This window comes from Sus scrofa, chromosome 1, assembly GCF_000003025.6.
Source record: "Sus scrofa isolate TJ Tabasco breed Duroc chromosome 1, Sscrofa11.1, whole genome shotgun sequence".
NCBI lineage: Eukaryota > Metazoa > Chordata > Mammalia > Artiodactyla > Suidae > Sus > Sus scrofa.
In genome coordinates this window covers 117,930,968-118,219,325 of record NC_010443.5, presented here as the reverse complement: position 1 = coordinate 118,219,325, position 288,358 = coordinate 117,930,968, and the positions used below count along the sequence as shown (strand labels likewise).

The 288,358-nt window shown below is 36.4% G+C and overlaps 2 protein-coding genes across 7 annotated transcripts; one reads left to right on the top strand and one right to left on the bottom strand.

Annotated features, from left to right (window-relative positions):
* On the bottom strand, positions 57,499-273,304 carry WDR72 (WD repeat domain 72). Of its 6 annotated transcripts, XM_021095122.1 has the most exons (21): positions 273,102-273,234; positions 252,832-252,996; positions 246,654-246,760; positions 238,493-238,571; positions 237,189-237,363; positions 236,455-236,531; positions 235,291-235,410; positions 234,017-234,162; positions 233,541-233,637; positions 228,432-228,573; positions 227,466-227,595; positions 225,025-225,086; positions 223,926-224,149; positions 220,663-220,858; positions 191,307-191,509; positions 148,721-149,538; positions 145,951-146,042; positions 142,052-142,131; positions 136,525-136,720; positions 65,543-65,647; positions 57,499-60,096 (listed from the first exon to the last, which is right to left on the bottom strand). In XM_021095122.1, the coding sequence occupies exons 2-21, from the start codon at positions 252,982-252,984 to the stop codon at positions 60,041-60,043; spliced, it is 3,258 nt and encodes a 1,085-aa protein (XP_020950781.1). In that variant the 5' UTR covers positions 252,985-252,996; positions 273,102-273,234; the 3' UTR covers positions 57,499-60,040. The 6 variants fall into 6 exon arrangements, with proteins under 6 accessions (XP_020950781.1, XP_020950752.1, XP_013848429.2 ...); XM_021095093.1 differs by lacking the exon at positions 225,025-225,086 and having other exon boundaries at positions 227,350-227,595; positions 273,184-273,304; XM_013992975.2 differs by lacking the exon at positions 225,025-225,086 and having other exon boundaries at positions 227,350-227,595.
* Positions 267,268-281,730, top strand: LOC100516308. Its single transcript, XM_021084841.1, has 4 exons — positions 267,268-267,384; positions 273,086-273,532; positions 275,129-275,203; positions 280,837-281,730. The coding sequence occupies exons 1-4, from the start codon at positions 267,268-267,270 to the stop codon at positions 281,020-281,022; spliced, it is 825 nt and encodes a 274-aa protein (XP_020940500.1). The 3' UTR covers positions 281,023-281,730.

The following is a 288,358-nucleotide window of genomic DNA, read 5'->3' as shown; positions in this document are numbered from 1 at the left end:
AAGATGATAGAGAAAGGCGCCCAATTCCCCACCAAAACACAAGACCCTAAAGGGCTTCTTTAATTGAAATCACAAGAGCCTTGCCTCTGGCTGATGGATCACAGAAAACCTTGCATTTATTGCTAAGGTACCTCAAAGAAACTAGAAGGTAGGTTTCAGGTGGCTTTAGATGAAATCCAGATCTGTAATAGCCATTCTGTCATCCCAGGTCCTGGCTGGTGCCCAACCTACCAAGACAACTGGCTTCCCTGTTTCTCTTGTCTCCTGCAATCCAGGATTTAGTCACATTACATTATAATTCCTTGACTAAAGTACATTCTTATTTATCTGATTTAATTCCACATAAGTTATAGCTAAAAGATTGATATGATTAGTGAGAAATAAGGAAAAAGCTGCCCATCGCAGTAAAATCACTTAAGCATTATAAGATAGTGTTTTGTTTTCCCTCACTTCTCACCTCTTCTTGGTCCCCTAAAGTGACTGTAACATTGCTTAGCTTGTCTGTGCTTCATGTCCCTCTTTCCTAATAGTAATAGATGGGTAGTTTTTTGAGAGTGAGGAGGCTTCTTTGCTAAAGGTACTGCTATCAGTCTTACTCCACAAGAGTTTCCATTTCTTATTCTTTTTTATTATTTTAAGATCTATGGCTTAATTTTTTTATGAAAGAGGTAGGGGAAGAGTAGCAAATGTGGAAGGGAGAGAAAAGAGTAACATGATATTATCTTTCATAGAAAAATGCATTTTGGGTATCAGAAGCTGACAGGGGAAAACACACAGACATTCATGGCAAAGATTTGATGGAAGCTTAGGGAACTAATCCTGATGCTTTCTTTATTGTCTTTTTAATGGGATGTCAGTTCTGAAGAATAAACAGTCTTCCCTAAATCCAGAGTTATAAGCACTTATTTGTCTAGATAAAGTACAGAAAAGAAATATTGTGTGCTGTGTCCCATAAGTCATATTCACAGCCTTTCAGGTAAACTACCAAGGATTTTTACTGTTCAACTCAGTGGAACACAAATTGGTAAACTGAGAGACAACTGATCACAGCCATGAAGCAGTCCAGAGCTGACACCCCAAATTTCATCTTAATATGAAATGGCAACATCAGTTACCTGCAAATGTGCCACAAAAGGAGATGCTCACAAAAAACATGTATCAGATGCTTCAAGGCTAGCAACATTTTCCGGAATTGGTCTCAATCATTTAAAAAGTTTTCCCTTTTCATATTGTACCTGCTATTAAAATTGAAAGCAGTGATCAAGGTGGCTTTAAGGTCCAGTCCAAACTGAAAATCTGAAGAACAGGGGTCAGAACCAAATATATATGTGGACATGAGTTTGTATTTTTGAGCTATTTTATCGGCATCATCTGGAAAACAAAAATACACCTTGGTTAGATTCTTAGATGTTTCTGGACTCTCTGACCCAATTCATTTCTTTACGAAATGTTTTCTCTTTCATAAAGTGATGATTATATGCCAGGCGTTGTATCCAAAGGCTAAGGCCAAAGAGATGGTATAGACGGTCTCTCTCCACCTAGAACTCACAGTCCAGGTGGAAAAGTAGCATGCTCATGGCTGTGACACAGTAGACCAAAAGCTATGCTAGTGGTTTGATTATAGTCATCATTTAATTGGCTCCCTGCAGAGTGTACCATTAATTCTGTTTGGAGAGATACCGAAAAGTTTCTTAGACTCTGTGACTCAGCAAAATCTTTTACCTCCTCAAAATTTTCCTCAGAGAGTTCCCATTGTGGCACAGTGGAAATGAATCTGACTAGGAACCATGCAGTTTCTGGTTTGATTCCTGGCTCCACTCAGTGGGTTAGGCATCCGATGTTGCTGTGAGCTGTGGAGTAGGCTGCAGACTCAGCTTATCTGATGTTGTTGTGGCTGTGGTGTAGGCTGGCAGCTGTAGCTCCGATTCAACCCCTAGCCTAGGAACTCCATATGCTGCGGGTGCAGCTCTTAAAAAAAAAAAAAAAAGAAAGAAAAAGAAAATTTTTCCTTAGGCCCACATACCTCTGACAATATTAGAAGTAGAGATTCATATAGCATAGTCTGAGTATTTAAAAGTTATAAATCAAGCTAACAGATAAATTATATTTTATCTCTGCATATTGATGAACATAAATTAATTACCACTTGAAAGGCCAAGTTTGAATTTAGACTTCTAAAAATTCCTGTGATATCACAGAGTGAGAAGACCCCAGCTCCTGGTTCCTGCCTTAAAGCCCCCTTTCCCCCACCTTCCCCCCACCACATCTTCTGCTCCCATCTTGGCTGCATCCTGAATTGTGAAGAGTCTCTATGTTCCCTTAGAACCTGGCACATTGGTCAGTCCTAAGGAGGATGGAGTGTGGAAGAGCACACACAGGCCCAGGGATGGGGCTCAGAGATGTTTGAGGTCCTAGGACCTAGAATGTAGTCCGGAAGAGGTTCATGATCTCCAAGCTGATACCTGACTACCTCACATACACCTCGTGGGATTACACCACATATCAGGGTGCAGAGGGTAAAGAACAAGAGGAAAGTTCTCTGCTGTGTGGCCCAGGGCAGCAGACTTATTTGGCCAAGTCTGAGTGGTGCCCACTCTTCCCTTCCCATTCTTGCTTTAATTAAAACCTAGCTCTTGCCTGAGGACACTGCTTATCTGTAACCCTCTCAGAGGGTGCCTGTGTTCTATTTTGTACTTCTTAAAGATGGAATAGGTATCTTCCTTGCTCTTCGTTGCTGCTTGCAGACCAGTCTCCCTCCATCTGCCTTCTTCCAAGATTAATCCTTTGAACTACACCAGCTTCTCTTCCCTGTGACTGCTGCCTATAAACCCACAGGTCGCTTAACCTCATTGCTTAAGGGTGTTTTTGTTTCTGGATCACTGCTACTCCAACAAAATCTTTGTGGAATTTTTGGTAATTTTAATTTCCACCGAGGTGATCTTTCTCAGTTCCTTATCTTCCTGTCTTTCAATAATCTTGTCCTTTACCCTACTTCATTCATTCATTCCTATGGTTTCTTGTCATTTTCAATAACTTCACCCCCCCATAATGTCATTTTTAAGCAATCCTCCTTTTCCTAGTACTTTCTTTTTTTCTTTTTTATTTTTAGGGCTGCACCTGCAACATATGGAAGTTCCCACGCCAGGGATCAAATCGGAGCTACACCTGCTGGCCTATGCCACAGCCACAGCAACATGGAATCCAAGCTGCATCTGCAGTCTATAACATGGCTCATGGCAATGCTGGATCCTTAACTCTCTGAGCAAGGCTAGGGATTGAACCTGCATCCTCATGGATATTAGGATATCAGTTGGGTTCATTACTACTGAACCACAGTGGGAACCCCCCCCCTTGTACTTCCTTTTAATTCACTTGTTCCCACAAATCTTCAACCACATCAGGACTTTCAGTCCATAGAACTTATAACTTTTACTGTGTCCTTCGCATGTCTCATCTCATCATTTCCCTCCTTACCCAACTTAAATTCCATGACCAATCCTTACAATGTCTCTTACTTTCATCCCAATCTCACTTTTCCAACTCTCCTTTTATTACACCCTCCTAGAAATCACTAGCTCTGGTCAAATCCAGTCCTCCTCTTACTTGTGGCTGTATACACAAAATGGAAACTTTTGGGAAACACAAATTCAGTCTACCTGAATTCACTTTAAATTCAGTCTTTAAGTCCTTAGTTCTGCCCAGCAATACTTCTATGCTTCCCTAGTACATTATTTCTCTCCTGTGTGACTGATTCATGCCTTTTCCTTTTTCCTAAATCTTCAAGTCTTTCCTCACATTCTGATGTTTATCTGGCTTCCTGTTTTACTGAGGAGGTGGAAACAATCAGCATAGAACTTCCACTTCACATCTATCCACCTGCTAGCATTTGAATCCATATTCCCCATATTCTTTCCTGTTACTCAATTTAAACTGTCCTTGTCCCCAGCTAAGTCAAAATCTTCCACTTGTGCATCACACGTCATCTCTTCCTGTCTCTCCAAAGACTTCACTACAATTATCCTTTTACTCTTCTGTATCAACACAGTTTTCCGACCTACTTGCTTCTTTCCATTAGCACATAATTACGTAATTACTGCTCTTATTTTGATTGAAAATACTTTAGACAGGTCTCTTATGATCTCAATGTGACTAAATCCAATTCTCTGTTGTATTAACTTGATCTATCAATGAGTTTAATAGGTTGTCTATAAAGACGCCACCAAAAATTCCTCCCAATCCAGAACACTTATGTTATGCCTCCCATCAAAACATAAGGCTGTTTCCCTGGTGAGGACTTGTAACTTGCTTTGACCAATAGAGTGCATTGGGAGTGATACTGTGCCAATTCCAAGCCTAGCACTGAATTTTATCTCTGTATGTATGTCTCTCTCTGTCTCTGTGTCTGTCTGTCTCTTCCTTCCTCCCACTTTATCTCTTTTTCTCTCTCTCATCTATAGCGATACATACACCTATATCTAAATATATCTATATCCATATCCTTTAAATAAATCCTAGTGCCTCATACCTAAGACATTATAGTGTATGTTCAATAAATATCTGCTAATAAATACACAGATAGTAGAATTTCAAGAGAAGCATTGAAGAATGAATAAGAAATCATGAGAAAAGAAAATGAGAAGTAAAAACAGAGAAGCATCAAATTTCATGGAATGTTTAGGATGTCAAGTGACCCTTTGTATCTTAAATGTTAGGCTGAGAATAAAGAAATGATGAAGGTTGGGCCAGATTATGTATAGTCATAAATTCCATGCACTTTCTAAGTGCAGGCACTTGTCACTTCATTGTTTCAGGATCTACAAAAGTTCAACTCTTTTTAGTCTTATCTTTACTTTCTGACTTTTTATGTTTTAATTTCCAATCTCAGTTTGTCAGCTAGCTGGGCGAAACTGCTCATTTGACCATGAACACACTATGTTCTTCTGTTGGTACATCTTCCAGTCGTAATGCCCTTAATACTCTTGTTCTCTGCATAAATTTACTCTTTAAGACCTCACTTTACTATTAGAGGATCCCGGAGTCTTTTACTAATGACTTAAGCCCACAGATTTTTCTCCATTCTTGCAACTCCTTTTAAAATATACTTAATACAACATAGTATGGCACTGGGTTGTTCTCTGTATATGTCATATATGTTTAGTCTTAAAATCAAGGTATGTAATAAACTTAGTGAGGGCAGAATCTACACTATGTGATGCATTTTGGAATTTTTTGCAGTCTTAATGTAGTTGGGAGGGTAGTGGTTGTGAGCTCGTTAAGTAGGACGCATCCAGGTTGTCTGCTGTCAAAGTTGGGGTGGGGTGACAGAGAAGGATCCTGGTAGTATAAGTGGTGCCCATGATTTATGTACAGTGAGGTGACTATTTTATCCTGAGACCTGTCTTAAGCATTCCAACCAAAAGGGCAGAGTATGCCCTCCACCCTTTCCCAATCTCAGCACCCCATAGGGCAGTCAGCAAACATATAGAAATGGAGATCACAAAATGCAGAGATGGAAAATGGCATTGTAGCACTGGAAAGACAGAGAAATGAGGTTTCTGGTGTTGGCGTTCTTCTGACCTTCTGTTCTACTATCATGAATTGTGGAGGTAGAAACTGGGCTCAGAATAGCTAAAAGTCAATTTAAAATCTGAACCAGGATTCGGGAGCAAGATGGAGTAGGAGTAAGAGGTCACGCTCACCCTCTCCCACAAACAAATCAAAAAAAAAAAAAAAAGAAAAGCACACAGTGAGATCCTGCTGTGTAGCATTGAGAACTATGTCTAGATACTTACATTGCAACACAACAATGGGAGGAAAAAGTATGTATACATGTATGTGTAACTTGGTCCCCATGCTGTACAGCAGAAAATGAATAAATAAAAAAACCAACCAACCAACAAAAAACACATCTACATGTAAAACAACTCACACAGAACATCAACTGAATGCTGGCAGAAGAATTTAAACCTCCAAAAAGGGCAAGAAACTCTTGACATAACTGGGTAGAACAAAAGAAAAAGAGAGAGAGAAAAGGAATCAGGACAGGACTAACATTCCCGAGAGGGAGCTGTGAAGGAGAAAAGGAACCTACATCCTGGGAAGCCACCTAACTGACAGAAAAATCAGCTGAGTTGGAGGGACCTTAAAGTGGCGAAGAGGAGTGCAGCAGCTGGACTGAGAACAGTAGAGCAGAGTGAGAGCATCACAGATCATATGAACCATTGGCCTGGATGCCACAGCCTGAGACACTTGGGCAGGGGCTGGGTGTTGAGACTCAGGGTCTGGAGGTCAGTCCCAGGGAGAGAACTGGGGCTGGCTGTGTGGGGACAGCCTAAGGGGCTAAGGAACAGGTGGGGGAGTGGTACGTCATGGTCTGAGGAGGGCAATGCCATGCAGAGGGAACCTGGGAGAAGACCCAGACCTGTAGGAGAGGCAAGGTGCCATTGCTGGGGAGGGCAAGAGGAGAGGGGTGGACCGCCATAGGAAACTCCCTCCACTGGAGCGTGCACATGCCCACAGGCTCTCAGAGGGTGGGGGGGCTCTGGTGCTGGCTACAGGCTGCCAGAAGCCTCTTGCTCATTTAGGGGAGACTGGGCACCTCTTGTGCAGGCTACTGGTGGCCAGGCATCTCTTGTATGGGCTAAGGGCATCAGGGGACTAAGTGCAATGTGGTGCCTCTTGCACAATCTACACGTGGCAGGGACAGACCATGGTGGTTGTCTCAGAGGCCAGAGGGAGGCATGGCTTTCTACCACTGGGGGTCTGTGTGTGGGCCACACCTGTGACCACATTCACCTCAGGGGTTGGCAAAAAAGAAAAAAAGCAGGCACCGCAACCAAGTACCATACGCTGATGCTCTCACTCCCCTGGGAACACACCCGCGCTACAGCTGCCACTGCCAAACGCTCTGGGTGGCACCCAGACACTTGGTCACTATGCCTTCCCAAGATCCTACAACTAGAAGCAGCTGGTGCAGCACCTCCTTTGTGGGCTAAGCAGGATGAGGCGCTTCTGGCATGGCCTACAGGAGGTGAGGGAAAACCACTGCAGTTATCTCTGGCTCCAGAGGTGGGAATGGCTCACCAGCACTAGGGGTCCGTGAACAATACCACTTGGAGCCCCATTCACCTCAAAGGCACCACAGAGGAGGTCATTGTGACCGAACACCACCTGTTGGTGCTCTTGCACCCTTGGGAACACACCCTCCCTGCTGCTTCCACTACCAAATGCTCTGGGCAATATCCACATGCCTGATCTCTGTCACTTCCCAGGATCCTGCAACTAGGAGCAGCCTATACAGCACCTCCTACGTGGGCTAAGTGAGATGGGTTGTTTCATGCATGATCTACAGGTGGTGGGGGCAAACCACTACAATTCCACTAACTCTAGAGATGGTCACAGCCCACTCCCACTAGGGGTCCCTGAACAGGCACCACCTGCACTTCCAATCACCTCAGAGGAGGGCACTGCAATAGAACAAAGCTGTTATTGCTCTCACTCCCCTGGGAACTCCTGCACCCTGCTGCTGATATGGCCAAATGCTCTGGTCACCTTGAAGATCTGCCTAGAGCTCATTACCACTTCATGGGGCCCTGCAACTAGGAGTAGCCTGTGCCACCTTCCTGCAGGTCCTTGCTGCTGTTGAGAGCCCAACGACCAGGCACTGACTGCTGGCCCTACCCATTGCCTCCTTCTCCCTGAAAACACACTGAGCATCCTGGCAACAATGGCCTGCTCACACCAAAGAAAGAGACAGCAAATATCCAAACTCCCACACCAAAAATAAATAGTAACTCCCCCCCAAAAAATACAAATGAGTACTCTTGCATAGAAGTAGCCTTACAAGACTACAGTTTGCCTTCCCCAAACTCACAGAAAAAGAAAAACACAAGCAAGATGAAGAAGCTCAGAAACCATTCTCAGTTAAAGGAACAGGAGAATTCATCTAAAGCAGTCCACAATGCAACAGATCTCCGCAGTCTGACAGACATTGAGTTCAAAAGGGAGACAGTGAAACTACTGAAGGAATTAAGAGAGGATATGAACAGTAATGCAGATGCCTTTAGAAAGGAACTAGGAAATATAAGGAGGAGCAATGAAAAACTGGAAAACTCATTTGCAGAGATACAAACTGGGAGCTAAAGGCAATAATGAGCAGAATGAATAATGCAGAGGAATGAATTAGTGATGTGGAAGATAGAATAATGGAAATCACCCAATCAGGACAGCAGACAGAAAACCAAATGAAAAAAACATGAAAACAATATAAGAGACCTATGGGATAATATTAAAGCAGGCCAATCTATGCATAATAGGAATTCCAGAAGGAAAAGAAGAAGAAAAGGGGATTGAAAATATATTTGAAGAAATTATGGCTGAAAACTTTCCAAATCTAATGGATACTGATATCAAGATACAGGAAGCACAGAGGGATCCAAACAAGTTGAACCCAAACAGGCCCACACCAAGATGTATTATAATAAAAATGGTAAAAAGTTAAAGATAAAGAAAGGATTCTAAAGGCAGCAAGGAAAAAGCAAAGTGTTAATTATAGGGAAACCCCCATAAGGCTATCAGCTGATTTCTCTACAGAAACCCTACAGGCCAGAAGGGAGTGGCAAGATATATTTAAAGTGCTGAAAGGAAAAAAATTGCAACCTGGAATACTCTATCCAGCAAGAATATCATCTAAAATAGAAGGGGAAATAAAAAATTTCTCCAACAAACATAAAAGCTAAAAGAGTACAGCAATACTAAACCCATTCTAAAAGCAATACTGAAAGGACTTCTCTAAATTAAAAAAGAAGAAGAAGAATTAAGATGGAAGAAACCACAATTGGAAAGCAATCACTTCAGTAAGCCAGCATACAGATCTAAACATGAAGATGTTTAAAAAAAAATCAAAGTCATACAGTGTGGGGAAGGAAAGTAAGAAAATATAGACTTTTTTTATTTTAATGATGTGTTTGAGCCTATATGAGTATCAGGCAAAAGCAAGCAGATATTGGAAGGGGTTAACATACTTAAAAAACAGGGTAACCACAAATCAAAACCAAACTATACATCCACAAAAACTGAAAAGAAAAGTACTCAAGCATAAAACAAATTGAAACCATCTAACCCAAAAAGGAAAAGAAAAAAACATAGAATCAACTGGAAAACAAGGTTTAAAATGGCAATAAATAAATATCTATCACTAATCACCTTAAATGTCAATGGCTTGAATGCTCCAATCAAGTGACACAGAGTTTCAGATTGGATTAAAAAAAAAAAAAAAAAAAAAAAAACCTTCAATCTGCTATCTACAAGAAACTTACCTTAGGGCAAAGGACACATATAGATTGAAAGTGAAGGGATGGGAAAAGATATTCCATGCCAGTGGACAAGACAGGAAAGCAGGAATTGCAATACTTGTATCAGACAAAAAAAGACTTTAAAATGAAGGCCATAAAGAAAAACAAAGAAGGACACTATTTAATGGTTAAAGGATCCATCCAAGAAGAGGATATCACAATCATCAATATATATGTGCCTAATATAGGAACACCCATATACCTCCAACAAATACAAACAGACATAAAAGGAGAAATTGATGGGAATACAAACATAGTAGGAGATTTTAACACCCCACTCACATCAATGGACAGATCCTCTAGACGGAAAAGCAATAAAGCAACAGAGATCCTAAAGGATACAACAGAAAAGTTAGACTTAATCAACATTTTAAGGACAGTATATCCAAAAAAATCAGAATATACATTCTTCTCAATAGTTGATCACATCCTGGGGCACACAGCTAACCTCAACAATTTTAAAAGTATAGAAATTATTTCAAGTATCTTCTCTGACCACAATGACATGAAACTAGAAATCAACCACAGGAAAAGAAATGAGAAAAAACTTACTACATGGAGACTAAACAACATGCTACTAAGAAAACCAATGGGTCAATAAGGAAATCAAAAAGAAAATTAAAAAATACCTTGAGACAAATGATAATGAAGACACAACCACTCAAAATCTATGGGATGCCACAAAAGCAGAGCTCAGAGGGAAATTCATAGCAATACAGGCCTTCCTCAAAAAAGAAGAAAAATCTCAAATCGACAACCTAACCCACCACATAAATGAATTAGAAAAAAGAGAACAAACAAAACCTAAATTCAGCAGAAGGAAGGAAATCATAAAGATAAAAGCAGAAATCAATAAAATAGAGATTCAAAAAACAATAGAAGAAATCAATAAAACCAAGAGCTGGTTATTTGAAAAGGTAAACAAAATTGACAAACCTCTGGCCAGATTCACCAAGAAGAAGAGAGAAAAAAACCCAAATAAACAAAATCAGAAATGAAAAAGGAGAAGTCACAATGGACACTACAGAAATACAAAAAAACCATGAGAGATTACTGTGTGAACACATTTGACAACCTAGAAGAAATGAACAACTTTCTAGAGATTTACAGCTTGCCAAAACTGAATCAAGAAGAAATAGATCAACTGACCAGACCAATCACTAGAAGTGAAATTGAATATGTCATAAAAAACACTCCCTACAAATAAAAGTCCGGGACCAGATGGCTTCACAGGTGAATTCTACCAAACATACAAAGTGGAACTTATACCCTTCTTCCTTAAATTTTCTCAAAAGTTTGAAGAAGAAAGAACACTCCCAAAGACATTCTATGACGCCACCATCACCCTAACTCCAAAACCAAAGATAACACCAAAAAAGAAAACTATAGACCCATATCTTTGATGCAAAAATTCTCAACAAAATTTTAGCCAACCAAATCAAACAACATATAAAAAAGATCATACACTACGACCAGGTGGGATTCACCCCAGGTTCACAAGGATGGTTCATCATATGCAAATCAATCAATTTCATACACCACATTAACAAAAGTCAAGGAGTTCCCATCGTGGCTCAGTGGTTAACGAATCCGACTAGGAACCAGGAGGTTGCAGGTTTGATCCCTGGCCTTGCTCAGTGGGTTAAGGATCCGACGTTGCCATGAGCTGTGGTGTAGGTTGTAGATGCAGCTGGATCTGATGTGGCTGTGGCATAGGCTGGAGGCTACAGCTCCGATTAGACCCCTAGCCTGGGAACCTCCATAGGTCCCAGGTGCGGCCCTAAAAATGACAAAAAGACAAAAAAAAAAGGTCAAAAAGCACATAATCATCTCAATAGATGCAGAGAAAGCATTTGACAAAGTCCAATATCCATTCATGATCAAAACTCTTACCAAAGTGGTGATAGAGGGAACATATCTTAACATAATAATAACCATTTATGACAAACTCACTCCAAATATAATACTCAATGGAGAAAAGCTGAAAGCCTTTCCACTAAAATCTGGAACTAGACAAGGATGTCCACTCTCATGACTGTTATTCAACATAGTAACTGGAAGTCCTAGCCACAGCAGTTAGACAAACACAAGAAATAAAAGGCATCCAAATAGGATGAAAAGAGGTAAAACTGTCACTGTATGCAGATGACATGATACTATATATAGAAAAACCTAAGGACTAAACCAAAAACTAATCAACTTGAACTTGAACTGATCAACAGATTCAGCAAAGTAGCAGGATATAAGATTAAGATTCAGAAATCAATCACATTTTTGTATACTAACAATGGAATATTAGAAAAGGAATACAAAAATACAATACCTTTTAAAATTGCACCCCCAAAAATCAAATACCTGGGAGTACACCTGACCAAGGAGGTAAAGGACTTATATGCCAAGAACTATAAAACATTAATCAAGCAAATTGAAGAAGATGTAAAGAAATGGAAAGATATTCCATGCTCCTGCATTGGAAAAATTAATATTGTAAAAATGGCCATACTACCCAAAGCAGTCTACAGATTCAATGCAATCCCTATCAGATTACCCATGACATTTTTCACAGGACTAGAACAAACAATCCAACAATTTATATGGAACCACAAAAGACCCAGAATTACCAAAGTAATTCTGAGGAACAAAAACTAATCAGGAGGCGTAACACTCCCAAGACTTCAGGCAACATTACAAAGCCACAGTCATCAAGGCAGTGTGGAACTGGTACCAAAGCAGACATACAGACCAAAGAAAAAGAGTAGAGAACCTAGAAATAATCCCAGACCCCTATGGTCAATTAATCTTTGACAAAGGAGGCAAGAACATAAAATGTGAAAAAAAAAACCAAACAGTCTTTTCAGCACGTATCACTGGGAAACCTGGACAGCTGCATGCAGATCAGTGAAACTAGAACACACCCTCACACGACACATGAAAATAAACTCAAAATGGCTTAAAGACTTAAAGAGAAGACACCATCAAACTCCTGGAAGAGAACATAGGCAAAACATTCTCTGACCTCAGCCTTACAAATGCGTTTTCAGATCTCCCAAAGCAACAGAAATAAGAGCAAAAATAAACCAATGGGACCTCATCAAACTGACAAGCTTTTTCACAGCAAAGGAAACCATAAAAAATAAAAAGACAACTTACAGAATGGTAGAAAATAGTTTCAAATGATGCAACTGACAAGGGCTTAATTCTAGAATATACAAATAACTTAGAAAACTCAACAGCAAAAAAAAGCCAACAACCCAATGGAAAAATGGGCAAAAGACCTGAATAGACATTTCACCAAGGGAGATGTACAGATGGCAAACAAGGATGTGAAAAAATGCTCAACATCCCTGATTATTAGAGAATTGCAAATCAAAACTACCATGAGATACCACCTCACACCAGTCAGAATGGCTGTCATTAATAAGTCCATAAATAACAAATGCTGGCAGGGGTGTGGAGAAAAGGGAACTCTCCTGCACTGTTGGTGGGAATGTAAGCTGGTACAACCACTATGGAGACCAATATGGAGGTACCTTAGAAAACTATACAGAGAACTTCCATATCACCCAGCAATCCCACTCTTGGGCATATATCCAGACAAAACTTTCCTTAAAAAAGACACATTCACTCTCATGTTCATTGCAGTACTATTCTCAATAGCCAAGATATGTAAACAACCTAAATGTCCATTGACAGATGATTGGATTAGGAAGAGTGGTATATATACACAATGGAGTACTACTCAGCCATAAAAAAGAACAAGATAATGCCATTGGCAGCAACATGGATGGAACTAGAGATTCTCATACTGAGTTAGGTAAGGTAGAAAAAGACAAATTCCATATGATATCACTTATATCTGGAATGTAATATATGGCACAAATGAAACTTTCCATAAAAAAGAAAATCATGGACTTGGAGAATAGACTTGTAGTTGGCAAGGGGGAGGGGAAGGGAGTGGGATGGATTGGGAGCTTGGGTTAATAGATGCAAACTATTACCTTTGGAATGGATTAGCAACGAGATCCTCCTGTGTAACACTGGGATGTATGTCTAGTCACTTATGATGGAGTATGATAATGTGAGTAAAAAGAATGTATACATATATGTGTAGCTGGGTCACCATGCTGCACAGTAGAAAAAAAATAATGTATTGTGGAAATTTAAAAATAATAATAATAGAAAAAATATAAAAATAAAAATATAATATGACCCAGGCAAATTTGCCGAAAGGAAGGCTAAGGATTCTCCTCAGTTGCCATCAAAAACCAATGACAGGAGGAAGCTATAAGTGAAATGCAGAATGGCATGAAACAAAATCAAAGAACTCAGAATGAACAGACAATGTAAAACTTTAATAATAAGAGAAAATGAAAAAAATTGTTTCAATACTTTCTTGCTGAGGAAAGTTGGAAAGTTAATAGCACAACTGTACTCTCAATTATAATACATATGGCTCCAATGAAGTTTCCTTTCTTGCAAATGGTTCACATATTCACTCCGCTGCTGGTGACTTAAAAGTCAGAGTCAGGTAACTTGACCTGGGGTCTTGTCTCTGCCTTTTGCTAAATGCTCATTTAGTCATTCATGCAGTCATTGAATCATCCCAACAAAACTTTTTGAAAATGTATATTTATTCTAATATCTATGTGAGTTTAAGCAACTGTCTTAAACCTTTGGGACTCAGACTATTCATATATAAAATGAGGGTGGCATTTCCTATACTGACCAAACTCATAAAATCTACAGAAAATCAGAGGAGAGAGTGTAAAAATGAATTGAACTATGGATATATCTTTTCTTCTTTTCTAGAAAATGAACATGAGTTCATTTAACTTATTTAAATGGGGTCTACGAATTGTGGTAATTATCTTGACATTACTACTGCAGACATCATCTTTTGATCTCAGCCACAATTGAATCTCTGAGTAGCACTCCAGCATCACCCCGAGTGCTTTCAGCACTCCATATGTGGTTCAGTTTTACTTAAAAACTGTCAAATATCAATTGGGATTAGTCTGATTCCATTGATCCCATTAGTGAAATAGAAAAATTTCAAATTCAGAATCTATCACATGAAAAAAAAAATCTGTTCATAAACGGGTCCAAATGGTAGCAGAGAGGGCTGCAGTGACTGCTTCTTGGTACAGATACTACCTCTTGCTTTCTGAAAGCCCTGCCTCATCAATATTAATGTTTGTCCAGATGGACTCAGTGTGGACAACCTCACCTTGCAACATTCACTCTGCTTTATGAAGATCCACCTCCTTGCACCCCCTGCCAGCTCCTTCCAAAGAGGATTGTCTTTAAATAGGCCTTGCTAGATAGTTGTAAACTCAATTGATGGAGTAGCCAGAATATTAGCATATGTGTTTTTCTGTTGTAGGCCTGGGAGAAGGTTAAGTCTCTTACTTTACTTTTGGGTGTTTGTTCAATGAATGAGAGAGTTCAGATGTATAACCGCTTTTTTTTTCTTTTCTGGCTTAGCTCCTCTCCAATGACCAAGCTTCTTCTTGTATATAAATTGGCCATTTAGGAGATAGAAAAAAAATCCTTTAATTAGGTCGAGTAATTTTAACCCCATTACCAGGTTTTCAGTGTACATATAAAGTCAGAGAAAGAAAAATATCTCTCAGGACCAAGACTAGGTAATGGTCAACAATATTACCAAATAAAAACATCTTCCCCCTTGACCCACTATACATAAAATCTCCATAGCTGTTGTCCATGCTTTCCTCCTTGCATGGGACATACTTGTCTGCAGTGAGCTTTAGTATTCACAGAGTAATGTCCCTGTGTGTCAGTCACTTCATCAGTAATTTTGTTTGTGGAAATTCACAAATAAGCCTCAAACTTAACAGCTTATTTATTACTGTCCTTAGTATCATTTTTGCACTCTCTCCACCTGGATAGGGTATGTGGATACATGTTCAAGGTATATTGCCCATTTCAGTATATTGCAAGACTTCTCCCAAGTTTTGTTAACCAATCATATTAAAAACCATGCCTTCCCACCCCTGGCATACAAGGCTATTTTAAAAAGAATACACTCTGAAGCTGGCACTGATAGAAATCCAGTGTTTGGAATGTGGAAGGGGCTGCACCAGTCTATGCTGATAAGATACCCGTTCAAATACCACTTTCCATTCTGGACATTGATGAAATAAGTATCGTATGTGTCCAGAGGATGATGCCTTTACCAATAGGAGCTAAGGATTTGGGCCTGAGAATGAAAAAACATGTAGAGAGAACATGATTGCTGTCTTCACATTTGCAAAGGCTGTCATGAGGAAGCAGATTGGACTCTGTGCTGCCCTCCAGGGCTGAACTGGATCAGTGTGGGGAAGCCACAGGGAGGCAGATTGAGGCTCCATAGAAGCAAGCACTTTCTAAGTTATTGGATCAGTTTGCACTGAAGTGAGTTGCCTCAGGAGGTAGGGAGCAATGAGGTAACAGAAATGAGCCATGCTTTGACAAAGATGTCACTGCAGCTATTCAAGCACTAGAAGGGCATTTAAGAAAATAATGTCTCGGGGAGTTCCCGTCGTGGCTCAGTGGTTAACGAATCTGACTAGGAACCATGAGGTTGCGGGTTCGAGCCCTGCCCTTGCTCAGTGGGTTAAGGATCCAGCGTTGCCGTGAGCTGTGGTGTAGGTTGCAGATGCGGCTCGGGTCCCACATTGCTGTGGCTCTGACGTAGGCCGGTGGCTACAGCTCCGATTCGACCCCTAGTCTGGGAACCTCCATATGCCACAGGAGCAGTCCAAAAAAATGGCAAAAAAAGACAAAGAAAGAAAGAAAATAATGTCTCAGATATCTTTTGCTGTGATCTTCTCTGGTCCTAGGGCACATGGCAAAACAAGTTGCTCAGAGCCTTCTTTCTTTTTTTCAGATCATCTAAACCAACTTTCTTGAACACTTCCACCAAGAGCAAACAGAAATGTATTGTTTTTGGATATCCCTTGGGGTGTATTTTCAGTTATTCCCTATTTTTCCTCATTTAGGCAGAAATAATTTATTCCACAGTGAAAATATAAACATTCTTGAATTTCTTATAAACTAAAATTTAAAAGTCAGTTTTATTTATTTTATTTTTAAAAACTTTACATTCATATAGAAGTTTTAGGTTCACAGCAAAATTAAGAGGAAGGTATATAGATTTCCCCTTATACCCTCTGCCCTACACATGTATAGCCTTCCCTATTATCAACATCTCCCACTAGAGGGGTGCATTTATCACTGAGGAGCCTACATCGACATATCCTTATCACCCAGAGTCTGCATTAGAGTTCACTCTTGGTGTTGTACATTCTGTGGGTTTGGATAAATGTATAGTGGCATGTAACCATCATTATAGTTTTTCTTTTTATAGAACACCTAGTACTACTATTGTGGGGGATGTTGATAATGGAGTAGGGGGACTATGCATGTGTGGCGCAGGGGTATGTGTATATAATCTATAATCTTGGTGGCTTCCTCTCAATTTTGCTGCTAACCTAAGAAGCCTATAAAAAATAAAACCTGTGTGTGTGTGTGTATAGAAGCAAAAGGACCTGGACCCTGCCACATTTCTCTGAAGGCGATTGTGCTGCTCTTTCATGATCTCTTCTGGTCTTTGTATCAGCGAAAAAGAAATGGCACACTTAAACTTCACAATTGAGTTGAGTGTGATATAGGAAATGTTTTCAAAGATATGGTAAGAGTTTAGGAAAATAAATTGTACAGAACTTAGAGTCTAATGATAGTTGATGCAGTTATCATCCTGAAGAAGCTAGAGGAAAGAAGAGTTTCAAAAATCCACCAATGGTTACTACATGGAAAGAAAGACTACATGAAGCTGGGCCTCTGATAGAGAGACTAAGCCAACCCACTATGGCCTGGCAGGGATGAAGTGGAGGAAAATCTTCCAGATCCTCATTTTCTTCCCATTTTATGTCACCTACTTGTAGTGTCTCTTATTGGTAGAACCAATTGGAAGCCAATGGGTGAAGACATCTGTGGATGCTATGCACATGGGTCAGCGTCAAAGGACACAGAGTAGTGAAGACATAAAGTTGCAGGGGAATTTACGTTGAAATAGCAAGCTTTCTAGTTTTCTTTAATTCCTTCTGGGTGAGTAGAGGAAAGTATTTGCACAGAATCTGGATTGCCATCTACCCATCCCCTCTTCTCTGGCCATAACCACACTGATTCCTCCAACATCAAGGTATTTCCTATCCTGTAAACAGAGTGTACATCTCCTACTGGCAACTTTTAGAGAATCCATAATACATACTAATAATTGAACTTAGAGTTCCTGTTGTGGCTCAGTAGTGAACCTGACTAGTATCCAGGAAGACGTGGGTTCAATCCCTGGCCTTGCCCAGTGGGATAAGGATCCAGCAGTGCCATGAATTATGGTATAGGTTGCAGATGCAGCTTGGATCCCACATTGCTGTGGCTGTGGTGTAGGCCAGCAGCTACAGCTCAGATTGGCCCCCTCGCCTGGCAACTTCCATTTTAAAAGCCACAGGTACAGCCCTAAAAAGAAAAAAGAAATAAAAAGAACTATTTTCCCTACATTTAACTTGAATTGAATATTTCGATTACCTAAAAAGAGGATGCAATGTTTTATTGAAGAGATGTTTAGAATAAATTGGAAAATATATACTTCACATTAAAGAGTACCTGATGGCTAGAGGAAAAAGGCAATAAGAAGTCTGTGGCTGTCTTGAGAAAATGAGCCAGTCAATTCTGATAAAGCATTTTTTGGAAGTATGAGGTTTTATAAATATATTAAAAAAATTATTTCTTAAATTGGCCCAAATATTTGATTGCCACTAATATTTGTTACTGATTTTTTTTTTAGATTTTATAATCAGAAGATGGAACTTTTAAAATAATGATTGTTTTAAATCCTATGTTAGAGCCAGTTGCAAGTCTTTGTCAATAAATAGGCTCTGCTAGGAGATATGTTCCAGGCTTCAAGGATAGCAGATACTAAATGGCTAGGTAAGGGTGTGCTGTGAGAGAGGTGGTGCTGGGCCTTCTCTGCTGGGCTCTCCACATTGACTCTGCAACCTTCCTTCTTCACTACTCTGTGTCCTGTGATGCTGACCCATGTGGACTGCATCAACAGAGGTCTCTGGCAGTTTCTCTATCAGAGGCCTGGCTCCATGTGCTCATTCTTTCAGAGCTCAATTTCAGTTTTATCTGAAAGTGGGATTTCAGAGTTAGTTGACAATAACATATTTGCTCTTAAAAAAATCCATGTGGAAAGTGAGGTTTAGATCACCCCCTCCCATTTATCTTGCTATAGACTTTCGGCCTCTTCCAGACAGAGTGAAGAGTATATTCATTGTCCACGGAAGCACAGTGAGCTACCTTATGGGAACCTCTTTAGTGCAGGCAAATGTTTATTGTAACAGAAATGTCAGAATCTCACTGAGAAATTGATAGCACTAAAAGCAAAAGCATTGAATAGGCTGGCAGATTCGTGTCATTAATCCTGTAAAATCTAACATGCATTTGGACTCAAATAAAATATATGCAAATGAGCACTCATGGAGTCACATATTTTGATCCTGAATTTCTCCAGTTTGACATAGAAGAGGGTTTTCTTTGTCATGCACCCAGCTGTATTGTGCTGCCCTGGAGACAGATCCAGATGGTTTCCTAAAAAGAAATTGTCCCAGACAATCACCATAAGTCCTTTACTTTGGGGAGCAGTTTGGAAGGTGGTTAAGTATTTTAAAAAAAATTTTTTTCATTATAGTTGGATTACAATGTTTCTTCAATTTTTGTTTAACAATAAAGTGACCCAATCACACACAGTTCCCTGTGCTGTACAGAGGGCCCCACTGTTTATTTATTCCAAATATAACAGTTTTCATCCAGAAACCACAAATTGCCTGTCCATCCCACTCCCTCCCCCCTGGGAACCACAAGTCTACTCTCCTTGGCCATGATCTGTTTCTTTTTTATAGATAGGATCATCTGTGCCATATTTTAGATACCACAATTAAGTGATATATGGTATTTGTCTTTTTCATTTCTGGCTTACTTCACTTAGTATGAGAATATCTAGTTCCATCCATGTTGCTGAGAATGGCATTAGTTTATCTTTTTTATGGCTGAGTAGTATTTCATTGTATATATGTGCCACACTTTTTTCTTTTTTGTCTTTTTGTCTTTTCTAGGACCACACCCACAGCATATGGAGGTTCCCAGGCTAGGGGTCCAATTGGAGCTGTAGCTGCCAGCCTATACCAGAGCCACAGCAACACGGGATGCAAGCCATGTCTGCCACCTACACCACAGCTCACAGCAACGCCAGATCCTTAACCCACTGAACGAGGCCAGGGATTGAACATGCAACCTCATGGTTCCTAGTCAGATTCGTTAACCACTGAGCCACAACGGGAACTCCTGTACCACATCTTAATCCATTCATCTGTCAGTGGACATTTAGGTTGTTTCCATGTCTTGGCTATTGTGAGTAATGCTGCAATGAACATAGGGGTGGATATATCTTTTTGAATGAATGTTTTGTCTGGATATATGCCCAGGAGTAGGATTGTTGGATAATACGGTAGTTCTATATTTAGTTTTCTGAGGAACCTTGATACTGTTTTCCATAGTGTTTGTACAAATTTACATTCCCAGGTACAGTGAAGGAGGGAACCCTTTTTGTCACATCCTCTCCAGCATTTGTTATTTGTTGACTTGTTAATGATGGCCGTTCTGAATGTTGTGTGGTATACTTCATTGTAGTTTTGGTTTGCTTTTCTCTAATAATTAGTGATGTTGAGAAGTTTTTCATGTGCCTGTTGGCCATCCATATGTCTTCTTTGCAGAATTGTTTGTTTAGGTCTTCTGCCCATTTTTCAATTGGGTTGTTTTTTTGTTGTTGCTGTTGAGTTATATGAGTTATTTGTATACTTTGGATATTAGGCCTTTGTCTGCTGCATTGTTTGCAAAGATTTTCTCCCATTCTGTGGGCTGTCTTTTCATTTTTTTAATGGTTTCCTTTGCTTAGCAAAAGCTTTTGAATTCAATTTGGTCCCATTGGTTTATTTTTGTTTCTATTGACCTTATTCTAGGAGGTGGATCAAACAAGACGTTGTGATTTATGTCAAAGAGCATTCTGCATATGCTTACCTCTAGGAATTTTATAATATCTGATCTTATATTTAGGTCTTTAATCCACTTTGAGTTTATTTTTGTATATGGTATTAGTGTTCTATTTTCATTCTTTTACACATGGCTGTCCAGTTTTCCCAGAACCACTTATTGAAGAGACTCTCTCTCTTCTACTGTATGTTCTTGCCTCCTTTGTCATATATTAGTTGACCACAGGTGCTTGGGTTTGTTTCTGGGCTTTCTATCTTGTTCCATTGATCTACATTCCTGTTTTTTTGTGTCAGTACCATATTGTTTTGATTACTGTAGCTTAGTAGTATTGTCTGAAGTCAGGAAGCGTGATTCCTCCATTTCTTTTTTTCTTTTTCAATACTGCTTTGGCTATTCGGGGTCTCTTGTGTTTTCATACAAATTTTAAAATATTCTGTTCTAGTTCTGTGAAGAGAGTATTTGTAGATATTCTCTGGGACTGTTTAGATTCTGATGGGGATGCAAGTGGTATTTGAGTTGTCTCAGATTTTTTTTAAAAAAAATGTAGCTAATAAAAACTAAAAATCAGTTCTTGTTTAATATTTTGTATTTCAATTCTGATTACATTTGATAGAGAATAAAATTATGAGAATTCCTAAAAAACAAAAACAAAAAAAACAACTGAGGTAAAAGGTGAAAAGAAAAAAATATAATTCATTGTCAGGAATTAAATTTAAGGATGGTATAAAATTTGGTTTTTAGATAGCACCACTCAAATATTCTGTACCAGTTACACTTCAAGGCTATAACAGGACTTAGTTCAAATCATTAATATATGACTCTTTTGTAACTTTTTGATAAATATTGTCCAGTGAAAATATTGGGTCTTTGTTTCAGATTCAACATGTTCATTTTCCTAGAAAGTAGTCAAAGCAGACACCTTTCCTAAATAGAGCTGAAACTTGTACAAATTAATCAAAAGGACATTTTTGGTTCAAATAATGAAAAGCTACTCATTGGTGAAATCATTGGGAGCTGGCAGAGGAAGAATCCAGAATTTATTGAATATTATCCCAATCCATGTATCCAGATAGATCTTGGGATACAGCGTGCTTATTTCTTTTGCAATAGAGTTGGCTTGAAAGCAACAGAAAACCTTCAGTATATCATGTTCATTTTGTATACCTTACAGTGTTTGGGTAATAAAAATATGGAAAGAGTTTGTCAGAGTGTGAAAATGACAAATGATTACACATAATTTTTTTCTTATGTTTCAGGTAGGAATGGAGCAAAGAATGGTGTACAGTGGTCATACTTTCTCTTAAATTTTTGCACCATTTAACAGATAAGATCAGAAATTGCCTTATTTACTTCCTTTCCCAAAGTTGTCCTTCATTGGAAGAAAAAAAAGCAATAATATCATTAGCAATTAGCAAGAACAAGGAGTAATTTCTGTGTTTAGGACAATGGTAAAATGTATCATTTCAAATCCTGCAGACGTATACAGGGTGGAGACCATACAATTCCTGAGCATTCTATGTTTCCAGTGTCATATTTCTTACATGGGTGACCTTGAGCAAAGCAGCACAACTTCACTATTTTGTGCCAAGACACAGCTTTACCATTCCTCAACAGTTCCCTGTCATTCAAGGATGATGTTCTCATCACTCCAAATGGTATAGAAGATATTTTGCTGCCTCTTTCAGGCTCATACCCTAACACTGTGCATCCATCCATCACAAGGATATATCACAATTAATTTTCATAGATCCTAAGTAGACTGTGTCTGCAAGCCTGCTTGACTTTTTTTATTCAGTAAATATCTGAGGGTATATACTGTGTGCCAGGCACTGCTCCAAGGGCCAAGAATAAGTGATAAATAAGGTAACAGGATTCAAGACTTCATATAACTTACAGTCTAGCGGAGGTAACAAAGAAAAATAACACCTCCCCTGCCAAAAAATAAGTAAATTTACATAAATAAAATCATTACAGATTGTAATAGGTGCTGGAAAAGGGGAGAAAGAAACCCGAGTGTTGACAGAGATTAAAGGTGGATGAGAGGGTGAGGTGGTAATTGTTAGAGCATGCCAGGAGAAGACCCAGGGCCAAGTCTTCTAGATAGAAGAAATAACATATGCAACTTCTAAAGTATGAAAGACTTTCACAGGTTCAGTAAATTGAATAAAGACCCACATAGCTGTAGAATGGTGTGGAAGACACAGTGTGAGGTAAAGATGATGGGGCAGCCAGATGTCAGATCAAGCAGGCCTGTAGCTCATAGCAAGTTTTATTCCAAGTGTAATTAGAAGTTATTAATTGTAATCAAGCAAAGTTGTATATAGCTTACTTTATGTTTTTAACAGGTTGGTCTGGCTTCTGTGTGATGCATAAATTAAAGAAAGACAAGAGATAAAGCGGATGACAGGGACTTAGGAGGCTATTCTGGAAGCCCAGAAAAGAAATGATAGTGGATGCATTCAAGAGATATTCAGGGTAGAGTTAACATTGCAGTTGTGGTTCCCTCTTTTCTAATTCCTAGTACCTTGAAATCCCAACCCAAGTATCACCTCCCCTATTAAGCTACTTTGAAAGCCCCTTAACCCTTACAGGTTAGAGGTTCCCTACTGTTCTCTAAGCTGCCTGTTACATATTTCTACAATGTGACATACCACAATATTTAACCTGCTTTATATAAGACTGTGAACACTTTTTTTAAAGACAGTATCTGTGTCTTGTCCATTTCTATATCCTTGGCCTAAGCACAGAGCCCAATACATAAGAGGTGCTCAATAGATGTCAAACATGTAGGTGAATCATACCCTCTGGACTGTTGGAGAGCTCTTCTTATGACATGATACACTGAGTGGGAGTCAGATCTAGGATTCTGGGATTGATTCTGATATTGAAAGGATTGTGGAGGAGCTACTGCATATCAAGGTCACCTACATCTACTAGAAGTGACCAAGAAATCTCAGACAGGAAGCCAAATTGATTTTTCCAAGGCCATTTCAGGAGTTCATGACTAAGGTGGACTCTCTCAAAAGTACTTTGAGTTCCATTTTAAACCCTGCTTTGACGATTATGGTTTAGAAACACTTGCTTACAACATATAGCTTAGCAGATACTGTCATTTTTGACAAGGGGTTTGCATTTATCAGTTGTATGTCAGGGAACTGTTGGACAGAAATCATCACCAAGCTGTCAGCATGGCATTCCATTACCTTCAAGCAGATTCATTTTAATTCACCTCCGTAAAGATTTAAGTGCCTAGCATACACCAGGTGTACCTGGCTGTTAGGATAAAGATGGATGTCAGGATATTTGTAAATGGTCTCTGTTTGTAAGGAGCTCACAGTCTTGTGGGGAAAATAACTAAATAAACATTTCATTTGAGGTTGGTAAGAAGTTATAATGTATGTGCATAACTATAAATATATACTTGGTGGAAGAATACATAATAGGATCATTTATTCATTCTTTTGGGAGAAGAAATATATCACCTTTGGTCAGAAAGGAGCTTGATTTGAACTGGATCAGTAGGAGTAGATCTGTCTCTTTGTCAACTTCCCAGATGTAGGAAAGCCTAAGACTTAAAGCTAGTGGCTCCAGAGCTAGACTGTCTAGGTTTAAATTAGTTACTTATGACCTGTGTAACCTCTGCTGAATTATTTAACAACTCTTCATCTCAGTTTACTCAACTGCTAAATAGGATAATATAATATGCATCCCATAAGTGCTGCCGTGAGTTTGTGCATGTGAACATGAAAATGTCATTCTGGGCAGAAAAAACATGGTGCATTTGCAGAGCAAGATTAGAGGGCAGATTGGAAACACAGTTTGTAGCCCAGATCTTGAAGAGCTTTTTAACCTATGCCTAAAGAAACTTAGATTCCATGCTATAGGTAATTAGGAACTACCAACAGTTTTAAATAATGGAGTGGTAACGATCAGGTCTAGTCTTCAAAAGATTTTTTTGGCCAGTGTAGAAAAGTTGGACTAGAAGGGGAAGGAAAGTGAAAGGCAGAGAGTCCAAAAGGTGGTTCTAGCAGTAACTCACCAGAGATGCTTCAAAACCTGGAATAGATGCTAACCTGCTAAATTTAAGGTTTTCTAAGAATTTTGACCATGGACCCTCTTTGCTTACATAATATTTCAAGAATTTATCAGAACTCAGCTTAGGGAATTCTGGCTCAACATCTGCTCATTTCTTGGATTTTTTCTGCATCTCAGATTTTCCATTCCTATAACCCAGCAGGGAATCATGATCACAGATAGAGGTACTTGTAAATTATCTGATGTGAACAGTTTAGCAGATCAATAAATGATCAAGTGATCCATGGAAACCAAGTTTGTGCTGAGCTCTCTGGATTTTCGCAGTAGTCAGTCCTCCATCTTAACTTTCTCTTCCCTTTGCTGCTGGAGGAGAGCAGTATGATACAAGTTGTACTTGAGGAATATTAATCTTTTTGCATACATTTTGGATTCAAGACAGGGACAATGATGCTCTGGAGGCTTAGAATTTCCTTTCCAATGCATTTGCTGCAGTTCTCTCTGAAGATAAAAATAACAAATCTTTAGACTGTGGAGGTATTACCTTAAGTGTTACATACATACACAAACACAACACACACATACAACTATTTAATCCTCACAATAATCCTATGTAATTCAGACACTATTATTATCCCTATTTTATGGATGAGCAAAGTGAGTCATAGAGAAGTCCAGATTCACACAGTGAGAAAAGAATAAAACTAGGGGTCAGAATAAAATTAGTCAGTGGCATCAGCTGGTATTAATAAACATTTAATGAATGTGTGAATGAATGACCTAGGAGTGAACAGAATGAATGAACAAGAAATTGGTGGTAGGCACTAGGAAAGTAAAAATAAATTATGTGTTCAAGCTAAGGAAAACATTAAGAACCAAAACAGGAATCTGGCAGGAGTCCAAAGAAATTACTCTCTAAATGAAAGGGTTTGAAGTAGAGAGGGTGAAGAAAAAAGAGTGAAATTTACTCAAGATTACAGTAAATACAACACATTGGGAAAGTTCACACATTTCTCTGCTGTCAAGATCAAGCTATTGTATTTTTATTGGCTCTTGGAAGTGGCATTTGAAACAGATACCATTTTAACTGCAAAGAGTTTACTGAGTGAGGCCCAAGAAATATTTTCAATTTACTGCATTCTGTGACCTCGAAAATAGAAATGGCATCTGTGTATCTAGAAAGAGGGGTAGAATGTGTGCTGTAGAAGGCTGGCCAACATGGTTCTAAATAAGCCTTCAGTCCCTACCTGAACCTGTCGATAAGCTCTTATTTAGCTTCTAGGTACTTTGCCCTGTGCCAGGTGCTACTAGAGGACAAAAACAAAAATATCCTCAGTCAATAAATATTCACAACATACACTAGTGCTAAGTACTAGGGAATCCCAAATGTATAAGTTATTTCTCTCATCACAAAGGCCTTCTGACCAACTGGGAGGAAGATGATACAAACAGAATCATACATTCACATGACAGGTTTATAAAAACTACTGTTCTAATAAAATATACAAAGTAAGATTTAGTATGAAAATATAGTACATTAATTATACAATAAAGACCAAAGGTACAAAATACATTTAAGTAAGAATGGCTTGATAATGATTTAGGACTGGAGAAGGAATTTTAAGTGGGTCTAGATTATTAAGCAACGGATGATGATGAGAAGAACAGTTCAAAAAGAAAGAGAAGCAGCAGTATCAAATGCTGATGAAAGATCATGGACAATGAAATCTTATTTTTTAAAGCCTTTGGGCTTCCCCAATTGGAGAAAGATTTTACTGACCTTGAATAATGAAATTAAATACCCAAAGAATGTAATGCTAACCATAAACTATTATTTCTTCTGAAAGAAGTGTACACTTCGATCTTCATGATTTTATTCTCCCAGTCTTTCTACTTTGGGGTTCTTTGGTCTTCAGAGCCCTAGAAACCTTATCTTACGCTTCCAAGTCATTCATTTCCAAGTTTGGCATCGATAGGTGTCTGAATCATTTGTTTGGACTACAAAGAAACTCTGCCTTCTTACTAGTTTAGAATTCTGTCTTTCTTTGACCTGTCCTTGACCCTAGATGACACACAGCTGAGCACCTATCCAATTAAGCTCATTTTTATGCTAAAGAGGCAGGCCCAGGCCATCTTGGTCTTTGCTGTGTACTTTTTTATATGAGCACTCAGTTCATGTGTCACAGCAGGCAACCTGGCACTGACATACAGCAAACCCTGATTGCCATCAATCTGCTCCTAGGACCATCTACCCAACCATCACAAGATATCACTTCAGGGCTGACATCTTTGGGATCTGGTCCCAGCCAGGAATTGTGAGTCACCCAGGGATGACAGTCTGATCAAAATGCATGATGGATAGGGCATAACCATCATCCCATCACTCATGAGCAAGGAGGCAAAAATTGTCAAGGTAGGAGTGTCAGGTGTGGAGAAGGTAATTTCTGACAGGTGATTAATGCCAAAGAGCCAGCAATCATCCAAGTACTGCCAAGAGAAATGGGCAGTTATATATATTTTTTCTCTGACAGTGCCTCCCTTCCCCCACTCTTGACCTCTAGTCTTAACAGTATGCTGCAGAAAATCCTCACAAATGGTTTTTTCCCCCAAATTCTAAATATTTATGCCCCTCAAAATCTACAGCTTATATACAATACACACACACACACACACACACACACACACCCCCCCCAAATGTAATCCTAATTAAGACCACATAGCCCCATCACCTTTTGAAAAACAACTGAAGTGATCCCCAGTTTTAATGTTACTCTAATGTTATTAAAGAAACAATAAGTTAGCTTGGGGCCAAATCTTGGTTTTGTTTATGACCCAGAGCAAATGATTGTACCTGTCTGTATCTCAGCTTCCTCATCTACAAAATAAGATTGTCTTGAGGATTAAAAGAGGATATCTTTGAAGTTTATGGTAAATGCTTAATAAATGCTAGATAATATTATTGGTGTCCCTCTGCAATGCTTGTTGCATATGAGGGAAAATTCTCAAAGACTGCAAAGATTTTGTGAAACATAGGGCAGCCAAGGGAAGCAGGTAAAATGGGTGAGGGCAGAAGGTACTTTGGACACTTAAAACAAAATGAGCATGTGTCTTTTGGGATGGGAAGTGAAGCAAAATAGCAGAAGACGGGGTCAAAAGCCATGCTTAGAGCTGCTGAAACCTGGTCATTCCTTTCCATCAAGGCCCAAGAAGAGACACCATCAGCTTATTTAAAACATAGAGAATTTTAGTACAAAATCTGAGAGATGATCCTGGGACTCATTTGTTTAGTCAGCGGTGTGGAGAAATCCAGTCCATCATCACACCACAAACAGGTGTGGATATGCTGAGGGTAAGCACATTGCAGCTTCATGCAGACTCCAGACAAGAGGCAAAAACCACACTAGTTATTTTAACAGAGAGAATTTGTTGTAAAGACCTGTTAGTTAGGTTTTGAAGAACTGAAAAGGCAAAAGGGAAATCTGAGGTATCAGGAAGTAGCAAGTTTAGCTTCAAGTCTTGGGTTGAGGGAACCATGGGAAGAGGTACAGTTGTCCTAATTTGGAAGCCCTGCAGAAGGGGCCCTTGGAGCTGAAATCAGGCCTCTGAGGAGGGGACACTGCTGGTCTGGCACTGGGGTGTTTGAGGAGTGTAATGTATCTGGTATTTCAAGTGAGGAAAAACTGCCAACAGGATTCAACTGCTGCTAGAAGAACTTCATTTGAAAAAATAAAGCTGAGGTGCCACTAAGGAGAATAGGAAACCCACAGGAAAGAAGGAGCAAGTCCCTTTGTCACACAGGAGCTCTGCAGTTTCCCTCTAGCACACCTAACAAGGAGCCTCTGGCAAAACAAAAGGGTAGTTTGCATCCTTCTGCTCCTGGCAGATGCAAAGCAGGGTAGAGGAGGGGTGGGTGTGGAGCTAAGAGACAGCAGCTTAATCAGCGGCATATTGTCTACTCCCCCCATCCACCTACCCAATAAATAATGACTACCTACCATGTGCCAAACACTGGGAGCTAAGATGCATTATGTTCCTCTCCAAGAAAGCAGACAAAGGGAAGGAGAGAGAAAAAAAAAAAAAAAAAAAAAGGTGATATGTAGACCAGTACAGAGTTTACAGAGTTGAGAGGAGAAATGGGAGAAAACTGTTCAGAGCCGAATGTTAAAAATGACAAAAAGAAAGTAGATAGACACTGATCTATGGAAGAGCAAATAAGAAAGGGTCTTACATGCCATGAGTAGAATCAGGATTTTTCTCCTGAAGGCAATGAGAAAAATACCAATAAACTTTAATCTGACATAATCAAGTTTTTGTGCTTTGATTTAAAAAAAAAGTTGAAAGTGGTTAGAATTGCAGCAGTCTGGCCAGATTTTTTTAAAAAATGAAATAATCTAGAAATGAATGTTTAAAGTTTTTGAATAATTAATACAGTTTTTATTATACAGTGTAAAATGACATAAAAGGTAAACACTAAGAAAACTTATTCTCTTCTGTCACCTATAGATAACCATTTTTATTTTAAGCTTTTAGTGTTCCTTTATTTAGACACCAGTAAATATGAACATTTATTTTTTTTATTTTCTACTCTTTTTTTGCACAGTCTTTTCTTATTTCCAACAGTGTTGGAATACAAATCTCTAAAGTCAGATTTCTGGGCCATGGATAAATGTTTCTATACATTTGGTAGATGTTGCCAAATTTGGTGGATATTTTTTTTTCCTAGATGTTGTACCATCTTGTTCCTCAAACCAGCATTACAAGAAAGCACCTCTTATAGTCTGGCTAAGAAAATGTGTTGTGGGAGTTGCCATTGTGGCACAGGGGAAACGAATCCCACTAGGAACCATGAGGTTGTGGGTTTGATCCTTGGCCTCGCTCAGTGGGTTAAGACTCTGGTGTTGCTGTAAGCTGTGGTGTAGGTCACAGATTCGGCTCGAATCTGGAGTTGCTGTGGCTGAGATGTAAGCTGACAGCTGTAGCTTCAATTGGACCCCTAGTCTGGGAACCTCCATATGTCTCAGGTGTGGCCCTAAAAAGCAAAAAACAAAACAAAACAAAACAAAAAAAAAACAAAAAAAAAACAAAGAAAAAAACGAAGAAAAAGAAAAAAGGTGGTGAAAACTTTTTGCCATATGACAGTTAACAGAGAGAATGTCAATATAGTCTCTCTGGGTGAAGTTGTGCTTTTGTTTCATGTGTTTACAGGACATTTGTTTTAAATTTTCTAAGGTCTCTATTATTATATTTTAATCATTTTTTCTATTAAGTTGCTATTCACTTTTTTCCCACTTTCTAGAAGTTGCAAATATTTTCTGTTTCAGACTTATTTTTGAATTTTGCTTTGGGCTTTTGTTTTGTTTGTCATACATGTTATAGTTTCCTACTCTAAGTTTATGAAAGAATTCACACATGCTTTCTGTAAGTACATTTAGGATTAATTTTTCATTTAAAATTTTGGGAGTTCCCGTCGTGGCGCAGTGGTTAACGAATCCGACTAGGAACCATGAGGTTGCGGGTTCGGTCCCTGACCTTGCTCAGTGGGTTAACGATCCGGCGTTGCCGTGAGCTGTGGTGTAGGTTGCAGACGCGGCTCGGATCCCGCGTTGCTGTGGCTCTGGCGTAGGCCGGTGGCTACAGCTCTGATTCGACCCCTAGCCTGGGAACCTCCATATGCCGCAGGAGCGGCCCAAGAAATAGCAACAACAACAACAAAAAGACAAAAAAAAAAAAAAAAAAAAAACTTTAAAAAAAAAAAATAAAAAAATAAAAATAAAATTTTGGTTCATTTGGAGTTTATACTGGTAAGCAATATGAGGCATTGGTAGAATGTTATCTTTTCCAAATGGTTACCAGTGATCCTAACATTCTTTATTAAAATGTCCATCTTTACCAAATTGATTTGAGGTGCCATCAGTATCATATTTTAAGTGTCCCTATATTGTTAGGTTTCTTTTGGAAATCTGTTCTGTTCCATTGATCTGTTTACCTGCTCCTGAGTCAATACCACACTGCTTTAATTATTGGTGCTTTATTATATATTTTATTTTCAGATACTAGGTGTATCACTAACTGTTCTTCTTTTTCAGAATTTCATGTATGATTTGTTCTCAACGAGCCGATTTCTTATGCAGACTTTAGCCTGTCTCTTCTATTTTTTAAACATTTTAAAAGAGAAATTTTAGGTTTACAGTGAAATTGAGAGGAAGGTACAGGGATTTCTCATATATGCCCTACCCTCCTTATCAACAGCCCCACCAAAGCAGTATATTCATTACATTTGATGAACATACACTGACACATCATTATTACCCAAAGTCCATTGTTTACATTAGGGCTTACTCTTCCTGTACTTTCTATGAATTTAGACCTATGTATAAGGGTATCTATCTATGATTTTAATATCATACAGGGTTTTCACCACCCTAAAAATTTTCTGTTACCTATTCATCTCTGCTCCAACCAACCATGCCCCCCCCCTGATATTTTTATTATCTCCATATTTTTGCCTTTTCAAGAATGTCACATGGTTTGAATCATACATATGCAGGCTTTTCTAATTGGCTTCTTTCATTTAGTGGTGTGTACTTAAAATTTCTCCATGTCTTTTTATCACTTTAAATCCCATTTCTTTTTAGCTCTGAATAGTATTCCATTGTCTGGATTACTACAGTTTATTTATCCATTTGCCTACTGAAGAACTTCTTCATCATTTCATTTCCAAGTTTTGGCAGTTATGAATCAAGCTGCTATAAATATGTGTGTGCAAGTTTTTGTGTGGATGCAAACTTTCAACTCCTTTGGATAAATACAAAGGATCATGACTACTGAAGAATATGATAATAGTATGCTTAGTTTCATAAGAAACCACTAAACTGTCCCAAAGTATACTATTTTATATTACCACCAATAATGAATATGAGTTCCCATTGCTCCACATCCTCATTGGCATTTGGTGTTATCAGTGTTCCAGATTTTGCCCATTCTGCTAGTGTAAGGAAGTATCTCATTGTTGCTTTAATCTGAATTTCTCTGATGACATATGATGTGGAGCATCTTTTCATATGCTTATTTGACATCTGTGTATCTTCTATGATGATGTGTCTGTTAAAGTCTTTAGCCCATTTTTAACATAGTTGTTTGTTTTCTTATTGTTTCATTTTAAGGGTTCTTTGTATATTTTGGAAAATTGTCCTTTATCAAAAGTGTATTCCACAACTATTTTCTCCCAGTCTATGGCTTGTCTTCGCATTCTCTTGATATTGTGTTCCACTGAGCAGAGGCTTTCAATTTTAATGAAATCCGGATTATTATTTCTTTCATGAATCCTGTCTTTGAGGTTGTATCTGGAATGCCCTCTATATCCAAGGTCATTTAGATTTTTTCCTGCTTATCTTCAAGGAATTTTATGTTTGTAGTTTACATTTATGTCTATAATATATTTTGAGCTAATTTTTGTGATGGGTATAAAATCTATGTCTAGATTCATTTTTTTTGCATATGGATATTCAGTTGTTCTGGCACCATTTGTTGAAAAGGGTATCAGCTCAATTGTATTGCCTTTGCTCCTTTGTAAAAAATCAATTGACTGTATTTATTGGGGTGTATTTCTGGACTCTCTGTTCTGTCCCATTGACCTATTTGTCTGTTCTTTTGCTAATACCACACTGTCTTGATTATTGTAGGTTTCAGTAAGTCTGATAGTTGTATAGTGTCAGTCCTCCAAACTTGTTCTTCTCCTTCACTATTATGTTGGCTATTTTGAGTTTTTTGACTCCCCATATAAACTTCATTTTTTTAAGTTTTCTTAAAGTGTAGTTGATTTACATGGTTGTGATAATTTCTGCTGTACAACAAAGTGACCCAGTCATACATTTACACATATCCATTCTGTCTAAGATTCTTTTCCCACATAGATTATCACATAACACTGGGTAGAGTTCTCTGCTATACAGCAGGTTCCCACAGGCCAGTCATTCCATATACCTCAGTGTGCACGTGCAAATCCTAAACTCCCAGTCCATCCCTCTCCCTGCAACATGTCCCTTTTGGTAACCATAAGTTTTTCAAAGTCTGTGAGTCTGTTTCTGTTCTGCAAATAAATTCATTTGTATCCTCTTTTTTTTTTTTTTTTTTTTAGATTTCACATATAGGTGGTATCATATGATGTTTGTCTTTCACTGTCTAACTTCACTTAATATGATGATTCTAGGTCATTCCACTTTGCTGCAAATGGCATTATTTCAGTCTTTTTTATGGCTGAGTAATATTCCATTATATGTGTACCACATCTTCTTTATCCATATAAATTTTATAGTTAGTTTGTTGATATCCATAAAATAACTTACTGGGATTTTTGAGATTGCATTTAATCTATATATCATATCAGAAAGAATTGACATCTCAACACTATTAACTCATCCTATCCTTGAATATAGAATATTTCTCCATTTATTTAGTTCTTTGATTTTGTCCATCAGAGTTCTGTTTTCCTCTTGCAGATCTTGTACATATTTTGTTAGCTATATACCTAAATATTTCATATTTTGAGTACTAATGTAAATAATATTGTCTTTTTAATTTCAAATTTCACTTTTTCATTGTTGGTAAATAGAGCATTTGATTTGTATATCAATCTTATATCCTGCAGTCTTGTTATAATTGCTTATCAATTATAAATAGTTTCAATTTTTTTATTCTTTCAGATTTTTTACATATACAGTCATGTCATCTATAAAGACAATTTTATGTCTTCCTTTTCAGTCTGTACAGTTTTTATTTCCTTTACTTACCTTGTTGCAATAGCAAGAACTTCTGGTACAGTGTTGAAAATGAGTGATAAGAGGGGATCCTTGCTTTGATTTTTTGCTTGTTTTTTTTGGGAGGGGGCTATTGCATATGGACGTTCCAGGCTAGGGTTCATATCAGAGCTGTGGCTTCTGGCCTACACCACAGCCACAACTATGCAAGATCTGAGCCATGTCTGCTATCTACACCACAGCTCATGGCAATGCCAGATCCTTAACCCACTGAGTGAGGCCAGGGATCTGAACCCGCATCCTCATGGATGGTCAGGTTCATTACTGCTGAGCCAGGACAGAAACTCCTCCTTTCTTTGTTCTTGATCTTAATTGAAAAGCTTCAATTTTCCACAATTAGTTATAATATTAACTGAATTTTTTGGTAGGTATTCTTTATCAAGTAGAGAAAATTTTCCTATATCCCTAGTTTACTGAGAGTTTTTATCATGAATGGAAGCACATTTTGCAAATGCTTTTTCTGCATCTATTTATATGATCATATGATTTTTCTTTTTTAATCTATTGATGTAATGGATTATGTTACTTGATTTTAAAATGTTGAACCAGCCTTACATACTTGGAATGAATATCATTTGGCTGAGATGTATAATTGTTTTTAATACTTTCTTGGATTCTATTTACTAATAGTTTGTTGAAGATTTTTTTTTTTTCCCCTTTTTTAGGACTGCATCTACAGCATATGGAAGTTCCTGAACTAGGGTTTGAATTGGAGCTGTGGCTGAAGGTGTATGCCACAGCTACAGCAGCATCAGATCTGAGCTGCATCTGTGACCTATGCTGCAGCTTGTGGCAACACTGGATTCTTAACCCACTGAGTGAGGCCAGGGATCAAACCTGCATCCTCACAGAGATAACATCAGTTTTCTTAACCTGCTGAGGTACATCGGGAACTCCTGCACATTTTTTTAAATCTTTGTTTCTCTATAAGTAAGGTGTATTTTTTCCCGTCTTGCTTCTTTTAAAATTTTTCATTTATTTTTGATTTTCTGCAATTTGAAAATAATATGCCTAGGTGTAGTTTTTTTGCCATTCATTCTCCAAGTGCTTCCTAGATCTATTGTTTGGTATCTGACATTAATTTGGGGGAAATTCTTAGTTGTTATTGTTTCATACATTTCTTCTATAGCTTTCAATCTTTCTTATCCTTCTGGTATTTTCATTATGCATATATTATGCCTTTTGTAGTTATTCCATAATCCTTGGATATTCTGTTCTTTTTTTTTTTTTTTGCTTTGCAGTTTTCACAGATTATACTGATATATTCCATAGCTCAGATAGTCTCTTCTCAGCCATGTCCAGCCTACTAGTAAGCCTATCAAAGGCATTCTTCAGTTCCGTACAGTAGTTATATTTTTTTATCTCTAGCATTTTTTGTTTGTTTCTTAGAATTTCCATCTATCAGCTTTAGTGGCCATGTGTTCTTTAATGCTTTATCTGTTAGAGCCCTTAGTGTATTAATCACACTTGTTTTACATTCTTGGTCTGATAATTCCAATATCTCTGCCATGTCTAGTTCTAATTCTTGCTCTGTCTCTTCAAATTGTTCTTTTTTCTTTTAGGTATGACTTGTAATTTTTTTTTTTTTATGATAGCTGAATGTGACATACCAGGTAAAAGTAAGTAGGGCTTTATTAATATCATTGTGAGGTGTGGGGGAAGGAGAAGCATTATTTAGTCTTATGAGTAGGTCTGAGTCTTTTAGCGAGCCGGTGTCTCTGGACTGCGAACTTCACAAGTGATTCTCAGTTTTGTTTTGTTGTGTTTTTTTCCCACCTTAAGTGGAACAAAATGCCTAGAATGGGCTGGAGTTTTATTTTTCTCTTCGCCTGGTTAGTTAGGCTCTTAAAATACCCAGCAAAGTAAGCTCTGGTGAACTTTCTCCTAGGAGGGGGCAGCCTTCATTAAAGAAAATGGAGTGCTCTGGTGTATTTCCAAATGCTTCCTTTTTCCTTCCCCCTGCCAGAGCCAAGAGGGGATTTTTCTCTGATATTTACTGCAGGAATCTGGTCAAGCTCTTGGAGGTAAATCTTATAATAGTGTAGAAGATGTTGTATGAGCAGGTCCCCTTCTGGAGTTTTTGACTTTCAAAGTTATCCATACTGAGTCTCTAGCAATTTGTCAATTCCAGTTCAGGTTTTCCTACCCAACACAAGTTCCCCTGGGAGTTTCCACTTCTGAATTTCTGCTGTGGTCATCTGTGACTCTGTGTTTGCTTGCCTGTCTCTGCAGTCTCAGAATTTGCCCTGTTTTCTCCTCTCTCTTATGTGTCTATGAAGAGTTGTCACTTTTTTCAGTCTGTTCTGCCTTTTGCTTGTTGTTAGGATACAATGGCAACTTCCAAACTCCTTACAATTGGAACTGGAAAACCAAATTCTCTTTTACCTATATTTCTAAAATATATTACATATTACCCTAGCTTTTAAATAGAAATTGATGCTAATATTTAAGCCTTTCTCTATGACTCAGAGTCTTTACTTATGAGTATTAATTAATTCACAATTCATAAAACAGGATATGATTTTTAGACCTAAATGTTTTATTTGCCTCTACATTAAGTTGCCTTAGACTGCAAATGTCACAAATGCTCTTACAAATTTTCTATCTCCTCTCTTGCTTCTGGTTGCTACTAAGAGGCTTGCCAATAGCCTCTCTGCCCTCTTCTAACTGAGAGCTAAGTGGAGAGCTACAGGTCTCTCTGATGAAGCAAACTCATGAGTGCCAATTCACACTCATTTCTGTAGTAATTTCTTGGCCTGACATTTTTTTCTCTTAACATAGACTGAATCAGGCTAATTGCCAGATTTGTCCAGAATTGAGTACCTTTATGTTACACCAAGAATGTTTCTCTTTTCTGAATTCAGATTGCGGATTCAAGTTCCATTCATGTTGTACTTACTTGTTACAGTGCTTAGACTAAACTGTAACGAAAAATAGATTTATTTAAGAATATTTTTATCATATAGGAAGACACAAGTCTAGGTCAGATGTCAGCTTCTTTGTGATACTTTTTACAATTCCTCCAGTAGGATTTAATTTTTCTTTCTTCTCTAGATTCAGAGCATCATATGTATATTTAAAATATTTACTTTATTTACATTGAAGTTTAATAGGTTACTTGTGCCTGCCTCCCTATGCCCTACTTTGTACCACTACCAACATTTTTCTCCATCCCACTAGACTCTAATCTTAAATACTGGCACCTATATTTAAGGTCATAGTAGAGGCTCATAGCAGAGACTCGTGTTTGCAGCATTTTAACATTCTTATGAATTGCGAAATTGAAAACTAATTATGACCTGCTAAGTGTAACTGTCAACTCTTTCAAAAGCACAGTGAGGGGGCTAAAATGTCTCTGGACTAGAATATTTCAAAGTGTCTCTGTCCTACTGTCTCAGACAGTGGGATGCTCCTTCCTCTTGTCCATAGTCTAACTGCACTTAGGAATTTTCTCTACATTTACTCAATACCCATGTATGATGTTACTGCACCTCTGGGCCCTGGCTACAAATCTTTCTTAGATAGATTACTTCCCCTTTGCCCATCACTCCTTACCCTAGCTCAATTCCTCTTCTCTTCTGAAAATTGCTTCACTGCAGTTACATCAAACACAATTCAGGGATCCTGTTCATCCCTGTGCATTCACTCCTTTCCAGGTTAGACTTTGCTCCGCTCCGTTTGGCTCCTGCCTGTATCCTGGGGCTTTCTGTCCTCCCAAGACCAGACATTTGCCTACCAGTTGTCTCAGCCTCTACCTACCATCTGTCCCATGGGAGACTGATTGTATTTTTACATCCTTCTCTTTCTCACTCTCTATGTAATAAAAGAGTTATTTACTTGAATAGGAAGCCCATTTCCCCAGGAGACAGACCAGAAATTCTTTCTGTGGTATTTCAGCTTTTCTCATTTTCTCTTTAGTAAAGCAGCAGGATCCTGGGGCTGGGTTTAAAACATGTCATTCTCCATATGAGTTTCATTGGCCTTAGTAGCCTCTGTTTTGACTGCTTCTTTTTTCTGTTCTCTCTTCATTGACAGAGTAGCAGGTATCACTAATACTGTTATGCTTTCCAATAACAATACCTTGGTTTCTACGTTTAGTGTTTTAATAATAATGGACTTCAGTTTTTGATCACCAGCAGTACCAGTATTTTTTCTGGAACCCATGTTCTGTTGTTCTGTTCTCACCCTCTAGGATTCACATCTACTCTGAACTTCACTTTACAGAAGTAGTTTTTTATTTGTTTGTTTTTAATTCTCAGCCAACCTAACAGCCACTAAATTAGTTTAGATGATCAAAACCAATTTTGATTGATAGATGGATGAATCAGATAGATAGATAGATAGATAGATAGATAGATAGATGCTTTTCTCTAAATGAGGGTTTCTTGACATTAGGGTTACTGACATTTCAGGATGGATAGTTCTTGTTATGGGAGCCTGCCATGTTTATAGCAGGGTGTTTAACTGTATCCCTGACCTCTCTCTACCCACTAGATAGTAGTCCTTCCCCACTCCATCCGCCCAAGTTTGACAACCAAAATGTCTTCAGATATCACTAAATGTTCCTGGGGGGCAAAATCATTCCCAGTTGAGAGCCACTGCTCTAAATCCTTCTATACCTCCAATAATTAGTAAATAATAATGACAACAATTTTAACATTTTAAGAATTAATATATTTCGCACAAATACCACAGACTCAGCCCTTTGGAAAGCACTCTCTTACGTAAAATTATTACAGCATGATATATGTCTCTATGAGTTAAGTATGAAGAAACAGAGAATATAGAGAAAGTGGTTTAAGTCATACAGTGTTTTTTTTAAACACTGGCCAATTCCAAAGCTCACACTTTTTACAATTATGTCATATATTTTGCATCTTGTCTTTTATGACATAGCTATATCTGTCATTGGGTACCTTCTTGAAAGATGAAAGGTATTTTTTTCATCTTTCTAGGTCATTAATACTGAGACTAAGTATGGCACTTTTCCCATTGTAGATATCAAAGAATACTAGTTGAACTGAATGTCTTTTTTGTTTGATCTAAGAATGAAAAGTTGCCACACTTTGAAGAATGGGTTGTTAATAAATATTTGCTAAATGAATATCTTAAATATTTAGAAAAACCAGGTAGCTCACCATCTATTGGTTTTCTGTACTCCTATGAACTTCTGCAATGAAGGGTAGGGGAGTGATGGGGGATCATTTTAAGATAGTATTTGTGGAGTTCCCGTCGTGGCGCAGTGGTTAACGAATCTGACTAGGAACCATGAGGTTGCGGGTTTGGTCCCTGCCCTCGCTCAGTGGGTTAACGATCCGGCGTTGCCTTGAGCTTGAGCTGTGGTGTAGGTTGCAGACGCGGCTCGGATCCCGTGTTGCTGTGGCTCTGGCGCAGGCCGGTGGCTACAGGTCCGATTCAACCCCTAGCCTGGGAACCTCCATATGCTGTGGGAGCGGCCCAAGAAATAGCAACAACAACAACAAAAAGACAAAAGACAAAAAAAAAAAAAAAGATAGTATTTGTACCCCTTTTCATCTGTTTATTTTAGTATAAACTCTAGGAATCTTTTCCTTTCATTCATTAATTTATTTCTCATTTGGTTTTGGTCAACATCACAACCAAAGTAATGTTGCATTGTCTTTACACAGCACCATTTTCCAAGGAAGCAGAACTGTATTGCAAACACTATTCAATTTATCCTAAATCTTCAGTAAGGAGAGTAGGGGTTATTATTTTTGCCTTTTAGTGGGCAGGGCTAATTGGAGGCATCAAGTAACTGACACGCCCAAAGATAGTAAATCAAATTCATGACTCTATTACTAAAGTTAACTTCTCTATTAAGAAATAATAGAACTCTTAGTCTATAACCCTGATGATTTAATCAATGATCATGTACTGTTTCCTATAGATATATATTGTGAAAATGAAGAAAAACACATTTACCTTGTGCCTAGACAAAGAATAGATTACTCTGATAATCATTGTAAATGTGTATGTTCATTATGACTAGATATCAACATCTCCATTTTTTAAAATGAAGCTGAAAGAAATTAAGAAACCTGCCCCAAATCTACAGCAAGAAAGTAGCAGAAATGGGTTTCAAAAATCTTAGACAAGACATTCAGTGACCTAAATCATAGCAATATTTCTCAGGTCAGACTCCCAAAGTAAAAGAAATAAAAGTGAAAGTCAACAAATGGGACCTAATCAAATTTATAAGCTTTGGACAGCAAAGAAAACCATAAACAAAATGAAAAGATAATCTTAGGAACTAGGCAAAGTACATGCAAATGAGGTGATTGACAAGGACTTAATTTCCAAAATATACAAATAGCTCATACAGTTCAGTATCAAAAACCAAACAACCCAATCAAAAAAAATTGGGTGGAAGACCTAAATAGACATTTCTCCAAAGAGAAAGGCAATAGGCACATGAAAAGATACTCCATATTGCTAATTATTAGAGAAATGAAAATAAAAACTACAGTGAAGTATCACCTCACACCAGTCAGAAAGGCCATCATCAGAAAGTCTATAAATAATGAATGCTAAAGAGGATGTGCTGGTATGAATGTAAATTTATGCATCCACTGTGGAGAAGATTATGGAGGCTTCTTCAAAAATTAAAAAATAGAATAACCATATGATCCTTCAATCCCATTTCTGGACATTGATCTGGAAAAGATAAAGACTCCAATTAAAAAGATTATATGCACCACAATATTGATAGCAGCACTATTTACAGTAGCTAAGACATGGAAGCAACCTAAATGTTCATCAGCAGATAATGGATGAACAACAACAGAATGATCAACAGAATGAAATAATGCCGTTTATAGCAACATGGATGGATCTAGAGACTGTCATGGTAAATGAAGTAAACCAGACAGAGAAAGACAAATATCATGTGATATCACATACATGTGAAATCTTAGAAAAATGACTCAAGTGAGGAATTCCTGCTATGGCACAACTGGTTAAGGATACTGCATTGTCTCTGCAGTGGTGCAGGGTCAACCCCTGGCCTGGTGCAGGGGCGTTAAGAGTTTGGCATTGCCGCAGCTGTGGTTTAAGTCACAGCTGTGGCCTGGATTTATCCCTGGCCTGGCAATGTACACATGCCCTGGTGAGGCAAAAAAAAAAAAAAAAAAAAAAAAAAAAAATGACACAAATGAGCTTAATTACAAAACAGAAACAGATTCATAGACATAGAAAACAAACTTTTATGGGAGAATGGGGGGAGGGATAAATTGAGAATTTGGGGTTAATGGATAAACACTACTATGTATAAAATAGATAAACAGCAAGGACCTACTGTATAGGACAGGGAACTATACTCTGTATTTTGTGATAATGTATAAGGGAAAAGAATCTGAAAAATTTTATCTGTATTTATCTATCTATCTATCTATCTGAATCACTTTGCTCTATACTTGAAACTAACACAGCATTGTAAATAAATTATACTTTTAAAAATGATTCAAGTTTCGAAGACATTCTACTAATGCTTGGTTTTAATTAATTTTCACAGACTTTTATAAATAAAGAACAATCCAAAAAATTCAGCACTTAGATAAGATTTGAACAACCCACAGTTGTTCAAGAATCAGCCTTCCCATTGAAGCAGGAAAAGGAATAAATAGAAGAATTTACTTTCTTGGGCCACGGGTTGTAAATATAAAACTAGAGTGTAAGCCAGGTAGGTTCTGGAAGGGCTAGAAGAGTGAAACATACTTACTTTTGTCCTTTCCCCAAGAATACTTGTACTGTGAAATATTACATGTATGGATGGGTAGCCACATTGTATGTACTCCAAAGATTTTTTTTACAGTACTATTCTTTTTTATTATTAATTTGATTTAGTTGATTTAGTGTTTTGCTTATTTCTGCTGTACAGCAAAGTGACTTGGTTATACACATATATACATTCTTTATTAAAAAAAATCTATTGGAGTATAATTGACTTACAAAGTTGTGTTAGTTTCAGGTGTACAGCAAAGTAAATCTGTTATATGTATATATATATATATATACATTCCTTTTCAGATTCTTTCCCCATATATGTTATTTTCTATATTCCTTTCAGTTATGATTTATCTTAGAAGATTGGATATGGGTCCCTGTGCTATATAGTAGGACCTCATTATCTACCACAGATTGTTGTATTTCTTTAGGCGATGAAGTGATCCCAGAACACTCCACATGGCACTTTGGGATTCTTACAGATGAAAGGTGCTGTATATGTTTCAGGTGTTATTATACAGCACTTACAAAAAATATTTTCACTTATTGGTATGGACTCACTGTTGAACAGCTTAGAAGTGATAGTTATTGCTGATAATAGCAGTCAGAATAGCAGTATAAATGGCCCTTTTTGCTATACTTTGCTCCATATTTTACTGTTTTTTGCTTTGTTATCCAGAGTCGCCTAAAACAGGAGAGGAAGATATTTGCTGACAAAGATTAAAAATAGAAAGATGACTATTTTTCTTGTTGTGGTCAAGGTTGACAGTAAGGAAAGAATTTCCGTGAGTGTATCATAAACAAAATTAGACCACAAGAAGTTAAAAAAATTGTTAGAGTGTAATATTTTGGTTTTAAAACCTGTGGCATAAATGCTGTTATCTTCTGATGATGCAACTATTATAATTGGAAATGTTCACTTTATTGGTAGAAAATGTGATACAATGCATTGTCTTTATGTTTTCATTTTAATTTTGAAATCTCCTTTAATACAATCATCTGGACCCTGAATTATTTGCCCTGGCCAATTGTACTACCCACTTGTGATCATTAGCTTCCTGTCCTTCAAGCTTCTGTAAGATGCCACTAGAGAGATGTGCCCATCACTTTACCTTGGTATCACGAACTCTTCTCAATCAGCTATTGTTCAGCCAAGCAAACAGTGCTACTATTCTATTTGGAATTCTCACTGTTAGGGTAAGAGAGGAACTAGCCCCTTCACTGTAAGTGTCTCAGGGCCTCCTTCTTGGCAGGAAAAAGTGATGATTTTGAGATTGATAGCCCCATTCTCAAGCCAAATAATTGAGAAATTGAAATTTGACTTGGCATTTCCTTCTAGCTATTGCTCTTCTCTTCCATCCTTTTTACTTTGATTGCTCAAGTCTTAAGATTTAGTGATACCTCTTCTGTTTGCCTACTTTTAACATTTAGTTTTCAATAGGACCTAGCCAGTCTGGTTAATGACTCTCCACAAAAGCTTTATTGACATTATTTTTTCTCCTTTATCTTCTTATAGATTTTGACACTCTGGATTACCCCTCATTCCTTAAGTCCTGCTAAAACTGAGATTTCTAAAAAGACTCACTCACTTTCTTTGCAACTATTGAAAAGTTTTCTGCTACATATAACAATTCAGATCTACCGATGTGTAGAATTCAGTAACTCCATCTTTACTCCTGTACTAGTTAGGATTCGCTAGAGAAACAGAACCAATAGGATAGATAGAGATAGTGATGGTGAAATTTAAGAAATTAGCTCATGAAGTTTTGGGGGCTGGTTCTGCCAAATCTGAAGTCTGAAGTCTGTATGGCAGTGTAGCAGACTGGTAACTCAGGCAGGATTTCTTTGTTGCAGTCTTAAGAACTGCTTCTACTTTGGGAAATCTCAGTCTTTGCTCTTAAAGCCTTCAGCTGATTAGATGGTACTCACGCACATTAATCAGCTTTACTCAAAGTCTACCAAAATTAATCATATCTTTAAAATACCTTCACAGCAAGACCTAGACAGATATTTCACCAAATAATTGGTCATCATCGATTAACCAAGTTAACATGTAAATTAACCACTTTTCTTTTCTTCCACTCTAGAATTTATTTGTCCTTAGTAGATGAAAAATTGAATATGATTTTATACTTATCAAGTATTTTGGTTGTATTGCTTTTTGGAGTTTCCCATACCTTTTGCTTTTCGCCCTTATTGTCAGCAGTATTCATTGTCTTAGAGGAGAGGTGACAAGATACATGAGCAAAGAAAACACTTTTAAGTTTTGTTTTGTTTTTTTAATTTTATGGCTGCACCTATGGCTTATGGAAGTTTCTAGAACAGGGATTGACTCTGAGCTGCAGCTGCAACCTATGCCACAGCTGTGGCAATGCTGGATTCTTTAACCCACTGTGCCAAGCCAGAGATCAAACTCATACCTCTGCAGCGACCCAAGACACTGCAGTTGGATTCTTACCCCAGTTCTCCACAGTGGGAAATCCCTTTTAAATTTTAACAGGCTTTTGCTTTTTAAAATCCTTAGCCCTATACTACTAGGGTACAGTGTTTATGTCACAAACAGCAAATCTAAGAAAGTAGATAAGTCAGCCTATCTCATTGTGGAAAAGGTAAAAACTTCATGGGGAGAGCAAAGAGAAGACAAATAACTTAGATGCACTTGGATTCCTCAAAAATAATCCTGTATGTCATGCATAGTCTGTTTCCTAGTTAGGGGTGGGGTGCAGAATAGAAACCTAAGAGAGTAGAACAGTGGAGAGCTGTTTTCTGCATGGAGCTCAGGAAAATTGAATGTTCCACAGAATGTTCCAACATGCAGCATGGCACAGACATGGTTGAGTAGAAAGCCTGAGATAACCTCAATCATGTTTTAATGAAGAGCAGTAGAGAGCCAGACCAGAGATACCTATTGCTAGAAAAGAGAGCAAAGTAGCTTAAATATGAATGGACAGATGACCAAAGACCAGATTGACTGAGGAAGAATTTTTTTTCTTCTGGAAACTGCGTATCTGAATATAACATTATCTATATATTTAGTATGGATATATGGTGACTGAATATTCACTAGCTATCCACATCCCCCTACTACTAGGTTGACATTACCTAAGTCAAAGGCGACCTTACATCTCTATTTGCCTGGGATATTACTGATTATACTGGTTGCCTCATGCGTAATTGTTAAAGAGCAGTTCCTCTTACTCTAGAAAGTGACTTTGCACTAAAAACTGAGTGACCAATTTAAGCCCTTAAAAGTTAGATGCAACATATGAAAACAGTGGGAAAATAAAGGGAAAAATCTAAAATAGAAATTAAATTTATTTATAGAGAAAATAGGATGAGTTTTGGGTATACCTGAAGGTATGTACTGAAATTCACATCTTTCCTAATATAAAAGACACCTAAACCGCAGACGTTTACACCTTCAAATCCATTACATATGCATAGACCATTACTTGAATACAGTAAAGTAAATGATACATTTTATGTACTTAATTTCTGGCTCAATTCTTATAGTGCCTTTATTCTAGCAGCAAATATTATCACTAACTTATTATCATAAGATGAAAGAAAGCAAGGAATACTTTATGAAGGGCTTCACAAACCCAGCTAAGGAGGTTTGGAATAATTTCAAAGGAGTGAAAGAATGAGATTTGTGGAGGTAGAGAATGAGTTCAGTGTGCAGCATTTTGTATTGAAGTTCCTGTAGGATGTTTAGAAGGAGATGATGATTTTGCAGGTGAATTTTTGGGTTTGGTGCTGAATATGTATGAGGGACATGTTTTGAATTATGAGCATATAAGAGTTAGAGTAAATAGTAAGCACTGAAAAGAAAGAGGAAAATAGAGTGATTAGTTTCTCCTAGTCTCTCAGTAGATGTAAATTTAACCTGAGTAAGCTTTATGTTGAAGTCAGGCTGGAAGATGTTATTTTGAAATAAATAAAACAACATAACATTTTATGAATTTTGCTTGGGAATTTATGTAGAAAGAATTTTACCTTACACCAGTGTTTCTTGACCATGGGCAATTTTGTCTCACCCCTGGGGGACATTTAGCAATGTCTGGAGACATTTCTGGGTGTCATAACTTCATTAGCATCTGGTGGCAGGGTCCACAGATTGTACTAAATATCCTGCAATTCACAAGACTGCCCCCACCAAGCAGAGTATTATCCAGCCCCAAATGTCAATTGTGCTGAGGCTGAAAAACCTCTGCCTGAGACAATTGAGCTAACAATTTTGTTGAAAGAGCTGAAATCATCCTTAAATTGTTTTTTTGATCAAGAAACACCACTGAAGGACTTCGACGTAATGCATGAAAGAACCCTGATGTTCTGGCTGGAAGTCCATTCCAGTTAGCTTTTCTAACTCGAAAGGCCACTTAACTGGTCAAAAGTTCTTGTTTGCACAGGAGCACAATGGGTGTATACCACACTGACATCTCCCAGAAAGTACAATACTTTTACCCACTGAACCCCACAACATAGGTTAGCAGTTGATGCAAAGATAACAAGTACCATAGCATGAGGATAGATGGGAGTCCAGATACTACTAAAGGCATCTAAAAAATGGAAGGTTGAAAGTGGCCATAAAGTTTGGCTCTTGCATTGTCAAATATAAGGACAAAAGATGGTGAAGGGGGCCAGAAATATAAAATAACCGTTAAAAGCACAGATTGTAGAGTCTAACTGTCTCAGCTTGCAAGTCTCCTAGTCCTATGATTCATTAGTTGGGTAATCTAAGCAAATTACTTATCCTCTCAAGTACTATACTTTTTAAATCTGTAAAATGGGCATTAAAAAAATACTTCAAAGAGTTATGTTTGGAAGTAAAATATCACAAACAGAGCTAAAGGAGGGGTTGGCACATGGTAGATTGCAATTAATCCCATCTATATATGCTTTGGGAGTCTAACTGGTAAATTCAGCAAAAGATCTAGCCCTAGCCCACTGCTTACAAAGTGACCGGCTACTAAGGGTTTCTAGGTAATTAACACAAAGGTATTTATACATTAATGCTGCAGTTGTGATTAAACTTATTGTTTCTTTTTAATCAAATCAATTATTTCCTAATTTTTTTAAATGGTGACATTCTTGCTGTTGATTCTATTAGTTTCTCCCAAATGAGTGGAAGTTGATAAAATAGTTTCATGCTTTTCAAATTGTAGTTCTCATACCCCTAGTGAAAAACTGGGGACCACAGATAAGACATGCAGTTATAAAAGACTCTAAATGATTCCACAGAATCTAAGTACAAAGCCTGCAGGTGTACAGACTGCACTGTAATATCTAAATTCTTTTTACACAGCTTACTAGCTATGTGACCTTTGGAAAATTACCAAGCTTTCTATGTTTTTGTTTCCTCATCTATAAAATGAGACTAGAAACTGTCTCATAAAATGGCTGTTAAGATTAAGAAACAATGCCTGAACAGTTTTTTTTTGTTTTGTTTTTTTGTTTAAATAAATTGAATAAAATAAAAAAGAAATTTATTGAACTCCACCATTAAGTTCAATTAATGGATTCAGTTACCATAGAGTTTCTGTCCAACTATAAGAATTTTTTGTCTACAAAATAGTTAAAGCTTTCTCTTTATTTCCTTTCCTATTGTATAAAATTTAAATATCCATTTACCTTTGATATCTACTGTGCAAAGAGGTTGTAAAGTACTTAAGCAAAATACACCCCAGAATGTTCAGTAAATGTTAGCTATTAAAATGTTAGGGGGAGTCCAAGATGACAGCATAGGAACTCATCCTGAACTCATCTCTTCCCAGGGACACACCACATCTACAGCTATATATGGATTATTTTCCTCTGAAAAAAATCTGAAAACTAGATGAACTGCTGTCTTCAACAAGGGATAAAAGGACTGTATGATGACCCGCCCCTGGGACATATGTAAACAATAGAGAAGGATCGCACCAGATGGGTGCTTCTCCTGGAGGAAACTGGTTGCCGCCCACATCAGGCATCGCAGCCCCTGGGATTTGCACTGAAGAGACAGGCCCCCCAAATGTCTGGCTTGGAAAAGCAACAGAGCTGATATCCAAGGGACCTAAGTGCTGTAGGAAACTGAGATTCCCCTCTCCAAGGGCTTGTATGAGGTCTCACTTGGCCTGAGACCCAGTGAAAAACCCACAGTTTGAAAGAAGCCTAGACTATATGTAAAGGAGATTCATTCGCTAATCTAAAAAGGATTGGCTGGAGAAGTGGAAAGCAGTCAGAATACTCCCTGGTGACAGAGGCTTTGGCAAATGCTATCATTGCATCCTCAACCTAACCTGATGGCAGAAGCCACAAGCTTAAATGTGGCACCTTCTGGCCATGTTTCTAAAACAGGTTGGGGAGGGCACTCAGGTCAGGTACTATCCTGCTGCCTTGCTGAAGCCAGACAGGTCAGGCAGTTGTGGCACTTCGTTGCTCCTTGGCAGGGGGCAGTGAACAGGAATAGGGGCAGCATTATACTGCCCTCTAGCTAATGTCCGTGCACATGGGCAATTGTAACACTCCAGGACACTCCCCCACAAAAAAAGGCAACTTACTGAATAGGAGAAGATATTAGCAAATCATATTTCTGATATGAGATTAACATCCAAAATATAACTTAAAAATTTTCTGTAACTCAATAACAAAACCACGAACAATCTGATTTTTTTTTTTTTTGAGGATCTGAATAGACATTTTTTTTTTTTCCAAAGAAGGCATACTGATGGCCAATGGGAACAGGAAAAGATGCTCAACATCACTAATAATCAGGGAAATGCAAATCAAAACAACACTGAGATATTACCTTATATTTGTCAGAATGGCTATTATGAAAAAGACAAGAAATAACAAGTGTTGGTAAGAATGTGGAGAAAAGGGAACCCCCCAACGCTGTTGGTGGGAATGTAAATTAGTACAACTACTATGGAAAACAGTATGAAGTTTCCTCAAAATGTTAAGAATAAAGCTCCCATATGATTCAACAATTTCACTACTGAGTATCTATCTGAGGAAAAGTTATACACTAATTTGAAAAGATATATGCACCCTGTGTTTACTGAAGCATTGTTTATATTAGTCAAGATATAGAAAAAACTTAACTATCCATAAACAAATGATTGAATAAAGAAGATGTGGTATATAGATGTGAATAGATAGGTAGAGATATAGGAATACTACTCAGCCATAAAAAATAATGAAATTTTGCCGTTTGCAACAATGTGGACAGAGCTCAAGGGTGTTACACTAAGTAACAAATCCCAGGCAGAGAAGGGGAAATATCTCATTACTTCCCTTGTATATGTAATCTAAAGAAAAGAAAACAAACAAACAAAAAAAAACAGAACAAAATCCCACACTCATAGATACAGAGAAGAGTTTGGTTGTTGCCATAGGGAGGGCATTTGGAGGGAGGTGAAATGGGTAAAGGGGATTAAGAAGTACAAACTTCCAGAGATAAAAATAAGTAAGACATGGGGATGTAATATACAGCATGGGAGATATAGTCAATAATATTAAGTTTATAAGGTGACAGATGGTAACTAGATTTAGTATGGTGACAATCTTACAATGTATATAAATGTTTAATCACCGTTTGTACACTTGAAACTAATATAATATTGCATTTCAGTTGTACCTCACTAAAAATCAATTTAAATAGAAAATAAAATTTTACATATTTAGCCAACATAAATGTGCATGCATGCAAAATTTAAATGACTTTTTGAAATAAACTTCAAGATGTCAGAATTTCATATTTATTGTGCGCTACCTTGAGACTACTTTTGTGTACTAGTTTTTTTCTTCTGAGAATAGTTTGGTAAATTTTTGAGAAGTGTAGATATAGGTGGTCTTCCACGCCACTGAACAGGTATGCAGATATAGAATATCTTTGACCAATACTCATAGATGCTTTCCAAAAAATCTTATGAATAGCTACAAACCCAATATCATTTTCAGCTGTTTAGTTTAATAATCTTACACTCACTAATCACATATTGCACTCATTAATCATGTTACAAAGGAAGACCATTAATAGCTGTGACCAGACATGCAGAAAAATCCCCTGCCTGAAAGTCACACCTGCTGGATTACTGTGTACACTGGTTATGGCTAGCTGCGATAGGATAGCATCAAATGGGTGACCTCACTGCAGAGTTCAGAGGAACCACATAACCTGGGTAATTTCCTGGGCTGTGCTCCTGAACAACCAGAGAGATACAAAGTTAGGACCACATACAGGGCAAAAGAGATGAGACACTCAAAGATGCCAGATAACTCTTTTTGTAAATAAATTCAGTACACCAACACTTGCTATAATAAAATTAGTAAGCTGAGAATTTACCCACTATACCAGATTAATTGAAGTTCTCAATTTTAGTGATTCCTTAGTATTTAGTTTTCCTTTTCTCATGTCCCCACTCCTCTCACACAATCTTCTCATCCTCTGGATAGTTGTATTATTTTTTTTGTGATAGTAATGATTACTTTGTAGTAATTATTACTTGCATTATTCACAGTTGGACCATGTAGTACACTATGATTACATTTCCTCTCTCTCTTCATTTGCTTAGTTTTCTGTCACAGCAACCCCTATCACCAATCCATTACCAAGACCACTGATATAACTCTGAGATCACTCTGAGTAATCTTATAGTTTCATTCTTATTTTGGAGACCTCCTACTGTAATCCTCCACTTTCTATAACTGGCCCAGTTACTTTCTAGGCCTTTCAGATAGCAGTAGGCATGCCATCTACCTTCCCAGTTCTCTGGGGAAATTCCTTCTTTCCTATGCTGTACATACTACTCTTTCTTGGTTTATTCCTTTTTTTTTTTTTTTTTTTTTCTTTTTCTTTTCATGGCCACACATGTGGCATATGGAAGTTCCTAGGCTACGGGTTTAATCAGAGTTGCGGCTGAGGCCTAACACCACAGCCACAGCAACACTGGATCCAAGCCACGTCTGTGATCTATGCAACAGCTTGTGGCAACACTGGATCCTTAACCTACTGAGCAAGGCCAGGTATTGAACCCGCATCCTCACAGAGACAGTGTCGGGTTCTTAACCCACTGAGCCACTACGGGAACTCCTATTCCATCTTAAAGGTGGATCATGCTGTCCAGTAGTTTTAGAGAAAATGTACATGGAAGAGATAGATTGGCTAAGAATTCCAGCATGGGAATGGTTTTCATTAGGATATTTAAGTCATGACCCCATTTTTCTCTAGCATCTAGAATTGCAGTTGAGAAGTCTAATGCCATTCTGATTCCCCATGGTTTATAGAGGGCAACAATTCTCTTTTCTAAAATTTTTAAGATATCTCTGTCTTTAGTATTGTAAATTTTTACTGGAATGGGCCTTTGTGTGGGTCTTCTTTGTAAATTTTGCAGAACTCACCATGAATTTTTTTAATCTGAAATTTGTTTTCATCCTTTCTGGAAAAATTGCTTAATTTTATTTTACATCATTTTCTTCCCTCTGATTTCCCTGTTTACTCTTTCTGGAACTCTCATTAATATTATTTTTAAGATTAGACATCCTTTAATTGAATTGATCTTCACATTTTTTTTATTTTCTGTTTTCTACTTTCTGGGAGATTTCCTCAATTACTTCTTCCAACTTTTCTTTTTTAAAAAGAAAATTGCTAGCCTTTGAATGTGTGTATGAATGTGTTTTGTTAATGCCGTATTCTTAATGGCTGGAACAGTGCCTTGCACATAGTAGAAATTTTTTTAAAAATTTGTTGAAATGAATAAATGAATGCTATCACATATTGTTGACTTCCTGCATACTCATTTTTCTACCCTCCCGTTTTTATGTCTTAAAGGTAATTTCCTCTCTTATCTCTCCAACTTTATAAATTATAGATGTTTGGAGATTCTATTAATACCCTATATTGCCTGCTTTTGATATCTTCCTATACCTATTTGTTTTGGGGTCTGTCTTTCGTATTGGAGGCTTTCTTCATATGCTTTATCCTTGACTTTCCGGCTAGTTAGGCACAAGAATATTTTGTGTTCCTGGGCAGGCTAGAACATTGGGCTTTATCCTGGGGTTATCTGGATATTAATGTTTCATTGGAGCAACCTGAATGGGAAGCATCTGTAAATCTTCTCTCTTAGGATTTTTTTTTAAATGTTTAATTGTGGTAAGGCATACAATAATATAAATTTTACCATTTTAACCATTTTTAAGTTCAGTTATGTTAAATGTATATACATTGTGGTGCAACCAATTTCCAGAACTCTTTCATCTTGCAAAACTGAAACTCTATTCACATTAAACAACTCCTCATTTTTTGCTTCCTCCCCTGCCACCCCCTCCAGGTAATCATCATTCTACTTTCTGTCTATATGAATTTGACTACTCTAGGTTCATCATATAAGTGAAATCATACAGTGTTTGTCATTTTGCGACTGGCTTATTTCATAATATCTTCAAGTTTCATCCATGTTGTAGCATGTGTCAGAATTTTTAAGGCAGAAGTATATATAACCCACATTTGGGCATCCATTCATCTACTGATAGAGGAAGGAAATTAGGTTCCTTCTACCCTTTGGCTATTGCAAATACTGCTGGTATGAACATGTGTATACCAACATCTCTTTGAGATCCTGCTTTCAGTATTCTTTTGGATATATACCAGAAGTGGAATTGCTGGATTATATGGTAATTCTGTTTTGTACTTTGTGAAGCGCCATTGTACTGTTTTCCACAGCAACTGCACCATTCCATTTTACACTCCCACCAACAACATATAAGAGTTCCAGTTTCTTGACTTTCTCACCAACACTTGTCATTGCCTATTTTGTTGTTGCTGTTGTTGTTTGTTTTCTGATAGTAGCCATCCTAATGTGTGTGAGGTGGTATCTCATTGTGGTTTTATCCCTTCCTTCTTTTCAAGATGACCTCCCTGCTCTCAATTAGGCTTAGTTTCCTGAATCTAGAATCCTTCTTGATCAACCTGTAATGGGAGAGGACCTCAAAGTATCAGCTGGGGAGAGAAGTGAGGGTGGAAATCAAGGATCGTAACTGTTTTTTGTTTTTTTTTTTTCAGTTTTCCGCTTTCGGCCATGCCTGTATCCCCACTTTAAGAGGTGACATTTGACTAATTTCTCAGCCCTTAAGAAACTCTGCAGTACACACCAGCTGAATTTTTGGCATCATCCTCTGTGGAATTTATTTACTTTTCAGTTTCAAAATTTTGCTTTACTTACTCTTTTCTCCAGTCTTATTTTTCTCTTCTGGAATTATGTCTTTTATCACATTATTTCAGTGGGGTTTTAGGAAAAGGTGGAGATAAATGTATCTTTAATTTGCTATTTTAACTGAAAATCATTGTAGCCATTTTATTATTGTTATTTTATATTATTATTATTAAGCAATACTATTTTTTTTTTTCATTTAGGGTAAAGAAGGGAACAGAAGCAGAGAACAGTCTGGAGACACTCCTTCCGCCAAACTCTAGTAAAGGAAAATCAAGAATGAGCATACCCTTCCAGGTACATTCTGTTAGTATTTGGTGTTCCTGATGTCAGCCACGGTCAGCTTCCCACTTTAACCCTTCCCTGACTCAGATTTTCTACTCAGTTCATATATTTTCAGATTTTTGCCTAAAAGGAAAACATTTCTACTATATACCATCCTCAGTGGGAAGATAGAATATGAAATAAATTGCTTTGCCTTACAAAATCTTTCAGAAACTCCCTGACTTTTTAAGTTTTGGTATACTGTTTCAGAAGTACTTAGATGATTTGGTTTGGTCTCATTCATCACATAATTATAAAGCTATAGAAGCATTCTTGTTAGTGCCATCTGACAATATGATGACTGACAGATGTCACAAGGGAAGCTACCTGTCATCTCGTACAACCTCAGATGGACCATGGCCTGTCCTATTCTGATATAAAACATTCCCAGAGGATTATCTTTCAGGACCCAGAAGAAAAACTATTTACTATTTATTATTACCCAGTGAGCTGGGGAAAACCTTGGCCTTTAAATAAACTGTTGAAAACTTTGAAACTATCCGTAGATCCTGAGTGTACTTGGTTAACACGAAACATTAAAAAAAACCAAAATTTTTATTAAAACAAACTAGCTTATTTGTGCCAGACTGCTCTTGTTTCTAATCTGAGTTAAAGTACTTGTTCAAGCGCTGCAGTGCCGTGATGTTTGGCTATAATTAATATTTTAAACCTGGGAATTTTTGATATGTGTAATAATTTCAATTATTTGTAATATTACATTCAACAATACTGTACATGCATATAGTGCTTGAGAGATTAGAATTATTCATTCAATGTATAGACGAGAAAAGTGAGGTTCAAGATATTATGTGAAACCACTTTTGTAATGTCAAATGCTAGTAAGAATGGAAAGGATCTTTTGTCTCTACTCCATTTGCATGCCTGCTGGAATGCAGAACACTTGCATTAAATTGCATAGATATTTGGGGAAAGTGATCAAAGATGTGAACAAAAGCAGTGAGGGACAGTGAAAACCAGATTAAAAGCTATTAGATATAGAACCCTCTCCTAACCTTTTGCTTCACCTGTGCCTGGAAAAGTGTATATTTTCTTTCTATTTTAGACACATTGAGTGACTGTATAAAAGGAACACTCTGAAGATTCCTTCACAAAAGCTGCCTATGTTTTCTATCACACGTCCCAGTTCTAGCAAAATGCCAGGAATTAAAGAAAATCTGGAGTTCTCATCATGGCTCAGTGGTTAACAAATCCGCCTAGGAACCATGAGGTTGCGGGTTTGATCCCTGGCCTTGCTCAGTGGGTTAAAGATCCGGTATTACCATGAGCTGTGGTGTAGGTCGAGATGTGGCTTGGATCTGGCATTGCTGTGGCTCTGGCATAGGCTGGCGGCTACAGCTCTGATTAGACCCCTACCCTGGGAACCATGGGAGCGACCCTAGAAAAGGCAAAAAGACCAAAAAAAAAAAAAAAAAAAAAAAAAAACAACAACAACAACAAAAACCTGACTGCTCATCGGTTTCTAGTACCAAGGAAGGCAGTGACCCTCATCCATGCAATGGCTCAACATCTGTTTGTCCTCTGGCTTCACTTTCAGGTGCCCTGGGCCTCTCTGCTCAGACAGAGACTTCATTTGATTTGCACAGAGTACTAACTTGAATACAGTCACCTCTAGTTAGGACAATCAGAGAAAATGGCTTTATTTGGATGACTAAAAGAAAAACTCTCCATTTTAACTAAGTACCCTGGCTTCTTAGATGTTTATGAAGAATACAGGGACAGACTTTCACCATTTCCCCCCAAAGGCTTAAATGGTGGTGGAATAAAGCAGAATTTTCTTCTTTTTTTCTTCAAAGGCTTTAGTCTGAGAGAAGGTAAAGAAGTAAGATCCTGGTAAAGAAAGAAACAAAGCTAATATTACCAACATGTATGACTATAACTTCTGTATTAAGGGAAATGATGAACGCTTTCACATTATGGGAACAGCTTTAGCACACCCTTAAAATAGTATGTTAGAGGTATGTGAGGAAATAGAGAAATTTGTCTCTATTCTTTCAACCTTTTCTCTTCCACAAGGATTTTTAGTAAGTGTATGGTTTGGACTAGAGCTCAGAGAATGTGAAAGAAAATTTCTAGCCTTGAGTGTTGCTGCCACCTACATGGCAGGAAGACTACAAACAAAACCCAATTCCTTTCCAGACAGGCATCAGCTGCAGTATGCTTTCTATGAAAGCATACTTTAGAAATTCCCAAATTCATTTCTTTATTTGACTGTCCCAATCACAGGTAAAATGATGGTATTTACTATTTTCTCTTCACTTCTTATCTCAAAGTTTTGCAGAAACTGGACTAAATAGTTTGCTTTAGATGGTGGGAATACACTGATTATGTGAAATAGAGGATGATCCAAGGAAATATTTATCATCAAAACAGTCCTACGTGCAGCTCTATCTCTGTGGCCATAACTGTCTCAGGGAAAGGATGAAGGCTGTTAGTCTTACTGTACTATAGGTTCCTCTTTCCACCCCAAAGGCTCCAAATACAAGAGGGAGAACTAAATAAAATGTTTCCTCAGTTAATTATAAGTTGATGCAAATGTAGATAACATAAATGTAAGAATTCTTCTGATATAGAGAAGTTATTTCCAAAAAGAAATGTGGTCTAAAGGAAATGTGATATGTCAAGAATATGCCATAGACCTTCCTTTTATCTTAAATTGCATTATCCTAGGCCATGATGCTCAGCGGCTAAGGTTGTGTGAAAACACCTTCTCCCTAGAAAATACACATCCAAAATCAAAAAGTCAATTGATGACTTTATAGATAATTGCAATTAAAATAATTGCTAAGTGAATAAATGATAGGTTTTTTAAGCATATGCCAAGCAATTATTGCTAGTGCATAATGTTATGAATATTGGCATTTTCTTGGCATTTGGCACTTTGCAGATTTAGGCACAGTGTTGTACTAAACATGTACTAATTTAGCGTTAAAAACCTTGTATCCTTGAATTTAAAAAGCACTGCTACCCATCTAATTAGTAACATATTGAAGACAGAAAGAATCCCTGAAAAGATGATGGGAAAACATGGTCTGTGCAATGAAAAAATGTATTTGGATAAACTATGTCAAAAGGTAGCACCATATATGCTCAACATTTCCCCGTGTGCACCACTGGAAATAAGCCATTTTAAACATTTTCAATGCTCTATGGCTTCAATTTTCACATGGTATTAAAATAAGTATATCTTATCATTTGCATCATTATAATTATGCTTGTAGTGATACAACTGTCACAGTCTGTTTACCTACAGTATGCTTTCTGGGATAAATGTGAATATATCCTAGACTTAATGAATAGAGCATAAAATTAAAAGGTGGCAAAAAAATTCAGTAATCAAGATAAACGTATTTTAATAAAATATTTATAAAAATAAAATTAATGCCAAAATCCATAACATTGAAATTTTAAATAATGATAGGATCTGAGAAGTTCTGATGAAGGCAAGAGTGAGGGAGGGAGTGGTGCCAGGACAGACCTCACCCAAGTTCCTGCCCTGCCAATGACATGAAATGATGCATGCTGTCTTCGGAGGTCACAGTTGGATGGGAGTTTCCAGTGGCATGCTCTTACTGGAAGACTTGTTTATTTCTAGCGTATGTTTTTATCATACATGCTATCTATAGGGTCCTTGTTAATGAAATCACAATGCAAAGTTGTCTGGGGACCACTGTACATGAAGCTATGTAACTTCAGGAAAATATCCACTTAAGAAAATTTTAACGTTGCAAGTTCTTTGGTCACACTTAATTTTGAAAGTATTTCACATTGCTAACTATGTACATGTTTAACAAGCAATGACTTCCATATAAGATTAGATACAACTTTGGGCATTTTACATGTAAAATAACATTTTATGGCAAACCAAAGAATATATAGCACTACTTTTGAATAACTATGTAGTCAAAATGTAGGCAATATAAAAATTTTAAAATCACATGAATAAGTCCATTCTGTGAAAATAACACTTTAAAATCAATTGTATATAATATATTCTAAGACTTCATTTTAAACATCTGGCATATAGTTCAATTTTAAAAAATTCAATTATTATAATGTGCCCTCTGGAAATCGAAGAGAAAGAACACCTTTTCTAAAATGTTCATGTGAACAATTATAAAAGATTCCTTTTTTTTTTGTCCTTTTAGTGCCACAACCGAGGCATATGGAGTTTCCCAGGCTAGGTCTATTGGAGCTGTAGCCGCCGGCCTATGCCAGAGCCACAGCAACGCCAGATCTGAGCCGCATCTGCGACTTACACCATAGCTCATGGCAACACCGGATCCTTAACCCACTGAGCGAGGCCAGGGATTGAACCCGCAACCTCATGGTTCCTAGTCGGATCTGTTTCCACTGCACCACGACAGGAACTCCCTCCCATAAAAGGTTCTTAAATGCAGAACACTGGAGGAAAATATCCCAAATACTACCATTTAGAGATAGAATGCTAAAATTTAGTAAAATATTTTCCTGTCATTTTTCTAATAGTGACATGTTCACAATAGCCTTAACTTGGTTTCTGAAATAGCAACAGAATATTTCAGGCCTGAGGCCACTGTTCTGTGTTTATAATGCTATAAATTTTACCTTATATTTGAAGTGCTTTACAGTGTTCAGATTGCTTTCCATAAACCATCTCATAGAGGGTCTCTGGACGAGTCCTGTAAGAGAGCTCTCTACTGGACAGGGAAGTGACACTCTGAGATGGACAGCAAGGACATGCTGCCTGGACACATGGCAGTGAAGTCTTGGTTCTTAGACCTAGAGTCTTCCGTTATGCAACACAGCCAGTGTGTAACTTATCGCAGATAACAGAATCCTGGTTTGCAAATTTGAAAATATGGTCTTCCTAGGAAGGAAGTATGTAATCAAAAGTAATATTAGGATTATTACCAAAAAAGAAAGCCAATGTAATTTTTGAATGATTTATTTATTACAATGGTACACTTTTTTAAAAAAACTAATACAATTACTCCACTTAACCTAAAATTAGACGTACAAAAGAACAGACACCTAATTAAGAGGCAGACAGTTTTGAGCTTCTAGCTGTGGTACCATGTGGGTGATCCAATTAATTGTGTGGCAATTTACTATTTCAAGTTCTCCTCATGAAAGGAATTGCTGAAACATGCTAAACATAAGTCAATATAATTACTTTTAAAAGACCAGTGGATTTGTGTCATAAACATACTTGCACATGGATATTAGGGAACATTTTTAAATGTCTATCTCTAAAACTTATCTTTAGGAATTAAAAGTTTTGATAACTAATGGTGTTGGTCTCCAGAATTCATATTGATAAGAGAATATTTTAAGTAATCATTTGATTGGGAGTTTTAATTTTAGCATCTATAAAATGTGATACCAAAAAATCTTAAAAATCTCATTTAGTAATGTTAGGAGTATGCTACTTCTGATTTCCTCTATCTAGTGACATCATAACATCTTTATCAAGGATTTAATATTGTTTTCTTTGGACCCAAAAAAAATGTTAACTATGGCAACTATTTAAACTTTTATTTGTTTTCAGAGCTGCACTTGCAGCATATGGACGTTCCCAGTCATAGCAATGCCAGATAAGAGCCACATCTGCGACATACAACACAGCTCACCAACGCTGGATCCTTACCCACTGAGCAAGGCCAGGGATTGAACCTGTGTCCTCATGGATGCTAGTCAGACTCGTTTCCGCTGAGCCATGATGGGAACTCCTTAAACTTATTTTTATTCTTCTTCGAAAAAAATATAATATAATATAGTTTTAAAAAAAGTTTATTTTTAACAAGCATACCAAACTTGAGCATCAAAATTAGTTTCAAGTATTACAATTCCCATTTTGAGAGGATATATCCTTATTTGATATTGCTATCATTAAAAATATTTTGGAGAGTCCTGTTGTAATGACCTTCAGAGCCAGTACATAGCATGCAAGAAACTGTGTTCCATTGTCTAACTTGCTACCTTGCTTTACTTTAAAACATGTTCCAAGTGGCTTTTGACAATTTCCAAAAGGGTGAAGGGAGTGTATACTCTCTCTCTCTCTCTCTCTCTCTCTCTCTCTCTCTCTCTCTCTCTATATATATATATATATATATATATAATATATAATAGTTTTTCAAGGGATGATAATTTTCCATCATTATTCATATTGATAACATGTTACTGTTACTGCGGTACAACTCAAAAGTAATTTCAAGTAATGTCATTTTCAGGGAGAAAAAGAACACATATTTCTATCTATTTTAAGAGTTACACTCAACTGATGTCTAGTCCTGGCATGTTCATTTAGGTCAACCATTAAATAGAAGCTTTTTAAGGGTAGAGACCATGCTATTTCAATTTTACAGTTTTATTTTCCAATCTCCCCCTTTCCCTTGACCACTGATTCTCCCTTGTGCAGAACCTGATGCTGGTGTCCCCAAAAATGTTTGTTGAATTGAAGTGACTAGAACTTCCCTATCAGATAGACAGATAGAGGTATATATCGTATATTTAGTACTTTATTTCCATTTTTCTATGCATTAGTCAATATTTGTATTCATATGCACACTAACAATCTTGTGATGATTTTCTATAAATTCAGGAATTATACAATATAAATCACAGCAAGTAAATCAGATCACTAAAGGCCGTAATAGATGAGCACTTTATGTCTATTCCTATTTATATTGTTGCATATTTTAGTTTGAGAATTCCTGCTAGTCAAGCTTCTTTCTGGGAATAGAACTATAAGAATTTATACTTAATAAGGATCAATTGTGATGTGCTATCAGTAGATTCCCCTTCCTTCATTTACATCTGTATGGCCAACAAGATCAACCTTTAGCTAAAGACATTAGCCTCTATGTCATTAGAAGTCTAAATTAACCTGACTGCACAAGATTTGTTCCTGTTTATCCCTTATTTGGGCTAATTGATGACTAAATGGAATTGGCTATTTGTTGACAACATTTCATGCTTAAGGATGAGATTTACCATAGGGTGATTGATCTGAATTAAAGCACCTACTAAAACAAAATATCCTAACCTAATAAATCCAACAAAATTTGGTAAAGTTTTAGATTAAATATATTGAAGTAGCATTAAATTTAAAAGCATTGCTTGTTACATTATTTAAAGGCAATGGGGTTATATAATTCAGGAACTGAAAAATAGAAGAAAATCTAAAATGTTGTTAAATGTGTGTCTGTGGACTGGTACTCCTTGTTGGAAATAGTCAAAGAAAACTAAGAAGCATAGAATGATTTAGATGATGACTTTCTAAGATTAGGTGAATTTGAATATTTTTGATTGCTAATGACACTTTCAATACACCCTGACCAAAATATCAGCAAATCTACTACAAACAAATAACTCGACTAATGACAACGTAGCTTAAATACAATGATAAACAAATGGCATGCTTGCGGTTTCTTAATTTGTCCAAATTTAATTCCTATAGACGAGATTCCATTTAGCACAGCTTACAGGAGCACACCTTTGACAACCATAAATGATGCCTTCGTTCATCTGGAAAGAAAACAAATTATCTTGGGTTATATAGTAAAATAAAAAAAGAATAAAGAAGAAAGGGAATGAGGAAAGAAGGGAAAAAGGAAGGGTGGAAGAGAGAGGAGGATGAAAGAAGGGAGGAAATGAAGAAAGCAGTAAAGGAAGGCAGGAAGGAAGAAAGGAATCACATATAGTTTATACATTTCTTTTCCTATACTGAAATAAAATGTCAGTATAAGAAAAATACTTATAAACCAGGCCCCAGGTAAATATATTTTAATTGCAATCCTAATAATACAGTTGTTTTTTTTTTTAATAACCAAGAAAGATAAAAAGTTGTCAATAGGAAGAATTGAGTTCGAAATTAGTAAATTTCCATGGATTTCAAACAGCTGGATTGTTTTTGGAAAAACTCACAACTTCAGTTTTAGGGTCAAATGTTATATAAATATTAGTTGAAATATGGTTTGAGCTATAGAGTTTTTTAAAGAGCATGCATTTCTCAGACTATTTGTATGATTATTGCAGGGTAAAAAATCTTACTTGATTAGATTAATTTGACTAATTGGAGCATTGTGCCTCAGTTAACTACTTATAAACACATTTATATTAATGATGCAACCATGCATAATAACTCCCACTCCTACTGGCAGAAACTCAAAAAGCTGATTATTTAGTTGAGCTAAACCAATATTCAATATTGTATTATATATGTATTACATATTCATGCCTAGAATTTTACATTTTTAAAAAGTTACTAGATTGATGCTTAAATTTTTCCCTTCAGGTAAATTATTTAAAATATTAATATTGTTAAGGCCAACTAAAAGACAAACTTACATGTTTTTACTACTGACATTGTTCTTACTTCTTCTAGAACATTTTTTAGCACTAACCAGAAGAAGTGTGTTCTTGGTGGCTATGATTGATGGGCTGCTCATACATTCTACATTTTTTCTGCTTCATGCATCATCATCAGCCATCTCCAGCACTCCAGTCCTGAATCTGTCCTACTTTCTGTTACCTGATTTTTGTTGGTGATTCATGAGCCAGAATAGTAAAAGAAAAAAAAATCCACCTTGGCTTTTCACAATGCAGTATCCCCTAGGAAACTGTGATAAATCTAGTTTTGTTCATTGGGTTCATGCAAATGCAATATTGATTAACAATGATGTATGTAGATCTACACACACAACATGCTATATAAAAACCACAAAAATGTATTAATGACAGAATACGTACTGATTATAAACTACTTCAGAATGACATGGAAATGCTTATCTGAGTTTTTTTTCCCTATATCCAAGCTCTCTCTTGTCACTACTCACTACTATTTTCAGCTGAAACTATATTTAAGTACACTCTCCCTAGTGCAGTGCAAGTAAAATTCTTTATTTTCCAAGCCAATAAGGTGATAAAAGCTCAAGCTTTCTCATTAGCACCTGGATAAAATTTGTGAATGTCACACTAAATCTTTTATCATCAGGGGCACAAAGATGAGGGGCAAGGAAAACTTATTTAATATTCAGAAGAACATGGATTGAGCTATAATCTCTGTGCATAAAATCATTAATAAGAATTTAAACAATGAAAGACTAAAGTGAACTATTTTTGTGATAACATCTTTCAGATTCAGAAGTGACTATGCCTTAAAGAGCCAAAGAAGGAAAGCCTAATGGCTCCAAAAAAAAAAACTCAAAAAAGGGAGATGCAATTTCACATGTTGTCTCAGCATTTCTATTACTGGACATCAAAGTTATTCCCACAGGTTCCAGGAATGTATAAAGGCCAGTGAAGAAGCCAGTAGACTTCACAGAGTCTAAGCCAGAAACTTCAACCTGGGATTCACCTGTGAGTCAAAACTCTTTGCTAATGAATTATTCCAAAGAAAAGACACTGCTGAGGGAGACCTTAACCTATCAGACAAGACCTCCAGGTTCACTGGCAGGGTCAGAGAAACAAGAATGTTCTGGTCTAAAGTTGCTTTGCCAACATTAATGGACTGCAGGCACTCACCTGGGTATACAGCTTGAACCAGTAAAGAGATCGCAATGGCATGATGAATAAGGTAGAGTGCTCTGGAGACCAGATGAATGACCACTCCACCAGGCATCTAAATTGTGACCTATATCCACACTTCAGCCCATTTACAAATGTAGTCCTAGTCAATTCAGTGCTGGAGAAGCAGTGATGTCAATGAAAAAGTAAAACAATCTACCTACCGGGTTTGAAACCCATTGTATTCAAAGATAATTCACAAAGTCAACTTTACTGTTTTATATAAATTCTAAAAATTTTATTACTGACATTTTAAAATTCTCTACCAACATTTAAAAATTTGCAACTTCATCTTAAAAAAATTATTTTATTTTCCTGCACTTCAAGTTTTCTTGCTCTATGCAAATGCAAATTAGTTGATACTAGCAACATTATTATTATCCTCTAATAATGTTGAGAGGATTTGCCAAGAAATTACTTTATTTGGAGAGAACAGTATATGAGACAATATTCTTGAATTGTGCTTGGATGGGGAAATGATTTTTTTTTGTTTTCATCTTCTAGGTGCTGTTTGAACTATTCATTAAAATGATGTAATAAATATATTAGTCATTGAGAATTGCATAGATAAAACCATGTAAGGTCAATATCCATTAAAGCTAGAAGACTGACCACATTCAACTTTGTAACAGGGGGATTTTGCATGTACATGAAAACGTTAAAACGAATTTTAAATGAGTGATAATATTTCAGGTGAAAATGATAAAGATGAATTCATTCAGATTTAAATACACTCTGTTCCATAAAAGAAATAACGAATATACTAATGCAGTATAAGCTTAGCACTGAAGTACAGCTGTTGATTTAAGGAAATCCTCTCAACGCTTACCATTTAAAAATCCCAAATTTTGTTTCTTCTTGTAACAAAGGTGGTTAAACATGCTTTCCAGAGGAATACCACTTATAAATGGTAAGTAGAGGTAACTAAATCACCGAAGTAATGTTTATAGTTTTGCGGTCCCTACAGTTGAATGACTTGATATTTTGAAGTTAATTTTTGGACACAGAGAAATGGACAGTCATATTTGCACAGTTCAAGGAAGTCCTGCCATGCCACCAATTTCACAAATCTTCCTTCATGTTCAGTTTCAAGAATTTTGCCTCTCAAATGCTCATACTTCAAGGAAATGCACTCTCTCATCAAAATCTTTCTTACTAAACAAGCACCTCTGTCAGAAGTGTCTTAATTTCTTATCACAGAATTTTATCCACACAAGGAGCAATAAATAATTCATGTCACTGATTCTTTGTTGTGTGTCCCTGAACTGCACCGAGCTGGAAGGCTGACAGCTGTGTCAGGACAAGCACCAAAGATCTGACATGACAAGTGACTAACAAGTTTCTTTCAGTTCATAGAGAAGGAAGACAATGGCCCAAAGTGCAGAAAGAAATCCTGAAACAAAATAAAACTGCTTCTTTCTTTTTACCTAAGTGTTTGCTATGAGCTTATTTCCAATCCACAAGCCCTGGTCATTTTATAGGACTGCCCAGCCCCCTTTACTCCTCACACTCGCTTGGCCATTTACGCCTGGCCACGGATCAATATGAGCAATTCTTGGAGAAATACGATGTCTCCATGACAACCAAGCCACAAATTCTCAGTGGAAGGCAGTGAGACCAGTAGTGAACTCTCCAGAGGTTTCTAGGCCTATAAGGCAAGATGTCTTAAAATGCAGGAATGGACAGAGGAAAAAGCCAGAGTAATACATTCTTTATTACCAGTTTAATGATGTCCAATGCATAGAATGGTAGTCACTTTTTAAGTTAAGATTCTTTATCAGCACCTATATTTTCTAATTGATCTTTCTTTTCTGGTGTATCTTTTTGTCTACATCAATCAGTTAGACTATGCTATATTTGAATCTCACTACAATTCCACTCATATTGAGGGATAACCAAAATTTATTCTACTTTTAATGGTACAAAGCTGATTTATTCTTGCCAAAAACAATGAATACTTTGCTAAAAACTTGACCCAAGGATTTAATTCCCTGATAAAATGATTGATAAAGAAGATAGTTTAAAAACCTAGTCAAAATTAGACAATTTTAGTCAGAACTAAAAGTAATTTTAAAATAATTTTAATAGAAATCTAATACTACTACTGCCCTCTACCTTTTCACAGGGAACACATCTAAATTCGTCTTTTAGATATTATGGCAGAGGGTGGGGTTAATGTACTGATGAAAGATTTCTGTCATTGCTAAAGATGCCATTTCTCAGTTCCATGGATGCTGAAGCAGAAGTGTGGCTGAAAACAGGCACACAGCAGCAGTTCATCTTTTGAGGAATCTCAGTGTAGTGGAGGGGACTGAAATACAAGCCATTGCCACTGGGCCTATTGGGGTTCCGAGATGACTTAGGGGACCTGACATAGATTGCAGGCTGCACCTTTCACTGAAAATTAAATCTCAGTAGCTCTCCTCGGGGAAGGATCAGGGGACTGTTTGCAGCTGCCCCCTGTCAGCAAAGGCTACAAGATTTGGAAATCTCTTAACTAAGCTGACAGGCCACAGAGAGGATGAATCAAAAATCTGATAGATGGATCAGCACACAAAGATGGGAGAGGGTAGAGGGTACACGAGAGCTAGAGAAAACAGGAAAGAAAAATGTTCAGTGGGGGAAGATAGTTAACTCTTTCACTTATGGTAATCTTCTGGCACCTGATGGCTTTGTAGCAAATTGGGAATTGTCATTTACTCACAAGATTTTTTTTCTCTTAATTAATTAGTCGTTAAGACTAGGCATGCTTCAAAACAAAACAAACAAAAGCAAAAATTCATGCTTAACTGTTCCCAGCACTATCCTTCCAGTACCTTTCTTTCTATTCTTTCTACAAAGAAAATATAAACATTAGTAACTTAGATGTAGGGTGAATTTTATGGAGTGAGGAAGGGTTACTATTTTCTTTTGTTCTACACAGTTGACAGTGCTCAATTGTCCATTATTGTTATGCTAAATTCCTCTCACCCCAGTTAGGTTAGAGTTCTGTTTATATTTAGAGAGGGTGAATAGATAGTAATGATGACAATTTGTTTCTCTTTTCTCCCTAATTCTCCATTTCAGATTGATCCCATTATTGGAAATATTTAAAATGTTGTCATTTCTCCAGTTTCCAATCTCTGCCTCTATTAACCAGTTTAGCCTAAAATTGATGATAATGAACTAATAGTGTCAGCTTCCCTTCTCAGTCATAAAGCCTTTGTACTTCCTCCAACTGAATTCTTGATGAAAGAGGAAAAGATAACAGCTCTACTCTGTGACCCCTGGAGGTGACCATTAATTTGACAGTGCAGCTGCTAAGAGAAAACAGGATTGCAGTGTCCTATCCCTCCACCCCTTCCTAGGACCCCAAAGCTGTGTCAAATTTATCATTTATACTTGACTATTTTTAAATGGCTTTCACCTGGACTCTCAGACTCTTCCAAGACACATCTGTCAGGCATGTCCTCAGTATCTTGGAAGTTTGCCGAGTTTGAGTTGCTGTCATGCTTGACCAGACTGACTGGAGCTATTAAAAAAAAAAGAGAGAGAGAGAGAGCAAAAAAAGAGAGAGAGAGTGCAATGAAAAAGTAGTAATAAACAACATTAAACATTTCCTTTCATTTCCACAGATATTTCCAGGGACATACTATGTAAATACAAATAATAAATTGAAATAAAATGTATCCTCTAAGTATGTATTGGCAGACATGTAATTAGTTGAAAAATCTATAGATGAGACTTTATCTTAGAAGAAAAATAAGTTCATGCATCAGCTTAAAAGCTACAAAGTAACAAAGTGATCCCTTCAAAGTAGAAATCGTATTTTTAATGCATAAATCTAAAACAATATAGTCAATTAACGGCAATAGGACACAGAAGGAAGAATATCAGGCTGGTCAATTAGATGAGCTCTGTGCTGGTGCACTGGTTCCTTTTATCTCACAAATCACTGTGGATGAACACATTTTATGCATTTTGGTTCTCTTTCATCAAATTAAAAACTATGGTACCAAACACCAACTAAAAAGCCCTATACAAATAGATTTAAAAATATAGGATAAATATTCTGCAAATGATAATAAGGAGAATTGATATTTTGAATGGTAGGTCTTCACACATCTGTCATGAGATATTTTCTGAGTAGGAATTATGAACAGAAAAGAAGCCAGCCTCCAAAATTTCCTATAAACACATTATAACAACTGGCTCTGTTAGAGAAACACAGACTTAAGTTTCTACGTTTTATTCGCAAATTATACTAGTTGGTATAATTTATCTCCACAAGTAATATATTTCCCTATTATATTTGTTCAAGGAATCATGTGTCAGGAAAAATAGATGTACTCTTCATGAAGACACTCTAAATAACAAAACAAAGCAAGTGTTCAATAATATAAATTATGTCATACTTGTCTGAAGCCAAACAATATGGAATTTTCTCTGTCACAGATTGCTGTGGTGAAAATTACCACTGTCTCTTCAGGCCTCTAAAACATACACAGTATATTATTGATAAGCCAAAAATGCAATAGAGAAAATATATAATTATATAAGTCATTATATATATATTATATATATGAAATAAATATTTATAAGAAATAATGTCTGTTGACCAGGGGAGTGGGCCTGACCACTGTTCCTAAACCTCCATTAGGAGATGAGAGGGCAAATGCAGAGGCTAGAGCTTGTGTTATTTCACACATTCACTAAGTGACACAAAGGAGGGCTGCCTAGAGTCCATATCAGCCTTAGGAGAGCTCACACCTCCCACCTGCTTGTTTTTGCTTATTAGAGCCGCATCCGAGGCATATGGAAGTTCCCAGGCTAGGGGTCAGAGATGAAGCTGCCAGCCTACACCACAGCCACAGCAACGCCAGACCTGAGCTGCATCTGCAACCTACACCACAGCTCACAGCAACACCGGATCCCTGACCCCCTGAGCAAGGCCAGGGATTAAATCTGCATCCTCATGGATACTAGTTGGATTCGTTTCCGCTGCACCACAACAAGAACTCCCATTATGTTTTTTTCCACCTGCCTTGTTTTCATGGACTGTGAATAACATTGGGGACCATAACGTGAAGAGACTATATACACTTTAAAAGAGACTAGTAACATGATTCTGGTCCAGTCTCTCCAATTTCACCCACCTTCTCAGAACACAGCTCTGTTCTGTATAAAGGCCAGCATAGAGTGGATTCACTGTTTCTTTAAAATCTTTTGGTTGAGAACAAAGTATGAGAAAAAATATACACAATTGATTTGAATAAATGAACACAGTTTTTCATTTTGTGCATTTGCGTTTTCTGAAAAAAACATGGAAGTAGGTACCATGTCTGTTTTATGCACCTCTGTATGCCCTGGGCTAAAGAAGGAATTCTTGAAAAATCTGTGTAATAGATGAGTGAATGAACAAATGAATAAAGCAGAGGTATCTCCTAATCCAAGAGGATGCATGCAGTTTCTTGTTTAGAGCCACTTGAGATGAAAGATGCATATTCATAAAATAGTGGTGTGGATTAGTCCATGATTTAGAAGAAGAGACCTAAGTGGTATGTATGGCCTAAGTAGTTACATTGGTGTCACTCCCTTTAATTTTCCTCAATTTAGATCATACTCACAGATTATTTTTGAATCCATTGATATTTGTGAAATATTTAAGTGGAATAATTAAATTCATCAAAGTTTCAGGATACTATTACATTGGTCAAAAATTTTCTGGCCTGCTTTAATGATTTTTTTCCTCTATATATCCTAATTGTTAATTTCTTGAAATACTTAGATTGGTATTTATAGTAGGGAATTAACCATACAACTAAATCTGTTACTAATAGCCCATGAAGTAGTATCAGTGTTTATTTGGGTAAATGCATTACACTTGTCATCCAATGCATTACACTTGTTATTTCATAACTTAAAATTTTCACCTATGGAGTTCCCCTCGTGGCTCAGCAGTTAATGAATCTGACCAGAATCCATGAGGATGCACGTTTGATCTCTGTCCTCACTCAGTGGGTTAAGGATCCAGCGTTGCCGTGAGCTGTGGGTAGGTCACAGACGCGGCTTGAATCCCACATTGCTGTGGCTGTGGTGTCGGCCAGCGGCTACATCTCCTATTCGACCCCTAGCCTGGGAACCACTGATGTGGCCCTAAACAAACAAACAAACAAAAAAACTTGCACCTATTCATTCATTTAGTCATCTCTCTAAAAGACTTTTCTAGACACAAGGGCCTCAAAGAGATGAAGAAAGCATAGTATTAGAATAAAAAAGTCAATGCCTTCAACCATTTCTAGTGACAATAAACTGGGCCCAGGATGAACTGACATCTCAAATCTCTTAAGAAAACTGGAAAGTTAGATATAGTTTTAGCTGCATGATCTTTATTAAATTTACACTATAAGCTATGCACATATTTTTGTCTCTACCTCTGATTTTTGGAGGGTGAATTTTGTGTTGAAGTAGGAGAAGAAAAAGGATTATTCTTTAGATATTTTGCTTAATTTCACTTTAGGTTCCAAATTTGAGATGGTACAAGATTTGTCTTTTTTATTTTTTTTACTGGGTAGTTTATAGAGTATCCAGTTAAATTCACTGTAGAAGAAATACCTACATTTTGTCAGTTGGGAACAATAGACACTGAAGTGTTTAATTACTGCCATTCCAAATTTTTTTTGATAGACTAATCTTTGCAATTGTTCTTTTGGGTGTTTTTTGTGATATTTCATCATTAAACTCTGACATGATGTGTCTCTAAGGCTTCTCTAATGAATCATTTCAAAAAGTGATGAAATCAACAAGTACTGATCTAGTGATGATTATAGGTAGAGCTCTGTGTTAGACCATGTGAAGGATGAAAAAAAGGGGGGGGCACTTTTAATGTGCCTGCATGTAACATGTGATCTAGTTGAGGTAAAATAAAAACTAACTAGTAGGAGCACTAAAGACAATATTCCAAGAGTGACATGGTTTTTAGGAATGCAGAGGTAATTTCCCTGCAATAAGTTCTGTTGGGAAGTGAAATCTGAATTAGATCTCCTTGAGAAGGAATATGAGTGCCCCAAAGGGGGCTCATTCAAGGCAAAAGAAAAATGGGAGACCCCAGGCCAGGCCAAAGAAATGTATTATCTTCACATCACAAATATATTCAACAGAATGTAACTGCCTTCTTCTGTATGTATTTTTAACGAATTCGCCTTACTTGTTTTTTTGAACTTTTCCTGAATTGCTGTTGTGGCTTATTCTTCTCACCTGGAGAAGTTAGCTATAGACAGGTTTTTCCTTGCCCTAGATAGTCAATAATTTGATCTTTACTGATGGTGGGCCCATTTATCACAGTAAGTTCTCCTTTCACTATACATATTGACTTTTATTTATCAATACTAAAGTCCATTTGTAGCTCATCACTAAAGTTCTTGGATATTTTCAGTAGTTTTTGAAGATGCATTTCAGAGCTTGGCAGAGAGGTACTTTTGACATCAATGTAGTGCAAATGGTTATTAGGCTCATCCTTAACTTAAAATCAACTGTTTGTTTTCTCTGTAATGCATTCTGAAACAGTCTGCGTTTGGGGGTTGGGGTGAGGGGCAAGAAAGAAACTCTCCTTGACAGTTCTACCACTGAAAAATGTAAGGCTGTTCCATTTACTCATCACACACCTCAAAATATTGACAAGTGCAAGGCCAGGATTCTAAATATCTTTGTAATATCTTTGGAAGCTAGATAGAGGGAGAAGTCCATGTACTTTGGGTGTGTTTGACTATAGTGTGCTTTATTATCAGTGTTAAATTCCTACAGAAATAAACTGCTCAATTATAAACAATCTAAAATTAATAGTTTTTAAAAACACTTAAGAACATATAATGAAGAAACACAGAAAAATGGTATAACAAAGACTCTATAGAAGAATTTACTGAAAAAAAAATGTGGTGACAGGGTCAGCAGTGGTTATGTTCCTCTACCTCTCTTTATTATCTATTTTGGTTTCAGTTAACATCTAAAAACTCCCCTCCTGCCTTTTCTCATCATTTGCAAAAATGCAAATCCCCCCCGCCAGGGCCATACCTTGGCATATGGAGGTTCCCAGGCTAGGGGTCCAATCAGAGCTACGGCTGCCAGCCTACACCACAGCCACAGCAATGCAAGATCTGAGCTGTGTCTGCAACCTACACCACAGCTCATGGCAATGCTGGATTCTTAACCCCCTGAGTGAGGCCAGGGATCGAACCTGCATCATCATGGATCCTAGTTAGGTTTGTAACTGCCAAGCCATGATGGAAACTCCCCAGAAAAGCAAATTTTTATTAACTTTTGAAGGTGAGGAAGCCCAGGCAACAAACAACTTTGAGAAACATCCTCCCCACCCCCAGTGAGAGAATGACCACTCGGAAAAAAATCTCCATCTGTCTCCACAAACAGCAGCTGGTTCTTCAAAGTCAGGCCAGTACTGCACTATATGGAAAGTCTGTGTTAAAAATCCATATCATTCACAGTGTGAATAAAATTTGCAGTTCAAATAATGTTTTCAATATGATGACTTATAAATGATTAAAAAATAGATTCCATTCAGCATATGTATGGAGTTTTGGGAAGCACTGGAGATATTGATAAGAAAATCATTAATAAAAAGATAAAACAGTTTGAAATGTTGGTCAGCACTAGAATAAACCACTATGATAGCTGATAAAACTCAGACAAGGAGTTCCTGCTACGGCTCAACAGGATCTGCACCGTCTTGGGAGCCCTGACACAGGTTTGATCCCCAGCGTGGCACAGTGGGTTAAGGATCTGGCATTGCCACAGCTGTGGCTTAGGTTTCAACTGTGGCTCAGATCTGATCCCTGGCCCAGGAACTCCAAATGCTGTGGGGCGGCCAAAAAAGGGAAAAAGAAAAAGAATCTAACAACAAAAAAAAAACACAGACAAAAGTCTATTCACATATTATTCAAAGGCATAAAAATAATGTGCAAGTTACAGAGATCGGGAAAGACTAAAATGGAATTTGTGGAATGAGCAGTGGAAAAGAAGTCAAATATCTGAGTTTAAATCTACTAGCTCAACATCATAGCCAAGAGTTGATCACTTCCCTGGCATAATTTAGATCTCTTCTTAATCATAAGGCATCACTATGATCAACCAAAAAAACCTTCTAAATGTTAGAAGAAAAACTACATTAAGTTCAAGTAGATTTAAAGAACTAATGCAGTCCTCACTGATCACAAAAGACAACAATATATTTTGGAACTAGAAGGAGCTATAATCAGTGAAAAGACTTAAGTAATAACACCAAATGTGTATGTAAACAAAGAGGATGGCATTTGAACAGACCACAAATTCAGTTTACAAAGTTGTTCTCTCTGGACAGATGTCTTATCAGAAAAACATATCTAGCTAAAGAGCTATGTACATATTACCCCTACTTAGAGAGTATCTACTGAGATAATCAAGTGATTGGTCCTCTTGATTAAATTTGAATAGCAATAGCTACATCCTGCATCAGACTTCAGGCTCACTTTGTGTTCAGTGTGGATTGGAAAACTGGAAAAAAAAAAATATGGGAATGCCTAGCATTAAATATCTAATGCTTCTTTATAACTAAGAGATAACTTTTTTATGGACAACTTCAACAAAATGGCTTAAGATTAAACTTATGTGTTTTTACTAGCTTTCTGCTATTATAATCTGACATGGAATATTATTTTCTGGGTGACATTTTCTAGTGTGAATTGTTTTAAGCATGACATATTTTTCATTTGGCAAAGAAATAATTTTCCAAATGCTGTGAAGAGTATTATTTTATCCTTACTAGATATGTAGAGTTGAAGTTATCATTTTATTTAAATATTTTGGGATATATAATATACATACACATAGAGTAAATACTCTAAGGGGAAAATTGTCTAACAACTTCTACAGTGAGACGAAGAACTAGATGCCTGATGTGGGAGAAGATAAATGTGAATGAGAAAGAGGTATGAATTGGTTACTGCATCTTTTAAAATAATGTTTCATTCCTCTAAGATACAAAATATTTTCTGATATCTAAGATGTTCGAGGGATGGCTACTTTGGTAAGGCTGGTGAACAGCAAGTATACCTCTAGCCTAATGCAAGTCAGAAAGCAGGTACTCAGACTGTTTATGAAATGACTGAGTGAAACGGCTAACAAGAATTTCTAAGAATTAAAAAACCAACAATTAATTTCACTTGTAGTTTCAGGGAGAAATCTTAAGTTCAGGCATGGGGTTCACAGCTTAAACATACACAAATGCCTACACAATTTATTATTAAGGCCAGTAGGCAGACTACATAATGAAGAAGATCCCATCTGCTTTATTTTTGGGAAAATAAAATTCCTCAATTTTTATTATCCAAACATATGTATTAATTGAAACAAAGATGAATACCAATAACATCATTATAGAGATGAACTTCTTCATTCCCCAGGGGTGGGGCTGAGGGTATGTAAAGTACTGGAAAAAAAGCACAAGACCCAGAATATCTGTTTTTTAATTCTACTTCTGTTCTAAACAGTGTGGCCTTGAGCATGTCATTTCACTTTCCTGGACTCAGGTACTTTGATTAATGAAAAAGAGAGTTGGACTAGACAACTTCCTTGACGTCTTCTGGCTCTAAACTCAAATATTCTGCCAGTTAAGAATCCAAGACCAACCAACCACTGAATATATCACTGAATAGGACACCAAGAGGATAAGTGGCTACTACAATAATCTTGGAAATAATGAGGACTTTTGAGACCCTTTCTGAATTAAGATGGATATTTTCCTACAATTAGTAATGTCCATCTGACTGAGGGTCATAGGAAATTGGGGCTGCTTCAGGGAGATACTTGGGTAGCTGCAATGCTAGGAGGAGGCAGCCCTATCAAAGGATAAAAGAGAGGACTGAGGCTGCAGGATGCCTACTCCTGAGAGCCTTCAAGGTGACTCCCTGACAGAAACATCCATCAGATATTTACCACTGGTGTAAAAAAAAAAGCCTTTAAAATCAAACTTAAAAAAAATTAGCTATACTTATCTTTCTTAAAGTCATATTTATGCTATTAATTTCTTTAAACAATCCTGTTTATCAATCAATTTGGCCAATATGAAGTTTAGTAGAAGATGAATCATCCTAAACTAAATTAATTGGGTTCATGTAATAATTGCAAGAAACACAACTGCAGTGGACAAGCCCTGGCCTGGAACTGAGATCTGGGTTAGGTTGGGCTAAATTAGCACTAGACTCCTCTGAAGACTGGCCCCTTCTTGGCTTAAAGCTGCAGGCATGAAGAGGTTCTCAATGATAATGAATGAATGGACAGGGTTTTGGATAGGTGTAATGCTCCTATGGAACAGTATTTTCCTCAAGTCAAATCTCTTTGGGGAGAATTAGTAGAATCCCAACTCTTTCCATTCCTTTTATATGTAAAACTGAGGCCCATGATGGGGAGAGTATGATAAAGGAAATATGTAAATTGGGAAGTAGAAAAAGGAATAACAAAGAAAATGCAATTCTCTTTCCTCTTTCTGCTGCATTTCCTCACCCCACAAAAAGGCAATTCTCAAAGTTACTCTGAGAGGTTTGCCTGGATTTCTTTATTTTATTTTATTTTTTATTTTTTTAATTTAATTTTATTTCTTTCTACTATAGAGCATTGTGGATTTCTTTAGGTGCTCCTTTAGAGTACTATTTTCTTGGCAAGCAATGTCCCAAGGAGAGGTGGTGAATAGATGAGCAAGCACTTTTTTTTAAACATCAAATTAAAATAGTTTCTATAACTTTGGTCCCTGGTCATTAGTAAATTCAGAATGGAAATGATCCAGGGAAACATTACTTATTATTATTATTTTTGTATTTATCTATAATTTGGTAAAGAAAATAATTTCTAGATACAAGAAATAAACTAATCAGATCAGCTCGCTCAATCCCAGCATTTTTTTTTTTTTTTTTTTTTTTTTTGGTCTTTTTGCCTTTTCTAGGGCTGCGCACATGGCATATGGAAGTTCCCAGATCAGAGCTGTAGCTGCCAGACTACGAGCTATAGCAACGCTGGATCTGAGCTGCGTCTGCAACCTACAACACAGCTCACAGCAACGCCTGATACCTAACTCACTGAGGGAGGCCAGGGATGGAACCCGCAACCTCAAGATTCCTTGTCGGATTTGTTAACCACTGAGCCATGATGGGAGCTCAAATCCCAGCTTTTTGTGTTGAACCATAGAGACAGTTATTCAAGATAATAGGACTCAGGAGCTTCTTATCCAAAGGACTCCTACATCACTGAAAGGAAGTATAGATGATGAATGAGTTCTAAGAATGTATATAAACTAACTCTCACACTCTTCATGCAGTATGGATTCTGCAAAAGTCATTTGACTTTTTTCATAAGGACCAAATCCTATGATTAACACAGAAATGCATTAATTTTACTGTTCAGAAGCTCAAGAATTTGAAAGCAGGAGTATATTCCAAAGAAGAAAACAAATAGAGTCCCATGTATTGATCGATCAAAGAACAGTAAGTAAAGGGAGAATTCTAAGAGGAATTTGTAGTGAACGTCTCAGGTTGCATTAAAAAATTTAGAAGAAAAGTCAGGAAAACAAAAGAGACTGTTCAATCTAAAGAGCATCAAGTTAGTATTTGAGACTAGAGATAAATATGATTTATATATGAACTTAAGGATTCACAGCATAGGGCAATTTAAACCAGAGCAAAGTCTGCAGTTATCCATAAGGAAGAATACTAAAATATTTTCCTCTAGAATCAGTGGGAGAAGAAACTGTCAAATAGCACTACCATTGGAATTTGTAAGAGCAGCAACCTTTCCATAGGCCAAACCTAAAACGACACCATCATCATGGGGAGAATGGTTGGCAGGCAGACTCAAATTCCCAGCTGATAGCTGTCTCTATCTCAGGGGAAAACACTTGTCTCAGATGGTTAATCAAGTGTCAGAGCTCTTTTATCTCCTAGATAGGAAATGGAAAATAAGGAAATCAAATTATCTAGACTACCCTTTCATTTTCTGATTCTTTGTCAACATTAAGAAGGAAGCAAGGAAGAAAAGGCCCAAGTCACCAGATTTTGTATCATTAGGCTTGGCTGCTCTGAATGTGATTTATTTTTATTTGAATGACATGAAAATGGGATGTCAGTGTATGTACTTGAGAACTTATTGAAATTGAATGGAAGTCATGGTTGGATGATAACAGTGTGCTTTACCACAGTATTATAATGTAATCAGTAGCTAGCATCACCCATTCACACATGCACTAACACCAGACATAGAAAGCATAGGTGGTCTGTTGGCACTGATTGCTTATTAGGGTCATGCATGTAAAATGTAGCCATTTACTTAAAAATATTAATTTTGTTGTGGGACAAAGAATGGAAAGTTGCCTTCTCAATTCCTCAGGCTGTTATCACTGTGTAACACTCAGTATTTTGGGCAACCTCTAAGAGATGGTTGCCCAAAATACAGAAATAACCTTGAAAAGTAGTAGAGTCTTATTTTTATACACAGCCAGAGCTATCCGTAAATAAAGGGTAAAAGAAATACACCTAAAGATAGAAGAGTTTTAAAGAGCAAAATGCAAGTGGGTAAAGGGGAACCAGCAAATATAATCTAATGAGACTTTCAGAAAACTAGGTTTGATACAGAAGGCATGTTATCATAACTAGAGAATTAAGAAATAGGAATCAAAAAGTGAGAGACAGATATTTTTAGGTAAGACAGTATAAAACATGTCCTAGATTAGTATAAAATATTTCTCAATAAATTTTTACAAATTATTCAAGGTGGCCTTGTTAGCACAGTAGGTAGTGCATCAGTCTTATAAATTCTTACAAATTATTTGAAAGAATATGTGGTAAAGTCTCCAGCAATATAGACCAAACTAAATTCTGACTTGTGAAATGTTAGACTGATTAGATTAACCATGGAAAAAAATTATAAGTCTGAATCAGTGAGAATACATGCTGTGTACAGATTTCAGTATAGTAAATTCTGGGAAATATTTAAAGAAAACATACCCCGAAGCATTATGTTTACAAGAACATTACTAAGCTATCATTTGCTATGACTAAGGACATTAGCCCAATATAAAAATGTAAGCAAGTGGTTATAACAGAAGCCTGACACTTTAGGAAGGGAGTGATCAACACAATAAACCAACCACAAGAAGACCAAATAAACCCAGGAGGCTTCAGCACCTGGAACCCTGCATGTGTTTCCAGTCACTCTAGCCAATACAGGACACGGTGGAATTTAAGGGGCTAACCAAAGGTCTGGGAGCAAGTAGGTGGGAGAGAGTTTAATATAACAGAATATCTTAAGAAGAAATTAGGAAGACCAAGACTCCAGTATGGAAGTAAATCTGAAGAAGAATGTGATTAATAATTGTAAAATTGCCAAGAAGTTATATATATCTACGGCTACCATTTTCTCTAGTTTTTCCAGGCCTTCGAGATGGCTATACTCTCACCCTCCTCTCCATTACCAGAGTCATACCTCTATTTTATAGCATGATAAGAAGTATGTCTCCCTCCAGTAATTCCTTAAACTGAGACAAGTCATATCCCTAAAACCAAGGTGTGATCATGTAGCTTGTGTAGAAAAATGTGTGATCACCTCTATTCAGCCAGCAGTGGGAGATTCCAGAGTCATGGATTTCAAGGCCATTCATGATACAGTCTCAGCTCACTTTTCTTTCTTTTTTTTTTTTTTTTTTTTCTTTTCTTCTTTTTGCCATTTCTTGGGCCCCTGCCGCAGCATATGGAGGTTCCCAGGCTAGGGGTCTAATCTGAGCTGTAGCCACCAGCCTATGCCACAGCCAAAGCAATGCAAGATCCGAGCCGCATTTGCAACCTACACCACAGCTCATGTCAACACCGGATCCTTAATCCACTGAGCAAGGCCAGGGATCGAACCTGAAACCTCATCGTTCCTAGTCGGATTCATTAACCGCTGAGCCACAATGGGAACTCCTCAGCTCACTTTTAGAAGCTTCTCACTGGATGCTTCCCTACTCCTATACCTCCTTGTCTTAGACTTTGATATTGTACACAGCAGCTGAACAAGACCACTCATTGTCTCCTGAACATGGTGTTTCTTTCCTACATTGGTGCCTTTGTGAAGATCCTCATCTTGAGATATCCTCTCTCACCCCAATCCCTTGTTCCCTGCTTGCCTGAAACTCCCCCTTATTAAAAATTCAGCTCAAATGCCATCTATCTCATTTGGCCTTCAACAATCCATAACATTGATTCCCCTCCCCCCTTCTCTGTTTCTTAGCATTTTATTTGGCCTGTGTTATTATTACTTTCTTTGGTTCTGTTGTCTGACTGCCTCACTGGACTACATTAATAGGGAAGCAAGATATTTTAGACACACCTTGAAATGTTGAGTCTAATGTTATATGGACAACTTTGCTTCTCCACAATGGAACCTCTTGTACTGCAATTAGAAGACTGGACTAAAAGAATCTTAGGGCTGAACTGGTGTTTCTGTTTCTGTCCAGTTGTCTCAGGAAATTCACAGACAGTATGCTTGTTCCACAAACATGGTGAGTCTAATGATCATGAGACAGCTTACTTATGAACAGTGATGGCTAGGGAAGTCCACTTTCTCAGCACTGATGAGGTTATATAGATATTGGTGGACTACACTGAGCAAGATCTCTAGGCCATAGCTTCTTTTTCACAACACTAATTTCCATTCCTTTCAAAGATCTCATAAAATAAGAGTCATACATTGCAAAATACTATACCTACCCCTGACAACAGAAGGGAAAATGCACTGATCTCAACTTTCTTTTCCTTACCCTCATAAATCATAAAGTTAAATTTACCCTAGGGATTTCAGTTCTCTGAACTCAATGTACAGGCATAAAACAAATTTTGTTCTCACAGGACATCCCATTTTTGTTTCATTAGTTCAAGGAAAGGGTCACTCAATTTTTAAAGCATTTGGTTTGATCTTTGCTATGATTCATGCTATCTAACATCCAGAGACACATTCTATATACTGAAATGTTTCTTATATATAAAATGTGTCTCCATGGACCCCATAATAGTGGTACCTTCACATAATGTACACAAAAGCCACTTTCAGACACATGAGTTTAGAAAAGGTGACGAGAAGTAGAAAATGAACTTATCTTTTGAATATTTAAATAATTATTGTTTTGCCCAAGTTCTTTTTCCAAGATTGATTTTTTAAAAATTCTTATGAAAGACAAAATGCTTCCATGGAGGTGGGGGTAGAAATACTCTTAAAAATTTTTCCCCAAATATGAGGTCTAAATTTATTCTCATTATATTTTATACATTTGTATTCCATGTTTAATCATCTTACTGATATTTCATTCTACAGAGAGGGAGGTGATAAAAATTTTTATTAATGTAATAAAGGGAAAAAGAAATAAAGATGATTTTTCATAATTTAACTAGATAAAATGAATTCTTGTGATCTTAATGTAAGAACAGACTATGATCTCTAAAGGAATACTGAATTATGGAAACCTGATTTTTACATAATAGAACCATTTACACTTAACATTTAATTATATTAAATAATAATTCTTATGGCTCTATTGGTTCATATGCTTTTTCATCCCTACATTCTTCCCATGTAACATTTAAGTTATTTTAAAAGGTTTTCTTATTCTACTATTCTTAAGGGGCTCCCCCCTCTTCTAATGGCCAAAATTTGATTTCCCATGCCACGGTTATCAGGCTTTGTATAGAATCTTTCTTTCTTCATGAATTAAAGATCATACAGATTTATTCCTCAAAAAACAGAGAAGGCAGATTTTTATTAAACTCATTTTGCCAAATCCTGGTTATTACTTTGTTTTAAATCCCTAAATATTTTAGGAGGCTCAGACCAAGCATAGCACAGTTGGAGTTTGAAAAATGGCAGCTCAAGCAAGGAGTGAGTAGTTCTTTTCCAGGGCATTTTTCCTATATTTCCTATAGGAAAGAAGTTGTCCAACTTAGAGACGTTCGGTACAGCCACAATAGTGAGGTAAACAAAAATACTTTAGAAGTCTTTTTCATTGATAAATCTAAAACCCAGTTCAAATTGGCCTTCCTCCAACATTAAACATCCTCCAATCCTGTGGAACAGAGTCTCAGAGATTCCAACCCACATATGGCAGAAGACCCTGGCCTGCAGTCAGCCAGCTAGTTATCCATGGAAGTGGCTCAAGGCTGACACTCAGATTGACTGGTTCACACTAATTTACTTCACACAGATTCCATTTATCTCCTAGAAGATCCCCTGGCAGCAGCTTATAATGGCATATCCTAGGATGCCTACCTACATGCGTTTTTTTAAAGCAGCAGCGCTTGATGAATCTGAGTCCAGAAAACAGTTCACAGATTGAGGAGTGGGTGCAATCAGAAAACATCAAGAGGCACAGCTGGGACTTGATAGTTTGCTTGACTGATCTGAGCAGCTGAGCATTAACTATGTCTGCTTTTCTGCTGGCTGCTCACTGCCACTGGGACAAATCAGAGAGCCACTCCCTCTTTCCTTTACAACTCACCCTCCAAAGGAAAAGAGAAAAGAAAGTGCATCACCACCCAAGTAGCTTGTGTAGCTGTAGGGAAAGCTAATTTGACCATTTAACCCTTACTCTTTAAATTCTATGATATTGCTGATCTACATAAAACCACAGCTGGTAGTTCTAAGGTTAAGATGCCGGGTATTTAGACTAGGCAAGATGTAGCTAGGAAAAAAAAAGTAAAAGAGAACCCCTGGCTGAGATGTTTTGATTATGGGGCTAGTTGGTTACCATCTTGATATTTTCTCTCCCATATCTCCAGTAGAGCTTGGGGAAAGACACAAAAGGGCTCCATATTTGTAAAATGAGTAAATAACTGGATAGATGTTTGAACAAAGAAGTCACTATTCTCTGTTATATTTATTTACGTGTGTATATATATATATAATTTTTTTTTTTTTATGAGCAAAATGTAGACTGGCTAATGGTGTGGGCTATGACCTCGGAATTCAGACTCTGCCATTTTTCTTTTCTCTCTCTCTTTTTTAAATGGCTGTACCCCCAGCATATGGAAGTTTATGGGCCAGGGACTGAATCCCAGCCACAGCTGTGACCTATGCCACAGCTGAGGCAACGTGGAATCCTTTAAACCATCCCACTAGGCCAGGGATCAAACCCATGCCCTCTGCAGTGACCCTGAGCCACTTCAGTCGGATTCTTAACCCACTGCACCACAGTGGGAACTCCCACTTTCTTGTAATGAATCAAAACAGAGGGGGTTTTTAAAGTGTGTGTATGTATGTGTATATATATATGTGTGTGTGTGTGTGTGTGCGTATATATATATATAGTCAACATTTTTAATATGATTCAAAATATCAGCTGCATTTTTTCATTTACATCAATTACATACTGTGAATCCTAATGGTAACAAGGTCAGTTACCATCCAAAAGGTAGAGGGAATTGAGAAGATCTTTTAATGGCAGAAAAGCTAACAGCATTAAACCATAACAATTCAGTGGCAAATCTACCAAAGCAGTGACAAAGCATATTTAACTTATAAGGTTAAACACTGGACTACAATAGTTGGTTGATGGAAAAAAGTAGGATTGAGTCTTTTACATGAGCTTTGACATGATTGTGTTGTCTGCCTGCTGCCTTAAGCTTTGAAAAACAGCTGGGATCATCTTCTTATAAGCTCCAACTCAAAGATGTTTAAGCAGTCCCCAATCCAATTAAACAGAGGTAAATAGAGGGAAGAATTTTACGGAGCACCATCATCACATTTTTTGTTAATGAAAAAAACAGCACAATTATGGGTTACACAGCTCCTTAATCTCACATTAAATCTAATAGATTGCTGACTTATACAGAGCATGGCAGTCCTAGCTTTCTATATTGCTGTGCTTAATTTTAGGTAATTATCCTTTATTATGTGACTTGTAATCCTTAAAGCCTATGATTGTGTCTGGATATTTGGCAAGGATTGTACTTGGCAAAACAGGGATTCTAAGAGTGATGATTTAATTGAAAGATATAGTATGATTAGATGTTGAAAGAATTACATATATTGCTTTTATTTTGTAATTGGCTAGTTTCCTATAAGTGTTTCCTTCAACATTTTTTAAGATTCCTATTTAGTTTTAGGACCCTGTTTAAAAAAAGCTTTTACAACAAAAAGACAGGTAGCTTATTATTATAGGAATATATCCATTTGTGATTGAAATAGCCAATTCGAATAAAATCCTGGCTTATCCACAAAATGGTTACCTGTAGTTAAATTACTTAATCATTCCATGTCTGAGTTTTTTCATCTTCAAAATAGCAATAAAAGTAATAATGATTAATAGTAATAATTCTACCAAATGCATGGAATTGGTGTTAAAATTAAATGCGTTAAAATATGTAAAGTGGGAAGTTCCCGTCATGGCACAGTGGAAACGAATCCGACTAGGAATTCGCTGCAGGTTCAATCCCTGGCCTCTCTCAGTGGGTTAACGATCCGGCGTTGCCTTGAGCTGTGGTGTAGGTTGCAGACGCGGCTCGGATCCCGTGTTGCTGTGGCTCTGGCGTAGGCCGGTGGCTACAGGTCTGATTCAACCCCTAGCCTGGGAACCTCCATATGCCGCAGGAGCGGCCCAAGAAATAGCAACAACAACAACAACAAAAGACAAAAAAGACAAAAAAAAAAAAAATAGTTTGGAGTTCCTGTCATGGCTCAGTTGTTAACGAACCTGACTAGCATCCATGAGGACATGGGGTCAATCCATGGCCTCGCTCAGTGGGTTAAGGATCTGGCGTTGCTGCGAGCTGTGGTGTAGGTTATAGACTTGGCTTAGATCCTGCGTTGATGTGGCTCTGGCGTTGGCTGGTGGCTACAATTCTGATTCAACTCCTAGGCTGGGAACCTTCTTATGCCGTTGGTGCAGCCCTAAAAGACAAAAAGACCAAAAAAAAAAAAAAAATAAAGTTTAAGGGGACATGTAGGTTTGTATACATTTGATGATATATGTAACCAAATAAAATCCCCTACAAAGTTGTCTCTATTTCTCCTTTTTCCTATTAAAAGTACCGAGTAAGGAAAGAAAGAAAACTGGTTTCTGATAACTCAGGGAAACCATTCATAGATCTTTCAGCATTACTTGTGCATAATCCTTGACTGCCAGTCTTTTTACTGGTTCCCATTCACATATTATATTTTAAGAATGTGATAGTATTGAAATTAAAAGTCTAATCTAGCTCAGTCTCATGTAAGGCAAAAACATTACTGGAGGATTGTCATTTGATGGAGTACAAAACTAAAACACAGAAATAGTGGCTTACTTGCTGCTGACTTTCCGCCCCTCTCTCCCATTTCTGGGGTAGAGAACACCATCAAATACCATGTCATGTAATAACAATAAAATAACTCTTCCCCTCAAAAATTAGGTTAAACTATGGAAAAACATGCTTCTATCCATCTTAATCATAAAATTGAAAAAAGTGTATATTTATTTCAGTTCATAATTAGGTTTCATAAACATAAATCTAAGGGGTTTTTTTTGTTGTTTTTTTGTTTTTGCTATTTCTTGGGCCACTTCCGCGGCATATGGAGATTCCCAGGCTAGGGGTCGAATCGGAGCCGTAGCCACCAGCCTACACCAGAGCCACAGCAACGCAGGATCCGAGCCGCGTCTGCAACCTACACCACAGCTCACGGCAATACCGGATAGTTAACCCACTGAGCAAGGGCAGGGACTGAACCCGCAACCTCATGGTTCCTAGTCGGATTTGTTAACCACTGGGCCATGTCGGGAACTCCTAAGTTTTTGTTTTTAAAGGCAAAATGAGGTAAGTTAAGATTATTTTATATTCAATTCTAGCCATAGCTAAACACAGATCTAGTTTAATACAGATATTCTTATTGCTGCTTTCACTGCCTCTGTGCACACAGTAGATCACAACGTCAGACAGATCACTGCATGGTTGATTCTTCTGAAAAAGCAGTTGAAATAACTGGATCAGAGACCTAGTGATTGGCAGGATCTCAGCAAGTACTTTTAGGTACTGAGTAGCACTTTGCTTTTGGTCTTTCGTAACATGTACTGCATGAAATCTCATTAATATGAACTTAGTGACATTAGCAATATTATAAATTTGAACAAAGTTCAAAATAGAAATAGAATTGGAAGTGGGTCAAATTACTCACAAGGCAAAGAAAATCAGATCATGTTAAGATTTTGATGACAATACTTCATCCCAGAAACTGTAGAAGTAACATGCTTTAAATATGCAGGGAGTGGAGTTCCCGTCGTGGCTCAGTGGTTAATGAATCTGACTAGGAAGCATGAGGTTGCGGGTTCAATCCCTGGCCTTGCTCAGTGGGTTAAGGATCTGGTGTTGCCGTGAGCTGTGGTGTAGGTTGCAGACGTGGCTCTGATCCTGCTTTGCTGTGGCTCTGGCGTAGGCTAGCGGCTACAGCTCCGATTCGACCCCTAGCCTGGGAACCTCCATATGCCACACCAGCGGCCCTAGAAAAGGCAAAAAGACAAAAAAAAAAAAAAAAAAAAAAAAAAAAAAATGCAGGGAGAGAAAAATTTGAGCTAAGATTTTTCTATTCAGAAAAACTGATCTTTTAACTATAAAGGCTGCAAGATGATATAAGCATGCAATAGCTTAATGAATATTATTCTCTAGTATATCCTTAACTAAGGGATATACTAGAGAAAGCTTTAGATAACAAGTATAATTGAAGAGACATCTGCATTAGAATAGGAGGTAAGCACTAAATATACATTTACATGTTAAGACTGAGACTAAGTCATAAGAAATATGACTAAATGATCTGGCAATGCAGGAATAGAACACGAAAAGTAGAGAGGGGTTTGGAAGGATATGGAGAGTGCCCCGAAAGCAAGATAAGCTCACTGATTACATTATGAGTATTACTTGGGATCAAAGAATATTATTTCAAATTAGATGCTAGGAGAGAGCGAGCCGAAATGTTACTAGCAAAGTTATTTCAATATTGCTTATAGTTGAGGACCTATTGGTAATGGCAAAAAAAAAAAATTATTATATAAAGGTATTAGAATACAGGTAAGCAAGGAACAAAAAAATAAACATTCCCAAATAGTCTCCCACTCTTCCCCACTAGAAAAAAAGGTAGAGAGAGAAAAGGAAAGAGATTTTAAAGAAAATCAAATAAAACAGACCACATAGTGAAAGAATATATACAATTTCATAATTTGTGTATAAGCACAAATTTACCAGCATTATCAATACATATTAATGGGATTAAGTTATTAGAAGAAAAGATGTCAAACTGGCTAACACAGTCAAATCTAACACTATGTTGTATGAGAGACACTAAGAGCAAAGAATAAGAAAGATTCAAATAAAAGGATGGACAGGATATAAATATGTATAAAGAAATAGTAGTTACAATATTATTGACCCTGTTGGAATGCAAACCAAAGAGCATTAAATAAGGATAGAAAGAAGAGTATTTTATGTTACTAAAAAGCTAAAACTCACAATGAAATTATTTTAACTACCAGTATATAGGCACCTAATAACACATCCACTTTAATAATTTAATTTGCACAAGTGCAAGAAAAACCAACTACATAAACTAATAGATAACCTTAACACATCTCTCACAGTCAAAGACAGATAATGAAGACACACTTACACAACCAAGTCAATAAAGTGGATCTAATAATCAAACTCTGAAGGCCAGTAATAGCATACCTTGTCTCTAAGTGCACATGAAACAGTCATGAAAATTGGCCACATTTTAAACCCCAAAGTAAATCCCCCAAGTAGTCCCAGAAATAGAAGTAGCACAGACTATGTTCTCTGATCATGATACAATAAAACTAGAAATTAGTAAGAAATCAAAAAAAAAAAAGATCTTTTCACCTGGAAATTTCAAAACACATTACTAAAAACCTCTAGGTCACAAGGGAAATGCAGTACAAAATTGCAGAAACTTTTCAAAATTACAATGAAAATATAACATAATAGAATCCATGAAATGAATGCACAATCAATCCAGTTATAAAAGGATATCATACATTAAAAATATAATTAATGAGAGTGAAAATGAGTTAATAGTCAATTCAAAGGGTAGATAAAGAAGAATGAAGTAAACCAAAAGAAACCAAGAGGAAAGAATTAAAGATAATAAGCTAGGACACAGTAAAACAGAACAAAGAAAGAAATCCAAAAACATTTCTTTTTAAAAGAAAAAAAACAATAAAACCAACAAACTACTAAAAAATCTGAACAAAAAGGAAAAAATTCATGAACATACAAAATCAAAATTTAGAAAATCAAAATAAAAGATATGAAATAGCTATCAATAGACAGGAAATTTTTGTCATAAGAAATGACAGTGCTCAACTCTATAATTAAAAAATCTAGGTTAAATAAGTAATTTTATTTGTAAGAACAAAAATCTAACATTGGAGTTCTTGTCGTGGCTCAGCGGAAATGAATCTGACTAGTATCCATGAAGATGTAGGTTCGATCCCTGGCCTCACTCAGCAGGTTAAGGATTTGGCATTGCTATAATTTGTGGTGTTGGCCAGTGGCTACAGCTCCGATTTGACCTCTAGCCTGGAAACTTCCATATGCCACGGGAGGGCCCTAAAGAGCAAAAAAAAAATTGTCTTCAAAAATACAAACAAAACTAGATGGAAGACATAATTAAAAAGAAAGCTTTATTTAAAATGATTAAAAAATAAGAAATATCCAAAATCTGTATGAGGAAAACTCTAAAGCACTCTTAAAAAATACAAAAGTAGATTTGGATGAATGGCAAAATGTACTTTATTCTTGTAAGAAAGAATACTGAATAAGTAATTGAATTATTTAACTCTGAATCTAGTCTTATGATGTAATATTTTTAACACAAGTTTAGGGATGTTTAGTCACAGAGATTCTTTTGTAGAGGGATAACAAGGCCTTTGATCTGAACTTATGACTTGGTGTTCATATACCCTCAGCCTCCTGAGGATTATAATTATCACATGAGAAAATAGACAATTAAAAATATATATATATACAACATTTAAACATAAAATTGAAACAAAGAGAGTGGGTATTTTCATTAAAATGTCTACAGATGATTTGGTTAGAAATGACTTAAATGAATAATACATGCTCTAATATTGCAGAATAACTGAATCATTACTATTATAATATCATTCATTCCATATACAATGAATGGTGACTGGGTGCCTGGTCATATATGAGATGCTGGGTACACTGTGGTGATCAGTCTCTGCATTTCAGTGGTAATATCTGTGTTTAGGTTTCAGTGGTTCTAAGGACTAAACATTCACCATTTATTAGAAGAATACTCACCATAGGGTAAAAGGGCAGGCTGAAAACCCAGACCCAGAGCAAAGAGAACAAAAGCCATCCAAAACTTCTTTGTAGCAAGAACTGCATTAGTCTATTAAATGTTTTGCCTGGAATGAATGGATTTCATCCACTTCTTCTGCCCTTGTCTCACTCAGTTTAAAGTTTTGAGACTCAGAAGATTGATTGATTGGTTGAGCTAATGGCACTTGCCCACCCTTTGGCCATTCTGTGGTAATGACAGAGGAATTGATCCAGTGGTAGGTGCTCCAGGCATGCCTATGGTATCTGAAGTGGAAGGATGAATGAATTTATTGTCCCTGCAGAAATGCACAAAAGAAAGTGGGGTGCTTTTGTGGCAGCAATGAATGTTGGACAGCAAAAAAAAGACAAACGTCACTGATTTCCCCAGGTTGATATAAGCTGCATGACTTCGTAATTGACCATTTGGATTTGTCTGCTGTATGGGTCTATAGTGAATCTGAGACCACCTTATCCAGTTAGAAATGACAAGTATAAAATTGATCATAGGGCATTCATCAACTCTGCTCATGCCCTATGGTAGTTTAGAATGCTAATTATTTCCTACCTAAATAAAGTAGAATGTGTTGGCATTGCACCATATTCTTAACATTCCTTCTATATGTACCTGTGATAAGATATTTCTCATGAGTTAGACTTCCCAAATTGAAGAGAAACCTTCCTCCAGTGGGGTAAGCAGAGAAGGCCTTATGTGAGGCAGCATGCTTAGTTTCCATCCCACACTGGGCTTGGAATTCCTGACGTGCATCTGGACTATGCGTAGAATTTTGGCTGACTTCAAAGAAAGTGATTTTGAGGAGAGAGAGTTAGTCACCAAAAGGAGAAAGCAAGGCATTAATCTTTGATAAGCTCCATTTACTAATTTATAAAGGCAATGGGAATTGGGCTGAGGTGAAAAGTAAGTGCTGAGGGAACTGTCTGTAGTGAATGCTAATCATTTTCTCACCATGTCATGAACTGTGGGGGCTTTTTTTGGGGGGTGGCTGGGGGAATGACTAGCTTGATTGTAAAACATTATATATTGTTTGGTAGTTTATCAGATATAACTGATTATAAAATTAAAAAAAAAGTTCTGGCTACTTAGAAATGGAAGAGCCATTTGCAGGAAAGGATTTTTAAGTCATAGGTAGCTACAGGAGACATTTTTAGAATTCAGTGTCAACATAGAGAGATTAGCATATACACAGCAATGCAAATAGTGTTTACATTTGTGTGTTCATCTTCTTAATACCAACACAGAGAAGGCTAAGAATGATAGGCAAGAAGCTATAGAAAGAACCTGTGGAAACACAGGGAAGAAAGAACCAACAACAGTGCCCTGAGCATACAGAACACAACAGAACACAAACATCCAGGTAAAAATACTTTGTGGAAATTAAGTATGGACAGCATTATTTATTCTTAGGGATTTTATTTATTCAGTACTTTAGTCATTCGACAACTTAAATATTTTGGGGACCCTAGTAAATCAGATATCATTCAGGATGTTGAAAAGAGAAAACAATAATGGATAGGCATGGTTGATGCCCTCATAGATCTTACAGTTTAAAAGGGAAGAGACTGAACAAGGAATTACCATCCCAAGTGATGAAGGTCATGCTGGGTTACCACAGAGTGCTTTTAGAGCATGCAGCAAGGGGACTGTTAGAAAATTTTGTTTCTTGAGAGAATTAGAATATAGCAAACAGACTTTTTAAAAATTAAGTCAATTTTCAGAAGGTTTGTTTTTTGCCATATATATGTATGTATATGTGTGTGTTTGTGTATGTATATAAATTCTTTATATATATCATGTCCTTTTTTTTTTTGGTTTTTAGGGCCGCACCTGTGGCACATGGAAGCTCCCAGGCTAGGAGTGGAATTGGACCTGCAACTGCCAGCCTATGCTGTAGCCACAGCAACATGGGATCCGAGCTACATATGCGACCTACACGACAGCTCAGAGGAATGCTGGATCCCTGACCCACTGAGCGAGGCCAGGGATTGAACCTGCATTCTCATGGATACTAGTTGGATTCCTTCTACTGTGCCACAATGGGAACTCCCTACATCATGTCCTTTAATCCTTAAAACAATCCTGGCTACTAGGTACATATTTCTCAGTTTGTCAAGAAGGAAATTTAAACTTAAGGGAGATAAAGTAGCATGCTCTACTTAGGTACATCATGAGCACTGATTTGAAGAGATTTTTAAAGATCTGAAGGATGTACACTGGCCAAGAAAGGAGAAGTCATTCTTGACAAGAGCTCATTCCTGGTAATGTATAAAGCTTAGGATCTCCTTAGAAGACATACAATAAATATATACACATAAACATATAAATAATTATTAATTGCACGTGAAAGTAATTACTAATTACACATGAAAATAAGTGATCTGAAAGAAAATTGCAGGATGCAATGAGAATGGTTAATGAAGTAAATATAAGGAAGTTTGGAGGCCTGAGAAGCCTGTTTAAGGAAGAAGCTTATAAAGGATATCCTGAGGAAAGGGGAGAAATTAGGTGAAGAGTAGGTAATGAGAAAGACCACAGGCTGAATATGTGCCTTGCAAAAGTTTCCGAAAGTCCTGAGGCAGCAAGCAGCTTGACCCAGGCTGAGGACTGACAGAAGGTCAGCATGACTGAAACAGAAAATGCCAAAGCAACTGCCAAGGACTAAAGCTCAAGAGGCAGGGGGATCAAACCGTAAGCCTAAGAGAACTCATTAAGGATTTTTGTGTCATATCCTAAATGCAATGAGAAGACATCAAAATAATTTATGCAGGGAGTGGCAGGATTAGATTTACATTTTTAAAGAGCATCCTGATTGCTGTATAAAAAAGTAGCTTGGAAGAGAAATCTGATCAAACCCCCTCTCTACCTTCTTCCTCCTTCCAGCACTTTCTCTGGGGAAAGTAAGTGGCTTTAAGCAACTATGTACAGAGTGCAGAATAAAAGGAGAAAGTCATATCCCCCTTCTTAAGGTATAACTGGACACATTTATTACCATAAATTTGCTTTCTTGTGCAAAGATACAATTATAATGATATATACAAATCAAACTAAAAAATCAGAATTCTATTTATGAATCATAGAGTCACTATATAAAAAACAATTCCTTGAAGATTCGGACAGTAGATGGTCCGAACAAAGAAAGGAAACCAGAAGTAGAAGCTTCCTTGAAGAGAATTCTGCTAATGAAAGGCATCAGTGAAGGGGGTCATATTAAAATAGATGTACATATTAAAATCATGTAAAATGATTCAAATATGGAAGAAGACTTAGAATAGACACACACACATATGCACACATGCACCTGTGAACACACACATAATCAGCTGGGCAGGAAGCTTCTGACCTGTCTGGCAATTGCTTTCCATTTAATATCAAAGTCCTGTGAGGTTGGAGTGGGGAAGGGAGGAAGTGAAGTGACCGCATGACTGTCTGCCACTGAGCATATTAAGAGAAAGGACAGAGTGTGGTTGTCTGGAATGCCCAATAAGCGGCACCTGACATTTTTAGACTATCCTCAAATGAATTGTTCTACATCTATCTCTGTTTCTGTGTGTGTGTGTGCACGCACTATTAGGTATAAATATACAAAGACACAGAGTCAATAGCAGGTTATTTCATATTGATGGCAAAGCTATATATCCAAGACTAGAGCTGTAACTTTATCTGTATAGTATATTAATGCCTCACTGGGCTCATGAATGCCACATATTCTCCACTATTTGTTTACTAGCCTGTCAGCATTATTCATCATACACCGTGTCACATAGCACATGGTCACATCTCATATGTCTGCTCCAAGGGCACCACCAATGTGACCTTTGACTCTTTGTTTTACAAAAGATAAAATCATTCCTTAGGAACATTGTCTATTTGCAAAACTACACAATCTTCTATTAAAGGAATCTCAATTTGCTGCAAAACTGCTTGTTAAATGTTTATAGCTAATTTTATAGTATAGGAATAAATGTTTGAATATTTTCAAATCTATTATTTACTTGAGTTTTAAACTGCTTCTCTTTCCTTATGCTTTAGGAGATGATACATAGAAAATAATGAAGTGGTTTAGAAAACTAGTTATCTTGGATGATGAAAAACCTCCTGTATAATATAGAAGAATGTTTCTAAACATCCTCTGAGCTCAAAGACATGGTACATGTTTGTCACTTATTTAACTTCCTGAAGCAGATATTAACCAATAAAAACCTAATTTCATCCTCTTTTTGCTGTGGAAATATATGAGTACCTAAATTCAGGAAGAGTCAACATGGTGCATACTCATTTCTGTGAAGTACAGAAACCCCACAGGAAGTGGCAGAATTTGAAATGTGGGCCCAGAGGTTTAAATCACAGCCAAGAATATGACTTCAACCACTGTTATCAGTCAATATCATTTAAATTTCTATCTTTTTTGGGGAAAAAAAGGAAATTTGAAACTAATGGCTTCCTTTTGAGGACCTTTCCACAACCAATGATTCAGAATATTACATTTTAGATAGGGGAGGAGAATATCATAAGGCCCAGTAGAAGGGAGAAATAATTTTATTATCTGGCAGGATAGTGGCTTCATCATTAAAAAATTCAACCAACTAGAATACAACATTCTTTGACCTAGTAGATAAAAGGTCAGAAAGCAATTTTGAATAATAAATGAGACCTGTTGACCTCATGACCCAAATCTGGCAGGGTCAGTGTTTCCCCTTTCAGCAGATGCTGATGGCAGACACACACACACAGACAGCTCAGCTAATGAGCTGCCTCAACCCAGGTTGTAGGTGCTGCAGTGTTTCCCTGTTATGTAGCATTAAAAAGACAATAGGCCTTTAAAGCGGTTGTATAATTTAAAAAGATACTTAGAGAAATATTTATATTTTTTGCTTTTAAGAAGGCTCCTTCTCTGATTCCTCAGGCTTCTATTTAGCTGTAAAATTTAGTAGAAACCTAATCATTGCCCAATGATTTCCTTCTAAATCTGATTTCCTTTATTATTTTAACACAAAAAAATCCTTTTTCTATATTTATTTTATTTGTATTATAAGTAAGGTAACTTCATAAGAATTTTCTGAATATAGGAATGAACCCACTTATCACTAAAGATGTGACTTTTGCCCTTCATTTTACTGCAGATACTCCTCACATTTAGACAAGAGATTTAGCTGTACACATATAATACGCTATACAGTTATTTCCGATACAGGAATTAGTTAAAATGTTTAAGCTTATTTGAATGACACAGTGATCTAATCTAGAAATTTAAAAATTTAAACAAAAATAAAAACAGATATGGCTTTAAACTAAACTATGATCCTTACAATTTTTAATATTTAAAATTTGCAGTATTGCTCTTGGGAAAAAAACAGTTCTTATAAAGTCAACTTAGGAAATGCTTGCATTATTTTAATAAATATCCTTTAACATGTCTTATTTTGACATCTTTAATAACATGCACAGTGTATTTAATTGTTATTCTTAAAAATATGCCAGGAGACTGGCCAAATTCCAATTTAGCTAATTATATTTATTTTGCTAGAGCCCATTTCAGCTTTCAGCTGAAAATGATATTCTTCCTCATTCCTCACATTAAATTCTTGCCAATTTGTGAATTACAGAAGGGCCATTTAGTAAAACAACAATATCTCCCTTCGCAGTAGTATAACACAGGTGAGTAGGAAGTGTTTTGAGCCAATTTTTGTTATTTACTATAAATTGGGGTGGGGGGGACTTAAGAATGGAGTATTTGGAGAAGAACTCACTACATAGCCATCCCAATTCTCCCTATCTGCCAAAGGTAGAAAGGCAATGGTAGCCAAAGCTTGTTGTTATTCAGTTGGTTTCAAGCTTCATCAGCTTGAATCAACTAAATAAGTCATGTTAAACACTTTTGGTGTTCAGGGTCTTCACAGGCATCATGGGGTTATGGGAAAACATTTCGTCTTGTGACTAATGAACTTTCTGACAAAGTCACAAGTTTTCCAAAGTAAAAGCACATGACTTAGATTTATGGTGAGGTCCTATTCTAGTTAATAGTATAAAATACTACTGCTGATATATAGGCATGCACCAGCTGAACCTTTAAACAGAAAGAAAGGGAGTTGACAGGCTTGGGGAGAATAAAATGACACCTGGTGGGTGTTGGGAAGCACTACTTTGTCCCTTAAAGGACTTACATTTCTTTTCATTTTAGCCTTACTCGGGAATATTTTCAGTTTCATGCTGAAAAATGTTTAGCAATCTGCTCTAAAAAACAAAATTCTAATTTGTACCATTTGCTTATTTTCATGGTGTGAATGCTCTCATCATAAACAACTTCAAGGTACCAAGTGATGTCACTAATCAGAGAGTTAGGAAGAGATGCACACAGTTGAGTCTTATGTGCTGATGCTCTCTGGTTTTCACACCACTGGATACAGGGCAGGTACTAGCAATTTCATTTTGGAGTTGAGAAAACTGATGCAAAGATATTAAAGGATTGACTTGAGATGAAGGCTTAAAGAATAGGCTTTTACTACCAGGTTCTGAGCTTTTCTCCCTTTTCTACACTGTAAAGCCAGTTATGACCAAAAAAAAAAGGAAGAAAGGTGCCAGAAGAGTATGGAAACTGCGTACTGCGTACTGGATAAATAGACTCTGTAGAGGTCTCAGGGTAGACCTAGACAAGAAGGAAAGAAAAGTGGAGATAAAGATACACAGAGGAGAGAATGGTAGAGAGAGCTGGGAAAGATGGGAAAGGTATGGAGGGAGAGACAGAGAAATAGTCATCTGAGGTTGAATACCAACCAAATGAACCACTTGGGGTAGGGAAGCAGGGCAGGAAGGACGCAAGTGGTCCCTTCCAGTGACTCAAAAGCAAAGCAAAATAAAACCAATTTAAGAAGATAATAATTAATTGTTTTCATCTGGTAGAACTGTAAGACAAATCTGGTCCAAAATTGCTTTGTTTAGTAGATTTTGAACTACTAAACAGAGCTTTGTTTCAATTTTAAAGAGCAGAGAGAATATTTCCACATCAAATGTCTAGAGAAGAGGTGAGGAACCTACGGCCATTGACTTAATTTTATCTAGGCAATAAGGCAGATTAAAAATAACCATCCTAATTTATTCCTATAATTAGTAAAAGGCAAGGTATTGTTGAAGGTCTTCATCTGTAATATATTAAAATGTCACAAGTAGGAGTTCCTATTGTGGCTCAGGAGTAACAACCCCAACTGGTATCCATGATGACGTGGGTTCAATTCCTGGCCTCACTCAGTGGGGTTAAGGATCTGGCGTTGCCTTGAGTTGTGTAGGTCACAGATGTGGCTCAGATCCCGTGTGGCTGTGGCTGTGGTGTCGGCAAGCAGCTGTGGCTCTGATTCGACCCCTGGCTTGGGAACTTCCATATGCCACAGGTGAGGCTCTGAAAAGCAAAAAAAAAAAAAAAAAAAGTCGCAAGCAGGGGCTATCACTCTGTAACATTTACACTCTCTCTCTCTCTCTTTTCAGTATATATTCATTTTTCCCTTTTGGCTGATTTGCCACTTTCTCTCTTTTATATATTAAATACATTTCTCATTTGTGATTTTTTTTTGTAGTTTTCTAACCCATGTTAATATAACTACAAACTGTCTAATAGTTCATATTTCTCTCAACTCTCCCACACTTCCACCTTATCACCCACAAAGCAAGTACATTAAAATAAGGTTCAGTTTATTTGTTTTACATTCAGACAAGTTATTTGATTATCTTGATGGATTCATAGTTTGCAATTTATTTTTTATTTATTTATTTATTTTTTTTGGCCTTTTTTTTTTGTTATTTCTTTGGGCCGCTCCCGCGGCATATGGAGGTTCCCAGGCTAGGGGTCAAATCGGAGCTGTAGCCACTGGCCTACACCAGAGCCACAGCAACGCGGGATCCGAGCCGCGTCTGCAACCTACACCACAGCTCAAGGCAACGCCGGATCGTTAACCCACTGAGCAATGGCAGGGACCGAACCCGCAACCTCATGGTTCCTAGTCGGATTCGTTAACCACTGCGCCACGACGGGAACTCCCCATAGCTTGCAATTTAAAAAAGTGTTTCCCATCCCTTCGTGGTAGTATTATTTTTCAAAGAAGAAAAGGGGTTTTATATCCATTACCTAAAAAGTATTATGGTATTCCTTCAGGAAAAAAAAAAAGGCTATTGTTTTCATTTTACAAAATAAGGGAAGTCAAAGGAACAAGATAACTTTCTTTAACAAATAATGAACTGAGCCTCAAATCTGTTTATACATTATGATTAGATGATATCTTTCACTATACTACACTGTTTCAAAATAAAAATATACACTAAAATTTTAAACACTTTTTCTTTAAAGTAAATATGTCAGAATATGTTCTGTTATTTATCTACGAGAAAACAAATAGTAATACTCTTCTTTGCTTGCCGATGTTAATGTTTAACAAAGGTGTAATGAAGAGGCAGTGTACAATGAGGCTCATACAATGCTCATCTCTTGAAGAAAACATTTTACTAGCAGTTAAATAAGTGAGTAAATAACATTAGTATGAGGATATGGGTTATGATGATGAAACCACTCGAACTTTTCAACATAGGGAAACACTATAGAGTACAGTTTTTAGAACTAAGGGTTTTTAGATTCCCGTCTTCATTTTAGGTTTTACTGTTTATTATTTTTATTGCAATTAAGTCACTCTTTTTCATAATGTTACTTCAGAGAATTCACATAAGTATTTCTAGAAGCATTAGGGTCTGGAAATCCGCAAGGGTGACATTCAGCAGTATTCCAGTACATGGATGGATGGAACTGACTTATCAACTGTCTCCTATATCAGCCAAATCATCCATGTGAAGAAGGCTGACTTGGCACCGAGCTGGCAATTATCTGATGACCCAGCCCAGTAAACTGCTTAGACTGATAAAAGTTTAAAGAATAGATGTAATTACATTGGGAAATCATGGAGAATACTTTTCTAATGATTCAAAATGCAATATTTTGTCTGGGTTCAATTCACAGTATTAGGCCAATCAAACCATCTAAAATATGCAAAATACAGACTGCTATTATGGATATTCTATAATATGGTTCAAAATATAGCATAAATCAGATCACTTGGAAAAAATAAATTATTGGTATAAAATATGCTGAGTACATGTAGAAAAGTTACTAATGTCCTACATAATACATATCATGCATACAACACAATAAAAACATACATATCTTAAACATACACAAAAATCTGAATGAAGATAATTCAAGTTATTAGAGCAACAAGGAAAAGAAGTTCTCAGTAGGTCAAAAAGACAAGAGAAATTAAAGATTTATTGACAATAGGAATCTGACTCTGACAATTAAACAATGGATATTGCCAAGGTTGCCTTGGCCAGAATAAGAAACTGCACTTTAAAAGGTAATTTGCTTTATTAACTTTTTGTATATTAGGCTATCCAGAGAGCTTAGATGCCATGAGGGAGTGCAAGAAGAACTATTACAGTGTCATTACACTTAGTTTCCCAAGGTTAGGGAATTCTTTCCTCTTTTCTAAGTTCTTGCCTATTTTTCCATGACTCCATGGAAGAAGCCACACTGTATTTAGCATTCATTCAATTTTTCTGAACTGTCGGATAATCTTGGGGAAACAAGTTTACTGATGCCTTTAGTACAACAATAGGAGCATCTAAAGTAGGGAGGACTATATGTAAACTTATTTTGTATGAGCTTTAGAGTCACTTAGACATTAAGATGACTAAGAGCTTCATCTCACATGCCACAGCCAACAAGATTACAATTACCGCTTGAAAGGATATGTCCAAAAGATTTCTAATGTTGTATCTGTTCCCAACAAGAAACAGTGTCTTGATCAATGAGCAACATCTGCCTTAAACTAGGAAAGAAGAAGCAGCAGCTCACATGGCACTTTTTGTGGTATTGTATAATGAGATCTGGACTGAGGTCAAGAGATACTCAGCCTTGTGAGCTTCGGAAAATGGCCATCGACCATCTTGAGGCTGTTTCCTTACCTTTAATTGAAGGGGATGCTACTAGATAATTTCCAAGGGTTTTTTTTTTTTTTAAATCTAGGATAATTTACTAGCACCTAATATTTGTATAGCAATGTTACAATAAAAAATTATTTATAATTTTTGGTTCATTATTGTTAACTTATAAATAAAGTAAAGCTCAAGGAGGCTAACTAAGGTGACATATAAAGTGGTACTGGAACTCAAACATTAGTTTCTGGCTAATTAACATGCTACTTCATACATATACAGATGTACATGTCTAAAGACATGACAACTATATTTCCTGCTTTGCACCAAATCATCACATGCTAATCCCCTGATTCCTCCCTTTGGGGCCCCCATCCTTTGCTCATAGTATGGAGCATTAATCTATCACAGCAGCCTTTCTTGCTTAGCCCAGACATAGACATAAACAGCATAGACCTCACTGTTGGAACCATTACTAGTAGACAGATTTCTCACTTAAGAGGAACCAATTTCCTGGACTTCTTCTGCAGTGAGCCACAGCTAAAACTTGAAGCCCAGAAGAGAATGTGGAGCAGCACATGTTGTCCTCCTTGAGACTCTGTTGTCTGCTTTGTAGGTCCTGAAAACAAATGAGTTGAACCATCATGCTGTCGATGAAAAACATTAGAGGAAGCAGTTTATTATCTTTGTTGAGACTGACTTAAACAAAAAAGACCTCCCTGGTAATATAAGCCTAAAGAAGAAAATGCTTCCAGAATCTTCCCTCCTGTATCTGGATAATAGGGTAGTGGGTAAAAATGATGTCTTCCTGTTGATGGTGAAATAGTAGCAATGGTAGAACTATGAAGAAATGGGTAAAGCTCAGGTCAAGAGCCCAATCCATTGTCTTTCCACAGGCACTGATTGACATAGCTCCACTTCTACCATAAGTGTTTTCTGGAGTCTATCACTCAAATATAATAGGAGTTTATTATAGATGTCAATATTAATTTTAATGGTTTATCTGATGTTAACAGCAAACAAGTATCCTATAATGTTATATCCTTAATTTGCCACATGTTGAACATTATCTATAACATATTTAATTCCCAATTAAACATATTTAATTCCCAATTACCTCTTCCTATCACCTAGAAGTTTTTTGCAATTGCTCTGACACCAAATATTCAAGCCAAACCAAGTTAGAAGTATAGAATAATGTAGCACTGAATTAAAAAAAAAAAAAGCAAAAACAAATTCTGAAAAAAAATATTGGCTATAAAGTCAAGTCTATGTATCAAATTTAATTAGACAACTGAAACCTCATTAAATATTTTTCCATAGATGCTACTCTCTCTCTTTGATCTTCAGGAAAATGGCTTAGGGGTGGAGTGAAGGCAGAACAAGGATTATTTGATTACCTCTGAAAATGATGATTTAGCAACTCAACATTCCATTTAAGTATGTTTAATGCAATGCTGAATTGATTTCCTAATTTATAAATTCAGAAAAGTTCAAGTATACCCACTACATTGCTCTATGAGAGGGCCTTGTAATGCATTCCAAAACCTTATGCAGACGATTTCTTGATTTAATGTGCAACTTCTTCCTCCAATTGAGCCAATGAGTAAAGCTAGCTTATTCTGAGTCAGAGTAATAAATGGCATTTGCCTTTTGATTTCATTTATTTATTTATTTTCTTTTTTTGGCCGCACTGGGGCGTTTGGAATTCCCAAGCCATAGATCAGATGCAAGCTGCAGGTGTGACCTACCCTGCAGCTGTGGTGACACCCACTGTGCCAGGCCAGGGATCGAACCTGCATCCCAGGCACTCCAGAAATGCTGCTGAAACCATTGCATCACAGCAGGAACTCCTAGATTTTATTTCTACGGTAGAACTTTTTTCCCGTGAGGCAAGAAGATGGCTTTAGAAAAAAAAAAAAATCTCTGAATGAGATTTTTTCTTGCCGTTCAAAATTGGGACATTCTACTTTTTAACTTACTCTATTTGCATACTTAAAATATGTGTGATATTTATTAAAATCACTTTCTTGGAAAGTTAGTATCTCAGGCATTCAGACAAGCAGTTATCTCTTCAGATTATCAGTGTCTGAATCAAACCAAGCTTTTAGTTGACAGAAATAGAACCAAAAAACAACAGCAAACTTAAATGGGCATTTACTTAAAATTGTTTTTCTTTGTGATGTTAGCACTTTTTTAGGATTAAAAAACATGGACTGAAGTCACAGGATTTCTTTTTTCTTTTAGCCATGGGCTAGAAAAAAGAAATACTTTTCATTTCCAATATGAAGAATCTTTGATGATGACAAAAAATATGTACTTTTTTAAAGTACAACAAAAGTTTAAGAAAAAGCATAGAGGTTTTCCTTTCTCTTTAGAATATGTTTTTAAATATTAGGTGGAGATCAGCCTCTCCAATAGACTCTTATTTTTCCTTACAGTATCTGTAGGAAAAGCTCATTTGCAGACAGCTGCAATATGAGCTTCCTTTCCTTGCCCTGTCATTGACCTCCAACCTGATCTGAAAGAACTACCTTCTCTCAAAGTGAGAAGTTATTCATTTACCATAATAGCTCTATTCTGGGCCTCCTTAGCAGAAACTGGCAATTGTGCCCAAATACAAGGGTTTTATAATCCTGACTACTGTTCTTACACAAGAGGACAAAACCACCAGGAGATTTCTGTTCCGACAGCCACAGTAGGTGGCCATAAAGTTGATGTTTAAAACTATGGCTGATGTGCAGCAATCACAAAAAGAGAAGAAAAATCATTAGGAGTTTGCACTTGTTCTGGTTATATACTAGGGTTTGCCAATTATATTCTCTTAACTTGACAACTTATTCATTGAGAAAGAGTTGCTACATTAGAAGTTAGCTGACAGTCTGCTGTGTGCAACTTTAAAATAAAACCACTTCATGAAGAGAAGTGAGAAACATAAATGATAAGCCTATTGGATAATCATTACAAATAAATAAAAAGCCTTTGATATAAGCAATTAGTCAGAAGCATTACAAGTTGAAGTGCAGTCCAGTGTTAAAGAGACAGTTTAGAAGTACATGGTACATTTATCACAGCTCCACAGACAAGTTATTGAGCTGTCTGTGAAAAAACAGAGCCAAACAGGAAAGCTTTCAGCAGCAAGCAGCGGTTGAGGTCCTTGATTGATAGAGCTAGATGATGCAGAGCTGTCCGATGGCTTTCTGCAAAATAAAGTGAAGGAATTCAAGGTCTTTCATGGTGCTCTCTGACCACAGATGAACAGCTACAGATTGAGGTTGCCCCTCACTCCATAGTCTACCACTTTCTGATACACACGGTTGAGTTGACCAACCATCCGTCGTGTTTAACATATAGTCTGCCATCTTCACATTTTTAAAAAAGGTTTACTATAAAGTACAGAAGATTGCACTGGTTAAAATCTCCGATTCTTTACTTGTCCTTACCAGCAACTCTTTTAACCACAGTGATCTAAAGGAAGAATGTTAGGGTAGGCTTCCCATGCTGACCCACTAGTTTCTTCATGCCTATGTTGTAACTGCAAAGTCACAAGCAAGGAAATTCAGCACAGTGACGCCAATTTGCAAGGTATTTTCCCTAAGAATCAAGATGCTGCGTTTACTCTTATTTTTCACTTTGTGCCTTAAAATGGGATGTATTCTTAGAGAGGCCAAGGACGTTATTGGGAGTCTTGTTTAAGAAAAGGCTATCAAGAGTTCCTGTCGTGGCACAGTGGTTAATGGATCTGACTAGGAACCATGAGATTGCGGGTTCAATCCCTGGCCTTGCTCAGTGGGTTAAAGATCCAGCGTTGCCGTGAGCTGTGGTATAGGTTGCAGATGTGGCTTGGATCCCGTGTTTCTGTGGCTCTGGTGTAGGCTGGTGGCTACAGCTCCGATTAGACCCCTAGCCTGGGAATCTCCATATGCCGTGGGAGCAGCCTTCAAAAAGACAAAAAAATAGAAAAGAAGAGGCTATCAGTTTTTTCAACTTTTCAGTTGCTTTTATAAGGTTTCAATGACTGAAATTTGTTCTGCTGAGGAATTTACCGGGAAATAGTAAAATACTCTGATCCTCATCTCTAGCTTGATTCTTGTCCACTAAACTTATTAATCTCGAAATAATCATTCTGCATTCTTTTATTAGAGTTACTCTAATTTATGTGTGTGGGGGAGAGAGATTGAATGAGTGAGGAAAAAGAAGAGAGACTTGCTCTAGAGTCATTTCAGAAGGCTTTATTCTTCCACACTATTTCTTTTTTTTTTTCTCTTTCTCTCTTTTTTCCTTTTTTATGGCTACACCTTAGCATATGGAAATTCCTGGGCCAGGGGTGGAATAGGAGCTTCAGCTGGGGCCTATCCTACAGCTTATGGCAATGTCAGATCCTTAACCCACTAATCCAGGCCAGGGATCAAACCTGCATCCTCAGGTAGACAACATCAGGTTGTGTGATGCTCAGCCACAACAGGAACTCTCACACTATTTCCTTATACATCATTCTTAAATAGAGCACACTCTCTAAAGATATTATTAATCATAGTCTTTTGTGTGAGATTAGAACATTATAAATTTTCAAGTTCTGTTCCTTTATTTACATCTTAGAGTTGTATTATTTGATTTTGAGTATCACACACTGCATTGTTCAGAACATTTGGAATTCTATCTTTAATAAAGGAATAAGCTGATATAGCACATTAGACAAAAAGGACTTCTGAAATTAATTATGATAAAGATAATTATGATAATTATTTCCAAAACTTAATTGCGTAACCCAAACCTTATTTTAGACCTCTTCCCCTCCAGAAAATTGGTAATTTTGTAAAAAATTGTAAAAAAAAAAGTACCCTATGTCTAAATTTCTTAAGAAAACAAAGATATTGAAAACTATTAATCTGCCCAGCACCAAATTCCTATCCCAAATATGAAATATAAAGCAAAGTTAAGTATAAAAACATAATCAAAGTATAACAGTTTTACTTTGCGTAAAGCTGTCAGCAATGAGAGTATTCCTCTTCATAAAACAGGTACATGCTGTCTCTAGTATTTTCTCTCACACAGCCAAAGGGGGTTTATTCTCCCTAGGGTTTTGCACAGTTCTCATACCTGAATCCCTCGTTAATTGAAGTGGCTGTCACCTGGTGAATGCTTAGACTATCTCATACTTTATCCCACAAAAGTAAGAACTATGTAGTTTAACAAATTCCCTGGGTGACTCATATGCACAATCACACTTGAAAAGCCCAGTTCTAATGCAATAGTTCTAAATCCTGTCTGCATTTTAGGTTCACTGAGGAGTTCATAAAAATAGAGAAGCCAGAGCTCCACTGTAGACCAATTAAATTGGCATTTCTGACAGGAGGGTCTAAGCACTGGTATTTTTTAAAAGCTCCACCTTTCCAGTCAAACTATGTAGCCTGTTGTGTTTGTCTTTTTAGAGCAGCCATTAGGAAGCTCAGATAGTCACATGACTCTTCTTAGGTAAATTATATTTTCTCTTAATTTCAGTTTTATTGAGGAATGACTGACAAAATTGAAAGGTATTTAAAGTATACATTGCAGTGATTTGCTATACCTATCTATTGTGAAAGTATCCCCACCATCCAGGTAATTAACACATCCATCACCTCACATATTTAACTTTTTTTCTTTTTGCTTTCTTCTTTTGTGAGAAGATTTAAGTTCTGCTCTCTTAACCTATTTCAATTATACAATATAGGGCTAACAATTACAGTTATCATATCATATACTTGCTCTTCAGACCTTATTCATCTTATAACTGAAAGTTTGTACCCTTTCAACTTCTCCCTATCCCCCTTTCCACACATCCCTGCTCCTAGCAACCACTTTTCTATTCTGTTTCTAAGAGTTTGACTTTTTTTTTTAAGATTCCACATATAAGTGATATTAAGCACTTTGTCTTTCTCTGACTTACTTCACTTCGCATAATACCCCCAATTCCATCCAAGTTGTTGCAAATGGGGTATAATATTAACATTTTTAAATATTACCATTTTATGTTAAGAGCAACAATGAAGTTTAAAGGTAATATATATCTCATGATAGTCACTGCACTAAGATTTTTCTTACACACTTTTTTCATCCAGCTCCCAAAGCAATGCTATTTTTCCCATTTTACATATAAGCAAACTGAGATAGGAGGGGTTGAAAAAAATTAGTCAAGGTCAGCTAGCTCATTAGTAGTAGAACATCCAGAAATCAAAGTCACCTGTGTCTGACTACAGCACTTACACTGTTAAATCTCTTTGTGTATTTAATTTGTGCAGCTTTTCTCAACCTGTGAAACTGTTTTCTCCTAACTGCCACTTCTCTTCCCGACACACACACACACACACACACACACACACACACACACACACCCCACTATTTCTTGATTCCTAGCTTTAACTTAGACTCTAGAATGATGAGTGGACCTCAAACTTTTGCATGAATTAGAAATCACTTGGAGAGATTATTCCAACACAGGCTGTTGATTTAGTAGGCTTTGGGTGGGGCACCAAGAGTTTGAATTTCTATGAAAATCCCAGGTGACATTGATGCTGCTGGTCCATACTTTAAGAACCACTAGGCTGCATTAATTGTAATGGATCTTATTATGTTACCTGTCTTCATTATGAGATTCCTCAAGTCATTTATGTAAATAGAAAAGGGTATGTATAAATTGAAAATAGGTAAGAAAGGATGGAGGGATGATGATATGTAAAATATGCTAATTAGAATTGATAATAGGAGTTCCTGTCATGGCTCAGCGGAAACAAGTCCCACTAGTCACCATGAGGTTGCCAGTTCAATCCCTAGCCTCCTTCAGTGGGGAAGGGATCTGGTGTTGCCATGAGCTGTGGTGTAGGTCACAGACGCGGCTGGGATGCTGCGTTGCTATGGCTGTGGCCTAGGCTGGTGGCTGCAGCTCGAATTAGACCCCTAGCCTTGGAACCTCCACATGCCGTGGGTGAGGCCCTAAAAAAACAAAAGACAAAAAAAAAAAAGAATTGATAATAAAATAAAACTTCAAGTAAGAAGTGTTTTCCTAGCTCCTGCTGCAAACCCTTCCCAAGAGGTAATTGGATTTCAGCATTCTTTTCTCTACAAAGCTAAAATTAGACTTGGAATGTGATGGCAGGTAATGCAAGTATTCTGAAAGTCAAAGAAACTTACATTATGACATTGTTTAGAAAATAAATGAGCAATTATGAACAATTTTAAAGTTTTCTGTGCTTTGTGTTACCTAAGTTACTCAAATCATATCAAGATACATTTAATTATTTCTTGAGATGTTTTGCTTGAAGTTATAAATTATAGTGTCTGAACAATAAAAAGCAAGGGAATATTGTTAAGTTTATCTCAGTGATTTATGTTCTTAGTACAAAATTGACAATTTAAGATATACACTTGGTTTTTCTTCATCACTTTAAAAAATATTCCCACACAACAGAATAGTAGCTAGGAAGATGCCCCTAATTATTTGTGCTAGATATTGGTCAGATGAGGTTTAGAAAATTGTAGCTTCATTTCAGCAAAGACAAATTTTCAGGATTTTATGATTTAAAGTTAACAAGCAGACTCATTTATTAAACTGGAAATTAGGCATAGAAGATATAAAATTATTTTAACACCCTCTTTTTTTTCTGTCCTGAGTAAAGTTTAAACAAATTGGCATCTTTCACGTATAACTTCAGTGACACATATATTTTATATGAGCTATTAAAATAAAAAGCAAGATCTGCCTGTTATAACAAAGGACATTTAAAATATTCATTAATACTCAAGTTTGAGGTGGAACACACACTTGATCTAGTAATGGGAATGTCAGCTGGAACACAATTCTTAAGATTTTTTTTTTTTTAAATGTGAAATACTGTTCCTGCAGAAAGTTGGTTGGATGACATAAAGAGCATGGGCTTGCCTATCACACTGATTACTTGATGTAATAGTAAGCAAGCTTAAGTGAACTGTGTGTCTTCAATCTTTCCAATCACTTAGGGATGGGCATCAGAGCTAGCCATCCATCATCCCTGGCCTGAAACATACGGTGCATCAGCAATCTTGGGCTGACCTAAATGATAGTAAAAGCCACTATGCTGTTCACAATAAGAAATTGTTGTCCACTGAATTACAGGTTTGTGATTAGATTGCTAACATGGCCAACTTGATGTATAAATGAAGTGTCCAGGGAAGATATTCTTTAGGATCTTCTGAAGATTAATTTATACCCTTGAAATGTAGACCAATCACAAAGTCAAAAAATATGTCATGGTATTTTTCTTGTAAGCAAGAAAGCCCAGCTGTTATAATAGTCATTAATTTATTTCTGGCACCTTTATCTGCAGGAAAATTTAATAAACCAGGTGTCTAATGGCCATCGTCTTAGCATAGCTAGAACTGTCTAATACAATAATTATTTTGGGGGGAGTAAAATTCACACAGAAGTATAGTTATGTACTATGATGAATACAAACCTGAAATGTCAACTTCTTTATAATTTAAGCTTTTTACATAAAAAAGCAAATCTGTGCAAATGCATATCTAAAAATTCTAGTTGTAGTATGCAATGCTGTTGTTTCTCAGTACTGTCTATAAAGATATCATGTAAATTAACCAATAGGTATGCTATATATTATGTATTTATTTTGCTTTCTTTCCTAAGATTAAAAGAACTAGAATCTGAAATTTAAAGAAATTATTCCCAAGGCAACAACACAACCCAAAATAAGACTGGCAAAGGAAATAGGAGGCCTGTCTTTGGCTCCAGGTTCTGTATCAAAATGTGCTGTGGCCTTAGATAAGTTCTTACCATCGGTATCCATACTCGGTATTATAAGAATGATATTTGCTAGTCTAGCCAAAGACTTATTCAGGAGGATGTTACTCATCCATTCAACATTTACTGAATACCCCTATTTTCCAATCCCTCTCCCAGGTGCATAAAATGATGAGGACACAAGTCATACATATGGTAGTTCTATGTATAGGTTTCTAAGGTATCTCCATACTGATCTCCATAGTGGTTGTACCAGCTTACATTCCCACCAACAGAGCAGGAGGGTTCCCTTTTCTCCACACCCCTGCCAGCATTTGTTATTTGTGGACTTATTAATGATGGCCATTCTGACTGGTGTGAGGTGGTATCTCGTGGTAGTTTTGATTTGCATTTCTCTAATAATCAGGGATGTTGAGCATTTTTTCACGTGCTTGTTTGCCATCTGTACATCTTCCTTGGTGAAATGTCTATTCAGGTCTTTTGCTCATTTTCAACTGGGTTGTTAAGTTGTATAAGTTGCTTGTATATTCTGGAGATTAAGCCCTTGTCAGTTGCATCATTGGAAACTATTTTCTCCCATTCTGTAAGTTGTCTTTTTGTTTTCTGTTTGGTTTCCTTTGCTGTGCAAAAGCTTGTCAGTGTGAGTAGGTCCCATTGGTTTATTTTTGCTTTCATTTCTGTTGCTTTGGGAGACTGACCTGAGAAAATATTCATATGGTTGATGTCAGAGAATGTTTTGCATGTGTTCTCTTGCAGGAGTTTGATGGTGTCTTGTCTTATATTTAAGTCTTTCAGCCATTTTGAGTTTATTTTTGTGCATGGTGTGAGGGTGTGTTCTAGTTTCATTGATTTGCATGCAGCTGTCCAGGTTTCCTAGCATCACTTACTGAAAAGACTGTCTTTTTCCCATTTTATGTTCTTGCCTCCTTTGTCAAAGATTAATTGACCGTAGGTATCTGGGTTTATTTCTTATTTCTCTATTCTGTTCCTTTGGTCTGTCTGTCTGTTTTGGTACCAATACCACACAATCTTGATGACTGCGGCTTTGCAACATTGCCTGAAGTCTGGGAGAGTTATGCCTCCTGCTTGGTTTTTGTTTGTCAGAATTTCTTTGGCAATTCTGGGTCTTTTGTCATTCCATATAAATTGTTGGATTGTTTGTTCTAGTCCTGTGAAAAATGTCATGGGTAATTTGATAGGGATTGCATTGAATGTGTAGATTGCTTTGGGTAGGATGGCCATTTTTACAGTATTAATTTTTCCATTCCAGGAGCATGGAATATCTTTCCATTTCTTTACATCATCTTTAATTTCCTTGATTAATGTTTTATAGTTCTCGGCATATAACCTTTAATACTTCTTATGTGTCTTTCCATAGATGTTGAATGCATATATAATATTGTTATCAGTATATATTCCTAGCACTCTATCCCCATAAATTAAAAAATAAGGTATACTATGCACAGTTCTGCTTTTTGGCATAAACATATTTTGGAGATTTGGCCATATCTTACTCATTGTAAGCACTGCATATAATATTCCATTATATAGAGACACCATATTTATTTTACATTCACCTGGGGATTAACAATTAGCTTGTTTCTAATCTTTTATTCTTACAAGAAATATTTTAAATAATAAATCCCTACCTAAGGAATTTCAACCAAATGCATCTATGCTAAATTCCAAGAAACAGAATTTTTGAGTCAAAGGGCATTTGGATTTAACATGTTGGTAGATTTTGCCAAATTGTTTTCTACAGGACTGTACTAATTTGCAATCCCATTTGCAAGGTACAAGAGGATTGTTTTCTTACTCTCCAAAAACAAGTCTGGCCTTTTTCTTAAAATATTGGGAAGTAAATCAAGGGGCTTAAGAGGAGGAATGACCTGATTTAGAAAGATACACCCCCACTGCAATGCGGAAAATGAATGGATTGGAGTAGGTAAGACCAGAAACAAGAAGAGTGTTTAGAAAGCTTTACAGTAGTTAGCCAAGAACAGATTACCCAGTATCTATCATATGGAAAGACAAAGGTCTTTATTAAGTATATATTATATGCCAGACCCTATGCTGAGCCTGCCAAGTGCATTATCTGATTTATTATTTACAACAAAACTGATGGATACCTATTATTATTTCTGATTTCAGACAAAAAAAAATAAAACAAAGGTGAGGCTCATAAGTTTATGCAAGTAGTACTTAGCAAAACTAGGGTTCCAATCTAGGCAAATATAGTTCAAGGCAAGTGCTTTTAATAACTATAATACTGGAGAAAATTTGATGCATTTGGGATTAATCAAAAAGGTAGAATTGATAGAACTGGGCAAAAGGCTCTATGCAGAACATAAAGAAAATGAATAGATCAGCATTGTCTGTCAAGACTGGGAACTCCAAAATACTTAAATTTGGAAAGCAAGGGATGGGGTAGGAGGTAAATTTGGTTTTCAGTTTGAGGTGCCAGTGTGAGATGAAGTAAAAGATGTCTCTACCATCTGAGAAGCAGGTGAGCAGTCTGGTCCGGAGATTTAAATGAGAACATCATCAGCATACAGCCACTATGCTGGGAAGTCTCCAGAAGGATAAGCTCACTCAGGGAGCAACATTTAAGAAATAGGTCAGTGATAAGGAGAACATGAAAGAGAGTAAGAATGAACTAAGAGATAGGAAAGGAAAACCGAAAGAAAATATTAGCCCTGAGTCAAATAAAAACTAAAACACTTGGAATTATTCCACAAATAAATTATTTATACTCTCCCTCCCCCTTATTTCTAACCTCTCTCATATAGTATGAAAGTAATGTTCGTGAAATATTTCCCAAATACAAGGGAAGATATAGGTTGCTAACACACCCCACTGGTACTGTCTGTGGAGGTGATAGTCCAGGGGAAAATTGCTTTCCCTAAGCTGGCTGAGAGTCCTGATACATTTCTTTAAAGCTCTAATAACCATGCAGAAAAGTGTCAAACTGAGGATTTAAAGCCAAAGGCTGTAGTCCTGAGAGAGTGTCTGGGAGTGATTCCTATGTACCTGACATAACTTAGAAGCAGGAGAGTTACACTCAATGGCTAGGAGAATTCTCGTGCACCACCTCGTATAAATCTATGGAGGGCTACCTGAAGGTTTATGTGAGCTGTGTGTCCAACATGTGTTAGAAAATCAGTCTTGTTATATTTTCCCTGTAAATCCTTCCAGGAGTCCTCTAGGTTTAAGGGGGACCTTCACATTTGGAGTCGAGAAATGAGTATAGATTTTCTGAGACTGCCTGGATTGTGTAATATGCCGTTCGTACGATATATTTGAGGGGAAGAATATGTAGGTGCTGTCAGTCAATTGATGGATTTAGTCTCAAGAAGTTCCAACCTGCTCACTCTCCCCAACTCCTTCCTAAGGGAGGGGGGAAGCTCTTTTCAAAGGAGGTATATTGGAGTTCCTGTGGTGGCTCAGCGGGTCAAGAACCCCACATAGTGTCCTTGTGAATGAAGGTTCAATCCCTGGCCTTGCTCAGTGCTTTAAAGATCTAGCATTGCCATAAGCTGCAGCATAGGTCTCAGACGCGGCCTGGATCTAGCATTGCTGTAGCTGTGGGATAGGCTGGCAGCTGCAGCTCCAACTCAACCCCTAGCCTGGAAACTTGCATATGCTGTGGGTGTGGCCATAAAAAGAAAGAAAGAAAGGGGGATACATTCTACGAAAGTGGCGAAACAATCTCTGTAGCATATCTAGTGTGTGGCATGACATGAAGAGATGGGACTGGTTTTCTTGATTCACAGTTTATAAAGCCTGTTTTATAAATTATAAGCAATAACTTTTATGTTAGCAAATCACATTCCACTTCTGAATACACCACAGCTGAAATGATTGGACTGAAATATAGAATCTCAACAGTTTTTTAGATATTTAAGCTGATCTTTAAAGGAACAGAAGCCCTGAAAATTATGTAAATGAAATTGTAATATTATTAGAATAGTCTGAAAAAACAATTAGCTGTATAATACACTATTAATATTTAAAGTAATAGCTAAATTTTTAATAAACATTTCATATTAGGTCAGATTTTATACTTTCTTAATATAAAAAACATTGGAATAATTATTTCTAAGCTCTGTTAGAAAATTTTTTTTTTTCTTTTTAGGGCCATACCTGTGGCTAATGCAAGTTCCCAGCTGGAGGGAATTAGAGCTGCAGTTGCTGGCCTAAGCCACAGCTACAGCAATGCCAAACCTAAACTGCATCTGTGAGCTATGCTGCAGCTTGTGGCAATGCTCAATCTTAACCCACTGAGCAAGGCCAGGGATTGGACCTGCATCCTCATGGATACTAGTTGGGTTCTTAACCACTGAGCCACAATGGGAACTCCAGAAAATTTTAAAATTCAAAATTTCTCCATTCTATCAAGTTTTATCTTTAACATCAATTGATCATTATCCTGAACAAATGCAGTAACCTTAAACAAAAAAAAAGAAAAATTATGGATTAGTTAGGATGTTTGAAATCAAGCTTTGATTTTAGGAATTTTTTCCCCCTAAGTTTTAAATATAAAGAAAATTATTTTGGAGTTCCCCTTATGGCTCAGTGGGTTAAGGACCCAGTATTGTATCTGTGAGGATGTGGGTTCAATCCCTGACCTCGCTCAGTGGGTAAAGGATCAGGCATTGCCACAAGCTGCAGCATAGGTCGCAGATGTGGCTCAGATACAATGCTTCCATGGCTGTGGCAGGCCACAACTGCAGCTCTGATTTGACCATGGCCTGGGAATTTCCATATACCATAGGTTCAGCCTTGAAAAAGAAAATCATAAATAAGCTATAATTTCTAAATATTGGTCAACAAATATCTGATTTTTATAAATAGATGGGGTGATTTGTATCAAGTCCATATTAGTCAGCATTTAATATGTAACTCACACATATGTATATGCATGCGGAAGCAGCAGCTTTTATTTACTTATTCATTTACTCACTCATTTTGCTGAAACCCGGGAACAAACAGCTGCTGCTTTAAAGAGCAGTTCCTCTTAAGCATGTAGCTTTTTGCTTTTAACAGATCCTTAAGATGTTCAAAATAAAGAAATCAATTTCTACAAAATGGAAAATAGAAATTTTCTAACTAATCTCATACCCGAAACAGTGACTTTGACTTTTTGATCACCACTATTTAAACAACAGCCATAATAGGAATTTTATTACTTGTTGAAGCATGCTGTTACACCATTCAAAAGATTTAAGAGTTTGAATATTTTTCCTTAAATACTGTACACAAATTTCCCTATATGTCTAGCAATAGCCCTTATACTGGCTCCTGGAACAATCTCAGCAGTCTTGCCCCTTTTCACCAGGGTAGTCACTAATCATAGTGCCCAAGCTAAGATCTTATTTTTAAACATTTAAGTTACTTTAATTTACTAAATAAACTGTATTTTTTTTTTTCTTCTTTTTGGCCACACTCGTAGCATGTGGAAGTTCCTGGGCCAGGGATCAAACCTGCACAACAGCAGCAACCTGAGCCACTGCAGTGACAATGCTGGATCCTTAACCCTCTGAGCCTCAAGGGAACTCCTAAGATTTTATTTTTTGAGGCAAAATTTTTCTAGTCACGTTCCACCTTATGTTTTTTAAAGTCCCTCATCAATTCCTGCTCTAAAGCACTACTGATCATCTGCAGCAGAGACTACACATCATGTCACAAGTATCACAAAGCTCCAGGTGAGAGTTATTATTTCCCAGAAGCTGAGCTCCTAGTTTCTATCAATGCAACTTATATTTTAAGCATATATAAAACATACTGTTGGCACATGCAAATTTCCATTATCTTATGGAGTTTAGCACAAAGAGTAGGGGACATTTTTAATGATGATATTTAAATTGTAAAATAATATTTAACCTACCAATTGTGTTAGGGTAATTAAGAGAATTGGGTGAATTCAGAGTATTTAAGCAAAGTGGGGAGTTTATTGAAACATACATATGAGTCCACAGTTTTCTTTCTTTTTATACTACTTAACTGTCTGTTCCTATTTGCACATGTGATCATTCTTCTTTGTCTTTCTCTACAGATGGGCTTTCTATGCTTTGAATTACTATTGCCAGTCCATCTTTGACTTCATGTGGTCATTGTGATCTTCATCAAAAATAAACTGCATTGGTGGAGTTCCCGTCGTGGCTCAGTGGTTAACGAATCCAACTAGGGACCATGAGGTTGTGGGTTCGATCCCTGGCCTTGCTTAGTGGGTTAAGGATCTGGCGTTGCTGTGAGCTGTGGTGTAGGTAGGTCCCAGGTATCTAACCACTGCTGGTCCAATTAGAGATGACTGGGGTCACAGAGCCACATGTCCTGTAGCTCACGTATCTGCCCTATAGATACTGGTTCCCCTAAAGGTCATGGACAAGGCTGTGGGAGAAGGAAGCACCAACCGACAGGCACGCTGAGAGCTGTCTGCTATAATATTATTGAAGCATGTATCTACTGGCCAAAATATGTACTAAATATAGAGCAAGACTGATATCATCATAGAATAGTCACGCTCACCAATTCAAGTCATGAGAATTCCATATATCAGGAATTCTATCTTGTGCATCAACTTATGGAACATTAATTTGCATCCACAGGACCAAATGTAGAATGAAAGCACTACAAGACACAAGCCACCTGGACATCTTTAAATAGGCATAGTTGCTATAGCTTTAATTAAGCCTCTCCTCTCACAGTATTCAGGTTTGCTCTCACAAGAGTAATGACCTCATTCATCATGCCCCCCAGGATGTCATTATGTGAGTGAGGGAATACAATTTACATTGTTTCATATTTTTTTTTATCTTTTGTTTCTGTTTATCTTTGCATTAATGGTGAACCATGAAACAAATGGACTATAAAAACAATGAACCTTTAAAGTAGATGGTCTTTATGGTCTTTAAGTGAAAGGTATGTAAAGGTGATTCACATTCAGTTCAGAAGTAAGCTGATCTTTCGCCAAGGACATATGCTTTTGTAGGCACAGTCTCTTTTTTCTTTCCTCTTATGGTCTCTTCCTTTCACATTGAAAACTTAAATTAAAAAAAAAATCTCATTAATATAAAAACTAGGAGACAATTTTCAGGATCTAGAACTAGGAAAAGACTGTTAAATTTAACTCCAAAAGCACAACCCATAAAAGAAAAGCTGGTAAGTTGTACCTCTTCAAAATTATAAGTTTTTTTTTTTTTTTTTTTTTTTTACCTCTGAGAGAGAATAGGGGCACTGCTGCCTTGATCTTTCTCTGGGAATAGCCCTCAGCAAACAGAAACCAACTTGACTAGAGAGGCCTAGGAAGTGGAATAATTCCCCACTGGGGTGGCCTGAAGGCAATGACAGACTGATACTGGGGTAAACAAACAAACAAACAAACCCAAGTCTTTTGTCACTATCCATGCTGTGCTCCAGGTATTGCTCTTCTGGAGAAACTCCTGATCCTCATCAGCATCAACAACAATTTTGGCTCTCCTCTTCAGGAGAGAATCATAGTCTCTATATCATTTCACCGCAAATATGAATTTCCCACAGTGATTGGGATTTTTAATTATTGGGAATCCAACTAAATGAAAGTACTTTATGTTGCTTTGCTGAATACCAGTGCCTTTAGAGTTAGTGTTGGGAGGCTGTGGAGGTGGCATGTTTTGCAACAGGAGATTCTCTCTGATGGTCATAGATTCCAAATAGTGCCAACTAACTCTGAGAGCAAATTGTTAAGAAACATCTTTTTCCTGTGACACCTCAGGAAATATCACCTCAGTTAACTTTGTTCCTCTTTTGTTAAGTACCTCATTTGATCCAAAAGATCCCCTCTAAAATGTATATCTGTGTGTGTGTGTGTGTGTGTATGTGTGTGTGTGTGTATTTCCTTCATTCCAAGACACCATCAATTCTAAATGTGTTACTAATTTTATAACAATCTTTAGGCCAAAGGAGAGTACACATTAATTGTCTGCATTTTGTATCAGTTCACAATTGTATACATTTATTCATACAATACATGCCCCTTTCTTTTTCAAGAATGTTGGAGTCTAATTCTGTGTGTGTTCAGAGGCTAGGATTTTTCTGATTTACTTTGGTCACTGCCTTTCTGAAAAATATCACTTGATGAACTACTTTTCATGATTCTTTCTTCTTCTTATTTTTTTTTTCTGTCTTTTTAGGGCTGCATGCATGGCATATGGAGATTCCCCAGGCTAGGGGTCAAATTGGAGCTCTAGCTGCTGTCCTACACCACAGCTACAGCAGCATCAGATCCGAGCTGTGTCTGCAACCTATGCCACAGCTCACAGCAAGGCTGGATCCTTAACCCACTGAGCAAGGCCGTGGATCAAACCTGCATCCTCATGGATACTAGTCAGATTTGTTTCTGCTGTGCCATGACCAGGAACTCCCCTTTCTTGTATTTTTAACTACTTTATCAATTTTAACATCAATAATTTCATTAGCATTTCCTATTTGTTAACATCTTAGTTTTGAATTTGTTTTTATTTCTTTAATTGAATGATGTATCCTAGGATATTTAACAGATACTCTTGAATGTCAGCTGGAAGCTTCTTAATTCTTTATAATGCATAAGTCAATTGCAAGGATATTCTCATATGTGCATATATAATTTATGTATGTTACACTCTTATACATACATATTTCCAAAAGCAAAAAGCAATATAGGGAAATCAGTAGTGGATTTTTTTTTCAAGTGAGTACTAATATCATATGTTCCAAATTCAATGGGAGAATCATCACTAACTATATTTAAAAATTGCCAAGTGAGTATGTACTTTTATGTGTAAATGTGGACTTAATCTTTGATGTTAATGGGAAGTAATTCATGGCCAATTTCTACAATATGCCAAGGAGATGCTTTATATCCAGGTACTGACACTTTATGTATTAGTCTATAATCAATACTATTTGCTGCATGCTCTGTCACTGAAATAAAACTATGATCGTTCTGCAAATAAAGTTTTAATTACTAACACAAACATCCTCATTTTGAAATCTAGTAACCCTATATATCCTCTAACACAACTTTATTAGCAGTTATAAAAATCAACCTAGGGTTTTAACGTCTTAAAAATGTCGATATTTGAAAGGAACAACCGGGGCCCATTTCTTTTTGTTTTTGTTTGTTTGTTTGTTTAATGCAAACAGGTCATATATCTTAGGAAGGAGTCTGAACTTAGTTTTTTCATCGGTAAAATGGAGGTAACAGCTCCTAGTTCACAAAGTTGTTACCAAAATTAAATTAGATAATGTGTGCAAAGCACAGAGAACTTTTGGCCTGCTACTAAAATTGTGGAATGATAAACATTTGAATTTGAATATTAGTGCCCATGATTGGATTGGTGTTAACCTGTGCATGTCAATAAATGCTGTCAGTGCCCATAACACATAGACACTTAATTGCTGATGTTAAGGTTCTCCAATCATTCAGCTTTCTGAGAGTGTAGAACTAATAGCCAACAATTTCTATAAGATTATAAGAAGATGTAGCTCGAGCCCACTGAGATAACTGGTCACCCTGCTTCAGCCCTCTTCAATCTTTGATCCATCTACCATACTGAGAAATACCTAAATTATAAACCTGAAAAGTTCCTAGCACCTACAGTATGGCACGCAAAACAGTTCACAAACAGGCCTTACCCCAACTTTGAGCCTGTTCCATTCACCCATGAGATTGTACTCTTAATTGCGCTTCTAAAATAGTCCTTATGACATTGCATTATTATTAGTTTATTAGAAGTCTAACTTTACCTAGCTTGTGTAGCAAGGAATGTACCATTAAGAACAAGAATTTAGTTGAGGACATATCAACCAGCACATGCCTCCCACATCTCACAAGATAATCACACTTGAAAGGAATCCCCAATGTTAACAGATTTTTTTTTTTCTTTCACAGATGCCTTGAGATAGTAATAAGATGAACATTTTCAAATTAAATTTTAAGAATGTTCAGAAAAGAGAAGTAAGGTATAGTGCCTGCATCTCCTCAGCTTCTCTCAGCTCTCCACAAGCAGGTGGGTTCAGGGTAGTCACTACCATGGCCCTCAGCAAAGGACACATCTTAAGGTTTCTTCGTGTCTTACTCCCTTTTTCATATATGTTGTGCAGTGCTTATTATTTATTAGGTAAATTTCTGATGCTTGTTAAATGATAATTCCTGTCCTCTTCCTTTCCTTCCTCAATCCCACAAATATACACATAGGGAATTTTTCAGGCTTAAGTTCCCTAGTGACAGTATTGAACAGGTCAAAACCTCAGTTCCCCCATGAACCTAGTAAAAATTGAATAAAGCAGGTTTGGTGGACCCTAAGATGACCTGGAGGCCCACACTCACTTTAAAAAGTTTGTCTGACATGAAAACCTGCTACTCAGCTCCAGCCTACTGTTGTTGCACTAAAATGACAACTCAGTGTGGCATCTCTTCCTGTTTTTCATGAGAAGCCAGAAATACGGAATATTTTATGAAATCTCCTGATTTTTAAATGCTGGCAATTGAATTTTTCTTCTTTCCATGAAGTACTGTGTAAATCACTCAGAATACACATCTAGTGACCACTGTGTACCTGTGCTGTAGGGCTCTAAGAGCCAGCTGTCTCTAGACATTACTACTATGCATCTGATCTTGCAAAAGATCCCCTACTTCTTCCAACAGACTAGGGTGCTACTTGTAAGCGCTCAGGCTGTTCATGGCTGAGTTCCAGTGTGCTGTCTCTCCTTATTTAAGAAGTTTGGTCAATACCCGACTTATAAAATTATGGCTCTCATCTTAATCAGCAAGGAAGAGTTTCTGCACTGTAAAATCTTATTAAGGGAATTTGATTGCAAATTGAAAGTGGTCCAGCACCTTTTCCGAAGCTCATTTAAGATATTTGATATTTGAGAGAAAAAGCCTAAATGGGTATGTTAACTATCCATTTACCTACACTATTCCAAATTCTATCCCTGCACTCTCAGACCATCAGAAAATAATGTCTTGGACCACATTATCTCAGTCAATCAAAGACATGGCTTTTGAAATAGGGCTCAATATCATGTTCTTTGATTTTATAGGTGGCTGATGTTTAAAACTGTCATATTTAAGAGCATTTTTGTACCTTTTTGGAAGACTGGGGAGGTATATTCTACATGTGACTTAATACTGCTTTATATTGGAACTCATATGATAAATTCTGGGAAAAATGGTTCCAGGAAAGGAGGTTTATCCTCACAGATGCATCTATATATGATATCTTAATGAGAAACAATTTCTTTTCTTTAGTTGCTAAGCCAAACTTCAAAAACTACATTAAGTGAGAATAAGACTCCTAGATTTGTTTCTGAGTGTTTTAAGCCCTAACTCTCTACCTCCTTGGCCTCAGTTTTTGTCAACTAAAATTAACACTGGTTTTAGGTTTTTAAGTAACTGGGAATCATCCAATCATAAAAATTTGTTATCATAGCGATTTAATGCTTGGTCATCAATATTTTTAAGTTTACTCCATTTTTGTTATGTTATTGCTTTGCTTTTTTATTCATAAAAATAATTTTTAAAAAGTAAAGAACTAGATTTATCTCTCAGATTATGGTGGGCACATACTCCTAAAATATCTTCTTCATTACCGATAACAGGGCCTGAAAATTTACCTTTAGAAGTACATTATTTCTTTTTTTTTTGTCTTTTTCTTTCTTTTTTTTTTTTTTTTTTTGTCTTTTGTCTTTTTTAGGGCCATACCTGCAGCATATGGAGGTTCCCAGGCTAGGGGTTGAATCGGAGCTATAGCTGCCAGCCTATACCAGAGCCACAGCAATGCCAGATCCAAGCTGTGTCTGCGACCTACACCACAGCTCACGGCAACGCCAGATCCTTAACCCACTGAGCAAGGCCAGGGATCGAACCCGCAACCTCATGGTTCCTAGTCGGATTCGTTAACCACTGAGCCACAACAGGAAATCCAGAAGTACATTATTTCTTAAACAGATATTATAACTCCAGAATTCTTGATATTTCTAGAATTATCATCTATCCATTTGCTTATCAAATATTTATCAAATATCTGCAGAATATCTGGCACTGACCTAGGCATTGGGGATTTAATCATTAGCAATTTAGACATACTCCTTTCCCATCATGAGTTTCACAATCTCTTGGAGGAATAGACAAGAAACCAGGCAATGACAATACAGCACAGTCAGTATTATGACAGAAGTAAAGAGTAGGACATTTAACCGATTTAGGGGGATAAGAGGGCATCCCAGAGGCTATAACATTGGGTTTGGGACATGAAGGTCTCAATCAGTGATGGGAGAGGGAAGAGGTTTTCAGGAAGGTGCTGCAGATTCCTCAAGGCTCTCCTTTTCCTTGTTGTATCCTCAAGAGTTTGCTCACTGCTTGGCTCACTAAAGATGCTCAAAAATTTTAAATAAATAAATGAGAGATGGAATAGCATGTGTGAAGCCTGAATATAACATGTGTGAGAGCCAAGTGGGGATAGGTCCTTTGGAGGAACCAAAAGGGTTTGGTTTGGCTGAATTTTTGGGGTCAAGGTGAGTAGAAGGTGGCAAGATGAGACTAGAGAGGCAAGCAATGGCTAGCTGAAAATTATCCTTGTGAATCATTCAAATAATATGCACTGTATCCGAAGAGAATAGGGAAGCCACATGTTCCTAAATAAAAAAACAAAAACAAACAAACTAAAAACACCTTTTTACCTATCATTACTAACCTCTCATTGGTAAATTGTACCTGGACTAGGAAGAACTATAGATGAACCATAAAAACCCATCATCCTAGCTTTGGATGTTTTTGAGAGTGAACCTGGCAAGCCAATGGCTGTGGGATTGCTGAAAGAGATAAAAGGTGGGTAAGGAGAATGACTTCCAGAGCTGAGCCGCTAGACTGTTGCAGGACTCCCAGTGAGGAAGACCAGCTGCCATCCAGTAGGTGAGCTGTTTCCTGATCTCTGCCCTTCTGAGTAGACAGGTGCTAGGTATGGTGTATAGTCATCTTGTGAGTCTAAATGTTTAGTTGATCCTAAAGAAAAACTGCTAGAGAGCATTGCACCACTGAAGGGTTTTAAATAGAGCTGATTTGAACAAATTTGTTTTTATAAGTCACTGTAGCTATTGAGGGCAGCTGCCTTTATGACAGGTTACTCTAATAATATACTGACCTCAGTTAGTTAATAGTCTCCCTGGAATAAGATGGAAGCCTACAAGAAGAAAAAGGGAGAAAGTACCCTGCTTTTAAGTTTCATCTAGACCTAGAGGCTCTAAGCCTATCAAGCACTACTTAGAGGTATACAAACTGGTTTCCATATCTTTTTGTATATAGTTTATCTGCCACTTACTAGAAAAAAATACTAAGCTTGACTGGCAAGCAAGAACAACCAGAGAAAAGGGTAGAAATACTAAATGGGGACCACCAGGCCATTTTAAAAAGATCATCAAATATTGGAAAGTGTTAGGTTTAAATACCATCTCACTCCTTAACTAGCTGTGTCTGGGCCTCTCTGAGCTTCAGCTTCTTGGGCAGAAAAGCAAAGTTTAGACTCAATGACCTTCAAATGATCTTGACTCAAAGTTCCTACTATTAAGTAATATTATTTGAGTACCACTCACATGCCAAATACTATACTAATTTCTAAGAGCCCTCTCTCCATCACCCCATAAAGGCATTCAAAATCAAATGAACACCAAATACCTGTAACAGAAAGGTCAAGAAATGGGAGCCAACAGCTAGAGTCAGTCCTTAATCCAAGGTAGAACTGAGGACTCCGTTATCTCTCTTCATCCAAATTTCACCCTGTGAACATGGTGATTAACATCTATCACTGAAGAACTTTATTATGTGCTTTAGATACTTTCAATGGTGGGTGCTATGGTAGTGGTAGGCTCTGATAGGTCTAATCTGAGATCACTCAAGATAGATGCCCCATGTCTAGAGTACTTACTGCAACATTTACCCACCATGAATTCTCAATGGCTGCTGCTGATTGACAGAATTAATAGAGATAATTAATAATTCAATACTCTTGTGCTCTTCAGCCATCTTGAAGAAAGACATAAAAATCCAGTATAATTTAAGCCAAATATCTGAAATGAAATGATATGGGGTGAAAAGAATAATAATTTAATTTTAAAACATGTGTCTCCTATCTTAAAGAGACACTCAAATATACTGACATATGATTATGTGACATTAGGAATGCAGGAGGAAATCTCCATTTTTACAAAAAGTTTTGAATAGGAAATTTCAGTGAAAAGCATTGCGTGTACTTCTAGGAAATCTCATCATGATCTTAGTGTAATAGTCATTTGTAAGAGAGCTCTGAACTGAGTCCATGCCAGGGAGCATTATTGGAAAATGGCCTGCTCCGACGACTTCCTGGAATTCCTCTCTGTGCAAGTCAGCAGCTTGCTTGGCACCAGCTGGCACTAAACTGAGGCACTGAGAAATGTAAGGTGCATTCTGAGGTGACATGGTTTGTGATTTATAATTTGAGTCTTAAAAGGAGGAAACTAGACAACAGCTCATATTATTCAAATCATGAGATCAGTCTTCTTTTTAAAAATAAAACAGACAGCTAAAAGTGTCATTGAAAAAAATGAAACTGGGGTAACTAGACAACTATCTGTTGCACTGCTGCAGTTTTGTATTATGTGCAGGGGTGGACAAAAGAAACAATTCATCCTCTATCCTCAGGACCCTGTTCAGGGGTTTCTAACCTATATTCCATGGAACCTCGACACTTCTCAGAGGGCACTGAATAACCGTCTGATTAAAATTTTCTCTTTAAAATATGTGCCATAGCGCTTGTTAAAGCATTGTGATTTTAAAGGCAAATTTTTATACTAATTTTTAATAAACTTAGAAATGATAAACACATTGATTTATGCTGCCAAATAGCTGTTTCTATGAATATCTAAGACTAACCTCTGGTATATTTTTAATTTATAAATGTATTATTGGTTAAAGAGGTTGCATATGTGTGTTTTACTGTTAGTAGTAAACAGTTTCACTCATGTAAAATTATACAAACAAATGCTATTGAAGTGCTATTCTGCTTACTAGGATAAATTATAATTTTTTTCTCTGTAGTGTACCCAAAGCAATATACTAAAGTGAATTGGATATATTTTTCTATATATATAATGATTTTTATTTTCCATTATAGCTGATTTACAATGTTCTGTCAATTTTCTGCTGTACAGCATGGTGACCCAGATACACATACACATATACATTCTTTTTTCTCACATTATCAGGCTCCATCAAAAGTAACTAGACATAGTTTCCAGTGCTACATAGCAGGATCTCATTGCTAATCCATTCCAAAGGCAATAGTCTGCATCTATTAACCCCAAGCTTCCAGTCCATCCCACTCCCTCCCCCTTCCTCTTGGCAACCACATTACTGTCATTGAACTGTCTTTATTTCATATCTCATAATTCATATAAATATTCTTTTTTTGTGTGTGTGTGTGCTTTTTGGGGCCATACCCAAAGCATACAGAAGTTTCCAGGCTAGGGGTCAAATCAGAGCTGCAGCTGCCAGCCTATGCCCCAGCCACAGCAACACCAGAGTTGAGCCACATCTGTGCCTACACCACAGTTCATGGCAACACCAGATCCTTAACCCACTGAGTGAGGCCAGGGATCGAACCTGCATCCTCATGGGTACTAGTCAGATTTGTTTCCGTTGAGCCACAATGGGAACTCCCAATAGAAATATTCTTGATTTCAGTGTTTAACTTTGTAATATGTAAATTATTAAAATTACACTAATAAGGAGTTCCCATTGTGGCTCAACAGAAACGAAACTGACTATTATCCATGAGGATGTTGGTTCGATCCCTGGCCCTGCTCAGTGGGTTAAGGATCTGGCACTGCCATGAGCTATGGCATAGGTCACAAACGTGGCTCGGATCTGGTGTTGCTGTGGCTGTGGTGTAGGCCAACAGCTGTAGCTCTCTGATTTGACTCCTAGCCTGGGAACTTTCATATGCTGCATGTGTGGCCCTAAAAAAGAAAAAAATTACGCTAATAGGTGTGTCTAATTCATTGATTGTTTCAGTTTTACAAAAATTCAGATACTTATGAAAGTTTTACAATAGCAGTTTAGATGATTCCTCAAATAACAAAGAGAAGCTAGTCATTGGTAAAAATCTTCAGAAATGTTTATGCTTTACAATATAAGATGGGAATTATTGGTGAAGCTTGACTTTATTTTTCTAATATTTTGCAAAATCTCAGGGCTGTGTATAAGATCCCATATTAAGGTAAAAATAACCTAGCTCACTTCATAGTGTAAAAATTATCTTGTACTAACTTTCTGGTATTTAAGTAACCACGCATATGGAGATAGCACACAGCTCTCTCCTCTAGGAATCAGAAATGGAAAATTTTAGAATTTGTGTTCTAAAAAAAATCTATAAAAAAATACTTGACTTTTTCATTTCAGATTTGATAAAAGGAATTCATAATTTGGATTACTGCTACACATTAAAAGAATAGATTAAGAATACAAATTTTGTAATTATGGCTTGTGAATTTGGGAAATTGAGGATTGGGCAAGTAGAAGACAGGGAAAGTAAGACTATATTCAATACAACTAGGAAGGGAAACCTGCCAATTGTAATAAATAAAATGACTTATGATGCCTTCACCCTCTTCATATAATTATTATAACTGGAGCATCTAAGTGCTTTATACCATTAGTCACTACTATATTACAGTTTCATTCTTACATTTTTTCAGTACCTTTTATGCTTATGATCTATGCCTGCAGAATAACTAGAAACAACATATATGTCTTACATACAGATTCCAAAAAGTCAGAACTCAGCTAAGTCAACTTATTTTTTAAATCCAGCCCTGTAATGGTATTTGTTATAAGACACGTGGTTTTCCAGTAAAACATACTCTTCTGCAGTGCCACTTTCATGTATGGACCTCTTCTAGGGCCGTACTTGTTTCTTAAGTTATATTATGGTGGAATCTTATCCTTTATAATGTTTTGGTGAAAGCTGTGGGTGGCGCCTGCACAATTTGATTTGGTGTAAAAATACACACCAAATCTGATTTCTGTTACATTAAGGCATTCTCTGACAAAATATACAGAACAAGAAATGAAGTGAATTGTGTTTTAGAAATATCTTGCAAGCTCGTTTCCCTGAATACCTGACCACTAATTTTTAAAAATGGATCAAAACCCACTTTAATTGAATATTTAATAGATGATTTAATGTTCAAGTTAAGATACATTTTAAATGCTAAATATAAAAATGATTTGTGTTTGCTTACTGGAAATATTTATAATACAAGTGAATATATATAATAAACTGATATTTAAAACAAATTTACTATGGAAGAAATGAAATGACTTCAATTTATAAACATACTACATTCATCAGACTATACTTTAGACTAAGAGTTGGTTTTTACAATATGAATATCATAAAAGTGAATTGCCATTAACAGTAGAAATAGTTTAACTCATTGTTTAAATGTGTAATATATTTTCCTTTAAAATGAGCCATTGGAAACATTAAAAAATGACAATATCCTCCTAAGGATTTAGATAGAGGGAAACATATAAATTTGCATCAATAAATGAACTTATTCTTTTGTAAATTCCATCCTGTACATGATGCTCCATGAGTGTGATTTATAGAAAAGAATCTGAGATTAGCAAATAGGAGCATGCAATTTAGTCTAAGATCATTTTCCCACAAGTTATATCAACACAGCAAATGTACTTAAGTCTTTCAGGTCCTTGTTTTCCTTTCATTGAAATGTGCAAAGGCTCATATCATTTGATAAATGTAAGAAATAAAAAGAAATGTAAAAAATAAAAAGTTTACTTTATGTAAACTTTATAAGTTCTAGAAAAAGTTATATTAATCATTGGAAATTAATCCACTTAAAAATTTTGTTTTAGTTTCTGAAAATAATATTCAAACAGATATTTTGGCAATCTTGAAGCAAACATTTCTTCACAGTACATTATGAATAGACTTTAGCTAATTTGTTGAGCTTGAAATGGGAGATCCCCAAGAAAATTCTAAAAACTCCTTTGCATTCCTCATCATTAAACACAGACACATTATGGTATCTGAGTAGTACTATTACCTAGAAATCCCCTCGACATATTTGCTACAAAAAAAAAAAAAAAAAAAAAAAGACCGATTACAACCTTTCTTTCAGTATTATCAGAACTGCAGACAAATGTTAATGGATACCATACAGATTCACACAGGTGAGTAGGCAATTCTCTACTGTGTTACAGGTACTTTGCCATTACCTTCTAAAACTGTTTCATAGTGCAGAGTATGTCATATAAAAAATAAACTATACTCCCCAATCTCAGCAGCTTGAAAGAAACATAAATCAATAGCATAAGGGAAGCAGATGATGTAATGACTCTAAACTTAAGTAGACGGCTTGAAGAGATGGATCATAAAGTTTAACCTTTGAAATTATTCATTGGATATTAATATAAACACATGAAAAAGCACATTTCAAAGTTACCTTGCTTTGCTAAAATTCTATTCATTAAATCAAGGTTTTTTTAAGTGGTAAAGAGAAATAATATATCCTATTCCTGGAAAATGTCTAATAGCAAACACTTAATAAACCTGCTCTTACTTAATGTTTTAGTTAAGCATGTTGGTAGAAGAGGAGGTCAATAATGTCTACATAAATCCGTACATAGAAAGAGGGAAAGAAAAAAAAAAGAATGGCGAAACCCAAACTTGTCAACATATGGTAAATTATACACATGCATCCAAAAAGAGATAAAAAAATCAGACCAAGTATTGTACAAATACAAGTGGGGAAAAATTTAAGAACTGACTCAAAAAAGGTGGGGGATTAAGATAATGGCCAAATATAAAGGAAGAGAAATAACTTCAAATTGGCACCAAGAAACATAACAACTCAGAAGATGTTACTAATATGACTTGGACTCTGATGGTCCTGGAGGACATTCAGTGTTGTTTGGTCTAAAAGCAAGGATATAAAATTACTTTTCTCTATATAATATGAATGTATTTTCTTTCTCCGTGTGGGACATAAACCACTAATGTTCCATCTAAATAACCTAATGTTATGAAGAAGTGATAAAAAATTAAGAAAAAAAGAAGCATTGCTTTATAAATAATTACTAAAGAGAGAGGTTCGCTGACAAAATTTGGACACAGGGGTTTATTTGCATTTGGTGCTTTATTCACTCTCTATTTTGCACTGGAAATGCCTTACTTGTCCTCTTAATATAATCTGTAATGGCTGGCTTAATTTTTCAGGAGAAAGCCCCACACCAAAACCTTTACATTCTAGGTGTCTCACCTTCTAAATCGAGACTGGGGCATCCTCATTTCTTATACCCTGCCCATTCCAAAATTTATCCCTATTTTCTGACCAGGCCACATTGCATACCTCTGTGTCTATCCTCATGTTATTCCTTTTGTCTGAAATACCTTTCTTGCACCAAGCTTTTTCCCATTGGTGTCAGTTGGGTCCTCCCAAAAGCTGATGTTAAGATGGAGTTAGAAATGCAAAAGGTATACTGGGGAGTAACACCCATGAAAGAAAAGGGGCAAAAACAGACTTGAGTAAGGAGCTTTCTATTCATTATGCAGATCTGACAGAATATCTATCAGCCCAATGGAAATGCCAGAGCAAAATCACCTGTTAGAGGAGGTTGGTATGAACAGGAAATAGCTAGACCCTTATATCACCACCTTGCTCAGTCATTGTCCTAAGAAGAGTATGATCTTTGCTCCAATTCAGGAATAAATCCAACAGCTGTCAGCTGACCACACTCCTCACATCTGGGCAAGTTATCCTCTCTTGCAGAATGATCTAAGTAGCCCATCTCTTTATGCCTGCCACACTATTATTCTCCAGAGCACAGATGAATGTTTTCTCCTATGTGAAATATCTAAAAATTATCCCCAAGTGTTGGTGGTTCTCTATGCTTCCACAGCAATGTGAACTTTAGTATTTTGAACTTTAGTATTTTGTGTCCTCAGGTTTACAGGAATCTGCCTTTTGGAAAGTAGAAACCACATTTTTCTCCGACTGCTGGTAGATAGCTTATGAAACAGAGCACCTAACATATAATATATTCAAAAGAGGTAGAGTGAATGAATAGATGGATAGATGGGTAGATGGATGATGGACCTACCACCTAGATGATTAATCAGATAGGTTATTCCCTACTCTGCTACAGATACCAGGGGACGTACTTTGTATATGTAAAGGGGTGTTATAAACTTCTCAAAAAATAATTTTAATATAAACTACCAATGGGCTATTGGACTTTAAAGATAAAATGTATCAAAAATTAGTAATGTTTTGGGAGTTCCCATTGTGGCACAGTGGAAACAAATCCAACGAGTATCCGTGAGGATGTGGGTTCAATCCCTGGCCTTGCTCAGTGGGTCGGGGGTCTGGCATTGCTGTGAGCTATGGTGTAGGTTGCAGATGTGGCTTGGATCTTGCATTGCTGTGGCTGTGGTGTGGGCTGGTAGCTGTGGCTCTGATTTGACCCTAGCCAGGGAACTTCCATAATCTGTGGGTGCAGCCCTAAAAAGCAACAAAACAAAACAAAACAAAAAATCAACTGCATGTTTCAAGCCAAATTTTTATAATTAATATTCCCAATCATTTAAATGAACCTGTCTGTGTATCATTTTTCATTCATTATTCTCATTTCTAGTTTTGCTCAGTTGACATATTGAGAAAAAGTTCCCCTAACTTTTAAATTCCAATATGTGCTATGTTTATTCTATATTGTGAAATAATAATTTAATTCAATTATAAATTTTGGGCTTTTTAAAAATGACTTCCTTGGAGAATGCTCAATAGTCAGTAACATGCCCTCTTCATTTAATCAGCCAAAAACACTGACTCTATGCCAGACCCAGGCCTGGCTTTGAGGATATAAGATGAAAGTGATGGGATAGGACAAGTTCTTTTGAAACGGAACTGCAATCAGATAGTTTACTACACATCCTGGTAAGTGTTATGACCAACATGGGTGGAGCACAAAGGAAGGAGCAAACATGAGGGAGCTAAGGAAGGAACTTTTTCAGTTAGTTGGAGCTTCCCAATTCCTTTTCACCTTCCTGTGTACTTTCAAAAGGAGAAAGGGATAGAAACAAAGGCCTCAGATTGTGTAGACTTCTTTTCCTGAAGGCTTTAGTTGTCAGCAGGGTTGGTACAGCCCCCTAGAGGAAGGCTTTGGAAACTGCTGGGGCAAAGGACATTTGGTTTCCCCAGAGATTGTGATGGAGACACTGGCATTTAGTGGCCAGGGACCAGAAATGCCAGGTGTCATGCAGTGCTCAGGGCAGTCCTTCACAATAACTTGTCCCAATATTTCACATGTTTTCCAAATGTTCCACTGGAAATTCAAGGAAGGGAAACCCCTGCTTATAATTTCCTGAGACCAGTACACTTAGGGATGTTTCAAGGTTTTTTAATATACCTTCGATTTTCTAGGAAGGCCTCTAACTCTGTATGTCAAAGAATGGCCATATTTCACTGCTGTTACTGACCAGAACTTTACCAAAAAGATTCTATCTGGACACCCATCTCATTGACAGTACCACCATGCACTATGCAGGGTCTGCACTAGCAGCTGTCATTTTCTTAGCAATGGGATATTTCCCAGTTACTGATTTATTATATCATTTATTATACTACCTACTAACATATATTTTTATTATGAATTTCTTGATTTTTTTTCCTTTAAATTGTATATTAATTAGATAGGTTATATTAGTTACGAACTTCATTTTAGAATTAGAAAGGGAACATTACAAGATATTAGCTATAAAGTCCATTCTAGGACTGAAAAAGTTGAGAACCACCACATTTAAATTTTCTAAAATTTCAAGACCAACCTCATTTTGATGAGAAGAAACCTGAGAGGCTAGAAAATTGTTCACATAACATGTTTTTATGTATATTTAGCTACTAAGAAGCACTTTGACATTGCCCCAGATTAGCAGGGCTGCTTGGCTGGAGGACAGGTGTTCCTACAGGGATATAAATAAAGGGCCCATATTCATCTGCAGCAGATAAAAGAAAAGTAACAACCCTTCTTTAACTGTCTTTATTTCTTTAGCTTATTCTCAGGGGTTGCCATTTTTTTTTTTTTTTTTTTTTTTTTTTTTTTGTCTTCAAACATCTGTCAGCATTAATTTTTCCTGGTGGCTCTCTAGGCAGATAAATTGCCCCTGAACTAAATAAATGTATTTGAAGAAATGCCTCTGGATTAACATTTTAGAAGAAAACTATCATCCCTATAGTGATCTTTTCCATTCTCTTCCCAGCTTCATATGATTAACATATTATTTAGCATTTCTTTCATTCTGCCTGTCATTTATCATTCCTTCACTCACTCAGGCAACAAACATTTAATGAGCACCCATCATGAGCCACGTGGTGCATTAGCTGCTAGGAGCACAAGATTAATAAATTCCAACTTTTGCCCTCAAGGAGTTCAGAGAGGTGGAAAGGAAAGGCAAATAAACAAACAATTAGAGTGCCAGAGGATACAGACTATTTAGAAGGATATACAAAAAATGTATAAAGTGATGTGATTTAAAAAAAAATTCAGTACTTTACATTGCACCTTAGACATAGTAAGTGCTTAATGAGAGATGTTTTGAAGTTATTCATATTGTTCCAAGGGTAAAAACTGAGCAGATAAATTGGCAAGTTAAAATGGAAAAATAAGGGTCCTACCAGCAAGGTGAATGACATTCTGATGGAGTGAGATGGTCTAGGAACATGAGAATGCATGGATATTTTTTTCTTCAGCTACCATTTCTTGAGCAATTGCCTTGCCATGTGCAAGGCATTGTACTATCTGATCAGAATACAAAGCTAACTAAATCCCTGCTTTTTCTCTCAAGAATTTAGTTGCATCAACTAAATTTCATTGCATCAACTAAATTTTGTTGCATCAACATTCCAGAACTAGGACTGCATATTCAAATTGGCTAATGAAATTACACTTGATGGAGGGACAAATATTATATAAAGTGCCAGAGTCAAGAGGTAGGGATAGACTCAATAGGAAGGAAGCTGACCCAGGTGAGCCAGGTTGTAGGCACAACTCCAGGTTAGCAGTGTTGAGCTGCTGGCTATAGGAGATCATGAATGAACCAGAAATCCAAAGAGAGACAGAAGAGTCAGAACCTAGGGTGTCAACCCAAATACTGTGGAAATAGTGTTTGATACAGCAGCTCCCTAAATACTTCCATGGAGAAACTATAGCTGAATGAAGAAAAAGAATATGAATTTCAGAAATTTCATGCTTCCTAAAATCAGACTGAAATCAGGTCATGACAAAATGTATGGTGAAGAGCCAAGTAATCAACCATCAGGAAAGAGAAGCTTTCAGGATGTTTACAAACTAGATTCATTCATATGTCTCTTAAATTTTTTGTGAGCCTGCTATGTGTACACGCATTAATCATGGGATGCTGATGCTTAGAAAATGCAATTTTCACGTGTATATTAAAAATTATATCTGGCTTCTAAAGAAAAGTAATCGGCTGATTATCCTTTTCTTCTTCTTCTTCTTCTTCTTTTTTAACTAATTACGAGTTGGCTGAATCTTTAGTACAAACTACCCTGTGATCCATCCATTCATCCATCCACTCGATAATCACTTATTACCAGAGCCTAGGTGAAGGGCCATCCCAGGTGATGGGAGGGAGAAAGATAAATAGACCCGACCCTGTCCTTGAGAGGTCAGTCTTGGGAGCCCAGTCTCAGTTTGGAGAACAATAGCGCAAAACACATTGATTTCAGTGACAGAATCTAGATCACTTTTTCTTTGTCAATAAATTTAAATAGGTATGCAGACAATAATCGATAAAGTGGTGCCTGCACAACTGTTACCAAGGAAATATTTAACTTAATTCCTTGATGCTACTGTCTCTGCACAGCTGGGCCAGGTTGGCATTTTGATTGCTCATGAGGAAAGAAGACAATGAAATACACTAGTTCTTCATATGCCAAGATGAAAATCATCAATCTCAATCTCTGTGAAAGATGAAACTACTTTGGTAAAAAGAGCAGTGAACTCTATCAGTCTTTCTAAGGCGATGAAATCTTTAAGATGATACAGAGAGGGCAGAGGCAATGGAGAAGTTCAGATGAATTTATATGGGGAAAAAGGGAAATGATAAAATTTCTCCATCAATTTTACAAGAAGCTAAAAATAAGACAGAACATATATTAAGCCCAAATGGCAACAATGTTTTTTGAAAGGCATGTAATATACTCTAGGTGATAAATTATTTACTTACCGTATGTAAATTCATCATCTAACATGAATAGCTTGATATTTAAATAAGATGAAGCATATTACATAAGTCAAATTAATCTATAAAAATGAAAATTTAAATTTCCTCTTCTCTTCCTCCCATAAAGCCCTTATGCCTTTTGACTAATAGGTATTTGCCAAATCTTTTTCATTTCTAAGATTTACCACTTGGCATTTCTAGTTTCCAGATGTTAAAACCTTCTAATTTTTAACCACTAATACTTTTATGTAAATTTATATTCTAAACAAAAGTCTTTAGTATTAAGTATACATCTTAAGTGACATAGCTTATAGTGTCTTATCCAAAGGTGAATGGACATTGGGTATTTGATACATGTTCATTAATTTATTCAAGAGAATCTTTCCTCTATTGTTATGCCAAATAGCTAGAATTTTGCTGCCTCATGATTCCTAACCTGGGTAATAGCTGTCTCTGTAACTGTCATATAAGAGGTACTTGGATATTCAGGTATATTTGCTAAATTAAGAAATAGTGAAGGAAAATTGTGGTTAAATGGGAAACAATGACAGATAGTAATGAAGACCCCAGATTTTGATTTCAGACTGCCTGGATTTTTGACTTCTAACTCTGTAACTTTTTGGTAATGAGACCTTGAGAAAACTACTTATCTTCTTTTTATCCATTTGCTAATCAATAAAATGGGTATAATACTAATACCTATCCCCACAGAACTGTTGCCTGGATCAAATGATTTAAGGTATGTCAGGCACTTAGAACAAACTAAGCCATATCCATGTTAGCTGTTATCATCACTATTACAATTGTTGTCATTCTGGAATGTTGAGGGTTAGGAGTGGAAGGCATTGGCACAATAAGATTCAAAGAGGATACAGATATTCTCCAGAGGGGAAAGTAAACACATATGAGTTTCTCTCCAAAATCTAGGTTCTTCATTTATGCATGTATGGATCAGATAAATCTTAGGAGGACAAAAAGAGCATAGGTGGTTTTAGTGGTCTTAGCAAACTGCTGCCTTCTCCTACTCCAACTTTTTTTGTTTGGCTAAATCATGCTCATCTCTCAGGTCTTGGATTAGGCATTTGTTCTTCTAAGACATCTTGACTCTGAAATATGGTAGGTACTGCTTTTATGTGCTCCTACAGACTCATTTGTGACATTTGACACATTTATAGTTACCTTGATGCTAGTTTGTGGCCTTCACCTGGGGATTCCCAATTAATTCTCTGTGATACTACCAACACTGGATCAATGCACAGAGGAATGATAAAGATGAATGATGCATAAGGATGTATTCAAAATTTTGGAGATAGCACAGTGTGCAATATAGAGTATCAAGTTATCAGCCCCACATAACCAAAAGCTTATATTTGCCTTCTTAGTCCACCCAAAGGCTGTGGTTGAGTTACTTTCTTGCAGAGAATAGCAAGGAAGAACTCTGATGTATGCATCACCTGTCTTTCTGTCTATCTATCTATATTTATCAATAATACACATGCTATATTTATCAATAATATATGTGCTATTAGTATATCAATATTAAGTCCATTCTAAAATAACACAAAAATAAAAATGTCAAAAGGACATTAATACACATACATATATCTCCAGATATAGCTTAAAATAAGTTTGACAGTGCCATTTACATCTCATTTGCTTAGGCTTACATTATTAGTATCATCTTCAATCCATAGTTTCTTGGGAGGAAACTTCTGCTCATTTTCTGAGAGTTAGTTTAGGTAATACTAGAAAATAAAATCTGTAGGTCGTCTAAGCAAGGATACTTAAAACTGAAAGTGGGAGAGGTGGCTTTCTATGAAGTGAATCTTCCACTCTCCTTTAGTATACCTGGAATGCCATATGCAACACTGTAATATCTGACATAGGAACCATGTCAGTATACCAAGGTTAATCTATGCATCAAGGTTTGTTTGAAAAAAAAATGCAAGCACAGATTTTCATTATCTCACTCCTCCATATCCAATTTATCAGCAGACATTATTAGCTATACTTTCAAATACGTTCAGAATCTGATCACTTCTTACCTTCTCCATCCAAGCCACCATATTTGTTCCAAGCTGCTATCATTTGTATTAGCATATCCCAACTGGTCTTCTAGCTTCTATCTATAGCCTTGAACTTCAGGCAATGAAATCCCATTAAAAGATGTGCCCTATGTTTGCTCAAGTGTTTTCCCATCTCACTAAGAGAGAAAGCCTAAGACCTCACTATACACAAGGCATTCCTATGATGTGTCACCCATTATTTCTCTGCTTCTTGATTACTCACCTCACACAGATCTCTCCTAAATGACTTCTGTGACAATAAAGAAGAATGCATTGACCTTCTCACTTAGCCTGAAGACCTCAAAGGGGGTGGAAAATGCATTTATCATAAGTTTATAAAGAAAGAGTTTATCTGTGAGGTAGTCATACATTATATTCAAAGCCTTTCTACAACTAGACAGATCTTCTGAGAAATTCAGCAGGCAGAAGCAGATTGTGCTGAGTCAGTCCTTCTACAGATGGCCACCAGGACTACAACATTTTTCTGTTGAATATTTATTTCCTTGATTTACTACAAAATCCTGATTTTACTTAAAGACCACATTTTCATTATTTAGCTTTGCAGATAAGACTTTGAAAATTATGCACATAATAAATATTATTTGCAATACCCATATCTGATGCATCATCTTCGCAACTACACAGTTTAACATGAATTTAAATTCAGCCAATAATTCTAAGGTGACAGTTTTATCTACAAAGCCTACATTTCTATTTCAACCAATTTATTTAATGGGACAATTTAGAGTACTTGTTTAAACTGATCCAAATAACATTAAAAAAATGGAAATAACTTTCAAATTCTTTTTAATAATATAAACTATTGCTGTTTTTAAAGCAATAAATCTTGGCCTCAAATGTTAATGTTAACTTATTCTTATTTCTATTATTCTATTTCTTATTAAAGAGATTCAAGAAAGATAGCAATGTAATCCTTATAAAAATGTAAACTCAGATAAAATCCACCACTATCCCATAAAATACTGATACACAAATATTAAGACTTCAATTAAAATACACACTATACAATGTAACAAGTGAAAACACAGAAAAATAAGATTCAAAATTATAAAGTTCAAATACACATTAGGCTTCAACTCTTGCTTTACTTGATTTCTGTTGCTTTCTAGATGCATCTAATGTACAAATAGTTCAAGAAACCTGGTGATTTTCTTTATTATAAGGGTTGAGATGGCAATGATTGAACACTGCATTTTCTTTGTTAATATAAAGTGTATTTATGAGAGAGGAATAAAAATCTAAGAAAAGCACTCAATAAATTATTCAAATTTTAGATCAGGCTGATTTAGAGCAAATTTCCTTCATGCTACCAATACAGAAAATGTAGCTTATTAGAAAAAAATACAGTGTTTAAAAGAATATTTGGGCTCATTTCCTTATTTTTCATAATTCTGTGACTCTAGACAAGGCACGTGCCTCCTTTAAGTACAGTTAATCACTTAAAAAATGGAATAATAATAGGAAGTCTGTCTCAAAGTGTGAGATGTACACTACCATTCAAGATGGCTAGTTGAGGGTTCCCATCGTGGCTCAGTGGTTGACTAGAAACCATGAGATTGCGGGTTCGATCCCTGGCTTTGCTCAGTGGTTTGGGGATCCGGCGTTGCTGTGAGCTGTGGTGTGGGTTGCAGATGCAGCTCAGATCCCGCGTTGCTGTGGCTCTGGCGTAGGCTGGCGGCTACAGCTCTGATTAGACCCCTAGCCTGGGAACCTCTATAAGCTGCTGGAGTGGCCCAAGAAATGACAAAAAGACCAAAAAAAAAAAAAAAAAAAAAGATGGCTAGTTGAACTTTTTTCAAATACTATTTATTTTAATGTATATGAGAAAGATGCATAATTAGTATGTCAATCTAAACATTTACAGAGGCTTATCCACAGAAAAACCTAGTAGCACCATGGGAATCTCTCTTCTTCAGAGAGTAGTTCTTTTCAACTGTATTTTGTAACTTCATTTCCATGAACATGGACATTTAAAAAAATTGTAAAGTTGTTTACACAAATGATTCAGTTACTGGAAAAAGAGCCTTAGGGTTCCTGTGGATTATGTGAAAATAAAAGGAAAAAGGAAGATAGCATTCCTAATATACTTAGCATAGTGTTAAGAGTGCATTAAGAATACAATAACTTTTTATTGTTAATATTATTTTTCCTTATAATCTATTATTGTCATATTACCATAATGTAATAAACCAAATGTACTCCACCCTGGCATAAAAGAAGTTTATGAATAACTAAGCAAAAAAAAAAATCATTATCTGTTACTTTCCAAATGATTTCCAAATAAGACGCATCAAGAAATCAAAGAACCAAGAAGGAATAAAAGGAAATAGGGAAGAAAAAAAAAGGTAGGAGCAACAGGGAACTCAAAGAGGAAAAATGAGCAAGGGCCTGATAAAATTAAATAACATAAACCATGTATCATAAGAATATTTGATAAAATGATATATGTTGCTGTGACACTGGGGCTAAGTAAATCTGCCTATAAAATTTGAGGAATAACAATATTCAGTGAATAGTACCCACACCATCTTCTTAACCTTTGAATCAGGACATATGAAATAAATAAAATAGCCTTTTGCTTATTTATTTTGTAAAAATTCCATCAAGTAATATAGTATATACCACTAATAAAGGTCTAAAACTTTCCCTGTAATTTTACTAAGTTCTTCTGAAAGGGGGGAAAAAAAAAGTAATGTTAATATCCAGTATAACATTGCTTGGAAATTTTCCTCTTCAGTGCTTGTTATCTGCTTCCTATTTATTGCAACTGCAGTATGTATTTTCCTACAGGGAATATTTCTTAGGGAAACATGTGCTCAACATTTTATGAATGTTATATTTATTTTAAATGAAACATTCTAAATTTCATACACCAACATATAAAATAGCTTTAATATTTTTGTGATCTGATTCTTATCACAAAGTAACCCTAAGTTTTAACACTGGCAAAGGATCATTCAATAATGATCAAAAGATAGATAATATCTATTAAGATCCCGATGTCTTTAGTAAGACTCAGTTCCATAGAATATATATCTGAGAATTTTCTGGGGACAGAACAGGGCCCAATCTGGTGAAATTTCAAATAATGTGTGAGCTATGTCATAACAAAACTCATACAGAGTTTCACTTTGATAGCCTGCCATGAATTTCTCACCCAGGATGAGGGCTGTGGGCCAATGGATAAGTTAGACACTAAGGTTTAGGGATAAGGCACAGAAATACCACCTAATGAGAGTTAATATAGGATGAATGACACTAGCTTTCTTTGAAGAATTGAAAGAAATCTATTAAATGACACTCTCCAGATGAATCAAGAACTCAGATGTAGTCCCTGAAAAATGATTTAAAAAGGAATTTTTCTACTTCTTGCTGGAAAGGGGTAATACAACTGCAGTTATGGGATATGATCAAAAAGGAGTTCTATAAAGTGGGTGAATTTAACAGATAATTAAAGCTAATTTCTGGACAACAAACAAACAAATGACTTGAAATCACCATTGAGCTTTAATAAATTACTTATTGAATTTACCAGCCTCAGTGACTGTCTTGGCAGTAAGAAATATTCTATCTATTTTGGTCTTTGGCCTTCAGTGAAAAGCCTTTTCCTGATACATCTCTCTCACTACATATAGTGCTCTTTAATCAGTAACCTTATAATTAATAAGAAGAAATAAATATGATACATTTTAAAGAATGACACCTATTTTAAGATTTAACATTTTAAATATAGGAACATTTCTCTGTGTCCCAAACAAAATCTTTTTTTCCAAATAAAATGTCTTTTTTAGAACTAAAAGAAGTACCGGAGTTCCCGTCATGGCGCAGTGGTTAACGAATCCGACTAGGAACCATGAGGTCGAGGGTTCGGTCCCTGCCCTTGCTCAGTGGGTTAACGATCCGGCGTTGCCGTGAGCTGTGGTGTAGGTTGCAGACGCGGCTCGGATCCCGCGTTGCTGTGGCTCTGGCGTAGGCTGGTGGCTACAGCTCCGATTCAACCCCTGGCCTGGGAACCTCCATATGCAGCGGGAGCGGCCCAAGAAATAGCAACAATAACAACAACAACAACAAAAAAAAAAAAAAAAAAAAAAAAAGAAGTACCTAACAATTTTTAACAACCTGAAATATAAATTTATAACTTGTTTTCTTAATATATAAATATATTTAATCACATTATAAATTTATTTGTTCATCAAAAGCTTACTAATAAAATTGAAAATAAAATTAATTTTTACTTAATTTTTTTTACTTTTTTATGTATTAATTTTAAAATCATTGCTAACAGGCTGAAAAATCAGATAACATTTTACAGCAGAAATTTAGATTCACTTGCAGGTTATAAACCATAAACACTATGATTATAAAGTTGCAATGGTAAAATTTTTTATAGAAAAAAATCAAGTAGTCCAAATGTGAAACAGTTTTAGTTTGTACTGCATTCCTTACTTCTAGAAAAGAAAAACAAAAACAACTAACAACAACAAAAAAAACTGGCACATGGCTATTATCATGGAATCAAAGGAAAACAAATTGAGGACCCATTGTTATCAGGATATCTTTGTACTTTATGCCCTATTAAGCTACTACTGTTAATTCTGTTTTCATTTTTACTGACTTAACTTTGAAACATTTTATAAATAATACAAACCTTTGTTCTATAAAATAATTATTAATTGTAAATATAATTTAGAATTAGAAACTTGACAATTATGAGGAAATTGATAGCAGAATAGGTCAAAAACAGGGCACTTGGCTTGGTCTTTGCAGAAATGATATATTGTGAACTCATATTCTCAACATGTTCTAAGTAGCAGAAAAAGTTCTGATGAAAGTGCATGCCAATAAATTTTTCACTTACTTTGCAGAGGCAAAGTGTCTGCAGTACACTGTAGCTCTGGCTCCTCTGCCCATTCCATCTTTGGTAGGATCTGTATCATCTCATAGTCACCATTCTCCGCCACAGACATTGGCTCATTATTGACTGATGCCTTTCTTAAAGTCTTCATGTGCTGTTGAACTTCTGCCAGGAGAACAGCTTGTATTGCTTCAGTTACCTGTATTTTTTATGAATTAGTTTTTAGTGTTATCACAAAAGCTTGGGGTCTTACACAAAACTCAAAGCCTGGAATTTTTATTTGAATAGGTTTCACTTAAATTGTAATGCTCCATCCCACTAGAATTAGCATCTGAAACAACTCTGAAATCCAGTTACTAAGACCTGGCACACAAATCATCATACTGTTCTTTAAAAAAATCTTCAGAGATTATAAAAAGAAAGTTTAAAAAAGCTCTCAATTCTTTTCATAAAATATTTTCATTTCCACCAGAAGATAAAGAAAATTGTATATAACATATTGCCCTTAAAGACAAGTTTTGCTCCTCAAATAATATGTAGTTCTGAAGTATGATTTAGCCAAAAACACTTGATTTAAACTAGGTTTAATACAGAACGTTAAAGATAAGACTTCAATAATAAATCTCACTGAACTGTGTGTATGTGTATACGGTTTTACATAGCTTAAAATACTGCAAAGCCTGCCTTTCAATTATTGTACATACTTAGTCAAGGACCTGTGGTTGAGGAGAGGAGGAGGGGGATACTTGCCAAAGGACATCTAATTCATTATCTTCATTTTTAAAATGAAGAACCTGGGATGTGACATCCCAAGTTCCACACAGATGTGGTAGACAGGCTTTCTAACCCCTGATTCTATATCCTTGGTGGTATATGTCCTCTGAAGATTCTATACCCTATACCCTTCCATCTCAGTAAAAGGCCAGTTTTACAGTACCTTAGCCTCTTGCTGGTAAGAGATGAGGAAAAGTCCAGGAGTTAAAGTTTAAGGAAAGCCAAGTCCTGAATCAGTGAGAGAAAGGAAGGCCACTGCTGATCTAGGCGAACTTTGGATACCTTTCCATTACTCTCCGCTGGCTTACAGTTAAACCTTCCATGTAGTCATGTCCCAGTGCCTGCTCCTTTCCATTCAGAAGCCTGTCCTGTGTCAAGATGACTCACATTCCATAATTGCCACCATCCCCTCTGCCTTATCCTGTCTACATAGGATACCTAAAGCTCTGGCTTTGGGACAGCACCGAGACTGATGATCTAGAGATGCTGATTCCAAAAACAGAATAGGCATTCGTATAAGTATTTATTTAGGCTCTTTTATGTGTCATGGTAGCATGTAAGACTTTTAGGCTCCAGGAACACCCAAAGAGCTTATCCTGAAGGCAGATGCTCAAAGAATGGGCAGAAGGAACTGGGTGCCTGAGTTTCAAATATAGGGAGCTTCCTGAAAGTATCAGAGTAGCTTCCTGATCATTGACCATCCCCCTATTCTTGTCCAATTATATGCTTGGTTAGGTTGTGAAAAAAAGCTAATGAATGATGTGACTGTACTATTACATACCAAGTCTACTAATACTGTAGTACTGCCTTTCGTAATACAGATATATATAATGCTTCCTCATGCATATCATGTGATGAGATACTCAACCCTGTGATAGCTATTTTATACCATGAATACAAAATATAATTCTATACATCACGATACTAATGAATCATGCCTATTAAATCTACCATATGCTGATATATATATATTTACTATTAGCTATGATATCTACTAACATATACTATTCTAGAACACAGTAAGTGAAGCATGCTTGTCATTTAGACATTATGATGGGACAAACTGTTTTAATTATTCACAGTTTTCATCACTGAATTTATTTCATTTTAATCTTTTTGCACATTTAATTTGACAGCACTGCTTCCAAGATGTGAATGATGTGGCAGAAAGAGCTTGAGTCTGAAATGAAAAGGCCCAAGTTTCTGATCCAGCTATGACAGTCACAAAAGCAACTTTTGATAAATTACATACTACTCTGAGACTTAGTGTCCTTACTTATAAAACAAAAGTCTGTGATACTGAGAGCCTTCAAACACAGAAAGCTGTACGGTACTTGCTTCTATCCATACCTATAAAAATCAGGAAGATATAGGAGGATATCCTCAGACCTATAACACATCCAGACTATGGTCTATCACTCAAATGGGCAACTTGCCCTAAACTCCCATGGGATTATGGCTGCCCTCTCACACTGGGATGATTATAATCTCTGAGGAGCATCCAAAATTTTGATTTAGAATGTCCTCTATCCACAAGATTTTTACTCTACAGCAAATCAGATCAACATTCTTATACAGGGATTTATGCAACTTCAATTAACATTTCTAATTATTAAATTTATATGCCATGACTATTTTAACTTAAATTTTGGAAATTTTGACATATTTATCATGACAAATGCATACTGCAATAATAATTAATATGAGTATCATTAAAATATAAGATAATACAGAAATAGCAGAATAAAACATATTAACCATAATGAGAAGGATACTAAGAGTCACAAAACTTAAAAGTGAATACAGAATGGGACATATTCAAAATAAAAACTTTGTGCTCAGTGTGAAATAAATACTCAGAGAAATGGTACAACGTATATAAGCATATAATAGTGTTATCATATTATCTGGTATACAGAGGGCACTAAAACCATGCTAATGTAATTTAAATAGATTCTGTATACTTTAAGAATATACAGCTATAATGGGAAAAATAAAAATCTTTATATATATATATATAAAGTATATACAGTATGGAAAGTAAAATTTAATGACCATTTCTAACTGTCAATATGTAAGTCTCTCTAGCATGTAAATACAGTAAATTTTGCAGATAGATAATACGCATTGAATTTTTTCCAACAAAATGTAAAATATAGAGATAATTTTATATAACTGTGATTTTAACAGTGTTTTAGAATTGAAAGTACTGTGGCTATCAAGCTCTCTTCCTAATGCACGTACAGTTTTCCTGAAAAGACAGATATGCAAAGTATCACACTCTTGTGAAGGAATGTGCAGAAATATATAATCAGGTTTAAAAATCCATCGGCTGGGACAGCCAGCCACATCTGGGCCATATATTAGAATTATAACTGCACCATAGCAAGCTAAAATTTTTAAGAGTTTTTCTAGAACACCTTGAAATAGCAAAGTCCTATAAAATAGCACAGAGCATTATGGAGACTCATAAGAGCCTCCATGGCCTGTTTGGGTTTCAAGGTCCAGATTTTCTGGTATAAGAGCATTTTTCCAACACCCAGGCTCACACTAGCCTTTCGTGTATTGCATCATACCCTAGAAGAGCAACAGTACTCTCTGGAGGCCTAGACCTCATGATTGCATCCACTGGTGTTAGATTATAAAATCCGGGGAATTCGCTGGTGGCTCAGTGGACTAAGGATCCAGCATTGCCACTGCTGTGGCATAGATTTGACCCCCAGAACTTTTGAATGCTATGGATATGGCCAATAAATAAATAAGTAAAACCCAAGAAACTTTGGTGCTGCTTCAGAAACATGTGAGTTATCAACTACAAAGTTTGCTTTTGCTTGTCCAGCATTTATTTCTATGCCAGGTGTATTTCATGTGTAAGAAATGAAAGAGACGCTCTCCAGACAAACTCATTCATCTGCAAAATTAACTCATCCTTACCCATTCCCTTAAAGGTATTCCCCCTTCAACTTCTGAAGTAGGATTTTGTTCTTTTTATAAAATCATTCCATTACCATGTAGTATTCCCAAAATATGTTACAAAGTAGATTCAAGTTAATATGATTCAACTAACTGCTTAAATGAACAGCTTTAAAAGGAATTTGATGACTTGGATACTTACAAGAGCCTCTGTTTTTCCTGAAACACAAAGGAATTCTCATTCCCACTTTATACATAAGGAAAATAATTTAACAATTTAAACCCATCTTTCAGAGTTTTTCATGAGGTTAGTGGCAGAAATGAGGGCAGAACTTTGAAACTTAAACTTCATACGGAGTGAGTAATAAATGCTCTTGTAATATCTGTCCTGCTGCCAGCATTTTACAGAAGGACATAGAATCATAGAATCTTGGGGTCCATTAGTCCAAACATGCCCAAACTACATTGCAATTTATTTGAAGGTCAAATGAACAACTACAAAAGTTCTTTAGTCAGAGCAAGTCAGGATAAATATTCTATTGCATTCTTTTCCTTAAGAATTTTTTTTTTTCCCATTGCGAAATTCTTTGGCTACTGGGAAAAAGATTCCACTTTTAATAGAGACTCTTTTAGTGTGATTGATAATATGCTGGTAAAGTCAACATATACCAATGTTTGTCTGACTCTCACAGAGGCTTTCTGCATAGCCTTTCTGCATAGTCATTCATTAAATATTTATTGACTGGCTACTGTCACTGCTGCTTTTCTGGGCATTGGTGAAAGAGTTGAGTGAGACAAAGTCCCTGCTCTCAGCAAGCTTCTGTTACAGTGAGAAGACAGAAGATAAATAAGCAAAAATGCAAATGGTATAACTTCCATTAAAAGAAAACACAACAAAGAAACAAAACTGGGTAATATAATGGTGACTGGAGCATGGGGGAGCAAGAGTATGGTGAGGGATCAGGGGAGTCAACAGGTGACTTCTCAGAGGAGTCAACTTTTGAATGCATATCCAAATGATAAATAGAAAAATGAGAATTCCAATCTGAGAGTATGGTAAGGTCCTGAGGTAGAAATGAACTTTGTGTGTTCTGGAAATAATGGGCAGATCAATGTCGATAGTGGGAAACATGGAAAATGATGAGGAAAGAGGTTAGGCTAGGAGCAAATCATGTAGGCCATGGCTTTAATAACCATTCCAACTCTGTTTATTTGGTTTTGTGTGTCAACCTCCCCACAATTCGTTCTGAGAAGAAAAAAGTTCTAATAAATACTCATCTAATCAATGCATATATATTTATTATACAATATACAAAGCTATCTACCCAAAACAAAACAAAACAAACACAAAAAACCTTGAAAGAAGAAAGACTTAAATTGGACATTGAGGAAACCAGCTTTATAAATCATCTCACAGATGAAAAGGATTGAAAAATTATTTCTATTAATGAGAATTTGGTAGTATATTTGGTAAGTATATACCTACCAAATTCTCAGACCTAGTGATATTTATATCACGGCACATTTTGAAATCAAATAATAGACATTTCTGCCACCAACCGAAACTTCAGTGAGCAACGAGTTCCCTAGAACAACATAAATATCCCTTCCTTTGCCCCCTCTATGCATACTACCTAACGTGGTACATCTTTGTATGTGTTATTTTCTACTTTTCCCTCATTACTAGTCTCTGCATTAGTCCTATTAGATGAAATACTCTGGAAGAAAATGTGTGAGGGCAAGAGTATCTATTTACTTGTACACTTGGGTAAAGGGGAATGTGAATACACCCCAGCAGCAAGAAAACTTTTCAAGAACTTCAAAAACATGAACTATATCATACCTGGACAGACTGATCTCTCCAACAGGAAATTAGCTTCAAAAGTGAAATGTCAGCTTCAGGTAGATGGGATTCACTCTTACCTAAAAATACATAGGACACATTTGTATCTTGAGAGTATTAAACATGGATAAGGCCCAATGATCTTCAACCCTGGCTGCACATTAGAATCACCCAGAGAGCTTTTTTTCCACAATCATTGATGCCCAGGTTCAATCTTCAGCTGATTCTGATTTAATAGGTCCCAGGGTGATGGTAGGGCAAGCATTAATACTTTTTAAAAGTACCTCAGATGGTGTTCATATATAGCTGGAGTCAAGAAACATTAATTAATTTATATATATATATTTTTTTTCTAACAATTATATGAAGACATATTCACATCAAATCAAATTTATCTTTACATCTTAAATCCATCTCTGTACCTTTTTGCCAACAAAATGCAATGACTGACATGCCCTCAAAAAACAGATCACTGAATTTTACAACTCCTTCCTCATACAAATAATTCCTGAAATTCTACCTTGCCATAATCAGTATCTATCACACAGAAAATCCTATAAAAGAGGCCTGTGATTTGTCCTTACCCAGCTATACTACTATGATCAATAGGTATAGCACTTATGCTTTAATTTGACTCATTTTCTTATGTATTGTTTCTCTTAAGTTTGCCCTCTTGAATGTCCTTTCTATCTTTATGCCCTAATGTTCAGCGTGAAATTTTAAGAGTGAGCTATGGCTTGGTTTATTTCAATTGATCCACAATTTCCACAGTTCCCTACACAAAAAAGCACTTAATAAGTGCCTTTTTATTAATTGAAAATGTACATATTATCAGCCAAATGAGAAAGATGGATGAATTAAGGCTTTCTGATGTCTAAAGTATATTAGCTAGGCCAGATCCAGGAGTGAGATAAGGAAGAGTGATGAGGGCTTGTGTGCTGGAGGGAAAATTACTATCGCTCTCTATTTAAATTAGCATATTAACATATGTTTGGAATGCCACATCAACTGTTTAAGTTAGTATTAGTCCAATATGTTTTTCATTGAATTACCATTTTATATATTAATAGATATGTTTGTGTGTGCATGTGTGTGTATATCCACATATCTCACATTAGTGGTCAAGGGAAATAAAATAGAAGGTATTGATATAATGTAAACTGAGAACATGAAAGAAATGTGTAAGAAACTTCTAACTCATTATTAGTGTTCTTTTTTTCCTAGTGGAACATATGATGTGAATTTGAAATGACCAAGAACAGTGCATAAAACATGTGAGTACGATAGAGAGCTATGAGTTTATAGTATTTCCCCCTTCTTCTTAAGCACAGCGGGTAATAGAAGATTTTCTTTTGATCTCTTTCCTTCCTCCCTCTCTCATTTTTTTGACCTTGTGACTCCACCATCAAAGCTAAGTATTGGTCTCAACTGTAACTACTTACTGGCATCATGGGGTAGTTCACAGCACACTTTAATGTGATGTTAAAATTTTAATATGAGATGGAAATGAGAGCCAACTTTTCTTGGCAATGTCAGTGAGTTAAAGAATTAATTACAACTTCATAGGGAAAGATAAAAAGAAAACATCCCAGGCTCACCCATATTACTTAGCCATCATTTCAGATGATGGAAGTGAGTATTGGTTCCTGTCACCTCTTCACAATGAGCACTTCATACCTCAGGCTTGGACTTTATAGAATTAATGGCATGAAGTGAATCCCTCCTTTTCCTTCACCTCCCATTTTCCAGTTATTAAAACATAAAGTCATGTTTCCTCAGTAACTAATTGCATTTTAACTGCTATAAATGCCACCTCTCAACATCAGGGAGATTGATCCTTAATAACACTAGTTGCTCAGGCTGCTTTGGTTGGGACATTCATGGGAAAAGTTGGGATCTCTTTGGCTCCAGCTAACAAATCTCTAGGTATCTGCAGAAACCATTTATATTTTATTTTAATTCTAATCTCTTTCCCAGTGTTATAAAAAAATTAAAATTAGAGAAAATAACCCTAGTAAGGGGTACTAGTTAAGGAGAAGGCGGGCAGTCCAGACTGGGACATATATGCACATCAAGTCTGGAATCTTATTCCCATTTTACAAATGTAGTAAATACGGTTTTTAAAGGAGTAAAAGATACACCCAAAGTTTCATAAGTAGAAAGTGGCATACTGGATCCTGAACCTCAGTGGTTTATCTCCAAAAACTATTATTCTATTTTTTATTCATCCATTAATCCAAAAGCATTTGCTTAATTCCTTGCAGGCATTGTTCTAAGAACTGGGGACACAGCAATGAATAAAGCTGCCATAAAAAAAAATAATAATCTGGAGTTCCCATCGTGGCTCAGCAGTAACGAACCCAGCTAGTATCCATGAGGACGTGGGTTTGATCCCTGGCCTTGTTCAGTGGGTTAAGGATCTGGTATTGCCATGAGCTGTGGTGTAGGTCACAGATGTGGCTTAGATCCCACGTTGCTATGGCTGTGGCAGTAGGCTGGGAGCTGCAGCTCCAATTTGACCCTTAGCCTGGGAACTTCCATATGCCATGAGTGCAGCCCTGAAAAGACAAATGGTGATGATGATGATAATAATAATAATCTCCCTAGAGTTTATTTTGAGTAGCAAGAGGTAGATGGCAAATGAAAACATGATATACAGCATGCTAGATAATGAAAAGGATTATGATAAAACAGTAAACAGGGAAAGGCATAGGATAAACAGGGGAGAAGGGAGGATGCCTTCATGATAAGATGGCATTTGAGGAGGAATTGAAGGATGGGGAATGGGAGATGGAGGCGGGGAGCAGCAGGCTGAAGTAATGGAAGCTGGAGAAAGGGCATTCCAGGCAGAGGGAACAGTTAGTACAAAAATGCTGAACCCTGCCTCTTGTGTTTGAGTAAAAGTAAAAAAGGCTGGTGTAGCTGGAATAGTGAAGCAGGGGTTCAGTACAAAGAAATGAGGTCAGATAGGGGTTTGTGTGCAATGACATAGTAGAGCAGCCAGGTTACGCAGGGCCTTAGGAGCTCTCCTAAGCACTGTAGCTTTTATTCAGAGTGCAACAGAAGCTACTGACAGGTTTTAAGCAGTAGCGTGAGGTTCCAGCTGTTTCAAATAGATCACCTTGGATGTCCAGTTGAGAATAAAGTATAAGAACCAAAAATAGGAGCAGAGAGATGGTTAGGAGGCTTCTGTATCCAGGCAAGTGGGGATGAATGCTCAAACCAGGGGGTTGTCATGTAGGTAGAGAGCAGTGGTCAGACTCTGGAAAATATTCTGAAGGTAGAAACCACATGATTATTAAAAGATGGAATGTGGGGTACCAGAAAGGGGGAAAGCCAAAACGACATTAAAGTTCTTGACCTGAGTAACTGGAAAGATAGAATTGCTATTTATTGAGATGTAGAAAATTTAGAGAAGATTTTAGGAAATAATTAGCCACTTGGTATCAAAAGAAAATCTAAACACCAAGACTATTAACCAGAAGAATTCAAAGACCATTATATAACCTTCTGATATAACCATAAAACTCCTTAATATAATCATCACTTATTTGGTAATAAAAATACTGATGTAGTAAAACTTCCCCATAAATCACATAGGACCTTAATTTAATATTAAGATGTTCCCTTTGCTGAAAAGTTTCAGACTTCTAGGTATTTTGAAGATCATTTGATGAAATCCATCACATTACGTGTCTTTAAAGATACTTGTTTTAAAAACAAAGTTTCATATATATTTCAAATATGACAGAATATAAAACTGTAACCATGTAAAATGCAGAGTAAATCAAACAATAAATATGTATACTGATCCTTCTTAACTGTAGAATGTTATCCAGGTATAGCACTTTTATTTCACGGAAGAAAAAATTATTAGACTAGATCTGTAACTCCTTTACCATTTCGTAAATAACCATAGAAGCTTGAAATATTCAAAATATCATTCCCAGGATTTTTCATCTTGTTATGCACAGACTCCATTTTGAAAGATCTGTTAAAAAGATTTAAAGTATATTATTAAAGATGTAGAAAATATTTTGAGAAATAAATTTAAGACATAAGTGCATGACCACTTAAACTAATTTTGGAATTGAAGACATTATGTTTATCAGTGTTCAACATAAATTCCTTTGATGAATCTTGTTTCCTTAATTAGGCTTACCTGAAACCCTAACCACAATTAAATTGTGACTCTTAGTTTACCAGAGTGATCCTGTGGCCCACTCTTACTGGAGGGGCTTTGCTTACTTTATACTTTAGGTCAGGTGATTTGTAGATAATGTAATAAATTTCTGAATCCTAATATGTTCATATCTCCCAAAGGATTATCCCCAGGTACCATCAGGACTTGATGAGGCAGGCTTTATCCTCGTTTAGTGATTCAATCAAAGGAGATTTCAGAAATTGCCCAAAGATATTCTCATAAGTAGACAGCTCTTTTCTTAAAATTCATTTACGTTTCATGTACTCACAGTTAAGGATACAAAAATTTCTCCACCTTCACAACCACGGTGAAATGTTAGCAGAAGTGCCAAATTTTCCTTTTTCTGGAAGGATTTAGTATGACTAATCCCATACACATTATTTTGATTTCCTGAAGTGTGATACATAATCTCTGACAGCAGATCAGATCTGAAGTGATTTATTTAGAGAGGCAGTCTCTAATTCTGACACCACCACTTTAATAAAGAATTTTGTAAAGAATTCACTTATGTGTGGCAATGATTTTAAGGCCATTTAGTGGAAGCCATGCTGAAAGACCTTAATCTCCCTATAGGGCACCAGGTACATCCTCCACATCCTATATTCTGTACCAGGAACAAACTCAGAATGAAAACCTCTGGTAACAATAACTAAGACACTCATCTGCTCTGTGGGGTCATGATTAGGCTAACAAATATAATTGGTTTTTAAGAATTTGAAGAAATCTTGATGATTACCTATTCTAGTCATTTCATCTTGTAAATGAGGAAAACAAGACCCAGAAGGGCTAAGTGACTAGCCCAAAGCAACATGACTAGTTAAACAACAAAACCAGGATTTATTCTTAGGTTTTCAGGCTCCATTGACTACAATTTTTATCATACTTTAAGGATTATTTAATTTTCTTAGTTACAGAATGAAAAATGAAAGAAGTCTATCTGGAATTAAAATACCTATATTATATATACTATAAATCATAAATGTGAAGTTATATGTTATATAAATAAATATATATATGTATATATATACACACACACAAATATATTTAAAGTGAACAGAAGAAAAGAACATAGAGGAAAATTAATTATAAGAATCATGGAAATTCACCAGTCTCTGTTTTCTCATTATTAGGGTCACCAAATAGAAAATGGAAAACCCTATAGCATATAAGTATTGTAATGGAAGGAAACTTAACACTTAATCTACATGATCCATGCAGACTTGCTACCAGACTGCAGGTTCACTGAAGGCAGAAACTCTATATTACCTGGTACAGATATTTGTTAAACTGAGCTCTTCTCAAAGAACAGAAATGTCAAGGACCGTTTGCCACCATGTAGTGAGCAGTTCAAACACTGTATCTTCTATAAAGGTTTTCTGATAGTTTCATCTCACACTAATTATTCTCTTTACTCTGACCATCTGTAATACATCTATAACCTATATTACATATGTTTCTCCTTGTTCCTTCAGTGTTTTCTACTTATTTCATATGTATTATCTTTATCATTTGACTGAGTTTCTACCCAAATGAAAAATTTATTTGTATTTCCTCCATAAGCTAGTGCTAAAGACATATTTAGTAAGCACTTGGTGAGCTGAATTTAACCTTCTAGCACCATACTATAAAAAATTGTTGAATTTTACAGTGGGAGAAGATAAACACACAGAATCAAGGTGAGCAAACAGCCTCTGGAATTAGACTAATGAATGCTCAGCCTTGAATCAGCTTGGAAAGCACTGAATTAATCTTGGGGTTGATACTTTGTTGCCATAAGCCTCAATATTCTCATCCACACAATGAGCAAAATAATCATACCTATAGCTGAGCTTTGCTGTGAATATGAAATTAAATCAGGTATGTAAAGTCCTTACATGGTGACTAGTATATGTTAAACATTCAAAAAACAATAGCTATTATTACTAAATGTACTTTCTATAAATGAATTAGTGATAACCTCTTCTATTTTAATAAGCCAAAGTGTAAATTAAGTGGTGGGATTTGAGGTATGAAATTTTTCAAGATTTTCCTTTCCTGATGATATATGAAATATATAATCATAGGCCTTTACTTAAATAAAAGCCTCTTGTTCATATTTAATTCACAACAAGTATAATGGATTTCAAGGTGTGTGTAAATCTATTTATCTACCTATTCACTGAAACATTCAGCATCTAGCACTGTGATTTTCCTGGCACATATTATAAGAGTGTCAGATATTGGTTGGATGAATAAATTTTAAAACATATAGATTTATTGCCCAAATTATTCTCCAATATCAAATAATTAAAAGGAAGACTATCTTAAATGTGTTTTGAGCTAAAGGAGAAGTTGCATATACAGTCTTCATAGGAAGGAAGGAAGGAAGGAAGGGGAGGGAGGGAGGAAGGCTAAAGAACTAAATATAACAAATGATAATTTTTTAATGTAAATAAAAATAGTCAAAATCTCTAGTTATATCTTACCTGTCAATTCCACAAGCAAGTTCTAAAGGCATATTAACTAACTTATTAACTAAAAATAGCTTGCTCAATAAGTAAACTATAGTGTTTGACTCTTGCAAAGGATCAGAAATATTTTCCAGTCCTCTTGGCATCCCAGCCTGATTTGGAAGAGTGGAAGTATATTTATTTGACAAGTCCAAAACTTTTCTGGAAAATAAATTCGCTTTTGAATAATCTTTGTTCATTTCAGCATTGCATAAATCCCAACCTGGCAGCATCAGTGAAAAGTGATCTTCATTTGAAGCAAGTCCTAAAGAAACGGGACCCTGAAGCTTTAAAATATTGAGATGCTTAATGCAGAGATTATCTAATTCTTTATCCACTCCCCACGGTAAAAGACAAGATAGGAGCAATTTAGCTGTGTCTATTGTGAGGTTGGCATCAAATTTGCTTGATTGCATAGGGTGCATCTTTTTGGAGCTCTTTATTTTCTTCTGCCTTTTAATGCCATCATTTTCTTCTGATAATTTGATGGTATTATCTCCTTGGGCTGGGCTTTCACTAACAGGCTTGGCTTCTGCCTCCACTGAGAGAGGACCACAGGCAGTTTTATTTCTTTTCAGCGTCAGTGTTTTCTTCTCTACTGTGCTTTTGGCCCTTCGCAGGATCTCACTGCCATAGAAGGAATTGGAAGTGTCAACATCACAGATTGGAGTAGGCAGCAAAAGTTCAACAAGGTTTTCCAGATCAAATAGAAGGATATGAAAGCCAATGTTACTCCATTTTGTCTTCACAGGCATCACATTAAAAGGTCCTGAGAAAAACTTGGCATCAGCAACCTAAAGCAGATTTAAAAATGCCATAAAAGGAAAGTATTAATTAGCAGTATAAATAAAGGCAAGCCATTTCAATTTTTTGCCTTGGCTATAAAAATTGCCCTCTAAATTAAACTTTCTATATTCTAATATTATTTTTCCTTTCTCAAAGTTTCATTTTTCCTCCAAGAAAATAAGAATTAGGCCTATAGAGTAAGATGGCATCAGTTTAACCTGTTTTCAGATGCACTTTTGTGTGTGTGTGTGTGTGTGTGTGTGTGTGTGTGTGTGTCTTTTTAAGGCTGCACTCACGGCATATGGAGGTTCCCAGGCTAGGGGTTGAATTGGAGCTACAGCTCTGGCCTAGCCACAGCCACAGCCACAGCAACGTGGGATCAGAGCCTTAGCCATGTTTGTGACCTACACCACAGCTCACAGCAGCACTGGATCCTTAACCCACTGAGCAAGGCCAGGGATCAAACCAGCAACCTCATGGTTCCTAGTTGGATTTGTTTCTGCTGTGCCACGATAACTCCCAGATGCACTTTCATATTTCCCTACTGATAGAGCCATGAAAACATACAACAGGGGAAAAGTAGGTATGAAAATTAAGAAGCTCAGTTAGAACAACTGCAAGAATTTAGGAAGTTTTTTTTTGTCTTTTTGCCATTTCTTGGGCCGCTCCCGCAGCTCATGGAGGTTCCCAGGCTAGGGGTTGAATCGGAGCTATAGCCACCGGCCTACACCAGAGCCACAGCAATGCAGGATCCAAGCCGCATCTGTGACCTACACCACAGCTCAGGGCAACGCCAGATCTTTAACCCACTGAGCAAGGCCAGGAACCGAACCCGCAACCTCATGGTTCCTGGTCGGATTCGTTAACCACTGAGCCACAATGGGAACTCCTTTAGGAAGTTTTTTTAACAAAAGTGGTCTCTCCAAATTTGCTTAAAGTTCTAAATAATTGGAAGTAACTTAAATGTTAACCAATATTAAATTGCTTTTTTTTCTTTCTTTCTTTCTTTTTTTTTTTAAGGCTTGCCTTGTGGACTTGCGTTTGTTCTTTCTCTAAGATGATTTTGCCCTAGATCTTGCCATGGTGGGCTCCTACACTTCAGTTATATTCCTATTCACTTAGGAGGCTTTCTTGAGCACCCTGTACCCTCATGCCAACCCATTACTCTCTATCCTCTTCCTTGCTTTTTTTCTTCATAGTACTAGTTATTACTATATGTGAAATATTTATTTGTTTATTATATATTTTCCCCAATATCATTCAAATGCCACCTTTACAGGAATTCTGTGCATTGCTTTATTCCTGATGCCTATGAAATATTGCTACTAAGGGGCCCAATAAATATTTGTTGAATGAACAATTAGGTATATGTACAATGGAATATCATTCAGATATTTTAAAATGATGGTGTTCCTTATTTATTTATTATTTATTGGTAAAATATGTTCCATTAGGCAGAAGAAAATATCCTTTTTGCAAAACTAAGTGTGTAAACATATAGATATTTTAAAAGATTCATATACACATATATATTTCAGAAATATAAATACATGTATTTATTAATATGATACATAATAAATTACATATTATATATGACCACTATATATAATGATATAAATATACATGTGTATAAAGTCACAAGAGGCATTTACCAAAATGTTTACAATTAAATAAAAAATCAAAGTGGGGACAGTTAAAAAACACTTTTTTTCCACCAATAAGATAATCATTGTATAATTATTAATAAATAATTTTCACAAATCAAAAATTTAAAGTATTAATACAATTGAAAAATGGACAAACAGCATCAATAGCAATTCACAGATAATGACATTCTAATTAAAATACAAAAAATGTTTATCACTAGTGGGAATCAAAAAGTAAAATTAAGATAAAATACCATTACTAATGATTAATTTAGTAAAGAAGATTTCTTACATTATTTTATTTTGTAATGTTTAATACATACAGAGTAATATGTAAACCATATATTTGGTCTTTTTAGGATTATCAATGCCACTTATCAAGAAACATAGACAAAACTATATAGCATCATTGTTTATAACTGCCCCAAACAAGACACAACCTACATGTCCATCAACAGTGAAATGGATAGAGACACTGTGATGTATTCATGCAATGGAAAAATACACAAAGAAAATGAAAAAACAATAGACATTCAACAATATATATAAAAATGTATGAATTTACCTATATAATGTTGACCAAAGATGCTGGACACAAAAGAATTAACTGTTAAATTGAAAAAAACAAAAAGAAACCAACAGGGTTTGAAGAAGTATTCATAGAATAAATCTATAAGGATAGCAGCCATATTTGGAGGGCAGGGAGGACATAATTTCCAGGGTGCTGAATATTTTATTACTTTAGATAGTGATTATTCAGGGGTGCACTTTGTGACAATTCACTGAGCTTTTACATTTTTGTCCTGTGTTCTGTTTATTTTTTCTGTATATGTTATACATTTCATTGTAAGTAAATAATGTAACTTAAATGTTAAAAAAAAATCAACAATGCATCCCCAACTGGGTAAAAGAAAATAGAACCTGCTCTCATTCTATACCCCTGCCTATTGTCATAGGTAACAGATATCTTGAATTTCATGTCCATGATTTCTTTGCTTTCATTTAATGTCCAAATCTTAAATATCTATTCTTAATTGACCTATTTAATTCTGCATGTTCTTAATTTTCATAAAAATATTATAATTTTTGTTGATTTGTTTTATTTGTGCTGAATGTTGCATGTGTGAGATTCATATTTGTTGATGATTAGAGCTGTAGCTTTTTAATTTTTACTGCTGTAAAGTATTACACTACATGGTAACTGCAGTTTATCCATTTATTTTAAGTGGATATTGAAATTATTTTCAAGGTTTATTATTACAAAAAGAAAAAGCTACAGGGAATATTTCTCTGGTAAAAATTTCTGGTGTACATTTGCAAAAGTTTCTAGAGCAATATTGATAATTCATAGGATACACACATCTTGAACTCTGAGATTATCCCCAATTCTTTTCCCAAATGACTATCAATTTATAAATCTCAGTATAAAGAGTTTCTATGCTCTACAAACTTATAAACACAGATGTCATTTTTGACAATATCAGAGATATAAGTTCATATCCCTTGTAATTTTAATTTTCATTTTTTGAATTATTACCATTAATTGATTCTCATTGCAATATTTCATTAGCTTTTCACATTTGTTCTACAAAATGCCTACTTATGGCTTCTATAAAGTTCGTATTTGTCCTGTTCTGATTGACTTTTAGGGTTATCTATTCATTCTGGAAGTAATCTTTTGTTGGTTATGTGATCCAAATACCTTCTATTTGTAAACTATTTTTTTCACTATTTTTAATAGCATTTTCTGATGGACACTGAATTCTTATCTTAGTGCTATCAAATTTACAAAAATATACTTTGGGAGTCCATAGGAACATTTTCCTTGTCCATAGGAAATAAAAATATTTACTTTTTTCCCCCCAAATTCAAAGTTCCACAAATAAACTTTTTCATTCTTTAATACTTCTTTTTTTCATGTTTGTGTTTGGTTTGCAATCAGGAATAATTTTCATGCTTTTTATTTTGACAGCCAGTTGTTCAAACATCGTTTGTGAATTTGTCCTTTCTCATTGATCTCTATTCTCTAGGACATTAATCAATTTATCTATGACTGCGCAATGCTCCATTGTATTGCTTTACAAAAAGACTTTAAGATCTGGTTAGGTAGTTTCTCTTACCCTGTTCTTCCTATGGTCTTTTACTCTTTTATATATATTAGAGGATGTTTATCAAATTCCAGATTATACCTCCCACTTATTTAGACAGTGCTTAGTATCTGTTGATTGTTTTATAATTGTTCCACAGGGTGTTTAAATTATTTGCTTATAATTTTTAAACTTTCTATGACACCTGTAACTATGGGTCCTTTTACATTTCTGATATTATTTTTGTTGAATTTGTGTCTTTTTAGAAGTTTGTCAATTTTTATTTTCTTTACAAAGAATCAACTTTGACTTTGTTGATCCTCTCAGTGGGATGATGTTTTTCTTAGGTGATAGTTTAGCTGAGTATACCATTTTAACTTATTTTCTCACAGCATTTTAAGGTATTATTCCTCAGTCTTCTGGTTTCTTTTGGTGTGAATGAGATGTCAGTTGATAGTCTCCATCTGACCTTTGTCTCTGCTGCTTTTTTGATCTTGTTGTCTTTAATAGTCTGTGTAGAATCACAGGATCACTGTGATTCTTCTAAGTATAGATGGTTTCTTCCTATCCTACCTTCTATATGAGTTTTCCTACCTTTTGTTAATTTTGTGAAGTTCTCAGACATATCTTTTTGAACATTTTTTCATTATTTCCTATTATCTCCTTATGCAACTCTGATTAGCTATTTGTCCCTATAACCTTTTCGTTTTTCATCTCTTTGTCTCTCTGTGCCACATGTTGGGTAGTCATTTCAAATTCTCCTCTAGTTTGCCAGTTTCCTTCTCATCTTTCACCTCTACTGTGCCATTTAACTTCCCCAGTAAGTTTCTAATTTTGATCTCTACATTTATTATTTCTAGAAATTTTATGTGACAATTGGTTATCTTTATAGTCAGTTATTTCTTACATTTTAAACCCTTTTTTATATTTTTAAAACATACTTATTTTGCATGTTGTATCTATATTCCAGTTTTTGAAATCTCTGTGCCTGGCTCTTTTTAAAATTTTGCTGATGCTTTGTATGTTTTGTAAGTGTGGTGTGTGTGTGTGTGTGTGTGTGTGTGTGTGTATAAACTGTCAGTGAGAATCCCTTGAAAAATGGGTCAAGGATGCATTCTTCAAGAGAGGATTTGCGTCTTCGACTACCAGGTACTTAAGCATACTCCAAGCAGATCCCTATTTAAATAAAATTTTCAGCTTAAGAGTTCTTTATTCCTTGCAAATAATGTGAATCCTAACCCTCAACCTATGTGAAATTTAAATTATGGTTATCAACTCTCAGGCAAAACTGCTTTCACCCATCCATTTTGGGCTAAAATCAACAAAGAAATATCTTTATTATCTCCTTTGTGGAATATATCCCTTACCTTGGTTTACTTTTTCACTGCATTTGCAGCTCTTAGAGAATAATGGACTTATGCAATGGTCTCCAACTCAACTTCCTATCAATGTCCCAGACCTGGACATTCCCTCTAATTATCTGGGTAGTTAAAACCAAAGCTGAGAGTACCCAGAGATTAGCAAATGCTCTTTCAGCTTTCTCTCTACATGTATGGATTTGTGCTCTTATTGTGCTTTTTACCTCTAAGAGTTTCTTTAAATTCCATTTTAACTAAGATATGTATTATTTTTAAGGATTAATGTTAAAACAATTAATCCATTATATTTAGCTAATTAATCAGTACTGATGATCAGACTATTAGTCCACAAGTACATAGAAACTGGGTTTGTAAAGAGCACTAAAAATTAAAATAGTCAGTTTTGATAACAGTGAGAAAATGGGCACTCTCATATACTGCATGATGGGTATAAGCTGGTATCTCTTTCATGGAAGGCAATTAGCAAAATGTATCAATAACTTAAACTAGTATAAGCCCTTGTATGCAGAAATTCTTTTAAAGATAATCTGTCCTAAAAGTAAACCTACAAAGATGCACAAAACTATATGAAAAAGAATGTTCACTGTAGAATTTTCTGTATAAGTAAGCTGAAAATAACTTAAATATCCCAAAAGAGAGATTGGCTAAAACATTATAGTATATGCACACATTAAAATATCAAGTAGATATTAAAAAGAATTATTCGTAAAATATCTAATATCATAGAAAGAAATTCACGTATATTGTTGACAGAAAATATCTAGATTTGAAAAGTTACAATTTGATATTTTATAAAATTGTGGAGATTTCTTATGTCTCCTTTTGATTATGTCCACTTTAAAATCCAACAAAATTAAAATCATTTAAAAATATTATATTTTACTATACCAAACAAATCTTTTTTAAAAAAGTAATACAAAGGGCCAAAGAAAATGTCAACAATAGATATGGCTATCTAGATGTCTCTAAGTGTACCTCCAAAAAAAATTACATTAATCAGATAAACTTAAAAGTATAAGGAAAACAATTATAGCATAAATGACCAAAGGCTAATATTTTAGATATAGAAAGAACTCACAAAAATGAATTAGCCAAATACTCAAGAGAAAAAAATGAGAAAAGGAGATTAAAAATATCACAGAGGGGAATAGTTTTTAAACCATTTGTCCAAATACAAAGGAAAAAAGTGTAAAATCATATATACTGTACTGATTTTGATCTCCAAATTTCACAAATTTGTAACAAACAAAAAAGTAGGGTATCCCAGACTGTTGGATGCTGATTTTAAGCACAATTCTAATAAAAACCTAGATATCCTTAACCTTTTAAAAAATACTGCGGTAATATGTATCAAGGATCTTAAAAATATTATTATCATCTTCTCTAATTGAGATGCTAACTCATGTCCTTGGAGGGCACCATTCCCAGTTCCAACCTTTGGGTTTACCCTGCTTTTCATTCATTCAACAATCATTCAAGAGGTCCTTGCAGAGTGCCTGCTAAGTAGAACATGGAGTGAGGAACTAGCCACCAAGTGCAGAACAAGCTCCAGGATCTGCATGGATACAGCTCACACTCTACACTCAGAGGGGTACTGCCAAGCAATAAACATAATTTGGATGAAGGCAGTGTAAGGAAAAATGTAGAATACTCTGAAGGTCTGAGGAAATACCCTACCTTCAGCCTGGAGGATACAAGAAGGAGTTTATGTAGACGTGACACCAGACTGAGATCTGAAAGATTAGGGAGACATGAGCTAAAGAAAAGTGGGAGGCCAAGTATTCCAGGCAAAGAGAAGAGCATGAACAGCCCCTTTGAGTGATGGCTGGATGAGGAGTGAGAATGTATGCAGAGAGCATGCACTATGGAACTTTTAGTATGGCTACAAAGTAGAATGTGGGAATGTAAAATGAGCCAGACAGGACAGGAGCCAGATTACACTGAAGCCTTAAAAACTCCGTTGAGTTTCAGATTTATTCTAAGAGCAGTCATGACCCTTGAAGTCACTATTCACAAACTGTATCCATAGTTTCTTCTGAATTAGGGTTAATAAAACAGGCTGAAGACAGGGTTCTGCCCTCCTGTGCACTTCTGCCTCCCCAAAGCTATAATCTTCTCTGGCCACAACATCTACACCTCCTCAATTACTGGCCCAGTTAAAATCATAGCAATAATTCTAGTGATATACACATTCCCTGGTCTGGCCTAATCTTATTTTGTGATCCACACCACCACAATTGGCGCACTGTACTGCCATAAACAAAAAAATCCTAAATTTCTGTCCCTAAATATCATAACCTTAAGCTTCAGGAGCAAAAGGATGCCTCACTGTATTTTCTTTTTTTCTTCTTCTTCACGATATTTTCAAATCATAAATGTTATTCCAAATTTATTTGAAACCATCAAAACTGGTTTCCATTTGGAAACAAATCCATTGGATAAGTATAAACCATTGATTAAATATTATAATTCTAGCCTGCCATCATTGTTTGAACATTTTAAAATCTTTTAAGAAATAGTGAGTATATTTTTAAAATCATGCCACCAAAGTACTTTAAAAACAGTATTTACAATTTTTTGAATATAAATAACATAGAATGACAATAAATACCTATGATAGTAACTCCTGAGTTTTAACATATTATAAATTGGGTATATATAGTATTTAGTAATGTGTAGCAAAGGTTATAGTAATTCTTAGCCTTATTTTTATTTATATGTTACTTATATACAATATATTCCTCAGACAAGAATTATATTAACAGTAACCTGCTAAATCATGACTGAATGATGTTGTATAAAAATACACATGTTGTGTAAAATATACATGTTATATTACTTTCAGAATGATAAAGTGTATGTAAACCATCATTCTAACAGGAGTGTTTACAAAATTCACCAATCTGGTTACAATGTAAAAATAGTCCAGAACAAGTAATCAAATAGAAAAGTATTTCATTCAGTCTATGTTAACTGCAAAAGTGTGAGGGCTAAATATAAATTTTAAGTTATTAATTCACATATTATTTATAGTATGCTGATTGCCTAGCAGACAGTTCCCCAAAATGTGCTGTCTAGGCTTTGCATACATCTGAAGGTGCTGGCATTTTCCCTAACATTACATTAGGTTTAATCTTACTCTCTGAAGTTCAGGATGAGACAAGAGAGGAGATGTGTTTTATAGTTAGGACAGCAAGACGGAGGTACTAAAGGACAATGGTCCATCCCAACCTATGAACTTTGTGAGGCTGGGGAGTAAAAGGGTACTGATATATCTACATGTGAATGCTCTGAACAGCAGGTGGGGAGTAGAAAGAGGCACACAGAGCTGAGCCCTTTGTCTGAAGCCCACAGATTTGGGGAAGAGCTACTGAGTCAGAAAGTCTGCAAGTAGAATCCCAGATGGCCAGCAGGCAGAAATTATTCTTCTACTGGCAAGAACCAGAATAAATGACAAGTAAAAATAAAGTAAACAATACAAAATTCAAACTCTCAACAACCCAGTATACATATAAAAAAGAAAACCAAAAAGACCTAAAAGTTTGCAGGAAAAAAATCTAATAAGTGTGAGGGTATAAGCCTAACATCTTTTTTTTTTTTTTTTTTTTTTTAAAACGTCTATTTATTTATTTCTCTTTTTCTTCATCCTACTGTGGTCAGCTTCTGCTTTTTCCTTTTCTCTCTGATTCAAAAAGACAAAATGGTTAAACCAGGATGTTTTTACCCCCTGCCTTTGAAGGTGGAAATGCACTGTCTAACAACATGTTCTGATAAAACTTCTTTCTGAAAATATACTGGATCCCCTGCTGAGTTTGTTATAAAAGAATCTGACCTGCCCAAACCACCACAACTACAAAATACATTTGGTAAAACAGATGCTTAAAACTATCCTCATCTTCTCACTGTTGTGACGTTGTGCAATAATATCTAATACAAATATTTAAATATTAGGTGAGAAAAACACATAGATAGCTGCCAAATATTTTAGATATTTAATTATCTTAATGCAAGAAGAATTTAGAAATGATCTATTCTGACCCCTTTCCCTAAACATGGAAAAACAAGGGACAGAGAAGTAAAGTGACTTGCTCAAAGTTACCCATTTGCTAAATAGCCACGTCAGGATTCTCAAGTCTGTTTTTGCTATCTATTCTTTGGATGACATGATCAACTTAAATTTTTTAAAGAATGGAATAATGTTTCTTAATTATCATTTTGAAGATATACAAAGGGTCCTCATTAGCTAAGCATTCCTTTTATTAAACACCATATTCACTGAGTTGTATAAGGAGAAAAAAGTCATCATCGTAGGAACATATTTACTAATGAGCTGATCATTATGAAATTAGTACCCAAACACTCCTCTGTTCTAACATAAAAGCCCACCCCATCCATTAGTCGGGCTGTGACTGATTATCAAATAATGCGATCCAATTGCAAACTAAATAGCCGGTACTGTTAAAAATACAGGATTACACTAAATCCAGACAGGGATGTCAGAACTGTCTGAGTCAGACCCAATGTCACTGACTAATAAGGATCCAGCAGAGAAGACTGGTTAGCAAATGAAAAGAGAGGATTAATTCAGATGCTTCAAATGACAAATTTTGTAATATAAAGCATGTAAGAGAGGTCTGTGGAATGCACGATTACCCTTTAAATAGTTTTCTAAAATAACTATTTTTCTTTTTTTTTTCATCTTTTTTTTTTTATTTTTTATTTTTTTATTTTCCCACTGTACAGCAAGGGGGTCAGGTTATCCTTACATGTATACATTACAATTACAGTTTTTCCCCCACCCTTTCAATGTGAAATTCAAACATGAGGTAAAAGGTAACATATTGTATACCATACAGTTTAATAAAAAATAAACAAAGCACATGATTTATTCTAAAATCATTTTAAGAATTAGTGTATAGTTCTAATCATAACTTAAATTTGGTTAAATATAAATCACATTTTAATAATTTTATTTTTAAGTTAAAAAAAATTTTTAACCTTTATTAACAGCTAACTCAGCAGATTAATCCATGCTCTCCTGACTACTACAATCTACCTTCTACATTCTAATCACAGGAACAATGATATTTGCTGGTCAGCAATTTCACCTTTTTTTCCCCCTCAGTCTTCTTTTCCAGGCTTATAACTTTAACTACATAATTTAGTAGGTTATGCAAAAATGAGGAACTCTGCATGTAAAATACAGTCCCTAAGAAAAAAAGTTTAGTAAAATGTATGGGGGAGGTTCAGAATGAGCCTCCCCAAAATGTGTCACCTTTGCAGAGCCTCAATTAAAGGTAATCGAAACTCTGGGTTGAAGAGAAACTGCTGTCTCTCTCTTAACTAACTAGAAGGATTTAACTTGAGGAATTTTCCCAGAAAAGAGTTTTACCAGAGATAAATTTTATCTAAGTGCTCCCATCTATATGGCAGGGCAAACATCTAATTACCAAACCTGTGTTCTTCTTATCATCCTATGAATGACCCCCCTGTCCTTGAAAGCTTCAGACTCCTAACCATTTCCTTAGCTCAGGAAGTCATATGTACCTCATTTACTTTTCTGTCTATGACTCTCTCATGTATGTAGGATTCCCATTAGTACAAAATTAAATTTGAGTTTCTTCTATTAATCTGTCTGTCACTTTGATTCTCGGACCAGCCAGAAGAACCTCAAAGGGTACAGGAAAGTTCTCTTCCTCTCTGACACCCGAATGACCCACTGGGGATGAGTCAGACTAAAAACTCCTGGCTAACCAGGTATGGATGAATCCATGTAGCAGATCAGAAAATAATAACAAAAACATACAAAGATTCTGCACTCTGGTTACTCTGTAAAATTCTAAATTCTTCCTATTCTTTTACTAAACAAAAACTGTAAGTCAGAGTTAATGAATTGCAAGTATACTTCATTCCAAAAAAAAAAAAAAAAATAGGAATTCTAGAAAATGTACCTATACCCTAGGGAAAGTATCCACATCGAAAGATTTGTGACAATAGAAGTTTTTCAAGTAAGAATGATACAGAGGATGAGGGAAAATGTGGTATCTGTGTACTGAATATTATCACTGAGAGATTACATGATGATTAACCAATGAGTTAAATGTCACAGAAAAGGTAACAATTCCTTGAAGTAAAAAATTTTCTGAGAAACAAGTCTACAATGAAGATGAATTTATAACCTAATATATAAGAAGATATCTTTACAATTCATGCCACAAAAAGCAGAACATATGCTACATGGATACAAAAAGGAATTACACTAGCTGCCTACATTTTTGCTACTCAAAACTTCAGATAACTACTTTTAGTTCATGACAAATTAACAAATCCTAGAGATTTTGAAAATATAAGTTTGTTTCTAGTCAAGGTAGCAAAGTTTAGACTTTGAAACAAATTATTTCTTTCAAATGGATGCCAATAATGGATGAAATATTTTTTGAAAAAAATTTTAAAAGATTCGGACAAGCTCAAAAACAAAATACACATCTCTGAGGATCAAAATGGGTCAGAAACACAAAATGCTGACTGGAGGTGAAGTCACAGACCTTAGCAACAGATTTAGAAGCAGGTGGTCAGGCTTTAGAGTCCAGCCCCTGAAGTTATTGTCGCTATGGAGGGTAGACAACCTAGAACAATTTTAATGTGTAATTAAAGCAACCCACAAGCTCATTCACTAATTATACAGATATATACTTAGTGTCAATACAGTCCACACCTCATTGTGGACTGAGGGCTTTCAAAGATAGACAGAGGCAACAATAACACCAACAGGGAAGATCAGCTGAGAGGGAGAGAGAGAAAAACAAAATACATCAAAACAAACAAAAAACAACAGAAAAAAAATTCCACTAGAAATGAGCCTATAAATCAAAATTTCAAAACATTGTAAATCTAATAGAAATACAGCTAAAAAATAAAAGCTGAGACACATATTTACTCCAGATGAAATCAGTGCTTTAGAGTGGACTGAAAAAAGATCAAGAGAAATTGAAGGAAAAACATCCACAAAAATGGACACAGAGACATGAAAGAAAAAATAAAAATAAAATGAATAAGTAAGAAACAATTACTAGAAATATTAAGAAAATATAATAATTGTATTTAAAATGCAGTAGAGGCAGACTAGAAAACTATGAATAAGTATATGGCAATGGTTTGCGAAACACAGCTACATCTATCTATATGACTATTTTTTCAACTTGGAAAAACTCCCCTTATGAAGTAAACTTAGGTAGTTGTTTTCACTTATGAAAACAATGAATAGTGCCCTGGAACCACTTACCTGTCTAGATCCCTAAATCCATGCAAATAGGAAAGCACTGGAATTTCTGTTCTCCGTGGGCAGGAATTTGAAATATATTTTCTTGCAAAATCACTAAAAAGGTAGTAAACTTGGTAGACTTTGAAATGCTGCTTTTAATAATATATGTCCTTAACACCATGAGTTTAAGGAACTTTATTTAGTGAGCTGGCCTAGCAACCAAGTACCTTTTAAGTCCCTGTTGTCATTGTTTCTTAGGGAAAATGCCATCAAAGCCCCAAGCAAACAATTTACAAACTTTGGGAATATAATTCATCCTCACCCTCACTTTGGGACTGCTTATTTGTTTTTCTTTTATTGCTTCAACACATCCACTGATAGGCCCTGGCTTTAAGTTACACTTTACTATCACTTATTCTTTATAAAACTTTTATTAAATCTTGAGTGAAGTGGCACCTCATTCAATTTTTAATCATACTTTCGTCAATAAAGGTGAAAGTTTTCCATGTTAACATCCCAGTTAAACCTATTTCACTGTCAACATGAGGTTCTAGAAATTAAGTTAAAAACATTTGTAAAATTCAATAATAACCTGATCTACCATACCAAAACACAATTAATTACTGTAATAGCAAAAACAAGATAATCTTTTAAATTAAGTAAATACATATTTAAAATGAATATCCAACCAAGTACATTGAGACTTTTAAAACATTAAATTAAATTAAGTTAAATTAAATTAGATTTGGAGGAACAGATTCTTCTAATTAGATCTGTTACCACATTTTCTATAGCTTACACATCACAAACATTACTATAAATTTTATAGGAAATGCAGCCTTGAGATCAAATAATTTAAGCCAACTGTATAATCTTCATTTAATAATTGCAAATTTAGAAACTACTGTGTGAACTTACGATGCTCAAGATTTAAGATAAATTTTGTCATTAAACCTTAGAAAACACTAATGTTACAGGTTTTACACAGGTTTTTGTAGCCTCTGATAGAAGTTAAGACGTGGGTCTGTGCTCTTGTCCACAGTTTCACAAATAACTTATAGAGCCAAGATTTAAGTCCAAGTCATTTTAGCTTCAAGTCCATGGGTTGTTTTTTTTTGTTTGTTTTTTGTTTTTTTGGTGTGTTTTTGTCTTTTTGCCTATTCTAGGGCTGTTTTCTGCGGCATATGGAGGTTCCCAGGCTAGGGGTTCATTTGGAGCTGTAGCTGCCGGCCTATACCAGAGCCTTGGCAATGCAGGATCTAAGCCGCATCTGCAACTTACACCACAGCTCACAACAATGCCAGATCCTTAACCCACTGAGCAAGGCCAGGGATAAAGCCTGCAGCCTCATGATTCCTAGTCGGATTCGTTAACTACTGCGCCACAACTGTAACTCCTCAAGTCCATGTTTTAACAGTTGCTTTTGTTTGGCTTTTTTCTTAACACCTTTATTGAAATGCCATTTGCATACCATAAAATCTATCTGTTCTAAGTGTTCAATTCAGTGGTTTTCAATAAATTTACAGAGTTGCGAGGCCATCACCATAAGCCAGTTTTAGAGCATTTTCATCACCTCCAAAAGAACTCTTGTGACTATTTGCTGCCACTCCCACTCCTCATCCCTACTTCCAGGCAACCATTTCTATCACTTCCAGTTTTCCCTTTCTGGATATTTTATACAAATCTAATCATTCAATGTGTGGACTTTTGCATCTGGCTTTTTTCACTTTAGCATAATATTTTTGAGACTCATGTTGTGGCATATATCAATATTATATTCTATTTTTATTGCTGCATCTCTATTAGCTTTATACTGGATAAATAACCTTATAATTGAAGAGAAATTCAAATCTTCTAACACATCCATCTGAGATTCCTTTATGCTACTAAAAACATTTCCTTTACATAGCATTTCTTTCCTTCCACATTTTAACCATCTGAGTCTAGGGACTTTTACCATTTTAACCTGGCCTTTCACAGAACATCTTTACTTGCTATGGGACTCAAACTTAGGCTGCACAGCACTCTCAGAATAAGCTGGGTTTAAAAAGTGCTTTGAACATATTACTTTAAAAAAAGAATATAATCACCACAAGTTCCAACATGCCGGTAGAATAAAGTTCAACTCCACTGGGTTGGTATACACAGACACCCCGTCAAGTCCCTTTCTTCCCCCATTTTTAAAAGTTTTACTGAAGTATAGTTGATTTACAATGCTATGTTAATTTCTGCTGTACAACAACATGATTCAGGTATACATATTCACATATCCATTCTTTTTCAGATTCTTTTCCCATATAGGTTACCGTAGAATATTGAGTAGAGTTCCCTGTGCTATACATCAGGTCCCTGTTGAACATCCATTCTATGTACAATAGTGTGCATGCCAATCTCAAACCCCTTTCTCCCTTTCTTGTGTAACTTTACTATTCCTCCTCCTTTATTTCTTCATATTTTTCTGATTCACCTACATGTTTGACTTATTTCCAAGTGTGTGCCTTTGCCTTTGCTTGTTACCTCAACAACCACACTTCTCCTTTTCAGGCTGTAGCTCAAGTCCTACCTCCTTAGTGCTACTTACTGTCTATAGGCCTCCAGTCCCATATTCTCTCTCTCTTTTTTTAGCTCTTCAGTAATTATTCTCTATATCACTCTTTTAGCTTTAGGAAATCACAGACATTTTCATGTGTGAAAGTTTAATCTTCCCTAAAAAGTGAATGAAGTGACTTTAATCTAGGAACTGTATCTTCTGTTGTGAGCTATTTAAGAGCAGAATTCATGTCTGATTCTTTTCTTTTTTTGGCTATTTCTCAAATCAATATTTTGCAAATAGTAATGTTCAAGAAGATTCATGGAATGGAAGATTTTTTTATCCTCCTACACAACCAGCAAAAATGAATGCATGAAATTGCACTAATGAATTACAGCAGTTTCTCTTTAAGTCTAAGACAGGAAGTGAATAAAAGCACACTTTAACTGTACTAACACCACTTCACCAACAAAGAGCTGGGAATCATTTCTCAGATATGTGTGTCCCATCACCTACTGTAATATTAGATGGAATCTTTTTTTTTTTTACAGGTGAAACAAAAAAAGTTCAACACCATAATGGGGCTGGTGGGAGTAGCTATCTCAATCACTGCAAAATATTCCTGGTGCCTTAGCAAAAAGTAAGACATGCTCAGGTCTAATTCTCCTTTCCTTCCAATCAGACAAGAGAGGGTTATCCTGGAATAAGAAATGACACAAAAAGAACAATGACAGATTTCTACGCCATTGCAACATGTCAAAAGCTTGTGTAATATAGTCCTGGAAGTCAGGAAAAGATGTTTAGTCACTGGTACTTGAACAAATAAAATATTCTTCTAGATTTGTAATCAGGATCTTATACTTTCTTCTTAATCACATTTTCTTTGGTATATGTGTTTCACCAAATCACAGGGAAACATACTGAAAAGTCAGATTTTTTTCCTTTCAAGTATCAAGAAGGTATCATTTGTGCAGTAAAACATGCTTATTAAACCATGGTTACTATAGTACTAGGCTTCTCACTAAGGCAGTCTGCTTTACCTCCTGGCAGCGCATTCTTCCAGTGAACCAGGCTTAAATCCATATCCCATCTTTTCCTTTTCTGAAGTCCTTTCTTTATTCAGTGCCTCTTAGACCATGCTCCTTCCTTCACATTTTTTTAATGATTCATTCACTTATCTATCAAAGGTTTACTAAGCGTCTACTACATTCTGTGTGTGGTGCCACACCTGGAAGACTCAGTGGTGGGCAAAACAAACATGGTTCCTGAAGCATGCACCTTGAAGCCTAGCTCATCTCACTCAAAATCCTATTTTTTTTTTTTTTTTTTTTTTGGCTTTTGAGGGCCCACACCCATGGCATATGGAGGTTCCCAGGCTAGGGGTCGAAACAGAGCTGTAGCCGCCAGCCTACACCACAGCTCATGGCAATGCTGGATCCTTAACCCACTGAGTGATGCTGGGGATCAAACCTGAAACCTCATGGTTCCTAGTCAGATTCGTCTCACCTCACTCAAATTCTTTCCCAACCTCCTCTCCTGACTGCAATCTGTGCTTGGCACTACTGCCTGATTCTTTTGCTGGTAGTAATTTGTCTTGGCCTTTTAGCTGTTTTGATTTCTCTGCCTCCACATCCTTCCCACAATGCCCTAACACCTATCTACAGAAATTCTACCCCTAAAGAAAGCTCATTTCCCTAAACAAACCTTTTCTTTCTTTGTGCGTGCATGCATGCGTGCGTGCGTGTGTCTTTTTAGGGCCACACCCACAGCATATGGAGGTTCCCAGGCTAGGGGTCGAATCAGAGCTGTAGCTGCTGGCCTATACCACAGCAAGCCATGTCTGCGACCTACACCACAGTTCACAGCAACATCAGATCCTTAACCCATGGAGCAAGGCCAGGGATCAAACCTCCATCCTTATGGATGCTAATCAGATTCGTTTCCTCTGAGCCATGACAGGAACTTCCCACAAACCTTTTCTAATTCCCTCTTCTGTTTGTAACCTTGCCTTCCTTCTTTGGATTTCTTTTGTGACATTTTTATTTCTTTTTTCAACCTTTCCCTTTTGTCATCATCATATGCGCACATATTATTTTCTTCACTTACTCTAAGCTCTGAAAAGCTGAGCATTACCTCAACCTCAGAGCATTATGCCAACAGGAGTTTGTTCTGTTAAGAGTTCATAAAACATGAGATCTCTAGCAGAAGACTTCACTAAGCCTAAAAGTTCAGGTCAGCTCAGTCATGTAACTATGGAGAACAAGCATATCTGTTTCAAGGCATTCTCCCTCTACACTATCTTCAGTATTTCGATACTGAAATTTAATGATTAAGTTGTTATTCCAGGTCTTTTTGAAAAATAACAAATAAAAGCCAGCATATTTTAAAACGTCATTATTAAGTATGCCTTTTTTAATGGTAACTTGGGCTTCAGCCCTCAAGTGTTAGTCTTACGCATTTCCTTAAACCCATCTCTAACCTCTTGGTGACCACAGGAATTCACTTAAGAAACTGTCGCCTAAGTGAAAAATAAGTGCTTCACAACACTAGCCCATTTAAGCACCTAATTACAGGGTCAGTCAAGAGTTAATGTGCTTCATAACAGATTGCCTTCGACAGGGAGGCCCTGTCTACCCAGAGGTTCAGTTACAGTGCTCCCCCTCCTGGGTCCTGGTATACTTAGATGTCATTACTCTGACTTTGAGCTATGACTCCTCAAAATTTCATTGATGCAGAATTTGGGATTGTTTGGAGAAGGACAAAATGTTCCCTACTTAAGCCGATTTGCCATAGATTACAAATTAAAAGCACTGTTTTCTAAGCTTTCTCTGAACTTCTGTGCCTAAAATCATAAAACACTGTTCTGGTTCTTTTAAAAAAATCTTTGAAATGGAATTTCAGGATGAAAAGATATGTGGCTTTAAAATACTGGTTAAATTGTTAGCTGTGCCCCAGTAAGATTATTTCAAATTACACTTCAACCAAAAAATGAGTATGTATAATTTATTTTGTCATGTTATTAAAGGGTTCATCACTTCTTTTAGAAATCACTAATTATAAAAATGTGTATTGATGATTTCTAGTGAGAAAAACTTAATGACTATTTTTATAATTTTCTGTGATTTGTGTTAGTATTTGCCCAATTTTCTATTTTACTATTTATCTTTTCCTTATCAATTGGCTAAAGCTCTTTTTTTGTAAAGACATTAATCCTCTATTGATATATTACAAATGTTTTTCAAGTATCATTAGACTTTAAATTTATAGATCTTTTGGGGTTTTGAAATATGTTTTTTTTGAATTTAAATAATAAAACTATAATTTTTTTCAAGTATCTTTTGGGAATTTTCCCACCCTAATGCCCTTCAAAATTACTAAAAAATTATTATTTTCTTTTAATAATCCATCTCTGTATATTTAAAACTTTTATTCATCTGAAGTTTATTTTTGTTAAGTGTAGAGAGCTGGGATGTAATTTTATATTTTTTCTAGAAATTACACTCAGTTATACGAAAGCCACTTAATAACTTTCCTTTATGATTTTTAGTACCATCTTTTCCAGAGAGCAAAATTATAATTTACATATATCCTCATTCCTGAATCCTTTTGTTCTTTTCCACTTATCTATTTGTCTGTTGTTGAACTACTAGTGAACTCTACTGCAGATACATGGATAGACAGATAATAATATTTGATATCTAATAAAAAAAGTCCCATGTCCATTTTTCTTCATTTTTTAAACTTTCCTTAGCTCATTTTATACATTTATTTTTCCAGAAAAATTTTATAATCAACTCACCAAGTTCTCAAAAACCTAGCAGCAAGATTTGGTAAGTTATTTTTATTAAATATATAGCTTTGTGAATACAGAAATCTTTAAAATACTGTACTTTCCATCTGGGATTACATTATATTACTAAACAAAATATTTTTCATGTCTAGTAATTTTTAAAATGTGTTTGCATACAAATCTGGCATATTTATTATTAAATTTATCCCTATTTATTTTCTATTTTTTATATTCATTGTATTTTATAACTATTGTTTTTAGTGTTAGTATTGGAGTTTGTTTTATTTTTAGCACTAGCATGCTTAACCTTATTTTTTTTATTAGCTTTTCTGTTCTGTTTATTTGTTTTTAATGTAGAGTATCCACAATTATTATATTAAAAATAAGTATTTTGTCCCATTCTTATTCCTTTCATTTATTTTTCTAATCCTTTGGCATTTGCTAAAACTGCCAGAAAAAAAAATTGGATAATGGTGGGGATGGTAAATTATTATAAATTAAATAAAATAGTAATTAATTTTAATTATAAATTAAATAAAAAGTTAGATAATGGTGGGGATGGTAGATTATTATAAATTAAATTGGCATTATTATTGCTTTTTATTTAAAAAATCATTTGTTTCATTCATTTTTTTAATTTTGGGTAAATTGGAATGGTTTTTCTAGGTTGATGTATATGAATAACCAACCCTCTCTGATCCCTGTCTTTCACATTTGATTTATGCAGTAATTGCAGTTAAACAAATCATACTAGGTTCATTTTAACATGTAAACTAGTAACAATTGCATATTAACATATAGTCCCAAATAGGATCCCCCACCAAAGATTTTCTGAAAGACAAAACTAAAAGAGTATTTATTGGAATCTTGGTTAAAAATTTAACCAGGGCAGATGTTTATGTGCTGATATAGAAGGATGTCCATCATATTTTTGACTTAACCAAAACAACTTGTAGAATAGAATCTAAATATAATCTCATTTCTACAGGAAAAAGAAATTTATACACATTTACACAGACCTACACACATGCTTTTATTTTGTGGTCTAGAAAAGAACACATCAACAATATAATAACAGAAGCTAACATAAGGGCTGGGTTTGAAGAGTAAGAGAGGCTTCTTTACTATTCATAAATGTCAGGGTCCTCCCTGTACTGTCAAGCACATACTTCCTAAAATTCACCCTTGATCCATTAGTGATACATGAAAGCCAATAATGCTACATTGTATTTTGGAAAGTCTTAAATTACAACATAAACTGTACCTGAAAAGTCAAGTTACTGTATATTTTACTGACATGATATCCAGGAAAAGAAAATGCTTTTACATTTTCCCCCTCAAATACATCAAGACATGCCATCTACTTTAACTGATTTAATACACATAACCACATAAAAATTTCATGGAAAGTACAACTTAAATGCTGTTTTATCTCTTTACCTTCTTGTCTCTGAAGGCTGTTTACTACTGAGATTCAGCTTATTCTGGGAACTGTGCTACCTTTCTTAAACTACATATTTCCATTAGCTGATGGAAAGCCCCCACATTGGTTTACCCTCTTTCCTAAGACACTAGTCATTTTCCTAACAAGACAAGCTCCTGATGAACAGGCTCCTTCTTTGCCTGCCATCTTGCCCTTTGGCTGATTCAAAGGTAGAAAATTCAAGTTAGAACGAATTGTTAATAAATATAACAGTAAATTAATATGTATTCAGTGCTAAAAAGCTTTCACACAGTTTTTATTTTAGAATTATTTTCTCTAAAATACAGACTCACAGCTAAGCCAGATACTGACTTGAGAATTATTTGGTTTATGAATATATATGATATGGAGTATAATGAGTTGCCTGGTCTCTATGCCAATAACAAGTTAGTTAATTAATTGTAGAGTTCCCGTTGTGGCTCAGTGGTTAACGAATCCAACTAGGAACCATGAGGTTGCGGGTTCAATCCCTGGCCTTGCTCAGTGGGTTAAGGATCCTGCATTGCTGTGAGCTGTGGTGTAGGTTGCAGACGCGGCTTGGATCCTGCGTTGCTGTGGCTTGGTGTAGGCCGGCTGCTACAGCTCTGATTAGACCCCTAGCCTGGGAACCTCCATGTGCTGTGGGAGGAGGCCTAGAAAAGACAAAAGACAAATAATAATAATAATAATAATAATAATAAATTAAAAAATAATTAATTATAATAGTTTTATTTAGTAAAAGACTTTTGTTCTGCAAGTCAAATAGTCCCTTGGAGTGCGGAAACAGGTTATTAGGAACTTCTTTTTCTTTCTGAAATGCCTTTCTCTATCTGTTCTTGAAAAGACAATAGAGTGCCATAGTTGTTTTGAAGCACAAAGCGCTATGGTTTCTAAAATAGTTGGGACCTGGCTAGGGACATACTTCCTACCAAACTGCATTTTGGGTAATCAAATACAGTGCTGAAAATCTGGTCTTAATAAAATCACAAGTGGTGGAGTAGAGGCTGAATATGGTCTGGAGTTTTCCAGTTCCTCATAAATCTGGTTTTAGTCCAGAATGATTCTAGATGTTTGTTAAATTAAAAGCTGAAACATGTGTCTTTGTGTGTAGAAAGAGAAAATCACACCCTTTTCAATAATTTATCAATTTCCACAACCTAGCCTAAAGTACTTAGATTTTAATTAAAAATATTTCCATGGAGAATTATAATAACATGTCATTTAATTTTATATATGAAACTAAATGTATGAAGGACTACTTTATCCATTAAAGATGTACACAATAACAAACTTTTAATACACTACTCAGATCCCCATTTATAAAGACAAAATCAGGTTTAAGTTTTGTCTTTAATTGTAAATGGCAAGTTAATATTGCTTTCTGTATAATTATTTCAGGAATAAATTCATATTATGATTCGAGGAATATGGGGTATATATGTGTCAGTTATGAAATGAAGCAATCCTTGAAGTAACTCAACTATTTAAAGAAGTTAAGAGTGTCCATATTCTTATTGATTTTTACTCATTCTATAAAGTTTGTACCGTTTTAAAGCAGACCCAAACACAAACCAAAAACAAAAACTGCACTTCCTAAATACAACTGGAAATGTGAAATAAGATTTATTTTACCACCTCTGTGGTTGCAATTAGCAAAATCTCTTTTTTAAGCTATGCTTAGTGCTATATTGCTGATCTTCGGATATTTTTATGGAAAAAAAAATTTGATGTTCAAAAGTGCTCATTTATATTTCTCCATGGGAATATTTTCTTCATTGACAGAAACCGGTAACTAACTATTTTTATACAAGGATTTTTTTTTTTTTTTTTTATTGATTGACTAAATGAAAAAGAGCTACAAAGGGCTTTGCTCATATTGGACCAAATACATTTTAACATTTGTAACATTTATAACTGAACAGGTAGTGGTTACAAAAAACATATATCTTACAAAGATATGAAAAACCATTGGTGGAATGATAGGAATGAACAAATAGCCCAACAATGCATAAATCAAATAAGGTGTAAATGAAAGTGCCAGCCATTCATTTTTAGATCCCTTTAGATCCGCTCTAGGGCCAGTGGAGAGCAGCATGATTGGCAGCACAAATAGAAGACAGCTTCAATCTGCAGCTGATGCACAGGAAGAACATGGGGAGCTGAGTTTACAATAGAGATGACATTACCAAACTAATGGCACTGGCAATCATGGGCCACCACGCATCCCAAGTATCAGCAGGGCATCCATTTTCAGCTAAGTGTTAGAGTACCTTTTGGCTTTCTCTCACCACTGCAGGGGTAAAACAACCTAGTGCAGGGAAACCTACTGACTGGTAATAAATTACTATATTGGATACTTTTTGTTTTCTTTCAGCAATGACTTTACTGTGTATTCTTGCTATCATTACCAATTAAAGTAGAGCCTGCTTTAGCGAACTGTATCTAACGGTACATCAGTCCTGATGCTCCAGTTGCTTTGGCAAGTATCACAGGGTCAAGAAGCTCCTTTGACCTTTATCATCTAAGTCTTTCTGACCACTCACTGTTTGAAACAATCTCTGCTGAACAGATGGACACTTTCTGAGACACTATAAAGCTTAGAATATAAAGATAAATGAAATTGTGTTTCAGGCTTCAAATTGGTTTATGAGTATAAAATATTGTTAGTGTATCCAACAAACTCTCTAGCTTTAAACACATACTCTAACTCTGGCTAATGGGCAAAACTGCTTGCTTCTTTCTTTAATTGTAGGTGTTGTTTTTTAAGTCTGAGGAACAGAATTTTTTTTAAGCGTGACTGAGGGTTACTTAGTTACATGTTAATTGCTATAACAACAGGCCATTTAAAAATGTAGGATTTACTTTTCATTACTGTGCAATCATATTATTGCATTTTTAAAAATTAACGATACATTGAGAAAGTTATACACTGAAAAATAAGACTCTAAATGTTAGATAAAGTAAAAATAAAGATTTTAATTGGTCTTAGGCTTAAATTTTTTCTCTTAAACATCATTCACCTACTAGACGGAGAGTCTAGTATTTTTACATATATTGATATGACAGTAAAATAAACATCAGCTCTATATTTTATTAATCTGTTTGTATTAGTATATCATCATGGTTATTTGAATATTTTGAAATGTTTAACCTAAAGCAGAAGATATATTTTTTTTCTTCACTTGAATTAAAAGCTAGTCTCCGTTAAAGAAAATGATCATATAGTTTATTGTTCAAACCAGTCCACTTTTGAGAGTGAAATACTGCACTATTAATAATTACACTGGAACAATAGGCACATACCAGGATTGTCCCTGTGAACCTGGATGTATGGTCACCTGATCTTAAAGGAAAATGCCAATGAGTATGTTTATTTTTTGCAAAAATCTATATTTCTGTATTATCTTGAAATGTGACTATTGTTCTCTAAATCACAATTATAACACTATAAATCTATTTTTTAAAAGACTAAAAAAGATGTTTTTGTTAAACTTTCTGGTTCAATTTATTTATTCTAATTCTTAAAAAACTTCTCATTTGTAGTAAGCAAAAAACCCAAAGTCTCAACTATAAGGAGACTACTAAATTATTTAAAACTTTTTTTCCCTATATTTTATGCTTATAAAGTCCACGCAATTAGTATCCTGTTACGGTATATCCAAAATAATCTCTCAGCAATCAACTACATTTCCCTAAGGCTAACAGATTTGGTTGCAGGCAAGAGAGAAACAATAGATATAACTGATTAAACAAACCACTCACCACTTTGGGATAACTAATTAGTTTAGTGAGAGAGGGAGAGATAGAGAAAGGGAAAAAACAAGGTAAACACAATTACCAAGGGGTCAGAAAGAATGTTTCAGAGGCTCCTGGGTTGGAAATTGGCTAACATACTAGGGACAAAGATTAGGGACAAATGTATCCTTCCCAGAAAAAAAGAACCACAGTCACAGGTGTGTCCTCAATTCATGAAAAGGGACAAAAAATCAATGCCAGCTTTAAAATTTTAGTGTTTTATAAGTAATTCCAAAAACAAATGCTCAACACAATCTTCTTTTCAGACAATGAAATACTGGAGTGAGAGAGATCGACTTGGGGGAAAGGCTCAGAGAGTTAAGAAAAAAATGACAAGTTGAGGTATGGCCAAATAGGAATTGTGTAAAATAATTCCCATAACCAAATGTTATGGACTGTCTGTCATCCTCCTCCCCTTCCCTGTAATTCATATGCTGAAATTGTAATCTCAATATGGTGGTATCTGGAGATGGGGACTTTGCAAGGTGATTAGGTTATGACAGTGGGATTAGTGCCCTTAGAAGAGTTCAGAAAGCTAACTCACTTTCTTTCCACTATATGAGGGTATAACAAAGAGCCATATGCAACCAGGAAGAGGGCCTTCACCAAACACCAACTTGGCCAGCACCATAATCTTCCCAGCTGCCAGAACTGTGAGAAATAAATTTCTGTTGTTTAACAGGCTATGATATTTTGGTGCAGCAGTCCAGACTAAGATTTTTTTTTTTCTTTTTTGCTTTTTAGGGCTGCATCTGAGGCATACGGAGGTTCCCAGGCTAGGGGTTGAATTGGAGCTGTAGCTGCTGGCCTACACCACAGCCACAGCAACACCAGATCTGAGCTGTGTCTGTGACCTACACCATAGCTCACAGCAGCACGGGATCCTTAACCCACTGAGCAAGGCCAAGGATCCAACCTGCATCCCCATGGATGCTAGTCAGATTCGTTAACCAATGAGCCATGATGGGAACTCCCTAAGATTTTTTTTTTTTAATATAGAAATAATTAAGGGTCTTTGCTGATAAACTTATCTAACTTTCTACTGAAACCAAAACATTCTTCTAAAAGGTGGGTCATCACCAATGTTAGAGAAGATATAGAAAAGATAGTCTTATTTTGCTACAAAGCTATGGTAAGGATACCATCAGAATGCTGGATAATTCTTGCTAGATCTCAGGAAAAGAAATGCTTCACTATTGTAAAAATCATGACAACATAGAATATGAAATGCTAACTCAGACACCAAATTCTGAATTATAGAAGAGACCTAAAAATACTGATACATATTTAAAGATTTTTTAAAAAAATAGTAAGAAAAATAAGAGACATTTGAAAGTGATCCTAAACTTTATAAAAATACCTTTTGCTATATTGTTTTTGTCTTTACTCTGTGGTCTACTTAGCATCCCACCAAAAATTTAATTAAACTAATAAAAGTTTCTACTATGGGACATCAGGTTAAGGATCTGGTGTTATCCCTGTGGAGTGCAGGTTTGATCCCTAGTGCAACGCAGTAGACTAAAGGATCTGGTGCTGCCGCATCTGTGGCATAGGTTGTAGCTGCAGGTCTGACTGAATCCATGGCCTGGAAACTTCCATGTGCTGTGGGTGCAGCACCCTCCCCCCAAAAAAAGTAGTCATATCAAATTGAAAAGCAATCTCATTTAAAAGCTAAATTACATATAGCATGGAAGATAAAGTCCCATATGCTCTCTTTAAATAGCAACTGTTTCCTTCATTTTTGTATCTCTCTGTATATAATTATCAATTAAGATAGCAAGCATATGTTGCTAAATTACTCTGCAGTCACACCCCAAGGGATGAAAACTAATTAAAAGAGATGTACTGTAGATTAACTAATTTGACTTACTTCAAACACCTTTGCTTCCCAACCAGGACTTTTAAGTCAGTGGTATCATGCTGACGTTTTCCAAACACCATACCAATAAGCTTATAATTGGCCAAAAAGTCAGAACGGATGTCAGTTGAAGGAAATAAAACTTAGAACTGGTTTGCCACTAAGTAGACTAAAGGACAGGAAAAAAAAAAAAAAAAGGAAAGGAAGAAAAGTGCTTCTTTTCTTTGGAATGATTCTTGTGTGTTTTTATATAAATAACCAAACACTTATTTTGGATATATAATCTCTGTGTGGCCACCAGGTATTAGAGTCAATTAAAATCAACACATACTATTAAATTGAAAGAAATACCTAGAGAATAACCTCACGTTTAAAAAAAAAGGTGTATAATATCAACTAAAGTAATAAAATGATTAAGTGAGGACACTCATTCTTTCAAATGGCTACATACGATAAATTACTACATATCTAGTAATTGACTGACAAATCAAGTCTGTAGACTACCTTCAAGAAGTAGGAAGTGGGAGACAAAATTGTGTACAAGCAGTTATAAATTTTAGCAAAGAGGGAGCATTATAAGATGATCTGTTAATGACAGTTAAAAACAGTGCTGTCCAGTGGAACGCTTTCACCTCTCTTCTTATGGCCTGTTCCACTCAATTATAATGGAATTCATCAGTCTTGCCTGCTGCAGGGGTTAGAAAACCATGGCCAACAGACTAAATATTGCTTACCACTTTTTTTTTTTTTTTGTCTTTTTGCTATTTCTTGGGCCGCTCTGGCGGCATATGGAGGTTCCCAGGCTAGGGGTCAAATCGGAGCTGTAGCCACCGGCCTACGCCACAGCCACAGCAACGCGGGATCCGAGCCACGTCTGCGACCTACACCACAGCTCACAGCAACGCCGGATCCTTAACCCACTGAGCAAGGGCAGGGATCGAACCTGCAACCTCATGGTTCCTAGTAGGATTCGTTAACCACTGCGCCACGACGGGAACTCCCGCTTACCACTACTTTATTCTTAAATAAAAGATCGCTGAAACACAGAAATGCTCATTTGTTTATGTATTGTCAATGGGTGTTTTGGCATTACAAAGGCAGAGTTATGTACTCCTGCTAGAGACTGTATGGCCCACAAAGCCAAAAATATTCACTATCTGACCCTTGACAGAAAACGTTTGATAACCCCTGGCCTATTCTAATTGAATAGGAATTTTAAATGTATACAAAAAAAAAAATTTTAGACACAATCACAATATAAATATAAAGCATGCCACTTAAAATGTTGAACTCCCGGAGTTCCCGTTGTGGCACAGTGGTTAACGAATCCTACTAGGAACCATGAGGTTGTGGGTTCGGTCCCTGCCCTTGCTCAGTGGGTTAAGGATCCGGCGTTGCCGTGAGCTGTGGTGTAGGTTGCAGACGCGGCTTGGATCCCGCGTTGCTGTGGCTCTGGCGTAGGCCAGTGGCTACAGCTCCGATTTGACCCCTAGCCTGGGAACCTCCCTATGCCGTGGGAGCGGCCCAAAGAAATAGCAAAAAGACCAAAAAAAAAAAAAAAAAAAATTTAAAAAAAAATAAAATGTTGAAGTCCCTTAATTCAGGTAAGTTATATTCTAAAAGAGGACTCTCTCTTAAGGTTGTATTGGATGTTTTTATGCCACTTATGTGATTATCCACTACAAATTTAAGTTGTTCTCAGAGATTTAGGGCCAAGTCCAAAGCCTTCTTTTTATTTTCCTGCAGGACTATAAGACAGTCATCTTTCACTGTTCCCACTATATATTCAATCTTCAGGCATTACAACTTCCTATCAATCCCTTATTTACTGCCCCAAGCTTAGTATTGTGGGCTTTTGGACCTGCTGTTTGTTCCCCACAGCAAAATCTTATTCATGCATCAAGATTTAGACCCAACATGACTTCCTGCACTCTGTGAATGGCATGGATCTCACCATCTGCAGGGTTCTAGAAGTATTTTAGGCTGTAGGTCTACTAGAGCACATGTTTTGTATCATGGCTTTTACCAATTTGATGTTAAAAAACTCAACACCAACTAACAATTTTCTTTTCCTGCTGTGACTATGAAATAACTTCCTCTTCCTGACACACCCTTTCTTCTACTCCAATGATCCATAGAGCAAGCAATGTGATCTTTTCAAAATATAAATCAGAACTTTCACTCCTTTTCAGATAAACATGAAGAGACTCCCCTCTTACTAAAGGAGAACTCAAAATCTGTACTTTCCACCTCGAGCAGTCTTTGCCTACCTTACTCTCCAATACTGATTTCTAATTCTGTCTTGAATATACATCTCTCCAGTCACACAGGCCTTGACATCATTGCCTACTCAGGCTCATTCCTAATTAGGTCTTTGGTAGTAGCTGTTTGCTTTGCCTATAATACTCTTCTCTCTGCTAGGCACATGGATGTCTCCGTCTTGCCATTCAGGCAATATAAATGCTTCCTCCTCCTCTGACCTTCTCTGACTCCTCAGCCTAGACTAAATCCCCAGGCACTGTCTACCATGCTGGCTGATGTTAATTCCCTGCAAAGCCTTCAGAACTATCTTACATTCTTATTCTTTAAAAAAAAAAAAAATTATAGTCTATCTTCTCTTACTGGAAATGTAAGTGCCATGAGTGCCAGGACTTAGTTAAAATTCTTAGTATCAAGAAGTGTGAATACAGTAGGTGTTCAATGACTATTTACTGAATGAATAAAGGATTCTGTTCTGTATTCCATGCTGCAAAACTTGCATAACATATAGACATAGCAATTCTTTGTTTTCAAGTAGCTTAAGGCCTAATTGAGAAGTTAAGGCAAATACATACTTGTAAAATAACCAGGCAAGGCACAGTTAACTTACAAGCATTTAACTAGCAGATGAATATTAAATAGCATGCAGATACTGAAGTATGGGCATAATTTGCCTCGGTGGAGAGAAGAGCATCTCCTTTACATGAAATTAGGCAGGAAGAGATGAGAGGAGAGTAGAATCAGCAGGGCAGTCATGTGGAGGGCACCGGCCTTCTTCCCATTACCAATACACCTCCTTGGAGGAGGAGCAAATCTTATAAGGAAGAAGGGCAAATCCCATTAGGCTTGGTGTCTCTCGGGGCTTCTCACCCAGGCCACTACCCTATGTTCCCACAGTAAGAAGCAACCTAAAGCATTTACTGTCATGTACATCACAGAGAAGAATCAGCCCTTTCTTCACCAACATCTGACAAGAGAGGTTCAGTAATTTTCAAATGATCTATGAAAGCAGGAAGTGATGTTTGCCACTTAAGGAACAGGGGATTGTGCCAGAGACTTTGCATCTGGGAAATGAAACATATATCAGGACTCTTCATATTTATTATACTTATATTTCTAAAAGTTATTACAAACCTGTTGTTGCTAGCTTTGGGGATTTTTGTATCAAGGGGACGGCTTAGTAAAGTAATTATTTGAAGGGTAGCAGAGGCACAACCCTCAGGCTAATTTTGAGTGCTTATTTTAGATAACTTTGTTACCAGAAAAAGAAGTCTGAAATTTAAGGCAAGAAGAAGGCAATAATAGAAACTTTGCTAATATAAGAAACCATTTAACCACACTGCCTTTTAGTCTTCCTGAGCTCACTGTTGTGAACTTACCTGCAGCAGGTCATTCCTCCCTAATGTCCTAAATATCCTAAATTTCATCACCAGTTTCTTTTGGCTATGCCCACAGCATAAGGAAAGTCCCAGGCTAGGGATCGAACATGTACCACAGCAAGGACAACACGCAATCCTTAACCTTCTGAACCACCAGGGAACTACTTCATTACCAGTTTTAACAATTTTTTCTTCTAAACTTTTGAATTGATTTGGACTTATCTAAATATCAATATGCCTTTACAAACTTTTGAATTGACTGAAACTGGTGTCTAAATTATCAGTGGGGTAGCAGTTGTGTTTCAACAACTTCTTTGCTACTATTGACTGGTTTTACTACGTCACTCCCCTCCATAAGATCACACATAAAAACTCAATATGGGCTTGAGGCAATTGACTAACAAGGTAAATATCCATTTGGGGGTAAATGGGCAGTCGTTTTCATTTTTTCTGTTACAATTCAAAAAAGGAAGTATACTTCTCTTTTTGTCATGTATTTTTCAGGTTTCAGCTTTAGTAATTTTTCAGTCCATGGGTTGATTCAACAGATATTCCTGAATACCTTCTTTGTGTCCAAAATGTGCTAGGTGATGAGGATACCATGATAAAGTGACAGAGCAGGTCACTGGCCCCTGTTGTGGAAGGTGGAGAAGATAAAGAATGAAATAAAAAGGACACTGAGAAAGAGAAAAAGGGGAGGCTGGCTGCTACTTACTTTATGGGAAAGTGACACTGAAGCTTAGACTCCAAAGTGAAGAACCAGAGGGAAAATATTCTGACAGAAGACAAGCAGTAGGGGTAATATGAATTACTTTAATTAGGCCAATCAGCTGGGTATTAAAAATCCAGGTTATGGTCCAAATCTACAACTGACATTTTTCAATATCTTTTTTTTATAACTTTGAATTTTATTCCAAGGATAAATACAACTCAGATTAATAATAATTGAATGGCCATTTATGAGGCTCTTTTCTTTCCAACCAAGTCATGTTGGTGGAAGTTGAAAGACCAATTCATAAACTATACTATGTGTTCAGCAGATTGGAAAGTCATACTGAAGAATATGTACAATCCCTACTTGATAAGAAACCAAATTTAAAACTCAGAAGGTATGCTATAAGAGTAGATATTGTCCTCAGATTAGGAACTACAATAAAAATCACATGGTAATAGAGTTCCCTTGTGGTGCAGCAGATTAAGGATCTAGCCTTGTCTCTGCAGTGGCTCAGGTCACTGATATGATGCAGATTCGATCCCTGGCCAGGAAACTTCCACATGCCAGAGGCACCAACCCAAAAAAATAAAATAAAAAAGAAAATTACATGATAGTAATACTGATTATCAATTTGAATTTTATGAACCACCTTCTGATATACTAAAGGAGATATTTTCTAGATTCTGATTATGCATCAAGATCTCCAGCATGTGGAACTCCCTGCAGGGACAGATAGAGTGAAGAGGTCGCAAAGAGAAACAAGAGTTTGATTCAAATTTCAGAAACGACGAGTACCAGGACAGCTAATAAGGGCATTTAAACAAAGGTTAAATATTCCAGAACTGGAAGAAAAGAGTAATAGTCCTAAGACAGCAGATACCCTGTATTAGAATGATTCCTATCTATAAGCAGAATTGTAAGATTTCCCCCAAGATTCTCAGGCCCTGGTGAAACATACCTTCTTCCAGTTATTCAACCAAAGAGTAATCTAGGTAATGCCATGGTGGGATTGTGCTGGTATAATTAAGGTTCCAAATCACTTGACTTTAAGAGAGGAAGACTATCTGAGTTATCCTGACCTAATCACATTGAGCTTTTGAAAGCAAACAGTTTTTATGGCTGATGGTTGAGGGGGAGTCTGAGATTCAGAGTACCAGAGGGACTGAATACATAAGAAGTTCTCCACTGCTGGCTGGAAGATGAAAGGGACTATACGGCAAGGGATATGTGGCCCTTGTTAACAGCCGGTAAGAAAACAGGGACCCCAGTAGTATAACCACAAGGAACTGAATTCTGCCAATAATCTGAATAAGCTTAGAAGAGGACCTTAGACTCAGATGGTATAGCAACCCCAGCCCATACCTGGATTCCAGTCATGTAAATCCCTGAACAAAGAACCTAATGTCATGCCAGATTCCTGGCGCAGGAGAAATGGTGATATACTAAGTGTGTATTTTTTTTTTTTTTCTTTTTAGGACCGCACTCGTGGCATACGGAGGTTCCCAGGCTAGGAGTCAGATTGGAGCTATAGCTGCTAGCCTACACCACAGCCACAGCAACGCAGGACCCAAACCATGTCTGCGACCCACACCACAGCTCAGGGTAACACCGGACCCTTAATCCACTGAGCGAGGCCAGGGATTGAACCTACGTCCTCATGGATGCTAGTCAGATTTGTTAACCGCTGAGCCACGACAGGAACTCCATAAGCGTGTATTGTTCTAAGACTCTACATTTTTGGAAATTTGTTACATAGCAATAGAAAACTAAAAATCTTTTTTTTTTTTTTTTTGCATTTGTCAACTACTTTTTAATTTGTCAGGTTAACAGAATATATTGCTAAAGATAACATGATGATTATCTCACCCACATCACATTTCAGCATCAGAGTCCTGGGCATTGAACTAGGGAAACTATTTCCAACTTTGACACACTCTTCGCATAAATGAAAAACGCAGTCACCTCATCATTTAAGGCAGAATGTAAAATACCATCATCCCAAAAGGTTCGGGTGGAAGCAGCCAGAGTGGTGATCAGTGAGAAATGAGATTGAGGATTCAGGCTCCTAAAGAGGCAACCTGGAAAGAAGATGTATACTAAGCAGGGTCATCAGACAGAAAAAAGAAAAATCAGAGCTCCAATCAAAAGCCAAGGCCTATCAACTAATCACAGCAAAGGCAGGGGGTTTCTGAAATTCTGGGACTACAGAAATATCCAAAACCAGCTTTAAGTACACCAAATCCCATGCTCAGGGGCAAAGAAATGTTCAAGAATGGGTTGGGGAAGTGAAGAGAGGACAACACAGGAACCCAGTTGTGAGAAAAACATGTCAGGCTGGAGTCTGGCTACAGGATTCATCCCTCAGTGGATTCAGCTATACTGGGACTAAGAGAAGAGAACCAGAAACCAGTAAGTCTCAGTTCTGGTTCTAAACCTAATTTACTGTGTGATTCACTCAATACTGAGCTCCAGAATCCTCCTAAGAAAGGAAAGAACAGGTAACTCAACCACTTCCAGTTTGAATAGGCTATGATGCTAAAACCAGAAATGATTTGATAAAGCTGTCCCCTCCATTACTACTTTTGATGTATCCAGATTAATATTTTAGTTCAGGAGCAAAAAGGAAATAAGAAATTTGCTGCCAGAGAGTATATGAGAAGACCAAGTTTTGTATAATGATACCTCTAGTAGGAGCTGGGAAGAAAGTAATAAAGATGAGTACAGCTTTGCATTTTGTAAGGTTTCAGAATAGCTTTCTAAAATCCATCAGGTCTCAAACAACATACGAAGAAAACAAAACAAGACAAACAAACAAAACCTAAAAATCTCAGTTCTATTTAGATGAACATGAAGTTAAACATATGTATAAGAAAGGTCCTGCTGCTCACAGCAGCCTCTTATGACCATTGTTAAAATATCTGGTAGGAATAATCATACATGAACTGAAGGCTTAGGCAGGGTATTTCAACTTAGAATAAAACAACTGTTTCCAAAGTAATATGAACTTCATAGTATGTAAGAAATTACCAATAATGTAATGTCTGTCATTATTTGTATTTAGTGTCATGAATGCCATTTGGAGATGCAGAGAACTGATTGTACCTTCAGGATGTCACTGTCAAAACCCAGTTCAGAAAAATGGATGAGTTTATTAGCTGGATACATTTTTCAGTAAGTTCATGGCCTTAATTCCAATGAAAAAACTGAAGTGTCTTAATACATTTTGTTTATACCAACATTGGGGAAATATTCCATAACAATAGATGCTTTCTTTTGTGAGAATTGTTTCCTGTTACATTTTTGCATTTGCTGCTCTCTTAGGGCCAGTTCAACGTAAGTCATTGGCACAGAAGTAGTGTTCCTATTGGGATTCCTTTAAATGGGTCCAGATGGTGCTCTCAGTCAATATGAGATATTACAAGCTTTTAAAAAGAAAGAGTTCTTCTTCTTTTCTTTCCTGTTATGAGCTACTAACCCTTTTAGTTAACTCAATATCTGAATTTCTACAAAATTTATTTTTCACTCCTCAAAATATCATTCTTTGTGGTTGTCATCACAAATAGGATATAAGCAGAAAATATTCCTGATGTAGGACAATGACTTGGTTACCAAGGAAACTCAAGTTTCTATAAAGGAGTAACATTTACCATCACCTTTTAATCAGAACCAGCTATTTGTTCAATAACAGAACATCCAAATCCACTGGAGTAAATTTGTATCCCAGCAGATTTAGACCTCATTCAGTAGGTTAAATAGGTCCATCTTTAGGTCCTACAAGAAGCTGGTCTTAGCAAATATGGAAAGTCACAGGTTTAAAAAAAAAAAAATTACAGCTGAGAAGAAAAAAGGAGGAAAGAAAAGAAGAAATGAGGGAGAAACAAAAAGTCCTTGAATGGTTGTGAGTAGGTATGCACATTATTACATAATGAATATTTTCTAAACTATCTCTCCAAAATAATTAATGCAAATGGAGGCAGATTTAAAAACATGCTTTAATACATTATACTACTCTGTCCCTCGATTAATCTAAATACAAAATAAAAACGTCTGACATGTTTAACTTATTAATATTTCTAAGTTAGATTCTTCACTCACAAGTCAATTGATAAATATATTGAAATATTTATGGAGTTCCTGTCGTGGCACAGTGGTTAACGAATCCGACTAGGAACCATGACATTGTGGGTTCGATCCCTGGCCTTGCTCAGTGGGTTAAGGATCTGGCGTTGCCGTGGCTCTGGCGTAGGCTGGTGGCTACAGCTCCGATTGGACCCCTAGCCTGGGAACCTCCATATGCCGAGGGAGTGGCTCAAGAAAAGGCAATAAAACAAAACAAAATATATATATGTATATTGAAATATTTAATTCAAGAAGAAATTTATTCCTAGATTTCCATGTTTTATAGGGTTAATTAATATTGTTGGAGTGGGGAGAGCCACTGAGGTGAATCTAGGCTAAATCTAGTACCAAAGAATAGCATAAACATTTATTCAGTGAAAAGGTTTACTTTAGAATTAACAGAAGAGATAATATTTTTTGAAATCAACTAAAACCAACACAGAACAAACCTTTCCTCTTGAAGAAATCAGAACTGCCTATCAGCAATTATAAAAACAATAACACTGACCTTGAATCAACCTTAAAGGTCTTTCTACACAATTATATTATCAGCTTTATGAATTTTCAGTTGCTATCACAGTCACAAATTCAATAAATGTAGAGTTGGTCAGTAATGGGAATATGGCTATTTTAATAGCTTTCACTGAAAGATGCTTTTGAATAAGTACACATTTACCAGCTTTTTCCATGTTACAAATGACAGCTCTTTCAAATCCTGCTTAGCACACCTCATATGAAGACTTATGACATCTCAAGTAAAAAATAATAATTCAAAATCAAATTCAGTCTAAAATTATAAGTGATTTAAATAAATTACATATGCAATTTAAATAAACTATGTCTGTAACAGTCAGCTGAAAGGTTTTTATACTAGGGAATTTTTTAACATAAATATCAGGATTCAAAGTAAACTCCTGAAACATTTTTTTCGTCTTGAATATATAATTTTACTTCCTCTTCTATATATCTTATATCTTATTATACTATCTTATACCCTATTCCTCTTCTTATATATCTTAAATATAACAGCTAACAACAGCAGAGAAATCCAGGGAAAAAGTCCTTGTGTGTGGTTATTGTAATTAACAGATTCAATATCTATTACCGCCAGTCAGGTATCATAGCAACCCAGTATTGCTGAAAACTGCTAGAAAAATCTTCAAAACCAGCAAGACTTTGCTTTAGGGAAATCTTTAGCAACACAGGGGACATTACTGGCTGTCAACATCTGTGGGTGTTGCTATGGGCACAGCCACAAAGAACCCTGCCATCTATACAAAAAGGTATACACACAGAGAAGATGGGAGAGACACAGAAGATAAATTGGTAAAAAAAAAAAAATCCAAAAGAAGAAATAATTGCCCTGGCAATATACAATAGGCACACAATTTTGAGTCCATGTTTTACACTAGTTCCTTTCTATTGTAGCTGGAGAATCCAAATTCAACTTAACTGTAATTGTGACTAAACATGAGCCAGGGGGTGGAAATAATATCCTAAAACTCTACACTTGTACGATTTATCACAAATCTTAATTTGAAACTCAAAAGTGAATTACATTTAAAATAATATTTAAACTTCCACTTATAAACCCCTGATAGTCGTTTATAAATCTACAGAATAGAAAAGAACAGGTTACCATGAACAAGAACCCAATATTGATTTTTCGGCAGTGCAGTAAGGCATCTCCATTCTATTTGGCTGCTGTCAAAGCCACTCTTTAACAGCTGGAGTCAAATTGCACTATTTACAGCAAGAGCCCTTGTCAAGTGGACCATAAGTAGCCTAACAATACACTATTCAAATGGCACTTTGCCACACAAATTGCTGACTTGATGAATAACCTATGTCAATGACTAAGGCTAATATAAAAGTTTCATTTTTATGAGAGGTTTTACATTCACACATTAAGTAAGCTTTCTTTGAAGAACTATTAGGCTATATATTTCAGGCCTTTGGATGCTGAAAATAATTAAAATCTGTTTAAATACATCAAGGGAACTTGACAACATTAATATGGATCTGGTGTTAACTACATTTGTCACACAAGTCAGAACAGTGCCCTTCTGTTCCTGGCACTCCCCACCGGCACGTGCGGAATAATGTGGGGCTTAGACCAGCCGCACACCATGAAATAGGAGTATTCTCCTTTTGTGCCCCTGATTTACATGGCCAACGAATGTTTAGATACAAGCAAGCCTTTGAAGTCCAGTGAGGAAATTCAGGATGCTTCTATGTGCAAGGCAGACAGCTGGAGTCATTTAATGGTGCAGTTCCTACTTTTCACAACGTCTCTAAGATCTCCTGCATTGGTTTTGGAACAAAGCTGTGATATGCTTTTCATAGTTTTCTTCAGCAATGAGGTAACTTAGTATCAAAAAGGTTTAAACTCATGTCTCAGAGTGAGAAAAGGGATAGCCTTCATAAAGTACCTACCAAAAAAATTAAGTACTACAGAAATTTTTATTTAACTTACAGTAGTTAAAATTATCAAATAAAATTCTTAACAAGAAATGGTTATACTCTCAAAAATCTGCATCAACTCCCATGTGTTCAAAAAGCAAATTGCCTTCTATATTTCTCCACTATTGTATATTTATTTCTCTATTCTATCTTACTAAGAAGGATGATATCATTTAGGCGCCAAGTTTAAGCTGGGATTCACTAAATCAAAACACTTAAAAATCTTATTCAGTTGTTTATATAGAGAAATTCCTATATTTTCATGAAGGGTTTGGATGTCTTAAAAAATCTCTTTTCTTTTAAAAGTATATAAAATTGATGGAAAATATTTTCTGCATTAGAAAAAAAATAGGCATAATGTTGCTGTTACATAAAGAGAATATACCAAAAATTAACTACTATTCAAAAATGTGAAAATTATCATTCTATATTGAGGATTTGTCCCTGTGTAATGCAATTAACTGTTTTCAAATAAATATTTGTTCTTTTGTATAATATATTTTGATAATATAAAAAATTCAATAAAAACTGAATTAACCTGCAACATGCAACATTGCCACAATGAATTATTATTTCAGATTTATACATGTAACGTTGCAGGTGAAATTTTCAAATCTCACAATTAAGAAACTACTCCAGTTCCATTTTGGTTAAGTTTTTGTGTCATAAAATATGAATGGAACTAACGTTCCATTCTAATAAAATAATTATAGTGGGGTCCAATTTTCCTTTGGTGGCCTATCAGTACACCATCTGTGTTTTACAAGAGGTTGCAAGATAAAGCTCTAATAAAACTTTTCAACAAATGGCACCAAAAAAGGCATCACGCTAAAGGTTAAAAAAATACAAGCATATTTCTAGAAAGCACAACTGGAATGTAAATAAATATAAATACATTATTTATAACTAATTTTACATATTTAGATTAAGATGAATGTATAAGTACATTATTTTTTAAAAAATTCAATTTAAATAATTAGGAGGTATAATGTGCTCATTTGTTTTCTACAAAGGACAGATTTCCAAACATATGAATTTCATGAATTCTATCAGGGAACAGACTTGATACAAGGTTTTTGAATTACATTGCTCATAGTGCAGAAGTTGGATTAAGTTGCTTTATTAAAAATTCAGATACCTAGGGAGAGGGTAGTTGTTGGCTAGTTGGCCAGTTCCTCCTAGTATCTCATGATCGTCAAGTCTAGAGGACTGTCTAGAGCAGAAATTGGCAAATAATGGCCAGAGTATCAAATATGGCCCACTGTCTGAAAGTTTTATCAAAACACAACACACACTCATTTGTTTAAGAATTGTCTATGATGGCTTCTGTGCCCCAGGAGGAGAGTTGAATAGTTAGAACAGCAAAAAATATGGCCTGCAAAGCCTAAAATATTTACCACCTGGTCCTTTACAAATAAGTTTGCTTATCCCTGGTCTAGTTCAACATTTGTCCAATATAAATAAAATGCAAATCACATGTATAATTTTAAACTACCAGTAGCCATGTTAAAAAACATAAAAAGAAACAGGTAAAATATTTTTAATAATATATTTTATTTAATCCTGTACATCTAAATGTCATTTTAACCAGTGGTTCTAGCCAAATTTCAAGTGCTCAATAGCCATGTATGGTTAATGGCTGCTATATTAAACCATGTAACTCTAAATAAGCAACCGGGGGGAGCTATTGGGGACCCATTGTATAGAAAATTGAGGCGGGGGGGGGGTGGTTGTTTTGTTTTGTTTTTTAAAGGCATTCTCAGGAAATTACAATGGGTCTAAATTGTGGCAGTAAAATAATCCTGTTTATTCTTTTATTCATTTTACAGATAAGAAATGCAGAAAAAGAATTGACAACCAACCAGCCAATACACAAAAAAAGACCTTCCCTCATTAAAATATGAAAAGGTAACAAAGATTTCTGCCATGTAGAGGTAGAAGTAGAGATGGTTTTGGTAAGGCTATTTATTTTCTACTTCGAGGCTAAATTCCTCCCACTGCAATTTAAACATTTTCTATCTTGTTTTATCCTCAGCAGAATCTGAGAAAAGCAGTTCCCTATCACTAATATGATATTGTATTCCTTTAAATCCTTTAAGACTCTGGCCCATTCCTACCCCAAAGTGTCTCTCATTTCTCTATCTAGCTGCACAAATTCAACTCCTACAGCATTTCAAATTGGGTCCATTTTCAAAATGTTTTATTGTTATTCTCTGTTCTCTTTAAAACCTTTTCCCAAATCTATATGCACTCTTCAAATGCAAGAAGAAAAAGTGAATACAGCATCCTAATAAATTCCTAATATTGCCAAACACAAAGAACACACCACACAGATATCACATGCTATTCTTTCATTTACACAGTACACTCTACCATTAGAAAATATTTCACTTGTGTTTCACTAAAATCCACACAAAAATTTCTGAAACAGAGCAACCCTAGATAGTTCTAAATTTCACAGGCTTATTGTCTCTCATTTCCCAGCTCTGAAATAAGTGTGACTTAATTCCTCTTCTTTAAATCTGATTTTTTTTTTCTTACAGAAACTAATGAAGCACTTTACTATATGAACAAAAAAAGAATGGAAAATTTATAAGCATTCTTAAAATTTTATGCTTATCAAATTTATAAATAAAAGATTAAGATAACAATCTTAAAGGCTTAATTTTAAGAGGATAAAATGAAGATGTGCAGTACATAACTTAGGAGAAGCACAAATGAAAATAGCTCTACTTAATAGTAACCAATAATAAGTACAGTATATAGAACAAAGGAAGTAATAATCCTGCCTAATTTGATTTTCCAGTGCTATAGAGAGTAAAAGTTGGAAATTATAGTCATCTAAAGTAAAGCAGCAGCTAGGAAATAAAGTTGGAATCAGCCTAAGAGTAGGAAAACAAGACCCTGACATTTTATTGCTTCCTAGAGTCAAGAAAGAAAGAAAATTACATAAAGAAAATGAAATCTATATATACTATTATCACCACCTCCAAGAAACTGAAAAAATAGCAATCAGCTCACCTTCTGGGAATTAAACTAGTAAAAGAAGCACCTGATGAATGAGATTTGTTCCCACAAATCTGACATGAATGAGTCAAGAGACTTATCCAAGCTCTCATCTACTATTCTAGCATACAATTAGAAAGCAACAAAGCTACGTTAAGATGGGAATGCTTGGAAGTTAGCTGGGCTCACTCACTGGGCTTTATTTACCCCAACCTTAAAATATATAATAAAAGTATGGTTCAGTTTCCCACCTTAGGAGATTAGGACCTTATCACTTTCAACTTCAGTTGTGAATGCTAAAATTTAAAAATTTTAATTGATATAATTGTCCTTATAAAACATGACTTCTTTCAAGTTAAGAATATGAAAAACGTGTGGAAAATCTAAAAATAATTTGACCTAATGAGAAAAGGAAAAAAAAAAAAAAAGAAAATGCTGTGGCCTTATCACTGATTTTAACATCACCAGGGGAAAGCATAAGCAAAAATTAAGTGGCCTAAATGGAGTCAAAATTTGGAATTTTTTTTTTTTTTTTTCACTGTGTATCAGCCTTGACCAAGGGATATAGTTCCTTTATGGGCTGAAAGAGATGACTGCATTAGACTCTTAAGAGTTCAGTGAATGAATACCCCTAGGCTCTGACTCCATGCCTATCAAGGGATCCTCTGTTATAATTTCACCTCCTTCTCCCCCGCTTCCTATAGCTTTGCTACAGTTAGAATGTGCTGAGCAATGAATTGTAATCATATGTATCATTATAAATTAAAGAAGTGTCATTCTAGTTTATATATTCATGTCTTGGGTGTTTAGTTAGTATGACTCAGTTCTCAAAATATTGACACTCTGGCCTCAATGATAAAATCTGATTCAAGTCTTAAAACCTACAAAGCTGAGGCTCATAGGCTGCTGCCGTCACCCCCACCCCTGCAGCTGTGAGGCACAGCTTGAGTAGACAACTGGCCTTTCCTGATGACACAACCTTTTGCCTCTAACTATACACATACACATGAGATACAGTCTTATTTAAAGTCCTTATTAATGTTATTTTAAGTCTTCATATATCATTAAACTAGTGGAAAATGTTAACAACATATAAATAAAAATCAGCTAAAATTTGACTTAAAACCCCCACTTTTGGAAATATATCCTATTGAATAATACTAAATTAAAAAAGCTTTAGATTCATAGATATGTTATTCCTAAAGTGAAGTATAAAATGCAATCCATAGGTTAAGCCATAGGAATAGTATAGTTATACACAGTAAGAGTATGATGTAGCCATTAAAAAGAAATAGATACTATTATGAAAATATGTTTACATGAAAAATACTTTATTATATATGTGCATATAAGTAAGATAGTTGCAATAACATGAGGAAGAGATAACTTGGAGGTGCAGATGACAAAAAGATGGAAGAATCCTTTACAGAAATTAGATTAAATTGCTATGCCATGTTGAAAACTGAAAAATAATCAAGCTCATGCAAATTTCTGTGAAGCTGGTTGACTTGGCCTATGAAAGTGAATGCAAACTCTATCACCATGTATTAACTAAGGCTTGGACTCCTAAAGAGTTAGGGATGCTAGAGATGCTGAATATATCAAAATATTTGTCCAATAATCCAGTTCTTCTAATGCCTTTTTGGCTTACTTATAATAAGCATTTTTAAAAGAGATCAAATACCCAAGTGAAAAATGAATGGATCCAGAGCACAGAATTTAGGTTTTTTTCCCCCTCTTCATTAAAAACCATCTAGAATTCAAGATTTAATATAAAACTGGCTCAATTTTGATAAGCCAGTTTGATAACCTGTCTTGTCAGAAAAGAATGCTTTACTCATTCAAAAATAATAATCACTCAAAAAGTTATCTGATTCACCCAAGATCTCTTGGTTGGTATGTCTAGTAGATGCAATAATCTCTGAGTTTTAAATTTGCCCTGATATTTAATGGCCACATATTTATGAAATACTTCTTACTTGGAGTTGATAGTGTTCTTTGTGAGCAGCAGCTTGATTTGAACTTACCTTACATGAAGACTCCACCTGCAGACCAGGGCAAGGTATTGGCCCAAAATGGTAGGAGCTGGAGGACTTCTGCTCTATACTTTTGTGCTTATGTGTCTCTGAGGCAACTGGAAGTACAGATTCAGGCTTTAGAAGCTGTGAATCATCACAACAATTAAGAATAATCCTTGCTCTTTCTCCGGTTTCATGTCTTTCCAAAGTACCTGGAAAACAAGGTTAGAAATAAAAATTTTTGCAAAATATTCACTCCAAAAGAATGAAAAGAAAAAACACTCTTAACAGAAAATCACAATTGTTTGTTAGCATGCCTTACTGTCTCCTTGCAACCAAAAAAACAGCTTGGAGCTTTCTGTAAATTATTCAAATCATCGTCTTACAAAGGCTGAAATTATAGACTGGAAAAGCTCATCTTCCTCTTTGTGCTTTTTCATCCACTGAAATCAACAGGGCATTCAATAGTCGTTAACAGTAAAATCTCTTACTTATCATACAGTATGCAAGTGATCAATAACAAACTACTATGGAATATTTTAGTGCTGTCCTCTAGTGTTCCAACTAACAAACAACAGATAGTCTACAGTACTTTGCCTGGGTTTTCAAGCTTAAAATGTTTCTGTTGATAATATAACATTTAATGGAATAGGTCAAGTAAGAACATACATGCTTTGTATTACTACTTCCCTCACCAAGTGCCCTCAGCTTCAATAATGCAGGCCACTCTAGGGTTTTGTTGGTGGTGGCGATATTGCAGATATTGTTGCTTTTATATTTTGGCTTTTATTTCTTACGTTATTAGAAGAAAAATATTTTGCCCCATTCTCTGTCATTCTTGCAGTTTCAGAATTTCAAGGGGCTGACAAGTTCAATTTAAAGTTAACAGGAACAAGTATCATATAGAGCAAAAGTATTAAAGAACAATTCACAAAGAGTATTTTTATACAATACAGTGTCATAAAACTCAGTGAAATCTCAATAAATATCAGTTAATCATGACCACTGTCTCATCTTAGTTGGGTTCATTTGCATTATACACACTGTATTAAATATATACCCTATAACCTATTAAGTAAAGCAGCTAAGGAAAATTAACTTGACATAGAATCTAAACACAGAATTTTATATCATTCCTTTCTTATTAATGAAAAAAGAAGTAGTACTATTTCCTAAGAAGGAAAAAGATCACTCTTATTGATAATGTTAAGACAATATCAATTATTTTAATTATAATAAGAAAATAGAAATATTGCTTCTCTACCCCTATGTCTTTAGCTTATATAGATCTGAAGATCATGACTATTCAACCTTTACTCATTTTTCCTCTCTTTCACACTTTTCCTTTTCAGCAGTAAACTACCTTTATTCAGTGTTTTGGATTCTGAATCACTAATAGTTACTATGCTAAAATATTGGGCAGAAATTTAGTCTCTGGTCTTTTAAAAGTAATATCTTCTCATTAAAACATTTCTACATTCATATATTAACATATTTAACACATAAATCTTATAAACGTTATTTCTCTAAGCTTTTCTTTTCCATCAAAATGGATATATGTTCAACAAATGAATTGGACAGCAACATCAAGAAAATCCTTTCTTTTAAGTATGATGATAAGAAGAGTTTCTCAAACCAAAGGTAACAGTCATTACTACGTTATTACTTCTTCATGAAAATGACTGCAGTCCAGAACTTGTAGTTGCAGCATCATCTAAAATTCACTGCCTTTATGAGGGGTCTCTTTGAATGTGGTGACACTATGGGTATTTACTTCTCATAGGTTTCCTGTGGCTCCTCAAATTGATATTTTAAAAAGATTTTCAGGAGTTCCCATTGTACCTCAGAGATAGTGAACCCAACTAGTATCCATGAGGATGCAGGTTTGATTCCTGGCCTTGCTCAGTGTGTTAAGGATCCTGCGTTGCCATGAGCTGTGGTGTAGGCCAGTAGCTGTAGCTTCAATTCCACCCCTAGCCTGGGAACTTCCATATGCCACAAGTGCAGCCCTAAAAAAAAAAATCCAAAAAAAAAAAAAAAAAAAAAAAAGAAAAGAAAAGAAATAAGAGGAATCTCAATTGGAAAGGAAAAAGTAAAAGTAAAACTATCACTATTTGCAGATGGCATGATAGTATACATAGAAAATCCTAAAGACACCACTAGAAAACTATTAGAGCTCATCAATGAATTCAGTAAAGTTACAGGATACAAACTTAATATACAGAAACTTGTATTTCTATACACTAACAATGAACTGCCAGAAAGAGAAATTAAGGAAACAATCTTTTATCGTCACATTGAAAAGAATAAAATATGTAGAAATAAACCTACCTGATGAGGTAAAAGACTTGTACTTGGAAAATCATGAGACACTGATGAAAGAAACTGAAGATGAGGCAAACAGATGGAAAGATATACCATGTTCTTGGATTGGAAGAATGAATATTGTTAAAATGACCACATTACCCAAGACAATCTATAGATTTAGTGCAATCCCTATCAAAATACCAATGGAAGTTTTCACAAAACTAGAACAATTTTTTTTTTTTGTCTTTTTTGCTATTTCTTGGCCCACTTCCGCAGCATATGGAGGTTCCCAGGCTAGGGGTTGAATCGGAGCTGTAGCCACCGGCCTATACCAGAGCCACAGCAACGCGGGATCCGAGCCGCGTCTGCGACCTACACCACAGCTCACGGCAACGCCGGATCCTTAACCCACTGAGCAAGGGCAGGGACCGAACCCGCAACCTCATGGTTCATAGTCGGATTCGTTAACCACTGCGCCACGACGGGAAGTCCAAGAACAAATAATTTTTAAATTTGTATGGAAACACAAAAGACCTCCCAGTAGCCAAAACATCTTGAGAAAGAAAACCAAAACTGGAGGAAGCAAGCTTCCTATATTTTGAAGACTATATTACAGAGCTACAGTCATCCAAATGGTATGGTACTGGCATGAAAATAAACACATAGGTCAATGGAACAGAATAGCCCAGAAATATACTGATGCAGTTATGATCAATTAATATATGACAAAGGAGGCAAGAATACACACACACACACACACACACACAAAACAGTCTGTTCAGTAAGTGGAGCTGGGAGAATTAGACAGCTACATGTAAAAGAATGAAGTTAGAATATTCTCAGATGCCATTTAAAAAATAAACTCAAAGTGGATTAAAGACTTAAATTAAGACCATAAACCATAAATTCCATTTTGAAAATAATAAATTGATTTTCTAACAAGTTCAGGACAATAGCTTTTGTCAAAACCTTGACAATGGACAGACAGAGATTCCCATGTGTACCAGTTACCAATTTATTGCCTCTCAGTTACAAATTCACCCTTTACTGCCTGCTCTGAAAATGGAGGTGGGCTCTTTAAATATTTTTCCTTTAACAGTTGGCACAATGTTAACCTTTGTGGATAAAAGGTGCTGGAAGTCCCCAGTAGAAGAAAGGGTTTTACTTCTCAGATCTGGTGTGCTCTATTGTAGCAGTGTGAGTGGCTTCTTCCCCAGTACCATGCTCCTGCAGTGCATGTCAGCCACAGATAGCAGCTTCCCTTGGCATACTCTGAATGGTTTTCTAACAATGCCTCCAGCAAAGCATCTCCCTGTGAACTGCCTTCCCTAGTACCTTAGAAGTCACATTTCTCATAACTTCCACCACACCATGCCAGCTCCTCTACCATCCAGTGAGCACCGTTATGACCTCTCCAATAAGGTCAGGATCTTAACCCTGGGGGCAGGGAGTGCTCTTTGGGCAGCCAAGGACAATGGTTGCTCCTTAAATATGCTATTCCTATACTGTTTAGAGTTTTCTTTAGTTCCTGTTAACCTATCCCTTATACTCATATTCTTTATGATGGTTACTAATTCTTCATATTAAATGATCTCTGTTTAAATTACTGTGTCATTTCTCTCTCTCAATAAGACACGATTAATATACCATGATAAATCACTTTTGAGACAGAATGTTCCTTTAAATACATACCTGAAATTGTGGAATTTACACTACAGGGATATATTTAAATTGTTAGAGTGAGTCAATAGCAAGAAGAGTAGGTGTAATGTAAATAGTAACCTAGGAGGGTGGGAGTGACCCCAAGGGGTGCCTTTCCAGTCTAATAAGCTGTCTTCTTTGACAAGAGACAGAGTAGTCTCTTTTGCCTGATATTAAAGAAATATCACAAACTGAAGGCTTACAAAATTGCTTAATTCAACTTCTAATTTCAGGGGACCTAGCACTTTCCAAAGTGAACTCAGTGATCATTATATATTTTTTATTTTATACTGTACTACATCAGGAATATAATTTAACTCACACCTTCTCTTCATTTGGATCAATCTGAACATGATAAGGAAAGATGTAGACATGTATGTGAGTCATATACTATTGAAAGTGACAATACCATTTCCTCTCTCAAAGTAGATGTGCAAAAAATACCATAAAAATCTATCCCAAGTAAAATCTTCATTGTATAAAATGCTTTCCATAAATATCTTACTTTTTTCTATTGCTCATTTTTTAAATTATGAGTTTTCATAGAATTTGTTTTAATTCTAAATTATACAATAGTATATTAGAGAATGGAAACAATCATAAGAGAGTTTAGAACAATTAACGTCCTAAAAGAAAATGAAGAAAAAGTGGCAATGGCAGGCATTCAAAGCAGTCCTTCCTGATCCTAAATTGCCTATTTCCCAAAAAGCCAGTGCACAGAAAGATAAGAAGCAGCCAAGATCCTCTTTTCAGAGCCTAGATCCACATTGACATTATTTCCACTTGTATATCCTGTTTTCATCACTGTTTCAAGCACCCTATAGCATACCTAACCACATTTTCCTTTTTACACCAAAACTTTCTCAATGACCCCCTTTGGAACCATGTGCCTACCTGTTGTCTTTACCCGCTGAGGCTGATGGCCTGGAGACATCAGAACCAGCAGGTCCTGCATTTGAATCCTGGTTTTACCATTACCTGTTGTGTGGTCTTGGGAAAGTAATTTAACATTTCTATGTCTTAGTTTCCTCATCTATGAAATAGGGATATTAATAATTCCTTCCTCAAGGGGTACTATGAGGATTATATTAAGGAGATATGTAAAAAGTCAGACTAGGTTCTGGCACACAGTGGGAGCAACACCATATGATAGCCCCTTTCTGACAGGCAGGGGGTTCTCAGCCCCTTGTGAGCAGCTTAACAAACCTCCTCAGCTCTGTGGCTCTGGGATCTGCCTCACACTAGGCCTTAGCTCACTGAGCATAAGATCAGTGTGGTCTCCACTGCCTCCTACATGAGGCTCAAAATTCCTCAATCAGCCTTACTCTTAGGGTAGGTTATAATCAAAATCAGAAAGGATTACACATTTGCCTTATGTCTTCTTCAGTAAACCAGACTGGAGTCTGGCATAAATTAAAGGCTAGATAAATACTTCTCAGTGGATTATATGACATCAGCAACCTGGCTGATTTTCACTGTGACTACACCTGGGGTTAAATCCAAACGCCTTGACCCACAAGTCAAATTTGGGGAAAAAAAAAAAAAAAAACTTTGAAAATTAATTCTCCTCTTATGCCTTATTTTCTATCTCAGCTTCTTTATTTTGCAGAGTTTACTACATCTATAATTGGTATATTTTATTTGCTTGCTTAAATTAAGGGCTGTCTCCCTACCAGATGTTAAACTATTTTTTAGCAAGCATGTATTCTATGAGCTTGGTACAAAGCAGGGCTCAATGTGTACTCACTGAATGAATACTCTTCCAGTAGAAGGAGGTGACTGTGAAAGTACTAGAGCATACCAAGGTCTCAGTGTGATAGAAGAAAATGCCAAATTCTATATAAACTTCAACCTCAGAGCCCAAGAGGGGTCAACACTGGGAAAAGCAGCATTTGCATGCTTTACACCTGTCCCAGGTCTCAGCAGTGTGGCCACGTCCTTCCTAATGTCCCAAGAATCTAGATTTGGAAACACAAGTAAGACTCTGTGATTTTTTTTTTTCTTCTTTTTTTTAAGGACTACACTCGCAGTATATGGAAGTTCCCAGGACAAGGACTGGATCCGACATGCAGCTGAGACCTACACCAGATCCTTTAACACACTGCACCAGGGTGGGGATCAAACCTGTGCCTCCACAGTGACTCGAGCCACTGCAGTCAGATTCTTCACCCACTGTACCACGGTGGGAACTCTTGAATGTGATTTTTTAACTTGACTTGTGCAGTAGCCATTTCTTGCCCAAAGACTGCTAGTCTATAGAGAGCAAAGAGTAAGAATATGGCAGAGAGAGGCAGAGAAGAGGAGGTAGGGAAAAAGAAGGAAAGAGAGATAGTGGGGGGAGGAAGGGAGAGGGAAAGAGAGAGATTGATTTTGATTAATTAAACTTTCTAGTTCTGGTTTTAGCCCCTTCCTAAGGAGTACTGCCCCTGAGGTCTCTACAATACACTCCTAAATCTTTACAATAAATACCTCTTTCTGGTAAAACCAACTTAACTTTGCTTTTAATGCTCGCGAGTTACCTAAACGGCCCTAATAAAAAGGGCACAGAGGAGATGTTTCCATTGTAGTAAAGGTGAAGTTTGAGAACATCCAAACAGACATGCAAAATTCATACGTGCACTTCAGAGCAGAGAGACAAAGGCTTAAGCATTATCAGCAGATGAATGAGGATTAAATCCCCAAGAAAGAATGTCATCTTCAACAGAATTTGAAGAGAGATGTATCAAGAGACCAGCACAAAACTTTTAGCAATTGCTGCACCATAAAGAGGAAAGGAAGGGAAGAAAATTTAGAAACTGTTGTAAATACAGCCATATTTTAAATGTATTGGGATTGTTGATATTTACAGGGTATCTACAGTTTTTTGTTTTGTCTTTAATTCGGGCAGATAATCAATTTGTAATGTGCCTGTTATGAAATCTAATTTTGAAGTATCAGGCTATTTTAAAGCAAGACTTGTTCCAGGAAGGATTAGGCCTTCAACTGTGATAGAAGAACAAGGCAGAAGGTAAAGACAATGCATTTAGGTGTCATAGACTTGAATATCTACATAAAGAAAGGGAAGAAGGGACAGTGATGTTTTACACTTTGATTCCCTTCCAAACAGCCAGAGGCTGTTCCTTTGATTTTCTTTCTGTTATAATCTGCCCATGTTTTAAATATTTTCTGTCTTCTATCTAAATATTTTCAACTCCCGCTAATACTTGCTTTACAAAATCAACAAAATTATCATAGCCTGCTATCAATTAATGAATAGTTTTATATTACATATTTTAAAGCCCCAGCCAGACAAACTTTGTTCTACAACTTAACAAATAGGTCAACTGAGTCGATAAGAAAAAACAATAGCTATTATCTCGAAATGGACAGAATGGTTAAAAAAGAAATTGTAGTTACTTGATGACACTTCTGGAGATAATAATAAATCAATTAAGATTCAAAAACAATATTCAGATGGGTTAACTTTTTATCATGATGTACAAAAATATTTTATTTACTTAAAATTATACATAAGTAAATTTGTAAGTAACTGACTTATTATAACTCATGATGTTCTCCTCAGAAGACTACTATAGAAATAGTATTATTACAGAAACAGAAAATCCTTGTAGCACACTAACATCACATATATTGTAAACCAAAGGATTTTAAATAATTTTTAACCAAATTTTTTTCACTTAAATATTGTACTTATTTGGGGATTGTGAAAAAAATAGAATTTTGTAAATAATTCCCATTATATAATTAGTAATGAATATCAATTACACTTATACAAAAAAAGATTAATAGTGAGAAAATGTGAGCGGACAAATTATAGAATTAGCTCTTTTTTCTACATCAGACAGACAAGTTTTAGCTGAAACCACCATAGTATTGAACAGTGATTAAGAGGACAGTTATATTTCAAAGTGACTCTCTCTAAGAGAATAGGCCAAAATAATGGCCTCACTACCAAATTTAGTAGTCAAATTAATAAAATCAAGTTTCAACAAAACAGCTTACTGACAGCTATAATCAAATTCCATGTATCAAGAAATTTGACCACTGGGTCTGTTATAAGATTTATCATCTAGCTTCAGTTGCACATGAAGTTCAGTGCCTTGCTCACAGAAGTGTATGGAGATTGACCTGATGCCCTCTTCCTAACAAAACCATTTCACAGTTACTGCATCTTACTCCAGAAAATGTATAACTAATGGGGATTCTGACCACGGACCCGGGACCCTGAAGGTCTCAAACTTAGCTAAATAGAAAATAACAGAAGGGTGGGGATAGGGAATGGATCGGAAAACATTAAATTAGGCATAAAGACATGTACCTTTGTGCCTAAATGTATTTGAATATAATAAATTCAGCTTAAAATAGATTGCTGAGGATGTGGCTCATTTTGTTCTATATAAAAGTCCTAATATGATAAAATCACGACTGGCTTCACGTCAACCTTCTATACCTTAAGGGTATATAGAATACATTTTTACAACGTCTCTGACCACCATGACCTTAACCCCAGCTTTGCCCCTGCCTCCAGCACATTCAGAGCAACTCTGGGATTTATCAGCTGGGCCACACTCAACCCTCACATCTAATTCTGACCGCTGACCTCCAGAAAATCAGAATAAAGGGGTAGGGGCGGGGAGGAAAAAAGAATCAAAATAAATCTCAGTTTAATGTTGCTGAGATATATAAAGATTACAAATAATGCATTAATTTTAAACTAAGGTTTTTGATAAGGTATCAACTTATTAAATATTCCTTCTTTTTAAACATGTGCTAATAGCATAGAATCTACTATGACTAAATTTTAATTTTTAACTTTATTCTAAGACTTCATATAATTTAAAACCAAGTTAAAAGGTGCATGTTTATGGAAAAGTACTTCTATATTATGATATAAAGAATATATTTAATTAAATTTATAATTACTTAGTATATACAAAACATTAAAATTATACTGCTTCTAGGAACTGCAAAATGTCATTCACTCTGTTTTGTTTTAATTTGTTTACACCGGGCATGCTTAATTTTTAATTTTAAAATATTTCAAAAATAAATTGTTCCCCTCATTTTCCTTGTTGAAGGTTATGTTACTTAGAGGATACAATATCCTTAAAGAGATTTGACTCTATCATTTATTCACTTCTGGTTTCATTTAATTTAATTAGGTAAATATCTTGCTGAGTTTGATACGGAATTTTTCCTAAAAAAAGGAAGGGTATTGAATAAGGGGAAATCAGGGTACAGTCTCCTGAATAAGGTGCTCAATGAGGGGTGAAGTCATACGGAAAGTTTTTTTTTTTTTTTTTTTTTTTTTTGCTGGAGGGATATGGTAGTCATGAGAGGACAAAAACATTTTAATTGCAATCAGTTTTCCCTTGGGACATGGCAGTGGTTTCCTTTAGGCAAAGAATGAGTGACCACAACTCCAGCAGGCATGTGAGGGTCTGGCCTGAAAGCACCAACTCTCAGTGTACCATCACCATAGACCTGCTGCCTCCCAACCCCCCGGACTATACCATATTTCTGCATCTAGTTACCCAAAATGCTTCTCCTATCTTTTCACTATTCCATTCCATGGTTTCATTTACCCATGGGAACCTCCAGAAACTCTCCTATCTGAACATCAGTGTTATGGACAGAGTTCTACAAATAACCATCAATAACCCTCATCCTTAGGTGATTCCTTCCCATGTGGATAAGATGATGGCAATTCAGTGACTATATGGCAACAAGTCACACTACAAATATAATTAAGGTTTCAAATTTGTTGACCTTAAAATAGGGAGATTATTCAGGTGGACCAGGCCCAACTAGCAAGAATTTTCTCCAGCTGGTGGAAGAGGGGGTCACCAGAGAGATTTAAAGCATAAGAAGGATGCGGAGTGCCATTGCTGTATTTGAAGACACAAGAATCCACATACAAGGAGCAGAGAATGGACCGTGGCCTCTAGGAGCTGACAATGACAACACCGACAGTCATTAAGGACCTCAGACCTACATCCACAAAGAACTAAACTCTGCCAACTACTGACTGAACTTGGAATTGAATTCTTCCTCAAAGCCTCCAGTACAGAGCCCAGTTGGCTGAATCTTGAATTTGACATTGCAGACTCTAAGCAGAGAACAAAGATGAGCTCACTGGACTTCATCCTTACAAAACTGTGAGTTAATAAAAGGTTGTTCAAGTTGCTAAATTTGTGGTGAATTGTTACATAGCAGTAGGAAACTAATGCAGCTAGGACCTGTGGCAGTCCTTTTACTTTGGACCACAGATTTACACCTCAAGTTTTATTGCTGTTGTTTTTCACTATTTTGTGTGAAAGTCCTGCTGCTTAAGCAAAATAAATAACTAAATACATAAATGTGAAAAGTCATGAAAAAATAAATGTGAAGATTGGCTAGGCATTTCGTACTTCTTAATAACCTCCTCCTCCCACTACTACTCATGCTCTGAGTAGTAGATACCATGAAGAGATTCATTAAATAGTTGTGATTAAGCAATAATATACTACATCAAAAATGTTTTTTAAAATCAGTTGTTTCAGAAGGAATTATAAATTTTTTCTCCTCCTTCTCTTTATCATTATCATATCATCATCAAAATTCCCTTTAGCTACTATTAACTGCATATATTTTAAACTTTGCTTAGCACTTAGTATACATCTTATTTAATTCTTAATGCAGGAAGGTACAACAAAACGGAGGTTCAGAAAGGATAAGTTTCAGGGTATTTGTGCATCCTGTGGTTGAGGAAGTGGTCAGGGAAGGTGTTTTGACTAAAAGCTAAGGAAGGGCAAGAAGAATGCCATGCATCAGAGTTACATTTCCAACTCAGACCATGAGGACTGGCATGTTCAGGGCTGAGTTTAAAGTAAATAATGTCTGGCTGGCAAATAAGGAAAAGAGAATTAAAGAAAGTGTCTGACTGGCAAGGTAACCAGTTAGGAAATTTTTCAACAGTCCATGTAAAAGATGATGACAATTCCAGTCCATCTGGCTCTAAAGTATTTTATTTTTAAATGTTTTTGGCACTTTTGAAGTATATTATATAGTTCCACGTTTTACATAATGCATACGAAATAAAGGTAGAACGCAATTATCTTTCAAATGATCCAAGTTCATCACTAGACATCTCGACAGTATAAAAGCTAAGAAGCATTAATGCCTCCTGGAACTGTTGATCAGGACTTGCATGGAATGCCTATTTAGTTTACTTATTTAGCCAGTGATCTTTGGTAGGTTCTTACCTCTATAGAACCACTTCCTTTTTCTTATTCTTTAGCCAGAGCATTTTATCTTATTCCTCTCACCATCATCACTGTTTCTGTAGTTTATAATCACTGCCACTTCCTCTAGGTGGTTTATATGTAGTTGCATATACCTTATACCATGGAAGGAATCTTACAGAATATAGATAGGTTTTTTTTTTGGTATCAATCATTGTCCTACCAAGTTCCAAATTAGAAAACATTAATGAAACATAATTCAGCTTTAAAAAGGATATTCTGACACCTGCTAAAATATGGATGAGCCTTGGGGATATTGTGCTAAATGAAATAATCCCAACACAAAAAGACAAATTCTGTATTTATTCAATTTAAATGAAGAACCAAGAGTAGTCAGATTCAGCTTCATAGAGACAGAAAGTAGAATGCTGTTGCCCAAAGGCCTAGGAAAGGGAGTAATGAGGACTTATTTTCATTTTGGTAAGATGAAAATGTTCCCAAGATGGCGACGATGGTTGCACAATAATGTAAATGTACTTAATTCCTCTGAACTGTGCATTTAAAATAGTTGAAATGGTAAATTTTACGTTATGTACATTTTACTATGCACAAAAAAGCATCTGTATTGGTACGATAGCCAACAGGGAATACAAACAAAAAGAGAAGGACAATGAAGAGACTCAGGAAATTAGGGAGAGAGCATACAGAAGTAGGAAGACCTAAGAAGGGCTCTTAACCATCAGAAGATGATATCACGTGAGGCCTAAGGTGGAGAGAGAAAAGAGAAGGACATTGATGACAGAGTGACTATAGACAAGTCAAGGACCTGACATCTAGGGAATGACAACTAGACTTGGCAGCAAGTAACCTCTAGAAGAGTTCCATTAAATAATGGAAGCAGAAGCCAGATTAAAAAGTGTTAAACAAATGGGAGTCAAGATAACAAAGACACTGAGTATAGATATCACTTTGTAGAAAACTATCAATTACTTTGGGGAGAATGACAGAGGATAACAAAAGTCCATAATTTCCTATTCAAAACATTTAGGACCATAGCATTTTTGAATTTAGGATTTTTCAGATTTTGGAGAGATAAGATAATGCACCTATGTACATTGTTTAACAGCTATAGCAGAGTCTGGAAAAGCAGACAGTAATCAAATATGTCACATGTCTACAGAAAAAAGAACACTCATGCTTTGTAGAATAAATAACCTCAAGTGAAGGTTTTGGTACAAAAAAACAATAAAAAACAAACAAACTTTCGTTTTCAGAGGTTTTTAGATTTTAAAAATGTGGACCTATATTCAAAATAATTGATAGCTAGGAGGCCAGAACTAACAAAAAATATATTCTCTAAGATGAGTTGGTAGGATGCCTGGTTTACTATAGTATAGGATATCAACATGCATTTGACCTCTCCCTATATCTATACAGGTAAGCTAAATTATCTAATCCCAAACCTCCAGTTTTGTCAATTGTTTTCTCTATATATGATTAGCTTATAACATATTAAAGATTCTTTTAAATCTAGTATTTAAAGAAGGACAACTCGCTTTATAAAACCGTGGATGAGGGATAGTTTTAACAGACCAAACTGAGGAAAACAAGCATGGGGGTGAAAAACGAAGATTTTTTTTTTTTTTTTTTTTGTCTTTTTGCCATTTCTAGGGCCGCTTTCCGCGGCGTGTGGAGGTTTCCAGGCTAGGGGTCCAGTCGGAGCTGTAGCTGCTGGCCTACACCAGAGCCACAGCAACGTGGGATCCGAGCCGAGTCTGCAACGTACACCACAGCTCACGGCAACGGCAACGCCGTATCTTTAACCCACTGAGCAAGGCAAGGGATCAAACCCACAACCTCATGGTTCCTAGTCGGATTTGTCAACCACTGAGCCACGACGGGAACTCCTCTGAAGAATATTTTTGAAAATAATAGATATATAATAAGAAACATGTAAAATGTGACAATCCTAATTAGACTCAGCATTTATGCCTCTTGAAGTAGGAAAAAATGTGATGACCAAAGTTAATCTCATCAACTACAATAAAAATTTTTAAAAATTAAAAAAAAGAAAAAGGAATGAAAATTACCAAAGTATATACATTAAAAAAAAAGTTAACCTCCAGTGTAAATCATGGATTAAAAATTGCCTTGCCAAATCTTCTCATTCCAGTTTTCTCCTGGAATCTCAACACAAAAATGTTCTCAATTTTGATCTTTCAGCATAAAGTACAACTTATTAAAGTACAAAAACAACTTATTAAAGTAACAAAAACAACAAACTATAAGGTGACATCCTATGTCCCTCAGTAGAGCTTTTGTTACTCTGACGCTTTCAAGTGGCTGAAACAAGTCCCTTGTCTTCTTTGACCTAGAGTGGAGTGGAATCCACCTGCACTTGAATGTGAAAGGGACTGGGAAAAACAGTGGGCCAGTCCTGGCCTAGGATTTTTGACAAGGCTAAGATTAGCAATCAACATATTTTGTATCACACAAGATAAAATCTGACAACATTCCCACAGTCAAATTCCCTGCTCATCACCCAAGCCAAGGACTTGATCTTTGGATCTGTTTTCACCTGATTCAACACAAAAGACCTTTCCCATCAAATCCTAACAAGTAAGTTAATTGAGGGAGGTGGGTATTATTGATACCCTCAAATGAATCAAGTGCATGCAAAATCTTTTATATCTCAGCCAAATCAGGGAACCCACTTTCCCAGAGAATAACAATCATTACAGTCCACTGAGTCCTGTTTTTCAAATCGTTTCTCTGGCAGCTGGCTACTGTGAAGTTGCTATGGAATTGAAAGGAGGCTGCATGGGGAGGGGCAGATGGCTCCTTTGGGTTTATTTCACCAAACATGGCAGCTGTGAAACCCACTAATGTTCCAAGTGTTCCTATAAAATGCTCACAAAGAGGCCAAGTTAAGGAAAAGCCACAGAGAAGCCTTCCTGATGTGTTCCTCTTTATGCTGCTGTAAAATAAGTGTTTGAGAACATAAAATGAAGATTTGTAACTAATAAATACAGCTAGCACTTGATCCAAAATGTAATCAGACCACAGGAATAACCTGATTATTATAAATACTTGCTTTACTAAAGTAAAACCCAGGAAGATAGCAACTAACAAGGGAAACAATAAAAGCAGTGAAGGGTAGTGCTTAATTGGTGAAAGTAATTTTAAGAGCAAAATATATTTACTTTTATCATTAGAATGAAAATGTATTGATTTTCATATTTGTTTTCCAGCACACAAAATACTTCAAAGACAATCTACCCATATCACAATAATACAACTAATATATATTAAGATGCCAAGAGATTTTAAAAAGGTGGGGTTGAATAATACCTTAATTAAAATGTACACAAAAACATACACACCTGTTTTATCAGATAAAAATTAATTATATACTGCAGAATTTTATTTATTTATTTTTTATTTATTTATTTTTCTTTGCCTTTTCTAGGTCTGCACTGGCGGCATATGGAAGTTCCCAGGCTAGGGGTCCAATCGGTGCTGTAGCCGCTGGCCTACCCCACAGCCACAGCAACGTGGGATCCGAGCCATGTCTGTGACCCACACCACAGCTCACGGCAACGCCGGATCCCAACCCACTGAGCAAGGCCAGGGACTGAACCTGCAACCTCATGATTACCAATCGGGTTCATTAACCACTGAGCCACAACGGGAACTCCGATACTGAAGAATTTTAAAAATAAATCGGGGTTATCTAAAAATAAAGTATAACTGTAATAAAATGTAGATAATTATTCAAACATCTATAACTTATAAGGATTGAGAAAGAAGCAATCCAAGTTTGAGAAAAGAAAATTACTTGGGTTTCTTTGTTAATAGCTTTCAATGTTATCTCTGGATTTTAAAGAGCACAGCAGAAACTACCCCACGGAGCTCATTTTCCCTTCTTAAATTTTTCTACATCCTTGGAATTTCCTTACTTTGAAAGTTTGTAAAATTAGAAAATCAAATGAAGATTTATATAATTCTCTCAAAGTAGAGGTTCATACACACTACATGGAATTGCAGAAGATTATTTCATTCATCTTTAGGGTAGAATATTAATTTCACTGTGTGTATGTGTATACCAAAATTGGCTTTTTCCATTATCCATTGATGAACACGTGGGTTGTTTCCATCTTTGGGCTATTATAAATAAAGCTGCTATGAACATTCATGTGCATGTTTCTGTGTGACTATATGTTCTCACTTCTCTGGGTATACAATAGAAGTGAAGTTGCTAGTTCATATGCTATTTCTGTTTAACTTCTTAAGGAATTTTGCCTTCACATTGTTTCCTACAATTTTCACTGTTTTCTACTTTGGCTGTTTTATATTCCTACTGGCAATCTACAAGGAAAGGGTGCCTATTTCTCTGCATCCTTGGAAAACTTTACTTTTTTTTTTATTATAAGCAACCTCGTAAATGTGATGTGGTATTTCATTGTGATTTTGATGTCCATTTCCCTGATGGCTAACATGTTGATAATCTTTTCATGTAATTGTTGGCCATTTGCATATTTCATTTGAAGGACTATTCAGTCAAGACTTTGTCCTTTTAAAAACTGGTTGGGTTGTCTTTTTGTCGCATTGTAAGAGTTCTTTATACGTTAGAGATAATAAACACTTATGAGATATATAACTTTTTTTAATAATGATTTTTATTTTTTTCCATTATACCTGGTTTACACTGTTCTGTCAATTTTCTACTGTATAGCAAGGTGACCCAGTCACACATACATGTATACATTCTTTTTTCTCACATTATCATGCTCCATCATAAGTGACTAGATATAGTTCCTAGTCCTATACAGCAGGATCTCATTGCTTATTCATTCCCAAGGCAATAGTTTGCCTCTATTAACCCCCAATTCACAGTCCATCCCACTCCTTTGACCTCCCACTTGGCAACCACAAGTCTATTCTCCACGTCCATGATTTTCTTGTCTGTGGAAAGGTTTGTTTGTACCTTATATTAGATTCCAGATTTAGGTGATGTCATGGTATTTGTCTTTCTCTTTCTGACTTACTTCACTTAGTATGAGAGTCTCTAGTTCATCCATGTTGCTGCAAAATGGCATTATTTTGTTCTTTTTTATGGCTGAGTAGTATTTCATTGTGTATCTATACCACATCTTCTCAATCCTTTCATCTGCCAGTAGGAATATAAACTGGGTGCAATTCATCTGTCGATGGACATTTAAGTTGTTTCCATGTCTTGGCTATTGTGAACAGTGCTGCAATGAACCTCATAATCCCTACCCCTGTTTTGCCCCTCCCCTTCCCCTCTCCCCACTGGTAACCACTAGCTTGTTCTCTATATTTGTGAGTTTCTTTCAGTTTCATTACATTCATTAGCTTGTTATATTGTTTAGATTCCACATAATAACGATATCACGTAGTAACTATCATGCTTTAACTTATTTCACTTAGTATAATACCTTTTAAGTCCATCCATGTTGCTGCAAATGGTAAAATTTCATTCCTTTTTGTCTAGAGTATTTCATCGTATAATACATACTTTCTATAAATATTGTATAAACTGTATACTTTGTAAAAAATTGTATAAGTATATAATATATACTTTCATTGTGTAATACACACACACACGCACACACACACACACACACACAAACACACATACATACCATATCTTCTTTATCCATTTATCAGTTAATGGATAGTTAGGTTGCTTGGCAATTGTAAATAATGCTGCTGTAAATATTGGGAAGCACGTATCTTTTCAAATTAGCATTTTTGTTTTTATGGATATATACCCATGAGTGAAGTGGCTGGGTCATATGGTAGTTTTATTTAGTTTTTTAAGAAATCTCCATAGGGCACCAGTTTAAGTTCCCACTGACAGTATGCAAGGGTTCTCCTTTCTCCACATCCTGGCCAACATGTGTTATTTGTGTTCTTTTTGATGTAGCCATTCTGACAGGTGTGAAGTGATATCTCATTGTGGTTTAGAGATGCATTTCCCTGATGATTAGCAACACTGAGCATCTTTTCTTGTGCCTGTTGGCAATCTGCATGTCCTCTTTGGAAAAAAATGTCTCTTTGGTTCTTCTAACATTTTTAAATTGGGTTGTTTGGGTTTTTTGATGTTAAGTTGTAAGAGCTGTTTATATATGTTGCGTTTAACCCCTTTTCAGTCATATCATTTGCAAATATTTTCTCCCATTCAGTAGGATGGTCTTTTCATTTTGTTGATGATTTCCTTTGCTGTAAAAGCTTTTAAGTTTAATAGGTTCCAATTACTTATTTTTGCTTTTATTTCCTTTGCTATAGGAGACAGATCTAAAACATACTGCTAAGATTTATGTGAAAGAGAGTTCTATGTTTTCTTCTAGGAATTTTATGATTTCCAGTCTTTTAGTTTTTAATCAATTTTGAGTTTATTTTTGTATGAGGGTTAGAGAATGTTCTAATTTCATTCTTTCATATGTAAATTCCAGTTTTCCTAGCACCACTTACTGAAGAGACTGTCTGTTCTCCATTGCATACACTTGCCTCCTTTGTCATAGATTAATTGAACATAGGTGTGTGCATTTATTTCTGGACTGCCTGTTTTGTTCCATTGATCTATGTGTCTGTTTTCATGCCAGTACCATACTGCTTTTTTTTTTTTTTATTGCTTTTTAGGGCCGTACCGGTGGCATATGGAGATTCCCAGGATAGGGGTCGAATTGGAGCTGTAGCTGCTGGCCTATGCCACAGCCATGGCAACGCAGGATCCAAGCCATGTCTGTGAACTACACCACAGATCGCAGCAACTCCGGATCCATAACCCACTGAATAAGGCCAGGGATTGAACCTACGTCCTCATGGATGCCAGTCAGATTCGTTAACCACTGAGCCATGACATGGAAACTCCTGTACCACACTGTTTTGATTACTGTAGCTTTGTAATAAACTCTGAAGCAAGGAGCATGGTCCCTCTGGCTCTCTTCTTCCTTTTCAAGGTCTTTTTGGCTTTGTGAGTCTTTTATGTTTCTATAAAAAATTTAAAATTATTTGTTCTAGTTCTGTGAAAAATGACATTGGTATTCAGATGGAGATTGCATTGAATCTGTAGACTGGGGTAGTACAGACATAATTTTAACAATAATAATTCTTCTAGAAGAGAAAAAAAATTGGGAGTTCCCACTGTGATGCAGTGAGTTAATGATCTGGCTTGTCTCTGTGGAGGCACTGGTTTGATCCCTGGTTCAGCAGAGTGGGTTAAGAATCTGGTGTTGCTGCATCTGTGGTGTAGGTCCCTAGCCTCGGAACTTCCATATGCTGTGAGGGCAGCCAAAAAAAAAAAAAAAAAAAAAAAAAAATACACACACACACAAATACATATATATGCACACATATATAAATTCTTCTAATCCAAGAACACAGTATATCTTTCCACCTTTTACTTCATTAGGTAGGTTTATTCCTAGGTATCTTATTTATTTCAATGTGATGATAAACAGGATTGTTTTCTTTTCTTTTTTTTTTTTCCCCACCCTTTGTTCTGTTGCAACGTGAGTATCTAGACATAGTTCTCAATGCTACTCAGCAGGATCTCCTTGTAAATATATTCTAAGTTGTGTCTGATAACCCCAAGCTCCTGATCCCTCCCACTCCCTCCCTCTCCCATCAGGCAGCCACAAGTCTATTTTCCAAGTCCACGATTTTCTTTTCTGTGGAGATGTTCATTTGTGCTGGATATTAGATTCCAGTTATAAGTGATATCATATGGTATTTGTCTTTGTCTTTCTGGCTCATTTCACTCAGGATGAGAGTCTCTAGTTCCATCCATGTTGCTGCAAATGGCATGATGTCATTCTTTTTGATGGCTAAGGAGTATTCCATGTGTATATATACCACTCTTCCTAATCCAATCATCTGTGGATGGACATTTGGGTTGTTTCCATGTCCTGGCTCTTGTGAATAGTGCTGCAATGAACATGCGGGTGCATGTGTCTCTTTTAAGTAGAGTTTTGTCTGGATGGATGCCCAAGAGTGGGATTGCGGGGTCATATGGAAGTTCTATGTATAGATTTCTAAGGTATCTCCAAATTGTTCTCCATAGTGGCTGTACCAGTTTACATTCCCACCATCAGTGCAGGAGGGTTCCCTTTTCTCCACAGCCCCTCCAGCACTTGTTATTTGTGGACTTATTAATGATGGCCTATATGCCAACAAATTTGACAATCTGGAAGAAATGGACAATTTTCTAGAATCTTACAGTCTACCAAAACTGAATCAAGAAGAAACAGACCAACTGAACAGACTGATCACTAGAAATGAAATTGAAGATGTCATAAAAATACTCCCTACAAATAAAAGTCCAGGACCAGATGGCTTCACAGGCGAATTCTATCAAACATATAAAGAGGAACTGGTGCCCATCCTCCTTAAACTCTTTCAAAAGGTAGAAGAAGAAGGAATACTCCCAAAGACATTCTATGATGCCACCATCACCCTACTTCCAAAACCAGACAGAGATAACACCAAAAAAACTATCGGCCAATGTCATTGATGAATATAGATGCAAAAATTCTCAACAAAATCTTAGCCAACCGAATCCAACAACATATCAAAAAGATCATACAACATGACCAGGTAGGGTTCATCCCAGGTTCACAAGGATGGTTCAACATACGCAAATCAATCAACGTCATATACCACATTAACAAAAGAAAAGGACTGTTTTCTTAATTTCTCTTTCTGGCAGTTCATTGTTAGTTTATAGAAATGCAACAAGGTTCTGTATATTAATTTTGTATCCTGCAGCTTTACCAAATTTATTGATGAGCTCTAGTAGTTTTACAGTGGTGTCTTTAGAATTTTCTGTGTTTGGTATCATCTGCAAATAGCAACAATTTTACTTTTTCATTTCCAATTGGGATTCCTTTATTTCTTTTCTTTCTTTTTTTTTTTTTTTTTTGAGATTGGTCATCCTTGTCTTATTCCTGATCTTAGAGGATATGCTCTCAGCTTCCCACTGTTGAGAATTATGTTAGCTGTGGGTTTGTCACATATGGCCTTTATTATGTTGTGGTATATTCCCTCTATGCCCACTTTCTGAAGGGTTTCTTGGTGTCATAAATGGATGCTGAATTTTGTCAAAAGCTTTTTATGCATCTTTTAAAAAGATCATATGGGTTTTTTTGTTTTTGTTTTTGTCTTTTTGCCTTTTTCTAGGGCTGCTCCTGCGGCATATGGAGGTTCCCAGGCTAGGGGTCGAATCGAAGCTGTAGCTGCTGGCCTATGCCAGAGCCCCAGCAACGTGGGATCTGAGCCATGTCTTCAACCTACACCACAGCTCACGGCAACACCGGATGCTTAACCCACTGAGCAAGCCCAGGGATCGAACCCGCAACCTCAAGGTTCGTAGTTGGATTTGTTAACCACTGAGCCGCAATGGAAACCCCCTGAAATGAGCATATGGTTTTTATTCTTCAATCTGTTAATGTGGTGCATCACACTGATTGATTTGTAGATACTGAAAAATCCTTGCATCCCTGGGATAAATCCCACTTCATCAGGGTATATGGTCCTTTCAATGTATTGTTGGATTTAGTTTGCTAATACTGTTTTGAGGATTTCTGCATCTGTGTTCATCAGTGATGTTGGCCTGTCATTTTCTTTTTTTTCTTTGTGGTATTTTTATCTGGTTTTGGTATCAGGGTGATGGTAGCCTCATAGAATGAGTTTGGGAATGTTCCTTCCTGTGAAATTTTTTGGAATATTTTCCAAAGGATAAGTGTTAACTCTTCTGTAAATGTTTGGTAGAATTCACCTATGAAACTGTTTGCTCCTGGACTTTTGTTGGTTGGTAGTTTTTAAATTACTGATCCAATGTCATTACTGGCAGTTGGTCCATTCACGTTTTCCATTTTTTTTTTTTTTCCTGTGGCTCAGTCTTGAGAGATTGTACATTTCTAAGAAGTTTTCAATTTCTTCTATAGTGTCCATTTTATTGGCATACGGCTTTTCTTAATAGTCTCTTACAATCTTCTGTATTTCTGTGGTATTGATTGTGACTTCCTTTTTCATTTCTGATTTTATTGATTCGGGCCCTTTCTCTTTTTTCTTGATGATTCTGGCTAAGGGTTTATAAGTTTTGTTTATCTCTTTAAAGAAACAGCTTCTAGTTACATTGTTCCTTATTGTTTTTTATTCTCTATTTTATTTATTTATGCTCTGATCTTCATAATTTCTTTCTTTCTACTAACTTTTAGTTTTGTTTGTTCTTCTTTTTCTGCTTCCTGTAGGTGTAAGGTTAGGTTGTTTATTTGATATCTTTCTTGTTTCTTGAGGTAAGATTGTACTGCTATAAAACTTCCCACTTAAAACTGCTTTTGCTGCATCCTACAGGTTTTGGAATGTTATGTTTTCACTTTCATTTGTCTCTAGATTTTTTTCTTTCTCTGATTTCTTCATTGGTTGTTTAATAGCATATTGTTTACAGAAGCTAAATATTTTTTAAGATATTTAATTGAATTTAACAAATATTTGTTAATTTCTTCCATGTGTCAGGTACTAAGCTAGCTTTTGGGAAAAAAACAATGAGCATGACAGACACAATTTTTGCACAATTCATGCTGTTTTTAGGCAAGTGAAGATGGCAGATATTAACCCTGTAATTTAATTATAAGTACATTGTACTATAGGAACAAGTAATAAAACTCTCCTACGTTAACTTACCTTCACCTCTGCTTCCAGCTAAGAGGTTAGACCGCTTATTAGTACATTTGGGCACTTTAGCGTACTCCATATACCACTTACTTGTATGTCGTCCTATATTTTTTTCAAATTGTTTCAAAGTAGCAAATTAATTGAAAGACCATATGTGATCATTCTAGTATACCTCAGTATGGTATGTATTTCATCAGAACAAGAAATAATTAATGAGATAAACTAGAGTGGGGTCAGGGAAGTAAGGAGGGACAAGCAGTGAAATTTTCAGTAGAAGGTGGTACAGTAATAAGTAATAGTTAATGTTTATTTAGTGCTAAATGCCATTAAGAGATGATGGACTCTGAGGACTTAAAAGTTGACTGAAGGAATAAAGACTGGAAAGAGCAGAACAAGATTCAAATCTAGCAGTCTGCATCTCAAGGCTGATGGTCATAACCCCTGTGGATGCTAATTTATCCTCAAGAAATAAACTTCCACAATTGTGCAAATAATTAGTAGCTAAACTGCAGACAAAGCTCATATGCACAAGTGTGTACATCAGAAACTGCATGCACGTGCATACAATACCGTGTGAATCAAAACTCAAATTATAGTGTAGCTGTGATAACTAGGGCCAAGGAGGAAGAAATAAAGATTCAAAAAATAGGCAGTAAACTAAAAATACATGTTGAGTAATAACATCAGTAATTATTATAATAAAGAAGAAAAGGGCTTCGAAAAGGTGATAGAGGAAAAAGGCCCACCCTGTGCTTTAATGTATCCTATTTTTCTTTTCTAAAAACAATCATCCCAAGAGGGTTCCATCTGTAATCTACCACAAGAAAATAATGTGGCTTTGAGAAAATGACATACTGGAGAGACTATTGCCTGCCAGATACTGCATACCCAAAACCTACCTTTAACAGGCATATAATGAAAGTCATACTCCGGTTGTGCTGACAAGGCAGTTGATGCAACATAACTTTACCCCTGTATCTACAAAGGGGTGACCTTGATGAGAAAACCAAGCAAAGCTGCCCTTCAAAATGTTATAGTTGGTAACTAGTGGAATTTTAAATTTGTATTTTATATACTATACAAAAGAAAGCAACCATCTCAGACTTGCGGACTAGAAAATTACTTTTTCAAGTAATGTGTGTGATATTTTGGCATGGCAGAGTAGAAAATTAGGCACATGATTCTGTTAGGGAAAATATGACTATAAATACCTAGGAAACTGTATCTTACATAATCTGTATAGCCCTTACCCTAAACAATTAAAGCAAACTCAAACCTAAAGTCGATTAAACACTAGATGTTTTCTAAAAATATGGTCTATTAGCTATTACTTGACAAACCTCATCTTATCTTTCTTAATAGTTTTATTTTTTTTTAATTTTCTTTTTAAGACTATGCACTTTGAAACCACAGAAAAACAAATGGTTCATTTGTATGGGCATCATAGTAGTCTGAATAATTTTATAGCTAACTGCTACTAATTTCAATAAGAAAAAGAAATTAAGAGAGAGGAAATTTAACACCTGTGGTGAAAATAACTCCAAAATGTATTACCTTCTTCCTTACTTCCTTAATTTCATATTCATAGGCTTTGTTCCAATGGTTTGTTTATAAGATGGTTGCTTTAAAACTCTGAATGTGTTTTCCCACAGAAACCATGTCATAACCAGAGGCTACAGGAGTAAAGCTTCCTGCTCAAGGTCATACAGCTCACATCATCTGAGCAGACACAGAAGGAACTGAACAAAAATAGATGCACATGGACTCTCAATTCTACCTACTCATTGGCCTTGAACTCCAGGCTCCAAGCCACTTCTGAGATTTCCTTAGGTCTGGAATCCACCTTGGATATAATACTTTTAAGTATTCTTCCTGAAGCAGCCAAGAGTGCCTGGGAAAGAAAAGCCTAGCTCCCCAGCAGGAGTCACAGGAAGTGGACTGGCAGCTGCCTATAACTTGTGCAGGCATATCTAAGGCCTTTCTGAACAAGGTAAACAAACTCAGCCATGTGTGTGTGTGTGTGTGTGTGTGCGTGAGAGAGAGAGAGAGATTGAGACCATCTTCCTTTGAGTACAGGAAAAACTGCTCTGAGCAGTGACACAGTTTTGCTCTCTTCCCTTCCTGTCAGCTGTCTCTTCTGCTATCAGAGGGCCTGCCACTAACAGTCTCCCCACTTGCAATTTACTGTTTCTAATCTGTCATCTGAGAAATCAGATGACCAGGGCTGTTAGAACCGTGCGTAAATTGAAAGGCAGGCTCCCAGAGATAGCCAGAGACCCTCTCCTTCAGGAGAGACTGGGGGGTTTCCTGGTAGCCATTTCTTTCCTTCTTGGAGCTTTTCTTATCTAATTCCCTGCTTGACAGTCTCAAAAAGATGGCCTCCATCTGCAAAAGGTGTTCCTGTTTTGTGGTACCATGAGGAACATATCAGAATGAAAGAAACTAACACATTGAAGTACAAGCACCTAACACTCAGCCCAGGGACCTTCAGACTCAGAAAAAGCTCTGTGTTCCACTCTCTCCTTAGAAAAACAGGTATTACCATACAGAGTCAGTGAACTATAATGAATTAAAATTGCAAACTGTTTCACAATGAGTTGTGAAGATAATGATCTTTAAAAAGAACTGCCGTCATTCTTAGGGGTCTATAAACTATGGCTGCAAGAGAAATCCAGCCTGTTATCTGCTTTTGTAAATAAAGTTTTATTGCAGCATAGCTTCACTCACTCCTTTTTATATTGTCAACAGCTTCTCCTTACATACAAGGGCGTAGTTGAGTAGCTGCAACAGAGATCACATGGGACACAAAGCTGCAAATATTTACTTTCCAACCCTTTACAGAAAAAGTTTTCCTGACGTATTTTATCAGGAACTGTTTTATTTTCAAGCAAATAAGGTTTCATTTTTTCCACACAAAAAAAATTCAGTTGCTTAATACAGTATATTTCACAACACAAGGCATATATAAGCTTAAGGGAGACCTTCAATAACAATAAGTTATATTTAATAACACATAAGAAATTCATTACACAAGTTTTCTGCTATGCAAATCCATTGCTGTGAACAGAAAAGTCTTCAGAATTAACTTAAATTCAATTCTTAAAATAAAAATGAACTCAGAGCTGAGATTTAATTCTGGTGTGTATTTTAGGGGAAAAAAATCCGTATTACATTATCCCTATTGTGTCGCACAGCAATGAGGGTGACAAAGCTGCCCAGAGTTGTCAGTGCCAAACACACTGTGGGAGCTCAAATATTAATCAAAATGACATCTCCAATTTTTTCCCTTCCTAATCAGGCCTAAACATCCTGGGACATCCGGCAAATCAATAAGTAAAACTAGATGCCCTCATCACTCCCAATCTGGCAGCGCTGCACTTTTAGCCAGAAGACGAGGGCCCTCACTGCTGCATAAATACGTCTCTGCTTTGATTGTTTGCCTCTCCCATGAGATGAGCATGCCCACCTATGATTACAAACTTTACCCTGGCATGCATCTGACTTTGCCACCTGTCACTGTAAGAAACACTTCTGATGGTTTCAAGATAAGATAGGCATGGGGTACATGTCTCTAAAATATGCTTGTGCATTCTACCAAAGAGAATAAATAAATGAATAAATAATCTAATGAATAAAGTGAGAATAGGCTGTTATAAAGTGTTTGTGAGAAACTAAAGTCTCATATCCTATCCTCCAAACCTGGAAGAAGGTGGCACAGGGACTGACCTTATACCCCACTTCCCAACCCTCCACCAAGGAGAGCTTTTGGTGCAGTTGAAAATTAATTATCTTTGGCTTTAATGCTTTTCCCCTGGCTTTTATTTCTAGGTCTCTTTCCCCTAAACCCATATCCTACTGATACCTACCATTTCTCTCTCTAGGGGCTCTAGAGTTGCTATAGTGCTGAAAGATCTGATAAATGCCTTAGTGTCAATTTATTCCTCCTCCATGTATTTAGAGGACGCAGAGTGCTGGAGAACTGGAGCAGAGAATAGGTATCTTCACTCATGGAACTAAGTTTGAGCCTTTTAGGAAAGCTAAGAGGAAAAAAATAGGTAAAGCTGGCTGGAGAAGAAAATATACAGACTTCTACATGAGGAAGTAAGATGCACTCATGAATTCCAGAAACCATAGGGGAGACTTGGAGGAGAAAGCTAAGGACCTACCTACAGTTGGGCAGCTATGATTTAAGAGTCACCTCAGCTGACCAATGGTAAGATGAAATCATTTGTACTCAGTCTACTGAGATCCAAGAAAGCTTGGGTTGGTTCATTCATTCATTTCAGCTAGTTGCTTTGGTATTTGTCTGTATTTTTTCCCCTAACTTTATGAAGGTATAAATGGGAAGTTCCTGATCCTGGATTTTCCCACCTTTATAGGAAAAGAATAATATATATATCAAGTACTGCAAACATGGTGGAAGCATCTTAGCCAAAGGGAATGCAGCTAGAGAAAGAAAGAGAAACACATTAAATTTTAAACAAAATTGGAATTTGTGAGGTTAAAAGAAACCCAAAACAAAGCCAATACCAGACACAGACTAAAAGGAACAACACAGACCTATTCAAATGGAATGAATGTGGTAAAGAGTTAGGTTGTCAGCCATCTCCAGAGTGTTTGTGGGGCTCAAATGAGATCATCAATGGGAGGATGCTTTGAAAAAGTGAAGAGGCAATTCACAAATGTGAAGACAATGATATAATTATTGGTAACATTTTCATCACTTATAAGCTTAGGTTGAGATAAGGCTGTTTTAAACTCTTACTGTAGATGAAGAGATAAGCAACTTCATTACTTCATTTGGAACAAATATCCTATAAGTTAATTGAGCACTAACATGTACATATCATTTGATATGGCCATTTAAAAATAAATTTTTTTTTGTAGGAAACAATACAAATAACCAGTTATAGGAGATTCCTGAGTTAAAGTACGGTGTGTCCACAATGGCCACTATGCCAATTATTGTCCATTTGACAGCCCACTCCTTCCTTCTTCTACCCTTCTGTGTCCAGTTCTATGCCCCTGGCTGATGACTAGAACTAAATGACCTTCCTGTCTGACCTCCAGTTGGATTAAACTAATGAAGGTGACTCTAAAAGGAGAGAGAAGAGAATTTCTTCGGACTCTCTGTTTCAGTACTGCATTCCCAGTGGGTGCTGTTTCTCTTTCAAGTCCCCAGAGAGTAACCACTCCTCTTTGGCTTCAGCTTGAACTGGATTCCAATACCACTATTTTCCCATCTTTCATTTCAGCCCTAGCCATGGCAAGAGCTTCGGGGTACTACTAGTATCTGGGTGATGGCCTCACTGTCCTTTCCTTGCCTATCCCCTAATCCCGATCCAAATCCTATAAATATAGAGTCCTTTCATTAAAGTCTCTTCATTTAACCCACCTGGGTTGAGTTCAATTTCTGGCCAGGACCAAGACTGAAGCACAATACTGACATCTATTTATTGGCATAGAAAGATGTCTGACAGAAAGTAGATCAAAATATTAAAAGCAGTTTTATCTTTTTTATTTTCATTTTTTATTTTTATGGCCACACCCATGGCATATAGAAGTTCTCAGGCCAGGGACTAAATTCGAGCTGCAGCTATGACCTACACCGCAGGTGTGGCAACATTAGATCCTTTAATCCACTACACCAGGCTGGGGATCGAACTATCACCTTGACAGCAACTCGAGCTGCTGCAGTCAGACTCTGCACCATAGTGGGAAGTCCTAACAGCAGTAATATTTAGGTGGTGAGATAGGATTCTTTGGAGTTTTTTTAAAGTTTCCCTGCATTTTTCAACTGTTCCACAACATCTGACTATGCATTTAAGGAGCATATAAATAATATAATTAAAATATGATGTGGGAATAAATATGGTTTCAAGAAGTACTGGTGGTTTGGCTTCCCTCCTTTATTGCCCATCTCATAAAAAATAGATAAATAAAGAGGTGCATAGCCTGATGGGGCAGTGGAACCATAAACACTTGTGAGTGCCCTGATATTAATTCTTTATTCTTGCTAGATTCTATTTTCTAGGAAAAATATGTTTATAGCAAGTATTTACAATTTCATGATTAAAAAAATGCAGCTGCACCTATTTATAAGCATATGTATTTTACAGATTCAGATTTCACAAGCACAAATCAAGATTTTTGCTTCATTCTTTGACAATATTAATGACAGTTAACTCTTACTGAGGGCTTGGCACCTACAGGCACTGTTTATAAGCACTGTAGGTATTTGTTAGTTTAATCCTAACAGGAAGGCAAGTATTATTGCTCCCATTTCACAGGTGAAAAAATTCACACACAGAGAAGCCAAATTATTTGTCCAAGGTCACATAGTTCATTGTTAGCAGGCCCTGGAGCCAAGCCAAAGCTTTTGGAACTATTTTATCCATTATACCCAACTGTCACTCCAATTGATAGATTACTTAAGAATTCTAAGTCTCCTAATTTTGTGAATATGTGCAAAGAACAATAGGGGGCCCTAATATTGGTTCACTACTTATTAGCTGTGTAATCTCATACATTTACAAATCAGAGCTACACATGCCTCATCAATACAGTGGAGTATAATACCTCTTCTACCTTGATAACCTAATGGGAAATGGGCATGAAAGCCCATCAAAGATATAAAGCAAGGCATGCTTGTAAGGTGGTATTATGTTGTATCTTCTATATGTCATCACCATTAATACACGAAAGTCAAATGTAAAGAAAATAGCAATTATTTTGGTGAAGTATGGCTCTAAACTATAATAATGTAAACTCCCCAGTCTGTTAATAACACCCAACATAAAACCACCACTACTGATTAATCAATACAGATCATACAATGGTTTCAGTAAAATGTACTCTCTTGACTCACATTCCTCACCTTATTTGATATGTTCCCAGCATCTGCCTGAAATGTGTTACTCTCAATTTTAAGTTATACAGTAAAAGTTTTTTAAAAACTTTAAAGTTCAAACAATACATTCTCTCTGCTATGACATCAAAAGTTCAATTGAACTACTCAGTTTTCAGTTCTCCTGACTCAACTTTTTGGAGCTTTGTAATTAATTATATTCCATTATTACTAATCATCAATTAGCTCAAAATGTTGCTGAGATGGTGAGTATGCTGAAGAAGGCAGAATTCAATGATAATTTGAGACTAGTAGTAGGACACTAAATTTCTTCCTTGTTAATAATTAAAGTAGATAACTTATGTTTTTATTTATAGCTTCCAGAAATATCTGGCTCATTCCTGTGCACTGCTCTGTCAGCTAATCATCAGTGGGTCAGGATAAGGGCTGTTGTGTTTATTTCCCAGCTCACCCAAAGGTGAAAGCAAGTGAGGGCATCACTGGTCTTCTCTGGAACTCTCCACCCAGCCAGGTGCTTTGACGCATAAATATATACAAGATGAAGAAGGATAAAATTTCAGTTTACCTGTTTCAATTTCCCAGATGTAAACAGAGTCATCAGCACATCCAACAATTAAAACGTTCTCAACTGGATGCCATTTTATCATCCTCACAGGGAAAAGATGCTTCCGGGCACTCAGAAGGCACCTCCTCCCCTCAAGGTGGAGGAGAGCCACGGAATGGTCATCGCACACGCTGCAAATTACCTGATGACTGCGTAGCTGTGAAAAAAACAGCATTGTTTGTAAGTGAATAGTCAAATGCTTTATTTAAAATTAAATCAGAATTTCCCCCCCAATAACATAAATCTTCGTTAAAACCTCATTTACAAAATAGCAATTTTGCTTTCTATAGCACCTCTCCACGTAACACTGCACAAGGGAACTTTAAATGCCAAGTAGATTTTAAATTCAAGACCTGTTAGGAAGGTCAAAAGACATAAACTACAAGGAGAATTCTAGATCAGATCTACTTATAAGATAAATGAAGGACTTGACCATCACTCAGCAGATTCAGGCAATGAGGCAGACATCGGAAATAATGCAGAATAAAATAAACCCCAGAACTAATTTGTTGCCACAAAAAGAAGCTATTTGTAGACACAAGCTTAGGCCCAAGGGTATCATGAGATGGTATTTTCCACTGAGAGCCTCAAAATGTGATTTGGTGCTGTTCCCAGAAATATACAGATTCTAATCCAAACAGGAAACTCAGTGTAGACACGGTCTAAAAGAGGTAAGCATTAAATAGTTCCAACTGAATGCACAGTTTCAAAGACACAAGGACCAAAAATAGTCTCATAGTACAAAGATTCTAAAGACATTTTTAAGAACGTCAGCATGTGTTTACCTTGAGCATAGTTTAGGACAAACACAATTCTTGCTGGGAGCTGCTGAGGCTGACCTGGGAGAAGTTTACAGGGAAGCTCTGTGCCTCACCACAAGTGCCATGCATTGATCAATAAATATATCAGCAGGGTGTCTGGAGGAGGGGGAGTGGGGTGGTTCCTATGCCTTCTCTTTTTTTCTTTGCTACAGCAAAGTGGATGCTCCTACTTTCACTAAGGTGCCTAGCCACACTTGTGGCTGCTATGTTAAAGTATCAGCTGGGATGCCAGTGCTCATTGCTGACCTGTGTCTGTGGGGCACTGGGGAACGTGTTATTTTTCCTAGTACTTTTTTGTTGTTGTCATCTTTTTTTTTGCCTTTTCTAGGGCTGCTCCTGTGGCATATGGAGGTTCCCAGGCTAGGGGTCAAATCGGAGCTGTAGCTGCCGGCCTGCACCACAGCCACAGCAATGCAGGATCTGAGCTGCGTCTGCAACCTACACCACAGCTCACGGAAACACCGGATCGTTAACCCACTGAGCAAGGCCAGGGATTGAACCCACAACCTCATAGTTCTTAGTCGGATTCGTTAACCACTGCTCCGTGACGGGAACTCCAATTTTTCCTAATACTTTTAAAGAAGACTATAGTAATCCTAAGGGGAGAAAATTGCGAAATGGCAGGTGTGGTATATGGGGAGCCTGGAGTTGTAGAATGGGGTGAATGGCATTGCCCCCCAACTATTACCTCTTGGAGAATCTGCCCAACTCCCAGTTTCTAGAATAGACAGCCCAATATACTTCTGGAAACCCATAGACACACATAATACAAGAATGTACACATCCCAGGTGAACACAGACTCTACAGCCGGGAGTAGACATACACTAGAGACCCACACTAGGCCAATCACATTCTCTTTTCTAGGCATTTGAAATTGTAAAGCTAAAAGAAGTCATAGGAAGAGGCAAGAGAAAGGAACAATTACAGGGAGTTCCCATTGTGGCGCAGTAGAAACAAATCTGACTAGGAACCATGAGGTTGCGGGTTTGATCCCTGGCCTCGCTCAGTGGGTTGAGGATCTGGCGTTGCCATGAGCTGTGGAGTAAACAGGTTGCAGGCGCGATTCGGATCCTGTGTTGCTGTGGCTGTGGTTTAGGCCAGCAGCTATAACTCCGATTTGACCCCTAGCCTGGGAACTTCCATATGCCATGGGTGCAGCCCCCCAAAAAAGCAAAAAATTAAAAAATTTTAAAAAAAGGAACAATTATAGAAAAGCAGACCATTCTGTAGTAGTGGATTCAAAAAGTAACTTTTGTTTCTAAATTTAAGTTTAAATTTCACTATAGGTCCTTGCTGTAGTGCTTCATCTTGAATGCCCAAGGATTGCCGCTTATGCCCTTTCAATAAACCCCCTTTTTATTTAACTTTGTTTGCATATGTCTGGATCCTTGGGTTTAAGTCATCTATGACTGAGTCAGAAGTAAAAGGGGTCAGGAGAGGAACTGACTTGGAATACCACCCTGGAGCTGAGGAGAAAAAGAAAATGTTTTTGCTTTTGTTTTGTTTTGCTTTTAAAGGAGGAACTTCAGGAATCAAATATGTATCAAGGTATCCCAAACCATTACATAGAAGTTTGTGTTTTTTTTGGGGGGGGCAGGGCCATCACTTAACTTTGTTTACTGTTCTGTTTAATCATTTCTGTTGCTGAAAGACTGCTATCATTTTTCCTTACTACCAAAGTACAATGTAAATTTCTCTGATTTTACTTTGGAGCTGATTTTTTTATACTATTGTAATGGAGGGATAATTTTTACAATTCAATTCAACTAACTTATAAACTCAGAAAACTCAAAACTTAGTTGTTCATATTTTATCAAAGATAGCAGCTTACAGAGCTGAATTTAAGCTGACATTGCATGAGAAAAATAGACCTGAAAGTATTTCATTTTTCTCAGAAAAAGGAAGTTACTCATAAATTTGATAAAGCTCATCATTTGTTAAATAACTAAAAGAGAAAATAAAAATCTGCTTAAGAAAAAGAAAATGTAAGTATCAATATTATTATAAAAGTAAATTATTAAAGGCAAAATTAATTCTAATTTATGATTTCTATAAATCTGTTTTCCCATTGAGTGTCCATTGTTTTTTATTTAAAAAGAAAAGATAAATCCGTTAAAAATTAAGATGTAGAACTAGGAAAAAAAAAGAAAAAAGTAAACTGACTTTTGTAAAGCTAAGTATTAATGAGACTTTTGCTTTAGAAACAAATTATCTCTATAAACTGTAAAAATAATAAAATGCACAAAAAATAAGAAAGAAATTCAGAAAAATCATCCCGTTGTATAATGGGTGTTTTTTCTTTTTATGGAAATATGAATTCTTTTCCTTACTTTTTAAAAAAATATTCTATAATGTGATATAACTTAAATTTATGTTTTGTTTCACTCTTTATCTTAACTTACTTTGAAATTCTCTGGTGACATCAAAAGACTTGTTACTGGACCAGCTTGCAAAAAGAATTTATGTAAAATTTCTTCAGTAAAGATATCCCACAAGATGACCCATGAGTCCTGATCCCCAGATACCAGCCAACTTTGGTCTAATTTTGAAGAGAGACCATGTGGGTAAAGCAAGGAAGTAACACTGTGGTGATGGCCTTCTTTGAGAACTTTGTGAGGGAGGGAACCTGGAAAACAACAAACACAAATTTTTATTTTATTTTTTAAATTTTTAAATTTTTTATTTTTTTGTTCTTTTCTAGGGCTGCACCCACAGCACATGGAGGTTCCCAGGCTAGGGGTCTAATCAGAGTTGTAGCCACCGGCCTACGTCACAGCCACAGCAACATGGGATCTGAGCTGCGTCTGTGACCTACAGCACAGCTCACTGCAATGCCGGATCCTTAACCCACTGAGTGAGGCCAGGGATCAAATCTGCCTCCTCATGGTTCCTAGTCAGATTCGTTAACCATTGAGCCACGAGAAGAACTCCCAAACACCAAATTTTAAAAAAGATATTTTTGTTTAAGAAATAATCCTGAGATTTTCTCCTATAAATTTTTAATGTAAGAAAATTACATATAGTTAAAGGTAGGCAGTTGACTAAGAAAATTAATGAACAACCTTTGGACCACCTCTAAAGGCAAGTACCATAATTATAAGCCAGTTCATGCTTTCGATGAAGCACTAAAGTTGGTTGTTCAAAATCTACTAATTCCCTAAGAATGTTGCAAGGCACCAATCCCAGTGATATGAAATAGCAAACTAAGATTGAACAATCCATACATTTTGTCTCTACAAACATAATCTCAGAACATTACTGCTGTCCTTCAAAATTACCAAGCCTAATATAAAAGAAAAGCAAAGTTTCACAGAATATTTTTAGTTTAAAAGATATTACAAGTTATCTAGTTCTACTGCTTCATTTTACAGATTAAAATATCTGAGGCTCAGAGAGGTTACATGGCTTGAATCCAAGTGTGAAGAAACACAACAAAATATTTAAGAGCATAACTTTGCTATTAAATAAATCTGGCTTTGTTTTTCTGGGTCTGTCACTTACTGGATTTATCACTGTGGACAATTTGCTTTCTCTCTCTAACCCAAGGTACTGCATCTGAAAAACTGAGATAATGATAGCATTTACCTTACACAAGACTATTGTGTGGAATACATCACATAATATCCATAATTTCTTAGCATTGTCACTTAGTAGGAACCTAGGTTTTTTCATACCTTAGCTGTACTGAAACATAAGCTTACTGATACCAAGTTTCCACACTGCTTCTTCCCTCATCATTAGCTACGCCTAAAAAAACTGGAGAGGACCACAGACCTCAAACTCTCTTTATTCACATTAAAAATGAGTCCCAAGGAGTCATTATTACTTCTTCCATTAGTTCCATCCTTGCTTTATACCCATGAGCAAACCAAGATGAATATTAATGCAGAAGCTACATGTCAAATGTAGGTTAATGCTTGTTTTCTGGATAAATCAGCCTAGATAAAAAATGCTAAGGTCTTAAGCTTCTTTTACTAACTTTTAATAGTTGCCACTGAGGTGTATAGTGGCATATTACCTCTTCTCTATTCATTGCTACTCACTCCTCTATCTCAGTCAATCACTGAATCACTGAAGCTAGAGCATTTAGTAAGGAGCCAAAGGGAGCTGAGAACAACAGTAGGCAATGTAACAAGTTTTTTTTTTTTTTTTTTTTTTTTTGTCTTTTGTCTTTTTTTTGTTGTTGTTGTTATTGTTGCTATTTCTTGGGCCGCTCCAGTGGCATATGGAGGTTCCCAGGCTAGGGGTCGAATTGGAGCTGTAGCCACCGGCCTACGCCAGAGCCACAGCAACGCAGGATCCGAGCCGCGTCTGCAACCTACACCACAGCTCACGGCAACGCCGGATCGTTAACCCACTGAGCAAGGGCAGGGATCGAACCCGCAACCTCATGGTTCCTAGTCGGATTCGTTAACCACTGCGCCCTGACGGGAACTCCAAGGTTTTTTTTTAATTAATATTTGCTCTGTCAGGACCTTGCAGTCTTACTAGACTATACTAGTAGGCCCCATACACTAAAAAAAAAAAAAAAAATGGTATGCAAATTTATCTACATAACCCCAAATCTCAATCACCTCCTCTATTTCCTTCCTTTACATAAGACAGCTTACTGCATAATAGGCTTTCTATTAATAGGTTTTCACTGTTGCAATGCAGAAATACATGTAAGAACACATTTATATTTCATTAACCAAAAAAATTAAAAATTAACAGAAAGATACCATTTTCTCCTGACTGGCAAATATTAGAAAGTTAGATATCACAAAAACTTGGATAAGGTTTGGAGAAAATGGCATTCTCATTGGCTATTAGTGGACATACATGTATGTTGACGTATGTTTTTTGGAGAACATTTTTACATATGTTTTTCAAAATTAAAAATATAAATACATGGTGATCTAGCAGTTCTACCCCTGGAAATTAATACTATACATATACCCACATTTATGTGCAAAGATAGTTAATCCTGCATTGTCTATAGTAGCCACAGACTAGGAAAACAATGTAAACACCCATTAATAGATGGTTTTTTTTGTTTTGTTTTGTTTTTTTGCCATTTCTTGGGCCGCTCCCGTGGCATATGGAGGTTCCCAGGCTAGGGGTCTAATCAGAGCTGTAGCTACCAGCCTACACCAGAGCCACAGCAACTTGGGATCCGAGCTGTGTCTGCGACCTACACCACAGCTCACGCAACACCAGATCGTTAACCCACTGAGCAAGGGCAGGGATCGAACCTGCAACCTCATGGTTCCTAGTCAGATTCGTTAACCACTACGCCACGACGGGAACTCCCATTAATAGATTTTTTAAATTAAAATTCAATCATTATTGACCAGCTAAAATGAAGTCATAAAGAATATACTCCAAAATATTTTATTAAGATTTAAAAACTGTAATTGCAATGTATACATGTAAGGATAACCTGACCCCCTTGCTGTACAGTGGGAAAAAAAAAAAAAGATTTAAAAACATCTTAGTAAAGTGTATAGAATGTGGTTCAATTTCTATAATATAATTTTAAAATGTATACTGCTATTTTGGTATAGGCATGGGAAATTTCAAAAAGGGTATAAAGAAATGTATTAGCATTTGCCTTTGGTGATCTTCCAGGAAGATCAAATGAGAGAAATGTATTCCTCATTGTATAACCTTCTGTTTGACTTTTTAAAAAACCTATATGTGTGCTCTACTTTAACATTAAAACACACACAAATTTATTAGTAAATGCCTGCAAATTTTTTAAGACTCAGCAATCTTCTTAGTACAGTTTATTAAAGTTGAAGCTTAGGTAAATTAAATAAATAGGGTCAAATAAAATTCAATGACCTTTTAGTAAAGAATCGCCTTCTAGAAGTCCTGCTTTTGCAGCATTCAAAGCCTGTGTAATGAAAATTGTCCCATCTTCACAACCACATATTAGTTTATCAAGACTTGGAACATACTCTGATGATGTGACAACTGCAGTTCCAGCCCCATTTTTAAACCCAGAGAAGTGGTCAATAATACTTTGTGACATGGTATGATGCTTATCAAAATTATCTTGAAGGGTCCAGGTGGTAGTTATTGGTATCTCTAAAAGGAAAACACACAAAAAAGGAAGATTTGGTTTATAAACTCATCATAGATATAGAAAATATTATCAAAGCATCTTACCTTGGGGCACAGAAAGGCTCTTTTCCCATTCTAACAGTAGGCTATAGGCAGAAAATATCTCCTGCCATCCACTGTTTTCATTCTAAATGCTATTTTATTGGTCCTCTGTTCCTCATGTAGCCTCAAAGAATAAATGTTATTAGTGCATTCATTTTAGACTTAAATCTACTGAAAAGACTTGAGAAACTCTTAGGAATAGAGAAAGCAGTTGAAAATAGACCAATATAGACAGGATATAGACATGATAAATTCAAAAATATTAATATGGTCTATCAGCCTATCCTATATTCATATTCTCAACATTCTTTTCAATTCAATAAAATACCTTTCAGGAATTCCCACTGTGGTGCAGTAGGTTAATGATCCAGCTTGTCTCTGTGGAAGTGCTGGTTTGATCCCCAACCTGGCACAGTGGGTGAAGGATCTGGCATTGCTGCAGCTATGGTATAGGTCGGAGATCCTGCTAGGATTAGATCACAGGCCCCGGAACTTCCATATGTCTCAGGGGTGGATAAAAAAAGAAAACAACAACAACACATCATTCATGTTCAGTTGATGTTAACTTGAATTATATGGGTTACATTATTGTGTAAGATCTATAAGCATCATGTTTATACCTACCTTTATTTTGCATCTAGTGCATAGTGGTACATAAGAACTTTTTCTGGTTTGTAGCCTCATGTTACTCAACTTCAAAAACTCTAAGTTAATTATAAAGTAGTTCTCGGAAGACATATGGTAAAAAATTGTCTTACCTCTAGGAGAGCCATCAAACTTGGATACAGGAACATCAGGGATGTGCCACAAAGTAATTCTTCCTGAGACGTCTCCAGAGAAAAGTACCTTGTAAAAAGGCTCTTTCCTTTCATTCATGTAGTCCATAACCAAGGGAAGGCTCTGGTCCAAATAAAAAAGTTAGCATTTATGTAGGAAAAAATTACTTTAAAAAGTATATAATGGCAGCCACGATTTTTAAACGGAGGGACGAGACTTAAGTCTTGAACTAAATTACTTCCATTTATTTCCCACTGTTCCAAAAATGGCAAGTAAATTAAGTGAAATTATCTCTTAGCAAATTCAAAAAAGTTTTTATAAAATAAGAAGCAAAGTCATCAGCCAGACTTCAGAGCATTACTAAGAATAGCTAACATTTATTGAACATGTTCTTTGTAACACATATTGTTAGGGCCTTTGCATGTATTCAGTTAAATGATCCTCACAATAATTCTGTGAAGTTGGGACTAACACTGTCTTCATTTTACAGATGAATAATCTGAGAGGAAGAGGTTCCCTTATCTAAGGTGATATAGGCAGCAATGGGTTTTTGAGTCCAGTAATTCTGACTCAACAGCCCATGTCTTGATGACAGTGCTCTACTGTCCACTAAGGAGGCCCAATTTCCTTATGATCCCTTCAGTTAACAATTGTTAGTTAAAATAGCAACAACTGGTATTTGTATGATAATGTTGTGGTATCAATATGCTTTCTACTTTCTGTTGACCATTTTTCTGATTTAATATAGTTGATTTCAAAGTTCCCAATGTCCACAAAGAAAAATGACTCCATAACTTATAATATATGTATTTATATATAAAATTATACTAGTATATATAAATATGTCATAATTTACATTAAAACACATTACATATTTATACATATAAAGATATAATTTTGCTGAGGCAGAGTATGGATGTTGGGCACCCAAGCTCTGAAAGATATGCTTTCCCTAGTGAATGAGTCCAGACTTTCCCTAGTACCTCAGTTCAGTGAAGATGTTCTTTGGACAGACTTGTAAATGTAGGTTAACCACAAGGAATTGAAATGATTAAGTGATTAGAAAAACAAAAACATAACTCTCTTTTGATGTATGAACAAAAGGCACCCTGAAAAGAAAGCCAACTGCTAGTGCTAGAATTAAAGAAGTCTAAGAAAGTGACAGTTTCTAGTCAGAAAACATGTGTTTGAAGGTCCAGACTTAGGTATTTTAGTGGAAAAAATTCTATAATGTATCTCTAGAGAATATTAAAGGCCAAAATATTGCTATATTTAATCCTTACGACAAAGCTAATAGTAAATAAACATTGTTATTACTTCTATTACAGAGATAAGGAACTGAGGCAGGAAGAGAATAAGAAACTAATTCAGGACCATGCAACCTAAATATGTTATAGGAATATGTTGAGGAATTGTCTGAATTTGGGACAAAACATTTTCATGTAAACCAGCTTTGCAAAATTTTCCAGCCCTTCAAATGAATTTTTTGTCCCTTCAAATGAATATATATCCTCTCTAGTCCCAAGAAATGAGAGCATTCAACAAAAGCAGTTCTAATAAAGTGAGTTATCTGAATAATTATTTGTTTGAAGATTCAGAAGGCACTTTAGGGTCTTATACTTCTCAAGGCCATCATTTTTTTAGGTCTTAGAAATGGTGTCGATAAAATTTGGTTAGATTGGCTTTTTATTATTTATTTATTTATTTATTTTACTTTTTAGGGCCACACCCATGGCATATGGAAGTTCCTGGGCTAGGGGTCGAATTGGAGCTATAGCTGCCAGCCTATACCACACAGCAACACAGGATCTGAGCTGCGTCTGCGACCTACACCACAGCTCATGGTAATGCCAGATCCTTAACCCACTGAGCAAGGCCAGAGATCAAACCCACATCCTCATGGATCCTAGTCAGGTTCATTAACCACTGAGCCATGAAGGGAACTCCTAAATTGGCTTCTGAAACTCTCAACCTCTGGGAACCCTAGAAGTGACCAGCCTGACTCTCATGATTTTGATGAGAGAATGAACCTCCAGAGAGGCTGGGTGGATGCTCAACATATCTCCTCCTCCCAGCAAAATGTGCAGCCCCTACAGCCCGTGCTCCCCCATGCCACTGTTATCCCCTCTACCCTCACTTCTGTACTACCATTCCTCACTCGCTCACACCCACTCCTTGATTCCCCAGTCCCATTGTTCCCATCAGTTCCCTCTCTAGTTATTCAACTGAAAACTCCCCCAGAGCCCCTTACCATGTGATTCTGATTTTATACCCAGTACCCATCGTAAGAAGGGCCCATCCTCCAAGAGGTAATAATCATTAAGAGTGAATTCTCTTGGACTAACTGCCTGGATTCAAATCATGGTTTTAGCACATACTAAGTCTATTAAAAGAGCCAATTACTCGACTTAGGCAATTTACTTAACCTCTCTATATCTTATTTTCCCTAACTGTGAAAGAAGGCTAATAAATAAAAACACCTACTATATGGGATTGCTGTCAGGATTAATGAGTTGACAAAGAGAAGGTGCTTAGAATCATGCCAGGCACTCAGTACATACTCAATGAACAGTAACCATTCTTATTATCCATTCTCAGAACAACTGAGAAACTCACTCCAAAGTCCATTCCCAGACTCTGGGGCCAAACTGCCTGAGTTCAAATCCTGGGAATTACTCTCTGAGCATCAGTTTCAAAATGGGGTCATGGTGGAAGTTCACGTACATGAGCAGTGTGTATGTTTAATGATAATAAAGACTCAAAAAAAAAAAAAGTTACTATCATCATCATCTTTGTCATCAGTCTTAGTTCACGCACCCAAATTTCTTATCTGCAATCCTCAGGTTGTTTCTGTCCCACCTACTCCCACCTCAGCACTGCCATCTTTCTCCGCAGCTAAGACCCCAGAAGCCCAATTCCTCATCTCAGCAACCAGGACCCCTGTCAAGGCATCCATGATCATCAGCTGTGATTTGAAGCTAGGGACTCTCATAAAGCTTATGGCATGAAAGGGGAGTCCCATTCTTGCTACTAAAACTTGATCAGCAGGTAGGTTCCTGGCATCACCTGAGAACATGTTACTGTCAAACACTGAGGTTGAATTCTATGGCAACAACAACAACAAAAAACTTTAAGAGCATAATTCTTTAAGTTCATTTTATCTATCAAACTTACCTCCCTACCACATGAAAATTCCTTCATTACCTTTTAACTGCAGGAGACACTAAGAAGTCTTACATCTAGTGAATATCGGTGGGGTTTTGAATAGGGAGAACAATGTCTGAATTCAGTTTCTTGGCTGGATAAAGATAAAACAAGATTACCCTATTCATTTTTAGTTTCAGATTCGTCTATTCACTTTTCACTGGCTTCTAAGTACTTCCCACTTTTAAGATACAGAAACAGCTATAGTTGTCTACACAAGAACTGTGTATTAACAGAAGACTCACAAATCTATATCTTCACATTTTGAGAAACAAAGCAAAGTGGCTTCCCATAAAATTAGTGGGGTTTTTTAGGTTAATTTGTAACTGCTGTTCTCTTTCCTCACAGCTGTGCATAGCTGACTAGAAGCTCCTAAAGGGCATTACTTATATTTAGCCTTTAGGGAAAACTGTGCTTTATAAAAATACACTCAGAAGCTAAAACGGAAGAAAAGGAAGGTCCTTTAAAAATAACTAAAAACCGCCTTTCTGAGTAAGCCAAATACTGTTTTGTGATCAACAGCCAAACAAGGCTCTATTGCCACCTATAAATGACATTAGAAAGAGTGCCCAGCACCGGAACTCTAAAGTTTGCATATGTCCCAGTGGCACTTGGAGTTCTAATTTTTTGTTTTTGTTCTATAATTTGACACATTATTTTTTTTTAACTCATGAGCCAGGGAATCCAAGCTGCAGTTAAGACCCACAACACAGCTGTGGCAACCCAGATCCTTAATCCACTGTGCTGAGCCAAGGGTTGAACCTTCAGCCAAGCACTCCAGAGATACTGCTGATCCCATTGTGCCACAGCAGGAATGGAGTTCTAATTTTTGGCTGGCAGCTTCTTGATCAAGTTTTTGCAACAAAACTTCACAGATATGTTAAAGACACAACGCTGCACTATGGGATTTGCAATATCTGTGCTGCCTAATTAACCAAACTATCACTATAAAAACAACATGCTTCCTTGGTTGACACATCAATAATTCAAAACTCCTCCACTCTCCATGAAATACATTTTTGGATGATTAACTGATGACTAAATCCAGCAGGTTAAAAAAACCACTTTCCATTTTGGTTGGCACCACTAAAGTAAAAGGACTGCTTAAATTTTCAGGCTTCATAGAATGTCAAAGATATAATTCAGTCAAGAAACAGCTCACAATTATATCTTAAACTCTCTGCCAGAAATCAAATTATATGTTTTAACAAGAAAATTTATTGAGAGGAAAAGCTAACTGCATATGAAAATGATCTGAATATATAGTTAAGTTTAAAAAAAAGCAGGATGTAAACCACTTGATAAAGTTTAACAACTGGAATGGACACATCAAAATGTTAATAACTTTCTATCAAAAGGACCAGTAAAAAAAAATCTGTGTGTATAGATATATATTATATATCATTATATATAATGTATACGCACACAGAGAAAGAGAGTGACAGAGAGAAAGGAAATAAATATGGCAAATGATGACAACTGGTAAATCTATGTAAAGGGTACATGACTGAACATTGTACTATTCTTACAACCTTTCAAATATTTGAAAATGTCCCAATTAAAATAAGTAAATGAATAAAATTTAAAAAATACTCATAGTGAATATTTATAACGGTAAAACTAGGAATTTTAATTCCTCCTTTTTAACATTTATACTTTTTATAAAATAAATATGTATTTTTTAGTAAATCAGACTTAAAAAATAGACTTTTCAAAGGCACAGTTTTCTCTTCAGTAGACATTAACAATTAGATTTGATTTTCTCATTAACAATTTGATGTGATTCTTGAATTCAGTTTTTTCAAGCCTGACTCTGTTACAGACAAAGCAACACTTCTGAGAAACAGAGTGAAACAGCTTTGAAGCGGTCACTCTTCTTGCATTACCTTATTTTCCTGCACAGAAATAGAGCACAGTAAATGAGGATAAATGGTCTCTTTAAGCACTCTTCCATCAGCAGGATATATGCTTTTTGAAAGCCCACTGCGTAACAAAAAATAAAAAGCAAAGTTTAGAACTTTGGGGTTCTTTATTCATTTTTTCCCCCTCCCACTTTCAAAAGCCGGATGGTACCATTCAAGTTTCTAAACTCTAGTTAGAAATTGTTGGGTTAATAATTACAAGTGACTTTTTGAAAACCCAGCACCAGCTGTACAAGTTATACATGGTTAATCTCATTCCTTCATCCCCTGCTGTTTTATACAAAGGCTGAAGCCTACCAAGCACAGAGTAAATCTTCTAGTGCCAAAGTTGTTTTGTTCTGGTTTTTGATCATGGGCAGCATGAGGGGATTTTTCCATAATAAACCTCCCAAAGTTCATTTTCTACCTGAATGTTTGTATGCCGCCCCATCTGAGCCCACCTGTTCAGCAGCTGATAGATATAACTGTGACCGTCTTCTGTCCAGATGATGATTCTGTGAGCAGCAAGCACCTCTCCACCAGCAAAGAACTGTCCACTCCCACTAACTTCAGTCCAAAGAAGGGAAAAATCACAATAATCATAAACCTAAAATACAGGATTAATATGCCTGTTAACAAAAGCTTCCAATCTAATTTGCCAAGGAGAAAGATAAATTATGCATATCAAGACTATTTAGATGACTGTTAATGCAACAACATATTAAGTAATATTAAGTAATATTAATAACAGGCCACACTGCACTCATGGACCAAGATAATATTTTACTAGTACATATTTTTTCCACATTTTTCCTAGGGTAGGTTTCAGTGGATAAACTTTCTCTCTCAGAATCATTCCAGAATATACCTATTAAGCACAGAGACCAAAAATCCCAAATTTTCTCTATAACTTTATTCTTTTCATTTGGATAGTCAAACTTGAACATTTGAAAATGTGTTACATATGAAAAAGTCTAAACAGATCTCTTGTGGGTTAAGGATCCAGGATTGTCACTGCAGCAACTTGAGTTGCTGCTGTGGCACAGGTTCAATCCCTGGCCTGGGAATTTCCACATGCCATGGGTGCAGCCAAAAAAAAAAGAAAAGAAAGAAAAGAAGAAAGGAAAAGTCTATAGTGGAAATCTTTTGTTAGACCATGTTAACTTTACATTTTAGTTCAAAAATATAAGCCTTTAGGTAAGACAATATAGTTTTGTTAACTGAGCCAAGTACATGAAAAATTAGAGAAAAAAAGGATGTTATCAAATGACAGTAACTTAGCTTTTCTTTCTTCTTGTAGATGTCAGTGAATATATTCACAAGAAAGGAATGTAGAGTCCCTAAAAACAAATGTAGTGACAAAGCATAAAAAGAAAAAAAATCTAGAAATAAGACCAATTTATGTAGATGAAAAGTATTTGTTTTCTTTTTAATTCTAAAGTGCAGGCATCAACTTTTTTAAATGATCTGAGATAAATGCTCATTATTACAATATTTTGCTATTAATAAAATTAGGATATTCTTTATATATACAATATCCTGGGAAGCAAAACTTAGTGCAAAGAGAAGAAAACTGATAAAATTCAGTCATAAAAGGCAAGTCATTGCCTGCTGTGGTAATATTATACAGTTTATACCATGTTTAAAACATTTTCTTATAATTGCTGCACTGGACAAGATAAAAATCAAATTACATTTATATATCATTGGTATTGATTATGTTATTTTGTAATACCTTCCAACACTTAGAAAATACCACCAGTAGAAGTCTCTCTGTATACGTGCAAAATCGTATTGCCTGGCAGTTCAGGGCATTGAGAAATTTGGATTCCTTTTCATAAACATCTTGCTTTTCCTTCAAAAGGAATAAAAATGTTTTAGTGTTCGTTCTAGGTGATCTATATAAAACTATGAGAAGACTGCTCCCCTCTACACATGAAGTAGATCACATAATTGTTACAAAAAAGCACCCAATGTTCCTTTTGAGTTTTCTGAACTATGAAGTTACTTTGCAAAAACAACCATGAAGAGAAAACCCACTCAAATTCAAGAATCCATCAAATACAATCATTCAACAATCATTCTGCCGGGAAATATGCTATAGGATACTGATAATGTAATGATAAGTTACTGATTTTTCAGACATGGCAGAAAGATAAAGCAAAAAAGTAATATAATTTTTAAAAAAAACACTCGCAGTACCTTAATTTCTAAAGTAGAAAAACAAACAAAATGTTTTGAAAAGACAAAAGAGTGGCCAGCACAGAACACCTAGAGAATACTATATTCTCGCTAAGTTTCTGATACTGAGTGTGTTTCTTGGACTTGGTATTCTGACACAATTCCCAGGCTTTCCTAACCTAGAAATTCTGAAGGATAACCCAGAGCATAGAGCAACTGAAACAATTTTGTCACCAGCACAAACACTGACTGCTTTTTAATCTCCAGCATCTCAACTTATAGCCTAATGCCAGTGATCAAGTGAATATGCTGGACTCCCAGTGTATGTTACCCCCAGCTGTTCATAGTGGGGCCAATGGCCCCACCACTGGCCACTTCCATGGCTCACAGATAGCCACAAGAAAGGGTGTCTTCTGCTGTAAGGAATAGAGAAATATTCTTCTATGATGGAGTTTTAATTAAAGTGTAATTAATGTGTGTGTGCATGTATATAAAAACATTTGTATGTACATGGAGAAAAGGTTAGAAGGATACCATCCAATTATTACCTATGCCCACAACTTGAAAGAGAGGTAGGGAAAAGTACAAGAAGGTAAAATTTATGTAATTTTACATTATTTGGATTTTTAACAATGATTATGTAACAATACTTATAATTAAAAAAAATTCAGTACATAGGTTTGAAATTGGAGAATAAAGAGTAGTTTCACAAGCCAACCTGAATGCTGTTGATAGATGAAGAGAGATTCCATACTTTAAGCTCACCCGCCACTGATACCACCAAAAGAGAATCTTCTGTAAAAACAACAAAGGTCACACATAAGGTGATTACCATTACAACTGGTTGCTCTAAAGATCATTTCATAGGCATTTAGGTATCATGGAAGCCTATGTAGGTAGAGAATATTTAGCTGTTTTTTTTTTTTAATGAAAAAATAAACATTTTTAGATCACATTCTAAATTTGTTTTAAAATTTCAAAATGATGTCCATGTAAAAGGTGAGCACCACTAAAGGCAGAATCATGCTAAAAACCATCATGCTGGCAACATTAATTACACCTTCCTATTTCAGAAATAAGGAGCCAGGCTTTCCTCATTACAGAGGCAATTCTCTCATTACTACATCCAGAAGATACAGCAGGGCAAATCCAAGAGTCCTGCTAATCCACAACAAACACCTGCTTGTCACTCTTAAAATGTATCAAGCAGAACTGGGTCATGGAAACACAGTGTCTCCTCTTTGCACTTCATCTTGACCTCTTCCTGACTTTCCAATTATTTGAACCACTGGGATGGGTTTCTCAGTTTTTCTTGGTCTGGCTTAGAAAGCTAGCCCCACCAGCATATAAACATAAAGGAGCATTCTGAACTCCTGCCCAATGATTTAATAATAGTTCAAAAGTGATATTTTTATATGCCATCTCTAGTGTTTGATAATACCCAACTATTACCTTGAATTCTCATGGAGTGAACAATGCACATACAATTGATCCAATCAGGTGACTGAGATGATATGAAAGTGTGAATAACAACCAAACTTTTGGCATCAATTATAAGAACATCTTGATATTCTCCACAACACAGAAGCCAGCCTTCTCCGGTCATCCGGAATGAGCAGTGGTAATACTATGCAAATGGAATTCAAAGTAAAAATTTAATTATCATAGAAATAAACATAATTTGGCTGCGGTGAAGACTTCTCTGGGTTTTAATTTTATTATCTATTCAATTAAAGTATTAGACTGAATAGCAACTAAAATTTCTTTTAGTTCAATTATTCCACACTTCTAAAGCAGTAGTTTTGCACTTTATCTCACTTGTATTTCATTTTTCTGGAGAAGGAGGATCTTCCTGGAAGAAGTAATCTTATTCCAAATCACGGAAAACTCACAATTATGGTATTAATTCTGGAATGCTATGTAAAACTAAACAACCACAAAATCCAGGTTCCTTATCCTGGCAACATTGCTACATATTAAGAAGAAATTAAAATGTCTGAAGTGTGTTTGAGGAATTCTTGTACCAAATAAATTTTGAGAATGGCTTTTATTAAACTTTAGGTAATATAATAATATATAATATAGTAATATAACATAGTAATATAATCTACCCTTGACAAGAAAGGTGTTCATTGAATGTATCAGTGCATGCCATCAATGCTAAAAAAGCAATGTATGCAATATAAAAACAACAAAAAAGCAGTGTTGATACAATTGGAATCATGCAACTACCTTACAAATATATTTGAAGTCCATCTACCAAAAGCCAAAATTTCTTTTAAATATTGAGAAGTGACTACAAAGATTATGGCTATGCTTCTTGCTCTGTTTTTCTAAATAAGAATTCAGAAATTAAGATCCTGTCCACCCAAAGAAGGGTAAAATTGGAAACAAGAAAAAGAATTCTTTTTGCTTTATAAAATGGCATGTCAATAAAATGGAATTGTTTTGTGTGTCACTCTGTGTATGTTTTGTAAGTGTAACTTAGGAAGGATAAAGAAATTGTCTTTCAAATTTGTTTATGTTAGAATAATACAGAAATAGAATAAGAAAAAAAAGTGGTTGAATAGTTACCTTGTGGAAAGAAAAGTGCCAAAAGAACAGATGATAACTGACACTATTCTCTAATGACAAAATAAAAATTCAAAAAAACAATCTCTTTAAAGACATATCTTTTAAAGCATACTTAGCAAATGCTCTGAAAGAGTTGTAGAGTCTGGAGATGTTCTGAAGGAAGTGAACATGAACATACTTACACAGATTGCAGTGTGCCTGTAAGGAAGTGTGGCCTTCTCCACGCACTGTCCATTGGTGACATTCCAAACACACATCTCCCTAGCAGAGATAACTTTGTATTATTCTCTGTCATTTCCACTCAATTGGATGGAATAATTTTGGTGCCACCAAGTTTTTCTTTAGTGCTGCACTTAAATGCAGTCTGATCATTTATGTGGCTTTTTGTTACAGATTACTGGGCAAGAAAACGTTGTGGTCATTAGCAGGGATGACATACTGTATCTGTGTCTTTTTGTTGGAGTAATTACACCCTGCCTCCAGCCTACACATCTTCCTAGAGTGCCAACCTGACCTACAACAAATTGTAGGGATGCAGCTATCACAGCCTGTGAGAATGACAGTGCAACAATCTTTCCATGGAAACTGCCTCGTCTTGAAAATGGTTTATTTCATTGAACTTAAACTACATATTCTGAAAAGTATAATCCTTCAAATTGCATCTTCTGGACCTCAGGTATCATTTTTGCAAAAATAAACAGTGCCACCAAGAGGCCGCATTTGATCTGTCATTGATGCTTTATTTCTTTGCCTCTCCTGAAATCCTGAAATCATCCTCGCCACTAAATAGTTAGAAATTCTCATTGTTTAGAAAACTCGGACTTGGTTACATATATATTACAAAGATATAGATACGGTTATGAAACACAGTTACAAATACGCACAGCATAGGGCAGTTTAAATCTGTATGACTTCAGTTAGCAAAAACCAGAATGGCTGTTTCAGAGTCTGTTTGATAATATTCTTCAGTTTTGACAGTTTCAAACACAAGCAAAATTTTCCACAGAAGAAAAATGAAAGCTTTACTGGCTTTAAGGGAGAACTGCTATTAAGAGCAAAAGATACGGACCAATAATGGTAACTGCTATATGCATTTGGCATTCAAAGGCTGTTTTTCTTTTTTAGGCAAACACTGGAAATCAATTTTTAAATCAGCTATTCTCAACCTGGGATGATTCTGCCCTACAAAGGACATTTGACAACATTTAGAGGTATTTTTGGTTATCGCAACTAGGAACACACTACTGGCATCTAGTGGGGAAAGGCTAGTAGGGATGCTGCTAAACATTCTACAGTCCTACAGTGAACAGGACAGTGCCCCACCCCCACGCCCCCAACAAAGAATTCTTCAGTGGTCCAAAATGTCATTAGTGCTGAAGTTAAGAACCCATGTCCTAGATATAGAACTAAATATTTACAGTAGTGTTGTTTCTCTGTTTATATCCAGCTATGTTCCAAAAAGGATTTGAGGAAACCTCAAAAGGCATGCAACTCAATAAAGCAGGTAAAAACTGTGTGTGTGTTGTGTGTAGTATGTGAAAAATAAGGCTGGGAAAAAGGAATTGAAATAATATGTTTCGAAGGCTATATATGTGTGTGTGTGTGTGTGTGTGTGATATATATCAAAGAAATGTAGCCTTAAGCAGCTATTAATATAAAATTTTAGCTCTACAAGAATTTTGAATTTATTGGTGTGGTTTTCAATTCGAGCTGTGCATCAAGAATCACCTGTAAATATTTAAAAAATTTTCCTCAGAGATTCTAATTTCATGGCTCTGTATTGGGGTCCTGGCATGTGGGGTTTACATAAGCTTCTGATCACTTAACCAGTTTCTAGATAACTCTATCTCTAAACCAGTTCTTCTAAACTCTGGCTATACATTGAAATTGCCAGGGAGCTTTTTAAAACTGCAAATAACTAGGACCCAACCAGACATCAAGCCAGGCTAACAAAAGTACATTTTCCAAGGTTGGCACCTGGGCATCAATAGAAGCTCTCCTAGTGATACTAATGTTACTAAACATTTTTTTTTTATCCTAATGCTATCCCCTTTGTTTTCTTATTTCTATTGTAAATTGAAAAAAGTGAAAAAATATCACATAGCAAAAATTGACTCTTTGCCAATCAATTCTATTTAAGAAAGAAAAGCAAATTTGTTGTATATCGAATGTATATGCATTGACATTTTAACTGGAGCTCTGCAGTTACATATCTAATAAGACATGTTCATTGCAATGAACATTCTTCTTTTCCTTTTCAAATGCTGGTCCCAAACATTGTACATAGATAGGTTTAATCACTTTCAATTATAAAAAATAAATTTAACAATTTCTATAGTTTAAAAATTCCTAATTTTCTGTTTCAATGAAAATAAAAACAGAAGAAAAAACTACAACATATAAAATTAGAATATTGTTGGAGTTCCCATTGTAGCTCATCATGTTACGAACCCAGCTAGTATCCATGAGGATGTGTGTTTGATCCCAAGACTCTCTAGGTAGGCTAAGGATCCAGCATTGCTGTGATCTGGCTAGCATTTGGCATTGCTGTGGCTGTGGCTTAGGATGGCAGCTGAAGCTCTAATTTGACCCCTAGCCTGGAAACTTTCAAATACCACACATGTGGCCCTAAAAAGCAAAAAAAAAAAAAAAAATCGTTAGATCCCCTCTGAAAATCCCTTGAGATAGAGCCCTATTTCTTCTTATCCAACTCTACATCCACACCTAAGCACCTCAATAAAAATCTATTCAATGGCTACATAAAGCACTCACTACTCTTTGATCCACTTTTTTTCAAAACTACTTTATTTTCTCTTGACTCCATCCTATTATCATATGTGTGTTTATAACACTGTTATTGCTTTGATCAAATTTTAATGAAACACCTAGAGGGAAAGGAGATAAACATGAATGCTTGGTTTGCCATTTTGAGTTACAAGTCTATTATATTCTTCAAACACTCTCTTCTCTTGTCTTCAATTATACCTTTGTGTTTTTTGACATTCTCAGGCTCCTAATTTCTTATGCTTCTTTCTTTTTTTTAATTAATTAACTTTTTTAGTTATTTTCCAAATACATTTTTTTTCTACTGTACAGCATGGTGACCCAATTACACATATATGTACACATTCTATTTTCTCACATTATCATGCTCCATCATAAGTGACTAGACATAGTGCCAAGTGCTACACAGCAGGATCTCATTGCTAATCCATTCCAAAGGCAATAGTTTGTATCTATTAACCCCAAGCTCCCAATCCACCCCCCTCCCTCCTGCTCTCCCTTGGCAACCACAAGTCTCTTCTCCAAGTCCATGATTTTCTTTTCTGTGGAAAGGTTCATTTGTGCCTTATATTAGATTCCATATGATATCATATGGTATTTGTCTTTCTCTTTCTGACTGACTTCACTCAAGATGAGAGTCTCTAGTTCCATCCATGTTGCTGCACATGGCATTATTTCATTCTTTTTTATGGCTGACTAGTATTCCATTGTGTATATATACCACTCTTCCTAATCCAATCATCTGTCATGGACATTTGGGTTGTTTCCATGTCTTGGCTATTGCGAATAGTGATGCAATGAACATGCGGGTGCATGAGTTTTTTTAAGGAAAGTTTTGTACAGATATATGCTCAGGAGTGGGATTGCTGGGTCACATGGTAGTTCTATGTATATATTTTTAAGGTACATCCATACTGTTCTCCATAGTGGTTGTACCAGCTTACATTCCCACCAACAGTGCAGGAGGGTTCCCTTTCCTCCACACCCCTTCCAGCACTTGTTATTTGTGGACATATTAATGATGGCCATTCTGATTGGTGTGAGGTGGTATCTCGTGGTAGTTTTGATTTGCATTTCTCTAATAATCAGGGATATTGAGCATTTTTTCATGTGCTTGTTGGCCATATGTACATCTTCCTTGGAAAGATATCTATTTGGTTTTTTTGCCCATTTTTCCATTGGGTTGTTGGCTTTTTTGATGTTGAGTTGTGTAAATTGCTTGTATATTCTAGAGATTAAGCCCTTGTCAGTTGCATTATTGGAAACTATTTTCTCCCATTCAGTAAGTTGTCTTTTTGTTTTCTGTTTGGTTTCCTTTGCTGTGCAGAAGCTTGTCAGTTTGATGAGGTCCCATTAGTTTATTTTTGCTTTTATTTCTGTTGTTTTGGGAGACTGACATGAGAAAACATTTGTCAGGTTGATATCAGAGAATGTTCTGCCTATGTTCTCTTCCCAGGGGTTTGATGTTATCTTCTCTTATATTTAAGTCTTTCAGCCATTTTGACTTTATTTTTGTGCATGGTGTGAGGGTGTGTTCTAGTTTCATTGATTTGTATGCAGCTGTCCAGGTTTCCTAGCACCACTTACTGAAAAGACTGTCTTTTTCCCATTTTATGTTCTTGCCTCCTTTGTCAAAGATTAATTGACCGTAGGTATCTGGGTTTATTTCTTATTTCTCTATTCTGTTCCTTTGGTCTGTCTTTCTGTTTTGGTACCAGTACCACACTGTCTTGATGACTGTGGCTTTGTAACATTACCTGAAGTCTGGGAGAGTTATGCCTCCTGCTTGGTTTTTGTTTGTCAGAATTGCTTTGGCAATTCTGGGCCTTTTGTCATTCCATATAAATTGTTGGATTGTTTGTTCTAGTCCTGTGAAAAATGTCATGGGTAATTTGATAGGTATTGCACTGAATCTGTAGATTGCTTTGGGTGGTATGGCCATTTTTATAATATTAATTCTTCCAACCCATTTCTTTATATCTTCTTTAATTTCCTCGATTAATGTTTTATAGTTCTCAGCATATAAGTCCCTTACCTCCTTGGTCAGGTGTATTCCCAGGTATTTGATTTTTTGGGGTACAACTGTAAAGGGTATTGTATTTCTATATTCTAGTATTTTATTGTTAGTATACAGAAATGCAACTGATTTCTGAATGTTAACCTTAGATTCTGCTACTTTGCTGAATTTGCTGATCAGTTCAAGTGGTTTTTGGGTTGAGTCCTTAGGGTTTTCTGTATATGGTATCATGTCATCTGCATACAGTGACAGTTTTACCTCTTCTCTTCCAATTTGGATCTTATGATTATTTCTTAAATATTGGTTTTCCTTAGATTTGTGTCTTAGGCTTTCTTACATTCTCAAATTTCATACTCTCTAGGTGAGTTATCTACTCCCATGGTTCCAGGTACCACCCATATGGTGTTGAAAGGGCAGACCTATTCACCAGACTCTAGAGTTCCATGTACAACTAGCAATTAGATGCAATCTCACATTTTCTCTTGCTGCCCAAATGTAGGGTACCCACTATTTCAAATATATTCCTCTGAGACATCAGCATGGTCCAGGAACATGTTAGAAATAACAACTTCTTGAACCTCAGCCCAGACCTACTGAACCTATAGCCCTGGGAATTGGGCCCAGGTATCTGTGTTCAAACAAGCTCTGAAAGTGGTCCTGATGCAGGGTCAGGTTTAAGGAACATTGTTATAGAAGACTCTAAGGCTGGGTGCCTGCCTGCCTATCTCTAATTTCATCTCTTGCTAGTGGTTGGAAGTGTTATTAATAAGTATTTGTTAATATACCAATACAGCTGTATCAAGATTATTTTCATTAGTATTTACCTGCTAAATCTTGTTCCATTTTTAAATGTTATATATTTTTATGCTGTTCTTATTTTTTTAAATTGTCTGACAATCTCTATAATTTAGCTGACGGGCTTAGTCCTTTTACTGAAAATTGAGATAACTAGTTTATTCAGATTTATTTCTACTGTCTTAAGTGCTTTCTACTTATCTCATTTATTTTTGTCCCCTCTGGATTAAACAACATTTTTTCTTCTCTAAATTGGAAGTTATATATTCTATTTATTTTATTTCTTTTTTTCTGTTCTTTTAGCAACTACCCTGGAAATGTCAACATATATATCTAGCTTAAAGTCTAAAGTTAATCAGCATCTTTACCCACCTGGAATCTTAACATTACACTTATTATATCCAGTTATTGATTAGGATTGTGTGTGCATGGGGGAGAGGAGGATAGGAGGTATATAAAAACATTATTGTAGGAGTTCCTGTTGTGGCTCAGTGCGTTAAGGACCCAGTGTCGTCTCTGTGAGGATGCAGGTTTGATCCCTAGCCTCCCTTCTTGGGTCAAGGATCTGGCATTGCTGCAAGCTGTGGCGTAGGTCACAGATGCGGCTAGGATCTGGTGCCACTGTGCCTGTGGCATAGGCCAACAGCTGTAGCTCCAATTCAACCCCTGGACCAGGAACTACAGGAACTTCCATATGCCCCAAGTGCAGCTGTAAAAAGAAAAACAAAAAATTTAGATAAAAATGAAAACATTATTGTAATACAATCTATACTTATTTAAATTTTCTGAAAATGTGCTGGGTTGTATTAAATATTCCGTCTTCCACCATATCTTCCTTCTGAAATCATTGTTCTTACTGAAAAATATAATTTAGAATTTCATTACTTATAGAGAGGATGTTTTGTCAGTGAACACTAGGAACTTTGCTTAAATGTCACTATTTTGCCCTCATTTTTTAAAGATGTTTTTTGCTAGAGATGCAATTCTAAGTTGACAGATATTTTCTCTCAAATTTTGAAAATATTTCACTACTATGTTTAATCAACATTCCTTTATAAGTAATCTGCTTTTTCTTAATGACTCCTTTCAGGATCTTCTCTTTTTCTTTAGCATTCCATCATTTCAACATCAGGTTCCAAATGTTCCTTTCCTTTCATTTATCATTTGTTCACGGGGATCCCTGAATAAATCTTAGGATTTATGCCTAGGTATAAGTAATACTTCAGAGAAAAAAAAAAAATGAAAAACTGAGTCAGGAAGCAAGTCACGATCCACAGGAATCTGATCATCTTGAAAGGAGAAATGCTAAATCCATGGTCACTTCCTGGGACTCTTCCAAGGTTAAAAAAAAAAATTGTTATTTTTGGTAAAACAATCCAAGCCTAATAATTTTAATAAATTCCAGCAGACTGATTTAATCTTTTCTAAGTAAAGTGTAGGTACTGCCCAAGAAGAATCTCACAGATGTAGCTAAGTGTCAGACCCCAGAAAGAGTTCTAGAAAATTCAAATTATCTTGGAAAAGGAAGACCTACCAGACTCGCTGGCTCTTTAACAATCATATTTACAGGACTTATGCAGCTGAATTCATCTATCATCAAGAATATGTCCATTAACCCTGGTTTCTTGGTATGGAGCTAGACCACTATGGACAAAAACCTCAAGGTGGAACTGAGTTATACTTTTCAGAACTATTTCTCCCTTAGCTATTAATTTTCTCAACTCTGCAAGTAGCCTCAGAAAAATTCACCATCCCCCAAATCCTCTAGATTAGAAATAAATATCTCAGCCTGTCGAGCAGGCTTTGTGGCAGCCCTAGTGTATGAAAGCTAGGCAATTCTTTGTTTTAGCCTCATCCAAAGTTCAGTCTTCTAAGAATAGCACTTATGGTTTTGCTATAAGCTGTGAAAATAGATGTCTCTTTGATGTCTCTTCCCCTAGCCATTCTATTAAACTATTCAGTTTCTACAAGTTGGACACTTGATTTTTCATTATTCTTCTGGATCTCAGAATTCAAAGCCAGATAATTTCTCCTTGGGTTAAAATCAAAAAAGGAGGGGACTCTCTTGTTTCAACCAGCAACCCAATCCCTCATTCACAAACACATGCTGAATGGATTCCGCATTCCTAAGTACACTTTGGTAAATATCCCATAGCAGAGTAGTTTATAGTAGCTCTTCCATCAGTGGGGCTTTTTCCTACAGCTAAGTCTACTTCATTGGAACAAACCTCCTTCCATGAAACTACACCCAAATCATCATGTGCCTTCCCCTTCTCACTCCCACATTCCACTCACAATTGAGCCTTCTCCTCTGTTTAAAAATGATAGCAGACAAGTGTACAACATGAAGATTGTAACTACTGAATTGTTTTACAAAACTATGAAGCCTTTGCATGGGTTTGATTAATAGCTCAGAGTTACTACATGAAAAAAGACAAGTGCCCAGACTTTTCCATTTTCAATTCTATAATAGGTGGCACTTGCCAGCATCTTTGACACCGTGCTGCTTCCACAAGGCCTGATACACATGGTGGGATGTTTAAAGACTGGGAGTCAGAGTCCTGATTACTTTCCTTGGGACTGTCACACAAATTATTCAACCATTCAAAATCTAGCTTTTCTTATATGTAAAAGGAACATGTTAATCACTAATTGATTCCTTCAGACTTAGAATTTTGTACACCATCAAAGTTTTTTAAAAGGGAGAAAGAATGGAGATGGAACAAAGTTCCACACATTTTACGTACCCATTTTCAGCAGCACTAACAATGAATGGCTGTTTAGAGAAGTCTCTTGCTCTTGCCAAACATGTTACCGAAGCTGAATGACCAAAAAGAAGTTCTTTTGCTGAAATCTGAAAAAGATGAGGGCAAGCTTTTAAACAGCTGTAAACTTTTTAGTTGAAGAATATAAACATGACATTATATAAACATTCATAATTCTGATTAGGAAATGCTATTACATTATGTTTTTGCTATACACAATTTTCAGGAAAACTGATATATACATATCAAAATCCCCAGAATAAAAAACTTCTAAATAGAGGAACTATGTTATACACATTTTTTGTTTGTTTTTAGTTTTGTATCCATTATGAAACCTAGATGATTGCAAGATCTGTTTTTATAACGTCTAGGTTTTGAATACAAATAAATCAGTGTTGATATTTACTATGCATAAAATGTGTCTCAAATGATTGTAGCATATTAATGTGCAAATTTCAGAATTCAGAAATGAGTTTACAAAATAATGCAAAGAAAATACTGCCCTTTCTATAAACATTATAATACCTTATTTGAATTCCTGACTCAGAAATAGTAAAAAATTAAATAAATAAAAATAACTTTTCTACATTAAAAGTAAAAATTTAACTAGGCTATTATTTAAAATGCCATTTTTTATCCTACAAGTGAATTTTTAAAATGATACCAAAGACTAATTCTTCCATTATCTCATGTGTGAAGGAAGTCTATTCCTCATAACCCAACCATATCAATAAGAACAAGTTATTTCATAGCATAATAGTGCTCTGCCTTTATCTTATTTCTATCCTAATCAGAAATATTTTTCTAAAAGATCTATCATCAGACTATAAGCCTATATTTCTAGTGCTACAAAGAGGGTTTTGTAGTTGGCTATAATCATAACCCAAGTTCTCTACTTTCTTCCTGGGAAATACAAAAGGTTACATCTCAGAAAACAACATACGACCTTTCCTCATCATCACAATTGACAGTGCATACCTCTATTAATTTAACCCCTTTCCTATACATTACAGGCCAAATTATTCAATAAATCAAGGCAAATCAAGGACATTCTTCCTCCAGAGAAAATCTACTATGGACAAAACATCAGAATGAGACACTAGTGCCTTTCATGAAGTCCTCATTCTGCTACTAAATCTCCACATGTAGCTGAATAAGCTGTGACAATTCACTATAAACTCCTAATTCTTTTTCACAGTTAATCACACATTCTGTTGTGAAGAATAATACAAAGTTCTACAATCACACTTAGTCACTGCTATGATGAAATCCTTTACTTCTCTTCAAGTACTCCAGCTCTATGAAGCATTGGTTCCCCTCACTCCCACCCCAGGCACTTCTAATTGCACAAAGAGAAAAGGGAAAAGAACATACAACCTAATGAGAATATACTATATTCCAACACTGGTGCAACTATGAACAGGGTTTAATCCTCACTTCACAGTTAAGGAAATTGGGCTCAAAGAATAGAGGTCATTTGCCCCATTCCAAAGAGCTGGTAAGTATCAGAGCTAGAATCTGACCAAGATCTCTATTCTTTTTTTCTACTCAACATTGCTATTCTTCATTTTGCCATTGTTGTGTTTCCTTCTGAGTATTATACAGAAAGAAAAATAGAACATACCAAAACTAAGAGACTCTATCTGAGAGGATGTTCAGAGCTCACCTTTTTCTATATTCAAAGGTATGACAAATGCAAGCAAGCAATACCAGAAACCCCAAGTGAGGAGGTTTCTCTCATGGGACTTGAAGAAGACCTCACAAAGTTCTGGGTAACTAGAGATTTTGGGAGCCAGACCCTGAGCATGGAAGTAGAATGCATAGCCAAGACATGAACTGAGCAGATGGGGACAGGGAGACACTTATTCTCCAGCTCCCCTGCACCCTGCCAGGCCACCTTCCGTGGACAGGGGAAGGCTCAGATGTGTACTCAATCCCCTACTGAATGCTTAGATACTCTAAGATCTAAGGACCCTAAATCACCTTTCTCTCCCTATTCCTATTCTCTAGTCCTCTCTATTCCTTATACAAAAACATGATACCATCATTCCATCAGTCCTACCCATCACCTAAACCCCAAATCTGGAAAGTATCTTTGATTGCTTTTGCTCCTTAACCCTACATCCAGTTGGTTACTCAGTTCTCTCCATTCTGTCTTCTTAACATCATTCCAGGTTTCATCTCCTCTTCATTACTGTTGCCACTGACTTGGTTCATAGTCAAAACCCTCCTTTACTACATTGCTGTAGAGGCCTCCTGCCCCTAGTACCTGTCCCTTATCTCATCTCCCTCTCTCTTCAGTATGCCCTTAATACCAAATGATATTCTAAATCACAAATATAATAAAATAGTATTATGTCATCTCCTTGCATGAGACATTCTCAAAATCCCTTAATATTTCCACTGCTTTTAATTAGCATGTGGTGTTAGCTCTTGCTAATAAAAAAAAAAAATCTAAACCCCTCAGCATGTCAGATTCCACACTGAGTCTGCTCTATCCTTTTCAGATGAGTCTGCTTGTCACCTCTAATTTACCCTTTATGTTCCAGATCTGCTGGAACTACTCACACCAGTTCCGTGAAGGCAAAATAGTCCTGCCTTCTACAAACACATTTATCATTCTGTCTGTAATCTCCTCCCACCTGCTTTTCCTGTTCATTTCTGGTGCATCTTTTAGAACTCAGCTCAGGCATCACCCTCAGAAAGTCCTTTCCTTTCAAAAGCACACTTCACCAGCCATTAAAAGGAAAGAAATAATGGCATTTGCAGCCACATGGATGGACCTAGAAATTATCATGCTAAGTGAAGTTAGTCAGACAGTGAGATACCAACGTCATATGCTATCACTTACATCTGGAATCTAAAAACGGACACAATGAACTTCTTTGCATAACAGCTAATGACTCACAGACTTTGAAAAACTTATGGTTTCCAAAGGAGACAGGTTGAGGTGGGGATATGGGCTGGGGTTTGGGGATGGAAATGCTATAGAATTGGGTTGTGATGATCGTCGTACAACTATAAATGTAATAAAATTCACAGAATTAAAAAAGCACACTTCACAATGATTAGGATGGCTATTAGAAAAACAACAGCAACAGAAAATAACATGTGTTGGTAAAGATGTTGAAAAATCAGAATGCTTGCACCTGCTTTAGAAAACAGTTTGACAATTCCTCAAAAATGTCAAAATAGAACTACCATATAATCCAGCAGTTCTACTTTTAGGTACAGCCCAAAGAAGTGAAAGCAGAGATACAAACATATATTTGTACACCCAGGTTCACGGCAGCATCATTCACAGTACTCAAAAGGTGGAAGCAACCCAACTGTACATCGAGGAATCAATAAACAAAATGTGGTTTATACAAACAATGAAATGTTGTTGGCTTTAAAATGAAAGGACATTCTGATACATCCCACAGAATATAGGAGGACACTGTGTTAAGTGAAATAAGCCAGTTGTAAAAGGATAAATGCTGTATCATTCTACCTATATAAGATACATAGAGTAGTCAGATTCATAGAGACAAGAATTCCCACTGTGGCTCAACAGGATGATGGTGTCTCTGTAGCAACAGGGACATAGGTTTGATCACTGGCCTGGTACAGTGGATTAAAGATCTGGCATTGCCTCAGCTGTGGCCTAGGGGACAATTCTGGCTTGGATTTGATCCCTGGCCGGGAAACTCCATATGCTACAGGGCGACCAAAAAAGAGAAAATAAATTCATAGAGACAGTGTGTACCTTCTGCTTTACAACTTCCTAATTATGCATCTTTTTCCTAACTAGACTTTTGAAGGAGAAACTTGAAGGACGAATCTGTGCCTAGAACAAAGAGCATCTGTTTGTTTAATGACTGCCTAAGTGAGTGTCCTTAGGTTTGTTTTTGTACTTGGTGGTGAGTGACTGTTTAAGACCACAGAATGTGATGTATTCTCTTACCTAAGCTCTTTTGGAGAGGTGAAGAGGCTTTCCAAATTTAGTACAAAGAGGAAATAAATAGCTCCTGGTTCACTTTATACCTCACTTCCCTCCAGTGTCCTTCTCCTCTTCTTGGTATCTTTCTCTGATATGCCATTGACCCCAAGCTGCCCTACAGCCACTAGGTCAACCACATGGTCATAACCTTGCTTATAATCTTCAATGTCCTCAAGGCCTAGCTTTTTCCCCCAACCAGATTATTCCTTTATACATTCATTTTTAAAATAAAAATAAAATTAAACTATTAAGCCTTAAAATATCAGTAATGGTCTACTCACTTGACTGTCTTATAGACAGCAAGAGGATATGCTGAGAACTCAAAAATGCCCAGATTTTTGAAAAGCCTAGATAGAACCTTCCCTGCTGATAGGTGACCCATTGTTATGTAGGGGCAAGATTCAAGGGAAAAATAAGAAAGATGTTCATTCTTTCTGGCCCTATGATTACTCATAGAAAATCCCAAGGAAAACTCTCCTGTGAAAAATCTCACATACCTAGTAATCAATATCTTATTTGTCTTATTCACTTTTTCACAACATTCTCACAGTGAATTTCCAAAACATAAAGCTAATTCAATCTTCTACTTAAGTCTCTTCAGTGATTCTCTTTGTTTCTTCCACCCCTGTCAATCTGATTCCCATTCCTATCCCATACTTCTAATGGTGGATCACTCAATATCAATGGCTATTAGTATTTTGGATCAAATAAATTTTTTATTGTTGTCTGAGGGCTTCCAAGTGCAGATGTTTACAGCATCCCTGGCCTCTGCCCACTGGATGCCAGTAGTATCTCCCTCCCTATTGCTCTAACCCCAAGCAAAATACTTGCTCCTAAGAAAGCCCAAAATAGCTATTCCCACTGAAGATGAAGTACAGACTGACCCCAGCAAAGAGCACCCTGAATTATAGCATAACTGCATTAGCAATCATTAGCCTATGTCCTTCCTCACTGCACTGCAACCTGTCAGGCAGCCAGCACCTGGTGCTGTCATCCATGTCTGAACTCAGGTATCTAGCATACTGCCTAACTTATAATATGCACCCAGTAAATGCAGGGTTGAATAAATACCAGGGACATATGCAAAAATACACAGATGCTAGGATTCCAAATTTCTTAAGCTTACAGCAACCTACATATCACAAGGCAACTACTCCAGCCAGGAAACACTAAACTTTGACATTAAAAGGAGTAGCAAGACACTTTAAGCCATCTAGGATTCTGAGTTTAAACTGTAAGAGAAAATAAATGCGAGGGCCAATTTCAAAGCTTAGGCGTTGCAATAATACCCAGTCCTTCTTTCAGGAGTGTTAATAAACATCGAACTGAGCTGGTCTGTTTGCAGTTCTTGGCAGTCCTATAGTGTAACTGCTCAGTGATGGGAGATGTTAATTAATTACACTATAAAATAGAATTACAATTAATTGTTAATTTAGGTTTTAAAGTGGCAAACTTTAAAGGCTAAAAATAGTCTTTGATCTTTAAAAGGCTTCTTAATGAGGGCAGTATACTTTAAGTACATCATTAGTTTAAGTGTTCAGATTGCGTCTAGAGGCTACTAGAGCTAAGCAAATATCTATTCCAATATGTTAAATGTTTATGAGTTGGGACAGGGACAATTAACTGCTAATCAATGGCCCAAATCCTAGGTGAGGTCAGGTTCTGAAATAGGAGGACAATAGTAAATTGGATTTAGAGCTTTTTGATGTGACCTGTAAAAATCACAGGCAAGCAGAGACTAAAAGAATAGCAAGAAGGCCAAACTGACAGAAACACCCAGATAATTAAGATATTACTAGTTTACTTAATAGCGGTTTTCAAGGATGCCCTTTGTTTAGATCAATGAGTCATAATTTTTAGAATTATACTTAAATGTCTGTAGTTCAGTTACTTAAACATATAATTCAGGATATAAAATAGTAAAACTCAGCATAGCTTAAAGGATGATAACACTTAGCTGGTAGCTAAGATTAGCAATATTTGTAATATGATTTTCAAATATGATTTTGATCCACCACATTATACTTCATTTTTCTGACTAATAAGTAAAACCATCTTATTACTTTGGTCAGCATCTTTTTAACAATCATGTAAAACTACCACTGTCATTACAGGTAGAAGCAAGCTGTGTTTATTTTATGAGTGCTATCTGCTTCAATATTCATAGTGTTCACTAACCTTTAGTTCAGCTGAGAGATTCCAGAGACAGAGCTGACCCTCTTGACTTCCTGTCACAATCATTTGCTGGTCATCGGTGATCATGATGGCAGTGATGCTATGCGGAGGGGCCTTCTTTCCCCAGAGTGCCACTGCCTGCAGGAAGGACCTCATGGTGAAAGAATCCTGGGCACATAGAGATGAGAAATATATGCAGTTATTATTCATAAATTTGGGGAAATTGATCATGTCATGTACATTTATGATGACACAAATTTGAACGTGTTCTCCTGGAGCTACAGAGAAGGGTGGTTCCCCATTAATTAGAGAAGAAGGTAGTCAGATGATAATACTACTATGCCCAGTGTTAGTTTGTCAAAGAATGTTTTTTATCCCAATTCTTGATGATGGATGCTAACAAAGAGAAGGACAAGGATCGTCTACCCACCCCACACCCAGCTCTGATTGTGGGTGACCTTACCCATTCCATATCCAGCAAGGCCTCTCAAGAAGAACAGAATTATCAACACACTAATCTCAAGACAATGCTGCAGATTCTCTCTTCCCAGAAATAACACCTCATCTAAATAACACATATCTGAGCTTTGCTATTAAAAAGTAAATATTTACTTGTTTCCAAGTCTCAGAAGCTTCATGTATGGCTTTCATGATTTCTGTAATATTCAAGTTCCACCTATGTAACTTTTAATAATAATCTTTATTTGACTCATTTCTGTATTTGGTATCTTCCTAAATGATAATTTTCATGAAATAACTATCTTCCTGTGTTAGTTACAGGGTTAAAATGAACATATAATTATAAAAAAAAAAAATGCTTTCCAAACTCAACTTTCCAAACCTATAAGACACAGCAAAAGCAGTTCTAAGAAGGAAGTTTGTAGCAATACAAGCTCACCTCAAAAAATAAGAAAAATCTCAAACAACTTAATCTTACACCTCAAATAACTAGAAAAAGAACAAAAAATCCAAACTTAGTAAAGAAAAGAAACCATAAAGATCAGAGCAGAAATAGATGAAACAGAGACTAAAAAAACAATAAACAAGATCAGTGAGGCTCAGACCTGGTTCTTTGAAAAGATAAACAAAATTGATAAACCTCTAGTCAGACTCATCAAGAAAAAAAGAGGGCCCAAATAAAATCAGAAATGAAAAAGAAGATGTTATAACTGACACTGCAGAAACACAAAGAATCATGAGACTATCAAAAACAATTATATGCTAATAAAATGGACAACCTAGAAGAAATGGATAAATTCCTAGAAATGTATAATCTTCCAATAATGAATCTGGAAGAAAGAGAATATATGAACAGACTAATTGCTAGTAAATTAATATTAAAATCAATAATAAAATATTTCTCAACAAACAGAAGTCCAGGATCAGATGGCTTCACAGGTGAAGAAGGGAGGAAGGGAGGAAGGAAGGAAGGAAGGAAGGAAGGCAGGCAGGCAGGCAGGCAGGCAGGAAGTCCCACAAAATTGTTATTAGAGCCACAAAATCTGGCAGTCCTAGGGCTTTTACTGAAAAAGCAAGTCAACCCAAATATCCAACACATCTGAGGGTTCCATGGTATTCCAGCCCAGAAAAATTACTGTTCATTATGGGTGAACAAAAGATTATAAGACACCAAATATGCTGTTTAAGAAGGCAGAAAAGCAGAATATAGTAGTTTTATCAATTTCTAAGACAAAGCGTTATATAGATAAGGCTGCATTTATCAGGAAAATTAACTTGGGAGACTATCTCGTTCTCATGAATACCACATAAATATGATACAAGTGAAGATAAAAAAGATGGTAGTAGTGAGAAGGATCCACAGGGATGTGTTTTAACATTTTACTATGAAAAATCACTACTCCTAACTTTGTAATAATCTTTTCCCCAAGGCTTCTGGTATTCCAACAAAACTCACCATTCAAAAGCCATTTGCATACTACCATCTTTTTCAAAAGCCATTTGCATTGACCTCCATTGTTGGCTTGACTAATATGTGCTTCTCAGAACTAAGTAGTAGTAGAAAAGGGGTGCTCCTGGTCACACTGCCCCGGAGGGAACTGGGCATTTCTGTCTAAAAGCAATGTGCACTTGGCTCTTGTCCATTTGTCCATGGACTCACCTGTCACACTTTTAACTTAACCTAGGAAACTGTAGTCAAGGAAAGTTGTCTAAATTGCTAAGTAGAAAGGTGGCAGAAACGAATCTGGGGAATATCTGTCAGGGAATTAAAATATTTGTAATGATTAGCTAACACTGTACAAAGAAAAATAATCCCTGAAGTGAGTTATTTATATTCCTATTACTCCAGAAAATGATCTGTAACTTGAATCACTACAATATTGTCTACCCAATAATGGGCCACTTTATATTATTCTGGTTTTTTAATCTCCCTGAAAATAACCTGCTCTGCATTGACATCTCCCTAATGAAGTGATACAGTTTCTCCAAGAATGAAGACTACACTTTGCGAAGCGTCCTGCGGGCCCATAATAATAGGTTCTTGATAAATGTTTTTTTAACTAAGGTGATCTTGATGCTTCTTCCTTCTACATACTTTGTGAAAGATAGGAACCATTTCTTAATCATTATTATATTCCCTGTGCCTGAATCACAGGGCCTTGATTATAGAAGAACAATATCAGTTGAGTAACTTCTTTTCCTTATTATTTATAAGCTCTATATTCCAAAAGGGAGGGAATTGATTAAGAGTATGAAATTCAAATTGGGATAGAATTAAATGTGAGTCACTTATTCCTTCTGAGCTACAGTTTTCTCATCTATAACCTGAGAATAATAACAATACCCAGCTCAGAGTATTGTTGAGAGTAAAAGGAGAACATGTTTACAATGTAGAGCACAGAGTGGCATAAAGTAAGTTACTATTATTTTTATTTTAGCTGCTGTACTTTGGGACACTAGCAATGGTTACCCATATATCAAACTTTTCTACTATTATACTTTATACAAATCTTATTCAAATTATATTCCTTTCTAATTCACTATATTTAAATCCTTCAAGGCAGGGACTTCTGTCTGATTTGTCCATTGCTGTATTCTCAGGGACCAGAAAAGGGCTTAGGATAGGCAAGCACTCAATAACTATTTCCAGAATAAAATAAATAAATAAATAAATGGAAGTATACATTACAGTCTAAAGACTCACATCTAGTATAGCAAGTATGTGTGCAAATATTTACAAACTTAAGCACCTAAAAAAAAAAAAAAACTTGAAGTTTAGAAAATCAAACAAGTCAAGCATTTCATAGACTATTCATAGCCTTAATAGTCATAAGATCCCTAACACATCCAAATTAGAAAATTAAAAAGCACAAAGGCCAAAGTCACAAAAACTCAGATCTCAACCAAAGTTCATCCTGAACAGTCCAGATTGCTAATTGTAGTTCAAACAGACCTGGTATTCAGAGACCTAGATCTAGGACTGCTTTGCCACTTATTTATTACTTTTATTTCCAGATTATAAAGATAATACTCTGAAAAATAAGGGTACTACCACCTGCACTGCCTACATCTCAGTATTCTTATAAGGAATAAATTCAATGATGCAAATAAAAGCATACAAGAATAAATAAACATACTATTCTATCATTATACTTTGTACATATTACATTATAAACTCCAGTAATCTAGAATTTCAGGCAAGAAGTCACTTTGGGGACCATTAATCTGATCCCTCTCACCTATAAGAAAATTGACAATGGGGTGTAGATAACTCTTAGGATCAGTTATATTCTGAGATTCTGAGAGACTAAGCAAGTTGTAAAGTGAGAATAAGTAACTGATTAAAAGGTCGCACATCTCAGAAGACACTTTTTTTTTTTTTTTTTTTTTTTTTGTCTTTTTAAGGCAGCACCCACGGCATATGGAGGTTCCCAGGCTAGGGGTCTAATGGCAGCTGCAGCTGCCGACCTACGCCAGAGCCACAGCAACATGGGATCCAAGCTGCGTCTGCGACCCACCCCACAGCTCAAGGCAACGCTGGATCCTTAATCCACTGAACAAGGCCAGGGATCCAACCCGCAACCTCATCATTCCTAGTTGGATTCATTTACCACTGAGCCATGATGGGAACTCCAGAAGTCACTTTTTTTTTTTTTTTTTTTGCAGCAAAATTTTAAAAGTAGCTTCAGAAACTTAGTGGCTTACTACCAACAGGAAAGGGAATAAATACATGTTTTCTAAGACCCTGTACAATTCCTCAGAAATCTCTATTCAAAAATAAACCTCAAAGAGTTCTTGCTGTGGTACAACAGGATCTGTAGCATCTCTGTAGCACTGGGATGCAGGTTCGATCCCTAGCTGGCAGAGTAGGGTTAAGGATCCAGCATTGCGACAGCTGCAGTATAGGTTGCAACTGTAGCTCAGATCTGATCCCTGGTCCATGCCACAAGGCAGTCAAAAAAGAAAACAAACAAACAAACAAACAAACCTCAAAGGAAAAGACAGTCTATTATAGAAACTCTACATTAGAGGATAAGTCTGTGATGTAGAGAAGAAAGTCTGCCCTAGAGAGAAGTATACTGTCCCATTTCAAATAATTATATCTCTAGACAAGTTGTAAAATCTTGGGAAGGGATTACAAACCTTTACCACAGCCCTCAATTTATAATTATTGTTTCCCAAATTTGAATGCCTGAATGATATTTTTGGAATGTCTAAATCAAGACTATTGATAGATGTTTACAGGCCTTTAAATGATTTTTAAATCTGGTCTAATTAAAAACATTTTAAAATAAACACATCCATTGGAGGGAAAAAACATTTACATTGGACATTAAAAAAGAATCATTCCCAGAGTTCCTGTCTCCGCTCAGGGGTAATAAACATGAGTAGTACCCATGAGGATGTGGGTTCGATCCCTGGCCTCACTCAGTGGTTTAAGGGTCCAGTGTTGCCATGAGCTGTGTGTAGGTCACAGATGCTGGCATTACTGTGGCTGTGTACTGTAGCTGTGGCTACAGCTCTGATTAGACTCCTAGCCTATGGAACTATGGAACTTCCATATGTGGTGGGTGTGGCCCTAAAAAGACAAAAAAAAAAAAAAATTCCCACAGACAGGGTAAAGTTACAGACTATATTATAAAGGTCAAATAAATTTTTCTCATTTGGATCTAGTGACAATACCAAGTACAGCCTCTTAGATTTTGATATTGTATTTTATTATATAATCAGTATAAATATCAAAATATTATATAATTATTAAAACCCATAATAAATATATAATTTTATAATTTTTAAACCCATTCACAATTATATAAACCTATATACATACACAGAATCTTTACTCTTAATTGCCTTTCAGATAATTTCTACCCAAATTTTTGAAGGCAGCCTTCCAAAATATGACAGTTTTTGGACATATTAATTTACATGGGTATTCTACCTGAAGGCTGTGAGCTAAGGCCTTCAAGAAGCTCACAGCCTTCAGGTAGAATACCCATGTAAATTAATTACTCAGTTATGTAGTTTTGAATAATTGGTGGGAAATATGTGTGTGTGCATAAATTGGTTATATACATAGGTTATAAATATATATATTGGTTTCTACCTATAGAATATATATATACACACACACACACATATATATATATAAAAACGAAGTGGCTTTACTACTAGGTAACATCATAGTGCAATGCTCTGGACATATATAACTGCTATGCAGATAAGAGTAAGCTGTGACCTATCAACTTTCCCATTCTTTTAATTTTAGTCCTTTTCTTCAATAATAGTCTCTCAAAATTCCTTTCATAAACATATTATTTTGTTATTTTTGAATAGTATAATATAAAACAATTTTAAGGAAAACTTTTTTAGATCTAGTAATTACTAAAGTATGTATTATAAAGTTGGTTTTGACACAATTATATATAAAGACAAATTCAATTTATACCTAAGAAAGGAAAAACTATTAAATTTAAATGTTATTTTAATATTGTATATTTAAATATAGATTGAAATTTTGGTACATATTAAATAAGAACAAAATTGCGTTTGTTACATAATGCCTGGATTTCCTACCTTTTATGGCTAATAAAGTCAAATGTCTGTTTTTATAATTTCCACATTTTGTTTTTCTCAATAAGAGAGAAGATTTTATGCTATTATTTGCAAATGGTTTTTAGTCATTCAAGATACATGACATTTGAGAAGGCTTTCCTTTCTAGAAAAAGCCATATTCAATGAAATAATTATGATTTTCCCCTTTTTAACACTGATTATGTTTTAAACTATTAATGACCATTTGGTGGTCCATATTAGATTCTTAGAATCTTTATCAGATAAATGACCTTACAGAATGAAGGATGAACTTCTTGTAGTGAATATACAGAATACTTACTGTTGTCATTTTCATTGACACAATTTCAATAGTAGAGTTTTGTGTTTCCTTTATGTATCTAATTGTTGACTATAAGATGCATTAAATAATTCAGAACTTCTCAGCCATACACCCTGGCACACATCTGGAATGTGACTAGCTGATACGAAGGGTGAGAGAAATTGAAACCCTTAACCCAGTGTATGTACAAATACGATCATTTCCTGTGTTTTGATGTGAAAAAGGATGGAAACACTGAATTAAGTAAAAATTGTTTAGGAACATAAATAATTTAAAGCTATAGAAGATCCAAGCCATTATAAGATTTGGAAAAACATATTCACAACTAAGAAATAAATCTCCTGGTAATACAGTCATGCTGGTAGCCACTGTTACACAAACTCTAACCACAAGCACCTTGGAGTTCCCAAACTGTTGTATTTTATTTATTTATTTTTATTTTTTGTCTTTTTACCTTTTCTAGGACCGCACCCGCGACGTGTGGAGGGAGGTTCCCAGGCTAGGGGTCGAATCGGAGCTGTAGCACCCGGCCTACGCCACAGCCACAGCAACGTGGGACCCGAGCCGCGTCTGTGAACCTACACCATAGCTCACAGCAACGCCAGATCCTTAACCCACTGAGCAAGGCCAGGGATCAAACCAACCTCATGGTTCCTATTCAGATTCGTTAGACACTGTGCCACAATGGGAACTCCTCAAACTGTTGCATTTTAAATGGAAATTTTTAAAATAGAAATAGCAAAGGGGTACCTGTTCTAGCAACTGGAACTTCCTGATCACCTACTAAAGTCAGAGAGGCTCTTAAATCACCAGGTACAGCTGGTAAAGGATGGATATGTCTTTTCATTGTTTGAACCCAAGTCCCTAGCACACTGTCTGTCACACTAGGGGACATTTACTAAATATTTAAGTGACTATGTCTAGTCTTGAAAATGGAGCAAGAAGAGTTCACTAGAAGAATTAAAAGAAACTTTAAGGATGAGATATTAAAGTCCTATGTTGCTGATGAGGAATTGGAGGAAAGATGCTGTGACTTTCCTAGAGACACAGAGTCTTTTTGTTGTGGTAGAACTTATGTTTTGGGGAAAGTAACTACCCTAATTCCCCTTTTCATATTCCACTCAAATGGATGAAAATATAAAGTTTCTGATTCTAGTCTGATCATTAGTTTGTGGATACCACTATCTCCATTAATTGTGAAGAAAAGAGGCAGGAAAATAGAGCAGGAGTCATAAAAATCTTAGTCTTTTTCCTCCATTAATAGCTAACAAATGTTATTTGATTCTCAGTTTGCTCCTTAAAGATCCAGTGATGCCACAGCTGTGGCGGAGGTCACAGCTGTGGCTCAGATTCAGTCCTTGGCCTGGGAGCTTCCATATACTGCGGGTGCAGGGAAAAAAAAAGGGGGGTGGGGGGAAGACTTGAAGATCACTATCATCCCCACCTTCCTTGTACAGGTTAGAGAATAAAGGCTTGGGACATTGGTTACTTGGCCAAAGTAACCCAGGTCGAGAGTGGCTGAGTGAGAGCTAGAACCTAGTCTCTTAACACTCCACCAGACACTCTCCTCCAACAACCATGACAAAGACAACCCAGACTTTCCCACCCAAGAGTCTTAGTGACCTCCTACGCAAAATTCTTTATGTTGGTAGTTCTTTAAAAATTAAAAATAAATACATAACAAAAAACAAAAAGTCAAGTAAACCACCAATAAAATCTCTTATGCATTCAGGCTGCAAAGTGGCCTCCACTGGCTTTCGAAGCTGGGCTGGCACTTCCTAGTCCTTCTCCATAATTACAATACTTGGCAAGCTTGAGAAAAGACAACACACCATTACAGCCCCCATCCTCCTTCTCTCTTTCGTTGTCTTCTCTGTAATAATTTGTTTTTATCTCTCTAACTTGTCTGATAAATATGATGCAAATGTGGTTTTGTGGCTGGTGTCCACTGGACACTAGAATTGTTCACCTTGTCATAAACAACTTTCTTCAGGGACACGCCCTGACACTGAGTCTGCCTCACCAGCCTCAAAGACAAAGACAAACTCCAAATCCCTTAACTGAGGACAATAAAAAATTACAAAGGATAAAGTCCTCAGTTACTATCCATGAACTCTGACAATAAACTTCTGACAAAAGTAAACATCTTTGAGAAAAGTAAAAACAGTATAGCAGTTAATAATATAAACTTTGGGATAAAACAGGTCTGGGTTTGAATCTCACATCAATCTCTCACAGTTGTGTGGTCCCAGAATCCCATCTCTTAAGTGCAAAGAAATCCCACTTACTTTCTTCAAAACTCATATATAGGTACTTACGTACTGTGAGGGACAAAAAAGAATTACCTTATGATTCTCTCCTTCAAAGAAGATAACTTGGTCCTCTTGAGCCCAGAGGAGAGTTCTGTTTCTAAGTTTTTGTTTTTTGTTTTTTTCCTTTTTTTAGGGCCACACACAAGGCATATGGAAGTTCCCATGCTAGGGGTTCTAATCGGAGCTATAGCTGCTGGCCTATGCCACAGCCACAGCAATGTGGGATCTGAGCCACAGCTCACGGCATCACCAGATCCTTAACCCACTGAGTGAGGCCAGGGATCGAACCAGCATCCTCATGGATAGTTGGGTTCGTAACAGCTGACTCATGACAGGAACTCCCTCTATTACCAAGTTTTAGGTTTAGTTTTAAAAAGCTTGTGGTGTTAAAATCCATCAAATCCTACTTTTATTTTTTTGTCTTTTGTCTTTTTAGGGCTGCACCTGTGGCATATGGAGGTTCCCAGGCTAGGGATCGAATCGGAGAGCTACAGCTGCTGGCCTACATCACAGCCACAGCAATTCGGATCCGAGCCGTGTCTGCCATCTACACCAGAGATCATGGCAACGCCAGATCCTTAACCCTGTGAGCAAGGCCAGGGATCAAACCTTCGTCCTCAAGGATGCTAGTCAGATTCTTTTACATTGAGCCGTGATGGGAACTCCCAAATTGTATATTTTAAATGAGTGTAGCTTATTGTATGTAAATTATTCCTTAATAAAGTTGAAAAAGCAAAATAAATTGGGGATAAGAATAAAGTAGTTTGGTTGCTGTCATACCACTAGCTAGTCAGTGGTAATAAACTGGAAGAGGACAAAGGAGACTTTTATGAAGTGACAGGAAAGCACCTGGTCATCAGGAGAGGCCAGCCTAAGAACTACTTTAACACAGGGAAATGCCGCAAGCGGCTTCAGGAATCCATGGGACCTAAGGGTTTTAGCACAGCTGGTCTCAGCTAAAGTCCTGACCCCCAAAACCTGTCTGTTTGCAGATGCTCCCAAAGCAAAAGGTCTTATTTCATCAACAGATTGTAATCAGATCATTCCTTAGAAAAAGAAAAAAAAAATTTCTACAAAGTCAAAGGCTGCCCAAGGCATATTTGAATAACACATAAAAATCCACCTGGTTTACCTGGTAGAGCATGACAATTTCATAATTAACCCCTAACCAACATCAAAGCCAAGCTCCTCGAAAACGCTTATTATTGAATGATTAACTGCTACTTAAGAAACTGGAAAGTAATGTGTTTTATTAAGGAGGGCATAAACTTGGTAGGTAAAATCAATAGTAAAATAATCCAGAGATTAAGGGAGGAATCGAACAGATATGCAAAATAATCTCTGAAATCCACACACTTATAATCTGGAACATGTGTAAAATAAAACAGCCAAGAAATCAAATCCCTGTCACTCCATGGATGAGGTTTCGATCACACCTTGCGACTTTGTCAGACTTGTGAGTCAAAGACTACAGAGCACTACTTTCAAACATCACCTTCTTGCTTATTAAACTGTAGAGCAACAGAGTTAAAATAGCCAGATTAATGCCAAGTATGTTACATTTACAGTCAAGTGTCAAGAGATGAGCATTGGCTGGAAAAAGAAATAGGAGAAAGACAATTCATTTCTTTCTGGGTGGCTCCTTCATTTTATTTATATTCAGTCAGTGAACAACTTCATGAAACAGAAACCCTTTTGTCTAAAACCTTAGTTTTAGGCTTTAAGAAGTGGATTTTATTTTTCTTTTTAATTTATATTACATTTAACTCTGAATATTTTCAGTCAAAATCATTGGTTTCTTTTCCCTAGCCTAGAGTTACCTACCATGAACAAAAAATATCACTGGTCTAATCCATTCTTAAATAAATTCAACAAATATTTAATAAGAATCAAATGTATCCAAGGTGGTGAGATGGGCTGTAGAGAAAACAAAGAACAGAAAAACACAATCCCTGGCCTCAAAGTATGTATAACCAGGTCATTTTATGATTAGTTTTAACTAAGTATTCCTGTTATTAGACAAAACAATTGTTTTGAAATGTATGAGCACTGTAAACCTATTTCCAATCTTGTTTCAGATTTTTCTTTGCCATATCCAAGTACAGTCTGTAAAACTATTTCCTTATTTATTTAGCTCATTTATTTTTAAGTATTAAATTAAATTATATAACTATCTCATTTAGAATTATCTTAAGAATTAATAACCACATAAGTCATGGGACCTATATACTGATTAATTTTTTTCAAAATGCACATTGAAATGAGTAGTCTGTTAACATAAATGTTTGATGTCTACTGGGAAACATGTCTCTAATCCAATCCCACAGTCAAATCTTTTCCACTACCCATTCATAAACCTCACTCCAATCCAGGCATCTCCTTACACCCCAGCACTCTTGGCTGATGATCCTTCCTTTCAACTAACCAAGAAAATCAAGGCCCTTAGACAAAAGCTTCCTCTCATCACTTCAACATTCCATATACTTACCTTATTTTTAGCTTATTTTTCTGAGATATTCATACTAATCACCTATGATAATATTTTGATCATTATCCCAAATTTCATCTTCTATCACCTCAGTTACTCCTTTTATTCATCCTTATTTTTGTGTATTTCAACTGGTCTCCCTTTTCTTTGACTCCTTTGCCTTTACTTATATACATTTAGTTGCAAAATATTTACTATCTATTATGTGCTAGAGATTACACAAGATTCTAGGAATGTAGACAAGAATCTTCAAACCTCAAAGAGCTCTCTGGTATCTCAGGAGACAGGCATGTCCTGAGTCACTAGCAGTGAGATGAGTGCCTTAAAAGCTAAATGCAAGAATGTTTGGGGAGGAAACACAAGTGAGCATTAAATCAAAGGTAGAGGAGTTCCCGTCGTGGCGCAGTGGTTAACGAATCTGACTAGGAACCATGAGGTTCGATCCCTGCCCTTGCTCAGTGGGTTAACGATCCGGCGTTGCCGTGAGCTGTGGTGTAGGTTGCAGACGCGGCTCGGATCCCACGTTGCTGTGGCTCTGGCATAGGCTGGCGGCTACAGCTACGATTAGACCCCTAGCCTGGGAAAACTCCATATGCCGTGGGAGCGGCCCAAGAAACAGCAAAAAGACAAAAAATAAATAAATAAATAAAATAAATCAAAGGTAGAAAGGATTTGCTCATTGGGGTTAACATCTAAACTCAAATCCCAAATATTAGACACATCGATATTAAACACATGCTGGTTTTGTGACCCAGGAAGTTCTCTCATTACTTTAAACTTTGCTTTCCTGGAGTTCCCGTCCTGGCACAGTGGAAACGAATCTGACTAGGCGGGTTTGATCCCTGGCCTCGCTCAGTGAATTAAGGATCGGGTGTTGCCCTGAGCTGTGGTGTAGGTCACAGACATGGCTCGGATCCTGCGTTGCTGTGGCGGTGGCATAGGCCATCAACAACATCTCTTATTAGACCCCTAGCCTGGGAACGTCCATGTGCCATGAGTGTGGCCCTAAAAAGACAAAAGACAGGAAAAAAAAAAAGAGAAAAACTTTACTTTCCTCATCCATAAAATGGGAATAATACCTAATTTACCTGCAATAAGCCTAAGGAGACAGCATGCACCCAGTGGTGAGGCCCTAGAGCTCGGTCACCTTGGATTCCAAGGACAACTCCACTACTGTGTGTTCTCTGGTGGGTTACTTTACAACTCTGTATTGGATTCCTCATCAATAAAAAGTAAATAAATAATAACAAATTTAAGAGGGTAGATATGAGAGTGAAGTGGGATAATCCATGGAAATCATTATAGAGTAAGCATTCAATAAATGTCAGCTACCCTTATCAGAAGGCTTTTTTAATCTCAAAAGAGTGTGATACATACAATCCTTGCCATTTATAATCCTTAATTTTATTATTCATAATTTATAGTAGATCCAATCCAGTAAGTAGATCCTAATAAAACTGAGAAATTCGAAGAAAGATGCACATAGGGAAAGAGCCATAAGAAAATGAAGACAGAGATGGGGTGATACTTCTACAGTCCAAGGAATGCCAAAGACTGTCCACAAACCTCCAGAGGCCAGGGGAGAGGTATGGAACAGATTCTTCCTCACAGCCCACAAAAGGAACCATCTGCTGACACCTCAATTTCAGACTACTAACCTCTGGAACTGTTAGACAATATTTAGCCACTCCATCATTTAAGCCACTCAGTTTGTGGTACTCTGTTAAGGCAGCCCTAGTAAACTAACACACCAACTGACAGATTTTGTTTCTTTCTAGCCAAAACATAAATCTTAATAATGTATATATCAATTCTGTTGACATATCCTTAAATTTTAGTTTAAATCACACAACTGGTCATATACCAAGTTCTGTTCTTTACTCCTTTTGTGTAAAAATCTTCTTTCTGCCCACATATATATGCTCCCTGAGAAAAGAATACATTCATTTATTAATCCAACAAGTATTTATGAAAAGCCCTACTAAATGAAAGGTGAAAAAACACAGGTTCCTGATCTCCAGAAATTCACAATCTAAGAATCAAGTCATAGGTACATAATAACTGATGGGAAATAGCGTGGGATAAATATTGCTGAGATATAAGAGCAAAGCATGCTAAGCTCCTATGGCTATCGATGGAGCATCTCATATTCCTAGCTTCTCTCTCAGAAACTGTGTGTTTTCTCGTGGGCTAGTTCTCTCCTTCCCTAGCCCTGACATCTATTTCTCTTCTGTTATCTTCAGTACTCACTGACACTAGAAGTCAGTCCACTGCCATTATGACACTCCTTTCCTCACAGTATAAATAGATGGAAGGCACCCCACAGGCAAGAATATGAACCTGTGTGGATAAGTCCTATTTGGAGAAGGCTCCTTAAAACCCACTAGTTTAGTGTTTTCTGACTTTGCCCACAAAACAGATGCCTTGGTCAGGTCAGAGAAGCCTTTAGGACTACTCTCTTACACTCCAGGATCCTAGCAGGAGTGTGACCAAAACAGACTTATGTCAAGAAGGCTTACAAATTGCAGAATTCCATGGGGCTTTAGAGAGAGTGGTAGAGGAGGGATGGGACTTGAGGGTCATAATCCAAAGGAACTTTAGCCTTCCTGTAGTATTCAATTATTTAAAAACATTTTCTGGGACTTTCAGCCCATTTCAGCATTAATTCAAGACACAGGACAGGAGCCATTTGCAACCATTCTTCTCATCTTTGTGGATTTTCTGTCGAGAGCAAAGACATATCCTAACTCTTTTTTATATTCCCCTACTTCACCTCTTCTGAGCATTGTCCCTTGTCCTGGCTCCTCATACTTTCCCTTATTCCAGACCATATCCCCACCTTCTGCTTTAATTATCTTTTCTTCTTTTTTCCTAGTCTTAAGACAAAGTATTTTAAATTCGTGTTCACTAAATGTCATTCTAGACTTTGTGTTGTACCAGGGGCTTTCCCATGTGTTTTCTTATTTGACCCACACACCCACCATTAGTGTTATTAGGAAAGAAGCTTGATAAATCTATATCTCTGGGCAAAGATTATATCCCTAGATCTACCTGACTTTAAGAATCATCCTACTTCTCAAACGACCTGAGAGTGAGAGTACAAAATGATGACGCCACTACCTCGTTTACAGACAAGCCATTTACCTATTTCTTTAAAAACAAAACAAATCAAAACCAACTTAGGTCTAACCACAGGGGTGATTAAGGTGCCACATCACTCTTTAATCTGAGGGTAAATGTATAAATAGATTTTCTCCACTTAATTTACAAAACCCATTCATTACATGTGTGAAAGTACATGCACGGGCAAGAGTGTTTTCCAAGCATCAGGACTTAATACAGAAACACAACAAAAAGCCCATTTTAACACTGGTGTCATAGAACAAGATTCCCAGTACAAAGTGAGATTTCCACACTGCAGTGATTTCAATGCATTGTATGTCACGAGAGGTAGCTGATGGAGATAGGGAAGGACTTGACTGGCCACAGGCCAACAGAAACTAGGCAAATTAATACTTTCTAACATATCCAGGCGTCTGCTTAAAAAAGTCCTTGGCAAGGGGGATCCGTCTTGTGACTTCTCTGTTGGATTTCCACTGAAGTAAGAAGTCACTGTCCAGTGATATCAAGAAATTCTGTCCCTGGGGCATAAATAAATGCCCAACTCCTATAGTTCATGGCAGTATGAGAGCCTGACAGGGCTGGAATCGATCCAACCCATTTTAACTAGCAAGAAACTACCTAGTAATACCTTGTTTGTATTTCTTGGAGGAGGGACCCAAGAAACACTTATTTCATTCCACACAATAATTCACCACAATCAGAGGGAGCACGGCAAGGGCAACACCATCTCCCAGCTGCTGATTACATCAAAGGCTTGCAGCACAAATTCAATTTTATGATGTTAATCTCAGCCTGCCACTCAGAAATTTTCTCTGAGGGATATGATTTTTCTCTGGATTTCATTTTAAGAATGATTTTCTTCGTCCACAATCAATAAAGATATGTTTTCATCAAAAGAGTCTATCTTGGTAGAATTCAATTGGCTATTTCAATCCCTTTTGGTGACACAATATTAATTAAAATAGTTTATGTTGCACTTCAACTGGAAAAAGAGGCAGTGAAAATAGCAGCTACTCAGAACACATGTTCTATACACATCAACATGGAGGGCAGAAAATAATTTTCTCTTTCTCCAGGCAACACACATTAGCTATTCAAGAGAGCTGCTCTGACTTAGTTTATCTCTGTGATCTTGCTGAAAGAAAAAAAATGAAGAAGCAGCAGCAGCAACTCTTCTGTCCGTATATTTTGTTCAACATGGAATCAAAATGCATGTAAAGAAGATATTTCAAATACTCGCCTCCCAGTGCCTCAGGAAGCAAAAATGAGTGTCTGTACCTGTGTGGCATAATGGGCTATAAGGAATCACAGTCACAGTGTCTCAACTAAAAAAAAAAAAAATATATATATATATATATATATATAATATATATGTATAAATATATGTAAAATGCCATTAAAAATTCTTTTTTATTTTCAACCTCTAAATTACTGCAATTGAATACATTGTATTTCTCAATAGGAAACATAGAATTAGCAGTTTTTCCCGTTTAAGAGGAGAAAATTATGAAATATATGACAGAAAATAAATTCCATTTTAACAGTGATTTTTAGAGTGGCACTTAATTTACTTAACAAATATGAAGTACCTACTGTGTGCCTGACTCTGGAGGCTGAGAGAATCTGAACTTGAGGCTGGGAATCTGAATTTTAAATGGCTCTCCAAAGACATGCTTACTTGTATTTGATGCTAAGGAACTTAAATCAATCTCATCATCCCCCATGCATAGCATAGTGAAAGAAATATTCAAGTTAATTTATAAAATTGAAGCAATATTCACTAAATGAACGCCAAAGAAGAACAATTCTTCAAAAAGTTTTAGGGCTTGGTCTGTAGGGCTTAGTGAGATTGTTAACACCTGGCCGGCCTGATCTGGGCCTTCCACAACAAACAGGCCAGGTCTGGCCCATAACCTACTGTTTTTCTCTCCAATGACTGAAAAGTAGTTAAATTCCTTTTCTATCTACTGCTGGTCTAAATGACTCATAGAAAGTAATCTTCCATGTTCCGTAGGACTTAACAACAAAATTGCCTGAGGTCTTTCCAGATGGAGAAAAGACCAAAAGAAGAAAACTCTATGTGTTCAATTGTAGACCCTAATGCATATACACTGTTTGCAAAAAGGGATAATTCAAGAATGATCAAGTTAGAATTTGACGCAAAGTCTTTCAAATTTGAAAGAATTTTAAGAGCTAGCAAGACCAAAGAAAAATCTCGGAAGGGTACAATCATCGAACAAATTCCTCCCAAAATATTCAGTTTGTATTTTGGTACTCCAAAATAATTAATACATTTTCCAGATCCCCTCCCATCAAAATTTTTTTCTAAGCCTCACTTCAGTTGCTCAGACTGAAAACAAGGACCAGGGCAGGAAAGCAGGGTTTAAAATGGTCTGAGATTCTATCATGTAAACACAGGAATGCTAATCTTTGTCCAGCAAAGATCTCTCAATGTGGTAGAACTCCTTTTCCAGAGCCTGGTCTTACAACATAGGCTAAAAATACAACCTTAGTTGAAGGAAAGCTTCTAGTGGTTAAGGAATAAGGGTTATGGTGGTGAAAGTATAAATAACTTCATACTTCCTTCTAATCAAGGAGAATAGGTACAGCATTTCTTGGTCCGCTTGGCTTTCAATGCTACGTGTGAAAAAGCTAAATCCCATCTAATCTCAAGACTGGATTCCTGTTGTATTTTCTCTCATCAAGAAACTGAGATGGGTGGAAGGGACCACTCTGGTTGCTTGTCACCTGTGCATCAGACAGCCTCTTGTTTTATAGGCAACTAAGTCTTCCAACAAAGTTGTGAGGTAGACTCTCTTATAGGAGAGACATGAAGATTAAATAAGGACCTAATAGTGTAAATAATATAAACTTTTATTTTATATTTGAGGAAACTAAAGTTCAGAGAAGCAAAATAATTTACCAACATCCTGTAGCCAGGAAAGGAAGGGACAGCATAGGGACCATGATGTGCACTTTTCCTCCTCTCTCAATCTATGATACCGTCACAGGAATTTTTCCTTTGTCCTAGAATGCTCTTCCTCAGCATTTCTTCCTGGCAAACTCCCTTAAAAAAGGAACCTTCAAAACCAGAGTTAAATTTTAACTCCTTTGAGCCTCTCCTGGTTGATACACAGCACTCTTCTACTCCAGGCACTCGCTTTTCTACCTTTACCGGAACGCTCATCACTCTGTTCTAATTCTGCCTGTGTCTTTTACCTGAATTCTACTATGAATGCTTGGAGGGTAGGAAACTGTTCCTTCTTCCTTTGCATTCTGCTGGCAGGTAGTTTTACATGTAACAAGAAGTCAAAAAATATTGAGGGGGAAGGCAAAAATGAATGTATTCATTATGAAAGAATGACGTGTGGCTTCAAGAGTTGCCTCTTTTCTCCTTTCCCCTCCCTCAAAAGTCAGCTTTTAAATGATCTTCTTGAGTGTGTCTCTGAGGTCTGCACAAGGAACAAAAGGCAGATGTAGAAAAAAATATCATTGGCTATCAATATACATTCTGATTCCTACTAAAACAGCCTAAAATCTTATTAATTTCCTGGGCCCTAACCACTCACTGCTGACTCAGAGGAAGCACACGGTCAATTTACCAAAAGGTTGACTGGTTCAGTTAATTACAACTCCCTCATCCTGTAATTGTTTACTTCTTAAACATTCATGTATAGGACTTTAACTTTTCCAGGTAAAATTTTACCTTTAGAAGTAAAAAAGAAAGGAGGTCAGTGTTGGAGGAAAAAAAATTCTTATGGTTTACTATGAAATTGTAGACATTAATATATATTTTTTTAATGGCCACACCCATGGCATGTAGAAGTTCCCAGGCCAAGGATCACATTCCAGCATCAACTTCAACCTAACCCCCAGCTGCAGTAGCACTGGATCCTTAACCCTCTGTATCACAGCAGGAACTCTGACACTGCTATTTTACATAATGTTCATCACTTAATTTGAACTTCATAATAACCCTAGTATTATTATTATTATCCTTATTCTAAAGAGTAGGAAAATGAGCTTGGAGAATATAAGCAGTTTGCCCAAGATAAGAGCTAGAAAAACAAGACAGACCTGAGTCTCCAAACTCACACCCTTAATCACTGCACTACACTGCATAGGTAGGGTAGGGGCAGTGACCAGTATGTTAGGAAGCCAGCTGGGAATGAGAGCATAGAAGAGATATTGCTCTAGAGCCCTGATACCTAGCTCTAGAAATGAGGAGTTGCCGTTTACAGGAGAATGCAGTAGGACCTGAATATCCTTTAAGACTAAACAAAATTTTCTTTTTTTGCAGACAAAAATGACACACATAAGTTAAAGGACTTGCTGGTACCCTAGAGTTAATTTGAGGACTTGCCAGAACTTCAGAGATGGTCTGATATGAGAATATAAACATTCTTTTAGTCTTTATCCCCACCTCATCTCCCTGCCTCCAACTCAGTCTAGAGTAGAATTTAATCTAAACATGTTACACTTGGGGAAAAAATAATCATACATTCAGGAGTCCAGATAAATGTCTTTTATAATGCACTTATAATTATTAATGAGATACTACATATTGTAACACTATCAAATAACAGAAAGAATGTGAATTTATATATTCGATTACGTGTAAGCCACAAATATATATATGTATGCAGCAATCCTGAAACTTTGTAATTCCTAATACGGAATTTTAAGGTTCTATGGAGCTATTTGGTAATTTAAATACATTTCTATTCCAGCTGGCTTCTATAAACAAAAACCTCAGATTTCAAAAGCGTTCACTTAATTGGGTAGAGACCATTTATGTAAGATTTCACACATAGGCAGAGAATGAACAGTTGATACTTTATTGATAAAATAATTATAATTTAAAAACATATTCCCCAAAAGAAGTGAAGATATTGTAACTCAACAGTCCTAATTTTGCTGTTTAAAAAAATAATAATAATCACTTTACTAGACCATTTCCTGGACAAAGTTTCCCTTTCTCCTCCTTTATAGAAAAAGACTGTGCATTCTTTATAGAAAACACTATTGGTTTATTTTGATTACTAAAAGAACTAAAGGAGGGCTAAGGAACAAAAGTCACAAGATCAAGTTAAACCGCAGGTACTTGCATGACAAAAGAGGTTGCTTTCTACCCCCCAGGTTTTTAAGTGGGGAAAATTAAGGAGGGTGGAGAGTAATCACCTAGTGTGGTGGGTGGGGGGAGGGAGCGGGGGACGGGAGGGGTAAGAAGAGGGATGAAAGAAGCAAACAGGTTTCTAAATCCTTTCATTAAGTAAAAATATTCCCAACAGGTGACCCAGTCTCCACAGGTGACCTTGAACTCTTTTAGCATTAGAACTGGAAGACGGGGAAGACAAAGTTAACGTTGGTGTACAGCAATGTTCTGTTTGCATCTTAACCGAGTAGAAAAACGAACACAAAAATGTTCTAATCAGTGAGGAAGGTGGAATAAGGAAGTACCCGGCCGCAAGGTAGCTATTACTATTACTTCACCATTTCCAGATTTTCGTCAGTGCAGACATCACCCCCTTTATCTTCCTATTCTTGTCCAACTTTACTAAGTAACAAAAGTCTTATTGCTGGCTCAGCCGCAGGTGCACAAACAGATTTTTTTTTTTTTTTACCAGATTCCTTGCCTGAGGCAGGTCCCAAGCTGTCACACCCCAGCCAGCCAGCGTCCACTGGATCATTTTCCCAGCTACTGGACTCAGTGAATTCAACAAACTCCAGTCCCATATAAGTCCGATTTCCAAGTCCCAAGAAACTCTCTCCTTAGTGAATGGCGGGTCTCTAAATCCGAAAGATTTCCTTCCAGGACCACAGATAGGTATACTAAGCCCCTCGCCAACCCCAGCCACACTCAAAAGGACCAATTTCACAGCTGGCGTGTCTTCGGCCACTATTGATGTGACATCTACAAAAGAGTAGAAGAGGGAAGTTTCCACGTGCAAGAACTTGGAGCAAAAGAAGAGGTTATAGCAACTACCACGCTCACCTTTCTTCCTCCTCTCTCAGTATCCAAACCCTCGGCTTGAGGGCGGGAAGCAAGAGCCAGGGGCAGTCAGAGAAAGACCCACCTCTTGGGCGAGGGAGTTCAAGCCGAGCCCAAGGGGCGTCAGCCCTACCCCAGGCAGAGTGCTGGGAAGCTGCAGGTGCCCCGCAGCCGGGCAGCGTGACAGCAGAACTGCGTGGCTGCCCTTCAGGGTTGCCGGCCACGCCCCGGGCACGCCCCCACGAGACGCCGCTCCCTCCTCCGCCCCACCCCAGCCCCAGTTCCCGCTCCCTCCGGCTGCAGCTGCCCTGCCGTCCTACTCCTCCTCCTTCTCTCACCGGTGGCAGCAGCCGGAACAGGCCGGTCCGCGGGCCTCGAGGTGTCCTCTCCTTCCACGGCTGGAGAGAGCTCAGATTGAGGTGAGGAGAATCAAGGTAGGCCGGATGATATGGACTCTGGCCGGGGCAATGACAGGGAGTGGGAGCCCCAGGACCCTTTACAAGGGAAGTGGAAAGTGCCAATCCAGGGATCTAGAATGGGTAGAAAACTCACCCTGAAACCAGTATCCTCACCTGCTCGGAGTGGACCAAGTACGACAACTGCCTGGGTAGTGTAGGAAAATGGGAAGGACAATTTGCTTTGTTTAGGTTTCTCCGTTATTTTATTTTATCCTCCAAACCCTGTGGGCAACTGGGTCCTGGATTCTAGCACTCCTGGAAGCAGGTGGGAGAGCTTTTTAACCACTCCCTTTTCACTGATACCTACCTGGCTTCCCAAATACTAAGAATATTTGGCCAGGCGGAAGTCAGAGCACAAGTTCTAGGTCTCTCAGGTCCACTCCCAAATGCCTCACTTCCTCTGTCATAACACTTGTTGCAATTTATTGCAGTTACCTGTTGCATTGGCTTCCCCTCCTTGACTGTAAAGTGGGTGAACGCAGGGAAACCAAGCATGTGGTAGATACATAATAAATATGGTTGACCAGCATCTAACAGTCACCGTTAAGGTGACCCCAGGCCCCAGTACTTTAATGAACTTCCCTCATCTATCCTTAACTTCTGAGTCTGCAGAATTTTATTTCAAAGTTAACATTGCTATTCCCAAGTTTTCATCCTATCTCTTAAGGAGAGACTTCTCTTTCAGTCTTAATAAAGATGCAGGTATGGAAAAAAAAACCCTTGGCTTGATTCCTCCTGTCTGAGCTCTGCCACAACTAGCCCAGGATGTTAAAGGCCCTCAACCATTCAGGGTCACAGATTGGAGCCCACTTTTATGGCCCATGAAAGTGCAGAGGGGAGTTAGAAAAAACCTTTTAAGTTGAAAAAAGTGTTCATAATATATAATATTAATCTACTGGTCTTTATTGCCAGTGCAGTCGTTGACAATGTTGAACTTTCGCAGCCCTATAATCTTGGGAAACAGTAGTAGGAGTTAGAGAAATCTTCCCATTCTTTCATTTTCTGGAAATGGGAACTGGTTTATTACAAGGAATCATCCTTCCCCAAATAAATAAGACTTACTGGTAAGACCTACTTTATTTATCTATGACACAGACCTGTCAAATTCCCATTTTTTGCATCATAAATGATTAACTGAACTGTTTGTGCTCACTAACCAATCTGAACAAAATACCTGCTACCTTGACTTGACCAAACTTCAATTAAGCTTCTCTGCCTCCCTGGCCCTGAACTTTGACCAGCCTTCAGCCAGAGCCAGCATACAACTCCTCCTTAACAGCCCCCTGAAGGTAGGCTAACCTCAAGGTGCAACTTTCTGTTCTCTAAGATCATGCCACTCTAGCTCATCCCAATTCCCCAGGTCCTGTTCTTTCAGTATTACTTATTTTTTACTAGAAAAGACCTTTTCCACCTAGCCTTCCAAAGGCTTGCAAATCTAAGGATCAAAGCTTTTTTTTCCCTCTGGCATTAGTCCCTATCCCCTAGTAGCAATAGTCCTGCATAAAATTCTTTTGAATAAAATCTCTTTACCTTATTTTTATTTGACCTTGTAAAATATAATTTTTAATACAGGCATACCTCAGAAATTTTGTGGGCTCAGTAACAGACCACTGCAGTAAAGCGAGTCACACATTTTCCAGCTTCCCAGTGAGTATAAAATTTATGTTTACATCATACTATAGTATATTGTGTTCACTAATAGCATTATGTCTAAAAAAAAACACAATGTACATACCCTCATTACAAAAATAATGCTCTTAGAAAAAATGACACCAATAAATTTGCTTGATGGCAGAGTTGCCACAAACCTTCAATTCAAAAAAAACACAGTATTTGGGAAATGCAGTACAATGAAACAAGGTGTGCTTATATTGTTTCTGAGGCAAGCACCCCCAAAAGTAAAAGTGCCCTGTCTCATATTTCTGGCTATAAATTGGAAAAGTTAGGTTACATAGAGCAAGATCTTTTTTGGCTCCAAAACTGTAAATTCAGAAGCTAAATTTCCAAGAAAATCAAGTAACACTTTATAGAACTCAGTGGGAAAAGCAAGCTGGCAACTGAGCACCAAAGTGGGCATTGGAAGTGGTTTGTTTGGCTAGCCTGGTATCGTTGTTGCTATTATTTTTTAAATTGAATTTGAATGTCACAGTCCTCACCAGTCTCTATAGTGCTCACTATTTGTATTACCTGTTTGGTCATTGAAGACATTTAAATTTGTGTCCCTAGAATGCTTTTGTGCTCTCAGAAAAGTGCCTTGAATTACAAATATATCTCCTCCTTTTCTCCACTGCCTCAATAGATATAGCCAGGCAGTGATGTCTGTTAATCTCTATACTATAGGATTCAGGTATTTTGGATGAAAGGACAAATATTTCATTTAGAGTTGAAATGTGTTTCTTTGGTGATAAGATTTCAGCCAGTGCAACTGTCTCCCTTTATAAGCACTGAAAGATGTTTACCAGATAAAATAAATGTCCCTGAAGGGTGTGTGGTAATTTTACTTCATATCAGAATAGATTCTCTGACACATTATAATACATAAAAAAGAATAGAAATAATGCATAAGGAAATTAGTTTGCCCAGTTCTATGAAATAATAATAACTTGTGAGAGTTCGAATACATGTTCAAAGCTTCTGTAATACTCTTTCCTTTGGTGGAGCCTGATTTCCTTCCTCTTGAGTGTGGCTATACTTAGTGATTGGCTTCTTACAAATAGAATGGGAGAGGAATGATGGAGAATAACTAGCAAATGTTCATCATAAAATGACATTGTAACTTCCACCTTGTTTTCCCTCTCTCAGAGAAAGCCAGCAAACATGTCATTAGGACACTGAAGGAATTTTATAGAGAGGTCTGTGTGGTTAGGAACTGAGGTCTCCTGCCAAGAGCCATCAAGAAAGAGGCTGAGGCCCCTCATGAGGATGCCTTCTTAGACATGGATCCTCGAGTCCCAGCTGCCATCTTGACTATCACCTCATGAAAACCCCTGCACCCGACCCACAGAGTTCAGCCAGCTCTGAATACCTGACCCATAGATACTCTGCAGTAATATTTGTTGTCTTCAGGCCACTGAGTCTTGTGGTGATTTGTTACACAGCTATAGGAAATTAATACAGAATTTATTCAAGAACCTTCCCTGATATTGAACTGCTAATGATGATAATACTAATAATATCAAACATTTTTAGAGTTTTCTGCATTATCATGGTTTATATATCTTCCAAACCCCTTTGATAACCTGAACTATGTGGGTATTCATTTTTCTTCTTCACTAGCTAGTATTTTCCCCTATGTCCTGTGTCTGGAGAACTCTCACCCTCCTCATGAGGCAGAGCCTATATCTTCATGGAGAAACTGTAAAGCAGCACCTTTGCTTACCTCTTGGTACTCCATTAAACCCAGGAAATGGACACCTGTTCTCAGTTGTGCCAATCAAATTCATAGCCCCAAACTAAATACAGTCTGGTGTGGGAGATGGCAGAACCACAGCTACATCTGATTCCCTGAGCCAGCAGTGCAGTGTTTCCAGCAGCTACATCCATTGCACAGCAGCAAAGATATCAGCATCTGTGCCCGGTGCTGGTGGCAGTGATGCCTCTGTGGTACCAGTGCCATAGTATGACTTTGGATTTTGTCACATCCAAACTTAGTTTTCCATTTCCTGAGAAAGATCCAGTGTCCCTTTATTAAAATCCTTTGTTGCTTTCTCTTGAACACGATTAAAAATTCTGACTGATACAGGCAAATACTGTCTCCATTTTACCAATGAGAACATTGAGGACCAATGTTTTTAAATGATGTGTCACTAGATCCAAGGAGCAAGTGATAGAATTGGAATACATTGATTAGCATAGATTGGGCTAAGCAAACAGAAATATAAGTTTAGCATTTAAAAGATAAAGGGCTTATATACTTAAAAAGAATCAAATTAATTATGTTTTTCTTTAAATCATATGAAATGCTGTTTCTCTCCCTGGCCCCACATATTAAGCGCCAACATTATGGCACTGAGCCCTTTTATTGCTTCAGAAATGGGCTGCGCTCTTCCAGACTTTCTCAATATTATACAAATATTTCTTTCTGCAAATGCAAATTCTCTGTCCATCCCTGTTCCCCACACATTTTAATCAATTTGCCTTTTCTTACTTCAAAACCCAGATTTAGTTGTGATTTCTCTTTTCAGCCTCTTCTGAGTCCTCAGGAAGAGTTAATTATTCTCACCCACTCCCAAGAAGTGGTCTGTTTCTACCCATGAGAAAATGCTCATTAAGCTTATTTATCTGTGTGAACAACACCAACATATCCCAACAAAAGAAACAGAAAGACTCCAAACTCTGCCTAACTCATGGACAAAGTCTTGAAAAAACAAAAGTCTTAGAACAAAGTCTGCTTATTGAATGGGCACTCTAGTGCTTTAATGCCATCAGCTGTAAGAAGGGTGACAGCTAAGTATATAATCCCATGCAAGACAAAGGGGACATTTTCACAAAATAAAATTGAGTGGTTCCAGAAAAGACTTTCAGAAAATGACATTTGGAAGTTTCTCGAGTAAAGTGAGTACCCATCTGACTATGAAGGTCATTATTTAACAAGTCCAACGCTTACAGTAAGTGTCCACTTGTAAAGAATCTTTTATAATTTGATAAAAAACGAAGTATTGTCAGAATTATGTAGAAACCTCCAATATGAAGAAGAGTAAAGCATGTTAATTTGAAAAGAGAAAAGGAAGAAACAGACAATTCAGGGAATAGAATATAACTTAAAATATTCTCTGGGAAAGGAGAGCTGAATGCATTAAACAAATCTGATACACTGTATTTGTAAAAAGAAAGAATTAAAAATGTCATTCAAAGAATACTAAAAATATATACTTTAATAGGTTGAATAAAAAAGTTAAGGTAATCTTTCTGAAAGTAAATAGAAATAAGGAGATTGAAAATGCGAAAGGAAATCAGAAGGTCTCTTGGGATAGAACATGATGTAAGATAGTATTAGAAAAAGAATGTATATGTATGTGTGATTACTTTCAAATTGTATATCTGATTGATGACTTGTATCCATAGTATAAAATAAACTCTCCAAACTCAGTAACAACTAAAATAACAACTAAAATAAAAATTCAAAATATTTGGCCAGTTAATCCTCCCCAAAAGAAATTACAGATGGAAAATGAACATATGAAATATATTCAACATTAATTAGTTATTAGAGAAATGAAAGGCCTCTGTGGCATATCAGTAAACCCTTGTAAGAATAACTAAAATTTTAAAAAGAAACTGACATTGCCAGATGCTGGTTAAGATAAAGAGAATCGAAAATTCTCATACAATGCAGAATTAGAAAATGGTACACTTTGGAAAATAGTTAAGCAGTTTTTTACAAAGTTAAAATATACTTACTTTATGATATACCAATCCTACTTTTTGGCGTTTACACAAGACAAAAACTTTTGCTTATGCAAAATTTGGTGAGCAAATGCTTATTACAGTTTTATTCATAAGGAGAAACAACTTAAATGCCCTTCAGCTGGTGAATATACAAATTCTGGTATATCCGTATATTAGAATACTCCTCAGTAACAAAAAGAAATTAAATACTGATGCTCACAAAAATGTGAATGAATCTCAAATGCATCATGCTAAATGAAACATATCAGACATCATGGGAATGGCAAGTCAAGAGAGACGGAAAATATATTAGTGGTTGCCAGGGGCATAGGATACATTTTTAGGATAATGGAACTGTTCTATGTATTGAATGTGTTGGTGATTATGTGACTGTTTTGCATGTTTGCCATTATTTACAGAACTGTACTCCAAAAAGTGTTAATTTTACTGTATGTGAGTTCAAAAAAGGAACTAGAATCTTTCATTTAACCATATAGAACTAAATAGACTAGGTCTGTTTATCCCCAGTGTAATAACAACTGATCCACAGAATGCAAACACATCAGTGCCTGGGTAGGTAAGTCAAGGATAATTTTTTTTTTTTTTTTTTTGGTTTTTAGGGTCGCCCCCTTGGCATATGGAGGTTCCCAAGCCAGGGGTTGAATCAGAGCTGTAGCCCATGGCCTACACCACAGCCACAGCAACACTGGATCTTTAACCCCCTGAGCGAAGCCAGGAATCGAACCTGCATCCTCATGGGTGCTAGTCAGATTCGTTGCCACTGAGCCACAATGGGTGCTCCCAAGGATAATTTTAAGGAATGTCATAACAAGATGATATTTCACAATAGAAAAAAAAAATAGGGCCAGGTGCCTCATTTGTGCAATCTTTACAATATTTACTTGAAAGTATTTGCATTTTTTGTGCTTCAGCAGATAATCTCAACATCTTCTCTACAGCAAAGCCTTCCTTTTCTCAGAAACTAAAATTATGTGAAGTTCAAGGGCCAGATATTTTTATTTTTTGACTTTTGGACCTGTCCCTATTTAAGTGACTATAAATCACACAATTTTCAGAAAGATAATCATTTTATCAGTGAGGTAAAGTCCTCTGTAACCTGTAAGCAATATGCAAATGCTAGATGTAAGAATTATTACAATAATTCTTTCCCTGCAAAGGAACCTCTTTCCTGTGCCCCCCCTCCTTTTTTTCTCTCTCATTCTAGCTTCCTAATAGATTACCATGTGACACACCATCCTTCTGATGACTAATGCTAGAATGCAGACATAATGCCTAGAGGAAGGTACCTTGTTCCTCAGGGCAGGGTCTGTCCATTTTGTTTGTAAGACTGTAAGATCACAGTGTATATGAATTTTCACTGACAAGGGACTCTCCTACCACTGAGACCACAAAAACTGGTTGATCTCAGGAGGCTTGTTAGGGATCCTTGCTCAAAGCAGTTCCCAAACTTGAAGTTTTCATAGGTCAGTAAAATTTCAGTGAAAATGGGAACAAATACGGGGTTACCAGTTTTTATTTTGCCAAGTAATATCCTTAAAACTAAAACAATTTAAAAATCTTTATCAAAGCAAAAATAAAAATGTACCAAGTTATATTATTATGAAGTTACTCAATACCAAGGATAATAAGCAGATTCTAAAATCTTCCAGAGGGGAAAAATAAAGGTCACCTGCAAAGGAAGAAAAATAATTGTCTTAGACCTTTTTTGCAGCTACACAGTATGGCAAAAAGCAATGTATCAAAGTCTCCAAATTTTTTGAAGAAATAATTTTCAAATTTGAATTCTATATCGAGCCATGTTATCAAACCATTATAAGACGTTTTTGTATATGTAAGAACAGGATGGTAAACCTTCTAATCACATTTTTTAGGAAGCTGTGAAGAATACCTTCAAGAAAACAAAGACATTAGCCAAGAAAGAGGAAAGCATGATACCTAGAAGCAAAAGGAACAGAGAAGTCAACATGAAAAGAAGTGAAGGGAAAATCAGCATGAGAGACACACTCAAAGCCCAGAAAGAGCCAATCCATACTGGGAATGGGGAAAAAAAGGCATAGGGGAGTGCCTCTAGAGGAGAAAAAAAAGTGGAATAAATGGATTACTTGATATGGATGAGCATTTTAAAAATGACTGACAGATGTTTATTTGTTGGGTCTGCTTGAACTGTAGTGGATAAAAAAAGGACAAACAAATTGAGCAAACATAAAACAATATAAGTAACTGAAATTAACATTATTTGAAATAAAACAAAAAATAGCATTTGCAGTAACAGCTAATATTTATGTTCAAAAGAAAAATTGTAACTAAAATTCCCTTTACTTAAAATTTGCTAGAAGATTGTAATGGACATTTATTCGTCTTTGGTCATCCTAGGCCCTTGACACACTCTTTCTATTTAGGAGGAATTGCCCATTCTACCAATTTCTACCTTCCCAAGAAAAAAGACAAAACTTTCCTTCTTTCTTAGCTTACCTTGTAGCCAGGGAGCAGGTATATGACCTAAGCTCACCAATCAGATGCACCCATAGGAACATAGATTGGCATAGATGTGACAGAGTAGATGCCTTGCAGAACTCAGCTACCTAGGTGGCAAGAGACCTCCACTTCTGGATGCAGTGGTGGTAGTGGCTCTAGCGATGCAGCAATGAGAATTCTGCTGCCTGTGCCCAGTAGCCACAGTATTCACATTTTCACAGAACAGTTCTAGACTGTTAGTTGTTGTCCTTGGCAGTGCCCACAATATTCCTCAATACATTAATTTTCCATGAAATTTCAAGAGTGGACGTCTGTCATTTAAAACAAAACCCAAATGGATAACAAGAATTCAGCATTTACTGTTGATATTTCACATGCATTTTTTACTAGGTTAAAATCCCCTAAACCAAGATGGTATAATATGAGAACTATGATAATACCTGACAATGGCAAAGACTTGTAGAATCTTAAAAATTGTCCTTCTGATCAGCCACTGAGGAGGGGAATCCAGAACTTATAATTGTCTATGCTAGTCAGCTAAAGCCCTAACTGTAAAAACACAGAATTTTTAACATTGTTAAGTGCAACATGTAACTAAGAGAATGGAAGTGTGTGTGTGTGTGTGTGTGTGTGTGTGGGTGTGTGTGTGCGCACGCACGCGCGTGCATGCACCTGCTTTCTGAACTGGCAGTGAGATTGAAGATTCTTGGGTGACTTTTAAAGAAGTTATAAGCCTGTGACACAAGGAACTTAAAAAAAAAATGATGGCAGATTCTTGATTATAGCAGTGCCACTGAGCAACCCTATAACTTAATATTTTAGGTGAAAAGTAACATTTAGACAGGTTATTTTTCCAGCACTGGATTTCAAGGTCAAATATATTTCTTCTCGTTGTTTTGGAAGTGCCTACATTGAAAACAAAATGAGAAAAGACACGTAAATGTATTTTTTATGATGGAATTCTGGATCTTAAAAAAGTAGATGTTGAAGCAATTTGAAGTTGTTACTACATCAGTGACAAAACCTAGTTATTTTCCATGCTGTAAACGCTCCATACAGAAACAGAATAATTACCTGGGACAGTGTTATAAAAGGAATGACCCAGATGCACTTTGGATTTTGCAGTCTCCTTGTGAATTCTGCTCAGCTGTCTATGTAAAGGATTACAACATTGTGTACTTAATCATCAGCAGATGTAAGCTTCCAGAAGAAAAACTGTCCCATAGATTTTAGCACACTCTGACATGAAGGGAAGGTTAATTCCCAGAACTTAACTGTATTAACATCCCAGATAGGGTCAAGGAATAGAGTGGTCAATGGTTAGTGTCCTAGTACTATATATGTTATTCTGAGAGAATCAATTCACAAACAAGGACTGAATTCCAGTTTATAATAGCGATGACACCTTACATTCGGATAGTACTTCAATAAACTTTCATACAAAATATTTTAACTGATACAATGCAAAGGCAATATAGCAGAAATGAAATGTACAAGTAGCAGAGAAGGGACATGACAGAATTCATTTGCTTTTGACTTTGCATTGCTTTTGGCAATTCTGCATGGCATCATTTTAAGGCGACCCCTTATTGTTATCCTAAGCAGTTGTTTCCTTTGGATTATCTTTTATGTTTTAGTCCTTTTAATTCAACCCAGTTCATTCCGTGGATAATGACTGCTCTCAGCTCTCAACTTTCCATCCTCAGAAATAATACAAATCACTTCCTTTTTGCTCATTCTCTTCCAATGATCCATCCTTGCACACTACCTAGTTCTTCAGTCTACTCTGCTCCCACCCATGCCCTGTTTTGTTCTAAGTTTCTACTCCCATTATTTACATCCCTATTTTGTCATTATAGCCATTTCCCCCCTTTATTACACATTAAAATTGTGATTTTATATCCATTTTCTTATTTGCTTGTTTCCCCCACTGCACTTTTATAAGCTCCATAACAGTAGTCGGCCAGTTAATTTCTTTCATTACTATAGGTGTATTTATCACCAGAGTGTCTAACATACAGAAGTAAGATAAGTGTAACTTTCATTGTAAATGAATAACTAAATTTATGGTAGCAGTTAACCACTTGTAAAGAAAAAATTAAATTTAAATCTTAACTCTTATCTTAAAAAAATACAAATGAATTAAAGATTTTGAAATTAAAAAAGGAAATTAGAAAATTTTCCAAGTTAGATATTAATAAATATTTTAAAACTTTGGTGTATCTTTTCTTAGTCATATTTCTTCCTCCTTCATCTCTTCCATCATTTAATCTCCCCCTCCTTCTACTCCTCTTTTTGGTCTATTTTTAGAATGAAAACATAAAAAAATCATACACATTTCTTATCTTTAAAAAATACAAAGACAATCAAGAAAACGAAAGTCCATTCGTGTTCCCAGGCTGGGGGTCTAATCAGAGCTACAGCTGCTGGCCTGCAATGTGGGATCTGAGGTGTGTCTGTGACCTTCACCACAGCTCACGGCAACGTGGGATCCTGAACCCACTGAGCAAGGCCAGGAGTTGAACACATGTCCTCATGGATACTAGTCAGATTCATTGCTGATGAGCCACATGGGAAATTCTCTTTCTGCTTGTTTTTCATTTGAGAAAAGCATCACATATATAGGCCAGAAGCTGGAATTATCTAGGAAAATACTGACAAATTTTATGTGTATCATTTAAAGTCATCTACACATCAAATCCATTGTAAACAAAAGTCAAAAGACAAATGATGAACTTGAAAAAATACTTTTGAGTCATGTTGCAACCATTACGATCTGTGGTGGGTTAAAGATGGCAACATGTTCATCACCCCTTCACTGAGAGAGTTTATTCCTTATTCTCTTGAATCTGGGTCAGCTCTATGACTGCTTACCTAGAGATAGCAGCAGAAGTAACAGTGTGCCAGCTTAGACCTAGGCCTTAATAAGGCCTGGTGAGTTCTACTTGTGTGGTTCGGGGACTACTGGCTTTCTATGCAAGACGTGTAAGTACTTAGGTGGAGAAGAGTATGTGAGGAAACCACATGCAGAAGCCATGTGGAAAGGAGAGGCCCTGAGACTTGGCATGAAAAGAGAGAGAAGGCCAGCCATCTGACTGTCCCATTCCAGACTCTAAATGAGAGGGATCCCAAGCGAAACTAGCTGGAGAATTATCCAATCAGCCCCAGAACCAGCGGACATAATAAAATGATTGACGTTTAAGGCAGCAGTCAACAACTACAATGGAATTAGGTAGCTGAATCAGTCCATTCAAGCTCCTATAAAAAATACATGATAGTCTGGGTGGCTTATAAACAACTACAATTTCCACAGTTCTGGCGACTGGGAGGTACAAAATCAGATTTGGTGTCAGGTGAGGGCCCATTTCTTTGTCCATAAACCGTGCCTTCTAGCTATCACTTCAGATCGTGGAAAGGATTGGGGAGCTCTGTGGGTCTCTTTTATAAGAGCACTCATCTCACTCATAAGTGTTCCACTCATGTGACCTGATCATCTTACAAATCAATTTGGCATTAGATTTCAACATAGGAGGTTTGAGGGGACACAAACATTTGGTCTAAAGCAGTAGCTAAAAGTGCTACTATAGTGAAAAACCTAAAACGTGGCATTGGCCTTGCTACTGGGATTAGGAGTCAAAGCTGGAAGGACCTCAGGGAGGCTGTAAAAGTTGGTCTGATCATAAACTTAATTGTATTCCCAACCTAGTGTTCAAAAAATGGTATAGATGCTAAATGAATATCTGATTAATAAACAGATGAGGTCTTATAAGCTAGTAAAACAAACACCCCAGTTTAAAAATGGGCAAAGAGTAAATGGGATTTTCACCCAGAACAAAAAAATCCAGTAAGAAAATAAAAACTTGCTTAATCTCAATAATATTCAAAAAAATGCAAATTAAAACAGTACCTTGGCTGGCTATTTATTTTACCTCTCAAACTTGCCAGAATAAAATAGAATGATAGTAGGAAGGCATGCACTCCTGCATTTGCTAGTGGGAGTGGACATCAGTCAAAGTTTTTGGAGTGCAGTTGGCAGTGTGTACTACTAAATGCCTCAAAAACGCATATACCTTTTAACCCAACAATTTAAAGTTTAGACAATTTTCCTGAGAGTATAATTAAGAATTACACATTAGCCATAAAGATGACCTTAGTGCAATATTTTTATTATAATAAAAATTATGATTGTCTGACTCAAGATGAATTAAGTTGTGGTGTAGCAAAAAATTGTATTTATGGCTTGAAAAGATGTTCATAATACATTTCTGAGTAAAAAAAACCAGGTAACATAATGGTGGTATGATTATGATGGCATGATCTCATGTTTATTAAAGCATATTTGATATATAACATAATATGATATACGCATATATAACCTTAAAATTTTTTCATATACATGGAATATATATCCTGATATGTGTTAGACTCCATATTACGCAGGTAGCAGATCATTCAGAGCTTTAGTTCCTAATAGAAATTTGGTTATTTCCTTTTCAACACCATGGAGCTATTGCAAGATTTTATTTTTTTTTTCTTTTAGGGCCATACCTGCGCCATAGGGAAGTTCCCAGGCTAGGAGGCAAATCAGAGCTGCAGCTGCTAGTCTATACCACAACCACAGCAATGTGACCTACACTGCAGTTTGTGGTAATGAAGGATCCTTAATCCTTAACTGAGTGAGGCCAGGGATTGAACGCGCATTCTCATGGATACTAGTCGCGTTCGTTAACAGCAGAGCCACGAAGGGAACTCCAGAAATGGTTTATTAACAGATCTGGCTATTGACAGACTTGTTGAGTGGAAGAAGTTGGAATAGCCTTACCCTTTGGGATCTTGCAGCCGGTTTATTTATTTTGTTTCTCCCTTCAACTTATCCCTCTGGCAGCACACATGTTTCTAACTTTCCCCTTCCTAATTCCGTTTCATTGGAGAGGGCATTGTGATCCAATTTGTCTCATTAACCTGTGCTAGCAAGTGAATAGTTCTTACGTGTTATCCCGTCCTGTTGTGCATTCACATACAACAATTAAGAAATGTTCAGGTTCTATTATTCACTTAAGTATTTAGTGAACATCTATTATATTTTAGGTGCTGGGAGAAAAGTAAAGGACATTCTATAAGATTTTAATACTATCTTATAGACTAAGATATATTGATTCAATGTGATGGTATGCAAATCTAAGAAGAATTTCTCTCCAATTAACCTCTTGTTTATGGTGCTAATTTTTTTTCTCTTTCCCCCTTCCACACTCTCTCTCTTTATTTTTATTATTTATTCCCCAATGTGTCATGGGAAAGACTAGAGGTATTGAGGTATTGCAGTTTTATGCAACCCTTAGTAGTGGGCTAAGGTAATTTTGGTTGGCGTCCCAATTGATCACTCTGATTACTAACTTTATCTCTTCTCTCTAGAGGGAAATATTTGAATTCCTAAGACCTTATCAAGATCTTCTTAATTTTAGGCTATTTTTCCTTTGTTGATTAGTTCTTTCTTCTCTACTCATTTCCACCTAACAAATAAACCTCACTTAAGACCTTAATTTGAGTTTCTCAGGGAGCTAGTACATGGGCAAGAGTTCCAAATGTCAGTGTTTTAACCCAGATTAAGAATCTTATGATGGGAGTTCCTATCATGGAACAGCAGAAACAAATCGGACTAGAACCATGAGGTTGTGGGTTTGATCCCTGGCCTCGCTCAGTGGGTTAAGGATCTGGCATTGCTATGAGCTGTGGTGTAGGTCGAAGACGTGGCTCAGATCCACTGTGCTGTGGCTCTGGCGTAGGCTGGCAGCTGTAGCTCCGATTTGACCCCTAGCCTGGGAACCTCCAAATGCTGTGGATGAGGCCCTAAAAAGCAAAAAAAAAAAAATCTTATGATGAAATTTAGGATACCCTAATAGTGCCAACTAATGAGAAAGATTCACATCAGGAAAGCACTCCAATTGTCTAAACTTCCTAAGACTGCTCCTAGAAACAAATAAAAGTGATACTGGTTAAAAAAAAACAAAAAACAAAAACAAACAAACAAAAAAACTAGTTAAGAAGCCTCTGTATCTTTTGTAGGATAGATATATGGTCAGACCATTCAAAGTGGCTGTTCTCCTGCTCTCTACATCACCTGCTTGACCAGGCCCTACTTCATGCACATGACTATCCAGTCCTCTTAGTTATAATTAGTCCCTGATAACTGAGGAGCTCACCAGACATCAATTTCGCCCTATAAATGGCAGTGTTCTTCTCCCCTGAGTAGTGAAGGCTGCCGTCCCATCTGGCTTGCCCTCTGTTGTACACATGGTATGTCGCCCCAGGATCCTTTGTGTAGACACCATTGGTGTCTCCATCACTGTCTCTGGGTAACTACAAGCCTTGAAGCCCCAACAACAGAACAGTAAAGGACTAGAAGGATCACCAGGCAGTAGTTCTCCAAGGGGACAGTACTGCCTGTTGAGGGCATTATGGTTGTGACAGTGCCTGGATTTGCTCCTGGCATTCAGTACTAGGGCCCCAGAATGCCCACGATGTATCAGTGCTTTGGTAAGCAGCACTGTCAGTTCATTCTTTTGGCAAGGGGAAGGAAACACAGGGTGGAATATTTCCCCCAAGGTCATATGCCCACTCAATGCCAGAGCTAGGGATAGAACTTAGGTTACAGACCTGGGTCCTTGGACTCTTTAATCAATAGAAATTGATGAGGCCAAATGAGAATTTCAGGCAAGATTTTTATTGGGACTTGTGCTGTAGCACCAGGGAATGAAAATAAAAAACAGGTATCTCTGCCCATTCCCCAAGGAGGGCAGGCTGATCCTATAAGTTGGGGATGAGGGGAGGGGTGGGTCGTTGGTGGCTTAGTTGGAACGCTCACCCCTTGATAGTGCTGTGCTCAAGCATCATGAAGAGAGCCCTGCTTTTGCTCCCTGC

Coding starts and splice junctions, on each gene's coding strand:
- WDR72 (XM_021095093.1), bottom strand. CDS start 252,984: ATGAGGTCCTTCCTGCAGGCAGTGGCACTCTGGGGAAAGAAGGCCCCT. Junction 238,572..246,653: donor GTTAGTGCTGCTGAAAATGG/GTACGTAAAATG, acceptor TATCTCTGCTAG/GGAGATGTGTGTTTGGAATG. Junction 233,638..234,016: donor ATCTATCAGCTGCTGAACAG/GTGGGCTCAGAT, acceptor TTTGTTACGCAG/TGGGCTTTCAAAAAGCATAT.
- LOC100516308 (XM_021084841.1), top strand. CDS start 267,268: ATGTGTGAAAGTACATGCACGGGCAAGAGTGTTTTCCAAGCATCAGGA. Junction 273,533..275,128: donor TTGAGGTGAGGAGAATCAAG/GTAGGCCGGATG, acceptor TTTTTAATACAG/GCATACCTCAGAAATTTTGT. Junction 275,204..280,836: donor ACACATTTTCCAGCTTCCCA/GTGAGTATAAAA, acceptor CACATTTTTTAG/GAAGCTGTGAAGAATACCTT.